Consider the following 288,358-nt stretch of genomic DNA (forward strand, 5'->3'; position numbering starts at 1 on the left):
TTTGGCATTCCACATAGGCCTGAACAAGCTTTGGCATAACATCGTAGACTGGACAGGACTGCAAGCAAAAGCCATCTGAAGTACAGCTTTCACTGTAGCTTTTGCCAAATTCTTTTCTTGTTATCTCCTATAGCAGGTTTTCTATTCACAATTGTGGGGGAGGGGAGGATCCTGCTGTTGCTGAGCAGTATTTTTTTAAACAAAATACTACTCCTGAATTAGATAGTATACAAAATTAAAATAACAGAGAAAAAAACTGGTTTGCAAAACAGTCTTTTATTGTATCCGTGCCACACATACTAGTGAAAAATAACACTCCTAAAAAAAAAAAAGAATGCTACCTTTTCCACAACGTTTTGTTTTAAATGAAACTTCAAGTACTCTTACATAGGTACAAAAAAAATCTGATCTATCTGCCTCCAACAGGCCACCACAACACACAGTAGATAAAACACAGTGGTTACAAATGTCTTCTTGTTATTTCTGTGGCAAGGCAAATGGAGGGAAATGTTTTTATGAAAAAATACTGTGTGCGTAGGAAATTGTCACAATTTTATTCCACATGGATACAAATGATTATACTTGAATTTGAGGCCCTGGTGGCTTGAAATTATATAACAAAATAGAAAAATGGAAAACTAATATCCCCTACACCCTGTTTTAAAGGCAGGCACTACAAAGATTAAGGAGACTCCACAGTGTTGGTAGAGGATAGTTACTGTACAAGCCATATAGCTATAATTACCTTAAAACTAAAATAAAATGCTACAGTCCTTCTAAGGCATAAACAATAATGTCTGCAAACAATATGTACACATCATACATATTTAAAACAAGACTTAATATAAACAATAATGAACAGTATATACATATGTCTCATTTTTATTCTTCACTGCCTTGAAATACAATTTAACTACACAAGTGATGCAGCAACATATATATAAATGTACTTGTAACTCTACAGTAAAGTTTAATTTTTCGTGCTTTTTACAGCACATCAGTGTAAACAGTTTTACTTGGCTTTGTTTTATATTTTAAAACATTCCTTGTTGTATTTTCAAGATTTAAAGCAATTTTATTTTCTAATTCTTCCTTTTCACAGAAAACGAAGAGTCTGGATGCTATTTAATCATAAATAATTCATAAAATTAAATACATTTACTAAAAAATAAACTACAAAGTAAAAAAATGAAAAATAGATATTTATTGAAAGGGAAAAGAGAACCTTTTTCCCCAAGTAGAGCTCTGGTGGTTGAATATTCAGTGCGTTTTGATATATTTTAAATTGCTATTGCACTATTACACCCCTTACGTTTAAATTCTTTGGGTGTGCTTCCCTGTTCTACCTAAAATAGTTTGATAAAACACACAAACCAAGAACCAAGGGCCATGGTCGCTGTAGGAGTGAAGCCTTAAGAATCAGTACCACTCCCCTGTGATACTTTAAGGAAAAATAAAACAGTCATTAGTTATGCATGTGCCTTGTACTTTAATGTAAATACAGTTCACATTGCTGGTCTCATTTGTCCTCATTTAAGAAAAGAAAATACGTTGGACTGTGATCACTTCAGCTCACTTTGAACATCTCTGTCCATTTTTTTTCAAAATGTTTCCTCATGTTGTGGCCAGCCCGGCCTATGTCAGAATCATCTTCATTAAAAGTTTCACAGTTGTCAAACACAAGCCTGACATCTACAGCAAAGGCTTCAAGATTAGGATACCTGAAATGAAGAGTGACATTTTCTGAATACGGAATGAAAACAAGGAATCTAAAACTACCAAGGAGAAAGAAAGAACTGGGTCCGTTTACTGCTGCACTACATCAGGAGTCAACAAACCATGCCAAAGCTTGGTAGCCAACCATTCTTTTCTACTAGCTATTTATAAAGTCCAATCTCACCACAATACTGTAACAATAAGATAAATTCTAGAGCAACAGGATCTTATACACAGAACTGTATAATTAAAGGGAAAGCAGTTTTTAAAACTTAAATTTTTATTTGCGCGCGCGCGCGCGTGTGTGTAAAATAGAGGAGTCTGAACTCATTGGGACTTAAAAAATAGACTCAAGGTGGCTCTCTGGGTAAGCTGGCTCTGCCTCAGACTGGTTAAGGGCACACACTGGATGCAGCACTAAACAAATAAAAAGAACAAGAGGTTCACCCAGTTGCAGATATCCTGCAAATTATCCACTGGTGTACAACACTCCATAGCACAGTGTGTGGCTGCAGTTCTACGCACACTTACTTGGGAGTAAGTCCACTGAACTCAATGGGACTGGCTTCTGAGTAAACATGCATAGGAAGAATGATATGATATCGGGAAGGAGAAGAGAAGCAAAACAAATAAAACTTTGCTAATACTCAGATTTTAATCATTACCTCACTCATTCATATGCAAGTTTAAATTTTTTGTTAAGGGCACAGCAACAACATTTATAGGCATGCTCTGTATAATCTTCTGATAATTTTCAGCCCACCAAACACAGAGGCAGCACACAGTGCCTATGTGAGGCCATGTTAGTGAAGGGATAGGCATGCACAGATGTGAGCTTCAACACAGTCCAGTTTTTAAATTTTCTGTCTGTCTCCTCTGCCAACGGTAAGTGGCTCAACCTCCCTTTCAGCCCAATTCCTGATGTTTGGTGTGTGTTTTAGGTCTTCCTCTATCCCTACCACCAATCTGTGCTTCCTTCAGATCCAATCCCAGATGCACCAAAATGTTTGCTCTTGAAGGTCTCACTCCTGCTGCCTCTGTAGGGTGGTCAGTTGTCCTACTTTGCTGAGGACAGTCAGCAGCTCTGTTTTGGAGAGCCGGCAAATAACAGTCCTCTATTTAAATATGTCTTTTATTTGAAGGGCTGTCCAGTCCAAGACTGCTTTAAAGATACGGAAGCATAAGAAAGGGGGAGCAGGAGGTGCCCATTACCAGTGAGCACCCAGAGAGCAGACTGAGCAGACAAACGGTCGATCTTCTCCAATATGGGGTGTTGTATTGTATTTCTATTTAAACTATAGTAATTATTTCAAAATGTGTACCTATACGTATAAATGTGCATATAAAAATGATATGGAATTTGGTGTCTTCTTTTGTCCTTGTTTTTGGTGATGTGTAAGTGGCCACCCTTTGCCGCTGCCAGAGCTGTGTTAAGTGGCACAATCTTCCCACTATCCCCACTTCATACATACTGACCTAGTCTGCATGATCACTGTAGCCATGGTGGGTTATGGTGCCAATGAGCACTAGTTGCTAATTTACGCCCCCCAGTGGCTTCTTGTGTTGTCCAAACCTGGCGAAGGCGGCTTGTTGGGGTGGTTCACAAACCACCCTACAATAGGCCATGGGTTCTGGGTGTTTTCTTAATCTTCCCAACATGCCCCCTCACCAGGCTTGGATGACATAAGAAACGGCACCCAGCAAGGGTAATTTGGGAAATGAGCTGGCATACGTAGGGGTGGTTAACACGCCATCATGAATTATTAATCACCCTCGTGTTGTGCATACTGGGCCACTATAAAATGTTTTGAGTTCCCCCTTCCCCCTCCTGCCTCCACCTCCACCCTTCCTGAAGCTCCCATTTCTCAGCACCTTCCTCCTACTGCTATCATGAGTAATGACCAAGGATATAATTAGGCATTCCTGAGCCCATTGTTATTTAGCCCTAAGGATTCTTGCCAGACAAAAATATTTACTCTTTGCTGGTGAGCAACTTTGTTGAAGGCTGACTCCATCATAGGTAAGTCTCCCTGGGCCGAGCCCACTGTGGCTTATTTAAACTACAGCAAGCAGCCATGTTGAATATTCATATACATAACCCACAGTCCCTGGGTTCAGAAACGCAACAAGCCAAAGCTTGAATATTCAGGATAGTGCCCATGGGTGCCATGGCTCATCATGGGTTAAATAAGCCATGATGAGCTGCAGCAATCATGTGAACTCAGTCACTGAATACTTCTTCACTAATGTCATCTCAAATACAGCAGGCATTGAATGATATGGCCACCATAGTTTTCAGTGGAAGCAACAGGGAGTGAAGACACCTGGTTAAGATCTATCCAAGTGAGTAGAAAGCCCAAAAACCTCTGTACCCATTTTATACTAAATAACACCAAAATCTCATATTGGGAGAGGCTGGGAGAGACTGAGCCCAGGCCATCTCCAGGGGTTTATGGCGTCCTAGCACACCCACAGTCCCTTTTTAGAGGAAACTGCCTCACCTAATGCTGACCAATTCAAGCCTGTTTTTCCTATTCTGCACATTAAAATAATATATTAAAATATTCATGGCAGGCCTGGCATACACGTCTGTTGCCTTGCCACAAATATTCCAGACCTGATTGGAGTAAATCCTCCTATGCCTGCACATATGCAAGAAACAAGCTCAACTTGGCTAGTATGGTTGTGTCAGCCATTGAGTGGGCCCTTTTAATATCTATGGGTCCATCCTGTACAGTGGCCTGTCCAGTCCGATTTCTTAGCACAACCCCTGGAAGCTAATGAACTTTGGGTCCACCTTGCCAGCCACTAATGCTGGACCATGGCTGACCCATGTCTACTCTTTAGTCTACAGATCCTCTCAGCAGACCTATTTGTTCATGTACGATCTTACCGTAACTAAAAATATTGAAAATCTGACTCTACTGAAAAAATGATTTAATCTTATGTTTTCATTTATCCCGCACGTTTTCCCTCTAATTTTTACTTACTGTCCACTACTTAGTTTCTCTCGAATGGTGGAAAAATCCATGGGTTTTTTAATAACTTTCCTATAACCAGGAACATGTTTCAAGTTTACAGGAAGTAGGAAAGGCCAGGCATCGTCATGAGTTTCCAGTTCAGACAGGAGCACACTAAGAAAACCAAGAAAAACCACAAATGCATTTCTGAACTGCTTTGTGCCTCACATAGCATTGCCTAGCTATAATTATTTAAACAAGGATATTGCTTGCTCTGAAACACACAGAACCAGTTTCTGGTTTATAAATAAGTTTAGAAAAGGATATCAGGCAATAGAGTGTGAGTTATATTCTAGGCATAATAGTTAACAAGTCTTAATATTTTTCCCCACCCTGTGCATATACTAGCAAAAGATAGGGTGTGACACACTGTATTCTGCCTGAAAGCTCTTAGATATGCAGAAAACTATATAAAGCACAACTTGGCTTCCACATTCAATAAGTAGCTCTCCAAAGTTTCCCCAATCCAGCTGTATGACTTCACATACATGGAATCCATGCATAGCCACGGGAAGGAAGTGGAGGGAAGAATGTTCTCTCTGGGTTCTTCCAGATAAGGCTTTTATTGTGCAATCACCCTGCCTCATTCACAGAATTCTACAGGGGGTCTAGACAATGACATCATCGATTTGTAACCCTGCCTGGTTCCACACTGTTTCTTACTTTTTTCTTCCAGAAGAAATTAAGGAGGAAAGGAAGGAACAGCTACATGATGCTTTTTGATTGGGAGCACTAGGAGTCCATCTAAAAGCACCCTCTGTATCTTAGATTGTTCCACATTCAACTTCCATGCTAAACCTTCAGTTCCAATCTTTAAGCCCTGAGGTTCCTTGCCTGCAGCTCCTCTTGCACTACAGGTTAAGATTTTATGAGAATCATCTTCATACTTTTTCCTGCATTTTCACTTTGATTTCAGTAACAGAGATGGCTGATTGCGCTTTCCCATGACACCCACAGAGCTGTCCCCAACACCTAAAACAATGGGAAAACCCTTGTGCGTACCGGAGTTTTGCATACACATTTGTGCATGTAAGGAGCCCCTGGACTGGGCTGATTGGCTGCTGTCGGAAAATGATGTACACTGCAACAGTGATATTGGCTTAGATCTAAGAAACTATAAGCAGAAGGAGAAAATGAATTTGTGCTGTTCTGTGGACTGCTGTGTACGAGCTAGGATAAGACTTCTCACAATGCAACACCACAACATATAACGTAGTGTTATAGTACAAGGAACAGTGAATAAGGAAAATACAAGCTATATTTTACATACTCCAGTGGGCCATAAAAAGTTTTTGAGCCTGTGCAGTCTTACACAAGAACTTGTGTAAACAGAAGTCCTCTGGTTAGAAACAGCCATTCTGTCAGCAGAAGAGGTTTTTTGCTAGTGCAGGAGTGCAGAACTTTTTCAGGGTAAGGGGCCAGATTGCCCCACGCCCCACAGGCTGGATGACATAAGGGGAATGTGGCCTCACCCCTCACTTCACAGCAGAGGGCGTGGCCCCACCCCTTGACGTCACCCTCCCTTTTTTCTTTTTTTCTTTGTGCTGGAAGGAGGCATGGAACTGTCTCTCCTCCCAGCAAGGGGAAAGCTCAGCATACCCCACAGCCCCGCTGCTATCACTGATCTGAAATGTGGGGCAGCCTTGGCGTTGGGACTTGTCTGTACCTTTGGATCCAACCCACTGGCTTTAATGAACATACAGAGGAAAACCTTTTATTTTACTATCAAGAGCAGGCTCAGGCTGAATCTACATGATACATTAAAGCCTAGGTCTACCTCAATCATGTATAATCATTTTAAGAACAAAAAGGACACATGAGAAAGAAGAGCCGAACTTCTCCTCAGCTTATCTTCCTACATTCTGTCATCCAACCCCCTTTTTATCCCATTCAGGCTCTGAGAGTAGAAATAATACTGGCTGAGGGAAAAATGGCAGAGGGCGGGGCTGACAAGAGTTCCACCCCACTCACCCTGGGCCCTTTTTAATACACGATTGGGGCAGACTCAGGTTTAAACAAATGGATCAGCAACTACGTAACATGTACTTTGAGAGCTTCAAATACACCCAGCCAGCCAGTACCTGCATATAGCCATGTCCTTAGATTCATCTCGTTTAGCTTTCTTCACAGGTGAAACACTTTCCTGCTTTGATGGGCTAACAGAAATATTTTCATCCATTTTTCTCTTTTTGGAGTCCATTTTCCCTCTTTTGACAGAGCTGCTTGTAGATGCAGAGTCATCTTCTTCCAGCTCTGCTGTTAAAGGCAGTTTCTTGCCTTTCTTGTGTTCGTTACTTTTTTTCCCTTTCATCTGATTTTTTTTAACTTTTAAAGCTTGACCACTTGCCTGCATCAGGATGAAATCCCCCCCAAAATGAAAACAAAGCAGAACAGGTAAACAGATATTTCTCTCCATCAGCAAACCAGTTCCACATACATCAACAATATGCCAATCCACAGAGGAGTGTGAATTTATATGACATGTGGGGCACACAAAAAGCACTTAACTGTAGAGAAGCCTTCCTCAACCTGGTGCTTTTCAGATGTTTTGGACAACAACTCCCAGCATTCCTTACCATTGGCCATGCTGGCTGGGGTCAATAGGAGTTGAAGTCCAAAACATTTGGAGGGCACCAGGTTGGGGAAAGCTGCTGTAGAGCATTTCAGAAGGCCTAATATCTTCTTAAAAATAGGTATGCGCCACTCCCTTCCCAGGAAGCATCAGCACAACTTTCCTCCAGGCCTTCCCCAATCTGGTGCCCTCCAGATGTGTTTGACCACAACTCCCATCAGCCCCAGCTCGCACAGCCTAGGTCTGTGTTCGCTGTAGATTATGGGAGGTGTAGTCCAATACATAGAAAGCACCATGTTGGTGAAAGCTACTGTTTCATTGCACATGAAGGGGCAAGGACATGGGTTAAAGACAGAGTGATGGAGAAGAATTAATAATTGGAGAAGTTCAAAACATGAACTCCCCTAATTCAGAATTCCATGGCACATTATGAACTGAGCCAAGACTAGATCCATATGAATTTGGGCCTGACTCATAATAGGGTTTGCCAGTGTCAACAAACAGTCCTCTACCAGCAAATGTATCAGCCCTTGGAAAGGTGGAAATTTACTTAAATGGAGCCAGTTACAATGGAAGCTGATTGCATTTACCCCATATGTCTTTGGCCAGGATCTAAAGCACCACAGACCAGTGTCCTACTTCTACAAGGAAGCTACAAAAGCTTCTACAAGGGAGCTTTTCGGCTCCTCTTTCCAGCAGGAGCTGTGCTGAACCATGTCCCTCCAAAAGCCTCTCTGGAGCAGCATTTTGTGAGGCACAAGGGGAGCTGCTGGAAAGTAATATCCCCTTTCCTGTACATATGATTGTGCTTTCTACTCATGCACAGTGTGGGGAGAGATTGGATTCCAAGCTCTACATTAAAAAAAAATGGAAATTTCAGACACTACAATATTTGGATGCCAGTGAAAGAGCATTTGATTTTTGGAAATTATTAATATCTGTCCTCTTAAAATCAGGGCAATCTCAGGGCCAATATAGAGTTCCATAGACATGCTCAGACTTCCTTTTTCCCAGCATATGCAGTCTTCAAAGGCTTGACATTAATCACTATAGCTGTTGTGATGATTCAGCACAGCTCAATCAGCTTTAAACAAAGGCAGCAAAATTACAGTCAACAACAGTGTACCAAATGGAAGCATGTATTTTAGGACACAGTCTATTTAACATTTTTTCTTTAGATGTGGAATAAAGAGCACACTAATTAAACAGGCTATTGATACCAAATTGTGAGAAGCTGTAAATGAAATGGTGATCAAAAGAGAAAAAACACTAGTGGGCCCTGAGACAGATTACAAAACAATGCTTGAGGAAGCTAAAAATTCTGTGCGACAAAATAAAGAGATGCATTCATTTGAATCCAAATAGCTAAAGCAAACAGTTCAATAGAAAATGGGAGAATAATAACGAGAATAGACAATACATTAGCCAAAAGTTACGGCTAGAAAAAACGTAATTTAAGGTTACACATACAAAACATGCAGTAAATCAGTTGGGTATTAGCAAGGTCTTCCATTAATGAAAACAGGTTAAAATATAAATGGTAAAGATCTGCATTTTTTTTTTTACGTTACAGGCTTCAGGAAGCATGTCTCTTCAACCATATCTATCACAAAGCTACATGTGTCAAGGGGGCAGCATTGGTTGTTGTGTTCTGCTGTGTATGCAAAGCCATGGGCAGAATCCAACAGGGTGCTTACGCCTTTGTCGATTCATAGAATCATAGAATCACAGAATAGTAGGGCTGGAAGGGGCCTACAAGGCCATCGAGTCCAACCCCCTGCTCAGTGCAGGAATCCAAGTCAGAGCATCCCTGACAGATGGCTGTCCAGCCTCGATTCTCTTCTGCCCCACAGATTCTTGGGTCCTGCTGATTCTGTTGTATGAGCAGGACCCACTGCTTGTGCAACAGTGATTTAGTGCTCCCCAGAGGAAGCCCTGAAATTAGCAGAAATGCTAAGTTTCTCGATTGGGGTGGGTGAGCGGAGCTCCCTTATGTGAGCTCTGCCAACCTGCCCCATTCCAGAAACGAGCATTTTTGCTCATTTGCAGTTGCCCCGAAAGCACTAAAACTTCCTCCTGCAAGCAGGGGTCCCTGCCTGCAGATAGGAATTGACATGGGGCATACGGGAATTGGTGGAGGTGTAAGGACCCTGTTGAATTCTGCCCGTGCATTTGTATACGCAGCAGAACACCACAGCCAATTCTGCCTCCTTGACACATGTCGCTTTGTGATAGATATGGTTGAAAAATATGCTTCTCCATGCATATATTGCAATAAAAATGAATTAATTTGTCTTCTGCATTTCTCTTTTGCATTTATGACCCCTTCATACACTACCTTTTTTTACAGATACATGTAAAACGTTTCATGTGAACCTGTAAAAATACAGTGTGTGAAGTGGTTCTGAATGGTAACAGGGAAATGCGGAAAACAAATTATATGTAAAGAAATCAAAAATATTCTTCTTTCTAGACTTTTACAGACTCTGTTTTAATAGTTAATGAAGGAGTTCATTTTAAAACCAAAGATGCATAGCAACTTAATCCTAAATGTATGTTTGGTGTGCAAGGCAAGTGGACAGATCCATCATGCAATACACATATGTAAAAATTCCCACACTTCTGATTATTTTTTCAGTGGAGTAACTGCTTTATATTATGTTGCTTCAAAACGTCTAGGCTGAGATCCAGAGTAACATGAACCATACCACACACATCTAAGATGTTTTTAGAGGTTGTTTTCTCTCTCTCTTCATAATGCACCCCATCATATTAATAAAACAGCACTAAAACAACGTGGAGGGTACTTGCTTCTTAACAGCATGCTCATCAACAGGCTTATAAATATCCATTCACCTGGTTGGCTTTGCCAGTACCAACTGCCTCCACGTGATCAGAGAGGGAAGCTTTTGGAAACAGGAGAAGAGCTAGATTCCTCCTTGCTGCTTTAGACCCTCTATGTACCATGCATGACTAACAGAGGTATAAGTGGTCAGCCTATTTAATATTTTTGTGAACTAACTTCTGCAGAGTCTAAGTGTAATTATTGCATTAATGGGAATTATTGGACAGCCATAAATTATTGAACAGAAGGACCGGAGGGCAAAAACGTTTGGATTCATGTTTAAATTAGCATTACCTTTGCTATGCAGGCAGGACAAAACCAGTCACCATCTGGAATACTACTGATCTTGGGTCTATGGCAGTAGGTATGGCAGCCTTTGTCACAGCCATCACAAAGAAGCAGCAGTTCCTCGTTATCTCCTTTTCGACATATTTGGCAGTACTATAATACAAGGAAATTACTTCAGATAAATACATTACCTTCAATTATGTAATGTGATAAATAGCACACTATATGCGTGCACATAGTTTACAACTATGTTCAGGGTCTATGGTTATATGGGCCATTTACACTTGCAGTAGAACCTGAGAAGTAAAGAAACTAAAACTGCCAATTTAAAACTGTTAATATCTTGCCTTTATCCAAATCTATGGTGTGACCCTGTAATACTGTGTACAGTTCTGGTCATCACACCTCAAAAAGAATATTGTAGTGTTGGAAAAGGTGCAGAAAAGAACAACCAAAATGATTAAGGACCTGGAGCAACTCCCCTGTGAGGAAAAGTTACAACATTTGGGGCTTTTTAGCTTAGAAAAAGAAGGAACAGAACAGACAAATATAAAATTATGCATGGTGTGGAAAAAGTGGACAAGAATAAGTTTTTCCCCTTTCTCATCATTCTGGAACCTAGAGTCATCCAATGAAGTTGAATGCTGAGAGATTCAGGACAGAAAAAGGGAAGTGCTTCTTTACATATAGTGCATAGTTAAACTAATTCACTACCACAAGATGTAGTGATGGCCACCAACTTAGATGGCTTTAAAGGGATATTAATTAATGGAAGATAAAGCTATCAATAGCTACTAGTACTGATGGCTATATACCACCTCCAGGATTAGAGGCAGCACTACCAAATTATAGTTCCTGAGGAATGACAACAGCAAGAGAGGGCTATTGCCCTCATGTCCTGCTTTTGGGCTTCCCATAGGTATCTTTTTTGTGAACCACCCAGAGAGCTTTAGCTATGGGGCAGTATAGAAATATAATAAATGAAATGAAATCTAGTTGGCCACTGTGGGAAATAGGATGCAGGACTAGGAAGAGCAGGGCTCCTCTTATGTTGCCATATTCTAAACAGAAAAGTAACCGGTCAACTTTCTAGATGATAGTTTGATAGAGTTACATTAAGAGAGCAATCCTATGGCTGCTAGACACTGTCTAGAGGGCCACAGGATACGCTCTTTTCTGGGAACTGACTGCCCCCCACATCTGCGCTGCTTCAGAGGCAGCGCGGAGAAGCCCCGTCCTTCATGCTCGCAAGAGGAGCGCGGAGCAACTGAAAAGGGACGAGGCTGGGGGACATTCCAGGGCAGGGAGAGCGGAGCTTTCAATACATTCAATGTGTCATACGACGGCTTCCTCTCCTGCTCGGTCCTCCTGCTGCTAGACAGCCAAAAACGGCTGTCTAGCAAAAAATAGCAAGGCAGGAGAGGTGCAGAAGGAACGATCCCCCCGTGGCTCTCCTGCCTTGCTTTGGATAGGCAGTCGCCTCCAAGGTCGGAGGCGGCCACCTATCTAGTTAGGATTGCACCATAAATGTGTAATGTATCCCCCCCCCCCCGCAAAAAAAAAAACCCAGACAAAAGGAAGTACTTCTTCACTCAGCACATAGTTAAGCTATGGAATTCTCCACCACAAGATATAGTGATGGCCACCAACTTGGACAGCTTTAAAGGGGGATTAAATCATTTCATGGACACTAAGGCTATCAATGACTACTAGTCACAATAGCTATATATTACCTCCAGTATCAGAGGCAGTATGCCTCTGAATACTAGTTGCTGGGGAACACAAGTGGGAAGGTGCTATTGCACTCAGGTCCTGCTTGTGGGGTTCCTATAGGCATCTGGTTGCCCACTGTGAAAGAAGAATGCTGGACTAGATAGGCCTTTGGTCTGATCCAGCAGGGCTCTTTAAATGGCCACTCAATTAAACATATTTCATTTTTCTCTCCTTTATTAGATTTATAAACCTCATCCTAGCCAAAACTCTCAGCTAGAGATCAGTTAGCACAATTAGGGGGATTTTTAGGAATTATAAACATTATGACACTATAAACAATGTCCGTTCCTGAGGCATTTGTAGAACTGACATTCTGCTATATATGTATTTTTCCAATTCTTCCTATTCTGATGCAGAATCTCCCAGAAACATTGCACTCTACCTCATTTATATAAACAGCTTGTGTTAGATTTGTGATAATTTGGAAGCACTAAATTGAGGAGCAGCATTAAGAAAGGTCCGATTATAAGCATGTGGATAACAGAAGGTCTACTGGGTAGAAAAGTAGATATGTACCACACAACATGGATACTTCCAGTAACATTTTCATTTGCCCATTATGTAAAGTTAAAACAGAAAAAAATGATATATCAAATGCCACATATTTCATTTTGACAGATCTAATTGTCATAAAACCATGTGGCCAGCTACACTGTGCACAGAGATCATCCCCTGATACTCTGCATGGCAGATGTAGACAATCATGGGAATAACATACAAAGCCCAGTGCAACATGGTACTTCCTTTTGGAAGGATACCACTTTCCTCACTTCGGCTTGAGTGCTAACTGCTAAGCTAGGAGAATGTTAGTTTTTTGTGGGCAACACCACCATTTCTAGAGCTAAACTCAAAAGATACGCTAGTGGTAAAGATCACAATTGCCATCAGTCTGAAGAATGAACTCTTTAAGGTCAGTAATAATAATCTGGGAACCTCAGTCCAGAAATTATTTATTTTTTCAGCATAAGCATTGTCTACACTTTGGAGGTTGGTGGGATTTGCTCGATCTCACTTTATTCTCACTGAAGGAATGCAGTTTGGAAACTATAGTATTTCTAGTGCCAGTGGAAAGTCAATGGAAGGACCAAAAATATGCGTGTTTTGTCATCACCCACAATATTGCTAAAATATGCTGGTAACAAATGGGTCACAATAACAGTTGAAAAATAAGTTTGGAAGTTTGGACGTGTATATACAGCAAGTATAAAAGATGGAGAAAGAGACAGTTATTTCAACAGTAACATATTCATTGTTTAATTGTTAGCATTTTCCCATTAATTACTATAGTATAAAAAGCTTAATTTTCAGAAATCTGATGCCCAGGATTCATGCAAAAACTCTTTACATGCATTTGCATGCCTTTTATGAATATGCAATTAACACAGCAGTGCTTGTTAATTTGTCATTTCTATGCGGAGATGGACATTTCAGCCTGTGTGCTTGTACAGTCCAATCTGCACGTACAGTTGTATTAAGTGGGCATGCAAAGAAGCCATGCGCATCTTTTAAGCATGTACTTTGCATCTCATTTTTCTGAAAAAGCCTTTAATTGCAGTCTTTGACACTGAATCCCCATAATGGCAACACAAAAGGCGTCATTTTTCATTAACACAGAGACCTCTCCCAGACAGAGGCACAGAAATGCCCATTCTAGTTTTAAAAACGACTATATTCCAAATAGGCCAGTAGAAGGGCTATTGGTCACAAGAAAGTTCAGAATGCTGAATTTGGCTACAAGAGAGCACAGTTGCTTCAAAATTTATGCCAGTCGATGTAAAAAGTGCAATTTAACTTTTGTAAATTTCATAAGCAGCAATGAAAGATACACTATCAACTGAGGTATCTGGAAAAGAGGAAAAGAGGATACATAAAAATCAGTTCACAACACTTACAACTTTCATAATAGATTTTTCCCATGCTATTGATTTCTGTAACTGCTGAATGCACAGAGCTACCTGTGCAGCACTGCGAGCTTCTGACAATGCCCTTCTCCATACCCTTAGCCCTGGAGCAATATCCTCTTCCATTCTGCATTGAAATATAGAGAAATTAAGCAGGTCACATCCATTTTCATCAGTTTCTGAACGTGGAACAATCATTGTCACACTGAAAGCCAAGCAATGACAAAGACGTACGCAGCCAGTAAGGGTGATAAGGCTTAAGCAACTAAATTTGATGTAGTGCACAGACTGTGGCTACGTGCCTCAAAGCTTAGTCACAACCAGTTAAATGTAAGGTAACTTTGCAGGATTAACATACGTAACGGGGGGGGGGGGTGTCTTTACAAAGCACCATGCATAATAACGCGATCCGTGCGGATCAGAGACATACAAGAAGATACATAGATAAACACACAATAGAAAATAGGCTCCAATTAGCAAAGAAGCACAATAATTTTTCAAGTTAATCTCAATAACCTACCCGTCACCATCACCACTAACGGATGGTGCAGGAGCAGGGACAGTAACTGTGCCCACATTATCCAGTTTGATCTGAATGGTGGTACTTAAGGGGCTCTTCAGATACCTTCGCTCTATGTTCCGCTCCAAGTCAGCAAGTCTGGTTACAGCTATATCTAGAGGGTTGTCACTCTTCCGTTCTAGAGTACTGCTACTGCCTTCTTCTCCACCAGCACAATCACCATCACGCTTCTTGTGCAATTTAGTAATTGACTTATGTTCATAATATACCAGGTCTTCCCTTTCCGACGCTGGCTCAGGGCACATCCAACCCTACATTTTAATAGAAAGGTTTGCACATGTTTGTTTGCTACTGTAACCACCCAAGTATGGACAATGCACTGTTTGTTTGATTATCCCCTAAACTGTGTGTCTGTTTCCAGAAGTTCTGAAAAATTCTGGGCAAAGAGCTTCTTAGCCTTTCTTTCCTGTACAACTTGGATAACAAGGATTATTAATTTTAAGAACAGTATTTTACAGCAACACATTCTTATACCTTTTTGGAAAAAAGAAAGCAATCAACAGAGACGGATCTTTCATGCAAGGTGGACCTTAACTCACACCAAAGAGCCAGTCAAGGCATGGAAAGAATATACTCAAACCAAGCCCCAGTTTCATAATTTTGTCACATATCTCTTAAGTCTGCAGTCATCTTGGGTAACCCACAGTGGCCAGGTTTACTCACATAAATTATTTGTGACAGTTGATGCCTTCGTATCGTACCTCTTGTTAGTTGAATGAGGGAAGGAATCATTGTACTTTAAAGTATACTTGTTCACTGTTTATGTATTAAATTTCTCTAAGCATTTTACAGTAATAATACTACTACAAATAAAATTACAATAAAAATAACAATACAAAACTAATAAATGTGCCAACACAGCATAAAATATACACTTGCTTTCCCCAAGCAATTAAAAATGTCAGAAAACAACACAGGACTTGTATAATTAAATCACAAGTAATTTGTTGATTATCAGGCCTGTTAGTGAGCATGACTGGAGCCTGAAGAGCACCGCAGGTATACCTAAGAGCTTGCTCTCAGTCAGTAGAAGTTTTGACTATTTTTGAAAATGGAAGACCAAGACATATGGTAAATTGCTGCTAAAAATCTGTCTTCCTTGTGAAAGCGCTTTGTCATATACAAGGAGTGGTGTGTCAGAAGCACAATCCCAAATCCCCCTTAACTAGACATTATGGGGACAGAGGTCTGCCACTGACCCCCAGATCTCCCCAGTGTTTAGTAGAGTGTTTCTCTGCCTCCTGCAAATGTAAGCCAATGAACTGGAGTGTGGGCCAGGGAAACACTTAATGTGTTGATGACATATCATGTTTCTTTTACTAAAGGACTGCAGGAACTTACAGGTCACTGCAGGCCCTGTGTACCCCATAATGTCTAGTTAAGGCCTCAGTTTGACTCATGGAACCAGTTACATCATTCTTCAGATTCTGGCTCATATTCCTTCTTTGAAAGTTTAATCATAGAATAAAGTAATGCCATGTCTGCTGCCCACTTTATATATGAAACATAAAAAAGATGAAACATTTCAGTCTAGTTGATATCAACCTAATGAAACTATATTGGATTTTTTTTCCAGTGAGACATTACTGAGAAAGCACTTATCCTTAGCTGTAAAAGAGCTGCGCTTAACAGCACTGAATTATCACTTCCGCAATGACATTACTGAAGACAGGTTTTACCTTGATTTGCAAACTAGCTGATGCCACTCTTCTTTCTAAGTCCTCCACCTGCTGAAGAATAGCAATATCCATATCCATGGCTTGCTCTTCTATGGACCAGTTCTCCACAATATCCCGTGTTACCTGGTTCTCATCGTTTTCATTTACTTCAATAATTGCAGCTGCATTTGAGAATCAGATTGGGTTGCTTTTAGTACAACTTCCAGCCTAATTAAGTTTGCAAACTCAGGAATTCTCTTCCTTTGGTGAAATCCACATTACATTGAGGCCAATGAGCTTGGACTAACAAAAACCAGGATTACAGTCTCTGTCACTTCATGAAGGATAGCAACAATCCGTTTATCATTTAAGAAGCTCCAATGAATCTGAACAGGCTTTTGATTAGTTCATATATAAAATGTGTGCATTTATTTTTTCTTGTTTAAATAATTCAATGTATTTTTATTAAAGAAAAGAAGTTGATAAACCATCAGTTATTAAAGACTTACCTGAACGAAAACACCAGTTACATGTCAGCTTTGCTCACAGAGGGAAATCTTGAAAAATGGCAAATATCTAATTATCATTATGCCATTACAGTACAAGTGTGTGTTTTTGTTTCAGTTACATACCATCTTTATTCTTGAGGCAGGCTAGAGTAATATAATCCATATGTTTTTGTATTTGCTTCTGTAAGGCCTTTTCTCTAATTCCCCTGAGATGTAACACTTTAAGCAAAGCTTTTAGGTCCTCTGGGTCAATAATTCTCCACCAGCCAAACTGCATTTCTGAATCAAAACAAGGATATTTTTTTTTACGAATACTTGGAATATAATATATATTCTTACAACAATAAACTCCTTGGCCTAGACCCAAAGATATGACTACATGAGCACAGGCGAGAGCTGTAGGTGCAAGCTGAGGCTTTGCGTCTTGCTTTTCTAGAAGGCATTTCTACTGCCAAAGAGACAAGCGCTTTTTTCTGTTGTATCTTAAATTAATTAAGGGTGCAATCCTATGCAGATGGCTGTAAGCCTCCAACCTGGGAGGCTTATGGCCATCCAACGCAGAGTGGGAGGAGCAGCAGAGGCTATCTTCACCTCCACGCTACCCCCACTCTGCATTTCAGCTAGATGTGTGTTTTTGCCTGTCTAGCTGAGGTGTTGGGGAGAGGGAGAGAAGGAGGCTGGGGATAGCTCACATCCCCGCTTCCCCAGTCCCCTCCACTCCTGGCCCACAGGGACATCCTCTTTCTGTCCTCTCTGCAGTTACCTTTGCAACCCTGGAGAAGCAGCCAGCATGGTTCTTTTCGTGCCAGCTGCAAGGGGGAGGGGGTGGGGAGCTCGGACTCCTGGGTCCAAGGTTGGAGCACTGTCTCCAACCTTTGGGGGCTGAAGTATCATATGCCCCCCCAGACTCTGTCTAGGGGCCAAAGGATTGCTTTCTAATTTGTTTTAATTACAATGACAAATAAACAAACACATTAAATTTAAATCTAGCTGTTGACAGAGAGCAATACATTTGACATTCCCCCCACCCTTTACAGACAGTAAAGCGATTTATTGCGATTTTTAGCACATGCACATATGTGCAAATGCATGTTTTAGCGATACATGGGGATAATGTGCGTTTTAACGACATACGGCAATTTTTGCACAATTTTCCAACGTTTTATTTTTTTGCTTATTTCTGTAACGGAATCATAAAGAAAGAGGAAAATGGCCGCCAACAGCCACGAGCAGTCCTTCTCCTGTAATGGCTGTTTTCAGCCACTCTTGCCATGGAGCTCTATGGAAGCGCTCTGTTAACCACTGGGGCCTGTTCAGACGTCACAGTAAGCCATGGTTAGCGCTAACCATCTTACAGCAGGTAGTTGTGAGTGTGGTTTGTGCATGGTTGGGTCTGACCACCCGATCAGATGACACGCTAAGCCACCATGGTTAGCTTGAAACTCCTAGCCATCATGGCTTAGAGTGACATCTGAACAGGCTCATGGAGTCTTTTCTCCATAGTCCGATAAGCGCTTTTTTTAACTTAACAGTGGCCTGCCACTTTGACAGAAGGAAACAAACACACACATACATAAGTTTCAGGATACATGAGCGGTTCTCCTCAGGATAGACTTTTAGAACATCCTGCTCATTAAATCCAAATCAGAGGAGCTGGCAGCTAGAATTTTAAATTAAGAAATGTTTTTTTGTTTTAGTTTTTAAACATGGACATATATGGTACTTACCCTCTGGGATAGGCTTTGGACTAGGATAATCAACTGGCTTGGCTACTTCAACCACAGTAGAAGGTATAGGAGCTTGTTTCTCAACTTGTGGCACTGGTGATTCATTTTTACTTTTTGGAACACTGGGTGTCAAAAATGAATTGCCATTTCCTTCTGACAATCCCATTCCTGACCCCATACTAGGCAATGGAGGTGAAAATGGAAGGTTTGAAGTAATAACTCCAGTAGGCCATCCACAGAACTGAAGACCCATTACAGGCAATCCTGACTTCATCTGCTATGCCAAAAACATTTTGAAAAATATAACCATTAATTCTACTACAGCAGCTGCATATGGAAAACCGAAACCAGGAACAGGACGCTTTTGTACTAAGTATGATATACATGTACAGAAAGACTTGATTAGCAACTATCTTAAAGCAGCCTTCCCCAACCTGGGGTCCTCCAGAAACTTTGCACCACAACTCTCATAATTCCTGACCATTGGCCACACTGGCTGGGCCTGACGGAAGTCATAGTCCAAAACATCTGGAGAGCAACACATTGGGGAAGACTGCCTTAAAAAAGAGAAGGTGACTGCGACTAAAAAAAATCATCCAACATTTGAATGGAAAATGGAAGCATTAAAAATGTTTGTTTTTTAAATCAGTCACTGGAAATGTTACCATAATATCCATAAAACCATATATAATAGATGCTAAAAATAAAATGGTGGGCTTGGATCTAGACTGATTCTGCTGGTGGAAGAGCTGGGAGGCGACTTTTGCCATTCAAGTTGTCCTTGATGGTTAAGACACCCCAGAGGGTGAAATGAGACAAGGCAAGATAGGCTTTTATTGCTCCAAAAAGCCTGAGAGCAAGGATGGTTGTCAATTTTGGACATAGTCTGCCCCTACTGGCCTTGGAGGGAAAACCACCTGCAGTAAATTGTGCATGGATCAATCAGGCAAGAAAATTACAATCCTGTCAAAGTAATACATAATGGCTTGGATCCTAAGTAATGCTCTGCGAATGGAAGAGTGCTTTCCATCTGTGGAAGAGACTCTGATCCAGTAGAGGCTTCCACTGGATGGAGAGAAGGGGGAGACAATTTTCACTAATTCCCCCTCCCCTCTGCAGCCCCCCTGCTACCCTCACCCTGTTCTAGAGGATCCCTCTGGACCAGATATTTGGGTGCAAGGGGCTTCGGGGGGGAGGGGGAATCAGTGAAAATTGCTTCCTACCTCTTCCAATGCTGGAGTGTCTCATGAGTGGGACTTCACTGAGGGAACACTGCTGCCGGCGTGGCAATTGAATGCTCCATTGTCTATATGCCAAGCTATATGAGTGGCGGCTGGTGAGGTTTGTAGTTGGTGGGGCCAATTTCTCCCTTTTGCTTGTGCATAGCGTCCTTGACTACGACAGTTGTAGTAATGCATGTGCACAACACACATGTACTGGTTTTTTTGTGTGTACGCACACTTTTGCATAAACCAGGGGTTCTCTTAACTTTTTACCCCAGAGTCCGCTTGGGAGAGCTGAAAATGACCAAGGGCCACAAAGAGAGCCAGTCATAAAATGGTGACAGATGGAGGTGGAGTTTGGCATAATCAGCTGGCAGTTACTGATATCATTTTATATTGATATCTAATCCCTCCTTGAAAATGGCTAAATTCTTTGCCACAGCTATTTCCTTGTAGCAGGGAGTTCAATAATTCAGCTTTCCTCAAGTTAAATACAGTCATTGGCTCTGGAAGTATTATTACTCAGCCTCCTCATTTCAGAAAGAATTTGCTGATCCAAATGCTCTACGTCTGGATGTACTCATGGACACTTCTCTTGGCACCCACCTGCCTCTCCTGGTTTTGATTTTGTTTCTCAAGATTATTTTAAATCTTTTAACTGGGAGATTGACATGCTGCAAAGCAAAGTGCTTCCCTTTATTTGGTTCAAAAACATTATTTGGGTTCAATTTTTTTTTTGTTTTTAATTTTGGAAGTCAGACCCACCATCTCTGCCTTGTACTTCGGATCTTAGGCCAGTTACTTTCCTATTAGTCTCATCAGTTTGCCTTCTGGGATATGAGTGTTTTGTGACCGGCCATGCCCCCAATGGCAGCCATTTTATTAATGAGCAAGCCCCTCCATGGCAGCCATTTTACGAGAGTGCCTATGACACTGTCAAAATTCCAAATGTGTCCACCAACCCCAAAAGGTTAGGGACTACTGCTTGAAGTAGAGAAAACTGTTTATTTTATATTGGGTTTTTTCCTCCCCCCACAGGCCTCTCAAAGCCTTCTTACCCATTTCCTATCATTTCTTCTCCCCTTTACCTTCCACACTTAACTAGTACCCTATCCCCAACAGCCAGTTTCTTTCATTCCTCCTCCTGCTGCTTTTACATTCACTTCCTCCTATAACAGCTTCCCTCTCTTATGCCATTGCTCTTTATTCCCATTAAAAATATTATTATTAAAAATACCCTTGCTCTCTAACCAATTCCCACTGGCATATGCAATGTGTGTGGTGCAGCCATGGCACAGGGCTGTCAAGCAAAGAGGCACTGGGCAGACTGCAGCACTGAGACCCACCTGAACGTCAGGTGAGACCCACTGGTGGGTCCCAACCCACAGTCCGAGAAACCCTGGGATAAACACTGTATGCCAAACAAAAGCCCTTCACTGGCATTTCCCCCGTAATGTATTTTTCAAAATCATTAATCGGCCACTCCTCTAGCAAATGACTCGCTTTTTGCCTCATTATCATACTAGATTCGATACTCATCCCTTGTTTATTTACATTTTTGTAAATAAAGTTAGGCACCCTGAGGACAGGCTATAAGATACCTTTGGGATTGTTAAATAACAAAGATGAAGGAGGGATGCCCCCTTACATAAAATATTCAAAGCTAGTGTCTGCATTAGTAGCCAACCTGATTATCACTTTAATCCATTTCCACAAGGAACCTATGTTAAAGTACTTTTATCATGGTGAATGAAATTATACCAAGGAAGTACTTCTAAAATACTTATTGCATAAATAAATTACAAATAGTAATTTATAATTATATATATTTATACTAATTTATAATTTTATAAATACTATATTTATTCTCCAAACTCCAAACTGAATACCAATTTTTATATTTCCTAAAGATGAAGCCTCTCCTACAAAACAAATATAACATACAGACACATTTCTACTGTGTACTCTGCTCATGCTCAAAGCCTTTCAGTATCAGCACAGTCAATTTCCATATTGGGGACTGTGTAAGGCAACAATACAGAGCACAACCCTCCCAGGACCCCAGTACATAGGGTTCCCAACTTTGATGGAAGCTATCCCTGGAGATTTCTCTCTGCTGGCCCAAATATTTTACACAATGCCAAACTGCTGGAATCTCCAGGATTGCTTTCAGCAAACTCCTGGAGCTTAATGCTGATTCTTGGACACTCCAGGCCAATCCTGGAGGGGTGGCAACCCTAGCAGAACTGCACGACTTTATACTTTTACAAACATTCATACTTTAAGAAAAAACCTATCAAGAAATAATATTAAACACTTCAGAGACCTACATAGCCATGTAGCTAGATCCCTGGGTGACCTTGCACCGCTAACTATCTCACACTTTAACCACAAGGTTTTTGAGGATAAAATAAGGTTGAGAGAATGACATGGCTACCACTTGGAGCTCCTTCGAGGAAAGGGTCACAAATTTAAATATAATTCCTTGAAGGGAGGGAGGGGACAAGGGGATACAAATTTGAACATAAAAGCCTACTAGTCCAGGCCTATCTTTGTACACCAACTGGGTCTGTTAAAGGAACCAGGCATCTTGCAATGGGAGAGAGGAATCTACTCTTTGAATTGTGCCTTTTTTCCTAATATGGCATTTGGTTCCTATATGTTGTTGTTCAGTCGTTAAGTCGTGTCCGACTCTTCGTGACCCCATGGACCACAGCACGCCAGACCTTCCTGTCCTCCGCTCTCTCTCGGAGTGTGCTCAAGTTCATATTCATTGCATCGGTGATGCTATCTAGCCATCTCATCCTCTGCAGTCCCCTTCTCCTTTTGCCTTCGATCTTTCCCAGCATCAGGGTCTTTTCCAGGGAGTTTTCTCTTCACATTAGGTGGCCAAAATATTTGAGCTTCAGCTTCAGTATCTGTCCTTCCAATGAGCAGTCAGGGTTGATTTCCTTTAGGACTGACTGATTTGACCTCCTTGCAGTCCAGGGGACTCGTAAGTGTCTTCTCCAGCACCACAGTTTGAAAGCATCAATTCTTCAACACTCAGCCTTCTTTATAGTCCAGCTCTCACAGCCATACGTTACTACTGGGAAAACCATAGCGTTGATTAGATGAACCTTTGTCGGCAAGGTGATGTCTCTGCTTTTTACTCTGCTGTCTAGGTTTGCCATAGCTTTCCTCCCAAGGAGCAAGCGTCTTTTAATTTCATGGCTACAGTCACCGTCTGCGGTGATCTTGGAGCCCAAGAAAATAAAATCTGTCACTGCTTCCATTTCTTCCCCTTCTATATGCCAGGAAGTGATGGGGCCGGATGCCATGATCTTCGTTTTTTTAATGTTGAGTTTCAAACCAGCTTTTGCACTCTCCACTTTCACCCTCAACAAGAGGCTCTTTAGATCCTCTTCACTTTCTGCCATTAGGGTGGTATCGTCTGCGTATCTGAGGCTGTTGATAATTCTCCCGGCAATCTTAATTCTGACCTGTGATTCATTCAACCCGGCGTTTCTCATGATGTACTCTGCATATAAGTTAAATAAGCAGGGCGACAATATACAGCCTTGTCATACTCCTTTCCCAATTTTGAACCAATCGGTTGTTCCATGTCTGGTTCTTACTGTTGCTTCTTGACCCTTGTACAGGTTTCTCAGGAGACAGGTAAGGTGGTCTGGTACTCCCATCTCTTTAAGAATTTGCCACAGTTTGTTGTGATTCACACAATCAAAGGCTTTAGGGTAGTCAATGAAGAAATAGACTTTTTATGAAATTCTCTTGCTTTCTCCATTATCCAGCGAATGTTGGCGATTTGATCTCTAGTTTCTCTGCCTCTTCGAAACCCAGCTTGTACTTCCAGTAGTTCTCGGTTCACATACTGCTGAAGCCTAGTTTGTAGGATTTTGAGCATCACCTTGCTGGCATGTGAAATGAGCGCAATTGAGAAAAGTCAGCCAATTGACTGTGGGATCCAAGAGGTATCCGAGGGGCTGGCCCTACTCAACGCTCACTGGATTTATGTAAATGGATGAAAATTGCCTTACAACTACTGGCAGCCTTAGCTGAAAGCTTTGATAATTCCCTGAGAAGAAGGGCCCAGCAATTAAATCAGTAATTTGCCCCTCCCTGTATTTGAGAAGACTGCATGCTCTGGCCTGCAGGCCCCTCCCGCTTGCCCTGACAGACTCAGAGAGGCCTGAATCCAGCTTGAAACTAGAGACTTAGACAGGAGAGAGGACTTGACAACCAAAAGAAAACCAGGATTAATGAGTCAGTGACTTAGCCTAGGTCACACAGAAATATTGAACTGATTAATTTAATGCAATTAAATCTTTAAATGCATTTTATTTTGTCTTCTTTGGGGGGGGGGATGTGGAGTCCGATTTAGCCCTAGGAGGAGCCTCCACTGCTGAACCTCAATAGTTGTCTACATCTTAACTTACAGTTCTTCATCTCAATATTTCAAAGGAAAGAAAATGCCATTTTGCCTATATGAAGAGTACAAGGATGAACACTTTGAACTATAATTTAATGCTTACCTGAAGGGGTGACAATGCAAATGGACTTAATCCCATTGGACTTGGTGAAGAGGCTGAACCAATAAGTGGAGATGGGACAGGTGAAGGTGACTTGGATGGAGAATGAGAAGTCAGTGACGCAGCCACAGCAGCTGGTGAATCTATATGGGTAACTGATGTGTCATCACAAGGAGTTCTGGGTAAAAGGCTGAACCACTGCCTGCTCTTTTCTGTAAGAGTCTTTAACAGCTGGTCATTTGAAATTAATGGAGAACTGTAAAATTTCCCTGGCCCAGTTGCAACAGGATTAAAGAGATTATTTGGATCTGACTTTTCACCACTGTTTTGTGATACAGAGACCTGGTGGCTGCAGAGTGAAGTTTTAGAGCTATTTTGATAGGATAAGGAGCACCCATTTGCTGCACTGCCATTGGTTTTGGGGGCTAGAATGTCAGAGTCAGGAGGCATTTTTGCTACCTCCAACAGTTTGCTTAACTTTGAAAAAGAGCCAGGTTTTTGCAGGAACAAATTTGTGCTGTCCTTCTCTTTCAGATCTTCTTTCTGATTACATTGACTTGCATTTAAACAACTTATTTTTTCTTCTGAGGTCTCAAACATTTCTTCTTTGATATGAATGCTTTTGGCCTTTTTCAGCTTCTCTTTTTCTTTTGCAATTTCTTCCAGACCTACAGATACAGAAACACGGTTACTTATTTAATTGCCACCCTTTCTGTAATTATATGTCATAAATAGAACAATGTTGTCAACTACCTCCACATACTCCTCTGAAAAAATGTATTCATCATTTACAAAATAGTTTTAAAACAGAAAGAAATGTCTATAGTTTGGCTTAATGCAGTAGATTGTTTTAATCTATTTTAAAACCAGATGTAAGAAACAAAAGTGGGCTATAAACATATATGTGGGGGTCTGCTTAAGAAAATGTATTGCGACTTGCTTCCTAGTAACATGTTCAGGTTTGGATTGAAACCATGTTTCAATCATGTAACCATGTAACATGTTCTGCATGTTACACAGAATGAGGTGACAGACCAAAGTGGCAGAACTCTGGAATGGAGTCATTCAGTCTTTATATGGGGAAAGCATTTTTAAATGCCCCTCTGCATTAGAAACAAAATAAAAACACCTCTCTACATGTATTAAACTAGAACATCAGAAAAAAGGCTATGCTAAACCTTTCTTTACTACATGGAGTGTTGTTCTTGTTGTTTTAATGTGGCAGAGCATTAAAATATATGACACACCCAACTCCTTGTAGTTTGAAGTTGTCTAATCCAGAATCCTCCCATCTGAGTTTGCCACCTTATTCTGTGTAATGTCTGAAACAGCTCTAAGACTCTTGTGGATGATCAATTCAACCCATACCAATACTACATTTTTGCTTTTGTGGAATAGTCTTACAACTCCTAATTTAGAGGCAAATGTGCAATGCCCAGTCCATATATGATGCAAGGATGGATGGAGATGAAGCAGTTGTAGTGGTGCCTCCCTCGCTTCTTTTTTTAAAAGGTAGGATAATGTGTGTTTCAGTGCATGTGATGGGGACTCACACAACTGTTGAGAATGCCTTATCATAGGCACCATCGAACAAATAGATGCCTGTGGTGCTCATGCAACCACATGTCCAAATATTATACCAAATCACAGTGGTTCCATCGTCAGGGGAAAGAAGCACATTTTCCCATTTCAATGTATTTCAATATGACCAGCAGAAAAATAAAGCTACATGATTGACTTCCCCAAAATCACTTAATACAGATTGAGATATACCCCAACAGAAGTGCTTTAGAAAAGAGAGTGGTGTTTTTGCTGGCTAGGTGCAGAATCCCACAACTATTTTTAAAAAATCCTATTCTCCTGTCAGCCTTCTTATTTCTGCTCCTTCCAGACTTACAGGAAAAACTTTAAAAGGAACACACACAAAAATCATGTTTCACTAATCATGTTTCCTGTTCCTTTCAAAAAAAGTCTAATTAGCATTGATGATACTAATTAGTATTATTATTACTTGTGAAGTACCTTAAAATTAGGCATTGCACTATTATAATTTAGACTCTAATATTATTAAAATGTGTGTACTATCAGTTTTTGATATCAAGTATTTTCTACTTTCACTTTTTATCTAAGATCATTGGGAACAATCAGAACAGTGTAGATTAACACCCTAATCCAGCTCTAGTCACACTAAATTGCATGACGAATTGCACCAGAATGGCATCCGAATGCATGCAACTTGCATGGATGGACAACATCCAGACTGGTGTCACATTTATACCATTATACATGTACAGATATCCTTCTCTGGACTGGGGTGTTCATATTTAAATATTTTGACATACACGATGTCAGAAACCATATTAGTCCTCTGTTTAAAGACAAAGGATCTATTTTTTTTAGAAGGGGAAATTCCTCCCTCCTTGATTCCCACATTTTTCTTCCTCTAGCCCTTTAGCATATGTCAGCAAGCATTAATAAGAATTTACAAAGAGCAAAAGAAAAGGGAGAGTCGCAGGAAAGAGAACAGAAAAACAACAGGGAGACTAAGTGCAACTGCATAATTGTAGATAAGTGGAAGTCAGTGTGTATGGTCTATGACCTGCAAGGATGTCTGCACTTTTGGCAAAATCTGAATTAATTTCAAGAGAGGGAGAAAAGAATACTAATTTTTGTGCCTTCTTCTCAGCAGTTTCTAAAGAGTTCAATCTTTTTGGTGATATTCTATTTGGACATTAGGAGTACAGAGTTCAGATGGTAATCTGTGAAAGGCATAGATCCATGGGGAAGAAAAGCTTAATTTGTGTGCCGTGTATTTACTGCTTTTCCAGGGGCAGACCCACACCATATTCCAATTGTTGTCCCTTATTGGGGGTTCCACCGCTGTGTGTAGCTGCTGAGATGCAAACATCTCATTAATGCAGTGTTCTCTTCCCCCACAATGTTCTTCGTGGTGTCTGCCCGGAGATCACACTCAAAACATAGCACCGTGAACTTGAACACAACAGATCAGGATGGGTATCTACAAGCAGATACACTCACAAGTGCCCCAGCCTGCTGTTTCAAGCAGTACACCTGCAGGAGTCACCACACCAATGTAATATCTACAGCTATTTAACTGTGAGAAAAAAATGCTTCACTCTGCAACCCACAGAGGTCTCTAAAAATAATTATTCCAACTGCAAGTTTAACATTAGCGATCTTTCTTCATAGCAGCATCAATGGTTGGAGGTGGGTCCATGACTAAGAGCATTTCTACACCAGGCTAAAATCCCACATCCTTACAGGGGCTTCTACTTCCGGATTTCTTGTGGGATTAAGCTCAGCTCCTTTTCATGTGGTTTCATCCAATTTTTTTTCTCTGGTTAAGTTCTATATGTTTCATTTTACAGCCACTAGATGGTGCTGCAATATAGCACAACTCCAGAATTCACCAGAAAGTTATTGTGCTTTGAAGTCCCTTATCACATTTTCCCCAGAGAGAATTAAGCTGCTATAATTGCCAGAGCAGAATGGACAGCCCTGGAAGTTGACAATGTCATGTAAAGGACCCGTAAAAAAACGTGAGTGACCAATCAAAAGCTCACAATAAAATCCTTGTGCAGAAATGCTCTAAGGTTCTTGTCAGCACATTACTGAGGGAAATCTTGATAGGAAAAAAACATGCAGACTCTACAAATCATTCAGTCATTCCTAGGACTACCTCATTACCTTCTCCACTTTCCATGCCTTCAACAAAAATGCCCCCACATTGGGGCAGAATCCAATATCGACGTCTGTAACGATCCTGGCCAAACATCATTGAACGCAAAGAGTGAGAAGCTTCAAATAACTTTCTTCTGTACTGGTTCTGTTGCTGTTGGGGTTTTAAAAAAATGCATTGCTGTTGTTATAATTTTTCCCCTGCAGTCTTAAGCTAAAGGATAGCCACAGAGAGCTTCAGCTGTTGGGCAATACAGAAATGTAATAAATAAATAAATAAATAAATAAATAAATAAAGGTAGGTAGGTAGGTAGGTAGGTAGGAAGGAAGGAAGGAAGGAAGGAAGGACAGTTGACAATTCAACAAATCATGACTTTCCAGAAGTTTTGGCTAGATCAAAAACGATGCCTTGATTCTCCCTTCCCGAGAGTCAAATTGGTTATCACATTCAGAAGATGTGAACCAGGTTGAAACACGCATTCCACAAGGCTGCCTTCTGTATTTTGCTACCAATTTCCAGAGAACAAAAGGATCAATGGTTTTCATCGCATGACAGCAGATGAAATCTTATCAATTATACAACACAGCAAATGGTGTGTGTATGTGTGTGTGTGTATAGTGATAAAACTAGCCAACCCAATATACGATATTGTAGCTCCTGTTGTGAAATTAATGAAATATTTCAACTGGCTTTGAGAGAAAATTATGCTCAGGATTTAGCTGTAGACAAAACTAGTGCTCAAATACAAGGGGGGGGGGGGGAATCAACCCTTGCCTGAACTCTTTTACTGTCATGATTCTGTCATGCTCCTACCTCAGCTGAAGCAAGACTGAGATGGAAACAAATTATTCATCTTTGGAGGAACAGCTGGCAGGGGACAATCACCCATCCGAGGCATAGATGGGCTGGAGTCAAGGTTCAGCACAGTGTGCCTTGCTTGGGTTGGATGTGCATTAGACTTGAGGATGTGTGTTGGTGCAGACCAAGCATTTGGGGCCAGGGGCAGGAGGTATTAAACAGAAATTCCACATAGTCAGCCACATCCTGATCTAAGTTACATTATTGTATTCTACCAATGTTAGTTTACTGCAGACGTTACTGTTCAGATTTCAAAACTCACAGTTTCAAAAACAGTTTGCTATGTGGCATGGGGTCTGCTATTGGAGAAAAACCAGCCCAAAGCCCTCTTGGACTCACAAAACTATTTTCACAGTTCTTTTGATCCTGGCGACTGACTTACACATTAAAGATGTGTGTAACCAAGGCTACCTCCAGAAGTGTCAGGCACAGTAGTTCATCACACCCAAGAACCTCAAGTCACACAAGGACTGAGCTGATCCCCACCGGTTCATACATAGGGCATCAGCAGTGTCACACAATCCAAAAAACAGATTACAGAGTGGTGCTGTGCAACCATTTTTTGTAGCGCTCTTTGCATATGTCTGGTTTATCACGAAACCACACAATCAGCTATGGAGGAAAGTGCCATCTGGATGCAGACTTGCATTGCTGCACTCCCATTGTTTCTCACAGGTTTAAATTAAGTTAGGCCAAGAGCTTGCCTTAAGCATGTTTGACCTGTAAAAGTAAAAGAGACGCTAGCTTCCCTCCTCTTCCCCCACTTCTCATCCAGACTGGTGCTCTTTTGTTTCTTCCTTTGGTTTCACTGAAAGGCTGGTGCTAGCTTGGCCCATCCAGAAAAGTCAATGAATTTGACTGAATACTAAGGGCCTATTTAAGTACACTGAAAAAATAACTGCCTGCTATCTACATTACAGGTACCTAAATAAAAGGAGCACAATTTTAATTTATGGCGCAGCTTACCTTAGTCAGTTTGTCAATCTGTTTCTCTAGCTCCTCGACACTTGCTGTCTGGTCCCCATCATCCTACCACCAATAAACAAAATGCAGCACTGCATTATTCTCCGTATACTAATTGCGTTCCTATAATCTACTCACATAACGTCAGAGCTTCATGGGGTACGCCTTAAAAATTACTAAGGCGTCACAAAAGACATGTATGTGTCATGGGATGTGATCCTCAAATCTGAGTCTTTGCTCTCTGCAGCAGCTGCACAAACTCAGTCTCCCACAGCCAGGCATAAGTACACCAGCTGAAGTAACAGAACTCTGCCAATGCTACATGGAAGACCAGTGACCTCTATCCTCACTGGCCTGCAGTAACTGTACAAGGCTTGGTTGTATTTAGAGATGTATGAGGATTTAGTTTCTGTTCCCAAATCAAGCAAATATGTCCTGTTTGCAATCCCAAATGCAAGCAGGAGTGCTTCTTTTGAGAAATGCTTGCAAATCCCTGAATTTGCGATCAAGTTAGAAAAATGTGTATTTCTTTTAAATAAGCACTCTAAAATACACTTTAGTCAATGGGGGGAAAGTGTGCACTTTTGAAAAATATGCACAGAAATGTGCACTTTTCCCATTCGAATAAGCCAAAAAACAGGTTGAAAATGAAACCTGGAGCAAGCCAGAACAAGCTTCAAAGTGGTTTTCGGAGAATATAGGCAAGCTTGAAAAACACTCCCATCCCTAGTTGTATTCCTCCAAGACTCAATGTTATGACTGCTGTCTAGCCGTATGCCAAGGTAGGTGTGGAAAAGAAGCTGCCATAGCAGTTGTATGGCTAACTCCTGGCTAATAAGCCTTTCAGATAGGAGGCTTCTTAGCCAGTCCCCGGTCCCCTCCTCCCTTTTTTGCCTCTGCTGAACTGGTGAATGGAATGCTAAAGCCTACAATCAAACAGACTCTACTCCCTTTCCCAGAATTTCAATACAGAGGAGAACTTTGATGCATATGGCAATTGAAGCACCTGAACTAGATCTGAGTCTCAACAGCAGAGGCCACTGACATGCGCCATTAGTGCCTCTAACAAATCCCTCCCTGTGCTGCTTTGCTTATCACAATGTCCACAGTCCAGTATTCTCTCAGCTGTTGCAAAATGCTGTGATCAAACTTAGTTATATATCCTTAAACAGTCCCTTTATGATGTTCGATAGTTTTAGACTCCACTCTTTGGCATATATCTGAGGGCTGCTCCTCAAGGATGGAAGACCTTCTAAAATATAACTTAAATGATGTAAAAAATTTCATGCTCCTTGAAAATTCATTTTAAGTGTTCTTCTCATGATCAATAATAGAATCTGTTAGGCTAATCAATCCGTTTTGGGGGAGAGTTTAGAATTTTATTTCAACATTCATGTGAAACCATAAAGCAACTTCACAAGATAAATTTGATACAATGAACACTACATACAACTGATATTGAATTATCTTTTTTGAAAGATTGATTAGAGTTTATAGTTTTTTCAATTTTCCTTGATGAAAACATAAACTAGAAAATATAAGCCAGGATTTAAAGAACCATGAGATTAGCTCAAGGGGGCCAAGGGGGCTTCACATTCTCCCCCCAGCCCCACTAAACAGCAGCCTAGCAAACTGCTTTTGAAACAGAGGGAAGTTTCAAAAGCAGCTCCTAAAAAAGTTTTTAGAAATCCAGCACAAACCCCTCATGATAAGCAGCTTTTTGTACCTTGGCCCCAGGTCAGAAATACTTCACAGGATTATGATTCTAGTTTGTAAATCTAAACACGTGGACTGATCGTTTAGTATTTATTAGAATTCCTCACCTCATCTTCACAAATATCTGCTTTCTTTCCCTTTTTGTCATCTTTCTCATCCTCATCCTCATCCTCTTCATCTGCTTGCTCATCACTATAATCGTCATCGTCGTCATCATAATCACTGTCTCCTCCCTTCCGTCTCCTTTTCCGGCCTGGCGTGGGCGTACCTAGTGAATGCTGTTCTTCTCCTATATCACCTCCTCCCGTAACATCTCTTTTGCCTGTTTTCTTAGCATGAATGATTCTAAGCCTTTAAATACATGGTAGACAAGTGGAATTACTGAATGTCGCTACAACATATACAGAGCTCCTCCACACTTCACTGAGAGTATATAATTTGCTTCTGCTCCTGTTATTTAGCAATTTTTTGTTACTTTGATGTTTGTTACTATTGACTTGGCATGTGAGAAAAGTAGTTCACTGACATAATTCTATCTGAGATAAATATTTCTTTTTGCTATGAATACTCAGGATACAGAAAGCTTCTAGCTCTTCAAAATGTATTTAGTCTTTTACCAAATATTCTAGTTGTGGTGTGAATTTTAATGAATATACTAAAGTGCTGTGTAAAACACTCCAGGATAAGAGAACATTTCCATTGCTAGTCCTATATGCCTTTAGCTGTGTTCCTCTTTTAGTCACTTTTTAAATGTCTGTAATCTATTTTTTTCATGCACATTTAAAAGTCCACTGTCCACGCTTTATGTTCGAAACATTAGAAAATCAATGAACACAGGTGACAATAAGCTTGACACTTGATCATGGATTATCTAAATACAAATCTGTTTTCTACTTTATGTGATATTTTATTAAGCATTATGTAGGAGCTGAATCTTGTAGCACTCTGGGCAGCAGAGGCCTTAGTTTCATTTTTATGAAACAAAAGAAACTTACATACCAGTAAGTACAGTTGTAGTAGCCCTTCCTCATCTCTTACCCTACAAAACAAGATTCCATACAGCAGATGTTACAGCTCTAGCTACCAGGAATCCAGCAGACAAATATACTGAAGCAGCCTAGGAGGTATTTCAATAGCCAGGCTGAATACCCTCTTTTAACATTCTAGCATTTAACAGAATTTGAAGAGATATGGAAATGTATGTTTGGAAAAGGCAAGGATTTTACAAGAAAGAAAGGGAAGGAGGAAGAGTACTAATCAGGACGGCAAAAGTAGATAAATTACGATAAACCAATGCTGCCATGTAATTTTGCAGTCTCTTCTTCTCCCATCCTACAAAACAGTATTCCATACAGCAAGTGGATATGATGCAGTGTAGCTGGCTTCTTAAAAAGCAGCCTGGAAAAAAAGCCTGTGATTAAACAAGGAACCAGATTTGAGGTTGACTAGAATGGAGAGAAAGAGAGAGAGAGAGAGAGAGAGAGAGAGAGAGAGAGGAAGGAAGGAAGGAAGGAAGGAAGGAAGGAAGGGATGACCTTGTATTCCTAGCTATTCGCAATACATTAACTGCACCTCTGTCCTTCCAGTCCAAAAGATGGACGTTTTTGAAAGACTCTAACTGGCAGGCAGTCAAGGGCCCCTTGCTTGACCAAGGACATAATGGAATAAAACTGCTTAAGGTTTAAAATTCTTTAAACTATTAGGAAACAAAGTGATATAGGTGCCTCAGCTCTAAATTTGCAACACAGTTACTGGTCATTGCAAAACTGGTTAACATAGCATTTTGTGGTCTTGCTCTGACATAGCTGTTGGAACATCCCATTATAAATATTACAGGCTGGCATAAAAAGTTTTAGGATTAGGCAGTTACCTTGATGAAAATATGCAAGAAAAATTAACTGTTATTAGGAGGTAATCTAATCTCTAATCTGGAAAATTTCCTGTGCCCTGAGTGACTTTTTTTTCACATTGGGAAAAATACAGATGAGTAAACAGACCAACATGCAACTCAAAATGCTAGGAATAAAAAGAGATATTTTCAAGAATATACGTGATACAGACACAAACTCCCATTAACAATCACTGACTGCTTGGCACTAAGTACCATATAGTTTTGGTGTATTTTCTCAAATTCTAGAAATTCTCTGTATAGAAATTTCTGTGGCTAAATAAGTTCTATAGAATTTAATTTGTCTATACACTGAACTACAAGAGGTAACCAGAAAAACAATTCTGGAAGAATGCAGTTATTTCAACTAAGTATGATATTTATTGTGATGTTTGTTGCCCTTCTTAAACCCCAATGATAGAACTGAAGATACCTAATACACAGTCCCCCCAAATCATTCTATACTGGATGAAATCACAGGAGCAACAGCAAAGTAGCCAGACTGAGCTTGAGGAATATGAATTTGTTATGTCTTTCACAAGAAGCAGTTTTACAGCGGTCATAATAAAGATAACAGCCATTTTAAAGAATCACACACAATGTCTCCTTTTAATCTGTTTATTCTAGCTCATTATCACTTTGAACAGAATAGATCTGGGGTTCCTTCACTCTGAACAGGTTTGGAGTTCCTTCATAACCCCATTAAAAGAGGGACACGCGTGAAGCTCACCTTCCAACTAAAATCGAGGCATCTAATAGTGTAAAGAATATAGTGTTAGACATTGACCAGAAGAACAGGATTGAAATTCCTGCTCAGGCAGTGTCACTCAGTGGATGACCTTGGGTTGGTCATGATCTCTCAGCTAACCTACCTCACAGGACTGTTGTTGAGATAAAGATGTTGGGGAAGAACCATGTACACTGTCCTAATCTCGTTGGAAGAAGGTGAGGATAAAAATGTAATAAATATTTCGCACACAAGAGATCATGACATGGCAGCTTAGGGAACCCCCCTGTAAAGGAAAGTCCAATACGAGTAATTCTAGTCTTCTAATTAGACTAGAATTTCTTTGAATAGAGCTATGAATAGACAGGTTTTGCCTCATGGCAAAGAGGCAAATATGTATATATTGTTCTTTACTTGAGACCCAAAACTTAATACTGAAACAAAACCTTTCTCTTCTGCCAAAGCTACGGATGAAGGATGTAAAGTAACATAAAGGTCCAAAGGAGCACTACAGTACCTAGGATCCAAATAAAACAGAACGGGAGTGCTGTTTTAAGACTGATCAATGAAAATACTTCACCGTCCAACTGCTCTGCAAGTCTTCAACAGATGCTAAGTGAGAATTTTAAAGCTGATGACCATGAGATTAAAACAAATATCTGTAGTTTACAGGACATTAGTCCTCAGCTTATCCATATGATATTTATGAATGAATGGAGAAGGAAATAACCAAATTATCAGACACAAGTGGGGTGGGGTGGGGAAAGCTGAGGGTGGAAGTAACCAAGAAGAAAAGATTTAGAAAGGAAAAGGACTCCTGTTTATGTAGGGTTGCTTGCCAACTTTTTGAAAGGAGAGCCAAAGAGGGGAAAAAGGACCATGACCTCCCACCCCACCCTCCACAAATCTAGTACTTACATTTGCTGAAAGGACAGGAAAGAGAACACTGAATTGCCCATCAGGTGAGAGGCAGCAAGCATCTTCCCATAAGGGACTGCTGGGCAGCCTCAAACTTTCATTTGCCCATGGACAGAATGATGGAGTTATAGAGCATGGTTCTATATGGGAGTTAATAAGTGGAAGTGCCCCACAGATACAACCATGAACCCTGCATGAATTAGGAGCCAATAACATTATCAGAAGTTCACAGTTAAAATCTTTTTCTTCCTGTAATTTCTTTTAAGTCTCTTTTTACTTCTTCTAACTCTCTCCTTTACTTCTTCCTTCTTTCTTCTGAGATGCATTAAGGGGAAGGGAGTGGGGAGGAAGAAATAGGATTAGAAACACAAGTACTAGAAGCCAAGAACTCCTTGCTTTGCTAGACAAGAAAGAAAAACGACTGGGAAGAAGGAAATTGAGCCTGGCTATGCATACCACATATCTATGCATCCCTCCTGTGATTCACAGTTATCTCAACTTAACATTCTATGGTAGATGGAGCTATTATACTTGCTGTATGGAATTTTGTTTTGTACAATGGACTTCTTTTTTAGGGGGCATAAAATTCTCATCCTTCAAAACTTGACAGTTTGCGCAGTAGCAAACAGATAAGATTACCTCAGTAACTGAATTATTCCCGAGATGTGCCACAGGAAATACTTAGCTTATACAGCAAAATCTGAGGTATCTTTAATTAGTTAGCTAAGGAATTTGCAAGTTTTTAAAGGTGATTAGAGCATAACAATCTGGCCCTGTAAATCCTCTTTCAGAATAAAGGTAAATCAGTACGATAGTTTCCATCAGTTTCTACTAATGCCAATAACAATTTGACAGCTCCAGAAATCTTCAAATGAGAAATGGTCTTATTTCTTTCAAAGAATACAAAATGACTTTCTTTCCATTTTTCGTCCGCCTAATCCATTTAACTTCATGTGTCTTTAGCGGACTGTGAAAGATAAGCTACGGGCTTTCTACAATTAATTTCCCATCTTAATAAAGGGAGTTATGACTTTTCTTTTCTTTTTACATAGCATGATTTCTGTTTGGAATCAGCCTATATAACCAATTAAATAAAAGCAAAATACTGGAATAATTAAAAGAAATATCACTTACTTCCGAAGTTTGCCTTCAACCATCCACTTATCTCTCCTTAAATTTGACATATAATCTATGTTCTTATCTATTTCACTGTTAAAGTAGAAAAAACCCATTCTTAATTATTGAAATAATTCATTGTATAATGTTATCTTTAAAACTATTTTTTTAATGTCTGGAAGAATATTTCTCTATGCTCATATAACTGCCACAAATAAAAACTTGTCTATAATAATAAAAGAGGATGTCTGTCAGTCTGTCTGTCTGTCCATCCATCAACCATGAAATCCAGATACCTGAAACTTGGCATTCATACTAAGAGACCATTTATGCCTGTAATGTTGCATAAATGGCTACATTATGGCTGCCATTTGTGTAAAAGACCCTTGACATAAAAGAATGAGCTGCCATTTTTACACAAAATGGCGGCTCGCTGAGGGAACAGGTGGCCGCACACGTCTCACCTGGCGCTCGCAGACCATCCAGTGGCTCATGAGGCACAGCAAACAGGGGTGGGGGTCTGGCAAGCAGCGCATGAAGCGGACTGGGGTGAGCCCATCCATCCCTAAGTAGATATAGTTTGAAGCCAGGGGAGGTTAGTAGGCTGAGGGACAGAGTTATACTCCTGCCCCCTCCCTCCTGCTGGGGGGCAGCCTTCTCCTCAGGAGAATGGAGTGTACAGATCCCTTCCTCAGGGGACTGCAGGGACGCACAATGGCAGGAGCCATGCCTAGGGGTGCTAATGGGCATGGGTTCTGTCAGATGGGGAGAGCACAATGTGTCCAGCTCTAACAGCTGTGTAAGTCTGCTTGAAAGTTTTGCTGGATCCATTTGCTAGTGAATTATGAATAAACAACATGGTTGGTTAGTCAAAAGTATCACGGTGGTAGACAACCTTGACCACCTCACACTGCTTTGTTAGGCAAAACTCCTTTGAGAATTACTGGTTACAGATGACACCCAGCAGGCTGCTACAGAACGTTCCAAGGTTGGAACTGATACATACAACTTAGGAAAGTTATTCCTGATCTTTAATTATTATTTTATTATCAGCCTCCTCAGAAACAAATGTAAGATGCACAACATGCACAAAGAATTGAAGAATTATTACCTTATAACACTTTTGCTACATGCTAACTCATTTACAAGGAAGGCCAGCACTGATGCTTTTTGAGCTGGTGTGTGTGCCTGGAAAGCTTTGGTTTTCAAGCTTTCTGTAAGTTCAGTTTGCCCACAATGGCCTTCCATAAAAATCTGCAGGATTTCAGACACGTTGTCTCTATTGATGCCAACATTCAGCAAATGATCCCCAAGAATTGTTTTGGCCTGGGGAGAAAAGTTCACTCATAAATAACTGTACACAAAACATTTTAAGAGGGATAGCATAAATGTAACATATTTTTGTTATTTGGTGACAAAAATAAAAAAAATGCTATGCCACAAGCCAGAGGCACCACCTTCCACTGACACACCTGGATTTATTTTTTGCCAGTTTGTCTCCTCTGGATAGTTACTCTCACAAACTAGTTTTTAAATTTATTTATTTATTTATAGTGAAATGTATAGGCCACCTTTTGATCAAAAGCTCCTTCCCAAGTGGTTTATAATTTCATTCCAGTTTTGAGGCTTGGCTCAAGAACTGTTGAAAAGAAAGTTTGTGTATGGGGGTTCCTTCTAAGCAACTCACCTGCAAAACCTCTAAACTGATTTAAACACACACAGACACACACAAGACAATTTAAAAAACAGTTTAGGTGGGGCAGGTGCTAGGAGGAAAAGTGTCCGAAACATTTTGGAGTATGCACTTAGATGCCTCTTGATTGCAGTTAAAACCTATAAACATGAAATCAGTTCAGTGAGTAGAGACAAACTTGTAAAGCAATGTCTGACCAAAAAAAAAAGATGAATAGGCTTGGAAAGCTAGATTGTACTCACCCCTGAAATCCAGCGATGAAAGCAGAAATGGCCTTTAATGGTTAATACAAGGTTGTCTAATAAAACAGTAATCTCTAATCTGATAACATGTGAGGCCCCAAGCTTCCATGAATTACAGAAATCTAACTGTGTAGGTTGTTCTAGCTGTATGCTCTGTAGAAAATCAACCAACAGGCTGGGAACAGGAGCAGGGAGCATAGAGTGCAGGGTGCTGGAGATCCGTGGCGATGTCTTAGTCCAGACTTTCCCAACCTGGTGCCCTCCAAATGTGTTGAATTACAACCTTCATCACCCCTAGCCAGCATGGCCTTTGGCTAGGGTGGCTGGGATGATGGGAGTTGTAGTCCAACACATCTGAAGAGCGCCAGGTTGGGGAAGGCAGTCTATAGTAGGCATTCTGTGCCCAGGACATCTGCTCAGAAACTGCTGAGCTGGTCTCAGAGTGAATTTATTGATATAATTTAGCTAATTTCTTGGTCACTTTCTGCAAAAAAATAAAAATTTAAAAACGGCCAACTCTATCTGGCATACCAATTCAAACCCTCTCCAATTTCTTGTTCCCAGTGCCACATCTAACCAAAATCATATATGATTACTTTTTTACTTGCATGTTTACTCAGGGTCCACTACCTAACAGAGGTTTACCCACAACAATTTAGCAAATTACCAGCCATGAAGAAGGTAAGAAAGATAATTGTATAAAGGCATAAAAAGTAATCATACATCCTAACTGCAATCTCAATTCTCCATGAACCAGTTTGAATATAGCCCAAACAGCACCATCCATGCACAAGAGGGAGTTATCAGCAGGCCTGGAGAACTCCAAGATTTACAAAAGTACAAAAAAAAGCCAACCCTTTAGAAAAATGTTGCTAAGGGGAGAACCCCAAAACTGCCCAGTGGCCACAGAGTGCTGGCTGTTAGACAAGGGGATGAAAAACAAGGATGTAGTGGGCACAGAATGCGATATCCTGGAAGAAGGCATGGCTTGTTAGCTGGGACTGAAAAGCAGCATCCCACACTGCAACGTTTTGTTGAAGGTCTCATCTGTTCCAGTCGGATAGGAATTTATTTCTTTGGGTAGAATCCAATGCTGCTCTTGCACGGGCAGCCCAGGCACACCCGTAGCGCTGCGCAGCCCCTACCGCTGATGGCCATGATGTAGCACTTCCAGGGGAAGCGCCGCAACAACCGGAAATGCTCGTTTATGGAAGGGGCATGACCTACCCCTTCTGGACATGAGCCTTTCTGCTTGTTGTGGTGCTTCCCCTGGAAGCGTGACATCATGGCCGCCAGCAGTAGGGGCTGTGTGTGCACCACCGCCACTGAGGCTGCCAGCCTGTGCCGCCTGTGCAAGGGCGGCATTGGATGCTACCCTTTAGACTACTTTGGTTGCCAAATGATGTGCTGTTGTTTAAAGATGCACTGGTATTACAGACTAACACCGGACTAGCTTTCACATACAGCTAGTACCGCCCAACTGCAAAACTTCAGGATACAGTCAGAAGGGGCGGGGTTCCTCTGACTGAATATTCCTCCATATAAGCATACAAAAATAATCCCTACATATAGAAAATTAGGTGCCAGGGGTTCTAGCCTATCCAACACACTAGTTATTCATGTACCGGGATGTTTGTTTTATTTTATTCTGAAGAGCATTCCATTCGGAGAGAGCCCGTCTGGAGTGGTACAGCCTTGTCTTTGTGAGAACTGGAACACGGTTTGTGCACTATGAATTGATTATTTGTGTACTACCAAAGATACTATGAAAGTGTTCATTACCTTGTATCCTGTTATTAGTCCTGGATCACAAATCGCAGCCGAGAGCAGCCTCACAAGCAAGTCTTGTACCTCTCCCATACTATCTCCCATATTTAACAGCCCCTCTTGGAGAACACTTAAACTCGGGACATCCAGGTTCACGTCAAAGCCAAGAACTTTACCAAAGTTGCGCAGAAACTGCACCACCATGAGACAGTCTGAAAACGTACTTCCAGAGAGAACCAAGCCTGGAATCCGAGGCAACTCTGGCAAAGGCTGAAATTAATGAAAATCATTTGTAAAACTTTATGCAGCATTTGCCGTCTACAGCACAGATGTTGCAGGGAGCAGCAAAGTTAACTGCCAGAAACTTAGCAAGCCAAAGGTTCTTACATTTAGGGATGTACAAACCCATCCAGGCTTGTCTTGAAAATAAACTGGGCTTTTCAAATATTTCAGTAGGGTCCTTCCAATCAATATGAATGCTGAAAAAAAGCTGGATTTGGCCACTGGGCTTCCTTCCCTGATAGTCCTCTCCTTTCCCAAGCCAAAACAGTGTTGCCTTGTGAAAGGAAAAAGGGGAAACAGTAGGCAAAGGGTCCCATCAACACAGGGGAGGCTCCATGGGCCCTTTCGTCAGCTATGAATTGTGTGCAGAGTGTCATTTTCTGATGGAGATCTTGGGCTTGGGGTCAGGCCCATGACGTCCCTCCTGAATCAGTGGGACCCCCCTATGCCACCTATTACCCCTCCCACTTACCTAACATAGAGTGGCCAGGTATCTCACTTTATAGAAGAAGGTCCTGTATTTGAAGGGCTGCCCAGTCCAACTTCAGTTTAAAGACAAAACACCATAAGAAGGGGGAAAAGCAAGGACCTTCAAGTAGCCTATCAACAGTTAGCACCTTGATAGTACACTGATCAGGTATACAGGTCACCTGGTCTCAGTCTTCCCCAGTATATTGACATGTACCGTAATTCTACTTGTATTATAGTAATTCTTTCTACATTTCCATCTATTCATCTAAATTAGGATATGTAATTTTTATGCGAACCTGTATCCTATTTTGTCCTCCTTTGGGGTGATGCATGAGTGGCCACCCTATCCCTAAAGCAGGGCTATAGCTACAGGGCCCCAGTGGGGGGCTGGGCTCCTCAGGGATATTACAGGCCCTTCCCTGAATGTTCAGCTTTCATTAAAAAAAAAAAAAAAAGTCATAGCCCTTTACTTGTGAAGATATAAGAAAAAGGGTGTAGACCATATTCTATCCCACTGCTTTCTAAGAAGTAATTCAACTAAATAATTTCACACGTATTTGGCTACCTGCTCTGGCTGTTCTTTAATCATTCTCCACTACCTTCGCCCCTTCACCACAAATAGTTGGCAATATTTAACCTTTCTTCAAGAACTGGGGGTCGGATAGGCAAGGTGGGCATGGTAGTAGTGGACACAAGATGTGAATCCCAATTCTAGGTGGGCCTAACTCTGAAGGGGGTGAACCCAACTCAAACTAAGGCATCTTTGAGTAGGTGGAGTTCACATTTTGCGATTGTCTCTTTCAAATGCTTCCCCATCCTTACTTATGTTAGTGTTCCTTCAGAACATAAAGGCAGGTCAACGTTGGGTATTACATTTAGGGTGCTTCTTCACAATCAAAACAAGGCACCCTAGTATTGATAATACTCCCACAAGTGATATAAAGAAACAGACGCTTTATACATACATGGGGAAAATAGCCTGGCTGCTGGGGATCACACTTGTTGCAGTTCCCCAACATTTTTTAAGAAGCTGTATATTCCTGCATAGGACAGTGGCAGCACTAATCTTGCAAGGAGTAGACTTACTCAGGAGTACAGCCTGACTATTCTAAAGGTAAAACATTGGAAACCTTCTTGTCAGGTTCACCACAGCTGGGAGTCCATCTAAAGTCCCAAATCCGGTCGAAACACTTATTGGGGATGGGAGTAGAAGACATAAAACCAACAAGGGGTTTTACCACACTTTGCTTTGAGATAGGTATAGTCTGACACAAGGCCTCCTCTTGACCTATTGACAAACATTAATAGGTGTCCAATTACACTCACACACCCATACCATGGGCAGCACTCAGATCACAATGGGCCAGCTAGCTGGGGAAAGACTCCTATTTGCCCAGCAAACATAGTTTGTGTTCTGGGAAAAAGTGAGCTTACCTAAAGAGAATTGTTTCCCTGAGTTATCAAATATTCTAAGACTGCTGCGCTACTGATTGTCCAGAAACGTCCGAAGAGCAACTAAGTGGAATCCTGCTGGATCCGACCAAAGGGCCTATCTAGTCCAGCTTCCTGTTTCCCAAACCTATAGCCAACCAGATGCCCACAGAAAGCAGGATGTGAAGGCAATAGCTGCAATATACAGTCAGGGCCAGAAATAACGGAACAAGGATAACTGTTTTGGCAGTTGGCCTCTGTACACCACCACATTGAAGTTGAAAGGAAACACACCCAGATGGGAGTGAAGTCAGGACTTTCAGCTGTAATTCAAGGGGTTTGACAAAAGTGGGGCACTAATCACACAGCCAGTGGCATACACGCAACCTCATCATTGGTGGCTCATAAGTAATGGAACGAATGGCTGACAAGCAGCTGCATGGCCAGGTGTGGCCCGTTTCCTGGGTAACCCATGACCAATCAAGCAGATAAAAGGCCTGGAGGTGGTTCTGAGTGTTACATTTGTATTTGGTAGCCGATCACTGGAACTCCCAACATGAGGTCCAAAGAGGTGTCCATGTGAGTGAAGAAGGCTATCATTAGGCTGAGGAAATGAAATAAACCCCTCAGAGAGATAGCAAAAACAGTGGGAGTGGCCAACACAACAGTTTGGAACATCCTGAAAAAGAAGGAATTAACTGGCAAGCTCAGCAACAGCAAAAGGCCTGGAAGACCACAGAAGACAACTAAAGTGGACGACCGGAGAATTCTGCTCATGGTGAAGAGGAACCCTTTCACAACATCTAGCCAGGTCAAGAATGCTCTTGAGGAAGTATGCATGTCATTGTCAACATCTACAATCAAGAGACGGCTTTATGAATGTAAATACAAAGGCTTCATAACAAGGTGCAAACCACTGGTAATGCTCAAGAACCAAAAGGCCAGATTAGCCTTTGCCAGCAAACACCTAAAAAAGCCTGCCCAGTTCTGGAATAAGATTCTTTGGATGGAGGAAACCAAGATTAATTTGTACCAGAATGATGGGAAGAGAAAAGTATGGAGAGGGAAAGGAACAGCTCATGATCCAAAGCATACCACATCATCTGTCAAACATGGTGGAGGCAGCGTTATGGCATGGGCATGTATGGCTGCCAATGGAACCGGGTCACCGGTGTTTATGGATGACTTGACTGCTGAGAAAAGCAGCAGGATGAATTCTGAAGTGTATAGGGCTATACTTTCTGCTTAGCTTCAGCTGAATGCTGCCAAACTGATAGGACGCCGCTTCATATTGCAGATGGATAATGACCCAAAACATACAGCAAAAGCTTCCCAAGAGTTTCTCAAGGCAAAGAAGTGGGATGTTCTTCAATGGCCAAGTCAGTCACCTGATCTCAACCCAACAGAGCATGCTTTTCACTTACTGAAGACCAGACTGAAGGCAGAAAGACCCACAAACAAGCAGCAGCTGAAGGCAGCTGCAGTAAGTGCCTGGCAAAGCATCTCGAGGGAGGAAACTCAGCATTTGGTCACGTCCATGGGTTCTAGACTTCAGGCAGTCATTGACTGCAAAGGATTTTCATCCAGGTATTAAAGGCGATCCTCAAGACTGAAATGATGTTGGTTTGTTCCATTACTTATGAGCCACCGACAATGGGTGTGTATGTATGCTACTGGCTGTACTTCCTGAATGGTGAGTGCCCCACTTTTGTCACAAACCCCTTGAATTACAGCTGAAAGTCCTGACTTCGCTCCCATCTATGTTTCCTTTCAACTTCAATGTGGTGTTGTACAGAGGCCAACTGCCAAAACAGTTATCCTTGTTCTGATATTTCTGGCCCTGTATATACATTATCTGGACTGTATATACATTAAAGAGGCATAATGGAGGCTACTGGAGAATTCTAAAATTCCTAGGCTGGTGAGAGTCAGGTAAATAGGCCACCTAAAGTCCAAACATTAAAATGTCCACTACTAATATCAAAACAAAACTAAACAAAGAAGCCCATTGCCCCAATATTTACTTTAGAGTTACAATTTGAATGTACTTACATGTTAAAGTAATATTATCAAAGGAAAATGGGAATGATTTTAAAGGTGGCTACAGTAAGAAAAATTCATTATTGTAACAATGGCAGATGAAGGAAAAGAGGAGCAGCATGAAAAGGGGCAAGGAAAAAAAAAGTAAATTTACACTATTCTGATTACCTTCTGGTCTGCTAAGCACATATCTTCATTAGGCTTCTTTAGCTCCTTAGCCATTTCTAATTCCAATCTTCGCTGTTCCAGTTTACGCTCTTTATTTAATCTCTTTTCATCACGTTTTTCTTGTTTTAACCTCTCTTTCTCCTTAAATAGCACAGAAAGGATAGAAAATTAAACCTGTACATTACACTTACAAAGGAATAATTTAAGAATTTGAAAAGCAGTGGTTACACAATCTTAAAAATCACCGCAGCAATTAAAACAGTTGGATTAAACAAAGGCAAGAGAGAAAAGACACACCCAAACGTTAAAAACATGGAGGAACCCGTTTTGCAGGTGAGATCTGCAATAATGCTTTTTTCACACAGACACCATTGTTTACAAGAAACATCAATTTTCCTCCTAGGACTTTAAGAAGATAATACACAGATAAGTTATCTGGTGCTTAATTCGTGCCACAACTCAGTAGCGGTCAGCTGTGGAATATGTTTTCAAGGCCACAAATAAACCCTGTAATATATGAAGTAATAATACAGGCAAGTGCCCCATGAGTATGCAAGAGTGACTTTCCCTCACTACTGAGGAACCACAACCTGTCCCTAAACACTTTGGGTTAAGAGCAGATTTTCCAGAGTTAGTAGCATGACAACTAGGCAAGCTTGAGCCTTTGAAGTTTTGTTTTTAAGAAAATTAAGCTCTTTAAATGGCTTTTGCTTCATATGTAAGATACATGGGCGCAGAATGCCTTCAAGCTTGAGGCTCCCAATGTGAATGGTGTAAATATGTCTGTCTGCCTATAGATTTGTTCCAAAAGAAGGGAAGTCTTCAAAGCAAACCGCTTAAATATCGAGGACACATTCGCTTACATCCCAAGGTGCTCTTAAGCAAGCTGAATTTATTTATTTATTTCATTTCTATACCACCCAATAGCTGAAGCTCTCGGCGCTTCCATTCTTGCAATACATGACACCCTTTTTTGAAGGGCCCTTAACACTCAGGAGTGCATTTCCAGGCTGGCTGAGGAGCATGCAGAGGGCTGTAGGGAGAAGGAAGAGGCAGGAAAGCACCTCCATTCTGTGAGTGGAATGTAAGTTAGGATCCAAGTCAGCGTTTTCATTCATTTTTCCCCAGAAAAAAATGTTATCCTAGTACCTCAACAAAATGATGGTAGTTAATTAATCACATGTAGCAGTTTGTTTTGTAATCATGAAGTAGAACATAAAGGTGTTACAAGAGAAATGGCAAATGATTCCATATTGCCATGATTTCGGTCAGTCAGACCTATGGACAACTATCAGTCATTCAAAGATCTCCTCAAAGTCACATGAGAAATGGCAAAAGAACATAAAAGATAGATATGTGCAGAACATGCACATGCGAACTGCTTTAGAATACAGGAAGGTGGCTTAGCATTAACCATACTGAACAAGGGATCTGAGTGTTTCGTGAAACATAATCAAATTATTTCTTACCTGACAATATGGGAAAATATGTTTAAAACAATTCCATTAGTTTGATAGTTGTTTGTATTAGATGTTCAGAAGTTCTAATAAGGGCAAAATAAGGGTGGATGGTTGGGGTCACTACAATACTGTGTCTTTTGAAATTAGGCAGGTTTGTTCAGCTAAGCATTCCTCTCCACACACCACTTGTTATTGTCCATATTCTGGCCAAAGTCAGTTTTTCTTCTTGGGCGAATAGCCACGTCAGGGGGACCACAGCGTAGGGGGAAAGTAAGTCCCCTGTGGCCGTACAGTGTCAGCTTGATCCTGCATTAAGTATACCAAGTTTCCCCTTACAAACAGCTGAAAGTACCCTAAAGCTGCAATCCTATTCATAATTACTCATGAACTCAGTAGGGCCTGTTTCTGACTAGGCATGCATAGAATTGCACTGGTAAAGTTCCATCACGAAGGCAAAACTATATTTAAGCCTTTAATATTAGCTACACCAGAAAGATATTCAAAAAACAGGATAATGTGCTCTTTCCAGAGGGATAGGATTTATAGCAAGGAATATAAAATTATATTATTTAAGGACAACGCAGCATTATGAAAAAATATAGGCAATAGAACAGAAGGTAAAAACAGCTCTCACCTATTGTTATAAAACTTTACAACATCTATGACTGTAAACCCTTCCTGCCAGATCAATACTACCTTTTGGATATGGCCAGTGTTTGTTTGTTTTTTTCCTTTTATGATGCTGTTAGGTAGCTTAGATTTCTGTTCGGGGCTTAATTAAAATTGAGAATCTGTTGTCCATGACAGCAGCTTGTATTCAAATTTAAAAGGCATACATTTTAGGATACAAGGGAGTACAGTTGGTTGAGAAGGAGAATAAAAGACTAATAAAGCCAACATTTATGCAAGGCAGATACCAAAGCAGAAACTACAAGAACTGCAGAGGCTGGAGATGAAGTCGGACATGTGCATTTGAGAAATATTTGTCTTTACATATTCAGCTGTAGGTGAGTGGGTGAGTGTGTGTGCCTGTCTGTGCATATATGGCTCTCCCCGTTTTATCTTCACAACAACCCATGGCCTAAATTAAACTGAGAGATAGTGATTGATAGACTTCTAAATGTAACCTTTGATTCATTAACAAAGTTCTTTAAAAGTAAATGAAAATATGACTGTGTTTCAGAGCTTGAGCTTATGCTCTTATGTGAAGAGCAGTGGATTTAGCTTCATGGCACACAGCACCACTGCAAGGCTCTCTCTCCTTTCCACCAGGTGGTTTACAAGAGTTTATTTATTTATTTCATTTCATTTCTATACTGCCCAATAGCCGAAGCTCTCTGGGCAGTTCACAAAAAGAGTTACGTGCTTTTTCAGCACAGTACTTATGACAGCTTTTCCCAACATGGCGCCCTCCAGAAGATTTGGATGACAACTCCCATCAACCTCTCTCAGCATGGCCAATAGTCAGGGATGATGAGACTAAACATCTGGAGGGTTCCACATTCCACATTGGGGAAGGCTGCTCTGTAGGATGTAGAAGCTCTGTGCAAGGGGGTAGGCTGCATTTGGCCCCTTGCACTGCACCTTATGGCCCCGCGGCTCTTAACACCAGCAGAGACTTATGCTGGCTAGGAGTTGCAGCAAGAGGATTCCCTCTGGGTTTAAATGGCAAGTAAACTGGAGCTGTCCCCCACACGCTTGCCCTGCAGATGATGCTATGGTCGCTGTTGCAGTCCAAGCTCTGTTTGTGTTAAGAGCTGCTGACAGAGATGACTGATCATGTTGCTAGCTAATTTAACATGATTAATATAGTAAGGTAAACGTTTTATTTACAAGTCTACATAACAATACAATGTTGATAATGCTTGTAATTTAGGGCACAGCCCTATGCATGCTTAGATTGAAAACAGTCTTACAACTCCCAGCATTTCTCAGCCAGCATGAAAAGGATTGCACCTTTAGAGTGCTTTAAGTTACAATTCAAGAGGTGAAATACGAAACTAATGACCTTGTTGTAAGAGCAAATTAATATAATGGTTTATTTTTTATTTCATCTGATGAAAAAGGCAAAGACACACAAAGGAACCAAAAGTCCAGTCCAATGTATTTCTACTCAGAAGCAGGCCCCGCTGTGTTCGTTCCATGGGACCTATGGGTAAGTGTGTATAGTGCTACAGCCTATATTACCTATGTTAAATCCCTGACAGGGATAGACCACCATTCCCTCACACTGGGTTGAATCTAGGTGCTTCAGGCTCAGGTTGGTATAGATGTAGCAATATGAATTAAGCAGATACTCTAATATATATTTCAGTTAAAATTCAGAATTATCACCCCACGACCACCTTCAAGTGCACATACTTCAACGGATGCATGCCAGTCAGAGTTCCACACACCCAGGGCATCTGGGACCTGAGACAGCAGTAGGTCGGCTGGCCACACAGTGTCTGTGTTGAAAGCTGGAACCAGGGGGACACTGTGCCACCAGACAAACTATCATCTTCTCAGTTCCTGGCAGGCAGCCAGACAAAATAACCTTGATAAGGGCCATATTTCCTCTCTCTGCCTGAGTCACACTCTAGCTGTGAGGCTGGGGACAGGCATAGGCTGGAGCCATTGGACGCATGCCTAGAAGGTATAGTGGACTTTACTTTGCCATGGCACTGTCAGGGTTCCCCTGTTGCCTACTGAATACTCCAATAGCCAAAATCAACATTCAGATGAAAGGGCTGCTTTCCAAGGCTTTAATTCCATTTATCCTAATGAGGCATACAGATGCTAATTGATTGAGACTCGGAGAAAGTACAAAGGAACTGCCATCTAGGGGTTTCTAAGAGTTAGGACATCAGTTGATCTCCATTTGGGAAAAACCCAGCAATTCTCTGAACTTAAGGGGTGGGAGGGGAAATCTCCCTCTCTCCCATGATGCTTCTGGGTGCAGCTGTTGACGCTGAGCCAATCAGGCTGAGCATTGAAGCTCGGCCCCTGCGATCTCTCACTTGTGCTTGTGTCTGTGCCTCGTGTCTAAAAGTTCAGGTTGTCCCTCCCTTTCCACGCCTGGTTCACTGTTGCTCCCAGGAATGTGAGAAGGGGGGGCTCCCCCTCCAGCTGCGCCTCTGAAGTCTGAGCGAGTTCCTCCCCCACGAGTTGTCTCTCCTCCTCAGAATCAGAGCTGCTTTGGAGTCAGATACAACCCTGGCAGGCCTATTGTGCAAAGAAATCTCGCAGTGCAAAGGTGCAGCATGAAGGGGAAGAGTTCAAGCACATGCTGCTCCTCCGCAATAAATGGAAGTTACTGCTGTATTTATGCGCAGAGCATCTGCACCCTATCCTAGTGCACCTTTGGTACAGCAGAATCGTGCCCATTAGAATTCAGTGTAATATTAGATTGTTTGAATGCTGAAACAGTCTTTGCAAGTGACACATACTGCCTCATCTTTGTATTACCCAGAGAAGGTGTTGTGCGTCTTGAAAGCTGGGTGGAATGGGGAAAATGCATTAGTGCACTGATCATGACCTGCAGTCCCAACACTGCTTACCCCTAAAGCTATACTATGCATCCAGCTGGAAAAAATGATATTTAATCCTCTGCAGCATTGCTTACACAAACTTCGAATTAATAAAACATTCTTGGCTCTTGCATTCAATTTTATCGATTTTAAATGGTCAAAGCATATACACAGAACACTTAAAACTGAAAAATGGGTTTTGTTAAGTAAAACTAGGTCTGGAATCCCACATGGCATGTTCAATAGGCAACAAGGTGGTATAAATCTTCAGTGATGGAATATTCACAGCACAAGAATCATTTTGGTACTTTGAATTTAATTCTGCTTTCAAAATGCTTATTAGACATCTTCTGAAACCTGAGATACGCTCCCATATTATGACTGTCTACAAAACTGCTGACGGAACTCCTTAGTGATAAATGCATGTTTAACAACCTTTTGTTGTTTATTGATCCTCTGAGAGTTATGGGGGGGGGGAGCTATGGTACAATTATGATACTTTATTATACAGTTTACTTAAATAAAATGAATAAAAATGTGTGTGCTATTGTCTGAACTTCGCTAAAATAGAGAACTCGGGAGAATCCTGAATGAATATAATCTATGGCAATACAGCCTGCACCAAAAGCCACCTGAATATCTCATCGTTTTTCATAGTACTAACGCTGGCCCAGTTTGCACATCACAACAACTCACAATTGTTGTCATGCACAAGGTGGTGTGCTGGTGCCTGCTGCCCAATTTTTTGCCTTGCAAGCAGCAGTGGCTAAACGACCTAGGGATGCTCTTTCCCTAGGTTGTTCAGTGTTGCATCTGAACACGGACAAACCAGAGAAACAACCCTAGAACAAACCATGGGCTCTTGAGGTAGCAACAAGCTGGAGGTAAGGGCTCAGGTGCAATGCTGAACAACTCAGAGGTTGTCTGTGGATTGTTTTGCTGCTCCCACTTGCAAAGGGAGTGATTGGGCAGGACAGACCAACATACTGCCTTGTCCATGACCCACTTTACTTTGCCAATTGGTTCTTAGCCATTTGCGGCTCCAAAGCATGCGGTACAGTCCCATATCATGGATGTCTACAAACTGTGATGATTACTAAGGAACTATTTTTTTTATACACGTATGCCTAGAATAATATCTTGACGTTACAAGACAAAGCATGCTACCACGTGAAAGCAGGAGAACACCAAATAGCGTAGGGCCATAGCAATCTTTAATCTTGCCTGTCTATACAGTATAGAAGCCAGTTTGTGAAAAGCAGAAAACATCCAATATTTCAACAGGGAAGCAATTCCTTCCCATTTACAACATTAAAGGAAGTAACATGGGGGAACTGCAGAACTTAGTCTGGTCAACATTTTGGTTTAGTTTAGTTTAGTCACTCCTAGGGCTTAGTGGTAGATTACCTGCTTCACATACCACTTGAGATTCTGGAGACCACTGTTGGGCAAAGACTGTACTGGGCTACAGGGATAAACATTCTGACCTGGGGCCCATCTACATGGGAGGTTTCTTCTGATGCTGCCGGGGCTTAAAGTTGTTAGGGACACATGACATCGTGCCCACTCTGCAGCCACCCTGGAGTTTGGAGAAGCTGCATTTTTGCAGAGTACTTTTACTCCATTGTTTTTCTATAATTTGGCTCTCCTGCAATTCAGCTGCTGTGTGCCCATCCCTTCGCTTTAAATTCAGGATGATCAGGGCATTCCTAGTATCTTTCAACTGGCCCTGCCCTAGGTAACCTAGGTAACTAAAGTAACTCGCCTGCCTTTCTAACACATCAAACGCCTTTCAAGCTTTTAGAATCATCCTGCACTTTCTTTTCGCCAGTGGAACTAATTGGCCTCCCTGATTATGCACTTCTCTGATGTCTGCATTACTTCTCTTACCCAATGTTGTGTAAAGTTGCTTCTCTGATGCATAAGACTGTACTGCAGTAGTGATCAAGCAAGGTCTTGGGATCAAGGGAGCCTATCATTGCAAGCAGGGAGAAAGTGCCCAGAGAAGAAGAAGGGGAGCGGGAGCACTAACTCCACGACAGTTTGCTGAAATGAGGCGAAACTGGGCAGAGGGATGCTCTCAGAGGGAGCCTTCAGATTCTGCACTTGAGAATCGGGGATTTTGGCTTCTTCATGCAAAAGGGGGGGGAGCCTGGATAGGGGTGGGAAACAAGCCTCTCTCATTGGTTGAGCAGCCCCTGCCAGGTTGATGATGTTCCATTCTACTCCCCCCACCAAACCCGGAAGTATGTTGCTTACAAGTGCTGTGTGACCTATGAAAACCAGTTTTTAAAGGTGCGGTACACTCAGCTTTTCTTGCTTCGTGTGTCCCTGACTGACCAAAGCTGATTCCATGAAAATCCAGATAATACTCCAACACGCTTCTCATTCTGTTGTCGTAAAGATCCCACCCACCCCCCGGTGTAAAGAAGCTTCCTATGTTCCTGTATCAGGGGTTACTTTAAACATGCCCTCTATGAAGCTATACCATTACTAGATTCCCTAAATAGAATAACAGTCAGATAGAAACTCTATTTTTTGTTTTGTTTGGGAAAGGCAATCAGTGTGTTAAGAGTTTGTTTAGCCTGAAATTTTTTGCCGAATCAAATTTTATCTGTCTCATGCAATTTAGAAATGTATTTGAATTTTTTTTTTCTGGCTACTAATCACAGAGTTGATATAAATCCCTTCTACCTCTAAATTGTCTAGATTTATGTGATATTGTTTTATTAATAATCTCTGCTTTATGTTCAATTAGAGTTTGAGAGAGTTTGGGCTTTGAAAATAACATTACAATTTAAAACTGAAAATGTAGATGACGATGATTGAAAAATTGTATTTACCTGCCGGGCCTGCTGATGTGTAATCAGTAATACCGTGCATTGTTTGTGGTTCTATTTGCTCTTAATTATTTTATTTTAAAAAGGGCCAATCCTTGAAGATCTTCATTGGAGCAAATCTCATAGCTGGGAATTCAACTATACTAGTATTATCTTAGTGTAACAAGCATCATTATAAGCACCACTAATGCTTAAAGTTCTCACACTTAAAATCTATGGCTTGGATCCTAAGATAAGTTAACAGAAGGAAGTTCATGGAAGAAAATACCTAATAAAGGTGTTACGCTAATATGGCATATAGCATTTTTCTTTTGGAATCTTTCTTTAGACAACTTGGCTACCTCTGCTTGAAACTGAATAAAAAATTCTCATCCTCTCCTGCTGCCCTGCAGCCTCTCCCCATACAGCACCCTCTGAAAAGCTTTCCCAGACAGTAGGGTCCCCTCCTGAACTATGTGAGATGGGGCATGAAGGGAATGCTGGGAAAGGGTAGAATTTTCTAAAATAGTGTCCTCCAGTTTGTCTCTTCTTTGTGTTAGGTCAAACAAGCAAGTGTGTCTGCCTAACGATCTGCTAATTCTCAGTGCTGCGTCTGTCTCCAGAATCCATGGAAGAGGACCTGCAAACATAATAGAAAGTCCTATATTCATGTGGGGGAAAATAAAATCACATTTGCCAGGTAAAGTTTAGCAGTATGGAATGACCTAACTGCAAAATGAAGGGAAAGCCAATAGATTTTCCTATTCCACATAAACTACTGGCTTGTCCTTAAAGTTTTTTATGAATTCAGATTAAAAAAAGAATTAGCAGACTGATACAAATCTTCTGTGCAAAGAAAGAAAAACATACAATCCCATTTCAGAGTTTAGTACTCACTTCTGCTTTTTTACGTGCCTCCATAGCTTTCATAAGCATCATATGCTGCCTTCTCCTTTCCCGTTCCTATTAAAGCAGATAAAATTAGAACAAAGCACTACTCTACCTAAGAGTTGCAATTTGTTTCCAAAGCTCAACAGGACATGTTTAGCATTAATAGACAAGTCAGGGGTATATGCTAAATAAAAGACAAGAATAGCCAAGTCGGTGCATGTTTTAGTTCAGGTTTAGAAAGCAAATACAAGTACAACTGAAAGCAAAAAGGTAAAGCGATGAACATGGAGACAGCGTAAAACAGAAGCATACAGATTTACTTATGGTCAGTTGTGAGGCTCCTTCAGAAGCTGGCAGAACAAAAAAGCATAATGGTTGGCTGGAACAGGTCAGTTACCTTACATCTGCTATAACAGAAAGCTTGCAATTACTCATTGGGTGGCCAATTAAATAAAAAACTGCAGATCCGTTTAAAAGTAATCAAAAGTGATTAAAAAAACATTAAAAACCATTTTGACTACATATTGGTTATAAACATATTTCTGAATATAAAATTAAGGATGCAGCCAATGGATTAAAATGAACTTGTTGGTTTTAAAACTAGTTTCAATGAACTAGCCATGGATTATACATGGATGCAATAGGATGATCCTATTTTACTGTTTCTCTAAGGATAGCCACAGAAGCTGCACCATAGATTAGGTTATTTATGAGTCCTGGACTAGAGCACAATGCAAAAGAAGTACAAAAGTTCAAGATTCACTTTCATTCCAAAATAATGTGGGGTTATTATTATATACCAAAAAGGCAGCAAACTCTTCAAATTCCAACTAAGCATTTCCACATAAGCATAATACAATTATTAAAAATTGTATTAAGGTATTTTATATAAAAATGATGCAAATATAATACGTTTCACAGAATCAATTGCAGAGGTTGCCTAGTGAAAGTAACTGGTAACCTATTATAGGACAAATGTGCAATTTTGGGATAAGGTGAATTTGTCCCCTGTTATGTACAGTAGTCCAACTTAATGCTGTGGCAACAATAAACCTGATGTCAAGGCAACAGCCTTGCACATGGCTCACAGGGGTCAATTTGTAGTAAGTTTGGGATAAGTCATGTTGGTTTTCTTTTACAGACAAGACAAGCAGATGTATGCAATGCACTGTGCTGGAAAGCCATGCAGCAGTATGTAATATGACAGCAGCCAGTGCTACATTTTATGCATTGCTATGACAACCATATCACAACCAAATCACAATGCGGTGTTAGATGTACAAAAATAAACATACCCATACCATATCTAGTCTATGCCTCTCCAACTCCTGGTAGAAAGAGTTGGCACAACATTATGAAACAGAAATCACAGAGTCAAAAACCACTTTATAAACCCCCAAAAGATCCCAATATCATAGCAAAGCAATTTACCCATAAAGTGAATAAAAACATTTAAGCAAAAAACAAATTAAATATAATTTTGTTTTTAAAAAGAGACTATTTGCTCTCCAAATACTTTAGGTATATGATTAAAAAGAGCTTTTATATGTCCCACTGAATTCTGGGTACAAACCTGGTGTTTCAGAAGAACAGCTTGCTGTCTTCTCATTTCTTTTTCCTTAAAAATATAAAAAAAGTAAATCAAGTATCTAATAAACATTAGACCATTTTTCCATCATACAAAGTAATACCCACATTTCTTCCTATCCTTCAGCATACGGGATACTCTGAATACAAAATGAATGGAATATGCACAGGAATGAATGTCAGGTCCCATCGAGGTCATGAGTAAGGCTGCTTCCAAATGGACAGCTCCTTATGCTACCAATCAAAAGGCATTTTGTGGTCATTCCATCTTTTCCTCCTTAACAGATTTTTTGTGGAAAGAAAATAGATGGAAGAAGTAGTGGGAAAACACAGGAGGGTTACACATGGAAGGCACCACTATCTAGATCCCATGTAAAATTTCATGAATGAGGCAGTTATTGCAAAATAAAAGCGCTGTCTGGAAACACCCGAAGACTACATGCTTTCCAAACGCTACAGGTAGGTAATTAACTATGAGTGCCATACAGCAACAAACAAAACCAGATTTTCATATTCTGTACATGAAAATTTATCATCCAAATCCTGGTGGCAATGGGTTGGATCAAAACTTACTACTCTGCTCCTGAAAGGAGCTTGCATTGACCGAAGACTTCTAGGAATGCAAGGGGTCCTTCATAGGTAGAACTCTCCTTCTGGGAACATCAGTTCCTTCCATGAGTGGAGAAGTCCCCAACCCGATGACCTGGGTCACAGCGTGCCAGGCACCCAGAAGCACCATTTTTGCATGGAGCCCGTGGGCACCTGGCTTGCCGTGTCATGCGAACCCAGGAGGAAGGGCTTGTTTGAGGGTTAGACAACCCTCATATAAACCTTGGCTTGTTTTAGATTTGAGGGTTGTCTAACCCTCAAACACCTGCGTTTGTACAACACAACAAGCCACGGCAAGTTGGATTCCCATGGACACCATGCAAAAATGGCGCCCACAGGCACCATACAAAAAAGGCATCTGTAGGCGCCTAGCAAACCTCATGGGTAAATTAAGCCACAATGGGCTGTCGTGTCATGCAAACAGGATCTAAAGAGCCCATGCATGTGCTGAAAGTGTGTTTCTGCTCTCACACAGAGCAACCAATAACTCCATCCTGCCCATGTTGCAGGCTCTCAGTTTCCCTAACCTTAAAGAGCAGCATTTGGGGGTGGTGGGGAAGAGAAATGCATTGAGTAGGATGGGAATAACAGGAAGAGGTGGGAAAGGGTGAACCTGAAAATTGCCTCCGACCCTGAGGGCGACCGCCTATCCAGTGCAAGGCAGGAGGAGTGGTGAGGAGCTGATATCCTCCTCACTCCCCCTGCCCTGCTTTCATGGCTAGACAGCCAATTTCGGCTGTCTAGCCACGGGACCTCAAAGCGCGGGAAGTGGCAGCCGGACAGCACATAGGATGTGTTGTACCGGCATTTCCGACCTCCCTGCCCCACCTCCAGGAACACCGTTTTTGCCGCTCTGTGCTGCTCTTATGCGTGGAGCATGGGGCCAATCTGCACTGCCTACGAAGCAGTGCGGGAGGGAGTGGGGGTCAGTCCCAGAAACCTACCTATCCTATGGCCATCTAGCTTCTGACTAGTGGCCATAGGATTGCGCCCTTAAATTCAGTGGTTCAATCCAGAAAATACCCTGGATTGGTACGTGCATTTTTAATGATTTCATGACTATTTTCTCTATATATGCACAAACTAAATATCTCATAAGGCTTAAACCTTAGTAATAATTTTCAAAATACTATATGTACACACACAAAACACAGAGAGACATACATGTATACAGCAAAACATACTGGATAAAATGCTGTTTATTTCTTTTTGTTAAATGATATATTATTAGTTGTTGATGTGTAAGATCATACAGTCATTTTTTTAATGTTTCGAAGATAAAAACTCTGATGCTCATCTAAACTAACCTTTATTCGTTTCTCGGCCTCCAATAATTTGGCATTTGCTGCTTCTTCTTTCTTTTTCTTTTTAGCCTGTGCATGCAAAACAGGTCCCAAGGTCATGCAACAGCACCACTACAGCTTGGAAGTAATCTCAGACTAGAAATAAAGCTTCATGCCTCACAAGGTGCGAAACCACACATCATGTGTGCATCATAACAGATTTCTTCCTCCGTACATTCCGTGTTGTGAAAAACATATGATTTTTTGTGGAGAACGGTATGGATATTTATAATTATGGAACATATCATATATCAAAATGTAATTTTAAAACACTATTTGCAAATAAACTTTTAAACTTTTTGTCTAAAATAGCAGGTTAAAAAAACATGGGTGACTAATGATTATTTATACCTTTTATTAATTGAATATACTTAATCTGTGAGGACAAATTTGAGATCTTAATTAAAGTCAATGTAAAGAACCATTTATTGGCATTTTGTCTGAATGACATTTCTCCCTGTTTTATTATATTAAGGCCACATTCCTATGCATGTTTAGACAGAAAAAAGTCCTACAATGCTGGCTGGGGAATGCTGGGAGTTGTAGGACTTTTTTTGTCTAAATATGCCTAGGATTGTGTCCTACAGAATTAATGTGACAACGAAGACTAAAAAGAAATCTGTTGCCAGACAGATCAAAAAAGGTGATCTGAAACAGAAATCTTAAATTTAAATTTCCTCCAACTTAGCTATACATGGCATGGATACATTATACAAACCAACTGTTTACAATACAGAGACTCACAAATCCTTTAGAAGTATAAACACATTCTTTAAGATTAAAATCATGCTGTTCAAATGTCAGCTTCAAAGGTATTTTCTTACTGTCTTTCCTTGTTCTGATAATTCAACCAAATGTTATTTCTCTTTTCTGCCTTTGCAATTTAGCTTTCCAACACCTACAGAGCCGGATCCAGAAATGCCCTTCTGAGAATGGAACGGAAGTGACTGAGATCCAGCAGAGGCTTCTGCTGGAGGAACAGAGTGGAGGTGATGTTTGCCAATTTCCCATTCCCCCACCTTCCAGAGGGTCACCAACCCTCCATAACAGCTTGTAGGGGGAAGGAGGAATTGGCAAAAATCATCTTCCCCTTCTTCCTCCAGAAGGAGTGTCCTGTGAGCAGAGTTCCACTCACAGAAATTCTGGATCCAACCTGCAGTGTTTTAAGTTCAGCTCATGCCTCAGATCATATACACAATAAAAATAACAAAGGGTCTCGTAGAGTCCTGTAGCACCTTAAACACTCAAACTAACACATTTATTACGGCATAAGCTTTTGTGGGCTAGAGTCCACTTCACCACGTGCATGATGAATCTCATGCACTTGATAAAGTGGATTCTAGCCCACAAATGCTTACATCATAATACATTTGTAAATCTTTAAGGTGCTACAGGACTCTTTGTCATTATTGCTACAACAGACTAATGTGGCTACCCCTCTGAAAATCGTGTATGTGTGCACATCCTTAAAATGTATACGGGGAGTTGTCCTTTGGCAAATGGTTTTACGTGTGCTTCAGATATAAGAATTTGCAGGTTTGGAACCCTAATTTAATCTGTTAATCTATGGATTGAGACCTTACAAATAAGAGACAAAACAACACTCTGATACAAGACTTTGATGAATTCTTGCAACAGCCCCTTCCTTGCATTTCCATCAAACACTGGTTTTAATAAACAAGTTATACCTCTAAAATTTGCTGAGCCCGAAGTTCTTTTTCCATTCTGATTTGCTGAATTCTCTTAATTTTTTCCTACAACAAGAAAAGCTGTCATTTATTTTAAGCAGCAGTAATAACAGATCATACCCTCCTGCAACCCATAGCTGAAAAGTGGGTCTTCTACACAGACCACCCAACTCTGGCAAGAACCCCCACACACATCTCCAGAATGTAATTACATCACATTCTAACAAGTTTCACCTGGTAGGCCAGCCACAAAGATTTCATGTGCCATGAAGAAGCATATGAATGGGAGCCCTTCTTTTTGTGGAAGGGACACTCTGACTCCAACTGTATGAAGGCAAAATGTAATCCTCAATGAAGTATACAGATAGCTGGGAAAAGTCAGGGAAAGTAAAGGAATTCTGCACTTGGGAAGAATACTGATAAGGACCTGATCAAGTATATTGTGTTCATTTATTTCATTTATATCCTGCCTTTCCACCAAAAAATGGCACTCAAGGTGGCTAACAATAAAAATCATTTTTCATAATGTCATTTTTCATAATATCATACTGTCGATTTCATTTAGCAAATGTACTTCAGCTTAACTAAAAGCAAGAAGAGACCTTGCCTCTTAAATACCATGCTCAGTATCTTGGGCAGGTGGATACAGGGTCCACAGTTTGCAGAAAGCAATGGTGGGTGTGTGGCTACATGGCTCCTATAAATATAATACAGAGCCATACACTGAGATTCTAAACAGCTGTACACAAACCTAAAGTAAAGTCATTGATTTAGTTAGTCACCTTAAGTTAATAATTAATTCCATAGTATCCCTGGAACATATAAATAAGCCCATTCTTAATAACATATTAAAGTATATTTTAATTAAGTAGCCCCATTTTGTTTGACTTTCCTAGCCTGAATCACTGAAATTTATCATAACATTTATCATATTTTTCTGTCTACTACCACTCTCTATCTATTATATGTGAACAGAAATTACCCACCTCAGAGGGTTATTTAAAATATTAGACATTTATATGAAGCATCTTACAAAGACCAATATGTCATGCAATTCTTCTCATGTCTGCTCAGAAGTAAGTATTCCTATCAGGAAATAAGCTCCACTGAATTCAATCAGACTTACTTTTGAGTAGGCATGTACAGGACTGCACTGTAAAGCTGCACTCCTAGGCACTGGGAGTAAGCCCCATTAAACACAGTGTGGCTTATTTCTGAGTCGACATGTGTAGGACTGAGCTGTAAATTCCCTAATTACATTTATAGAACATACTGTGCCTTAATATTGCAATCAAGCCCATTGTGATAATTACTGTTAACGGCTATAACATTTCATATCCTGAAGTGTTAACTGTAAATTGTCATTAATAATAGTGACATAATTGAAGAGCAGCATCTGATAATACTACTTACAAAGAAAGTAAATTCCATGTAATGCATTTAAGATCAAGGTGAAAGAGTGACATTTTTTCTGGCAAGGTCTCCTAGATAAATTCAGTGAAACTACTTACACAACAAATGTATAATTCAAACTTTATCTGGCATTGAGGTTTACTTAATGGTTTATTAGCCTGCCCGTGGCTTCTCCCTAATGAAACCAGAGCGATTCAGACTTCACTAACGTACAGTTTAACTAGAGTATATTTTGGAAGATATCCCAGACCGTCACATTCTGAAGAATATGTCATCTGATCCATCACCAAATACACGCAACAAGTGAAGCATAAACATCATGGGTGATATCCAATTAGTGTCTGTCTGCCGATGGAAGCCTTCCGTCAGCAGAAAAGGGAGGGGGCAATTCTTGCTCCCTCATGCAGCCTCCATAAACCTGCTCCAGAGGACTGGAAGACCCTGCAGAGCAGATTGTGTGTGTGTGACAGGGGCATATCTCCATGCTTCAAAAGCTGTACCAGCACGTTTCTTCATATTAAGCTGTGGATCTTTATAGTTTTTCAAGCTGCTGTTTACAGGGCACAGAAGCAGAACAGGCTGGGTTTTCAGTTGGCAATCCCTCTAAACATATACAATCCATCAGAATAATGTATTTTGTAATGCTTACTGCCAAAACCCAAAAGACATAAATTACCTGCTGTTTCATTATTTTTATCTGCTCTTTTTGCTTTCTTTTTTCTTCTGCAGCCATAATAGCTATGAATAAGACAAAGAAAAAATGTCAGCAGTAAATGTGCAGGATAATGGAAATGTAAGATTCAAAAACTCATCTGCAAGGGCCTGTAAGGTTCTTAGAAGCAGTTTAGTACTTACCTTGCTGCTTTTTTGCTTCTTTGGCAGCTCGGGCCTGTTCTTGCTTCTGAAGTTTTCTCAAAAGCTTGATTTGTGCTGCTTGCCTAGCAATTTCTGTAAGACAAACATGAAATGATAAGGATATAATAAATACAACTTATAAACACAAGGTAATTCCCAAATGTGGATGGATCAAAGATGGAAAATGTTTGACCTAAATGTGTTTGACTTACATAATTTCACACAAACAACTGTTCTTTTGTTTTTATGTCAGTAGAAAATGAAAACCAAGATTAGGTGTGAAATTATAAATATATCTCAAGCCATTATGCAGTCCCATTTTTCCAAGGGTGGAGATGAAAAAGTATTGAAATAAAAAGGACTATTGCTCAGATGCCGGGAGGTCAATGAGGGGATTTTTATACGTTTCAGGGCAAAGGATCTAAGATTTAGTGTGGCATACAGTGAATTCAGACTCACCACACTCAAAACACATAACAATATATATGTCTGCCCATTTCTAATCAAAAATGCCTCTTGAAATTTGACCACACACCTCTAATTCTCAACGTGCTTCCTAAAAGTTCCACAATTAAACAAAATTACTCTGCCGTCCCTCATTGCCAGTCGAAGGGCAACACCATTCTAGTGCGGTAAGGAGAGCATTATGAAGCTGCCTTACCTGAGTCAAATCATTGGTCAACCTAGCCTAGTATTGTCTTCTGTGACTAGCAGACGTTCTACCTGAGTTATTTTAAATGGAGAGGTTAAGGATTGAAACTGAGACTTATGTATGTGCTGCACACCATTGAGCTCTGAGCTTTTCCACACAGCAGTGGCTAGTCAAGCAGTTTGTTAGTAGGAACCACAGGCTGCCACCTCCGGATGATAATGGGGGGAGCAGAATTCCTGTATATATCCAAAACCATAGGGAAGGGGCAGTTGAAGGAAGGGACACCTCAGCCGGCACCTTGCAAGCACGCATTTGCTTCTTAGCTAGTTGCCTTTGCTGATGTTAGCAGCTACACCCACATGGGGAGGTAGCTATCCAGTCCACAACCATGGACTTGCACAATGAGATGCCCCTTGCCTTCATGGCCATCTCCCAATGGACTGGCAACAACAAAAATTACCCATTACCTTTCCCCCACACACACACCATACCACACACACTGGAGTTTTCTACCAGTGAACTTTCCCTAGTTGTTGCTGCTTTCACCAGAACAGCTAAGTTTTCTGGAAAAAATCAACAGTGTATAGCAACAGTTGTGAAACCACAACTATACATAAAATATTTATATGCAGCACAGCAGAAGCTAGTGTGCAAGACAAGTTATCTTAGAGGGCGGAAAAAAAACAAGACTAGAATTAACTGGCAGAATATTTATGCCACAGATGCATCCTCTTTGGAACCATACGTATGTGCCAGTTTATGGAATCAGGAGCCATTGAAACGAGAATATCCAGAAGGTTGGCATGTGCTCTGAAGCATGTGCCAAAGGCTGGATAATTATCCTCCTCCCATAAGTGTTAGGAGCTTGAACTCAGCTCTGTAGTGTTGATCACATTGTGAGGCACAGATGTAAATATACAAGCAGCAGAAATACTGATGAGAACATTTTTTTTCAAGACAAGATGATATGCCAAGAGCTCAAGTCCCAAGATTAGAAGGTAAAGTTCCTTTCATCCTTTGGAAACCATCCACAGAACTTCTCTCCTTTGGGGTAATTAAAAGCCAGTAGTAAATAGAAATGAGAATGGGATACTGAGAAGGAAGTAGTTATCGAGTTTTCCAGACTGCCAGAAATTCTGCTTGTTGGTCCCCGCACCCCTGAAGAGGCAATTATTTCTAATGGGTTAGTATAATATTAAACTTTTTCATTATCATTGTTGAAAGTGAGATTTTGTGCCAGGGCAAGCAAGTGTTCATGATGGTTCCTCAGAACCGATTTGCACATTATATGAGGTGAGCTCTCATCTATGCCAGCATTTACACCTTGGCCATATAAATATCTATCTCCAGATTATAGAACAGCCTCATCCATTTCCTAAGTAAATTATTGTATGACCAATTTCTGGGATGCCTGAATGTTTAGGAAGAAATCCATGTGACTCTAATGAAATAAGCCTTGAAGTCCTCTGAGAAATAACGTATTGTTAATTTGGAGGCTGGCAGGGTGAATTACTGTCACATGAATGGAAAATTCTTCTAGATTGTGGAATAAAATGCTTTAGAGAAATTGGATATATACATACGTCTATCCCAAACTGAGGCGTGCGCACATGCGTGCAACTATGCCAAGCTACAAGAAAGCCCTTCATCATTCACTGGGTGATAGAAAAGAAAGGAACCTTCAGATCTTGTACAGGTGACATGTTTAAAAAATATAAATATAATCACAGGTTAGGAAGACATTGTGAGGATCTCTACTGAGTCACCTCTTCACTGTGTGAAGACTGCAAATGGGAATTTTCATAGGAATGGAAACAGAGAATGTGTACTTGGGGGGAAAATTAAGATGGCTGAACTAATAATAGTGGGGAAAGGGGGCCATTATGTTATAACTTTAACAATGACAATTTTGTGAAGAAAAGCATATGAAGCTACACTAAATGACAATGTAGGGCCTTTATGAGGTGAAATACACACACACACACACACACACACACACACACACACACCATTATCTATCCAAGGGTTACATATTCAGAAACATAAAAGAGTCCATACCAATTTCCTAAGATCAAGATTTGACTAGCTAGTCATAATATGGCTATCCTGACTCAGGAAAAATTGTGAAAATTGTTATAAGATGTTAAGCTCTTACAACTACTAAGGCAGAAAGTTAGGGTTGTCCCATCTTATCTGCCAGAGTAAGCAGGCAGGCAGGCAGGCAGGGGGCTGAAGGAGTCATAACTACATTGACTTCTGTGGCTACAGAGCTGTTCAACACATAGGCTCCTTGTCTAAATCAAATAAATGAATATAAGCATATACTGGGACTTTGAGGACCTGCAGTTCCCTGAGGATTTAATTGAATGTAGAATACTTGAATGAAGCAGCTGCCAACATCCAGTCCAATATCATAGCTACCTCGGTGTTAGACCATCTCAGTCTTTGAAAAAGACAGTTCAAACTTCCCAATAAGATGAGTTTAAAACCGGAATCCAGAATTGGGTAAATTAAGCAAATGATCACAAATTCCTCAAATTGGCTTGCTCTATTCTGTCTGTAATATCTGATTATCCTTCTTGCAACATGTTTGTTGCATATCCTAATTTAAAGGAGTGATATGAATGCTGAATTTATACGATCCTGATTTTAGTGACAGTGAGATCATTCCACTTTGGTCACAACAACAGCAATCTTACTCCCAGTTACAAACTCTTAAAACCGCAGACAAAATGGAATGAAGCACAAATAATGGGATACAGGACTGCAGCCACAGAATGTTTGAATATGTATAAACAGGGGCATGTGTTAAGTATTTGCCTTTAGAAACTGCAATATCAATTTTCCATGAATACTTTTACCACACATCTGGAGAAACAATAATTAAGCCCTTACCTTGGGCTTGTAACTTCCTTAAGAGCTTAGCATCTGTGTTGTCAAGGAACTCAGTGCTACCAACGTTTGGAGGTCGACCTTTGCGACGCCTCATTTTCGATTCCTCTTTAGCACGCTGTCTATCCGGATTTGGAGGCCGTCCTCTACGTCCTTCCATAGCTCTGATACGGGGAAGGACTTCCTCTTCTTTCAGCAAACACCACTGCATTCCCTTATAATATATTTCACAGAAAGCCATTATAAACACAAAATAGACAATAAAATAAAAATGTATATCAAATGACATATATACATACACTGAAGCAGATGTCTATATATATGTAAGTGTTGGAGCTGTAAGCTTGAACTGATTAAGTTGTCAGATTAATCAACTAAAGCTAAACATACTTTAATTTTTCCTGTACCATCTAGTGAGTGATTGAAGGGCACAAAACTGCAGGTTGAACTGCAGCTCCCAGCACCTCCTGTGCATTTTATGAAAAAGAAACTTAAAGATGGTTTCCTTTAAGTCTGTATCCAAAGCCAACATATATTTTGTACACCAGGGTGAAATCACTATAGATTTCCTTTAGCAACTAGAACCACAAACAACTGAAGCTGACAGAGGTCAAATGAAATAAGAATAAGAAAACTTTTATATCTGGATATTCCACAACACTGATGAGAACAGAACTTGTTCACTTTTGGAGCCATTTTGGTGGTGGTATATTTAGATGAAATATTCACTGTGCCAGTTTCTGAACCTTATGCAAATTGTAAGTTGTTTCACACCTAAGAGAAAATATGCATGTAAGTATGGGAAGTAAGTTCCGCTGCTAAGTGTGTTTACTTACCTGGGAGAAAGTCTTATTAGATTCAATAGGGTTTACTTCTAAGTAGGCTAATATAGTATTTATCTGATTTTACTGAATGCTATTTGTGATTAGTATTATTGTTGGTTCTTGTTTTCTTATCAGTTGTATTTTTATGATGCTGTATGATTTTAAACATGTACTGCTGTTATATGTGAATTTATATATTGGAAATTGCCTTGACAAGATTTGACCCTAAACAGTGATCTACAAATATTGTAAACAAACATGTAATAGATTGCACTGCACACTGAGGTTTGGGAAAACACCAGTGTATTTAAGCAATTAATAAATGTCCTAAAAGCTAGAAAATTAGGCAAATCAACTAAAAAAAACCCTTCAATCAAATGACCTCATAACTATATTACAACAGTAATCGGCAACAACTGTATGTTCAACAGGGCAGCTAGGGCTGTGCTTTGGGGCCCCGTAGCCCAGGGGTCTCCAAATGATCACCCAGAGGGTGGCAGGTGATGGGGGCAGTGGCGAAAAGGCCCAGCATCAGCTCTTGGGCCAGCATGGGCATGCAGCAGCCCACCACTGCTGACGCCTGGTCACTAACATCCTTTCTTTCTTCTTATTTTTAAAAACAGTCCATAGTCAGTGGCAGTCAGCCAGACATGTACATGGTTACAGGTGATTTTTTTTCTTTAACTTTAAAAATATATTACAGTTTTCTACAACAAAATAGTTATTGTTGTTGTTGTTGTTGTTATTATTATTAATTATTATTAAATCAATTTAGAGAGTAATCCTATGGTTCCCCCTACGAGGCCCTAGACACTGCTACGACCTCAGAAGGGGGACTCTAGTATCCAATCCCTCCCCTTACCCCCTAACAACCGCCATGGGAAGAACCACAGCACTTGCATTACAACATCACAAAAGTGGCCTCGGAGAACACCAGAGAGGTCTGAAAGGGGGTGTTGTGGTGGGCAGGGAGGGGAGAAGCCAGGATATAGGGAATCCTATGGCCTCTCCACACTCTGGGAGAGAGCGGAGGACAGGAAGGCCTGGTGTGCTGTGGTCCATGGGGTCATGAAGAATCAGACATGACTTAATGACTGAACAACAACAACAATGGCCTCTCCAGCCCCAGCCCTGTCCCCGGCAGTACGCCCTTTCTAGATGGGCTCACAGGCCCATCCAGAGAAAAAAAGCAAAACATGGAGGACAGAGAGGCAAAAATCACCTCTTCACTCCTCCCATCCTGCTGGCAGCAGCTCAGTGGGGCACTGGATACACAGAAACCTTTGAGTTTGGAGGCTTCCATCTCACAAGGGCACAAACCATAGGATAGCAACCTTATATACTGCTTACCATATTTTAAAGGTACCTCTAAGTGGTTTCCAAGTAAATTATGATTAGCATCAAGACAGCAGAAGGAAAGCCCATTTTCTTCCTGCTATGACAGCGTTATGATTTCAATGAGTTTAAAATCCAGAACTGCACATGCTCATAGTATGTCTTTAAAAAAAAATCAGGGTTGACTAGGAGAGTGGTTTTTTTGCTCTAACTCTTCAGGAATGTAGAAGCAATTGTAAAGCATGGAATAGTAGTTGTGGGAAGGAGAAATGTTAGTTTTGTGTTTCTCAACTCAAGTAATACACATGGCTATTTAAAGGGTGGGGGAGAGGCCATTAAATCCAGGATCGAAAATTATCTAGCTGCACCACTTTGTATGTTGACAGAATTTGTTAAATTTATCATTTAATCTTACAGAAATATATAACCCGATGCAGTATTTATCAAGCCTTTTTGCATCTACTACTCTTATTCAATAAATAAATAAATGTAAATACAATAAATGCAATGACATTTCAGTTTACCTATGAAGTTCAGAATAGTTTGACTCTTGCAAATGAAACTGCCCATGCTTTTTAATTTTTAATGAACATGATTAGCTATTATATAATGGCCAGCATAAAATCCATGGCTTGAATGTCATTACTGCATTATTTTGGATTCTTTTTGTCTAAAATCATTCCATTTGGAAAATTAAGTTTAGACAGAAGGAAACATTCTTTATTAGTGAACTTCAGACTAAGCAAATGTCAAATTCTTTGGTCAGCATGGGTGTGAAAAATATTACTTTAAAATATTAAGTTTCATCAACTAATACTTTTTTCTCAAATGTATATAATATAGACCACAAAGTTTTAATATATAGGAGGAAATCTAAGAATTTACAAGTAGCACATACATTTCTGATAGATGGTAACTATACTTGGTACGTTCCAATGGTCAGTCCATCCTGAAACATTTCCGTCTTGCATTCTTCCAGCACAATCCTATACATGCCTATTCAGAAGTAATACCCATTGGCTGGGATGCAGTTTGCAAATGCTGGCAGGAGAAATTCTGCAGATTCCCCCTTCCCCCTGCAGCCCTTTGTGCCCTCCAAAAATTTGCTCAAGAAGTTAGTGGACCCTCTGGAATAGTGTGGAAGGTGGCATAGGAGGCTACAGGAGGAAGGTGGAATTGGCAAAAGTCACCCCGCCTTCCACCTGTGGGACCTCACCACTAGATTAGAAGTCTTCCATGGATAGAAAGAACCCTTCCATTTGTAGTGGGCTGTACCAACCCATTCATTTCGATGGGACTTACTCCCAAATAAGTGTGTATTGGAGCTTTATTTAGCAAAGCATAATTTTCATCTACCGAGATCACACTCTACCTAGCTATATCACTTATATTTTAAAAAACTTATCTGAAATTTTCAATGTATTATAATCCCTTCTTCAATATTCCATGCTATTTCATGCTGGGGAAACCTCAGAACAGTGCTGACCGTGATTCAGTCTGCTTACATTTCACCATGTGGCATCCATACTCTTTTATCCCAAATTCCTATGGCTTTCAAACACCGTCTTTCATTTAATTTGCACAAGGGAAGTATTGCATTCTGTTTCTTTATCTAAACAGTCCAATCTCTTCTGGAATGTATATCTCATTATTTCCTCACACCTAGTTCTCACTGAGGTGATAAACGTGTGCCTGGGCTGTAACACTTCAGACAGCAGGTACAGACTCACAGGAGTGAATGCTCCTCTAATGTGCCCTGCACAGAGAAAACTAGCATTCCAGGGAAATAGAGACATATACAGTTATATTCAGATTTTCTGTGAGTGGGACTCAGCTCACGAGATATTCCCACTGGAGGAAGGTGAGGCAATTTTTGGCAATTCCTCCTTTCCCCAGCAGCCCCCAGTGCCCCCTGAAAGGCTGCTCCAGAGGGCTAGGGGACCCTCCAGAACAGTGTGGGAGGTGGCGTGGTGAGCTGGAGGGGAAAGGGGCAATCGACAATAATTATCTCTCCACTTTCTCCAGCAAGGAGCCTCCGCTCCTTTCTGTGGATTGTGGAATGGAAGGGACACTTTGGATTCAATTCCTAGCTTTCAGTGTCTTTAAAAAAAGAACTATATTATCATAATTAATTCTCACTGTTGACCTTAGAAACCAAGGGAACCATGCTTCAAAACCCACATTTAAAGAAAGGGAACTTCACAAGATTTCCAAATGTGGTGAACAGGTTATATGAATTCATAAGTAATCTGTAAAAACAAGATGCTATTAGATTTGCTCATTTATTCTACTTCCACCTGCGTCAAATTTATTTATTTATTTATTTATTGCATTTATACCCCGCCTTTTTCCCTCTTGCAAGGAACCCAAGGCGGCTTACATTATCCTCCTCCTCTCCATTTTATCCTCACAACAACAACCCTGTGAGGTGGGTTGGGCTGAGAGTCTGTCACTGGCCCAAAGTCACCCAGTGAGCTTCCATGGCCGAGTGGGGACTAGAACCTGGATCTCCCGGCTCCTAGTCCAACTCTCTTGCCACTACACCACATCATTTGTACAATATCCCCCAAACATCTTCTGGTTTACATTCAATGTTTCAAAGCACTCAGCCTTACAATTTAATAAGCTACAGTAAAGCAAGTATAAGATTAGGAGAAAAAGGTAATAACGGATACACCCTTGGTTTGAAGTGAATTATCAGAGTTTGTAGTTTCAAAGTTAATTAGTGAAATTTCAAATTAAGCATGTTAACTCACATTTAACTGGGAACAAGGACAGATTATCAAGAGTTTACTGGTGGCAAAGGGCAGATACTCAGTAATCTCCTCACAGAATAACATATGGAATTTGCAATACCATTTGGTATAAACATTAGAAGGTAGTCTGGGTCTTATAGAAGTAACACATATATAGACATATATGAAAGCAAATACAAAAAACACACTTATGCTAGCGAGCATAAACATAGCAAAGTAGCATAAGCTACTACTCTGAATAAAACACATTGCACTTGTCATTAACGTTCTCCAAAGCACACGCATTGCAATAAAAAAGATCCCCTAGCACTGAAGAGTTACTTACCTCCATTTATTGCTCTCCAAAATTTATATCCTGTTTAGCTCCACACTAACTATAATGCAAGAGTGCTCGTGCTCTCCATGTTCCTTAAATGTCTTCTGCCTCCACCCAAAGTGAGGACAAATATCATGAATTCAGAGCTACCACTCTGAATAATCAGAAGGTTCATCTTGTTTGCCTGGCTGGAACTGATCTTAATGTGGACTTGACAAAAATCTAACCAAATATGTACCAAGACCTGGACAGTGGACATTACACAAGAGTCCATAACTGAGCAGTTAACCCCAGGAAGAAATCTAAACTAATTTGCCAGAATTGTTCTCTCAGTTTTCAATACATGTATTTGTACAGTAATGGTATTTCAATGGAGACATACAGTCAGGGCCAGAAATATTGGAACAAGGATAACAGTTTTGGCAGTTGGCCTCTGTACACCACCACATTGAAGTTGAAAGGAAACACACCCAGATGGGAGTGAAGTCAGGACTTTCAGCTGTAATTCAAGGGGTTTGACAAAAGTGGGGCACTAATCATTCAGGAAGGACAGCCAGTGGCATACACACACACCCATTGTCGGTGGCTCATAAGTAATGGAACAAACCAACATCATTTCAAACTTAAGGATCGCCTTTAATACCTGGATGAAAATCCTTTGCAGTCAATGACTGCCTGAAGTCTGGAACCCACGGACATGACCAAATGCTGAGTTTCCTCCCTCGAGATGCTTTGCCAGGCCTTTACCGCAGCTGCCTTCAGCTGCTGCTTGTTTGTGGGTCTTTCTGCCTTCAGTCTGGTCTTCAGTAAGTGAAAAGCATGCTCTGTTGGGTTGAGATCAGGTGACTGACTTAGCCACTGAAGAACATCCCACTTTTTTGCCTTGAGAAACTCTTTTCTCAAGCTTTTGCTTTCTCAAGTAGCTTTTGCTGTATGTTTTGGGTCATTATCCATCTGCAATATGAAGTGGTGTCCTATCAGTTTGGCAGCGTTCGGCTGAATCTGAGCAGAAAGTATAGCCTTATTCACTTCAGAATTCATCCTGCTGCTTTTATCAGCAGTCAGGTCATCCATAAACACCAGTAACCCGGCTCCATTGGCAGCCATACATGCCCATGCCATTAACACTGCCTCCACCATGTCTGACAGATGATGTGGTATGCTTTGCATCATGAGCTGTTCCTTTCCCTCTCCATACTTTTCTTCCCATCATTCTGGTACAAGTTAATCTTGGTTTCCTCAGTCCAAAGAATATTATGCCAGAACTGGGAAGCCTTTTTAGGTGTTTGCTGGCAAAGGCTAATCTGGCCTGTCTGTTCTTGAGCGTTACCAGTGGTTTGTACCTTGTTGTGAAGCCTCTGTATTTACATTCATAAAGCCGTCTCTTGACTGTAGATGTTGACAATGACATGCATTCTTCCTCAAGAGCGTTCTTGACCTGGCTAGATGTTGTGAACGGGTTCCTCTTCACCATGAGCAGAATTCTGTGGTCATCCACTTTAGTTGTCTTCCATGGTCTGCCAGGCCTTTTGCTGTTGCTGAGCTTGCCAGTTAATTCCTTCTTTTTCAGGATGTTCCAAACTGTTGTACTGGCCACTCCCACCGTTTTTGCTCTCTTTCTGATGGGTTTATGTTGTTTCCTCAGCCTAATGATGGCCTCCTTCACTCGCATGGACACCTCTTTGGACCTCATGCTAGGAGTTCCAGTGAACAGCTACCAAATGCAAATGTAACACTCAGAAGCACCTCCAAGCCTTTTATCTGCTTGATGGGTCATGGGTTACCCAGGAAACAGGCCACACCTGGCCACACAGCTGCCTGTCAGCCATTCGTTCCATTACTTATAAGCCACCAACGATGAGGAGGGGTGTATGCCACTGGCTGTCCTTCCTGAATGGTTAGTGCCTCACTTTTGTCACACCCCTTGAATTACAGCTGAAAGTCCTGACTTCGCTCCCATCTGGGTGTGTTTCCATTCAACTTCAATGTGGTGGTGTACAGAGGCCAACTGCCAAAACAGTTATCCTTGTTCCAATATTTCTGGTCCTGACTGTATAGCATATTTCCTTTTTGGCACACAAGCATTTCTGCCAATCAGAACTGGAAAAATAATTATCTGAGGTGGAGCCCTCACATCCTCTTGCATGGGCAACGTTTATAGTCCAAACAGAATTTTGTTCCTTATTGATGTGATTATGTAAATCAGGTAGAATCAAGCAGCAAGGACACAAGAAAAAACACCAGCTGAAATCTCAGCAAAGATACGTAAATAAAGTGGTGTGATCTGGATCTAATAATGTTACTGACGCTTTGTGTTCTAGCAGGTAGAATTGATTTTAGAAGAGACCCAGGTATAGTACACTGCTTAAGAGTTAGATGAGAAATATTGAAGAAAATAATTTAAAAGCTTAGTAGGTATTGTGCAATATGTTAAATAATTAACTAAATCAATCAAAAACTTGTCATATGGTCTTAACAGTGCATTAACTCATCCAGATCAAAGTTTTGAGTGCATTCTATTCACCAAACTGTCTTAACTGTCATGTGTTATCCATCCTCACTCCCATTTTTGTCATCAATTTTCCTAAGAAACCTTAGCAATTGCATTTCGGAAAGCTGCTATGATTTTACCAAAGATTTTTCAACTGCTCACGACAGTATAATCACCATGATTGCTTGAGGGAATCTATGAAAGTAAAAATAGCAGAAAAACAGTATACAGTGTAGTGTATACCCACTGGGAAAGTTAATAATTTTAATGTAATGGATTCCTCAAATAATCCTGGGAATTTTAGCCTGGTGACGATTCTGAGAATTTTCTGTCAGAGATCTTTAGACCTACTCCCAGAACTACAGTACTCAGGATTTATTGAGAAGAGGAAACGGCTACTACTGAGTTTCAGTCAGTAACAGAGATATATCCTGAGGCCTACTGCTCTTAAACAGTCAATGAAATGGTAAGCTTATTTTTTTACTGATGGCAGGAACTCACATGATTGAAAGCTCCTCATATGAGAACCCGGGCCTAGTATCCACAATGACTTACATCTATAGCCATGTGTTATTGACCTCTGCTTTCATGACTAAGCACTTGTATGAGCAGCCATAGTCCCCCATTTTTCTTCAGCTACTAGACAAAAATCCAAATAGTGCTGTTCCTCAAGTGTTCTGTTTCACATTTTTATGGCAAGCACCTGTTTTTGTAGGAGGTCTTGCATGGGCAAAAGCAAATTGCTCCAAATTTTCAGGAAAGTACTTTGGAGCGCTTGGCTGGTATCTGCATATACTTGGTTTATAGCTAGGGAAAATGTCATTAGGAAAAAAGACCATATATATACCCCATACCCTAAAACCATAGAGAATGAGACAATGCCACCACATAGGAATAAGCAAAGTAGTAACTGATTCAACACAAATTAGGATATTGTAGTATGGAATATAAAAGCATATCTAGAATAAGGAAAAGTTCCAGTTAGAGAAGTCCACAGAAGTTAGGCAGTAAATGAAAAAAGATATGTAAGTACATAGAACTGCAGTGCTAAGCATGTATACTTGAGAGTAAGTCCCACTGAACTCAGTGGGATTTACTTCTTCTAAGTAAATTGGCATAGTATCAGGCTGCATGTTCGTTAAAACAGAGAATGGTATCTCACATGTAAATGTAAAAAAAAAAAGGCCTTACAAATAAACATTTATCATATACTTCCTGGATCTGACTGCCTTTTCCAACTTAATTATATACACCCTACAGAGTTTGTCATACATTCTCTACACAAAACAAACATCTCTGTAATTGACTCTACATTTCAACCAACATCACAGAGACAACTGAATAAAAAACATGATGTGTATATGAAAACTACTACTTGTGACAACAGCAAAGCTGATCTAAGAAATATTCAAATGAATATACCAGTGCTCAAATTATAGAGGAAGAGGTGCCTTTAAATTAAATCCAAAAGCCCGTCCACTGTCTCTCCCCATTTTTAGCCAAATCATGCCCCCTAACCCCATAGACTTCTAAAAACAGTAGCTACAGGGTTGACACAATGTAAAGCAGGGATGGCCCCCATGCCCCCACCCCACCCTGGAATCAGAGCACTGGAATATACTTTACCTCAAAGGCCAATGGTATTAGATGACTGCAGTTTCCAAATTTGATTCTGTGAGGTGCTGAGCACCTGTAATGTGAGTCTGAAACCATTAAGTTGTGAAGGTTTTCCAGAACTTTCCAGGGTCAGGTGCACAGTCGCTCACAACTACTACTATCAAGTCACATGTATGGCTGTAAGAATAAACCAGCTAACAATAGCAATGCTCCAGAGTGTAGTAAAAATTATTTCACTTAGATTTATGATACTACTCCTCTGATCAAAGACTTTACTTTTTTAAAAAGCGGATACCTGCGGTCCATCTCTGGCTTCATAGAAGTCACCCACTCCTATTTTTGCACTGAAGCTGAAATTGTCCCTTGAGATATCCATTATTCCATTTCTGCTGAGATACTGAAAAAATCACATATTTTTCCACTTCAGGTTTTAAGTCATTACAACCCAGCTTTGATGTACAGCTAATATTAGAGAAGTCAAACGTTTTGCATATTCTGGCAAGGGGATATGAATTTACAAGAGGTCAATAAAGAGGCAAGTTAAGGTACATTAGCCTCTTTTAACCATTAACCATTTTGCATCAAGGAACTTTACAGGAAGAAAAAGTTCATTTTAAAAATAACAAGCATGCTTCGTGAGTACCAGAAAGCATAACGTTTTAAATATACCTTTACTACTTCAGGGTACTGCCTTAGCTTCTTTCCACACGGTGCATAATATGCTACTTCTCCTTGAAGGCGGCCACCAAAGTTCCTTATTCTTGTTTCTCTTTGCCAGCTGCAGTAAATAATTATATGCGAAGAGATAAACAAAGACAGAAATTCTGGTCACAATGTGAAGTCAATGGACCTCCACTAAAGCAAACATGCACAGGATCAGGCTTGCACAGCTGCAATCCAATGCACGCTTCTTGAGAGGCCACTGAACTCAGTCAAATAACTCATGAATAGGACTAAAGTTCTCAGTTCTCAGAAAAAGTAGCAAAATACAAAATGACAACCTGGCAGCACATTTTACTTGGAAGTAAGTTTGACCGAGTGCTGACCTATACGGGCCAAAGTATAAGGAAATGTCATATATTCATACAACAGCCTTCCCCAACCTGGTGCCCTCATGATGTGTTGGACTGCGACTCCCATCATTGGCCACGCTGGCTAGGAATGATGGGAGTTGCAGTTAAATGCATCTGGAAAGCACCAGCTTGGAGAAGGCCGTTAAACAAAGTAAATTACGCAAAGCGATAGTGACTGGCCTTACACAGCAAGCTTCAGTAATAAACTCAGGTTTCCCAAGTCCAATTTGTGATTCTCTAGACCCCAAGGGATCTTAAAGGGAACTGGATATATGGCAGGATGCAGAAAAGGAAACATTGTGCAAGACTTGCTCCTGTAGTCACCCAAAGACCAAAAGCTGCCCCTAAAAGGGAAAGTCATTCATTTATAATTTATTATATTTCTATACCGCCCCATAGCCAAAGCAATCTGGGTGGTTCACAAAAATTAAAAACCATTAAAATACATTACATATAATATAAAACTATTCAGGTAATAACATAGAACAAATAACACACAACAACAACAGCAATAAATATCTAAAACAAAAACCATCAGCCAGAGACAATCAAGAGACTCATTATATACTGCCAAATGCCTGAGAGAAAAGGGCAGTTTTCATCTGGCACTGAAAAGATGACAACGTTGGTGCTAGGCGGGCCTTGTCAGAGAGATTATTCCATAAATGGGGGACCCCACTGAGAAAGCCCCCTCCCTTGCTGCCACCCTCTGAGCCTCCCTCAGAGGAAACTCCCAGAGGAGGGCCTTAGATGCAGAACGTAGTCAGAAATAACTGCCCAGGTTCAGCTGCAATTTACTGAATGGAGTATATGTGACATCTGAACAGTTAAAGCAACCCAGGATAGTTTCAAGATAAGGGAAGTGTAGAATGTGAGGTGATGTTTCCGATTTCAGTTGGGATATATAAAGAAATCTGAAGTGTTAGAAACTGATTCTGACCAGGATCCAGCAAGAGCTAACACTTAAAAAAAAAAATTAAGATATTGTTACTGCACCTTTGAAGCCAATTTTATTTGACAAGAGACAATGTTAGAACAATAAAATAAAAAATACAATCAACTGAGAGTGCAGCATAAAACATCTAAAATAACAGGAACAGTAAAAACTCCGATTTATAACATAAAAAGGGACAGGCATCTATTTAAAAGCCGACCAGCATCTAGGGCAAGGGTGTCGAACCTCTTTCAGTTTGAGGGATGAATTCCATTTCAGTGAATCTCTTGGGGGCTGCACTCCAGTGGTGGGTGGGGCTGAACACAAAAGGGGCAGGACCAAAAATACCAGCATATTTTAGCTTCAAGCTCTTACTGCCAGTCACGAAACCTTAGGAGAGGCATTTCAACATTTTAGAATGGGAAAAAAATGCACAAACAATTGGTGGTTCCCCCCACCTCAGGGGAAAGGGGCGGGGCCAAGGAAAGGGGCATGGCAATCTGGGGAACCACAGAGGGCCATGGTCTGAGGCTCGAAACCCCTGATCATTAAGGCCCGTTTTAAAATAGTCAGGGGGCTGCCGCATGAAAATCCTGTGGTAGGGCATTTGGTAAAGATGGGGTCATAAGGGAAGCCTGAGTGAGGCAAGAGCAAAGTGCTATACACAGTTCATTACCAGGCGACCGGAAGGAGTAGGAAGGAAGAAGGAGGCAAGTCACAAGTAATGACAGATGCCAGCCAGGCTATGGATGTTCTACTTCCCAGCAGGGAAACCATCCCAAACTTGGCAAGTTGACACATCCTGCCAATCATCCAACTGTTGGGACCATCCCAAACTTGGCAAGTTCGCTCAGAGAAACACAGAGGGATGGCTTTATCTGTCAAGCTGCCTAGCACTATGTATTATAGGAAGCTTTATGGATTTCTATGGAAATATTCACCTCCTCGGCAGATTATTGATGAGCAATTCTAGCTCTCTTGATCACTCCCAAAACGTGCGCCACATTTTTGGGGGGAGATCACTTTGTTAATACAATCTTGGATCTCACTTTCTCAGTGCAGAACCAGACATTACAAGGAAAACGTATCCCAATCCTGTGTTTTTCACATAAGCCAAATGTAAGAATGGGGGAGGAGACTTGCTGAAAAGAATCAGCAGACGGAAGTGGCTTAACTCCCCCTGATTGGCCCAGCAAGTAGTTTTAAATAATCCCCCACCCCCAGTCTGGTTCCAAAAGTGGATGGAAGCTTGGCTGACTGAGATACGTCCCAAGGGGAAGGGGGGATTTTCTGGACAGAATTAGTAGGTTCAAGTGGGGCTAAGCACCCACACCTCCCATGAATTCTCGTCTACAAGTGCCTCCTCCTTCATGTGACTTCGGCAAACATGGATTCAGGAAAACACATTTGCCAAGCTGACAATGACAACTACTCTCTTTTCAAGAAAGCAAATCTGATGTGAAAATGTAGTACAAATAACTATTGTACTCAACTTTTTATATCAATCATAAAGTCATGCTGGCATCTTAAAATCACTACCTTTCAGAATGTAAGCAGCCACCAACAAATGATTCCCGAAATTTAACTCAGAAATTTATTTTACATACCCATACTCCAGAGGAACGCGCAATTCTCGCTCATCTGTTACTCTTCGTCTTTTTGAAGTACCTTAAACAGAATTTGATGGATTAATTTTACAATGAAACAAACAGAAATTACAGTTTTGCTATTTTTGACCAAAAATACTATAACTGAATAGGTTATTTATACCCCTGTCCTCTCATTCTCCTTGCACCCTGTGCCTAGTCAAAAACACAAGAAAAAACTAGCAGAATACAATTTGCTAAGAATTAACTAGTACGTTTCTAATGTTAGGGTGGTAATTGTATACACACGTACCTGCGAGTAAGTCTTACTTCTGAGTAAACATGTATAGGATTGTATTGTAAGAATTCTTTTAAAGCAACATATTTAGGAACAACACTGTTGATTAAACAGTAGATCAAAAGAAAGTCCTAACAGCACTTCCTTAAGTTTAATTGAAATCAAGGAATTGTATTTCTTCCAGTTAATATCCCAATTCATGGCAATTCCATAGCCAACATGAACCAGTGTGTTTATGGCCTTTCAGAATGCTGACATGACATAACATGACATGAAGCATCTCATCCTTTTCCACGGACCATATTTTCACACAATGAACACACCTCAGATGTTCATGCCCCAAGCTTTAATGACATTTTCCTGTTCAACAGCTCTTCACAATGAAGTCCCAACCCATTTTTTCAATGCCTCAAGTTTAAAAAGCAGTTTTGGAAGTTGGTGCAAAAGCTGCTATATAGGAAATTGGGGGGGGAATCTGGTGTACCCATGGAAACACCGCTTATACATATGTATACAAGCTGGAATGCCTCAAGTACAATTCAGGGGAACTCATGACAAGCCCAGCTGGGCCTCCATTTTACTTTTCCCCATACAAACAGCTTGACAGTTCTCCCTCCTATGCACACCACATTTTAGTGTTCTGCAAGTGCACTGTTGCAGGTGGAGGGGGGGGGAGAGAAAAGATTAAAGGTTTGCTGGGCATGCACAAGCATTACTGCATACCTAAAAGGATTCACTTGTAACCAATGAGATTCTGTGTTTTTAGAAACAAGACGTATAGAAACAAAATGCCTTGTCACTTCTCTTCTACAACCCAAATGTGGTTAATTTTAGTAAAATGTAGGAGGTCTGTAATATCCTTCCTGTAACCCCAGTTGCTTACTTGAATTTTACCACTTGGTGGGATTTTCTTCCAAGTAAGCATTTTGAGGATCTCGGTGTTACGGAGCCAACACCTGAGCAATGTCCCAGTTTGATGGGAGGTGCTATAGCTCAGGGGGCCCAAGTTCAACCCTGGCATCTCCAGGTATGAAAGACTCCTGCCTGGAACCGTGAAGAGCTGCTGACAGTCAGTGTAGACAGCACTGAGCTAGATGGACCAATGGTCTGACTCGGTGTGAGGAGGCTTCCTATGATATCCTTTAGACCATATACACATTACATGTCCTCAGGTCCCACTGAAATCTATAAGCATAAACTAACACGTGCAATTTTGCACCTTTTACAGGCATGTCTGTTTCATCGATATCAGTGGGACTTACCTCCAAAGTAACGCTTCTGAAATCACTGTGTAAACATAACTTACAATGTCAATAAGACTTGGGAAAGGCGGATGAGACTCTGACTGGATTGCCTTGCCTTCTTCTGGGGTAACAACTGAGAGGCAAACATCCATTCAGCAGGACATTCATCCTGTCTACTATATTTATCACTTAACCCGCCATCTCAGAATATGAGTATTTCAATCTCCTCCTTTTGAGCACAAAAGAGAAGGGGGGGCACAAATGAACTCAAGGTTTGCACAGCTTATTCTCAGAGCAGGAAACAATGGTTTCTCACTACATCTGAACCATCACTGCCTCTGAACATGGAGGTTCCATGTAGCTATAGACCTCTCCTCCATGAATTTGTCTAATCCCCTTCTAAAGCCATTCAAGCCAGTGGTCATCACCATATTTTGTGGCAGCAGGTCCTATAGGTTTGCCGTGTTGATCCAGGACCTGGGAATCCCAAACATTCTCTAAGTCTTTAGGTAACTACAGCATCCAGGTCCGAAATTGCAAACTGGATGACAAAGTGGGATCAGGATCCTGTAGTTACCGAAGGACAATGCTCTACCAAAGAGCAGAACCAATTTTGATTCAGTTGACGGCATTCCTCAATTGCATCTTGTAACAGAAAGACAGGCAGAAAGAGTGTAACAGGGAATAAAGTAGGGTTAGGTCTGGTTGCCTGTGAGATGAATGTGCAAATCTCAGACTACAACACCCTGTGGGAAGTGGTTCTAAGCCTCTTCACTCCCTCAGCTTCCTTCACCCCCAGGCCAAGAGTTAGGATAACACTTTGGGGAAAAGGGGAATATACAGTCATTTTTCACTGGAAGGCATAGTTTGTGGCACAGCTTCCCAGTGGGGTGCAAGAGATACTCTGCCATTCTTACATTATGAAGAGCACACTTTTTCCAGTACATGGGTTAATCTTTGTGCCAGAAAATGGAACGCAATGTAGTGCTGAGATGCAAGAATGCAAATGTAACAGGGCAGGAGTCTGCAAAGTGCTGAAGAGTTGTGATCCCTGTTAGATTCAGACAAAAGAAAATCTCTCTCATAACAACATGTTGTTATATAAAATAACTGCAATACCACAGTGGGTGCTTGAAGTAAGCCCAGGGGAAGGTGTGCCCACAAAGACTGGTGAGGGAGACTCAGGGCATAAAGCAGCTGGAGCAGAACTCGGTGTCTTTGCCACTTGGAGATTAAGTGGTGTTGAGCAAGCTGCGAGACTGATGGAAGAGCTTTTGGCAGAGGAAGCCATTTTGTTCAACTTAATTGCAGACTTCTCTCCCTCCGTGTCAGTCTCTGATTCATCTGGGTCTTTATCATCTTCTTCCTCATCATCTTCTGATCCTTCAGTATCGGAGGCTTCTGAATTACTGTCAGATTCTTTGAGGAAACAGAGAGGACCATGAATTAGAATAAATGAATGCAGCCTTATTCTAGCATTCATTTGGACTATGGGGAAATATATAAGCAAGAAGTACATAAGAATTCCAAACAATTTAGCGCAAAAAACCAACTAGCGGAATGCTATGTTTGTTTTGGACCCACTCATTAGCTTCACATCCTGATCCAGAAGTAAAACCATCTTATTGCCCTACAATATATTATCACCACCCCATTTGGGGAGCATGGCAGCATACATTTATGGCTTTGAAAATCCATCTTGGGTCCTTTTTCTGACTTAATGTCGGGCCTGCACAACTTATGACACAGCAAACACAGCCCACCAACCATATATTGTGGCCTACTGAAGTGTTGTTTTTTCAGGCCCAGGTACACAACAAAAACTAGACATTTCTTGAGGCCTTCATGATCACCATACATGTCTGTCTGGTGGGCTGCATTTGGCTTGGTGGTTCACGAGGTGTGCAGGTCTGTTTAAGGTTTAACAGCATACAGCTCTTCTGCCACTGATGATAGTTCACAAATTGAAGCCAGTGCAGAACATTCCAGCTATTCTCATCATCACTTTAGGCAAAATTTAAGGTGCTAAGTTTGGACTCCACATAGCTTTAATTAGTTTTGGTTCCTTATTGGAGCCTACAGGACTGTGCATGATACAACTTCATATGATGTCCAAAAGTTTGTTAGCTGCAATCCTATACCCTCTTATCTGGGAGCATGCACCATTTACCTCAATGGAACCTCTGCCCAGATATGTATAGGACATACAGCAAAACTTGTTTGTAACTCTTAACACCCTATTTTTATGTACACTTACTTGAAGTAAATCCCACTAAGCATAATGGGGCTTATTTCCAGTTCAGTGTGTTTAAAATTTTTAAATGAAAATATTTAAATTAATGCCTCAGGCCTGCCTCGCTCACCTCCCCACTACCCTCCCAAGGCTTCATACTCTAGTAATAAATCCTCACACCCTTTAGAACTTATTCATCAACCTTCACCCCACTAAATGTCTCTCTCATAACTACTGTTTCCTATCCCAAATAGTGATCTATCAGCAGCAGCAGCAGCAACAACAATGTTTTGAGTATGGCCAATATTATGCTTCATTTCGGCTGGTTCATCAATAAATATCTCTATTGTTCTGATCTCGGGGATTAACAGTTTCATATGGGAACCAGGATGGAACAATGAGCCTCAGTATGACTACTCATGGGGCAGGATCCAACAGGGCACAACTCCTAATGTAAATTACATTGTGCTAACATAACTATTCTTGCGCAAGACCAACAGCACGCTGGCACGCTGATTTCCCTGGAATGCTACTGGCACTGCAGTAGAGCAGTTTACGCCAGCGCAACACAATTTATGTTAGTGGTTTCACCCGGTTGGATACTGACCATGGCGTTTGCAGGAAGGAAGAGAATGGCTTTTAGAATGCTGTGAACATGCATTTAACACAGTTTCTTTAAATTAAATAAACCTGATTGACTGTCATCAGAATCCTCATCTTCATCTTCATCATCCTCATCTTCGTCCTCGTCGTCATCTTCATCCTCATCATTTGAATCTTCAGAATCTTTACTGCTAAGGATGTCTGAATCTGTTCCTCTGAATTGTTCAACTAATGATTTTGCAGAAGGATGGTTTTGTTGTGTTTTTACTGCTGTCATTGTATTATTGCTGACTGCCTTTTCCTTTGTTGGACCAGGTAATAATGGAGAGGTAGAAGACATAACAGGTGTCCGGTTGCTTGGTGTCTTTTTCCCACACGTGCTTAAATTTACTGGTGAGGAAAAGGTTATGCTGCTGGAAGTAGATATGTTTTCGCTGACCTTGGGCTGAGATTTGGATTTGGTGGTAAGCGCGAGAGGAGCCTCCTGAATGACGCTCTGAATTACTCCATTGGGTTGATGATTACCTAAAAGTGCATTGGTCAAGAAAGGGTTAGAATGGTTGTTTTCTAAAGAGGTGTGTTTTTGATGAGCTGGTGATGAACTGCTTGGCTTTGGACTTGATAATGCTGTGATAACCTTTTTCAGGTTCTTGGATGACTCGTGTTGTTTCTTCACCTGTGCTGGGAATGTTTGTTTGTACTGTTCCTGCAGAAACACAGAAGACAGCAAAAGGTATACCTAAATGCCATAGAAAATGCCTTAATAACTGAGCTCTAAAAAATTAACTTAAATAGATGGTGAGCTTATCCTCATGGAGGATAAAGCTATCAGTGGCTACTAGTCATGATGTCTATATGCCACCTTCAGCATCAGAAACATTATGTCTCTGAATACCAGTTGATGGGGAACATGAGTGGGAGGATGCTATGGCACTATTATCCTGCCTGTAGAATTCCCATTGAGGCATCTGGTTGGCCTCTGTGGGAACAGAATGCTGGACTAGATGGACTTTTGGTCTGATCCAGTGTGGCTCTTCTTATGTTCTTATAAATAGCTGTGTAAATATGTAAGCTGCCTTGGACTTCATAAATAATAGTAAGAGGTAGTTTAAGTAACATTCCATTGATTAATTGTCCCTCACTAAGGATGTTGCAGGAAGAGAAGGAAGCGGAATGTGTTCTCTGTCATTCTGAAGAGTCACTACTACACATGCAGAAAAAAGGGGTAAGGGATGTCCCACAGTTAATTATGAAAGATCTCTCATTTCTAACCTCTGAATACATTTACTTGATACAGGAAAAAACAGAGCCATGTTAATGTTCGCAAGGATTTGTTATGAAAGAAGGACGTTTCCAGTCCTGCTTACCTGGAAGCAAGATCGACTATAATCAATGGGACTTACATCTACGTAAACAGGATTTAGGAATGGGGTATAAATAAAATATCACAACTGTTCTTCCAATAGGGAGGCATATTGCATGCTTCAGTGGTTAACTGCTGCTAAAGTGTTTCAATCTTCCCATCTGTGGTGTCTCTGTCTTATAAACCTGCCCATTCAAAACCCTGTTGTCAAATGTAATCCATGTGAATGCCAACGAAATGAAACTACAAGTAATTTGTAAAGCTTAGTCAGAAAAAATGTAGCACTGATTTCAAAATACCGTTGCATAACAACAAAACAGGAGCTAAAAAAAATCAAGCATTGTAACTGAAAATTAGAAAGCATGAGCTGACAGTTAATATATGATTAAAAAAAAAAATCCATGGTGTCTGAAAAAAAACCCTGCTAGACAACCTATTACCCATTCCCATTTGAAAAACAAAAGAAAACAATCAATACACAACTTGATCATGCCATCCAGTTCTCACTGACTTTTAATATGGAATTATCACTACTTTTGTGCCAATACCATTGGTATAATTACACTGTGACCTGGTTCACATGATCAAATGAACCCATGTGACTTAAATAGGCCACTGTGGTTTGCTGGTACCCACAGACACCCATTCCATACCCCCCCCCCAGCTGCAATGTGTCATATTGTGGAACCCCAGTGTGGGTGGGTTGTTGGCATCGTTAATAAAACACCCACAGCCCCATGGGTCAATTTGATCATACAAACCAGGCTATACGAGTATTCTTCAGACTTATTTCAAAGGCAATAAGAATACCATACCTTCTGCAGAAAAAAATACAGAAAATATAAAAAGAGTAATCATATAGAATTATCATGGAAGATTAATATACTCAGTGTAACAATGTCCACTATGTAACCAAAACTAACAAAAATGAAGTAAATGTGTTTAGGTTAGTTAGATTCTTCTACTGGAGTGCATTTTCAATTCCAAATTATCAATTTTTAGTTGCTAAGCTTCCTAAATATCATCAGCGTGCCAAAAGTCCTAATCCAGCCTTTCCCAACTTGGTGCCCTCTAGATATTTTGGACTAAAACTACCAGGATTCATGACCATTGACCATGTGGCTGGGGCTGATAGGAGTTGAAGTCCAAAACATCTGGAAGGCAGTCCTACTCTTTCCTTGCAAGATTAATGCATTGTAATGCATTGGGTTGGATCCTTCTATTCCACCAGTGGGAAGGTCTTTGAGTGGAGTTCTGCTCCAAACACTCATGCTGGCAGAAAGGGATGGGGAAGCAATTTCCATTGATTCCCAATCACTCTGTGACCCCCCAGCCCCACCTTTCATACTATCCCTCAACCCTCTGGAGCAGATTTTGGAGGGATATAGGGAACTGCAAGGGCAGGGAAGAATCAGCAAATATCACCTCCTCCCACATTCTGACTTGTGGAAAAGCTGTGCTGGATCAAAACCCTCCTGCTGATGGAAGTAGCCTTCTATATGCAGTAGGCGTTTGCTGGATCCAAGCTCAGTCTTTATAACATATCCAAATGTTTCTGTAGGCTTTTGTGCTTGTGCGCAACAGCACAGGTTCATAAGTGTAAGAATCCTCCAATATTGTGAGAGAAGAGGAAATGATGGGAAATTAAATGCCAATTTTTCCTTTTTCTTTGCGGAGGCCAAGTCTGACAGACATTTCAAAATATGAAACTCAATATTGGGCTCGTCATAGAATTCTAAGGTTGGCACAGCAAGTCCCCCTGAAGTTTATTTTTTGCTCCATCTGTTTGTTAAGAGGCCTGCAGCTCACAAATCTAAAATCTGATTAGGACATTCCAAGGAAGCAGGAAGAAAGGAAGTGCAAGGTTGGGTCTCACTGAGAGAGAGAGAGAGAGAGAGAGAGAGAGAGAGAGGTGCATTCTGTATCTGTATTGGCGGATTAGCACAAATCACACCTTTCTCTCACTCTGGATAAGTTCTAGAAGGATGAGAAGAGAAAATGCAAATCATTCCATGCTTCCCCTCTTGTCCCTCTTTGCAAAGTCTGAAGTAGCTCTGCGCCTACAGTGACTAACTAGACCCTCCTTCCAAGATGTCTGACAGCTCAGAGTTGACAGTGTCTTGATGTGTGATTTGTCTGTTCCCATGAACCTAGTAAAAATATCTGAAGCAAAACAAACACTTATATTTCCAAGTAGTTAATTGCTACACTTCATCTCTAATGTCACTTTAGTACTACATTTGTGGGGCCCATTGTGCTCATCCATGAATAGAGCTTCTGGTCGATATTGCTAGAGGTGGTACTACAGATCTGATACTAATGCAGAACCTTTCCACTAATTTCTTCTGCACTGTCCTTGCCTCAAGGCTGCATGTCTTCTGTGCAATTCAAGTGCAATACTTGGTATCTAGGAAACTACAATACTTTCCTCAGATACCGAATCCATTGCTGTTGTAATTGCTGTGTAGAATGTGCTTGTCCAAATGCCACAGGCCCCTACTGGGTGTATCTGAGACATGGGATTTGTGATGAGGCATAAAACTATACCCCATGCCTACAAGTTTAATTTAGAGTGGCATTTTTCTTTTCTTTAATTGTTTGGAAGCTGTGTGCTCACCAGCTTAATAGTTCCAGCCCCGTCATGCTCTACTAACTTTTTTTAAAGTTGTGTGTAGTAGGATACAGCACTTTCTCCAAGCAGAGTTGGGCCGCCATTTTATTAACTTTTAATATAAGTGTTTTAAAGAAAAATCTATGCAGCATGTGCACTCCTTTCCCTCTTTGTTAAAGTATACAACTAGCAGGACTTTTAAAAGAGCAAATAGCTAAAGTCATTTGCATGGTTAACACCCAGAAACTGGAAGTAAACACTGGGACAGCAGTACCAATGGGTGTAGCTGCACCTACGCACAGCTATGGCCCCAGTGCTCATACAAAACAATGGGCTTTCAGGTAGCATTAGGGCTTACAGAAAAATGGCCCCATGTAAGGAAGGGGTATGTGACAAGGCTTTGACCCCTTTGGCCTAAGTCAAAGAGAAGCACATTATGCCAACCCTGTTACTTCCCCTCCCAGGAGATCCATCCTCTCCCTCCCTACCTCACCAGAGAGAAGCACAGAACTCCTTCCCTCCTTGGTCTTTGCTTCCTCTGTCTTTTACATATGGCTCTTCATTTACCCCACATTTCCTGGTTCTTTTGCCTTGTTTGTAAGTAGGCCATTATTCATGAGAAGACCTGTGCAGTCAAAACAAAACTGCTGATAGGAGGAGTCTCCTGGAAGCTCTTTCAATGGCAGGTTAGTGCTTCCTCTGTAGCTCCTATCTCCATTCAGCCTTCTGTCTTTTCATTCCTCCACTGATCAGCATTACAGATCCCTCTTTTGCATTTGGGGACTCCAGCAGGATGGGACTGAAACCCAGTTCATACATTGGTATGTATGACAAATGGGCAGTATCATCACTCTCAAGGTGGAGAAAAAAGCGTCCACCTTTCCTTTCATTATGCATATACTATTTAGTACAAACCAGGCACTCCACATTAAACCTGAATGGTATGGAGGTACATGATGCCGTGCAATTCTTCCCCCTCAAAAGGGAAGAAGGAAGCTTATGTAAGGCGAGCCTCTGTATGTTTGGGCATTCATGTGGACTGCTAAGTTCTCACAAAATGATAGCTGCTTGGAGGATAAAGGAAAGAACAAGCTACTCCACAATAGGTCTAATGGTGCCAGCTCTGGTAAATGCTCTACCGTAGGGGTCAGTATATTTGTTACATTTATATTCCGCCTTTCCTCCAAGGTCAAGGCAACATGCATGGTTCTCACCATCCACCCCATTTTGCCCTCACAACAACCCTGTGAGGTAGGTTAGGCTGAAAGATGGTGGTTTGCCCAGCGAGTTTCATGGCTGAGTGGGATTTGAACCTGGGCCTTCTCAGTCCTAGTTCAACACTCTGACCACTATACCGCACTGACTGACATTTCTTGACAGTATTCTTACTAACTACAGGTGAATTTTTGATGTCCCACAACTTTCATACTACATTGATTCTAGGAAGCAACTATGGTAGATTTATCATTGAATGTAAGAAAAGCCATTTCTAAAGTATTTGTAATGCTAAAATAACACAATTAAACAATCTAAGCCCATTTACTGTATGTACTGTACAGTTGTAAAGACAACTATAGACTTTTAAACCTTCCACTATGTTGAACTAAAACTGCCTTTTATCTGTCCCAAGATGAAACCTGTCATATAGCCTAAATGAAAAACGAACCCTCCCCCAGAGTACAGAGTGTACAACGAAAACTAAGATCTTCTCACCCGGTTTGATCTTACATCAATGGTCAAAGGGCTAGGTTCTTCAGAGGTATTTTTATTCCCTGCCTTGAGTAGATCAGGAGAAGGAACTATAAGTTTTAAGAAAGTTTCCTTTTTGGCTTGATTTACCAAAGACAAAGGGTTCACATTGGGCACCAATCCCGTAGACTGTATTACGCTTGTGTGTTTGTTCACAGATTCCTCCTTTGCCTGAGAGCTTTGGAAAATAAAGGGAAGCTGCTGTGACAAAACCTGAGGCTGCTTCTGCTGGGACTGGAATGATGAGTGAGTCTGGCTATCAGACACAAGAGGTATTGGCTGGTGTGTTCTCTTTTCCTGGGGCTTTTCCTGGGGCTTTTGTCCATCTGCTTTCATGTCTGGTCCACTATGCATTAGCACCTGAAAGTACAGAAATATATCTTGATTGTTGTTTGACTATATTGTTAGCTGCTTTGAATATATAGGAATGTGGGATACAATTATAGTGAAATTAATAAAATATTTATGCACACACAAACTTAAAATTGAGGATCTAGTAGTTCATAAGGATAGCAATTAATTGCTAAATTAGTCCCACAGCAATCCAAAACAAAAACAACAGGTTGTACTGCCACTGCCACTGGCACACTAACACACTCACAACACACAGACACAGGAACTAAAACTTCTTTATGTTGTAATAATCTTAAAATAACCTTACAATATATCTCCTTCAGCTTATTTCCTGTCAGATCCTTTTACCATGTGAAGTTAAGGTTTAGAAGGAAAAATATACTGCTTTGAAAAATTCAGTTACTTTTGAATGTATGCCACACTATTAACCTAACGGAACACTGAGGTTTACATTCTGGCTACTGGTTACTGGACAGTGTTAACTGCTATGTGAGGAAAAGAGCTGCTGTAAACAGAATTCAGTAGTCATGGCAACATTCAGGACATCTGAACCTCTGCGACACAGCGTACTTCATTTGCCTGATATCTATTTTAGATTTACCTAGTTTACAATAAAATAAAATGCCATGGGTCAGTTCTTTCCTAGAATGTATCTGCCAATGAATTTAAGGTGCTTTAGTTTGTCTTATGACATTAAGGCTGCAATCCTATACATAGCTTGCCTGGGAGCAAATCCCATTTAGCTCAATTTACTTCTGAGTTGACATGTATAGGATTGTACTGCACCTATTTTAGAAAACTATTAGCAGCCAGGAAAAGCTGTCTTCCACTAGTTATGATGGTTTATTTATTATAGCCTGTTTTTTTTTTTAATAGATTCCATTTTAAGAGGAAAATAACAATGGGTACTTCTAATACAGCCATTTATTATGGAATTAATATATTTAGCCATTTTTACATAGAAAGGATGCCATTGCTCTCCCACTGCATTCCAGTGTTTCTGTTTTGTCCTTCTGTCTTTTCTCAGACCTATTTTGTAGTGTGTGTTTTCTCTTACAATACAGTTATATTCTCAGCATATTCAGCATGGCCTGGCAAAGTGAAATTGAGCCTTTTCAGGGCTTCAACCCCTTTAACTAGTAGCTTCCTTCTTGCCCCTTTCTTTTAAAGCAGCTATTTAGTGGCCACAGCATTTCTGAATTGCTGTTAATTAATAAATTCCTGTTCCCTGTATCAGAGAGGAGGGGAGGGGTGGTTTTAATTCTGTTTTACTCTTTGCAACCAGAGCAATTGCTCACCATCATTTGTGATTTTTATTATCACAGTTGCTAGGTTGCACTCATTAAAATATATTTTTTTTAAAAGCACACTTGCTCAGGGTTCAAAGAAGAATAATTAAAGACACCCCTCCTGCCCTGCAGGGAATAGGAACTGACATAACAGCATTTATGAAATGCCATGGCCTCAGCCACACAGAAAGCTACTAGTTAAAGCAGGGGTGCAGAACCAATTTTGGGTGAGCCAAATGACATCAGTGGGAATGGACATGTCAGGGTGGACACTGAGCCCATAGAATCCCAGAGTAGTTCTGATTCGGAGGAAGAGCAGTCGCTCCTGGGAGAGGAGCGCGCCCCTTTTTCCCAGGGCCCGCAGCTGATAGAGATTCCTCCCACCAACATTCCTAGATTAGAAAGCAGTCCAGGGAGTGACCCAGCACCGATAGCAGACTGGTTGGATGCGCGGCGCAGACGCAGAGAGCGGCGCCAAATGGAGAGCGCGGAAAGGAGGCGTAGCGCCCGGTTGGCGCTCAAAGAACGGTTGCGCACAGAGGATCCAAGGGAAAAGGGGAGGGATTCTCCCTAGTCCGTATATTCAGGGGTCTGCCAGTAATTGCCTTTCAAACGGGGACCAACTGTTCCAACTTAGGGCATAGGGATGCTGCTGCTCAGATCTAGTTGCTACCTGTAGAGTTGTTAAGTTGTGAAAGAAGAATAAAGCTTTGAAAAGAATCCCTTTGTCTGCGTCTGGACTTGGCTACTGGATTAGACTGAGAGAGCCCTCCAAGCAGCCCTTGACAGGACACATCCACTGGGTCATCCCCTTCACCCATTCCCTTCGCCCATTTTGCTTTTCTCCATGTTGAGAGGTACGGAACTCAGGGTTGGAGAGAATCACGGAGAAAGGGACTTGGCCGGTGCTACACCATCCAGCGCTAGCTGAGTCCCTCTCTTTGCACAGGATGTGTAGTCCTCTTAGGCATGACACACATCCCCAAAGGACTTGGCCAGTGCTGGGAAGAGTGGCTGCTCCTCCCAGCACTGGTCTTCAGTTTTGTGCAGTGCACATCATCCCTATGCAGACACTGCATGGCATGCAAATGGATTATCTAGGTTAATAACACATGGGGCAGAGACCATTTTAACTGAGGCCACAGCATGGGGGAAAAGGGGTGGCCCTCTCCACATGGTTCTGACCCTAATCTCTCTCTCTTCCCCCCCCCTCTCTCACACACACAAAGCTATTTAATTTTTTTAAAACTAGACACATTAATTGGAATCACACAGTTAATGTCACATCTAGTTTGGCCCTTGAATGCTGTGAGGAACCACCATTTTAATTGCAGTGCCGACTGACTGCAGAGAAGCAATACCCTAGTGTGGAAGCATCCTATACCATTTGTCCTAAAGGAGGGTTGGAGAAGCTCCAGCCTGTGAACCAGCCCAACTAATGTCCATTATGGATCAAGTTTCTGAGAAGAGCTGACTATTTCTGTTTATGATTGTATGGTATAATGTGAGACCTCTTGTATGTGGTCTTCCTCCTGCTCCCGTTATTGGAATTACAGCAGCATGCAGGTTATGCTGGCAAAAAGGAGCAAGGTTGACTACTGCCAAAATATGGTCTGCACTATCCAGTAAGCCAACCACATAAAGCTACAGAGACTGGCCTTTAAAATACTGTTCAGCAATTTAAGGCAACTCTTAAGATTATCACACCTTGTTCTTATTTTTCTGCTGTGCTTCACTCTCTGAATCAGAGTCATCATCTTCACTTTCTTCAGCACTTTGATCTTCCTCTTCCTCCTCCTCCTCATCTTCTTCCAAATCATCTGAGTCGCTGCTACTAATGCCTTCACTGGAGGTGTCCGAAGAGGAGCCAGAATCACTTTCACTGTTGCTGGAACTATCCACTGTTTTCTTTCTGGGTTTCTAAGAAGAAAGATAAAATTTGTTAAAAATCTTTCACTATCTGATCACCCAACTCTTACTAATAGGAACACAATAGTCTTCAGATGTATCTCTATGTGCACCAGAAGACAGAGCTGAACTTGAACCTGCAAGACCTATGTTGAGGTCCTGCCTCCACAATGGAATCCATCATGGAATTCATCATGTGTCATTGGGCATTTCACTGCCTCTCAACCTCAGTTCCCATCTGTAAAATGGGGATAATTGTGGACTATCCCAGAGGGTTGTTGTGAGGCAAAACAAAATAAAGATTGTATAAGATTTTGCAAACATGAAGTGCTACATTACTGATGTTCATGCTGATCTACTGGGTAGCATCATTTTCAAAGGCAATGTTTCAACCAAACAGTTCTTACAAGTTGGGGTTGTACAACAGCAAGCGAGTGCACTGCCTTCTGCCCACTCGCCACCTCTGCTTTGTGTCAGCTTTCATAAACAACCCAGGGATGTTCCCGCATGATTTGACTTGTGAATCTGGAACTCTTGAATTGTTGAGGAACACATAATCCAGAGTTTTAATCCACAGCTTGTTGTTGGGTTAATGCTCTGGGCTGTTTGTCTCACAGCAACTCAGAGTTCTGGGTCTGCATGTCATATCAAACAACCAGCAGTACAGGGTGTTCCTGAGTTGTTTATGAAAGTGGTTGCAAAGTGGAAGTGGCCAGCTTGTGGTAGAGAGTATGCTTGCTCTGGTGTGGCCCTGCAAATTCATGGGTTAAACAACCTATGAATTGGAATTACAACTGGAATTGAAACTCCAGCTTGTGCAGAATGCATCAGTCCGAATATTGGTGGGGGCAAGGCGATTCGAACATACAACACCTATACTGCACCAGCTGCACTGGTTACTGGTGCATTTCCAAGCCCAATCCAAAGTGCTGGTTTTGACCTTTAAAGCCTTAAATGGTTTGGGACCCAGTTACTTGAAGTCTACACCCATATCAGCCTGCCTGCATTTTAAAGATCAAAAAGAGAGGCCCTCCTCATTTGCCCACCCATTAGAGCAGTCAGGTGGGTGACCACACGTGAGAGGGCCTTCTCTGCAGTGGCCCCAGACCTTTGAACAAGCTGCCATTGGAGGTCCGCCATGCTCCATCATTGCAGACTTTTAAGAAGGCCTTGAAAACATATTATTTTACCTTGGCCTTCTACTGGTATGACTGCTATTGTTGCTGTTGCTGCTGTTAACATTGTTGTTGGTTTTATTGTTTTTATATTTTATCACTTTTAATATTTTAATTGTTTTTATGTATTTTATTGTTGTAAGCTGCCTTGGGAGGCCTACTGCCCTGAAAGGCAGCCAAGAAATATTTTAAATAAATAAATAAAATAAACAAAAGCCAGGTTATTGTTGTTGTTCTGATGCATGCGACTGCACAATGTGTTAGGACAGATCTAGGAGTACCTTTGTTAGTACACTCTTCAGACTTGATCCAGTTCTAACTGTATGTATGCAACTAGTAGTCCCAGATAAACATGCATATCCCATCAATGGACACATTCATCAAGTTTTCCAGAATGGTGTGGATGTCCATCCACATTAGCAGCATTAGCAGTTGCTGTACACACCATTTCCAATCCAGCAAGGGACCTTCTTTTGCAAAAAGATTTTCCTTGCTAGGCTGATGTTAATATGTCTTTGAAATTAATATTTTTTGCTCAGTTTACCTTATCCTTTATTTTGTCAGCTCTGGCATCCAGAATCTGGTTTTTATTTTGTTCCTGGTTACATTTACGACTTCCTCCTACTGAGGTTATAACCTTTGCCTGTCCTGCAGAACTTGTAGTGGTGGTAGATAATATAGATGTGTTGATGCCTGATACTGAAGTGGTACTGTTCCCATTTACTGATCCATTAACACCTTGAAAAACAATAAAAAAAAGAAAACTAAGCTTTAGCAAATATCAAACACAAGTGAGAGTCAAATATACTTACACATGCACTAATTGTAATGGGATCCATTTTGAAAGAGGTTTTTACATACATACTGAAAACTCTTCAGTAAAAGAAAACAATATGCTTAGTGTGAACATTGTAAAAAAAATCAAGGGAAGTGTTAAATGGAAACTGTCAAATAAATTAACTATTTTAAGTGTATAGGGTGAGGAAGCACAGTGACACTGCAGAGACAACTACATTCAGTCGGCGTGATAGAACTATATTCTGGTGTTTGGTGGGGGGTTGAGTAACATTTGTTTATTTGTTTTAGTATTTAAAAACTGTAAACCACCTTGGGTGCCTTGGCAGAATGGTAGTATAGAAATGTATTAAATAAATATAAATACTGAAAATTTCAGGCAAGCACACTTGAAGAGAAAAACTGGCATATTCTGAGGAGTAACAGTCATAGGTATTTTTTAAAACTGGCACAAAATTATAAACTTATAGGCTTATTGCTTTCCTAGCATAATACCTGGATTGAACTAACAGGCTTTTTTATTTTTTTTTATTTATATATATATATATATATATATATATATATATATATATATATATATATATAAAATAAATATAAATATAAATATAAATATAAATATAAATAAAGATATAAATAAAGTTAGGAAAAGTTACAGAGCAGTAGGACCCAATACCTCCTGTTGAAAATCTAACGTGCGTGCACATCACCATTTCATTCATTGTGACAGACATGCCCATATGTGTGTGTGTGTGTGTGTACGCACATACATACGTACACACACACACACACACACAGAGGAAAAAAATCCCATTGTCTGCAGCATGTGTATATGATCCACGTGAATCAGGAATTCAAAGAAAAGGTATATACATTCTCCAGGCAGGAAGAATTGGCTGTAACGCATCTTATTTACATTTCAGTTCCAAAGCTTACCCTTCTCCAAATTGCCTCTGGTACTTTTTCCTGTGGTCCTTGAATGGAATGAAGTGGAGTCGTGGTTTTGAGCAGGAGGGGCAAACAGAGGAGAAATTCCAAGAAGTGGTGGGAAGAAGGCAGTGCCGGTACGCGAATGCACATCTGCATTCCGCCACCATTCTGTATGCCCAGAGCAAAGAAAATGAAAAGAGAAAGGGAACATTAGTTACTCTGCTTAGGCTATTTGTGATTCTCCTTTACTATAGGTCTATGTACAGATTTACTTCCAGAATAATTGGAACTCCTGCACTCAAAATCCTCAAGTGGATATGTCCAAACTGTTGCTTTGGAGGTGTGATCATATCGATTTATCTCCTAGCTCTGTAAATACTTCTTTAAACAGAATCAGCAAACAACATCATCCTTCTTTTAAATATCATCTACCATCTAGAAAGTGAAAATGCAACAGAGGCATCTAATACTGTCATGAGATTCTGCATTCGCAAATAAAACATGTATTTAAAAACCTTACTACCTCTAGCATCGAGGAACAAAACTAATGTTACAAAAACACATTTGAGTTAGAAATAGCAACAGGGCTGGTACCATCATACAGGTGGGTGAAGCAACCAGCTGCAGGCAGCACAAGGGGTGCCGACCGCTGATTGTTTGGTGGTTTCCCGGCACTTGCAACTGAGATTATTCAGTGTGAAGAATCTCCCAAATGTCCTCAAGCTATAGATCTAAATTGGGTCCTTGGTATTCTGAGGAGCTGAGGGTGATGGAAAAATTGGGTCAAGGACTTGAGTGTAAGTGGAGGAAGACTCGTAATGAATATGACTAAACACAAAGAAGAACCCATCTTGAAAGCTCATTCTGTAGCAGTGATGGTGGTGAAGAAACCCCACAATGTTGTCCAGTGGAGCAAATTTTCAGATTGTAAGGGACCTACTGAATACAGGTCTATGATATCAGTTGGTAGAGCCTTCAAAGATCCCTGTGTCCAATTGGATTACATTTTGCAGATAAAATTGCTCGTATCCACACCGATTTGAGATGCCTTAGTTTTAACAGACTCAGAAAAGGATGCAGCTAGCATACCACCTAGTCCTGTTATTATGGATATTTTTCAGCTCTAACAAACTGAAAATAGGGACAAGATTCTTGGATGACTGAGGCCTACCACATATGCTCTGGGTCCTTTCCTATCCTGGCTGTTGAAATCTGCCAGAGCTGAGCTGGGATTATGGACCTCAGAGATAACCAAGGTTGCTCTGATGGAAGCAGTAGTGAGACCCCTTTTGTGGGGGTGGGCAGGGAACACGAAGGACAAGTACTCAATTGCTCAAGGACAATTACTGCCCAGTGTCCAATCTTCTATTTTTCAGCAAGGCGTTGGAGCAGGTGGTAGCATCTCAAATCCAGGTAGTCTTGGAGGAAACTGATTATTTGGATCAACTGCAATCCAGTCTCAGGTCCAATTTAAGGACAGAAACAGCCTTGGTCACCTGGTGAATGACTTACACTGGAGAATGGATGTGGCCAAGGCAGCTCTATTAGTTTTCCTGGACCTCTTGGTGACTTTCGACACCATCAAGCATAGTATCCTTCTAGGGTACTTGGCTGGGTTGAGGTTGGGAGGCACAGATTACAGTAGCAAAAAGTTGGGGATTTTTGCTATATTTCTGCCTGGAAAAGACTTAACAGAATTCTGGTCTAAACAGACCAAATAAGCTTTAAAGTGCTCTGAAGATGTAAGATTCCAGTTACCCCAGTGTCAGAAGCTTTAAAATTATTCACCAGCACCTTTAAACATACAATGCACATGAGCGAGACTGAAATCTCATAATCACCAAAGACTGATTGCTTGGCTTGGCTTTTGGGCCTTTAAGAAGCCAGAGTATTAGAGAGCTGATTGCCTGTAACCCACTAGTTGCTCCAGCAACCCTCGTCCATAAGGCTGGAACTACACGTAAAACATGACATGAGGATGTTGATTTCAGCAACAGCCCTACCTCAAGTTCTCCTCTTCTTCCCTATAACATCTACTTAGGATCTCTAGGGGCCATAACTCAATGATACAGAGCACGTGCTCTCCATACAAAAGGCCCCAGGCGGAATCCCTGGCATCTCCAGGTAGAACTGGGAAAGACACCTGTCTGAGATCCTGGAGAGCTGCTGCTAGTCAGTGCGGACAATATTGTGCTAGACTGGGTGGAAGAGAGCTTCCTTTGTTCCTTCACATAAAGGAAACTGAAATAATGACGACATCACAACATTCAATACATGATCCTGAACATTGCAAAGGAAAGGAGGAGCATGTGACTTAGCTCAGTAGACATAGGCCAGTGGTACAGCATGTGCTTTGCTCAGTTCCCGGAATCTCCGCTTAAAAGACTCTCATGTAGCAGGACTTGGAAAGCCCTCTGCTTCAGAGCCTGGGGAGCTGTGCCATTCAGAGTAGGGAATACATTCTGTGTCTCACATAATCTGTGGAGCATTAGCCTATGTTACGTTCTGTGCTGTGTCCCCTCAGTTGCCTTGGTCTGTAGCCCCATGGAAACAGCTGATAGACGAAACAAACCAGAGTCCTCTATGTACAGTGTTCCTTCCAAGTATAGGGCCAGAGCATGCAGTGATGCAGAGATAGTTCGCACTAGCTGGCCGATCACAGCCTCTGGGGTTAGGGGACCTAATTCCGTTCTTCCCTCCACTCCCAACTAATCAGGCTAATCAGCTGAATCATCAGCCATTTGTTCAGCAGGGAGACCTTTGTCCACAGAAGATTTGCACAGCCTACAGCATGTGTGTAGCCCACCCTCTTAATTACACATTGCTAGGGCCTGTTCTAGAGGGAAGTGGATTGTTTGAAGAAGGCTTTTGCAGCTTACTGAAAGTGATAGATACTGCTTAAATTTTTGGCATCTGAAGGGCTGATTATATAATTTACAATATGGAGGTATTGTACAACTACAATATGGAAGCTATTTGGAGGCTTCACCACACCACACAATGAACCATTTTGTGGTTCATGTGGTTCATGTGAAGGGTGCTTCCAGACGGAGGGCTCCTAGCACTAATAGTCAAAAGACATTGTGTGGCTATTCTGTCTTTTGTTCCTTAACAGATTTTTTTCTGGTAAGAAAAAAGATAGATGAAGCAGTGAGAAAACACAGGAGGGCTATAGACTGAACACAACAACATCTGGAGCTCTCCGCAAAAGTGTTGTCTGGAAGCACTCAAATTCCATAATTGCACAGAATAATTCTATAATTCCACAGAATGTTTTTCTCTACACTACTTCAAGCTGTTTGGTGCAATCATAGAGACAAACCATGTAATGTGCCCATCTATGCAGCCACAGGTCTTAAACCTCTTATTCTGGAGTAATCCTACTGGCTTCTGAATAAATGGTGTGAAATGCCCTAGATAGGGAAAATAATCTCCCCATTAAACACCACTGTTGACCAACAGCTCTAGCTTAGGAAAGAACTGTTCCTCAGTAATGCACGGTTAATGATAAAATTTGTGTTTCAAGCTTTTTAAAAAGATTCAGCAAAATGGTTACTGGTTAGTATTTTAGAAGGGCAAGTATATTATAAAAATCTAAAGAAAGAAATAGGATGATTTTAGTCAACCTATAAATGAGAATCAGAAAATCATACTAGTGAAACTGTGAGTTAGAAAAATCTGACAGTTGTGTTTTTCCGGTAATAGACACAGAACTATGAAAAATAATGATTAACAAGAGTTCTGTTTGTGGCTGTCAGACTTGTATACAAGGTTTTTTTTCTAGAGCGCTGTTAGCAGCTTTTGATTAAGGTGATTAACAAAGATGAAAATAATTCTCAGCAAACATTCTAAGTTATTTATCTTTTTAAAGTTCCCTTCAGTGCTGCTCATTAGCCCACCTTGAGCATAGATTTTGGATAGGCTTCTAAGGGAAATAATAGAATCTCTATTACCTACCATGATTAAAAAAATATAAACTGGGCAGAAGCATTAGAAAACTCCCTCTAGGGATCAATCCACACAGGCAAGTTCAAGAAGAAGATGACAAGATATTCTCATCTTGGAAAACTGGTCCTGTAAAGATTCCTATGTGCAATTATGCTTTCCAAAAAAACCCAGCAAATTTTAAAAGGAAACCAGGTGAGCGTAGAGATGATGCCATTCAAAATCTTTTTGTAATCTAGTTTGCTCTAAAGTTACTCTCTTTCCTCAGCAGGAGGTTTTTTTCTAAGGTGCATACATCAAGTTCATCAGTGAATGAACACAGAAACATGTAGGGATGGCGGAGAATTTCTCCCCGAAACTTCGGGGGGCCGAGCGCCAACGTGTTCGGCCCCCCGAACAAGTTTCGGGGAGAAATCCTCCACACCCCCCGCCCCCTGCCCCCCCCCCGGGACGGGACTTACCTTCCCTGAATGTCCCTCCCGGCGGCGGGTCCGGCTGGCGGTTCGTCCGGTGTTCGAGCGGGGCGGGAGCGGCAGCCAGTCTTTCGACCGGCTGCCGCCCCCGCCATTGCAATCAAAGAAAAAAAAAAAAACCCGTCCCCTGATAGGCTACGTGACGATTCACGTAGCCTATCACGGCTAGATTTGCAAAGTCAGCCGTGACAGACTACGTGAATCGTCACGTAGCCTATCACGGGTGACTTTAAAAAAAAAAAAAAAGCGCGTACGCGAATGGCGGCCCCCATAGGGAGCCGCCATTCCCATTCCTTATTTGGTCGCTGTAGTCTACGTCAATCTTTACGTAGACTACGGCGAAAATAAGGGCAACGCTATTTGCGTTGCCCTTATTTTCGCCGTAGTCTACGTAAAGATTGAAGTAGACTACAGCAACTAAATAAGGAACGCGAATGGCGGCTCCCTATGGGGGCCGCCATTCGCGTATGTGCTTTTTTTTTTTTTAAAGTCACCCGTGATAGGCTACGTGACGATTCACGTAGCCTATCACGGCTGACTTTCCAGATCTAGCCGTGATAGGCTACGTGAATCGTCACGTAGCCTATCAGGGGACGTTTTTTTTTTTTTACTTTCGTGTTCGCGGCCGGGCGAGGTGGGAAGCCTCCTCCCCGGCCTGAATTTCGGCCGGGCGAGGCGGGAAGCCTCCCCCCCCGGCCTGAATTTCGGCCGGGCGAGGCGGGAAGCCTCCCCCCCCCGCCTGAACTTCGCGGGGGGAGCAGCGAAGCGCTCCCCCCCACCGCGAAAAAGCTGCGAGAAAAGGTAAGTGACTTTCGTTCACCCCTAGAAACATGCCGCCTGCCATCATTGTGTCGATGTGAAGCTAGAATCCAGCAATCCTAGGCAAATTAATGGAATCAATTTGCACCTAATTTATATCAGTGTTTTTGATAGCAAATTTCAAACTACATCTCACTCATCCTCAAAGAGGGCTTAAAAAAGAAGAGGTGAAAGTTTATGGCAGATAATGTAACGGCAGGACTGTTACATAGAAAACTGGATTTCCAACATGCATTGTTATTTTGACAAGAAAGAGAGCAAGCACATAAATAAAAAAAGATGAAGTAATGAAGTGACAAACATGGTGGGAAGTAATTGTTAACATTCTTGAGGAAAATGAAGAAAATGAAATCAAAATTGATATGCGAAGAACATGGTTGTCTTGGGCCAGCCCTACCATTAGGCAGAGTGAGGTGGCTGCTTCAGGTAGCTGATGTTGGTTGTAAGAAAGGGGCAGCAAATCAAGAGTTACTTAATGTAATATTACTGTATTTTTACTCCCAGAGAGTGGAGCTTGTTGGATTCTCGGTCCCAGGGGCCAAAAGAACTTGACCAGCCTTGGGTACTATGAATTTGGACTTGAGGAGTAGCACCATTTGCTGTTCCATCTTAAGCAGCAACATGCTATCTAGGAGAGGAAACTGTTGCCTCAGTGCATCAGCTCCTTGTGCAAACAGGAACACCTACATGTGCAAAAATTTCCCCACAGCCACCCTGCTCACATTGATGATAGCGGTATTTTTAAACTTACATCTCCAATATCTATAGAGTTTTGACACCAAAGGAATGGGAAATGTATGTTCCTCATGCTGATGTTGGAAATGTATGTGCTCACCAAAGCTCACATACATTTTCAATAAGGGGCTATGGCTTGCCAGCAATCATGAAATTGCCATTAATGGTGACAAATGATATGCCACTCTGGAAAGAATATGTATGTCTCTGTTTGAGCTGGTATTGCATCACATGGAAGGTAAGCAATTTAACCTAATATTTATCCAGGTCAATGATATTACATGATTTACAACACAATCCTATACATGTGTACTCAGAAGTAAATTCCGTTGAGTTCAATGGGGCTTACTCCCATGTAAGTGGGAATAGGACTGCAGACTTACTGGTGGGATATAAAACCAAAACAATATTATCTACAAATTGTACTAAAGTACAAATTGTTTCATTGATCAACAGAATTGGATCTTATGAATGAAAAGGCGATCCTCACAGAACAGAGCGATCTATTCCTAGCTAAAGCATCCAGAAGGTTTTTTATGAAGGCCTGATGCTCTACTCTGAATTAGTACTGCTGAAAGGCCCTGGTCCCTAAAATAAACTGTTACTGATGTAAAATCAAATATTTTCTTCAGCAGAAAACATTTCTTCTTCTTCCAGTAAAAGACAGGACAACTGATTAACTCAGAAACTAAGAGAGAACAAATATGCCACAGTCCTACAGCAATCAGAGACAAAACTGGAATAACTGCATGAACCATTTGGCATAAGAGAGAAAAAATTGAAAAAAACAAGGACAGTATCACAGGGACAACATCTGCTGTCCAGAAAATAATTTTAATTCCTTTGAGTTCTATCCAATGTTGCACATACAGGCTTCCCTTTTTCTCTTGCAACCACCATGATGCCCCCCAACATCTGCTGCAGAAGGTCCCCCAATCCTCTGGAGCAGGTTTGGGTTACACATAGGAGAGGAGGAATCCTTTCCACCAGCAGTGTTTGGATACAACCCTTTGATTTAATTATGGCTATTTATTAATTGCATATTCGCCACAGTAAATCTTAGAAGTCCAATGCACACCAGAGCCCTAACTGAGGTGATATTCAAATAAATTTAAATACATGTTACTTATCTGAAACGATTTGTATAGCCTAAATATAGAAATAGGAAGCACAAATGAGTAAGACATTATTTTACCAGAATATAGCCATTTCCCAAATGCTTTGTCATAGCTTTGACAAAGAAGGGCAGTTATAGTGAGACATACAGCTCTATCTTATGCATGTTTACTTGAGTCAATGAGTTCAATGGGGCTTACTCCCAAGTGTGCAAAGGACTGCAATCTAAGTCCCATTCATTGTACCTCTCTGCCTTTGGCATGAGCTCTGAGAGTCAACTACCATAACAGGAAAGCTGTAGTCACATGTTATTAATGTAGTTTGCGTATTGTTTTCAAGAGCATGCTAGAAAGCGTGTTTCAGTTGGTGGTCAAGTTGCACTTATGCTACAATATTATTACTCTAAAACTATTACCCAAAAGGGGTAAAAAAATATTGATGAGACCACTAAGCATAATGATATTCAGCTTTTATATTTTTCCTTCTGCTCTTTTGGGCATCACATTTTCAAACCTATCTCTGAAACCATGAGCACTAGTGTCTTACAGTGAAATCCTATACAGATCTACTAAAGTAAGCTCCATTGAGTTAAATGGGACTCCAAGGTAAGGCTTCAGGACTGCAGCCTTACATTACTTTAAAAAAAATATTCTCAGGCTTTCAATAGTAATCCAGAAGATGCACGAGCATGCCTGCCCTAAGTTAAAGATGTACAATTATAATCACCAATTAACAGCAGAATGTTGTATTTTCTCAGAAGTATGCCCCGCTGAGTTCAGTGGGGCTTACTCTCCAGTAAGTGTGTATAGGATTGCAGTATTAATCAATTATAATCAGGAACATCCTTAACATTGATGTGCTTCTGACTGTATGAATATAACTAAGAACAGCTAGACTTCAACCCCTAGTAATGGAATATATAAAATCCATGCGTATTTGTTTTAGGAACATTCATGGTTGCATCTTCAAGTGGCTATTTCTTGTAATACATGTTTACCTGGAAAAGGTGCTAGTTGGGGATGTGCTGCTAAGGCTGTGGGTGTACCAAGTGTCCCCAAGCCACCAAATTCTGTATGCCCTGAGCTGGCTGTATGTAGACCAAAGACTGGGTGGCTGACCATTGGGAAGGCACTCGACACTGTGGACAGGTTACACGGTTGATCCCCAGCCGTTCTGAATAAATGTCCTGAAAAGAAAAAAGCAACACTTGAAATGTACAATTAAAAAACACACACACATACTGATCTTGTAAAGTTCTGCCTTTAATCTAAATATACCATATAAAAAGTTTCGTTTTTTAAAAAGTAGATGAGCAGCTTTATGGTTTTTGAAATATTTATAATTTGAGCTCATCCACATACACAAGTAAACTCAACTGTCTTTAGCTAAAGGCATTGTAATAATTTTGGCACCATAAAAGGGTCATATTCTTTTTATATATCTGTGACATATTAAGCACAAGCTCTCTGAGTGATATTTGGCAATGTACTCAACAGAAGCTCTCTTTTCCTGTTAGCTTACATTCATATCACTTATTTGACTTCAGTGGGACAAACCTAAAAATGATGTCTTTTACTAGACAAGAAATAAATCTGAAGTGTTTCCCATATTATTACATCCTCTCTTTTGCTAATATGTTCAAAACAGACATTATGTTTAAAGAAGAATTAAAGCATTTTAATGTGAATGTGAACTTAACACATAATACTCAACTCGTTGTTTAAGAGAACCAGTGCAGTCATCAGTGGAAACTAGTGGCTCTGATGTAAGTGGGCCTGTGAACCCACTCTGGATTTCAGTAAGAATGCTAATGGAGCTATCTAAGGTGCTGAACTTATTTTGGAGGACCTGGTTCAGCACCTTGGATATCTCCTTTAGAGTTCTGGCTGAAACCTAGATCGGTTTCACAGCCCCACTGACACTGCAGCCACCAGCCTCCACTGACAGTAATACCTCTGAATACCAGTTGCTGGGGAACAAAAATGGGAGGGTGTTATTGCCCTCATATGTCCTGTTTGTGGGCTTCCTGGAGCCATCTGGTTGGCCACTGTGGGAAACTGGATCATGGTCTAGATAGGTCTTTGGTGTGATCCAGAAGGGCTGTTCTATGTTCTGAAGTGCCAGACTTGGACCAGGGAGACTTGAGTTCAAATCCCCACTCACCCATGAAGCTCACTGGCTGACTTTAGGCCAGTCAATATCTCTTAGCCAATTAAATTCACAGGATTGATGTGAGGATAAAATGGAGAAAGGGGGGTGAGAGGAAGAGAACCTGTGTATTCCAAGCTTCTTGGAGAAAGGGTGGGATGCATATTTTAAAAAATAGTAATTCTTTTCTTAATTATCCCCATCCACCTAACCATGGTCACTAAGGAAAAGTTCACATGGTCAGTATATGTGTATACATGCACACAGTATATGGTCATCTCTCTGTGGCTCTTTAAAGTGTCTGCTTAAACATATATCCCCCTCTCAATGGATGCATTTTCCCCTGTCCTTTTTGATCTGTTGTTTCTAATATGCTGTGGTGTAGTTCTTGTGATGATCATAAATGATCACTGGGTGGTAGTATTTGCATCATTACAGCATTCACACATGAGGGCAAATCCCTATAGTTGAAAAGAGGCTTGCCCCTTTTAATTCTCTATGGTACAGAAGGAGAAAGCATTACAGCTCTTGTCAGAAGAAACTTCACTTGCTTTATAAAAACAAGCAGTTCCCAAGGAATGACAGATTTCAATAAAGAGATGTTAGTTAAAATGCCACAAGAGGCATTTCCTTCAGTACTCCTGGAATGCTACCCTGATTTGTTTACTGTAATTTCAGCTATGGTTTGTATCTGTGGACTGAATTATTCTTGGAAGCAAACTAAGGTCAATCAGATGTAAGCTTTTGTGAACTTATACATTTTCCTAAAGCACTTAAGTTATTTGCAGCCTAATCAGTTGGTAGACTTCCAGTGCCAGCCTAAGCCAACCTTTGACAGGACAGCCATGAGCACTACAAGGATGGTTCCAGCTTTCACTCATCTTTCTCTCACTCTGTCTGGATGGTGCGGGAGCTGAGGCAGCTGCACCTTGCAGCCACCACTTACTTGCCTGTTTGGTCAGGTGAGTGAACACTGACTGTGCTTTTGCACTGACTCTAGGCAGGAGAGGGAACGTCCAGGAGCAGGTGTTGCTCGCCATTGTCAGGCAGCAAAAGCACAGTACAGAGGAAGAGGACTAATCCACCTGAGAAGGCCCAAATTTCTCAGTTGGTCCTCCCATCAGCAGTAACAGCTGCTGCACCTCAGTGGTAGCTCGTCAGGGGTCAGCCCTAATGAGCCCTCCTGAGGCACTCAGGTCTCAGCAACCACCCAACAGTGCCAACCCATGATCCTGGCCTGAGCACTCTTAGTGCTAGCAAAAAACAAAACACCAGTAAGCAGTATCCAGTGCTGCTGTAGCACTAGCGACAATGAACGCTATTGCAACAGGGAACTAGCACTTGCTAGCACAACCGGAAACTAGCCCAAATTAGCACTTCAGGAATGGGAGAAGTCAACAGACCCTGCAGAAGGGATTTGTCCCATTCTGGATGTGCTAATCTGGGCTAGTTTCTGGGGTTGTGCTAGCAAGCGCTAGCTTCCCGTTGCAGTAGTCTTTGTTTCCTCTCAAGCAATGTGTTTAGTGGTAGGGTACTGCCAGCATTAGATACTGCCCTTTACTAAAGCACAGTGGTGTGCAAGGACCTTCTGGAAAGGAGACAGAAGTATAAGTGAACACAGCTCCCAGGCACCACATTGTAAAGGCCACAGGAATGGCCACCAGTAATGTAGCAAGGGGGGATGGAAAAATAAGAAGCAACACTATGAATGTGAAGTAGAGCTATCCTACTATACGGAAACAACTATGTTTCAGGATATTTGGCATTCCCCGTCCCCCTTGCCCCCAGTTGTAGAATTGCCAAATTAATAAAGGCATGTAAATAGTCATATGTTGGTCACCTGTGGTGAGTAAAAATAAACTCCAAGAGACCCGGCAGGGAAGCTTTTATACACTGAAAGAGTTCGTTCTTTTTCAGGGCGTTGCTGCACCAGAAATGAATAACATAGATCAAAACATAGGCAGGGGGCCTAATAATTTACACACTTATTTGCAAGGCTGGATTAACTGGTAATACTTAAGGCTCCTATGAATGTGTTTGTGTGTTAAGCCTCCCACCCCTTAAGTCTTCCACATCATTTATTATTTAGATCTTTGTATATATTTACATTCCTAGACAACCTTATCCCAGAGTTAGAGAGCAGATAACAATACACTGAAATAATTTATTTATTTATTTATTTATTTATTTATTAAATTTATTAATCACCCATCTGGCTGGTCACCCAGCCACTCTGGGTATTGTACAACAATAAAAACAGTTCATACAATAAAATTCAACATTAAAAACATCACATTTCTAAAATTACCCTAGCCCACCCCAAATGCCTGCACATTCATACACATTAAGGCTGCAACCTGTAGACACTTGCCTGTGAGTAGACCTCACTGAACTTAACGGAACTTATTTCTGAGTAGACATTCATAGGGTTGTGCTTTCAATGGCACAGTCCATTTGGAAAGACTCACAACTGAGTGGCACAAGAAATACTTTGTATATAGAAGGCCCCAGATTCAAGCCCTAGCATCCTCTATTAAAAGCTCTCCAGTAGCAGGGCGATGAAAGACGTCTGCCTAAGAACATCTGCTAGTGACTATGCAAGCTAGATAGACCAGTGATCTGAAAGTATAACTCAGTGTGCAATAACTTAAAAGCTTGACCATTGGACCCACTGAGGCTTCTCAGTGGATAGATCATGCCACAGTGGGAGAGCACTTGCTTTGGATTAAGAAGATCCAAGGTTCAATCTTTGGCATCTCCAGTTAAAAGCATCAGGCAACAAGGTGATGTGAAAGACCTCTGCCCGAGACCCTGGAGAGTTGTTGCCTAGAGTAGACAATACTAGGCTAGATGGACAAACAGCCTGACCTGGTATAAGGCAGCTTCCTTTGTTCTTATTCTTACCAGTGACATACTCTCACAGAAAAGAATGGAAACCCCAGCATGACTACATCCCGAATATCCACATATAACAAGCTTATGGTTGCGATTAGACTTAGTGGGGAGTAAGTCCTGTTTAACTCAGTGCGACTTACTTCTGAGCAAATGTGCTTAGGCTCATGCTACACAACAGATAGCACATATTTAAACAAAATCTTACTGCCATACTGATTTCATCCCCAGCCACTAAAATTAGCTGAAATTAAAAGCACATATAAGACTTTTGAAAAATGTGCTGCTGAAGCTTGAGCTTTGGTGAGTCGTGCAGGTAAAGAAATGTATCTTGATAAGGCTTTTATCAAGGCTTCTTGATAAGGCTTTTATCACGCCATTGCCCTGCCTCATTCACAGAATTTTATTGGGAGCGAGGCGGGGTGGGGGTCCAGACGTCTTCAACTTGTAAGCCTTCCATGTTGTCCAGACATTTCTTCTGTCTTTTCTCTAACCGCAGATACTCCGTTAAGAAAGAAAAGACAAAACAGCTACACAGTGCCTTCTGAATGGTAGTGTTAGGAGCTCTCTGTCCAGAAACACCTTTAGCAATGTAGCAACCACAGCAAATCCTTCTACATATGCCCTGGCTCTTGCAGAGAATGTGCTAAGGAATGCAGGCAGGCCGTCTTATTTCAGTATCAATTCTAAGATTTTGGTGGCCCTTGGACAAGGACCCTTACGAGATAAGATGTTCCAAGAATTTTCTTATGCTGACTCTGACATTAACGGATGCTCTGTGCAAAGGAATTTTTGAAAAGGAAAATGATGAGACCTGCCATTGTTACTTCAACGTCTTCTGTGAATTTAGCGTCAGTGTAATCACAACACCCTCCCCACAAAAACAAATTAAACTTCTGCTAGAAACTTGGGTCCTTCCAGACAAAGCTTTTATTGTGCAATTGCCCTGCCTCATTCATAGAATTTTACAGGGTGTCCAGATTGCAACATCTTCCATTTGTAAAACTCTCATGTTTCCTCTACAGGGCAAGCCATTCATTACTTTGGAGCACCTCAAATGCATAGAAGTCTTCTGTCTTCATGGCATCAGAAACCAACACTACGGGGACAGCAATGGTGTGGTCAGGGCAGGTCTGGGACAAATGTGCAGGGCTCTGCTCAGCAGAATGAGCAAGGTCTGAGCCCAAATGCATCAGGGCACACAGACACCTTGAAATTAAAATTCATTAATGCATTTTTAAAAACAAAATAACCCCAAGGTGTATACCCCTAAAAATCAAGTGTCTAGGTTTCACAGGCTTGGCACTATGGTGCTGTGAGAGACACACATATGCATTTGCCTCTCCTTGCAGTAGTGCAGACTCACTTGTCCAAATTCAACACCAAGGGCACCTACAGTGATTCCCAGATACATTCAGTGTAAGCACAGCAAGCCAGTCTATGTAGGTAATTCAGCTCTAACTCAGAACTGATCCAAGCTAAGCTCACAATTCAGACACTTCAGCCTTACATTTAACTTTCCAAAATGTATAAATTCAAGCTTGAAATACATCAAGAGGCAGCTGTCCTCTGGGAAAATGTTCATACGAACAAGCACGAAAAGAATTTTCAACAATTCTAAGATAAGCCAAGTCGGAATATTGAGCACCATTTTGTTATACTTGTGAACTAACGCTGTATATAACATGAAAACACACTAATCAGGCTCTTTAAGATACGTTTCTGGGAAATGCAAGTAAGATTAATATTTCTTGTTTCCAAGCCACATTTGGATGTTAAAATACGTGTTTAAGAAAACATAAGCAGTATGTTCAAAAAGGAATCTGTTTCTGGCTTGTCCTCAAAGCAAGTCATATGACAGTATGGTGAATTATACTGATTCCCTCCTTTCCTCCAACTCATTATCTTTTTGTTTCCTGATACATTAATATTCTGGCTAGAGATGAATATTTGTATTTCCTTTCATTTTTCGGTTTTAGTTTTCGTTCTCATTTAAAGGTGCCAGCTTTCTGCACGCATGTTTTGCATAATGAAATTTAATACAAAACTACATTGCTTAAGACTCTTGACTCTTACATTATAATAGGTTGAATATTTTTCAGCAAAGCTTTTGAAATTCTACTAGCCAGTACATAGATAAATGATTGAAAGTATTACCCAAAAGGCCAGCATCCACTTCGACAATGCTGGTGTCTTAGTAACAAGGAACGATAAAGGCAAATGCCTTTATTAATATTAATGAATTTTTATGCTGCATTATAATAAGCCTTTTCAAAAAGAACTAAAAAGGATAAATACTTAACTAATGCCTTAAACATAAAACACTGGTGAACAAAATCCATTGCAAAGCAAGAGAGGCACAAAAATTATCAGCTAGATCCCCCCCACCCCCGGTAGCTTCACGTTTAAGACACTGGAGATATGAAGGTACTTTTCTTTGGGTGGGGTGGGGCCCCCAAAAGCAATTCTCACAATTGCATAAAGGAGGGAAAGTGATATCGTTTACTGAAGTAACTTTTGGCCAATTTGAGTGAAAGCTTTACTTCCATGATTTCTCTCATTATCTGAGATGGATATAATAGAAACAACACTCAAAGCCATGTATGTTGTTTTCCCTAAAAACACTAATTTTTGAACAGCTTGTTGCAACATGTCTTTCAAATATTAGATGTGTGAATTCACAGTACTGGCAAATGTGCCTTCTGTGTTAAAACTGAGAAGAGTGTCCAATCATCAGGAATGACTGCAGACCAAATAAGGGTCTCCTGATTTAATTAACATTTGTTATAATTTAGTACAGTATTTAAAGGCTCCAAATAAAAAGGAGGTTTTTGTTTTAAAAGCATTGGCCAAAGATAAAAAAGCTTGTACCAAAATGTACGTTCTAATACAAGTAAGGCTAAAAATGTGGCTCAGATTATAAGAACTCCAAGAATATGTTACAACTAATTCTATATTTCACTGATTATAAATGCTGAAGATAATATGGCCTTTTCAAACTTCGGCCACAAAACACAAATGTGTAAACATGGCACTTCTTGGAACATGTCACATGGATGTTGGAAGTCAGTGCAAGTCATCTAGATAATCTTAATATATGTTCTCCATTTTAGCTGATTTTTGGTTTTGAGTTTACTCCATGATTGTGAACATACATACTAAGTATTAAGTCCCATTCAATTCAAGGCATCTTGGTTCCACCTAAATTTGCTCAGGATCTGTGCTTTCTTATGTAAGAACCAATACTACTGTTAAGACACAGTGTAACGGATAACTTTGGGGATAACTAGTCTGGACCTGGGAAAATGCGACGTATGGATACCATTTTTGTTGTTCTGGTTGTCTTTTAATGTTTTAATATTTTTACAATTTTAATATTGATGATTTAATTATATTTTTAACTTTTATACAGTTGTATTTATATTTCTATTTATAGGTTTTAATTGCAGCAGTTTTAACATTGTAAGGCCCCCTTGAATCCCAGTATTGGGAAAAAGGCGGGATATAATAATAATAATAATAACGGCTAATTAGAAAATATGGTTTATTTTATTATATTTTAAGGCAAACTCTTATTTATCGGACTTGCTTCTCTGAATCTCACTTCCCTAAATCCTTTAATAAAGGTACTTAAAATCAGAAATATGGAGCTGACTAAGTATTCTGCCTAACCACAAAACTGATCTCACTTACTTGCCTCTGAGCCGATCTAGTGGAGTTGTACTACCAGGGCTGGGGCCAGGGGCTGGGAAGCCATGCCCCTATTCCTCCCCTTTCCACCTTTCCCGGAGGTCACAATGCCAATCTCTGGTAAGGTAACCACCATGGAGCTTTCCATGGTAGCTGGGAGGGACCTGGGGGTTGGAGAGGGGGAATCTATGTTTGGATCTCCTCCTCTGCAGCTGGAGCTCTGTTTCTGGCTGTGGAGGAGGGGATCCGCAGAATCCTATGGCACCCAAGACACTGTCTAGATGCCATAGGATTGCTCTGTTAATGTGGTGGTGGCAATTAATGGTTCTAGCTGTTGAGGGAGTGAAACATATTTCTACCTAAAAAGGCTGGTGTGCAGTCAAGAATCATTACACTGCATGTTACAATATAGTTGTGCTTGTTCTGCAAACCAGGATTGGAAACCAGGATCAATTACATCTAATCCTATAGATATAATTGCACAGATGTAAACCCATCTCATAGCGTGCTCAAGATTTGGTTATGAACTAGGTTAAATTAAAGTCTGCCATAAACTATATGCAAACTGGGCTACACCATTCAAGATTTTTCTAATATTATGTGAAACACATAACTTGAAACTCAAATATTACCTCTAGAGCCATTGGCTTGAATCTACAAATTATTTTGTACAGTTCTGATTCAGATGTTACTTATTCTAGACACTTGTGATTCAGATGTTAATTAATTAGCAGGGACTTGTTTTAGGGATCATTTCAGTACATAGGTCTGACCCTGGGTGAGATTCATATGTCAGCACTTTAGAGGTTCCATTTGTAGGAGGGCTTCACAGGAACATCTGTAGTAATTGCTAATAGTATAACCTTTGCATCAGCCCTCAGGGAAGTTCCACTCAAGTGCATGGGAATACTCAAAGGCTGTTCTGGAGTAAGTGGCTTGTGATTCAGACTTGTGATGATTAAAAATACTGTAGAAAATGTATGTGTACCATAATTAGTGTACTCAAATTACATGCATTTGGAAGAGTATTTTTCCAAAGTCACATTACATAGTTTTAGCTGATGTCAGAGTACCCACAAATAACATATTATCTGTAATACAATCTCTCTGGCACAACACCTAGGGTTCCAGTCTGGGCTCAGTCTCTGTCTTGGGATTTGTGTGGCAGAAGTACTGAAGTTTATTACAAGTCTGCTTAATAGACTATTGATTACTGCAAAGAAAATAATTATATTGAATTGGAGGAAACCCAAGTTTCTCTAATTGCAAGCTGAGTTGAAGGTGTTTTCGACTTTATATCACTGGAAACAATAACTGCTAATACTGTAGAAGATAAATGGTCAATTATAGGAGTAGATTTTATTTTTTGTTCTTCACACACTGGGACTGGTAAACTAACAAATTATCATGTATTTCTCAAAGGTCAAGTGAACACTGAGGCTGGGAGTTGAAAATAAAGGGAAGTATGTGATTACATTCCCTCTTGATATTGGAATATCTTGTAAATGTAATGTTTACTAAATTTTATTGAACTATGCAGAGTGAAAAGCAGGACTGCAGCGATGAAGCACAGGCATGCTAATATTTTGCTGGTGTCCAAAGACATAACTAAATATTTGAGAACATTCTCTGCAACCCTGTGCAGCCTGGCCAAGGAGCGTAGAAGCCCTTGCCAAATGCATCCCAAATATGTCAAGGCAACTAAAATCAGCAATTAAGTACAAAAGATTAAATTTACCCATCTCTCTCTCTCTCTCTCTCTCTCTCTCTCTCTCTCTCACACGCACACACACACCTTTGGGCATTCAATCTACGTGATTCAGAATCATGTGGAGGGGGCCAGCGGGGTCTCACCTGATGGCCCCAATCCTGCCAGCCCACCCCTTGCTGTCCATGCATTCCATGATCAAGGACAATAAGAGGAAGCTTGAGTGCATACAGCAGCCTCCCCTCTACAGACATTACCCGCAACACATGGCCAGTGGGGGTGGGCTGGTATCATGGGGACATGGCCAATGGGCACAGCCTTGCTGTTCCTCTCATGTTGTTGAATCACTTGGATAGGCAACCTAGTGCTCTCAAGATGTTTTGGGCTACAATCTCATTAGTCCCAGCCAGTATGGCCAATGGTAAGGGATTCTGGGAGTTGTAGTTCAAAATATTTGGAGGGCACCAGGTTGCCTAAACCAGAGATAGATAGATAGATAGATAGATAGATAGATAGATAGATAGATAGATAGATAGATAGGCAGGCAGGCAGGCAGGCAGGCAGGCAGGCAGGCAGGCAGGCAGGCATAAGCCTTATTCAGGTGTTCAAATTACATGCTGAGGGAGAGTGGGAAAAATATGCTAGCTCTGCCCCGTCTTTGAATGTCCTGTTGCCTTCCATGAGTTGGACGCAAATGCCTGAGATGGGGAGCCTTTTCTGTTGTGGAGATTTCCCGCACAATTCAACGCCTTGATTTTCTAGGGGTAAAGTAGGTTCCCCTGTTGCAGACATTTACGTCCAACTTGTAGAGGGTGACAAGGGGGGCAAAGCTGGCATGCATGCCCCCACTCTCCCTCATTAAGTAGGTAATTTGTACACATGAATAGGGCTAAATACGTTTTTTTTTTTAAGGGAATAACAAAACACATAGAATTGCCTTGAAACAAGAAAACTGTAGATCTGGCATATATGCATTGCTGGAATGTGGCCATTCTAATAATATGTACTAATAATAACATCAATTATCTTGGTGTTGTTTCTTATGTATCTGAAACAGCACTATCACAAGAAGGAGTTAACAGCAAGCTTGAGAGAACACCAAGGACTGCACAAATTATTCTTATTTTAAGAAAAAAACCTTGGAGCGAGGAAGCCCCCAGAACAGTCAAAGGAGGATGATCAGTGGAAAGCTGACTACAGTAGGGGGCGATGGAAAACCGGCAGCAGCGGGGGGTGGGGTCACTGGGGTGGGATGAAATGGAATGGGATATCCTGGAAGAGGGCAGGGTTCCAGCCAGCCAGCCACGAACAGGAGCACCCTGCACTACAACATTTGTTCCGGGTCCCACTTTTCTAAAGAAATGCAAAAATATTTTAAAAAACTTTTCCTAAATTATTAACATCTTGCTGTTACATAAGAAAAAATATCTGATCATATTTTAATGTATTATTAATACATTTAACTATATTTCTGAATCTGTTACATTAATGTCTAAGCAATGTAAGTCTTCAAACAGAGGACAAGATTATCTTCCTGGGAAAGCTTGTTGGAAAAATAGGTGCCAGAACCCCAGAAGAGTTGGCGCCTGCCTAACTTGTAGTGGAGTTCCAGAGAGCCCGCTATGACACTGAAGGTCCTATTCCAAACCATGAATAATATCATAACTGAATCTTTGATATAACTTGCAGATAATTATTCAAAACCTATGAAGTTTGGTGTTGTGTAAATAACTATTTTTTATCTGTCTAGCCAATTCCAATCTCCTCACTCTCACATCCATGTTGCTCTTAAACCAGACTAGTTTTATCAGACTTACTGACATTTTAGACAAAGAAAAATTTAAAGGCCACTTAATAATCAGGCCATACCAACACTAAAAGAAGAGTCGTTTACATAACTGTTGAATTACAGAATGGTATCGCTGTGGAACAATTATGTTCTTATGTTTTATGAAATCAGAATTTAGAACACTGTCTACTTTATCTGGGAAGATCTTTACATGGAAGATTTTTTACTGGGTGCTGAGGCAGCTTCTATTACAGTTCAGAAAAAAACCTCAGTATAGTTACAATTCATAACATGTCCCCAACCATAGTCAGGATCTCCTGCATTTTTTTGTTGATTAAAAAAATGCCCAGGGCTGGGGCAGATTTGGCTTGGACCATGGTATTTGCCCAATGGAAGAACACAATCAGGAACCCTTATGGTACCTACACATTTTCCCTATAGAGCAAATAGCAGCTTCAAGAGAGGCAATATGGTTTGGAAAAATGGGTTAAAATCTCTACGTGTTACAATCCTGATCGAAATTAGGGCTTTTCTACACAAGGCTGTTAATCTACTGCATCTACTTCCAGTTTTGTCACAGAATTGAGATCCAAGCACAACATGATCAGCATTTCCTTTCCTGCTTTTCCAGTGCATAATCTCTAGGCAGGACTGTGGTATAGCAGAATAGCACAAATACACAAGAGGAAATCACACTTTTTTTCGCCATTGGAAATAATACCCCATTTTCCCTGCTCTAAAAAGACTAATTGAAAGTGCTGTTTACAAATAGAAGCGAAACTAGAGGGGCACAACATAGTCTAAAGAACCTGCAAACAACCGTAAGTAGGGAATGATGAGTGCCCAACAAATGCCTCATGTGGAAAAACTGTCAGCCTTCCACATAGCTGCTATTAATCATGTTTAAACCGTGGGCAATCCTGACCACAGATCTTCCATGTCATGTCTAGTTGACCCTGATAAAGGTTAAATGAGAGGCCCAGCGCTCCTTTATGCGAAGTCTTGTTCATCAAGTAATTATAAGCTCTTCGCAGGAAGGGATCTGTCTTCTTTGCTTATGAAATCCCTAAGGCACCATACAATGATGGATAATAATGGTAATAATAATACAAAAATTATTTAGGCCCCAATCCTCCCTGGGAAGGAGTGCCAGGGGCCACAGGATGCTAAGGACCTCCCCTTCCAAAGGCAGAGAGGTCCTCCCTGGAGGATGACAGGCTTTTCTGCCATTGCAGTTGCTCCAACAGTGTGGTCCGCTGGCCGACAGCCAAAAATGGGGGAATTGGGGGATGTCTCGGGCTGGCTGAAAATCTACGGGATTCTAGGCTCTCTCGCTCCCCCAACATATCCCCAAAGTCAGAAACTGCAACAGTCCCAGAGCTGGCATAGTAAATTTCCTCCCACTGGAAGCCATGGCAGGTGGGAAAAGAAAAAAGGCTTTCATCACCACCACCTTCTGCCCTGGCTGGCATAAGCCAGGCTGTTCCTCTGCCACAGGTCTCCACACCCAGTATCTTAGGACAGCTCTACAAATTGTAGGTGGTATGTGGCTTGCAATCAGCCACCATTTGAGATTCTTGATTGGAAGGTTTTTCCCAGATAGATCAAGATAGCCTAATTAAAATCACTCAGAATAAACATACTTTTGGTATGTTATCTGTAGAGCAAACTCCAATCCAGAGCACAGAATTGAACTAGAAAGAAGCGTTTACCACAACTGGGACAGTTTTATTCAGTAGACAAGAACCCAGATGAATGTTTTTATCTGTTGAACTGAAAGCATCTGTAAGCACAGCCACCTGGATATGCAAGAATCTTGAGCTTCTGGTTGTTTATTGCACCGCTGCTGTAATTTTCAAAGGGGAGATTTCTCAAGTAAGATTTCTAAGCTTCATGTGCACATTCACTTTATGAATCTTACCTGTGTAAGTTCCCCTTTGTATATGATATGACCACAACACAACAAGTGGAAGCAAGGGGCACTACATTTTAAAAATTTTCGACAATAATTATGTGATCCATATTAGGGTAATGCCTTTATTAGGCCAGTTCAAAGGTCACAAAAATGAGTTGGCTTAATGAAAGTATTACTCTAATATGGATGTTTTCTTCTTGTCAACACAGCTACTTCTTTTTGTGTAACTTGGAGAATAAATGTATTGTTGCTTTAGAAATATCTTCCTTATTTAGCAAGGCATCGGTTTCAGTGTCCTTTAACCCTGCGTGGCAAATATATGGCACTACTTTTTCTTTGCTCTACAGTTCATCATATTATCAAGCAAAAAGTTCCTTTCTTCTTTTATCATGTGCTGAGATCCCAAATATGCAAACCAAGTGCATCTAGACAGCCATAGGATTTTTAGTTTTCTGGGAACCGAGCAAGATCCCCTCTGCACTCCGCCCGCCCTGCATTTGATAGTCAGCCACCTCCAAGTTCAGAGGTGGCCGACTATCCCCATAGGACTATGTGCTAAAATAATCTTTATAAAGACCTTTGGCGCAAGAAAACATTGCAAAATGGACTCAATAAAGTATATTCACCACAGGTGTTGATTGTGGAGCTAAGTGATGCAGCTCCAGTGGAAAGGCCACCTTTGGAAACTGCTGAAACAACAGACGATGATGAAGAGGCAGATGATGTAGCTGTAGTAGAGGAGGCTGCTGCTGCTGATGTTAACCGCTCCCCAGACTCCATATCTATAAGAAAAAGTACACATTAATATTTGCAGAGAAGGGAATATCAAATATTTCACCTAGTATGTCTGCATTTTGTCAAAAAGTGCACCTGTGATTTCGATACATCTGTCTAGAGGCAGGTTTACAAACTATAAGGTGCATATGCAACAGGATGCTGCAGATGGGAAGGCGATCTAAAATCTCCCTAATTCAGAAGTACCAGTTGCAAGCATGGCTATAGCTCCAATCTAGCAATGCTCCCAACTCAGGTTTCTGTTTCTCCCAACAAGTGATCTGAGCTGTCAAATCTAAGAGCGCACATTGTAAGTTTGATAGGGGAAGGACGAAGAGATCTACACAGTATTGTGGAAACACATAGATCTCTGCTTTAACATCATATATATAACTGTTGTTGTTTTTTTACAAACCTTCCCCCCAGTTTTCAACAATAATTAATTTCACAAGTTATTTCATCATAGAACAATGCAAGTTTAGGTTCAGTTGCTAATGTACAACATTTTAAGGCCCAAGGATTTGTTTATATTCCTACTTCCATATGAAAATACAAGTGTATTATGATGCATATATTGCATGTAGTGCATGCAATGCCTTTCTACCATAAACACTGAAACCTACTGGACACAATCCCATTGGAGTACCTTGGATGGGGGGGAGGAGCCATTGGATCTATATATGGTGTATGTCTGGAACATTACAGTTCATGTCTGCCTAATCAAGGATGTGGAGAGGATCTTTTGAGGGCCACTGCAAACTTTTAATCTCCCTGGTTTAATAGTCAATGTGTTTATCTGGTAGTCTCTCTCTCTCTTTAGTTGTTTAGTTGCTGGAGTTTTCAATACAGACTATCCAATCTTAATGAAAGAGGACTGTCCTAGCCCCACACTTCTTTTGCAACAAATTACAAAGCAAAACATTTTATACAACGATATTAGTAATATACGCAATTTATTATTATTCTATTTATATTGTACTTGCTTTTATCATGTATATCGATATAAACGCTTTGGCTATGGTGCAACTCATAAATTGAATTAATAATACTTAATACTATTAATATCATATTTTGCAAACAGTAAGACAAACATGCTTGAGAAAAAGCATACATTTATAGTAAAACCAGTGTTCAACATTTTAATGTGTGGTTTTTTAATCTCTAAAGACATTATCTGCAGAAATCATGGGACTGCCTCTTCGATGGATCTATTTACGGTAGTTGGAAAGTAGGCCTGTGATTCTGCTGAATATATTAGCACTTCCCTTCTGTTTAATAAAAAAAGAATGTTTCAGAAATTTTTCTCCCACTTTTTCTGATCTATTTAGGCAACTTGCTGATGAGTTAAGCCTGGGGAAAAAAAACACTCAGTATTAAATCATGCAAATTGTCTGGCGTCTGATATAAACTGTGTGATGGACCAAACTAAAGTAGAGGTAGGTGGCAATGAGGAAAATTAACCTCCAGGAAAAAATACCAAAATAATAATACAAATATATACACATAAATAACCTGGAACAAACATTATTACAAACAGTGCAGAAAGAAAGAAAGAAAGAAAGAAAGAAAGAAAGAAAGAAAGAGCATTAGTGTTTTATCTGTGAAGGCGACATTGGTTATATTTTCTTCAATGGCTCTGATTCAACTAAATTTAGTTGCAACTAACAATGCAATCCATATGTCTACTCAGAAGTAAGTCCCATTGAGTTCAGTGGAGTAATCCCAGGTAAGTGGATACAGGATTGCAGATTCGCTAAAAACAATGGGATTTAAGGCTGTCATCATATCTCCACTTACCTGTAAATAATCCCCATTGAATTCAATGGGACATACTTCTGAGTAGGCATTTATAGGATTACATTTACAGCCAATTTTTCCTGTTGGTTTCAATGGGGTTTGAAGTGGAATCCTAAACATGTCTACACAGAAATAAGTCCCATGGAGTTCAGTGGGGATTACTCCCAGGTAAATGGGTACAGGATTGCAGTCTTAGTCAAGACAAACTTTTTGCTAGATTGGGGGCCAACATGTTTAACATTATTTATGGAGTATATTCATATTAACATGAAGTTAATTCAATATGGAAGCCCTAATTCAATGCCCCATGTACCTGTGCTCTCTCATTCAGGTAAATGATTATGGTGAGAAGCTAGGTACTAAAATAAACATTAATCACATTATATTAGTGGATAAATATTCAGTTCTTGCGAACGCTCATATTAGGATGTCTCATCATAACTATAACAAATGCTGCAATCTAAACACTAGTATCACTTGTAAGATTTTCACTCAAGATCATTTGCAATGTATGGTATTTTATAAAATGTCTCAGAAAACCAGAATAATTTAAAATATTATGAACAAATATATTATTAATATGTTAATATGCAACAGATTTGACAGAAAAAATATTTTTACTGTTCTCTTGTTCATGGGGGAAACAGGAGTGAATGGGACAGATACTGGGAAATAGGTTTTGACTGACAATTACATGTTTGAAAAACAAAGTAAAAATCAGTAACAAGAAAAAAAAATCATGTGTTTCATATAGCCAAATTGTAAATGTGAGCTTCCACAGAGTTTACTAAATGCTGATCAATGTAATACTGATGTGGCACACAGACTTTATCCATAATGTCTACCATTGTGTTTTGAGAGACATAAGAATTTTGTTTTTAATTTAAGACTAAACCCTAATTGTACCCAGTTAGTTCATTACTCTAAACCACAGCAGATGGCTGACATTGTAAGAGATAATCCCTGAAAGAGTCATTAGTGAGGACCAGCAATAATTAGACTGCCACCCCAAAGGTTCATGAGAGAGAATAAAAAAGTATCAATACATGGACGGCTCTCCCTATGAAAAGCAACAAGTACTTATTACATTTTTGTTCTTTTGCCAATGCTCTGCCTTTGAGTACCCAGGACTGTGCAAAATTAAATAACCTTGTTAAAGTTAAAAAACACTTTAGATAATATAACGATTTTTCCATCCCTCACCCTCCCTGCTTTCCAGGTACTATCTTCTTCGCTCTGACATGGATGGAAGCTTCTCTTCTAGGTTGCTTAGTGATGAATAGTGTTCTCAATGAACACAAATATTCAGCTGAATTTAAAAGGCTGAACTGTGCAGCCTTTAAAATAGCTAGCAAAAGTCTTCTCTTTCTCTTTACTAACTACTGTATAAATATTTCAAGGCTAACTGAAACGCACTCAAGTAGACCAATAAATAAATGATGTATTTCATAAAACCAACATTCCAATCAAATTAAAAACTGCACACACCAAAGGAAAATATAAGCACTGCATCATTCTTTTGGCTTTCTCCGTATACCTTTAAAGTCAAACACAGTCATTAATAAAAAGTATTGGCTTATTCTGTTTTTGTGTCTATTAAGTATAATTTTCCAGTTACCCCCAGCATTACAGGTTAATGTTCTCTGGAATATGTTGATGTCTGGAGAGAACTGGTCCCATTGGGGGTGGGGGTGGGGATTAACATTACATTCACTAACAAATGCTTCCCAACATTAGCTTTCTTGATCTTAACTATCCTCCTAGAAAAATATAATTTTCTTCATAATCAGACAAAGACTATGGTATTTTTAAGAACTACTATTATTTAAGATTAAAACTATTATCATTATTTTACAGCTATTATTTCAACAACAATACAGAGCATATTTCTCAAAAGACATGGAGATATTTGCTTATGGAAACAGAAGTGATCAATATGAATATATGCCCAAGTCTATTTTATTTCATTCTCCTGTTGCCCCTACAAGTCTCTCCCATAATTCTTTGTCAAATAATTATGGAATGTATTTGGTATAAAAAGTCTCCTTAGTTGTTCAAGCATCCTGAAAGGGTAACTTGAAGCACAGGATTACCAGATCTACGTTACTGCACATTCCAAATGCAACATATTTGGATGCTTATTAGCTCCAGGGATTTCTGGATGAGACAGATTATCTGGATCCATTTCAATCTGGCTTCAGGCCTGGTTATGTGGCAGGGACTCCTTTGATTGCCTTGGTGAATGAACTTCACCAGGAACTAGATAGGGGGAACTGGACCTTTCAGCAGCTTTTGATACCATTGACCATGATATCCTTCTGGGATGTCTGTCTGAGATGGGATTGGGAGGCACTGCTATACCGTGGCTCTAGTCCTCCTTGGAGGGGTGATCTCAGGAGATGGTGCTGGGGGATTCTTGTTCAATGCTGTGGCTATTGGCCTGTGGTGTCCCTCAAGGTTCTATCTTGTCCCCCATGCTATTTAACATATACATGAAACCACTGGTAGAGATTGTTCAGAGTTTGGGGGTTTGATGCCACCAGCATGTTGATGACACCCAACTCTCCCTCTCCTTTCAATCCAAATCCAAATCCAAGGAAGCTGTTCTGGTTCTATATCAATGCCCGATATCGATAATAGGGATTCAACCTGGTCCAGAATGCTGCAGCCAGACTGTTGATGGGGACCAGTTACAGGGAGCACATGACTCCCTTATTACAGCAGCTTCACTGGCTACCTGTTTCCAAGCAGAATTCAAAGTTGTGGTTATGACCTATAAAGCCCTATCTGGCTTTGGACCAGGCTACCTGAAAGACTGCCCCCTCCCATACAAGCCTGCCTGGATCCTAAGATTTTCTGGAGAGTCCCTTCTTTCAAGACAGCCACCATCAGAAGTGCATTTGGTGGTGATGTAAGAGAGGGCCTTTTTGATGGTCACCCCCAGGCTGGGGAACTCCCTCCCAAAGGAGTCTAGGTTCACTCCCTCTATGCTATCTTTCTGACGGCAGGCAAAGACTGCTCTATTCAAGAATTATTATGTAATTGTTATGTTTTTATCATATTTTAATATATTGTACTGTTTTAATCTATTTTAAATTGTTCTGCAAGTCAGCTGTAGTGCCATTGTTCAGTAGAATGGCAGAAAATAAATCAAGTAAAAAAAATAAGGTAGTTAAAATTGACCTGGTTTGCATGACACTACAGCACATCAAGGGTTAATTTACCCTGGAAAAGCTGTGGCTCATGCTGGCCACCATTATGAATATGGAATCCCCAACTGGGGCATGTTGGGGAGAATCACATTGTCTGAACCCAGCTGGCAGGGGTTATTTGAGGGTTAAACAACCCTTACATAACCTATTGTCTGTTGTAGAGGTATGCAAGGGTTGTTTAACCCACAAATAACTCCCGCTGGCTGAGTTCGCATGACACAACAATCCCCGACAACCCCTGGTTCAGGTGTTGCGTATTCATATTGGTGGCCAGCACACACCACAGCTCCTTAAGAGTAAATTAAGCCTCAATGGGTTATTGCATCGTCAGTGTGGGTTGAGATTAGGTAGATCATAGTTATGCCTTTTGGTGGTTCTTTTCTATATCACAAAATGCATCTGTGTCCCCATTCAGATTCCAGCAGAATACTGGCAAAGGAGATAAACTGACCTCAACTGACCTCACCGAGCAGAGAGTTCTACATACTCAGTACCACAACAAAAAAGGCCCTCTTATGCGTGGTCACTATGTAAGAAGCTTGAAAGGTAATGTAACAGAGCTTATGGAAGGCAACAGGCTACATAAGTCTGCCATAACGTTTTTGCTTACAAATAAGAGCTGCATACATAGTATAGATAGATATAGGAGGATAGCCAGGGTTTGGTTCTGTAGGCCTAGATGGAGTTTGGTTCTATAGGCTTAAGTTAAGCCATAGTATATTTTGGAAAGTGGTTATTAGTTAGCAGGGTCATGCTGACTTTGAGAAAGAGAGAAGTATATGGGAATAACTTGTGGTTGCTGCACAGTTTTGGACTGCAGTGTACAGACACAGGATGCTTAAGGAAACTGGGAGACTTTGCAAATTCTTTGGAACAAGCAAGATGACAGTAGTGACTTTAACACTGATGGGTGGCAGTTTTAGAGTAAAGGGCTTATAATAACCAATCAGCAAGCTTAAAATACAGTTGTTTCCAATTATGGCCATAGGCATAGTAACTGGCATACGTTTAAGGGTATTAAAGAAAGTTTCATTTTATGGCAGACGCCCTGCCTGCCATCCAGACTCTGAGAGTACTCCATTTTCTGTTGAAGAGGTTTGGGGATTAGGAGACAGTCTCTGTAGACAGATTTTATGTGACTCTTTTCTTTTTATTACTGTATTAAGTATGAAAAGTGCGTGTGCATGAGACCATTTTTTCGATAAAAGCATTCTATTCATTTTTAAGCGTGTGTGCGCGTACATGTACGTCAACATATCTCAGTGTCAAGGCAGCCACTTCTGATGTATGCCAAATTTTAGCAGGCAAGGAATGGGAACCTGTCATACTTTTAAACAGCTGGTTTAAGGAGAAATCAACAGTAAACGTAAATTCCCAGAACCATACACACAGAGAGCAGTATGTGTAAAAGGGTCTCACCAGTTCATTTCAAAAGGCAGACAAATTCATATAGGAGAAGGTAGCCCTGTGAGGCCTTAGTCAACCTCTGGAATGGAGAATAACCTGAGCCACTGAGATGACTGCTCTTGAGCATCTTCTCTCTACCAATAGAGCCAAAGCTCTGATGGCAGTGAAATATGGTGGGGGGAAGACTACAGCAACAGTGGAGGAAAATCTCTGAGAAGTCGAACCAAATAGCGGGGGAGGGGACAGACTTCTTAAAAGGCTCTTTTGTGGTGGGATTGGCAGAGAAGAAAGCTTACTTCTCCATTGTCATTGTGTCTGACTCTGTGTGGACTTTACGTCTCCTCTTTATTCATTGGCCAGAATGAATAAGAAACTACTGTTCCCAGAATTAAGCCGAAGTCTTTTTCTTCATGTTAGTACCTCTGCACTGAGGACTTTTGAACTTGCTAGAGCCTGCACTGCTGATTCTGAGAAGAGTCCTCCCAGAGTCCTCCTGAGTCATTTCCCTGGAAGAATTAAAAAACTGCGATTCCCATAGCTCTCATTGGCCATGGAGGGTTCTAGCATGCTCAGACGCCTTCACTGAAGAGAGCCCTTTGCTCCTGCAAGTCTCCTCAGCTGTCTTTCCCTCTCTCCTTGCCTCACAACTGGCAAGTCTGGGAAAGGGGTTGGGGGAGGAAAACCAACAGATGAGAGGGATGGCAAAAGTGGGCGAGCTCCCCCAGGCTGAGCCTTTCCTAGCTGTTATTTTTCTGAGAATCCTCCAAAAATGCACAGATTTATGCGATCTGAAGAGAAATCAGAAAAGAGGCACAGAAAGACCCAGCCCATTCCAAACCAAGATGACTGTGTTTCATTCCTTTCAGATTTTTTTTTTTTAAAGCTACGAAAAACGTGCTTGAAGTAACATCACTTTCTAATATCTTAATTGCTTTGAGGACTCTGAACTACTTATTTTCCTTTTTCTGAAAACAAAAAACGGTTTCATTGGTGAGGTAAATTTCTATGAGGAATCCTACATATTATTGTTTGGGGATTCATTTGTTTTTTTAAAGTCCTAATTTATCACTATTTCCACTGTGTTGCACAATTATGGCTTGTTACCAAGTTGTTGTAACATCAGGTTTTTGTTTTATCTGCCTCTTACTCCTCTTTCTTCAGCTCATCCTCCAGGCAAGGACATTCAACAGTGCCAAAATTAAGAACGAGTCCTTCTACTCTATGAATTTTACTAGGGCTAGTCACACAAAGAAGGGTTGGTTCAGGCATTAGCTGTGCTTTTATATCATAGCTATGTTCATGATTATGAATTGTGATGCAAGAATGCATTTTTTCATCACTGGAAGAATTGGGCGGGAGGAGCAGGATGATTAGAAAGGCAAAACCTCTGGAGAAATATGAGCTAAATGTCACAACACATCTCTACCCTTGCACAATAGACCCTGACTCTCAGGCTCATGCTGCTGTCTTCTGAGAACAAGAATTACAGGTAATTAATTTTATTCCTTGACACAGTGTCTTCATAATTGGCATAATGGGAAATGAAGTACATAAAATCTACGAAAAAAATATTTAATGAAGTTTTACTAAAACATATTACATTCAAGTTTGCCGAAGAGTTGTAGAGGACAGGTACTCACACAAATGTATGGCTGCTATGCTGCTGTATATATCCTACTAGTTTGCATTTATTTGTGGCTAAATCCCATGTGGACAGGACTATAATCCCACAGCATATGGGGACCTTTAGTGGTGTGTCCAGTAGCGCCCATCTGCCACAGGATCAAACACCACTGGGGAACAGATTCTCCCTTCTCCATGCAATCCCCCAGCCAAGAAGTTGGAGTATCCCCTGGAGCAGATTTGGGATGCAGGGGTACAGGAGAGGAAGGAGAAATCCTGTTGCATGAGCATATGTCTGCTTGTGTGATCTGGTTGGAGCCCACAAAGTCCAAGAAGTCATTACATAGTTGGTGATAGGGTCCAAAACCTATTTTTCCACATATGTGAGCAATCAGTTAACATTTTTGGCTGATCTGGCAGTATTAGGAGAGCTGGGTGCCCACTAAAAGAACATGGAGCATCATGTAGTATCTTAGTTCTGCAAAGATAAGACAGGAAGGTATTTTTTCAGCAGACAGTGGAAAGCCTGCGGTTCCCATGTGGAGGAGCACAACTATAACAGAAAAGTCCTTCAACTCGGTTATCCTTCCTTACCCACACACTCACAGAATTAGCAACATGCACTGATATTTGCGGCTCTCAATTGTGAAATTCAGAAGGATCCTTCACACACACACACACACACACCACCCAATAGGATATCTTTTATTTGGTGAAGAGGCTTCAAATGATGCAGAATGTCCAGATATATTTCTAAAGTTGACCTGTACAAAATACTAGATTGCTCTAATTCTGACAAATTACTACAGATATGACAGTAGTCCCCTTACGTAAACTATAATCAAATGTGCACTTACCTGGGAACAAGTCCAGCAGAATGTTGTGAGACTTACTTTCAAGTAAATATGTATAGGATCAAGGTGTAGAAGTGCTTATTTATAAAGCACTGCACTGACATTCATTATAATCTGCATCAGTTACCAGGGCAACCTCTTAACTGTTAGGAAGAAGAGGTGCAGAATTATATCTCTAATTGGGATCCTGGACTCTTAGCAGCCCTGCCCCTCTTTCATTTCCACCAGTGCCACACAGATGAGCAGGGGAAAGTGCTGGCACAACGGTGGCAAATAGCTATGATGGCTGCTACACTAGCACTGGGTGTTGTGCTATGACAGATGGCAAAATTTAGGTATGAAAGTGAAGTATAAATAATTAGGCTAAGATCAACAAACCATATTCCAGAGTAGACCCATTGTATGTAACAGAGCTGAAATATCTAAAGAATAAATACCTTTATTGTAGGCAGACTTCAATGTTTGTATTATTGTCTGCAGTGTTTGTAGCTTTTAACTAGTGTCACATTGTTGTAATCAAAGCCTGAATCCAATTAGCAAATATAACAAGGAAGCTACTTGAGAATAACAAATTAGGAGTTGTATTCTTGTATGAACTTGAGCACGCTCCGGGAGAGAGCGGAGGACAGGAAGGCCTGGCGTGGTATGGTCCATGGGGTCACGAAGAGTCGGACACGACTTAACGACTCAACAACAACAACAACAACAACAACAAGCTTAATTTCAACCTAATCTATGCTTGGGCTATCCCAAAACACAAGTATAAAACTACCAAGTTAATGACAGTTATTGTCCAATTGCTTTGAAGTAGTCCCACTAAAAAGTGAAGGGTTGGCGGGGTTGCTCCTCCTATAGTTGTATGGAATTGTTTTCTTGTTCGAGTACTCTGGGAATTTGGTTCAAATATTCCTTGTACTCTTTCTGTGATAGACCTTGTTGCTTTGTATGCTAGTCTCTGTGGTATGTCAAGTTATGAATAGGTCTAATCTATTAGGAGTCCTTAATACGGAAACTGTAACAATGCAAGGTGATGATTCTCTCATTAACTCTCTATTGGCCCAGTTCTCATGTCACAGCAACCCAGGTTTGTGTGTGTGTGTTTTTAACCCTGGGTTGTTGTGAATGAGTGAGAATGCTGGCTCCTGTCACTCTGGGTTCCAACTCTGGGTTATCCCTCCCACAACAACCCAGAGGTCCCAGTTCGCACACAAAGCAAAACAACCCAAGGACAGAGCATCCCTTGGTTGTTTAGCCTCTCTCGCTTTGCACCAGAAATGATCGGGTGGTGGGAGCCAGCATGCTCACTTGTTCTCACTCAATTCATAACAACCCAGGATATTTTTAAAAAAAAAACATGGGTTGTTGCGACCTGTGAACCGGGATATTGCATGCTTCCCACCCCCGCTTGCTATATTCTTTACCACATTCTTTCCCAAAATGTCCTCTTGCATATACAACAGGAAAAACTGGGGCAAAAATAGCTACAACCATATAACAACAAAGTTGATATAATTAAGTGCGAAAAGTCTCTTTTGGTGTCAACTGAGTCAAGATAACACTTCAGTTTCAATACATCTAAGAAAATGTATATGCATCATTAAAATTAGATTGTTAGCAGTTCTTTCTGATCACTGATGCTGGTACTTGTTTTACTACTGTACCTTCAAAAGAAAGTATTCCTTCATTATGCCATGAGTCCTTACTGTTCAAGTCAGAGATAAGCCACAGCTGTCTCTGTGGGGAAAGGGGGGAAATCTTATGTCCATATATTCAGCTTATATTTGATAGCAGTTTCTCTCACTTGGTTAAACAAGATTTTGGGAGGGGTGGAAGGGAGTTTCAATATTCTGTTGGCCAGATGTGATGGCATGATGACACACTCAAAATTAGATTGCTAAATTTCAATTTCCTAGGCACTGGCACCATTCCTAGGCCACCTGGGACAGCAGGACACTTTTTTATTTATTTAAACCACTTTGGCACATGCATGGTGTGGTCTACAGCCATTTTTTTTTAACTCACACACACATTCACAATCACTTTAACAATTTAAAACAATAAAAACATTAAAACAACCCATAATACAAAATACACAAAATACTAAGAGCAGCATCCATTATCATTAACAGTGTAATTCTATACATGTCTACTCAGAAGTAAGCTAAACTGAGTTCAAGAGGACTTATTGCATTCCTAGTATACTTCAAATACTGTGTACAGTTCTGGACACTGCATCTCAAATATGTTATTGTATAGCTGGAAAAGGTGCAGAAAAGGGCAACTGAACTGATCAGGGAGGGGGCGAAACCTACCTATGAGGAAAGGTTACAATGTTTGGGGAGGGGTTACAATATTTGTGGGGGGACAAGATCAAGATTTATAAAACTATTCAAGGTATAGAGAAAGTGGAAAGGAAAAAAAGGAAAGGTTCCTCCTGTGCAAGCACCGGGTCATTACTGACCCCTAGAGGGACGCTGCTTACGCTGGCATTTTCATGGCAGACTATAGCGGGGTGGTTTGCCATTGCCTTCCCCAGTCGCGACTACCTTTCCCCCAGCAAGCTGGGTACTCATTTTACTGACCTCGGAAGGATGGAGGGCTGAGTCGACCTGAGCCAGCTACCTGAGACCCGGCTTCCGCTGGGATCGAACTCAGGTCGTGGGGAGAGTTTCAGTTGCAATACAGCCACCTACCACTCTGCGCCACACGAGGCTCCTAGAGAAAGTGGAGAGAAGTAAATTTTTCTGCCTCTCTCACCATACCATTACCCATTCAGAACAGACAAAAGGAAGTACTTCTTCACACAGTGCATAGTTAAACTATGAAATTTGCTAACACAAAATGTGGTGATGGCCACCAACTTGGAGGGCTTTAAAGGGGAGTAATTAAACAAATCCATGTAGGGTAAAGCTATCTATCTATCTCATTTATATTGCACCTTTCCTCCAAGGAACTCAAGGCAGCATACATGGTCAGGGAATGGGGGGAAGATTTTATCCTCATAACAACTCTGTGAGGTAGGCTATGCTGAGAGTAGGTGACTGGCCCAAGATCACCCAATGAGTATCATGGCTGAGTGGAGGTTTGAACCCAGGACTCTCCTATCCCAGTCCAACACTCTAATCACTACACTACACTATTAGTCATTATGGCTTTATGCTACCTCTGTGGCCAATGAATATCAGCTGCTGGGGAGCAACAGCAGGAAAGGGCAATTGCCCTCATGTCCTGCTTGTGGGCTTCCCATAGGCATCTGGTTGGCCACTGTGGGAAACAAGGTGATGGAATACAGGAATAGATACAACCTATCTGATAGGCGTTTGGTCTGATCTAGCAAGGATGTTCTTTAATTTTTTTTAAAAAACCCTATAACTAGAGAAATGGGTGTGATGTTTTCACCTTCAGTGTTTATCCAATGTTTGCCTTGGAAAATAAAGAAAGAGTGGTTTTAAGTACTTGCACCACTATCTTAGATAACTGTGCTAACATACCCAATTATAATGCTCGTGTAACAACAGTGCAAGGCAAGGCTACTACAGCCTATGGCCAAATATTTGGTGGTAATTGCAAATACATTTGTGACTCCAGACTTCTGCAACCTTTGGCAATATAAAGCTCTCCTCTCAGGCTATTTTATCTTCCCAGACTCTGCCTCTGGCCTTCTCCTCTTCCCCTTATCTTCCTGCACCACATCCTCTCCCCAAGTCCCAACCATAATTTCCTGAACCCTGCTTCTTCCCCCTGCATTCTCAGCCATATGGCTCTATCTTTCCTAGGCCAATGCTTGTTCTACCCCCCCCCCCCACACACACACACTTCTTATGGCATTCTGCCACACTTACATATCTCCAGATTCTGAGCTGTTCAGCCAATGGCAGCCATAGAAAACCTTAAGATCAGAGCAGCTCAACCAATGGCAGACAGAGACTCTTTTGCCTACCCCCTCCCTCGACGCCACAAATTCACTTAGCACATTTTGATACACTGTCAGTAGCTTATCTCACCTTAATCACAGATGTATGCACAACACATCCTAAAACTGAATTATTATGGAAGATGTAGATGCAGAAGGCGGCATTATTTAAAACTACAAGGCACCCATTATTATTATTTCTACAGCAATTTTCAGTGAACAAAGAGCTCCACCACTGTTATCTTATTTGTCCTTTTCTTCTCACACGTAGCCCTAACTTATCTATGTTTATCCAGAAGTATGTCCCATTCTGTTCAATGGGACTTGCTGCCCTGTAAATGTGCATAGGCGTGTAGCTACAGACTGTCCTTTTGTATTTCTGCTTCTCCAATAAATTAATTATACTTTAAAATATGAAAATAAAAACCAATCTTGTCCTTCCTTTACATTTGTATTGGCTCCTGTTTCAGAGCTCAGAAAACCTTAAGGCAAGAAAACGTGAGAAATTTCACTGAGAACTGAATAGATAAATACCTGGTATATATACAGAGGACATTATGAAGGAGGAAAAAATACAGTTTTGAAACATTTAAGAAAAAATAGCTTGCATCATTCTAGTACCACTAGGAACCTTCCAGCCGATCCAGGAGCTCCAGAAAGGTTTCAAGGACTGTTAATACTGAGAAAGGATCAAGGTCTAAGCTGACAGCTAATTTCCTGTACTGCAACTAGAGCTTTCTCTTGACATCTCTTGAATATGGGAGAATCCAAAAGGTGTTGTCATGCAAGAGTAATGTCGAAGACGATATTTCAAAGACTTGACTCAATTGCATAAAGGCAGAACTTTGTAAAAATATATTACAATAAAAGTCCTTCTTTTTCTGGGAGACAGACATATCCAACAAGCACTGAATTTTTCCCTATGGCTTTGCCTTAGTCTCCAAAGAAACTGTTGATAGTTCTAGCATAAACAACTGTTGGTGAAAATGAAAAATCTGGGAAATATGAAACATTATTTAGGTTGAATACTTTGCACACTTAACTGGGAGTAAGCCCTGCTGAATACAGCAGGCCTTACTTCTGAGTAAACATATTACTACTACTACTACTACTATATACTGCCTTTTTTCTCCAAGGAACCCAAGGCAGCTTATATAATCCTCCTCCTCTCCATTTTATTCTGACAACAACCCTGTGTGGTAGGTGAAGCTGATAATCAATGACTGGCCCAAAGTCACCCAGTGAGCTTTATGGCCAAGTGGGGACTAGAACCCAGATCTCCCAAGTCCCAGTCCAACACTCTAACATGTCTATTCAGAAGTTAGGTCCCATTAATTAATTCATTCATTTTATTAATCGCCCATCTGGCTGGTCACCCAGCCACTCTGGGCGATGTACAACAAGAACAATTTAAAACAATAAAATACTACATTAAAAACATCATTAAAAATACCCTAACCCACCCCGAATGCTTGCCTGAACAACCATGTTTTTAATGCGCGGCGGAATCTCATTAAAGAGGGGGCATGGCGGAGTTCCCTAGGGAGGGAGTTCCACAAAGTGGGGGCCATCCCCAAAAAAGGCCCTCTCCCTTGTCCTCAGCAGCCTAGCTGTCCTGGCTGATGAGACAGAGAGAAAGCCATCCGAGGCTGATCTTGTTAAGCGGCCTGTCTGGTGTTGCTGGGAGCGCTCCTTAAGATAGGCTGGCCTGGAACCATATAGGGTTTTAAAGGTCAAAACCAACACCTTGAATTTGGACCGGAAAACAAATGGTAACCAGTCCAACTCCTTCAGCACTGGAGTGATGTGATCTCGCCGGTGGCTGCCTGTAATCAGGTGAGTCGCCGCGTTCTGTACCAGCTGCAGCTTCCGAACCATCTTCAAGGGTAACCCCACGTAGAGCGCATTACAGTAGTCTAAACGAGAGGAGACCAGGGCATCTACAACCGATGGGAGCAGATGGTCAGGAAAGTAGGGGCACAGCCGCCATATCAGATGAAGTTGGTACAGTGCTGTCTGGCTCACAGCTGACACCTGAGCCTCCATGGACAGCTGGGAGTCTAAAATGACCCCCAGGCTGCGGACCTGGTCTTCCAAGGGTAGCCGTACCCCATTCAACACCAGGTCAACATCCCCCATTGAGTTAAATGAGGCTTACTTCCAAGTAAGTGAGCACAGGGTGCAGCCTTAGCCTCCTTCTGAAGGCACTATTGGCCCCAGCTGTAACTCTCAGTAGCACATGAAGCAATTATATGTATGACTCAGTGTGGGCGGAGTCATGTTGAGCAATGCTTGTAGCCAAAAGTGCATAAGGTAAGGCAAGGACAACTTCAGCAAGGAACCTTATCACCCTCTCCCTTTCAAGCTGCTCTTGTGTTGCTATCTCCCAGACTGCATGCGGCCTGAAGTGGAGAAAGGTGAGCTGAAAACACAGACCCACATTCAGCTCAATACATAGCATTATCCTGAAAAATATGAGTGGGGCCATATTTTCAGCGATAATTGCTATTTTCTCTTCTGCAGAGAAGCTGCTCAAATAGCTTACTGACCCCTTGGAACATAGCCATTTAGTATGACCATAACAAACTTTATCCATAGGATTGAAAGCAAAGGAAAGGGGGATTCAGTAACAAGAGTCTGATTACAATTTTAATGTCTTATGAAAGAAAATAAATTCTGAATATTTTATAGGGCCAATTTCCTTTAATTATTTTTATTAAAAACATCTATGTCCTGCATTTCTCATGGATATAGCAAAACCCAAGGGGGTTTCAATTAAAAAAAAAAATAGACTTGTTTCCAATGGTGGCTTTGCCTTAGTGGAAAGCGCTACCACTTACACAACTTGGGGCACCTGATTTTCACTTATTCCCCCCACCTTATCCAGCCAACCTACACCATATCCCATTCTTTTCTGGAGGATCCCACAACCCCCAGGAGCAGTTATGGGACAGGGCTTAAGTGAAAAGGAGGGATCTTCAAAAATAGGGTACCTTATTCAAATGGAAGTGTTTTTTGCTTGTTGTAGATCCGTTAAAGTCTCTGAAACTCTACAAGGAAAGAAAAGATGGAAGTCCTAAAAAGAAAACTATTGGAGAGCCAGGGTGGTGTAGTGGTGAGAATGTTGAACTGGGAGATCCGGCCTCTAGTCCCCACTAGGCCATGGAAGCTCACTGGATGACTTTGGGCCCATCACAAACTCTCAGCCCAGCCTACATCACAGGGTTGTTGTTGTGAGGATAAAATGGACGGGAGGAGAATAATGTAAGCCACCTTGGGTCCCTTGTAAGAGGAAAAAAGGCAGGATATAAATGCAATAAATAAATAAATAAATAAATACTGGAGTTGCTCAGAAATATAAGAATTCTTGAAAGAATTTCAGTTGTTTGGTCCTTTGTTTCAGCACAGAATAAAGGTCTGATATGGCATCCATGTACTATAATGGTGTTTCACATAGGGATGGATGGATCAGTCTATGATCAGTCTACGTCAATTTTGCATGTGTTCATTCATAAGTCCGTCCTGTCCTGTTTCCACATTAATGTGTCTTTTTTTTAAGTCAGAACAAAAACTTGTATATAAATAGGTATTTAAATATGCATTTTGTATGTATTTTATCCTCAAATACACATTGCAAGCAATGATCCTTAGACTGGAGTACTTATGCGACACTGGCATTAGAAAACCAAGAGAACACAGTGGGCCTTTTTGGATGTAACGATCCCGGCTTCTTATATCAAGAACGAACATCGGACACCACACTCCTCTCTCACTCCTCCCATCGTGTGCTGTCTTCAGTGCCACACTTCAGCGTTACATCTCAAATGGGGAACTCTAGTTTAATTCAGTTTACTAACCAAGGAACTTAAAAAAGGACCAAACTGTGATTTAATAACCTGGTTAGTAAACTGACATTAAAACCACAATTCCTTGGGTCGGACATAATGTGGAACTGTGGTCTTTAAAGAGACCAGAATGAAAGTGCTGATGCCAATATGCAACTATGGTTTATTAAGCCAGGACCACTACATCCAACCTAACATAATCTCTAACCCCATGTTTAAACCACAAAAAGGAGCTTAGTTTTTCCTAAGCTACCTTCTTCCCATATCAGGATAACGGGTACCGGGGATGCAGTCATCCTCACATGTTCAATGTGAATCAATGAGACTTCTCTGCTGGAGGGCAGATCTTGCCTAGTGGGAGGTTCCAACCATCTCAGGATCCTATCCTTCCATATATCTCCATGTTCGTGCCCCCACCCTCCAAGCAGGTTGCCTCATAGTCTAAAAGCACAGAGCTATAAACAAAAGAGGAAACTAAATTTGCATAAGCAACATAACGCGACTCACTCATGAAGAGGTAAGAGGACTCTAATGAGTAACTGCTTCTATTCATATGATTCCTGACAAGGATCACTGAGCAAGCAAAACAGATATAGATGCTCAAAGGTGCAGGCACACTGATTTAAGTTTGACATCAAATTTAATACATATAAAGGCTACAATACTGATATTGTTAAGTAAGTGGGAAAATGAGTTTTATGTCACTGCAATCCAAACATGGTAGGGAACATCAAGTCCTGTTTTTCAGACTTGATGCTATTGCATCATGGAGCCCATGGAGATGTCTCTAGGTGTTTCTACTCTGTTATGGGCTAAACTTTAGCCGATAAAGGTTGGGATAGAAGTTTTAAATAGATAAAATAAAAAGTGGTCTGCACCAAAAAGCCCCATCACCATTTTCAGCAGCATTTATTACTTATATGTCATCTATCATTTCACTAGAATAAACAAAACACAAATGAAAGAAAATAGCAAAAACTATTCCTGAACTGAACCTGTAAAGGAGATTTGTGGTTTCAGATAATTCAGCTGTTATGACATATTTAATACCTTATATATAAAACCTTTTAATATAATGATCATTATATATATATATATATATATATATATACACACACACACACACACACACACGTATGATCACCTATATGTATTTCTTCTTTACAATGAAATAAAACTAAAGCAACCCATTTTAATTGCAGTGAACTATATCTCGGGGCTTGTATTTTTTCTTTACAATGAAATAAAACTAAAGCAACTCATTTTAATTGCAGTGAACTATATCTCGGGGCTTGTTGAGAAGCTGTGGTCCAGGTATCCAGCACGTCTCTCTATACTGAAACCTGTATTACTTTTACAAAACAAAGCTTTGATTTGAATCTGCATCAGCATAATTTCTATGAGGTAATTTATTTGGAGAGAATTGGAAACATGATCTAGCCAAAGTTAAGGATCCACAGGGATGCACAATGTATGTACTGTGGGGCTTTTATTGGCCCCCTCCTTCATTCCTCCCCACCCCCAACGTCAGTTTTGCCACCAAAAAAGTTGTTGGATCCTCCATAGCAGCATTCAATATGGTGCAGGAGAATCATACAGGCCCTTCTGGATCTCAGCTTCAAAGTCCTATTTACTTAATTTGAAGATTTTAGCACCTACTTAACTCAAACAAGCTAAGTATGTATTTACACTGTCCATCTGAAATCAATGGGAGTTAAAAATGCTTAAGTTTGATTTGATCCATCCCTTTGCAACTAGTCAATTTATTCAGTGCCAAAGGTGAATTGTAACTATAGATGTGCATTTTAGCCGAGATGATGATCAGTATTCCCTTTTTCATCTACTCATTTGATAAAGAACTCACTAATATGTCAATATTTTTCTCACAGCTAAAAATAATAATGTAACTGTCCTCATGTTGCAATGAAGCAGCTTTCAGAAGCTGTGAGGTGTTACTGAAAATGCTCATTCTTCACACAGGGGCTTTCATGAAAACTTGACATTTCAGCAGAACAAGCTACTTTTTAAATAAATATATCACTGTATAGCAGAGGCTGTCAATATAATCCTGAAGGTCCGTTGAAGTTGTAAGACTGAAGTATTCAGAATGGGATGTTGGTTAATGCACATGTTAATGTTTAAGGTAGCACAGCTCAGATTAGAACATTCCTGCATGATTTGTGACCCACCAAGCCAAATGCAGCCCTCCCCCGACACCCACGTCTAGTAACCCACCAGAGACCCACCAATTTTTGCTGTTTACCTAGGACTGCGAAATGAGGAGGGCTTGCTGTGGGTTTGGCAGACTACAGTATATGGTCAGTGGGCTGCATTTTATTTGGTCATTCATAAGTTGTGCAGCCCAGACTTGACAGTTGATCTAGACTTTATCCTTACATGCTGCAGGCTGGTTGTTCCAGGCTTCCTGCATGTACAACAAGCTACTCTTAATGTTATGACTAGCCATGCCACAAGCTGTTCGTACACAAGCACTATGTAATACAAGCAACAGAAGCAAGGTACACGGACATTTTGTCAAAATGGTAACCTCATAATGGTGACCTCATGGCTAACCACCTTCTTCAGGTGCAATGTGGATTTTGGCCTCCCAGTCACAGAAATTCACTGTAGATGTGATCTCTGGTGTTACAGTAAAAGACGGATCCTATGCTTGGAAAGTAAATGTTACACAGTGTTCCAGCAATAAGCATGACTCTGGAGCCTGCAATAAAGTCACAGGATGCTGCCTTCTGCAGACAGTCTCTTCCTGTATCTTCCTGATTCAGAGTGATAAAATTGACACACGGTACAGAAACTCCAGTGACTCTTGCTGTGCCAAAGTTGGGCATAGGATGGATTGTCTCCTTACACAGATACTGAATAATGCTGCTAGAGAGCAGTGGTGACATTCATGGATCCTTAATTCCTGATATTTGGCTGTCAATCCTGTTTGTCATATATTAACGTTACAATCCCAAAATCACTTTCTGTGGACCAGTCTGGGAGGAGCCATTGACCCTGATCAGATATAACGGCGGCGTCTAGCAGCAATTCTTGGATTCGTTAGTAGAAAGCACTTCCACTTACACAAGTTGGGGCACTCAATTTCTGCCAATCCCCCCTGCCACTTAAGCCCTCCCCCAACCTCCTGAAAAGCTACTCCTGAGGGTTGGGGGGCCATCCAGAAGAAATGGTGCAGAAAGCTGCAGTAGGTAAGGAGGAATCTGTGAAAAATGGGTGCCTGAGTTACATGAGTGGTCGCTCTTTCCACTAAGGTAAAGCTACCATTGGATACAATCCGTTGTGCATGATCATCGTCCCCTTGGGTTTAAATAAAATCAGGTCTGCTCTTAAACACACTTTGAGAACCTGGCTTTAATTAGGAACATACCCAGTTTAATTTTAAGCTGAGTGGCTTACAGTCATGCAGAACTCTGAAACCATGTGTGTGTGTGCGCGTATGTGCGCAGGTTGGACAGGATGATTTGCACATGAGAGGGATGGAGCTAGTTAGGATATGCGTAATCCTGACCTCTGGACTCTTTTTTAGCTGTTAGGTCTCCACAGGACCACTTCACATCAGACAGTGAGGAATTAAAAACACACACAACTAGTCTCAATAATTTATAAGGGAGGGAAAATGTTCTTAACAGAGACCTTAGATGAATCTGAATCAAGAAAGAGCCAAACTGCTTGGCTCTAACAATGCAATCATTGTCTGTAATATATCAGATAGCATGCAGCATATTAGAAAATTCTGTTATTTTGATTGACTTTTATCTGCTATTAAATGGCAATACCCTGAAACCTAATGACAGCTTTCAATCCTATTGGCCCAGTCATTGTCATCATCATTTTATCTGTATGCCACTTTTCCATGATAAGATATGCTCAAAGTGGCTCACAACATCAGGAGAGTTAACATAATAAAATATAACATTTGAAGATGATTCTCCAAGAATTATAAGACAACAAAATGTAATTAATCATACAATAACTATACAAGTATTAATAGATATTGGGCAGTGGCACCCACCTCCTGATAATCCTTTCCGTGGAAGAGCCATCAAATGGATAATTGGTCTATTTGCCTATCAGTTTAAACCCACCCGGATAAGAATTTGCTATGGCATATGAAACTGTTAAGGCACGAAACATAACGAGGGACAAAAAGGTAGTAAAGGAGTGAGCAACCTGGTGCCCTCCAGATGTTTTGAACTACAACTCCCATAATCCCTGACCATTGGCTATGGTGGCTCAGAATAACAGGAGTTATAGACCAAGGTTGTCTACCCCTGTGCTAGAAACACTATGACATGGAATTTATAGCAGCCACCACAGCTCAAGAGTTCATCCATACACGCCTTCAAAGAGGCTCAAGTCAGTAGCTGTAGCTCATATATTGAACTTTTTATCAACAGTTGTATCTTAATATTTATAACAAAATATTGAATTAATCTAATACTTATATTAAGCATAACAATATTTTACTTTAATAAATATTTTACCTACAAAAATGTTAAACTTTCTTACAGAGATATATCAGTGTTCTTCAGTGTCATTACCAGTGGAAAATTCTATATCCCCTAAAGCATTTTATCCCTTTAGGATAAAATATGTTGCAGCTTGAGTGGAGAAGCACATAGTTCCCACTGTGCTTGAAACTCCTCCAAGCTTCTACAGCTAGAGAAGCATTTCTCACTAATTTACTCAAGAAAACAACTTTTCGGCACTAATTCCATCACCAAACTGTATAAAAAAGTGATTACTTTGCATCCCCTTTTTCTTATTGGCATGTGACGTATATCCTTATAAAAGAACATTTTCAGCCACAAAAGGCATGTGGGGTAATGTTTATATTAGAGCAGTTGTTCAGTTAAGGATATCTTAGTCAATTAATTGCATATGGCTTAGGAAGCAATCCTACCCTCACTAGTAAACCAGCTGAGGAGCCTCTGGAAGTGTTGTAAGTACTGCTCCACTGGCAGTGACAGAAGTATGCTGGTAGGACAACACTCATAGAGCCAGAGGTCCCCTAGCCCACCTGCAGAAAGCTACGCTTGCGTAGGTATTCTGCCAGCGGGGGGTGGGGGGTGGGATGGGGCATGTCGGGGGCCAGAGGAACCAGATCCTAAACCCTATTGTTTCCCTTTCCCCCTGGGGAAACCCAAGGACCAATGGGACTCTACACCAGCCCTAGGGCTGGCATATTTAATTACCTCCCATTGCAGTCAGTGGGACGAGGGGAGAAAAAGCTGCCTTCCACCTCTCACCCTGCCCAGAGAGAAAGAGCAAGGCATGGGATGTGGCAGTAGCTCCTCCAATCGATCTCTCGCTGCTGTCACTGTAAGGCAGTATTGCTCAGTTAATGAATTAATGTATTAATCAGTTAAATATGCATATATTTATACATTAACAAGAGTAATAGTTCTGAAGAAAAAGCCATGTATTTGTTTTTAGTTAATGCATGTGCATGTCACAGCAGGCAACAACTCAGAAGACATTCCTTGCTTCCTCTAAGATGGCACCTGCAGTTTTTGTAAGCCGTTGTACTAAAAACAATTATTCTTTTTTAATCTGATGCCCAGTTAATCAGGGACGGTTTTTTAACTTGGTAAAATGTTTTTAGATCATTAATTTAAACAAATATTGTACACTGTAGCCCTAATTTATATAAATTATATATGTAAATTACATATTTATTTTAGCTCAGCCCATCGAGAAAAAACAAAATAGGCAGCAATTCTTAAAACATAAAATATGAAGTAAAATATAGAATACTAGTTCAGTAGGTACCCTATCAGCATACCATTGGCCACCAAGTACAAACGAAAAGGTTCAGCACCTCTGAGAGAAAACTATTTTTACAAGTTTCCAGAGAGCAACAGTGGAACAACCACTACGCGCTCTTAGTGCTTGCTAAATCCACCCTGATACCTGAATGATATAGTCAGGTGGGTAAACTTAAACTTGTTATGAGACATGGGGAAGGAGACAGACTATGGCTTGGTGTAGACACTGTGCCAGCTCCAAGTTTTGGAAGGCCCTTGTTTAAGACACCCTCACTAGGCCCTTCTTCCTTAGTGGGTCTTCACCTGCATTTTCACCTGCTGCTGCTCCTCTCCCTCATCACTGCTACCACCTGCTTGCTTGCCCAGCAGAGAGTCAATGAGCATAAAGGAAGCGGTGTCTACTGCTCCTCCTTACCACTACTGTTGACTGGACCATAACAAGAGGTGAGGTAAGGAGCAGCTTTCAATGCTGAAGAGGAGAAGATCTGGGCACTCTTATCAGTGGGCCCTCTGCTGGGGTGTGAGCTCTCAGTAGGTGCCCAACCAAGCCAACCCTTGATTCCACCCCTGTGCAGACATATTGCTGCCCAATTGCCAAATGATGGCTTAGCTACTGGAAGAACTCCATAGGCTTGTTTGCTTTGCTCCCTCTCTACTTCCAGAAACATTCCCCCTCCCCCAACCTATTTTGGAGAGAACTCTGATAAGCATTACATCTGCCTCAACATTTTCACTAAGTTTAATGAGCCCAAACTACAGTTTGCAAACTTGCTTCTGACCATGGTATCAAACTGTGACTGGCAGTAACCGCGGCTACCAAAAAATGTTGTTGAAGATGTAACACTAACGATAGCTAATTCTAAAACTGAAAGGGAGCAAATGGCCATTCGAGAGTGGAGGTGTGTACAAGCCCATGAGGAGCTCCCCATTACCAAAACCTTGTTTTTCTGATCTGGCAGCACTACATCTGTACCAAGCCTATAAATATAGTTTTAATATGCCCAGCCCTTTGGCAAAACAAACAAATAAGACATCTATATATGTACTCTCAAAAAAACATCATCATCATCATCATCGTAATTCACTACTTATCCACTTGAATTAATTTGCTATCAAGCTAGTCATAAGCACCATTTTTCATACATTAAGCTAGGAGTACACAAAGATTTTGTGTGTTCCCACTTATGACACTTTTGTCAGGTAAAATGTTTATGAGAATAATGCAAAAACATGTGCACAAAATGCATTAGAGAGCTCAGGTGTATATTTTACTGGAGGAGTGGGCAACCTGTGCCCCTTCGGCCTAATTTCAAAAGACCTCTGCAAGCAATCAGAGCTCTGGAAAAGTGACCTATCTTTCCCCCAGCAGCCCTCAGGGTGGAGGGGGGGAGAGAGAGAGAGAAAAGGGGAGGCCATGCCCCCCACAAGAAACTATCCCTGAATGTGGCCCTCAACAAAGGAAGGTTCCCCGCTCCCTGTTTTAGAGGATAAAGCAAGGGCACCCTACATCTTTAACATATACCCATTTCTATTATAGCATCTGACATGGCCCTGAGAGGCAACAGTTCCAAGGGTTAGATTTTCACAAAGGTACCCACAAAACATTTGCTTACATATGAAACATATTTTATGCAGCCATTCAATAATTAACAGTTCAGGTCTTGAAAGTTAGCAATGATTTTTTTTTTTAACTTTGACAGTTCTGTCATTCTGTTCTAATAACTGCTACCTAAGGGCAAAAAACAGACATTACTTTCAATCTGTGTCTAGCAGCTTCATGGTTTTTTTTTTTTCATTTTTACTCTAGAACAGGTGCAGGGGGGCTGATCCATGTCTTAAAAGCACCCTAACCCCCATGCTAGAATCCCAATCCATACTGAGAGTATTGCACCTACTCTAGAGCAAAAATGGAAAAAGACATAGTTGGTAGATATGGATTTAAAGTAATGTCTGATGAGAGTTGCAGTCCAACAACAACTGGAGGGCTACATGTTCCCTACCTCTAGACTAGAAAATGGGTCAAGAAATGGAAAAATCTAAACAGGGCCTAGGTACTGATCAGGGACTAGGGGAAGGCAACCCCACAAATAAAAGATCCCCAGTGCTCCACATTGCCATGGACAAGGCTGCATTATGCCCTATATTTTTTGTTCTTACTTCTTTAGTAAAAAGTGATGAGAAATACTTTTTTAAAAAATTGAAAATATTAAGCATACAATAAAGTCAAAATATAAAATCATGTAACCAAGATGTCATATAGCACTCAAGCTTGGACCATCAGCCCACAAATTATGGTGCTGTTATTGTCTTTTTATAAGCAATGGAAAGTCTATGGCAGCAGGACTCCCCAAAGTAACACTGAATAATGATTCACGGTTAAAAGTGTAAATTCTGAAACTGCATGCATCTTAACAGTACATAAACAGCTCACTGTTATATAAGCCAAAGGATTTAAATAGGTAACATTATTTTGCACAAATATTTGTGAACAAACATTTCCACCACGAACACATTACATACAACCAGTGATGCAGTGCAAGTGCTCATCATGACAGCCCTGTAGCCATGCCCCCAAGGAGAAGCAAACAATGCAGGCAGTTGTGTTGATCCATGTCAACAACCCAATTCTAGGAATTTTACTCTCTAGCAGGAGCAGGTCTTTTATAAAGCTACTAGTGAACAGACCCAGCTTCACATGGGTTGGAATTGCCTTTAGGCTGATACAGACAACCCTTCAGACAAACTTATATAGCTTTATTTATAGGGGCAGGCACAGCTGGACACATTGTGCCTGCCCTGCCTAAGTGGAAGCACACGTGCTGGCATCCCTAGGCATGGCCACTGCCATGGTCTCCCCCTATAGCCCCCTGAGGGAGGGGTTAGGTGAAGCTTAGATGGAGCCACCCCTCAGCAGAAGGAAGGGGGCAGGCATACAACTCGGCCTGCTAGTCTTCCCTGGTTTCAAACTGTGCTTATTCTTTTTTTTTTTCATACTTTAACAGGTTTTTTTCCCCCACCAATATTTGGGACTTGTTGTTTTTTAAATGTCTAAAAACCATGAAAAACATAAATGTTGTAGGGTTAAAACCTGCTTGCTGCAGTGCTGAATCATGATGGGAAGTTTGGTTGAAATAGATGAAATGGTACTGAAGCAGTATCTCTTGATTTGCTGCCTTTTTGGCTCAAGATCGCGGTCAAAATTTTCACTGTGTCTACAATCGTCCCAGATAGAGGTAAAACAAATCCTTAAGTTTCATAACAATCGGATGTATGGTTTGAGTCCATCGAGGACATACAAACAAACACTTCCAAAGAAGAAGAAGAAGAAGAAGAAGAAGAAGAAGAAGAAGAGATGATTAGGTGTTAATTTTGCATTCAAAACCAACTACCACAAAATAATATGCATTACAACAGGGATAGCTCACAAGTATATATTGTTACTGGGAAAATTCATCTCCCCCATCCCTACCCCAGCCAGCTAGTGTGAGGACTGCAGCTAAACTCAGAGGGAACAGAGAATTTTGAGAAGGGTGGCAGATTACATCAGTGTCCCTGCAAATCAAAAAGTGCTGGTGCTGCATCCCTGAAAGCCCTGACTCCACTACACCACTGCATACTACATGCTAATTCCAGAACACAAAATAAGCTTACTGTAATGGCAGGGTCACGAGTCTGCTGACAATCGGAGCGCGAGGAACAACAAGCATATTTTGAGGATAGTTCAGAAGCTGGCTGTATTAGACAAGATAGGGAAAAGTCACTTCCCTTGTTCGTTCAAATACAAATTGCGTTTATGCACCATTTAGGGCAAGCATAAATTTCTAGATCTTGCCCAGATTTTGAACTAGTGATATGAAATTCTGTTTAAAGTGGGTTCTTTCACTATTTTCACTGATTTAAAATCAGCATATTTTCCCGCCACTATTATGACCACTTCCAATGTAACCATTTGACATTAAAAGAAAATAAGTATGAAGCTTTTTGCACACATTGTTAGTACTCCCAGTCAAAAGGTATCCCTTTTAAATATATTCTCCCCAGCAATTCACTTTCTTACTAGCTGATCTGGTGCAGTGGTTTAGTGACAGTAAATGTGCCTGGAGTTCATACAGTCAGGGCCAGAAATATTGGAACAAGGATAACTGTTTTGGCAGTTGGCCTCTGTACACCACCACATTGAAGTTGAATGGAAACACACCCAGATGGGAGCAAAGTCAGGACTTTCAGCTGTAATTCAAGGGGTTTGTCAAAAGTGGGGCACTAACCATTCAGGAAGGACAGCCAGTGGCATATACACCCCCCCCCCATCGTTGGGGTCTCATAAGTAATGGAACCTTGGGTTCCTTGCAAGAGGAAAAAAGGCGGGGTATAAATGCAATAAATAAATAAATAAACAAACAAACCAACATCATTTCAAACTTAAGGATCGCCTTTAATTCCTGGATTAATACTTTAATACCTGGAGCGTTCTTGACCTGGCTAGATGTTATGAAAGGGTTCCTCTTCACCATGAGCAGAATTCTGCGGTCATCCACTTTAGTTGTCTTCCATGGTCTTCCAGGCCTTTTGCTGTAACTGAGCTTGCCAGTTAATTCCTTCTTTTTCAGGATGTTCCAAACTGTTGTATTGGCCACTCCCACTGTTTTTGCTATCTCTCTGATGGGTTTTTTTTGTTTCCTCAGCCTAATGATGGCCTCCTTCACTCGCATGGACACCTCTTTGGACCTCATGTTGGGAGCTCCAGTGAACAGCTACCAAATGCCAATGTAACACTCAGAACCACCTCCAGGCCTTTTATCTGCTTGATTGGTCATGGGTTACCCACACCTGGCCATGCACCTGCTTGTCAGCCATTCGTTCCATTACTTATGAGCCACCAACGATGGGGGTGTGTGTATGCCACTGGCTGTCCTTCCTGAATTAGTGGGGTTAGTGCCCCACTTTTGTCAAACACCTTGAATTACAGCTGAAAGTCCTGACTTCGCTCCCATCTGGGTGTGTTTCCTTTCAACTTCAATGTGGTGGTGTACAGAGGCCAACTGCCTAAACAGTTATCCTTGTTCCAATATTTCTGGCCCTGACTGTACATTAAAATCCCTCCCTGGGAGGGGCCACAGCTCCAAGATTCAATCTTGGACCTCTCCAGTTTAAAAAAAAAAACCTCAGGTAGTAGGGTTATGAAAGACGTCTGCCAGAGAGTTTGCAGTCCTGCTGGCAGCTGCAGTAAACAATTCTGGGTTAGACAGACCAATAGCTTCACATGCTCATAGGGCATTTCTACACCAGCTTAAAATCTTGCATTTAAAACAGGGCTTTCTGCTTAAATGCAGGATCACAACTGTCTCCCTTTGCATGTGCTTCCTTCCGCCCCCTCTTCCCGTATCTGAGTTTTCCATTATCTTCCATTGATCTCACTCCTTTTCTTGCCACTGTAACTCTGTTCACAGAGGAAACTGAAGCAGACCACAACAGGGTAATTCGATAGCTTATTATCAGCGATCTATTTAAAAACGGAACAAAGGGAATTTAGTGCAGGAGGGTCATGGCAGGGTCATGGCATCATGTAAAGAGCCCACAAACATCTGCGAAGGAGCAATTTCAATCTCAGGATAAAAGCTCCGTGTGATGAAGCCCATAGACTTATCTCCCTGCTACTAAGCCTGCCACTAACAGGTCTGACTTTCACATGTTCAGCCTCTGCTACCACAGCTTATTAGCAAACACCTGATGCTCCAGTATTAGAGAAGCAGAATTAACAGGGTTGCAAAAGCACATTGCTATTTGAGGACAGTGAGTTCAGACATGCTGTCTGCAACTAAAACTTGCTGGAACATCAGAGAAGATAGCATCGGTTTTGCAGAGCAGCCAGGGCACATCTACAAAGCAAAGCCATTTCCAGCTGTTTATACAAGGCCTTCTATCCATGCAATGACAATGGACCACAGATTTGACTTTCACCTGTTCTCTACTACTGCTGCTCTTGAGAAAACATCTGGACTAAATGGCCTACTGTCTGGTCTTCAACACACCCTAAGCCAGCCCCAAATCCTCATGGCTTCCTGACACCATAACTTTAAAGCATTGTAGAGCAAACAGAGCCAGAAAGAACCCAGAAACAAGCTGCTTAGGTGACTAAAAAATTCCTACTGGCGTTTGGGACTTAATCTATCGTCAATCCACAAGAAATAAATGGGATACTTGAGATCTATATGTCAAACAGTAAGAATTCTTTCCTTTGGCTCAGAAGGTTTTGGTTGCTGGTAGAGCAACCTAAGGGTGGATCACTGTATTGCTACTTAGTATCATCACACATCAGCTCGAATTAAAGTCAGAACCAGTTTTAAAACTCTTAAGAGGAGCACAAATAGCATACAAATATTTTACAGGGCTTGTCTGACTGCATAACACAAAGCTCTGTGAAAAATTAGAGTCATGTTTCTCTTCTCATAATGCAATGCTGTTTTAAATTAAGGTACAAAGAATAAGAAAACATATGGCTGGGCCACAGTCTCAAAACTACTTACTCTGAAGTAGCCACAGTAACTTCACTGGAACGTCTCCAGAGTCAGCAGACTGATGACTGTGGTCTAGATCTGTTTAACTGTAATTTAAATTGTGAAATGTCCTAACAAACAATGATGTGCTAACATCTTTTTCCTTTTTCTACAAGTTTAGTTTCCTGCATTCAAAACAAAGAGTTGCAGTACTCTTTAAACAGCTTTAAAATTGCTGCAGCTAACCTAGGTCTGAATGAGTTGCTTTGCCTTTTATTTTTTTCCCCAAAAGCAAAATGTTGATGTTGTTATAATAAGCACAGTCAATGAATGGTCTTTCTCCCTAGGTCCTAAATCTGGCTCTCTATCTTTTGATACTTAGGTTAAAGCCACATTTTTAAGCCTCAGTGGTTACTCAGACCAGGACAGGCTAAAATCATATAGTAACATGTTCAAGGAAATATGTACAGAAATAGGAAGGAATGCATACATTATTAGCTTGCTGGTATAGAATATAAAGGACCAACCGTCTTCTGTAGGCAAATATGTAGCCAGAAACATCATTGTCTAAAGAAGCTCCCTGTTAATGTATATGAGCTCTATGACATCACACATTAAATTGGCCCTAGACTAGAACATGTGGACCTACACGTGTTCTAATCTACACATATCTAGCCTACATATATCCATGCAGGATGCACGTTGACCGGGAAGGGGGATAACAGCATGAGCTCTGGCCTCCCTCTATCCATGTTCTGTATAACTTGTGAAAGACCACATGTACATACAAACTGTATACATACAGACTCTGTACATGCAATCAGGGACCTTGTTTTTTGACAAGTTATACTGAATGTGCATAGGAGTAGGGCCATCGGGCATGATCCCACTTCTTCTATGTATGCTAGTGATTGTAAAGACACGTGTGCATGTGGGATCTGTTTCAAATGAGAAGTGGTGTATAAATATTGTTATTAATAATAATCCTTGAGGTTACACTGTTAAGTAGAGAAGCATTTTGGATTTACACACTAAATACTAGCCAAATAGAATAAAAGAGAACGTTGAATATGTAAACTGGGAAGATTCTCTAATTTAAAATATTCTGGATGGCAGGAATTCAGACTGATTTAATAGTAAAGATTATCTCAGTCCTCTGAAAACTCCATCCTTTTCTTCTGAACAGGGTGGACACAAGACAGTTTGGTGCCTGAGACAGAGCAGCAAATGGTGCTCCTGTCCCTCTTCCAAATCAAGGCGTATCGTACCCACAGCTGGTCAAATTATTTTGGAATAAATAATTTTGGGCCTTTTCCTTCCCTGGCTATAAAAATACAACAATAATAAATTAAATAATTAACCATATGTTGCTCTTTCACGACACCTAAAATCAACTGTCTGGGTCAACTATGTTACTCTGCCTGATCCAGCCCTCCTTCTAGAATGTTAGGTGGAGGCCCAAGTTAAATTAATCAATTCATTTCATTATCTCCATTAGGCATTCTAACTGCTTGAATTTTGTTGCTCTGCAGTAAATGGTTCAATGATTCTATTCTCTAGTAGCCCACTTCACTACAATGGTATTTAGGATGAATGCTTCCTTAATGTACAAAGTCTGTAAAAGCAGTTTTCAATGTCTCCTAATCAGTGGTCCATCCTCAAATTGGACTACATCTCCCATTATCCCCAGCCAGCATGACCATGATAATGGAAGTTGTAGTCCAACAACACATCTGGAGGGCACCAGGTTGGGGAAGGATGATATATTATACTGCCTGTATCCATACTAACTAATCAATTAATTAGATTCTGTATATATGTAGTTGGTGTTTGTGCAGACTAGGATGCTTTGTAGGTGCATGTGCAAGAGTTATTTAATGTTAACCTCTTATTGTTGATGAAACTTTAGTTGATTGCAGTAAACTATATGACCAGACCTTCTGATCAAAAGACTTTTGTACAGTGGATATTTTCCCCCTGGTCAATTATTTCAGTTGTTTTACGTGGTTGCTGTGTCTCATCCAAATCTTAGATACTCTTGTTCTCAGCTGCATTTGAACAAAGATATGAAAAGAGTATAGCACTGTATATGGATTCAGTCTCCAGGATTCTAAGCGTTATATTATGTCACCTAGACATATGGTTAGTATTATATGTTTAAGGATATTAACGTCATTTGAGGTTTCCTTTTTTTTCTCAGCTGAAGATTCACCTACCTGTTATATTCACTTTCATAAGGAACTTTAGCATTAACTTCTTCCTTCCCATCACAGAATCATAGAACCATAGGGTTGGAAGAGGCCTACTTGACCATCGAGTCCAACCCCCTGCTTAATGCAGGAAGCCGGATTCCCAGGCAGTTTCCCATCCAAGTACTAACCAGGGCTGGCCCTGCTGCTTAATGATGAAGAGTAAAACAAAATGAGGACAACAACTGAAAATACAAACAGGTGCGAAAGAGCACACAACTACTGTAATTAAACCACTGAACTCTAATAAGTACATATTTATGTAAATGTATATATACTGTGTAATAACATGTACATAAGACTTTTGTATACATATTAGTGTTCAGTGGTTTAATTATAGTAGTTGTGTGCTCTTTAGCCCTTGTTGTTGGTTGTTTTTAATGATAATGAGTGACATATTTGTAAAAACTGTTTCTCACAGTTGTCTCTGTAGTAGAACGACAGCGATACTTAAATGCCCTGGGCATATTTAGTCTTTAAAAAACAGTGGGTTGGATCCAATGATCCCATGAGTTCTACTAATGGAATGAGGCTCTCCTAAGTCCTTGCTAACAGAAGGGGGGAGGTGATTTTTGCTGATTCCCCTCCTACTGCACCCCACAAAAATCTATCTCTGAATATTGTGAGGAGGAAGTGAAACTGGCAAATCTTCTGTGAACAGGAGCCTCCACTGGATCAAAATCCCTAGCATTCCTAGAAGGACCTCTTCCATGAATGGAAGGACATGATTGGATCCAACTCAGTTTTTTAGCAGGAGTAACAGGCAAACTCTCTTCAGATCAACTCAGGCTATTTACTAGCTTCTTGGTGAGCATATGGAAAAAAACAATTTTGTTTCTGAAAGTTCCCTCCCAGTTCATAATGTTTGTTTATTTATTTCATTTCTACACGGCCCAATAGCCAAAGCTCTCTGGGCAGTTCACAAAAATTAAAACCACAAAATACTCTGGATAGGGGTGAATGTTCCCTCCTTGTTCTCCTCGACCTCTCAGTGGCTTTTGATAGTGTTGACCACAGTATCCTCCTGGACCACCTGGAGGGGTTGGGCATTGGAGACATCGTATTGCCATGGTTCCGGTCCTTCCTCTCAGGCAGGTACCAGAGGGTAGCACTGGGAGAGGACGTTTCAGACCCGTGGCCACTCACTTCTGGGGTGCCACAGGGTTTCATCCTCTCCCCGATGCTATTTAACATCTATGTGAAGCCGCTGCGGGCTATCATCAGGAGGTTTGGGGTGCGGTGTCAGCAATATGCAGATGACATGCAGCTCTACCTCTCGTTCAAATCTTCACCAATGTTGGCCGTAGAATCCCTGTCCTAATGTCTGGAGATGGTGAGTGGCTGGATGGGGAGGAATAAGCTGAAGCTGAACCCTGACAAGACCGAGGTACTTCTGGTGAGAGACAAGAGGAGTTTGGGGGATGCTGACCTGGTGCTGAATGGGGTACGGCTACCCTTGAAAGACCAGGTCCGCAGCCTGGGGGTCATTTTGGACTCCCAGCTGTCCATGGAGGCTCAGGTGTCAGCTGTGAGCCAGACAGCACTGTACCAACTCCATCTGATACGGCGGCTGCGCCCCTACTTTCCTGACCATCTGCTCCCATCGGTTGTACATGCCCTGGTCTCCTCTCGTTTAGACTACTGTAATGCGCTCTACGTGGGGTTACCCTTGAAGACAGTTCGGAAGCTGCAGCTGGTAAAGAACGCGGTGACTCACCTGATTATAGGCAGCCGCCAGCGAGATCACATCACTCCAATGCTGAAGGAGTTGCACTAGTTACCAGTTGTTTTCCGGTCCAAATTCAAGGTGTTGGTTTTGACCTTTAAAACCCTATATGGTTCCGGCCCAGCCTAACTTAAGGAGCGCCTGCAGCAACACCAGACAGGCTGCTTAACAAGATCAGCCTCAGATGGCCTTCTCTCTGTCCCATCAGCCAGGACAGCTAGGCTGGTGAGGACAAGAGAGAGGGCCTTCTCTGTGATGGCCCCCACTCTGTGGAACTCCCTTCCTAGGGAACTCCACCATGCCCCCTCTTTAATGAGCTTCCACCGCGCATTAAAAACATGGTTGTTCAGGCAGGCATTCGGGGTTGGTTAGGGTATTTTTTATGATGTTTTTAATGTAGAATTCTATTGTTTTAACTGTTTGTTGTTGTACATCACCCAGAGTGGCTGGGTGACCAGCCAGATGGGTGATTAATAAATTTAATAAATAAAAATAAATAAATACAAAATAAAACAATATAAAATATGAAAGCTTAAACCTACAATATAAAAGTACAACCAGAATAAAGCCTAGTAGCAATGCAGATATTTAAAATACAAATTTAAAACAGCAGAGCTAAAAGACTAGAGTGCTAAAATGCTGGGAAAATAAAAACATCTTCACCTGGCACCAAAAGGAGTACAACATAGGTGCCAGGTGAACCTCTCTAGCGAGCTCATTTCAGAGGCAGGGTACCACAGCAGAAAATTCCTTGTTCCTGGTAGGGACTCGCCTCACTTCCTTTGGCAGGGGCTCCTGGAGAAGGATCCCTGAAGATGATCTATGCCTATTACGCTTTGGGGTGACACAGGGTTCTATTCTATCCCCCTCATGCTGTTCAACATCTATATGAAGCCATTGGGTGAGGTCACTAGGAGTTTGGGGGTGGGGTGTCACCAGTATGCTGATGATACTCAGCTCTGTTTCTCCTTGTCGTCGGAGTCGGCTGAGGCGGTGAAGGTGCTGGACCAGTGCCTGGAGCCTATGATGGGCTGGATGAGAGCCAATAAACTGAAGCTAAATCCTGGCAAGACAGAAGCTCTGTGGACTGGTGGTTCCCAAGTCTGGGAATTGGGTAAGTGACCTGTCCTGGATGGGGTTGCACTCCCCCTGAAGACGCAGGTACGTAGCTTGGGAGTACTCCTAGATCCATCCCTGTCACTGGAGCCCCAAGCGGACTCTGTAGCCCAGAGTACATGGGGCCAGCTTTGGCCTTTACTGGAGAGGGATAACCTAGCCACAGTAGTACATGTTCTGGTAACTTCCCGATTAGACTACTGCAAGGCACTTTACATGGGGCTGCCCTTGAAGATGACTCGGAAGTTGCAGCTAGTGCAAGATGCAGCAGCTAGACTACTGACCGGAACATCACATAAAAATTATACAACACCAGTTTTAAAGGAATTGCACTGGCTGCCAATACACTTCCAGTTGGAATTCAAGGTTTTGGTGATGACATTTAAAGCCCTAAGAGGCCTGGGACCTCAGTATTTGAGGGAGCGCCTCTTCCTATATATGCCCATTGGAGGGGCCCTCCTCTGCATTCCACCAGTGTGAGACATACACTATGGTGTGACATGGGAGAGGGCCTTCTCTGCTGTGGCCCCCCAGTTGTGGAATGCCCTTGGAGGCCTGATTGGCACAAGCACTGGTTTCATTTCGGCACCAAGTAAAAACATGGCTTTTTACCAAAGTCTTTGAGGGCTAAATGCGTTCCCTAAAGTAGCACACTGCTTTAACTGTTTTATAGTTTTAGATGTTAATTGGTATTAGCTTGTTTAATGGTTTAATATGTTTTAGGTGTTTAAATTATTTGTTTTATACTGTATAAATTGATTTTATCTGTACGCCACCCTGAGATCTTAATGACATAGGGCAGGATACAAATGTTTTAAAAATAAATAAATAAATAAATAAATAAAATATTGGGGTCCAGCCAAGAACATATGGGAAGAGGTGATCCTTCAGATAACCTGGCCCCAAGCCATTTAGGGCTTTAAATGTTAATACCAGCACTTTGAACACTGGACATGGACTGGCAGCCAGTGCAGTTGGAAAAGTACTGGCATAATGTGATCTCATTGGCCAGTTCCCATTAACAATCTTGCTACCCTGTTTTGGACCAGCTGAATTTTCCAGACTGTTTTCAAAGGCAGCCCCACGTATAATGCATTGCAGTAATCCAAACTAGAGGTTATCAGAGCATGGATAACTGTAGCTAGGCTATCTCTGTTCAGATAAGGGCACAGTTGGTATATCAGCAGAAACTGAAAAAAGGTGCTCCATGCCACTGAGTCCACCTGTGCGTCTAGTGACAGTTCTGGATTCCAAATTACGAACCTGTTCCTTTAGAGGTAGTACAACCCCTTCCAGAACAGGTTGAACATCACCTCGCCGGGCAGACAAACCACCCACTAACAGTACTTCTATCTTGTCTGGATTGAGTCTCAGTTTATTGGCCCTCATCCAGTCCATTACTGTGCCCAGACACTGATTCAGAACAGCCACTGCCTCACCTAGATTTGATGAAAAAGAGAGGCAGAGCTGGATGTCATCTGCATATTGATGGCACCTCAGCCCACCCCCACTCCCCGGATAACCTCCCCGAGCAGTTTCATGTAGATGTTGAACAGCATAGGGGAGAAAATGGAGTTGGATTCAATGGTCTTATAGGCCCCTTCCAACCCTACTATTCTATGACTATTCTATGAAAATAGAGCCCTGTGGAACCCCATGAATAGTTGCCAAGGCACAGAGCAATAATCCCCCAGCACCACCTTCTGGAATTGGCCATCCAAGTAGGAGTGGAACCAGTGCAGCACAGTGCCTCCAACTTCCAACCCAATCTATCCAGAAGGATACCATGGTCAATGGTATTGAAAGCCACTGAGAGGTCCAGGAGAATCAGCAGGGTCACACTCCCCCTGTCCCTCTCCTGGCAAAGGTCATCCCACAGGGTGACCAAGGCAGTTTCTATTCCAAAACCAGGCCTAAAGCCCGACTGAAATGGATCTAGATAATCCATTTCATTCAAGAGTGCCTGGAGTTGTCCTGCAACCACCAGAACAAGCACTTTGCCCAGGAAGGGGATGTTAGCCACCAACCTATAGTTGTCAACATCCTCTGGTTAGGCACATGTTGGCACATATATACTGATGGTGCCTCATGAACATGACCTATTGTGTTGCTTCCAAAGAACTGTGGTTCCCAACAGCAGATACAGTGAGGGCTGCTTGGAAATTCAACTCCTAACATCCTGTACATGCAACTACAAAGCATCCCAGGCTGCACAAACACCAATCAGAATCTCATTTAACCTTCTGAGCTGGGCAAATTAATATTCTAAGCCAGGTAACTATGATCTCTACTTAGCGCCTTTTGAGACTACCCTTTTAATAATGTTGTCAAGCCAATAATCAAACCAAGCATGTCCAGTGTGGTCTTATTGTGATACCCTCACTTAGTTTCAAAATGTGTTGCCACCTGATTTGGCAATCTAAGAGAACTTATTGCCCAACCCACCATTTTACCTAGACGTTTGTTTACTGAGTCCAAAGGGGCTTATTCCCCATTAAAGTATGTGTGCTTTGCAGTTTTAATCAAGTAATTTTTAAAAGTTATTAATTTTAATTTGATGGTGCTCTGTAGATGGTGCTCCCAATGGCAAATATTGTTCCACGCACCTTTGTGTTACTGTTTCTTCTACAAACCTCAATTTGGTTTCAAAGTTGGTATAAAACAGCTAATATTTGCCCCTCAAACAGCTAACATTCTACCCTCGGAATATGCAAATTATAGACACAACTGGATCAAAATTAAGCACTTTTAAGACCCCCTGGTGTCAATGAGAAAATAACGATATGCTTAACTTTCTCTTATTGAAATCAGTGGGACAAAAATGCTGAATTCCTGGTTGGATAATATCCTATGTTTGGAAAACCAAAAAGTTGTATGACATACTGGCGACCCAAGTTAAATTTTGTATACCTTTCTACCTTTCCAAATCCACACTTACACAATACAATGTATGCTGTATGGGAATCGGCATAACAACAACTTATATGCAAAGTAAAGCTCTTTTTTTTTTTTAAAGGATTGTGCTTTAGTCCAGAATTGTACTAGATGTATAAAAATCATTCAGGAGATAGAATAACTAACTACCTTAAAATGTCTTGTTTCTTCAGCTCACATAATGTGGAAAATATTTGCCATCTATTCTCTCTAAGTGGTATTTCTTTTTCACAAGACTATACTTAAAATGCCTATATCATTAACACACAAGTTGTAACAGGGATAGATGGATTAAACATTACAGCATATAGGTAAATTCATACATGCTTATATTAAAAAAAATCAGCTCTTAAGTATTGAAGAGGCTAAACAATTTCCTTACTTTAAAACAAAACAAAACAGGGAAAAGCTTCTGTAAAATGAAAGCTTTTAATCCACATTCCATAAACATTTAAACAGACAATTCCCTGGTTATTTTTTAAAAGAAAAACACTGAGCACTCTCCCCTTCACAGACGAATAGAGATGTAATATGAACAGCTTACTGTGGATAGTGGTTTAATCAGGAAGTAGCCATTATCCTTTCGAGACAGAACAGTGACAGAACAACAAGCCGTGATATTTCTTTTTTTCAGTTAAGAGGAATGAAAGAACACATACTATTGTATCCCAGCTTTGCTGACCCCAGAGGTCAGGAGATGTCTATTATCAAAAGCCATCAAGGAAGCATAATCCGAAGCAAGCATTTAGAATGCTCTATTTGTGGGAACACCTAAAAATCTCTCTAACACAACCTCTCTCCCCCTATGTTACTCACAAAACATGGCTGTCTTATTCAGAGATTAGCAATTATTGTAATGAGATACTGCCGGAGAGGGTCAAATAGTACTTCCTGCAGTTTACACATCTTGATTTCCTGGTAAACAAACTGAAAGGCAGGTGGAGCACTTACATCACCAGTACACATCCATGCTCATGTGACCAAAACCAACCCAGGTGAAGTATGCAACTTACAAAATATAAGGTAGAAATTGTTCTACTGAACTGTGGCAACACCCTATCTGAAACAACTAAAAACAAAAAACACTACCAGCAAAAGGCGTATTTTTTTCCCTTGATGAACATGTCACTGAAAGTCACATGTTTTCTTTCTGCATTATATAATTCTTTTTGCTACAATAAGGAAATCAAGTCCCTGAAATTAAATAAAGCTTAAATGTTCACCAGCAATGAAAAGAAACCACTGCTAAACTTCTGAGAATAAGGAAGGTGCAGCAGGCATAAGACTAAAAACAGAGTCCATACAAATGTGTCTTTCATGGAAAAAATATATACAAATATGAATGCCAAATAGTTCTGTGTAAGAGATTATAAGTTTTAGTCTTTTCTTTTTCTGCAGAAACTAATCAGTGACGCTTTAAAATAAGTATTATCAAATATACCACATACTAACAAAGAATAAAAAATGAACTTCTTGAAGTCTGGTTTGAAATGGCACCGAAAGAAAAAATAACTGTATATAGACCATATAAAATCACTGATCTGAAATGCTTTCAAAGATCAACCTGTTCAATCTTTTGTGTCAAGGCAGCACAGCAACACCTCACAAATAAACTGACCCCAATGTAGCATGCCACAGACAGGAAGCAAAAACACAAGGTGCATGCCCAAGTGACAGATGGTTTTAGTAAACCAGTAATTTGTAGGACCATGGAGAGTGAAAAGGTAACACAGGTAACACAGGTAAAACTGCCTGACAGATTGGCATTTGGCACCAGTCAAAAGCATCACCAACATTCGAATGGGAAGTTCTTGGTTTGCTTAATTGACCGGACTACTATGGCACTTTAAAAATATGGTGGATAAAAATGTCTTCAGATTCTGAAGGTAACTGGAAGTGCTAACATCCAACCATTAATAAATGTTAAATACTACACTAGATTCAATATAATATATTTAAGCAGCACTGAGTATAACAGTCTAATATCAACTTCAGTATAATCTTTACTTTTGAATACAGACACTAACCCCTGGAATGCTCTATGGGCACAGCTATACATTACGACTGGCATAGGTCTTCCACTGAAAATAGAACTCCACTGCAGGAGTAGGTACATGATTCATATCAGCATCAGCATCATGTGATGCATGTTATGGCAGGCACAGTGATGCTATTTCAATGACATCCCTAGGTTGAGTGTAACAGCGTTCTGCCCTGTGACTCTTGCTCTCTCCAAAGTAACTAGCCATCACTGAATCTGAGGGCCAAATTACGTGTGAAGTTAAATGCATCTTTAACAACTATGTCTGGGTTGTGGAGTAGGTTTTGTTTGTTTGTTTATTAATACTAGATAGAGGTAGGAGGGGTAATTTCCATTATGGCTGCAAGTTTAATCCTTCCTTCCTCAGCTGTGATCCTGATGAAACTAACCCTCCCCCCATGCACACTGCAACTTGCCTTAGAAAAAAAGCCACTAATGGGAGGTTTTTTCCACTAAACTAACTGCAACACATGGGGATGTGTGATTTTCATCTAGATTGCAGCTGGGAAGGGAAGAGTTAAACTACCCTCCCTTTTCATGTATGTTGTCCCATGAAAATCATGCCCCCCTCAAGCCTAATATTAATTAAAAACAAAACAACAACAACAGCAACAGACATAGTTGCTAACAATGCATTTAGTGCCACATCTAGGCTGACCCTGAGCCTGTGGAAAATAATCAGAATGAACCTTATTACCAGTCAGGGATACAAATCCAATGTGCTTTGATAGCACAACAGATGGTAAATCTACCACAGGCAAGCAGAGGATAGAGGGCGGCTTCCAGGAAAAGGGTGGAGTTCTGGCGTGAAGAAAGGAACTATTTGTCATCATTGTCCTTTGCATTAAAACATTTAAAGGAGGTGAATAATTCTGGGAAGAATTTCACCATGCATTTATGCATCACACAAAGCACTCATTAGGTAGAAACTCTTTGCCACGGACATAGAAGCAGACTTAGTACTAGGCATCGATGTATACAGATGTGTCACGGTCTTACTGTGCTAACAGCACAGTGTTGGTATCGGGGTTAGCACAGTAAGACCCCGACAGATGTACATCTATGTCAGTCTGCTTCCCCACCCCCACCACAAGTACTTGCTCACTATTGAGAAATTGTGTTTCATCTACTTCCTCCATCCACACCAGCAGTGCTATACATGTTCAGAGGTGAGTTTGTAAGTTTGTTTGTTTGTTTGACTAAGGAACTGATTAATAATTAATCCTTGAATGTCTACCAGATGTGTGTCTTGCTGTTCTTGCATCACCTTTAAGTAGGCTGACCATATTTCCTTGAGACAAAAACGGGATATTGGGATGACAAAAACGGGACGGGGTTATATAATATTCTGTATTCATGAAAAACCACAATATAACAAAACAACTGCAGCTTCCTTTGTGGTCTCTCAGGCTATAAGAGACCTAAAAAACAACCTAAACTCACTGCAAAAGAACATGGAAAGGGGCGCAAATGAATAACACTAATTTATTGCATATACACACAAAAAAACACTCACAAATATACATATATAAAATGCTTATAAAATATCACATGAGCAGTAAACAAATCTGTATAGCATACCACACTGAACACTCTAATTCAGGACTGCAGTGGCCAGACAGCAAAAAATCATAAACATACACCAAAAAGAAAAAAGAAAAAGGAATGAACAGCCCGACTGCTATCACAATCCGGTATATGCTAATGTCCCACCGGAGAGTTCCGCTGTAATAAAAAAATAGCTAACAGCCTGTTGAACCGAAATATGAGTCTGAAAAGTCCGAATCAAACTGAACGTAGGGCAGAAAGAATCTCTATGGGCGGAATGATGGTAGAAATAACAGTAAGACTCACCCTCCTACTCCCACACGCTAAATGGGGCTTAGTGACCGCCTCTTGGATTCCCCGCCACTGCAGACAAGCAAGGGGGCAGCATCTGATCGTCGCTAGCTCAAGAAGCCTGGCCCTGACTGGATAAAGGAAATGGAAGTTCCTTTTTCGTCACACTAGTAGTTTTACTGCACACATTGATTAGCATAGAGCCTTATGATAAACATGTTGTTTTTTTTACAAAAAATTAAAAACGGGACAAAATTGACATTTATATTAAAATGACGGGATGGTCGGGAAATATGAAAAACACAGTACTGTCCCATTTAAAACGGTACGTATGGTCAGCCTACCTTTAAGTCTTTAGGCCAGTGCTTCTTTCTTTTGAATTCTTGTGGAATACATGTCTTGTTCAGGGGTGGGCAACATGCAGCCTGCAGGTCAGATGCAGCCCCTACTGCCGCCGCCACAACAAAATTAGCGGCAGCAAGAAAACTGGCAGTTTGCCACAGAAGGCTAAAGGGGACAAATTTAACTTGAAAACAAGCTACGTTTGTCCATTTTATCCCTCTGTAGTGCTTTGCTGCTGCCAGATTCAGCAGCACGGCAACAGTGGCAGGATTGTGGCCCACAGCAGGATCTGGGGGGGTTAACGTGTCCCCCAGACCCCCCAAAGTTGCCCACCTCCAGTCTAGCTACACAGTCGTTCATAATTTATACTTTACCCTTATATACCTATGTATACTATTTCCCAGCATTCTTATTTTCTTAAAAAAAAAACACACCAGTGTGCATATAAGCAACAAACCAAACACCAACCAACCCTCACAATAAAGAACAAATATACCCCGCCAGCTAAAGGTATGTACAAAACATACAAAGCAATGTATAATTATCTATTAAAATATGAGGGCTCTGTTTTCTGGCCTTTCTCTTGGAGATGTCCAACTTCCGTTGGAGGGGGAGAGGCAACAGAGTGTATGCCATGTGCAGGAATATGGGCTGTTACTCCATGCACACCTGTGGCCATTTTGAAAAATTAAGGGGGCACTGGAGGAAGTTGTAGGTGCATACAATTGTGCAATTTTTTTAAAAAATGCAATGAAAGTGGAAGTCACTAAATATGGGCAAAAATATAAAGAGCGAACATTTGAAAATGGTGCCAATGAACTAGAGGAAGTGAAGGAACAAGGAATGGAATGAGGAGGTGGATACAGGGAATACACCTGGGAGGTGTCCCATGGATAGGCAGGGAATGCCCACAAAGTGAAACAACATCTAAATCACTTTCAGGACAAATAACCTGAAAAACCAGTTTCTATGAAGGTTGCCCTACATCTGCTGAGAAGCATTCACAGCACAGCCACTGTACATGACACAGTATGCATTCGTATTTTGGCAACCCCTGGACAGACTGTGCTATCAAATGAATTCACTCAGGTTTGGAGTATTGCCTCTGTTGCAAGACTGCTGCACCAAAGCAATAGCACAACTTATAGCCTTGTGCTGGTATTATGAGGTAACCTATGACGGCGAACCAGTGCAACTCCGGAAGCTGTTGATATAATACGTACACGCCCACAATCAATCACACAGATATCATGTCACCAAGTTCATGCAAGCCCAACGGAAGATACTTGCATTGGCACTAGATGCTTGTGTACAACAGCTTAAGGAATCCAAGTCTAGACAGACGATGACAGATCGTTATGTGTGTGCCACATATGGTTATTAGTGGTGTGCAAGCCCACTCACCCCGTTCACATCAGACTGGCTTGGAAATGAGATGAGGGTCTTTTTTTAATTATTGAAAAAACTTGGCTTATTTTCCAACACAACCCAAAGTCACTGTCCACCCTCTTTTTCTTGTCAGCCCTCCTTGCTAGCCCTTCTGATACATAAACACCTCCCTTTCCCCATAAAGGCTTGCCAGCTGGACGGGCAATAGCAGCAGCAGGTGGGAGGGCGTTTGGAGGCCATGGAGAAGTTATCCTGTCATTCTTCTAGGAGGATGTGGGAACTGTTGCTCCACTCTCTTCAGGCATCAATCACACTGGGATAGAGATGATTACTCCAGTGGTTTTTGTGACACTGCACAAAAGTGATAGCTCAGTTCCTGGTAGATGGGGGCCTGATGGCAGTGCAGCATGTCTTTCCCGCACTCCAGACAGCTGAAAGGGCTAAAGGCAGTGCAAGAGTTCTTACTCCACTCAGTCCAGCACTCATCCCGCCAGGAAATGGACAATCACCAGGGGTGATTGCTGGGCTGTAGACCTCCACAAGCCAACCATCAACTATTGAAACTTGTACTGAGCCCTTACAAGGGAAAATGTGCATCTGTGGTTCAAAGCTTATAGAAAAGCAGGTTGCTTACGTGTAACTGATGTTCTTTGAATGGCCATATATTTCTTATCATGAAATTTATATGGGCCCATAGCTTATGGAATAGTTTCTTAGGGACTGGCGAAAGAACCACCACTTTTGAATTGCTGGAGGGAGGAACTTATCAACAGTCCCTTTATATGCCTCAGAGTTTACAGGGAGGAATGTCCACAATACATTCCTACGGCAGAGGTGGGGAACCTCATTTAGCTCGAGGGCCAAATTCACTTTTGGAGAAGCTTGCAGGGGCTGCATTCTAGGGGTGGGCGGAGCTGAAGGCAAAAGCGGGGGGGCGGGGGGAATACAAAGAATACCAGCATATTGGAGCTTAAAGATCTTACTTTCATTAACTAAGCCTTAGGAGAGGCATTTCAACTCTATTGATTTGGGAAAAAAACTGCACGAAAGTCAGGAAACCATCAAAGAATTGGTGGTTGGAGAAAAAAGGGCATGGCCATCTGGGGAACCCCAGAAGGCCCAGTTAGTAAACCAGGAGGGATGGGTGTGGCCCCTGAGCCTGAGGTTCCCCATCCCTATCCTATGGCATTGGGGAGCCCTCCAAGGGACCATTACTATTTATTGTAAACAGAATGGCTCATTTTGCACTGTGTGCAGCTACCATTTGGAAAAAGTTCACTTGAAAGTGAGATAGTCTATTTTAAAGTCAAAAAATATTTTGATTCTCATATGGAATATTATTTTAAACACACATATTAAATTAAGACAAGTTTTTTATAAGTATGAAAAACGTCTATTTAAAAGGTTTTGTGATTAATATTATTGCTCTGTTTCTGTATTCTAGTGTTTTTAACTTCATTTTAATCAAATGCTAATTATTTTATACGTCTTGCATTGACCTTTAATATGCTCTCAAGAAGAACAAACAACAGAAATAACAACAACTTTTGGCATTAGTCCCGCTATGTGGAAGACACTTTAAATCAGTCCAGGTGGTGGAAATCATAGTATTACTTATTACACTGATTTCTTTAGTATGTTCCTATCCCTCCTTTCTTCTATCTTGGAACTCAAGGCAGTGTACATGATCATAGAATCATAGAGTTGGAAGGGGCCTACAAGATCATCGAGTCCAACCTCCTGCTCAATGCAGGAAGCCTGATTCCCAGGCGGTCTCCCATCCAAGTACTAAGCTGACCCTGCTTAGCTTCCAAGATCAGATGAGATCGGGCGCATTTCCAAGATTTTTCCAAGCAATCTCCCACCTAGGGACTGACCAGAACCACTTAGCTTCAGTAAGACAGTTGTATCATATGTCTCTCAGTCCATCTTTGGAACAGTACGGTGGCACTGAATTCACTGATGAGCCACTGCATGTGATTCACATGGTATCACACACCACAGGAATTTAACTCAGCTCCCAAATGGTGGCTGTAATGATATGTGTTTGTATTTGGTTGTGTTGAATGGGGGGACTCATTTGAGTGTTACACTGATTGGTATAAAAGGATTCACCTGATACTGTATGGGGGAATGTAAGTTTGTATTGTGACTCACTCAGTAAAAGCTGTCTTTGCAACCTTGTACTGGAGTGTTCTATTTATGTTTAAGAACATCAAACATTTTGGGGGGGGAAGCAAAATGAGACACTTTGAATCGGGGTGGGCAACATGTGGCCCCCACCGCACTCTGGTAGGGCCCCTGCAGCCCTCAGAACTCCTGCACTGCTGAAATTTGCAGTGGCAGCAAAAAAATCAGGGAACAGGGATGGGGAACATGTGGGCCTCCAGATGCTGCTGGACCACAATTCCCATCATCTTTCATCTTTGGCTATACTAGCTACAGCTGATGGGAGTTGTGGTCCGGGGACCACACATTCCCCACTTGTTTTAAAGACTAGCTGGCTGGTAAAAAGAGTTGTCTTACTCTATATCAGAGTAAATACAAGAATACAATGTATGTGCCCAAACAACAGAACTATACCAGGGTGGGGAGAATCTGGTAGTAACAAGGCAGTCTATTGCTGGTTTTGAACTACATATCTCAAAGCTTGCTATCACAAATCCTCTGAGTAGCATTTGAACAGGGAACTCAGTGTCTATAAGGAATAAATCACATCATCTCTGAAGCCCAGCTGCCTATATCCCATAACAAAATCAAGTCATGGCAAGGTAAACAATTAAACACCGGCTTCTTACATTTTTCCAGTATTTTCATTGCTTCTGTTATTACTAGCCAAGAAACAGCATTCAGATTCATAGTCTATTATAAATGTGGGCTTTTTTGTTGTTGTTATTTTACTAGATATAAGGAAATTACATTCCTGTATCAGCTTTTTACAGAGATGATAGAAAAAGATTGTATCTGAATATTTGCTATTATATATATTAATAAATCTCTGCTTGCTCAGACTGACAGCTTTCAAAAGGTTTTTTGCCTAAATTCCACCACCACCACCACCACCACCACCCCCCAATAGCACATGAAAAAGGAACTGAATTCACACTGACTATCTCCACTGTAATGCTAGTTAATTTGTACTGGGTACTGTGTATTAAAATATTCATTAATATACAGCTCTTAAAAGCTTTAAGGACAGAAAAGGGAGGGGGAAAACTGATTCAGAAGCTTTGCTTTTCTCCCTAGAAAATACATAAAAGACTGTGAAAGCAGTAAATATATATCCTTTCATTTATCCATCAACAGAAAATAGACACACCAGCCTGTGAGAATACAATATTCATTTTGCTGCAGAAGAACAGACATTGCATAACAATGAGATTTGCTAATGAAATCAACCATCAACCTGGAATACATATGTATTAAACCAAGACCTCAGTGTCATTTTCTTTTTGCATCGTTTGTTCTTTCTCTGATTCCTCCCCCCTCCCCGACTCTTTCAGTATTTTGTCCTCCCTTCAGTTTTCACAGCTTCAAATATAGCACTATTGTACGACATTGCATAAATATTATAGATGCAATGCTTTTTATTTTAACACGTCCCCCTGCTAAATGTAGATGCTAACTGCATAGGTTCCATCAGCATTGCTAATGTACCCTTGAAGGAAAAATCAATGGGTTCTAAGGAGACAAAGGAGGTTTATTTCTCTGCAAAACTGTTGGGAATATTTCTTATCAAAACTGTTTACCATTTAGACTATGTAGCTGTACAAACACATACTAATATATAAGACCATATACAAAGTTTTAGAACTAACAGAGCATCTACCTATACCAGTTCAATTCAGCCTTTCTTGTCCCCTAATAATTACAAAGGACTATAGTGAGGAACTATAACATGCAATTACATTTTCATTCACTGCTATGCAAAGAAGACCCCACCATCTTATTAAATATGATTAAAATAATCTCAAAAGATCCTACAACACATATGGTATATAACCTGTGTACTGGGTATATATGCAGTTACGTATCTGAAAAACAGAATTCTAAATGCTATTTTTAAATTATTTGCTGAATTATTGATAAGCAACAACATTATTTTGTGAATATGAAAGAACAGCTCTTTAAGAAGAAGCTGTCCATTTCAAATACATAACAATGCAGGTTTTTAGTTTCCTGCAATAAATTGAGTGCATAAACTGGGTTTAATTAACCTGCACAACTAAGAAAATTATCAGTACATCCTTCTGTTGATGTAATTAATCCTAATTCATGGCACCAATAATTTCTGAGATAGCTGTATTGCTACTAACTAAGGGAATAACTCATCATGCAGTACTGCTGTAGAACCCTAATTCATACTGACACAGCTTGCGTAGGAGACCACACAAACTACACTGAAATTCACAGAGGACTATTGGTTGGTAAACTGTACAAGGACATTATGCCTCTTGTGTTAGCTGCCTTTTTCACAGGTCCTAATTCATAAACTACCTTCCCAAATAAAAAAAAAAATCCCACAGATAATAATAAATGTAAATAAGGGCTTGGTTGGAACTATCTTCCATCTAAAACTTGCTCACAGCATATAATTCATCCTATCTAGTACAATCAATGGAAATGTTTCTATTGACTCCACATGGTTTGCACCCTTGCATCTTTCATGAACATTTGTGCTGAGATTAGCATAACATTATCTTGTGTTCTGTCTGGGGTGCAGAAGTTGCTTCCTGCCACACATCCTAAGCAATTCTATGTGGGTGCAACAAATTTTAGGAATAGGATACAAGTCGGATCTTTCATAAATTAACATTTCACTTGAATGTCTGTATATGGAACTGCCCTGTTAAACTGGAGAATGGATATTTAATTCTTGAGGAATTAAAACACTAACCCTGAATAACAAGGTTTACTTAAAAGAAGAACCATGTGACAGTATTAACAAAGAAAGTTCATAAAAGAAAAATCATGATTCAATAAGCTAGTTTCAGAAGACACCCCGAAGACAATGGCCAGGATTTAAACAATTCCATGAACGCAAGGGGGATTTAGACTTCTTTTCTTCAGTTGTTTTCTTGTTTGCCCCTCATGCTGCATAGAAAACTGCTTAAAGAAGAGTTTCAAAAACATCCTGTGATATGGCATATGGGCTAGTTTAACACGGAATGTATGGTATTTACACTAGGCTAGCACAAGCTTAAGTAGCTGTCCAATACGATTAAAGGATCTATAGTTACTAATATTTCCTACTACAGACAAACTTACTGAAGGAGGATTTAGTCAGCCATTTTTTGCTCATCACTTGGTGATTTTCTCATCTTGCAGATAATCCACTTTGAAATAGATCACCAGAGAGGTTTAAATTGTGTATTGGGAATGGGCCTGCACAAATTGCTCCAGCAAAGTTTTTTTAAGCTTTCTCAGCTTCCAATGGCCAGAAAATTGCAATACGAGCTCATGTCAAAGAAGACCTCCATCAAATTCCTTTAAGGCAACTATGCATCTCACACTTCATGCACTCTGAAGTCAATCTTGCATTCCTTCTAGGTCCAAAAGTTCTTACTGAAGTCACAAAAGGTTTGAGTTCAAGGAACTTTAACGCTGGTCCTTTTTTTCTCCTTTTTTACTTCCCCTTCATTCTCAAGACTGAAATTCTATGACAGCTGTGAAGAAGCTTCCAAATATGTATTGTAAAAGCAGACCCACGCTAATTGAAATGCAACACGCTGTGAGCAACAACCCCCCAAAAAAGTTACAGAAGACTAATCTGAGTCACAATTTTCAAATGATTTCCAGGCTTATTTTAATCCCTCCAAAAACATCAGTTTGTACTATGTTTACGACAGAACTGAACAGAGAACAGACACAGTTAAATTGAAACTAGGCTCACTTTCCAAAGCAGACTACAACCTCAAGGGTTTGAGAGAGAACAGATTTTAATGCAACAACCTTGACCCTGGAAAGCATGGGGTCACTTTCCTTATTGATGAACTGTGATTGCTTTCTAACCATTCTAACAATTGTCATGTGTGATAAAGAGTATCCCAGGCAGGGGTTGTAAAATGCTTGCAATTTTAATTTTAACAATTATTTATTGCTCTGCAGTATAGGTCAATTGTTCAATTGAACACGATGGGTTATGCTTTTAGGGCCACAGGCAGCTCCCACTGGCGTCCATATTTCCACCACAGTTTAAGGACACCAGATGGCCTCTAGAATAAACAAGAGTCATATCAGTTCAAGAGACTGTTACCTGAAGAAAAAAAGATTCTAAATTAACTGGTTAGAGAATACTTTAAAATTGTATGACCCAGATTTACACAAATATTTGAGGAATTAAGCACTTATCTGTCTAATACACTAACCTTTCACAAAGCTAAAGGTTAAAAGCACAGAAGTTTCTATACCACCAAAAATGAATGACATATTATATATAGTTCAGTGCTATGAAGTGAGCTCAACATTATTTGAAGCTACTAAAATACAATCCTGAAACCACTTACCCTTAAATGAATGGAACAATTCCAGAGTAAGTATTTTGAAGAGGGTAGCCCTTTCGTCATTTTTAAATTGGTGTACAAAGTACTTTACAAAATCTTTTGAGTTAGCAAAATCAAATTAGAGCCTTTTGAAAATAATCTCAAGACCTCAATGCACAAATTTATCGGTATTCATAGTCTGCATTCATATTTTCCAAATAATGAAGGCAGCACTTTCAGTACATATGAAATTATTCTAAGCCCCTTCTTGAATTAAGCCTGGCTCACCCAAAGCGACTACCATAAAACAATCATTCCACTAGAGGATTATCCATAAGATTAAGCACTTGCAGTGTTATTCTCCTGTTCTAGGATTGGTACCACAAACAGTTATGGAAAAATGGAAAATAGCCTCTTTCCTCCTTGAATCCAGCTGGCCTCAATCAGCATCCAAAAAGCATCTTTCCCTGTCTCCCATTACAGTAGGCTGTTTGAAAAGCAAAACACAGGGCTTTAGCAGGCAGAAGTTCATCAGCAGAACAGCATGGTTCTTTTTCCCATTAAGCCATACAGTTACCAATCTTTTAAATCAAAATAAGTGAAATATGTCACATTGGCATTTAGCTATGATCTAGAATAATCTGTTATGGCAGTCTTTTTCATCATGATGTCCTACAGATGTTTTGGACCACAACTTCCAATATCCCTGACTGGGACTGGCTGGGGTTGATGGGGATTGTAGTTTAAAATACTGGCAAGCACCAGGCTGGGGAAGGGTGCATTAATGTGCACCACACACAGTTTAATCATCCTTTGATAAAAAGTTCTGAAGATGTTCACAGTGCCATGATTTCAACCATCCTCATCAGTCACTGGCATGTATTTATTTAGTGCTTGTGTTTCTCTTACCTCCTGTGGGTATTCAGCAGCAATGCTAGCTTTAGGGCCTAGTAGAGTCCCCTTTCTTTTATATTTGTGTGCCCTTTAATTTTAATCATGAGGATACCAAGCTAGGGAAAAAAAACATTTCTAGGGTGTCGTGTTCCCCCCCCCATTCCAGAAAGCAAGCACACTTAAAAGCTGTCATTTAAAACATTTAGGTAATAAAGCAGGCTTATGTTTCTTTTATAATGAAACAGCTCAATTTGTCCTGAATTATGATGACTACTATTTATCTACTTTTAAGGAATAAAAGCAGAGGACAATTTATTAAAGTAAGAGCATAACTCCTGAACACTGGAAGGTCACAGCCTGTGAGTTGAGCTGCTACCAAAAACATCTCTGATGCTCCAGAGCTGCCATTTTTCTTCCTTGACAAAGGCTCCATCTGCCACAGAGCCATTTACAGCCTCAGAGTCAGAATATCAATGATTTCTAACCATTCTGCAAGTCTGCTTTCACCTTGACATCACCTCTGTAATACATCTAAAACAGATGATACATACATCCCTTCTGCAAGCTCCACGCCCATGCTTTATGCAGCTGATAGGCATTTAAGCCATTTTCTGATGAGCCATTTTATATTCTTGCCAAATTGGAAATGATGGGAGTTTAAAACGAGAACATTTTCTACTTTTATGTCTTGCCTACATGCCTTAAACAAGTTACAAGTCACCACACTTCAATATGCGGGGAGATACATTATTAGAGCCCATCTGCATATTTAAAGCATGCTTGCAAAAGATTTGGAAAACATGCATGGGGTCTGTGTGCTGATTCAATGTATTCAGTTCCTTACAAGTCTCACAACACTCTGCACTGACTTCACTTATCCTTTTGTAGCCTGCACAACGAATGGGAGAAAAAGCAAGGTCATGTAGTCCGCAAGGAGAGAAAGACAAAACCATGAACATGTTACCTTGTCTCAGTTATAGCTTTTCACATTCCCCACCCCCACTGCCTGCTCCCCACCAGCACATATAGAAATGGTGAACTGGGAGCAGACATGCCCTTGCATTCTGAAATTCTTACCTAAATATAGCTCTTTCACTGACATCATGTCACACTAATGCCTGTAACAGAGTGGAACCTCCCCAAGGTAGTGAAATGCTTCTTATAAAGTTAACAGAGCCATGTGTTGTCTGATATACATTGCAATAAATGCAGAGCTTCCTTGCTGCCCAAAGTCGGCATAGCCTCAGCTGAGGATGTGGCGCTCTGCACAGTTTGGTGCAGTACACTCCACCACAAAATTCTGCCATGTGTTGCCACAGTATGGGGAGGCCTAGAACCAATGCTGCCTTCTCTGAAGCTTTTAGCAGCCCCCCACCATCTGTACGAGTTCCTCTCATACAGACCTTGCCATATTCTTCTTCTTTTTACTGTTGCTTCAAGGTACCAGAATTTTAAATGCTAATAATAAATATGTAATGCAGTTGTCCCTGGTTTTAGGGCACTTTGTGTTCACGGTTTCAATTTTCTATCTGTAATTTTTAAAATATGAAATGACTAATACAAATATAAAGTAGTAATGTCTCTCCATAAATTGAGGCTTCAAGAAAGAGGCTCCACTCCTGCCCTGATTAAAAAAGAAATCACACGATTTAGTTATTTGCAACTGGAGCTTTGAGCAAAAGCTGAGAAAAAATCCTAATTTTCTGAGCCCAGGTATTTAAGCCAAACATAATTGCCATCTTTGCCGTAGAATTTCTATTTCTGTCCCCAAAACCATCTACCCATGCGGATAAATTGTGTACAGAAATCCCAAGACTGTACTATTTTGGACTCTGGACTGGAGATCACATTTTACTGTTTCCAACAGAAAACTAGCATATCAGGGAGAGAGTTCTAGCCTAGCTTTCTCCCTAATATTTTAATTTCCCACTTCAAGTAGGGTTTTTTCCAATGGCAGGGCATATAATTACTCTACCTGTACTCTGAAATGGTACAGCCCCAGGAACTCTGTACCATTTGTTAGATCAACTCTGAAACAGAATTCACGTAAATCAACTAATGCAGCCTAAGCCAAATCAAGGTAGCAACAAATTAATTACTAGTAATGATAACCTCAATTCTTTGCCACTATTCTGGAAGATCCAACTGCTCCAGAAGTTGGTATTTTGACTCCATGGTATTTTGACTTCCCCACTCCTTCCATTAATAAGAATGAAAACCTATTGCTCTTCCTCATCTGTCCTTCGGCATAACTGAAAGTATTATCATCAGCACAGTCCCAAAGGCATATACAGTAGTATATACTATCATTGTTACAGCAACATCCTCTACCACACACATTCATACAACAATTGTATGCTCCCATATCTGGGCTGGAGCTTATGTGTTGGTGTAATGCTATAGCTGGCGACGGTGATTACTCCCAAACACTGTGGTATCAAACCATCCACTCTTCCTAGAGTAATATCCCTAGACTGTTCTATCGTAAGTGGAACAGTCATGAAACTACGCTAGCATGATTAATATTTTGGCATTAACGGCAAAGTTCAAAATTGTTTCTAGCTATCAGAAGGTGAATCATTCATAATAATATAGTAACAGGGGGGAGGCTGGACATGGGCCAGAAAACAAGTCTCTCTCATTAGTTGAGCAGCCCCCGCCCAGTAGATGACATTCAGTTCTACTACCCCCACTCAACCTGGAAGCATGGTCCTTTCAAGAGCTGTGTGACCCATAAAAATCGGATTTTAAAGGTACAGTACACTTGGCTTTTCTTGCTCCATTGTCAGTGACGGACCAAAGCCGAGATTCCAGGAAAATCCTGATAATATTCCAGCACACTTCTCATTCCATTGTTGTGAAGATCCCTCGCCCACCCAGGTGGTAAACGGAATGTAATGGAGTATCATGGAGGAGGGTATGGCTGAGTGAACAGCAGCACTCCACACTGCAACATTTTGTTGGAGTTCCCACTTGCATAATATAGTATCAAGGTTTTAATAAGACAAATACATGAAAACTGTTTGGCAAAGTTTGATTTCTGATATCCCAATGACCTGGTTTGCACGATCACCACTGCCCACCGTGGCTTGTTTAAGCCATGGTGAGCCACCGTGTGTGTCAGCACGTGCCAGGCAGTTTTTAATATTCAAGCCATGTCGTCTGAACTTGGAGACCGTGGGTTATGCAAGGGTTAAACAACTTCCGCATAATGCATGGTCTGTTGTTGGGTTATGCCAGGGTTGTTTAACCTATGGTCCCTGAGTTTGGACAATGTGACAAGCTATGGATTTTATATATACGTTTCTCAAAAATATTTGCTCTTTGTCTTCTTTCTTTCACTCTCACAAAGATGGTTAATAGCATAGCATAGAAGTTGAGGGATACTGTCCTCCACTACTTTGCATAAAGCATCCTTTCTATGGTTACTTCAGCATCATAGAATAGTAGGGTTGGAAGGGGCCTGTAAGACCATCAAGTCCAACCCCCTGCTCAATGCATGTAAGCGAAGAGTTCTTAATTTTTACACTTCAAAGTTTTGGTGTAAGGAAGAGAAGAGGATTTAATATTTTCATGAATTTACTAGACAAAAATAGTTTCATTCTCCATTGCCAATTTTCTCCTTCAAACTCATCTGTATTCCACAGACACACAATGCAGATTTTACTTAATCTTTACTGCTGATTTGTCAGCAAATGAGTCTCTGAATTACAAACACCAAGCAACTCCATATTCATCTGCAGTACTTCAACCTTAATATTTGTCTCTTTATAATCTGCATGTATGTTTTGCAAAACTACTTTCTTTAAAAAAATAATCTTGAGATGTGTAATTACTTCTTGCCTTCCATTTTAAACAGTTTTACTTATTGCAAACACTTAAAACCGTGTGTAGAGATCTTATTCTTTTAGGTTTCTCAGTTATAATTATTGTTATTATATAGAAGCAAAGGTTTAATTAAATCTGCAGGTGCCGCACACATACAAAGTGGTGAATTTTTCTGAACTGTCTGTAGAAAAAAATAACAGTGTTTCCATAATATTTCAGGATATTAAAACAAAATTTGTGGTTTCATGCTGGGTCTGAGAACACACAATAACCAGAATAACATGAATCATCACCCTTAAGTGAGGGAAGAAAAGACATAATTTGGGGTGTTTACATGAGCAGACACCCTACTGACTAATGACAAAAATTCAAAAATGTCTCACATCAGTCAAGATTGCCCTGAAAAATCTTTTTTAGCAAACACACCCTGTGTCAAAAATATCAAAGGAGTAGTTTTAATTAATTGAGAGAGCGGGATTTGTACTTGATTTTACATACATACATACACACACACACACACACACACACATACATGAGTGTTACTACTAGCAAGTTAGGAATATACACAATCTCTATGGTTCTATCAAACAAGTTCTTATGGTCAGAGGTTAAACTGAGCAGGATGGATTTAATATCAGCCATTCCAAGCCCTCCACCCTTGTTAGGAGCTATATTTGTGACCTTTGGAGAGTGTGGGGCAGATCAGGGAGAGTGAAATAAAAAAGTAGCAGAGCAGAGGGTACATCAGCCCTTCTGTGTCCTATAAACTGCTAATATATGGATGACCAAAAAGGGTCAGACTGAAACAGCTGAATAACAAGCGGATTTTTTTTCAGGGTCTAGCAGTCAAGGTATTAATTAAACACAAGAGCCCTATTCAGTCATTCTCACACCTCCCATGTGATTAAGAACAGAAATGAGCCTGATGGCCCCGCCCCCTCAGTCTTGTCCTTGTCACCCGTCTCCACAGCCCTCTATGTGTTGAGGCTGAACTTTTGGTAGCATGGAGCCTGCTCTTCTCAGGGCCAAAACAGACATTACATAAGAAAAGCTAGGTCTTTTGTTCATTTTTCCTCTACAGCAGGTGCAGGGGCCCGTTCCAGATTTTAAAAGCCCCCCTACCGCCATGCTAGGGTTCCAATCTGAGTCGGGGGCCCTGTGCCTACTCTGGAGTAGAAAAAAGAGAGAAATTGCTGTTAAGGACACGGATTTGGCTCTCATTTAGGGCATCTCTACACCTGCGACTTATCACACATTCATGGTTAGCCACTCACGGAAGTTTGCAAGTTCATCACATGATGTCGTAATCCTCCAGTGATTTTCCTGAGATTTCCCCCTGCCTATCTTGTGTTATCTCAAATGGAAAAAATGCAGTATTTTTTCAGCCCATGCAACAGGAACACCATGACCTCCCATGATGCTGCTCATTCCACAACACAGGATGGCCAGCATACCAGCATTTCGCTGGAAAGCCAGTGCCTGAGGGGGTGGGGTTCAGGCAGTTTGGTGGAGGTTGATGTCCACCTGCATTGTGTGTCAATCACAACCAAACTACCAGTAATCTGCAAGGGGAGGGAAAGGGGCTGGCCAGGAGGAAGCATGTTACCTACCCCTGCACTAAGCCAAGCACAGGGTATCAGTCATGTATCCTTGCCTGCCCAGCCTTACATTTTGCAGTCCCAGACAAGATGCAAACACCATGTACATCAAGGCCCTGGTAGGTGACCATACATGGTTGATGGGCTATATTCAGCCTGCTGAGTTATAAATTGTGCATGCCTGGCTACAGGCAACTCTCATTTGCAGTTCCCTGACTCTTTCCAAACTGTGATGAACCCCTCTGTTCTGGAGGTGTTGGGAGGCCCTTTGGAACAGTGTCGGAGGTTGCTCAGGGGGCTGCAAGGGGAATCAGCAAAAAACATCTTCCCCTTCCCCCTTCCTCCAATGGAAGCCTCTGTTGGACCAGAATCACTTGCTCAAATGGAGGGAGCCCTTCTATTCAAACCACTTTCAGGTACTGTTTAAGTACATTTCACAGTGTCTGTCATCTAAAGGAAAACTGTAGTTCTTCTTTTCTAAAATCAGGTGTTCTGTTCTTCATACGATGTGGATTCCTCATTCTAATCCTATTTGCCAACTTGCCTGGTTCTGTGCTTCCTGTAGTAGCTTGCAAACCTACATGTAGCAGGTTAACTTAGCATCTTCCTCCTGTTTTGCTATCACATCAAAGGCACCCTGCTAAGCAATGTATTCACCACAAAATTGTTCTTTTGACCTTTAAATCACTTGTTCCCTCCTTTTTAATAGATTTGCTCTCTCCATACGAACCTGGCTGTTCTCCGAAATCAGCAGATGCTAGTCCCTTTCCCATTTCTAAATATTTTTAAGGTTGCATGGAGAGGCTTTAAATAACTTCATGTTCAGCTGTGGAACATGCTGTCAGTTGCAAGCAGAAAGCATTCCCAACTTGCGGGCCTTTAAATCTAACCTTAAAAATGATTTCTTTTAGTCAGCATTTCTAAAATGATTGTTTTAGCAATTTTCTCTGTGCTACCAGATCTAATTTTAACTTTACTGATTGTAAAGCACCCCTGGGATGCAGGCATGAAGGTCGCTACTGAAATACAAGATTGCAGAGTATCGTAAAATATTCAGCTTGCACTGAATAAGGGGAGCTTAAGTGTCGCCCAGCACAATGTTGCCTGTTATTTATTTATTTATGCAGTTAAAACGCAGCATCACAAAATAAATGCCTATCTTTGACTACAAAAGACAGAAAACAAACTTGTTTTCAACCGGAAGGGTTATAAAATTGCTTCAAAAGCTTTCTGGAGGTAATCGACTCTTTCTGACAATCAAAAGTAATGAAATAATATAGATGTCCCAAAAGGTAACACCTGTGCACCCAACCAGCGCAGACCCACAGACAAACTTCCTATCTTCAAAACTTTCTATTTTCCAAGTGCATGGTTGGCTCTGACCCAAGGAACTGTACAACAAAGAAGCTTTCTTATTTATCTATTTATGTATTTATGTATTTATTTATTTATTTTGGAATTGATAAAGCACTCCACATCAAAGGATACTGGAGTAGTGTACAACAAATTAAATCAGCAAACACTGAAAACAAATGCATGCTTGATCTCCGGTGGAAGGGATTCCACTGGGTAGGAGCCAACACACTAAAGGTCCTATTCCTGATAGTTTCCAAGTGGATCTACCTACCATGTGGTAGCACCAGGAGTGCCTCAGTCTTCTGAGGGTGAGAAGGGACAGGATGATAAGGGGGAAGCTGTGTCCTAAAGCTTTCAATTTGTGTTTCGCGAACAGAGCAGTTCCCATGATTTATGGCAAGCCAGTCTTGAAACTGAGACGGACTTTACAAAAGTGGTTTGTGATATGCCACTCAGCCCAAGGGCTACATTCACCATGGTATAGCATTATGTCTGAATACAGGCATTGAATTCTGGTACCAACTTCACTGCCACCTCTGAATTCCAGGGGAGGAGGAACAATACTTCAGCTGATGCTGTTAACACACCTTGTACCTGGCGTTGCCAAGCCACTTCTCCCTACCCTTCATCCATGAGTTGGCATAGATTAAAACAACTCTCCTCAAAACTTCAAGTAAATAAAAAAACTAGACCAGGAAACACACAGTTCTCAAAGCAGAAGGAAGTAAGCAGTGGAGTCCTCCTGCCCAAGGATCTATGTTGGAATCAGCGCTATTCATAAATTACCTGGAGACTCGGGTGAGTAATGAAATATCCAAGACTGTAGATAACACCAAATTATTCAGGATGCAATCCAATTAGGCTGCAAAGAGTTCTTAAAGGATCTCAATATACTGGGTGAAAGTCAACAAAATGAGGTTCAACATAATGAAGTAATGCACACTGAGGCAGAAAATTCAACTTTGCATGATGTCCTATGATATCAGGACATGAAGTAAGAATATAGCACCAAGGGAGAGAGTCTAGTTTGGTCCTTAGGTTTACAACCTTACACACCAATCCTAAACACACAGTGATTCAACAAGATCCTACCATGAGCACTAGAGGGAACCAATAAACCATATATTATGTTTTAAACATGACTTGTGGCTCAGCAGAAGGCTCTCTAATGCAAACATAACAGACAATGACCTATCTTCATGTGGAGACCTCTATCATGCATGTCTCTGGGTCAGAACCATTGTTTGGAATTAAGTCCCATTAATTTCAGTGAAACTTACTTCCACATGGTGCAATTAGGATCGTAAAGCTGAACCCATGATTGCGTTTTTAAGTGTGACAGAAACAATCAGTTCCGAAAATTATTTATTCTCACCAACAGTAATCATTCGGTTAAATGGGACTTCCGAATGAAAATGAAAGGTACCTTGCTAATCTGTACCAATGGCTGGAAACTGAATTTTGTGAGCTGGAAATGCAGCAAGTGGGCTATAATAATGATATCAAACAGCACCCGGATTATAATTTCACTTAGGAATGAGGCCACCATTTTCATGTGCAACAATAGTAAAGGTAAACAATGGGATAGGTGCTATAATATGGACATTACTGTTGCAGTTCAACCAGGGCCAACCCAAGACATGTTACTGCCCAACGTGAAGGACAAGAATGGTCCCCCACCCCTCATTCCACATACAGAGCCACATGTGGATGGCGGGGTGTGATGCAACTTAATTGAGTCTTATGAGTGAGACAATCACTACAATGCACAAGATATACAGTAGGAGATGTATATATAGATGGCTATGCCTAAATCTCACTGTAACGAACTGGGCATAAACACGTAACTATGCATTTAAATTGCACTGATTTCCATGCACTTAACCTTCTTTGGGTTGTGCCCAATATTTTCAGTTCTCTGATATGACTTACACTTCTCCAAAATCTATTATAATGTCATGTTACTGAGGAACTACTTACTGTGATCAATGTGGTCAGTTCTGTGGCATCACTGTTTTGCAAGCTGAAACACAAAAGAAAGGTAATGTTCAGCTGAATTATTCACAGATGCTAAACAATGTTCTGTAAGTAAACACATCACATATAATACTCAGGAATTTCCATAAACAATTAGAAAAGATCGGCAGACAATGAATATGCAACAACTAGGACACCTGATCACAGAAATAATTTAAATTAAAGAAACATCATGGCGCATGGTGCAGTGTGGCTCCACATTGCATTGCAGCATAACTATTCTTTCCACTGCCCTGGCACCCATAGGCTGCGCACATCACTGCTGCGCCAGTCATGCTGGTAAGTGCCAATCCAGTCACTGCAAACTCCCATGACCCACCAGCAGACCATGCCTCCAAGGCCAGCATCAGAGGTCAGGATTGCTGGGCACCTGCCAAAGTCCACACTCCAGGAGGGCCCACTGGAGCTCCATCTGACCCTGCTACTCCTTCTTCTTGCTGTCTCTGCCTATCCACTTATTTGTTCAAAGCACTGACAGGAACAAGGAGGAGCTTCTACTCTCCCTGCCCTCCTGCACTGACAGCTGTACAGACTAGGCCCAATGGCAGAAGGAAAGCAGGCAGTGCTGGCAGCAGGGAGGAGGAGGAGACTCCACTGAGGGAGAGGGCCTATGAGGGTCATCTTGCCCCAGGGCTCCTCAAAACCTGGAGCCAGCACTGCACTTCTCCCCAGGACTGCACATATGACACTAGGCCTGCTGTGAACGGTCTGTGCACCAGGGACCTGCAGAGGAATGGATCACTGGATGCTTTGGGGCAAGGGTCAGGAGAGCCCCACCGCACATAGCTCTACTGCCAGATGGGGCAAGAAAGAAGGGCCCTTGGAGCAAAGGGGTTGCCTACCTTGGGTCTGCCCACGAGAAACATCACACACACACGCCATTCCATGCTTTACGACTGCTTCTATATTACAGACACGCTACAGAAAAAACACCAACAACTAACCCTGATTAAAAAAGAAGATAGAAATACTCGAAGCACGTGCAGTTTTGCATTTTAAACTCACTTAAATCACAGTTTCATCGTGACAACAGGAGAGTTTGATTCTGCTGTCCTGGTGCTAAATGTATTTACTTGGGACTTTGCTAAGCAACATTTTGTTGTAGAAAAGGATAATACATTTCTAAAAGTAAAAATAATAAAAAGAGTCTGTAACCATGTACATGTCCATAAAATGAGTCTGTAACTATGTACATGTCCTGACTATAAAATGCTTCCCCAAAATAAAAGGATGTTGTAGCAAGCAGCGTCAACCCCAGTGGACCCTGATATGTCCATGTCGGCCCAGGTATGGACACCAGACTGTTAGCCCCTGTCCCCATTAAGAAAAGCCATGCTGGATCAGACCAAAGGAACAGCTAGTCCAGCATTCTGTTCACACAGTGGCCAACCAGCTGCTCATGGGAAACCCACAAGCAGGACATGGGTGCAACAGCCCCCACCCCATCACCTGCTGCTCTCGGGGGGTTCACTGGGGGGTTCACTGCGGGGGTGCCAGGCTTCACAGCCCCAAGGTCCTGCCCTAGCTGCACCACTGCCCACTTTTCCCCTCACACAATTGTTAATCACATGAGAGATGAAACCCAAACAGGACTATTGCCCCTACATGACCAGGCATTAATGTCGAGGCCTCAGCTCATACGCTGTGTCATCTCCACGGTGGAGAAAAGGAGGAACACAACTTCTCCACTCAACAAAAGTAGACCATAATCAGACAGACTTTATTCACCTCACTGTGACACATTAGAGCATGGCACAGAGAAAAAGCACTAGTATGAAACGGAAACTAATTTAACCCCTCCCCCTGCCCTTCCAGTAGGCCCTCTTGCTCCTAGGATTAGAAACTGAGAAGATTCTAGAAAGACTGAGAATGAAGATGGAGCAAAGATATAGGGTAGAGTTCTCCATTGACTGGGACTGTTCTCATGCCTTTAACAACAGCTAATCTGCAGACATCACTAGTTGATGCTTTTATGGCATGGAAATAAGCATTATCACCTGCTAATGGCTGCTGATCAGGCTGCTGTTAAAGGCCAGTAAAATGTTGGCAATCTTAATACAGAGGCTTCCTTATTCTGTTTCCAGTATCCATTCAGGCTCTTGCCTGGTTGAATCACTCTCATGTTCAGGCAGGAAATGCCTGACTATATTGGCCACCTGCTAGCTCCATTTCTCCTTTATTTTCTTTCTGCTTTCTGACAAAGGAAGCAGGAGAAGAAGGAAGCCCTATATTGACACAGCATTTCCTAGTGTTCAGGAGGAGCTACTACAGCATATAATCTGTTTGACCCTTGCAATCCTCAAGTTTAACACAAGTTTAATGCAATATTTATTAATATAATAAAAGAAATGAATGAAATCATGTAGTTTTACAATGGGTTTATGGCTCAAATTGTGAGACTGTTCTTTTCCATACACCACCCTGAAAGTGACATCTCAAAGATCATCTAAAGGTCACCTCTGAAGGCAAAAGCCTGTATTATGCAAACCCAGCACCACCCATAAATGAAGTGAACAAAACCAACCTTGTAATGAAATATAACATAGTAAAGGATGAATGGTGTAACAGCAGAATATTTTAATAAAGCCTACCAGGAAACAGTAGAGATCAAATCGCCAACATTCACTGGATCATGGAGAAAGCAAGAGAATTCCAGAAAAACGTCTATTTCTGCTTCATTGACTATGCTAAAGCCTTTGATTGTGTGGATCACAACAAACTCTGGCAAATTCTTAAAGACATGTGAGTACCAGGCCACCTTACCTGTCTCCTGAGAAACCTGTACGAGGGTCAAGAAGCAACAGTAAGAACCAGTCATAGAACAACCGATTGGTTCAAAATTGGGAAAGGAGTACGACAAGGCTGCATATTGTCACCCTGTTTATTTAACTTATATGCAGAGTACATCATGAGAAACGCCGGGTTGGATGAATCACAGGTCAGAATTAAGATTGCCGGGAGAATTATCAAAAACCTCAGATACGCAGACGATACTACCCTAATGGCAGAAAGCGAAGAGTATCTAAACAGCCTCTTGTTGAGGGTGAAAGTGGAGAGTGCAAAAGCTGGTTTGAAACGCAACATTAACAAAACTAAGGTCATGGCATCTGGCCCCATCACTTCCTGGCATATAGAAGGGGAAGAAATGGAAGCAGTGACAGATTTTATTTTCTTGGGCTCCAAGATCACCGCAGACGGTGACTGTAGCCATGAAATTAAAAGACGCTTGCTCCTTGGGAGGAAAGCTATGGCAAACCTAGACAGCATAGTGAGAAGCAGAGACATCACCTTGCCGACAAAGGTCTGTATAATCAAAGCTATGGTTTTCCCAGTAGTAACATATGGCTGTGACAGCTGGACTATAAGGAAGGCTGAGTGCCGAAGAATTGATGCCTTCCAACTGTGGAGCTGGAGAAGACTCTTACGAGTGCCCTGGACTGCAAGGAGGTCAGATCAGTCAATCCTAAAGGAAATCAACCCTGAGTGCTCATTGGAAGGACAGATACTGAAGCTGAAGCTCAAATATTTTGGCCACCAAATGCAAAGAGAAAACTCTCTGGAAAAGACCCTGATGTGGGAAGGATTGAAGGCAAAAGGAGAAGGGGACGGCAGAGGATGAGATGGCTAGATAGCATCACCGATGCAGTGAATATGAACTTGAGCACACTCCAGGAGAGAGCGGAGGACAGGAAGGCCTGGCGTGCTATGGTCCATGGGGTCACGAAGAGTCGGACACGACTTAACGACTGAACAACAGCAACAACCAGGAAATAGAGAAAGGACTTTACAAGACCATCTGCTCTGACTGAAATCTTCCCACTGAAATTGAAAGATGCCTCATCTGACACCCTTGCAAGAATAAAGGTGACACCGGAATGGTTCTGCAAGTGTTGCTGAAAAGATTCTTACTTCAAAATTTCTCAACAGGTTATGCCTACTATCAGCATTTTTTTTTTAAAGTACACCACGTGTATAGCATCAACATAGTAGATCATGATAAAATATTTTTCATTCTTCAGTGCACAACTCAGAGGCAAGGACGGCAGTCTACAAGTTTACAAAGGCCACATATGTAAGACAGGCAACATAAAGGGAAAATATTGAAAATTATTTCTAAATACACTGTTGTTTATCCCGCTATGACCAATATACTTATATGATTTCATGTAGGATAGCAAGATGACTTCCTCAGGATAACTCAGCTGATCAATAAATTGTGTTTAAGGAAGTTGTGGATTAGCTCCTTGGCTGCCTTGCAGTCACAGTAGCAACAACCTGTTGAAAGTAAATTGGCTTTAACCCAAGATCATTGTTTTAACTGTCATGGCTATAAATAATAATAGTAACAATAGTAATATACCACGAAGAACTAGGTTCATATCTGAGCTTAGCCAACAAGCTTACTATGTAGTAAATAATGTAGCAAATAAACAAATAAATACTAGGTGATCTAGGGCAAGTGTGTGTTTGTTTGTTAGGCAAATTGATATCCAGCTTTCTCAGGCAATTGCCTTTCAAGAGCAGCTAGCAAATTTTAAATAGTAACGAAGTTACAAACAACAAATTCATATAAAAGCAGCACAATGAACCTACAGGCAGTTTAAATTATGGATAAACCCAAAATATCTGAAAGGTGTGGCTGATTTAAAAACGGCCTTGCCTGGCACTGAAGAGACATTTGAGTTAGCACCAGGTGAGCATCCCTTGGGAGCACACTCAGAAGTTGAGACAATACAACTGAGAAGGGCTCTAACGTCCGAGTTGCCACCCACTTTACCTCTAAAAGTGGGTGAGGGGGATGGGACTCTACAGCAAATCTTAGTAACTGGGCAGGTTCATGTGGGGGCAGGCAATCTTTAAGGTCCCTCATTTAACTGATCTCACAATGTTACTGTGAGGACAAAAGGGAGGGACACTATGGGCTTCTTCGCACAGAGCTTTTATCCTTTTGCGGGTCCTTTACATGATGTCATCAACCTCCAGGTCATCTCCCACACTAAATGACCTTCATTCTATTTTTTTTAAGTTCGGAGATAATGAGCTATCAAATGACAGAGCTTGAGTTCCACTTGAGTTTCCTCCTGAAAAGGGAAAACTGGCAATAAGAGTAGCTAGACCAGAGCGCCATCTAGCAGCTGTATAATGAAACATATGGAAGACTCAGATAGGGGGGAAAAGGAGGGGGAAGAAAGCGGGTGTAAAGGGAGTCCGTCACGATCCTGCATTTACAATGGAAGCAGAAAAAACCATTTTAAATGCGGGATTTTAGGCTGGTGTAAGGATGCTATATGAATACTATCCTGAACACCTTGAAGGAAGTACAGGATAAATAATAATGATGGATGATGATGATGATGGCTTAGAAAATAAAAGAAGCAACTGATGAGGCGGACACAGAAAATACATCTAGCTCAGAAACAATTACAATTCTTTAGCTTGCATAAACTACAGCCGACAACAGAGATTATGAGGTGGGTCTGGATGCGTGGTAAATTTACTCAACCTTTTATTTTTCTTTACCAACAAGAAAACAGAAATGTCAGATTTACTGTGTAATAATTACATCTGTAGAAAAAGAAGGCTTGCAGCATGGGCAAACAGTATTTTAAAACACAGATCACACTTATTTAACCCACATTTACTAAAAAGTAACTAATAATACCTGAAGCACTCCTACATTATCTTATTTGGCTAATTCTACTTAATTTACCACAACTTTGGTTTCTAGCACTTTGTGTAACTACTCATCATATTATACAGATGGGATGAAAGAGTATTTCTATGTTTAAAAATTTAGGATTACCTCAAAGAACAGGTTTTTAGGTAGGTGAACAAGTTAACAGGGAGGTAGATGGGTTCCAGTACCATCATTTTATCTTTAAAACATGATTTGAATATTTTGCAATTAAGTACTTTGTGGAGCACAAGAGGCAGATAAGACCATTCCTGACTCTCATTCACCGAATGAGTCTGTGGTTCACATAGATCACTGAAATCCGGGGGGTGGGGGGAGGGAGATTGTTTTAGCCACAGGATTGAGATTAAATTCAAAGGGTCCTTTATGTGCCTTAGGTTGCAGCCATTGTCCCATACCTTATGAAGGAAACACAGGGATTTCTCTCCCCATTCCTCCCAAAGTCCCAGTAGTCTCCAAGCCAGGAGCATGGCTTGGTTAGTGGGCAGAGCATGGGGAGGGGTGGAGTGAGGCCCATGGAAGGAGCCCAAGCCTTCACAAGCTGAGCAACCTCAGCAGGCCAGATTTGGCCCTGTAGCCCAGAGGCTGCCGACCCATGCTCTACATTTCACCGATGAAAACTGAGAAATCAATTTGGAGGTGCTTGGGTACCACACTTTCAGGAGGAAAGATTGAAGGACAAATATCAGTATTTAGATGTAACATACGTCTTTTGCAAGGTTCTTTCCTTTGCATATGCCAAAGTAAAATACAGCTGCGTCTTTAAAACCAGGCCTAGTAGTGCATGGTCGTGGAGCTGATCCTGGGAGAAGACTCTGTGAATCAAGACTGCCCCAGGCAAAGCACAACTGTTGGGAGCTACATGGCCCACCACAATGGATGCATAACAAGGGCTTTACTGCGATTATGGGACTTACCTCTCAGAGAACGACGACGATGTTTGGCTTGAGACCTGAAGGCAGGACTGCATTCAGCTCGGACGTGGAGCTGAACAAGCTGCTGTGTTGTCTGGCCTTACTGGTACTTTGGCAATGGATTGTCAATATGGGATGGAACAGTCAAAAAGAGGAGGCCAGAAAGAGTTGTAGGGTCACCCTACATACTCTGCCCCTGCTGTGTGTGCTAGCCACACCTTCCACCAGCTGTATGAAAAGATCCTATACGTGCACAGCTCCTCCATGCAAGAGGGATCCTGATGGCCCAGGGATTTGTGAACTGTGTATTTGCCTGCACTTTAGAGTCTGTGCTTCTTATACACACCACTTTGGTCTGTGCACATGTAGTTTGAAGTCTGGTCTGTGTGTGTCCAGTTTGTAGATTCTATACATGTCTGCTTTGGACTCCTCTGCATATTGTACACATGAGTGTGTGCACGCGCATGTTTGTGCATGTACAAGGCCGGTGGATGGATCCATCTTAAGAAACTCTGTGCTCCATCAATTTTTGAGAACGCCAGCACCCACAGAAAGCCAGTTATTTATTCTTTGTCTATAAGAGGCCAGCAGTCTCAATTAACCTGTTTTATATTACTGGGATTTGTTCTTTCCTTTTGATAGACTATAGCAGTTTTTTGTTCACACCTTTGGTTTGCTGCTCTTGAGAGCTGCTTGCTATACATTGTTAATCACAGCCAAGGGCATTTTACAAATAATCCTGCACTTCAAAGACAACATGTCCATATTTCACATTTTTAAGAAACTGCTCAGCTATGTTTAGAAATTGATCATTTCCTTGCGCTTTACCATTGTTTCCAAAGCATGCTGCACACTGCAAGGTCACAAGTTAAAAATGATTGACGAATGACTGTTAACAAATGTCTCCTAAGGCAAAAGTTAAATATATTCCAGCCTCTCACCATAATTAGTAAAAATCGTCATGCTCTCATTATATTCTTAAAATAACTCTTTTTAAGAGAAATGATCATGCTGGATAGACTCTGGTTAAGATTTAAAATGATAAAGATTAAAGCGACATGATATATTTGCATTATGCTCTGCATTATGTATGAGAAATTAGAACTTCTCATATAGTTTAGCTCATGGTGGCTCTGTGTCTGTATTATTCTTACGAAGATCATTTTGGTTCAGCAACAGCTTACTTACTTTGTTCTTTAAGCACTGTGGAGTGAACTTACTCACCATTATCTTGACTCCACTCTGATCCGGTCTGTTGCTGTCCCTCCATTTTATCACTTTTTGGCAATAATTGTCTTCATCACATCTTAGGAATGTGGTGCAAATAAAAACAACGGGTTGTATCCAGACTTAGTTATACTTGGAGCAGACACCCTGAAATCAATCGTGATGTTAGTCATGATTAACTTAAATCCCATTGTTTTTGATGGGACTATTCTAAGGATGTTGTTTTAAATTTGTTACACTGTTTTAAACCTTTGCACTGTTGCTAGGTTTTATTTTTATTTTTATTTTATACTGTAGTTTTAAACGTTTAAATTATATTTTATCATGTTGTATTTCATGGTTTTAATTGTTGTAAACCACCCAGATAGCTTTAGCTATTGGCCAGTATAGAATGTAATAAATAAATAAAATATAAATACATTTGGATCCAACCCAATACTTTGAATTTAGAGTGTTCAAAGTGCCCCATAAAAAATTTAAATACTGGCTGTTTGGTCTGCATGTGGAACAGACTGTGCATTTCATAGGCATGGAATTAATATCAAAGGGGAAAATGTATTACTTTCTCAGAGTATTTCAGCATGCGTCTTTAGTCCTTTAATCTAGCACATTCCACATTTTCTGAACCATTCTGGGCTGCATGATATAGACCCCATATCTATATCTATATCTATATCTATATATATATCTCTGGCCATACCCCTCCAACGTTAACATACAAAGTTAATGAGAAAGTGTGCTATGCATGTACAGCACATCCTCACAATCAGGAAATCTGAACCAATTACGGTTCCTGGTCTCAAGAAAGAGGCCTACGTGCACACAGCTCTAGCCTTTTCTCATCAATGCTGGATAAACAGCTGCATTTGGGGACAGGGCCAACAGATGCAATCCTGTTCCCACCCTCATGCGTTCAGCAAACCTGAGAAAAGTGTCATACGTAGATCCCTGTACATTCTACAGACTGGTGGTGATGGCTTGAACACATATTTGCTGCATCCTGAGGGCCAACGACACATTGCAACAGCATTTTGAGAGGCAAGTAACAGCCAGAGGAAGGACATTTTTGGTGGGAAGGCAGCATGGGAAGCCAATCTAGATTGAGAGCGTATTCCAGATGATGGACCCCACGCAGCTGGTTTTGCTTCAAAATAAAAGTAGCCAGCTTAAGAGTGCTTTTTAGAAAGCATGACCAACGTGACATGTAGTTTGAGCCTGAGGCACTTTTAGGGCAGAGGAAATGTGTTCAAGACACTTCCACAACAGTAAGGGCTAAGACAGAGACCGGAGCACTCCTTGAGATTGTTTTTTTAAGGTAGGCAGCTAATCAAAAGCTGCTGTGCTGCTATGCTCCAGTCAGTCAGCTAGCTACTGCTGCTGCGCTCCCTCTCTCCTGCAGCCATCTGCTTGGGTGAGGAGAAGTAGCTCCTGTGGGTCACTTTCCTTTCCAGCAGCAGCGGCAAGGAGGAGGAGGAGGAGGCGGCGGCGGCAGTGGGTTCCCTGCACATGAAGTAAGGTGCCCACTTAGAAAAAGGAAAGGTTCGTCCTGTGCAAGCAGCGAGTCATTGCTGACCCCTAGAGGGACGCTGCTTACGCTGGCGTTTTCATGGCAGACTGTAGCGGGGTGGTTTGCCATTGCCTTCCCCAGTCGTGACTACCTTTCCCCCAACAAGCTGGGTACTCATTTTACCGACCTCGGAAGGATGGAGGGCTGAGTCGACCTGAGCCAGCTACCCGAGACCCAGCTTCCGCTGGGATCGAACTCAGGTCGTGGGGAGAGTTTCGGTTGCAATACTGCCGCCTACCACTCTGCGCCACACGAGGCTCTAAGGTGCCCACTTACATGTTGCCAAAAAAGAGGAAATGCAGCGCCAAAAAAGAGTACAGAGTTTTGCATACAATTTGCATATGCAAATTATATGAATATATGCAAATGTATGAATTACTATAATTGAAATAGAAATACAGTGCATCTCACCATAGTGGAGAAGACTGTTACCAGGTCACTTTTCTGTCTACTCAGTCTCTGGGAAACTTCAAGGTCCCTACTAATGGTTCTTTATCAAGGGCGTCTCTACATGAGCGATTTATTACATGCTCATGACTGGCCACTCATGGAAGTCTGCAGGTCCTTTACATGATGTCTTCAACCTCCAGGACGTCTCCTGTGCTTTTCCCCATTTATCCTGCTTTCAAAAAGGTCAGAGTTAAACTGGAATTTTAAAAGCGGGACATCGCCAGTGTGTAATGCCAGCACAGTGCTATAATTCAGCCACTAGATGCCGCTGTTTCACTGCAAATAAAGCTCCAGTGAGACGAGTGAGTAAGGCTGCTGAGAAAGAACATTTCCAATTCCACATCATGTGTTCATTGTCTAAAGGAGCCCATCCTAATAGTGCCAGGGAAACGGAAGCAGAAAGCCTGGGTAAGGCTGCGGGATTTTTCCATAAGGTAGAGAAGGCCCAAATCAGACTGGGATTGAACAGCCCTTCAAACAGAGAATACCTTCAAATGTCCTCAAATGCCTGTCCTCTGTAAAGTACAGCACATGGCCACCCTCACATGAAGAGTGGAGGGATTATGGAAGGAGGTGGTTTGCTCACCTGTGCCCTCCCTACTGCAGCTGCTGACACTTCCGGCTGGGAAAGAATTTACTTCTGAGAAAATATACATAGATAGACCAGTCTTCCCCAACCTGGTGCCTTCCAGGTGAGTTGGACTACAACTCCCAGCATGGCCATTAGCCATGCTGTCTGGTTATGATGGGAGTTGTAGTCCAACACATCTGGAGGGTACCAGGTTGAGGAAGGCTGGAGTAGTCCCATTAAAATCAATGGGACTTAAGTCCCACTGATTTCAATAGGTCTTTTCTAAGTATGAGTAAGTATGAATCCAAACCATAAACCTGGTCTGCTACTGGAGGCATACACTGGTCACACCTTATCTAAGCTAGGTGAAAAAATGAAGATACAGATACATCTTTATATTTATCTATTCCTGTGCTGTTGTTTTGTTATATGTTTTATTCTTTTAACTATTTGTACTGTGTTATTTCATTCTTTTAACTGTTTGTAATCCCAACCGAAGAATGCTTGTGACTGAGTCAATTAAAAATATAATAATGTTTTTTTCCTGCCTTAAAGTTCCCTTTGCACAAAATTTTCCTTTTTGGGAAGCATTGTGCTCAATGGCTGTTAATTTCAGTTTTATCTGCGTTGCCATTTCAGCTGCTAGAAAGTGAAGCAAATGTAGCTGGAGATCAGTTGACTCCATTATGTTGCCTCAGGACTGTTTTTGTATTCAGGGAAAACCGCTAAACCGCTCCAAACCCAAGGGATTTATAGTGGGGTATGAATCTAATAAATACCTTTTTAAAAATCCAAATGCTAAAAGTAAGAAACAGGTGAGCTTTAAGAATACAGTGATATGAATCTGATTTAAAACAAAAACAAACCAAAAAAAACACCTGGACAAAGCTTACTGAAAAATGAAAGCTACAGTCAGGGCCAGAAATATTGGAACAAGGATAACTGTTTTGGCAGTTGGCCTCTGTACGCCACCACATTGAAGTTGAATGGAAACGCACCCAGATGGGAGCAAAGCCAGGACTTTCAGCTGTAATTCAAGGGGTGTGACAAAAGTAGGGCACTAACCATTCAGGAAGGACAGCCAGTGGCATATACACACACTCCCATCATTGGTGGGTCATAAGTAATGGAACAAACCAACATCATTTCAAACTTAAGGATCGCCTTTAATACCTGGATGAAAATCCTTTGCAGTCAATGACTGCCTGAAGTCTGGAACCCATGGACATGACCAAATGCTGAGTTTCCTCCCTCGAGACGCTTTGCCAGGCCTTTACCGCAGCTGACTTCAGCTGCTGCTTGTTTGTGGGTCTTTCTGCCTTCAGTCTTGTCTTCAGTAAGTGAAAAGCATGCTCTATTGGGTCGAGACCAGGTGACTGGCTTGGCCATTGAAGAACATCCCACTTCTTTGCCTTGAGAAACTCTGGGGTAGCTTTTGCTGTATGTTTTGGACCATTATCCATCTGCAATATGAAGTGGCGTCCTATCAGTTTGGCAGCATTCAGCTGAATCTGAGCAGGAAGTATAGCCCTATACACTTCAGAATTCGTCCTGCTGCTTTTATCAGCAGTCAGGTAATCAATAAACACCAGTGACCTGGTTCCACTGGCAGCCATACACTGCCTCCACCATATTTGACAGATGACGTGGTATGCTTTGGATCATGAGCTGTTCCTTTCCTTCTCCATACTTTTCTCTTCCCATCATTCTGGTACAAGTTAATCTTGGTCTCATCAGTCGAAAGAATCTTATCCCAGAACTGGGCAGACTTTTTAGGTGTTTGCTGGCAAAGGCTAATCCGGCCTGTCTGTTCTTGAGTGTTACCAGTGGATTGCACCTTGTTGTGAAGCCTCTGTGTTTACATGCATAAAGCCGTCTCTTGACTGTAGATGTTGACAATGACATGCCTACCTCCGCAAGAGCGTTCTTAACCTTTCTAGATGTTGTGAAAGGGTTCCTCTTCACCATGAGCAGAATTCTGCGGTCATCCACTTTAGTTGTCTTCCATAGTCTGCCAGGCCTTTTGCTGTTGCTGAGCTTCCCAGTTAAGTCCTTCTTTTTCAGGATGTTCCAAACTGTTGTATTGGCCACTCCCACTGTTTTTGCTATCTCTCTGAGGGGTTTACTTTGTTTCCTCAGCCTAATGATGGCCTTCACTTGCATGGACACCTCTTTGGACCTCATGTTGGGAGTTCCAGTGATGCAAATGCAAATGTAACACTCAGAACCACCTCCAGGCCTTTTATCTGCTTGGTCGGTCATGGGGTACCCAGGAAACAGGCCACACCTGGCCATGCAGCTGCTTGTCAGCCATTCGTTCCATTACTTATGAGCCACCAATGATGGGTGTGTGTGTATGCCACTGGCTGTCCTTCCTGAATGGTTAGTGCCCCACTTTTGTCAAACCCCTTGAATTACAGCTGAAAGTCCTGACTTCGCTCCCATCTGGGTGTGTTTCCTTTCAACTTCAATGTGGTAGTGTACAGAGGCCAACTGCCAAAACAGTTATCCTTGTTCCAATATTTCTGGCCCTGACTGTAGGTGAGCTCTCAAGTATTCAATTTATTCTTCTGCCAAAGTACTTGGCAAACATTCCTGAGCCAATACAGTTGGCAGCCATTCCCATGCTAATGCCCAATTGTCCCAAACTGGGATTTTGCCAGCTTTCTTGGGAAACCACTTTGATGCCCTTATAAATCTCAGTGTGCAAAAGTTCTCTTGATATTAGGCCTAAATTTGCTTCGGCTTTTGTCCCATTATCTCTGGTTAGGCACCCTTAGACTTTGCTAAAGACTCCACTCCACCCTACCACTTAACTCTTAACAAAGAAAGGGCAACGGAACCCACTTATGTGCTCAGTGCCTTTGAAAACATAGACTGTGTGCTCCAAAAGAAGAGCATTTGTATAGCAGCATGTCTGCGCACACAGCTGCAACGAAGGCTGCAGGAGGTGCATGACAGTAAAGCCATCTGTAACAGAGCAAGGGCAGTCTGTTCAATTAGAAGACACGAGAGGGAAATTATATGCTAGCGTAGCATTTCTGTCATGGATATTTCCTACAGGCAGCTGGGTAGAGAGACAAGAAACTCAAATCTGTTTTAATATCCTAATAAGAAAAGGAGAGTAAGGTCGAAAGCAAGAGCATCTCTTTTTTAGTGAAACAGACGATTTTATGTTTCTGGAAAGGAAAGGTTCCTCCTGTGCAAGCACCGGGTCATTGCTAACTCCTAGAGGGACGCTGCTTGCGCTGGCGTTTTCATGGCAGACTGTAGTGGGGTGGTTTGCCATTGCCTTCCCCAGTCGTGTCTACCTTTCCCCCAGCAAGCTGGGTACTCATTTTACTGACCTCGGAAGGATGGAGGGCTGAGTTGACCTGAGCCAGCTACCTGAGACCCGGCTTCTTCTGGGATCGAACTCAAGTCGTGGGGAGAGTTTCGGTTGCAATACTGCTGCCTACCATTCTGCTCCACACGAGGCTCTCTTTATGTTTCTGACACAGGTACTAATAACTGTGTTGGAAACTGCACAGTGAGAAGAGCTTTTAACTGTAACCAACTATACATTATACATGCCAAAGCAGCACTGAATCTGAGAGGAGTATACCACCAAGATCATGGCAGAGGTAAGATCTTAAGTAGGGACTTCTGGTTCACAGTATAGTTACTTCTCTTACCCACTACACATCATTTCAGATTATTATCCTACTAAATAAACACTCTCCAACAAGTCTTTAATGGCTCTTCTGAACTGGAGGCTATATGGTCCCCAGATCATTTATTTAAAATCTGGCAATGGGATGCAGTCTCCCTTTGGAACCATAATTTTCTCCTTTGTAGGACAGGGATTTTCAGCTCTCCTGCCTTTTGAGCTCTTTGCAACTGAGCATGCAAGGCTGTTTGGGGGCAGTTTGCCACACAAAATATAATCTGTACTTCTAATCTGTGGATGGAGAAAACTGTGTGTCCAGAAGAATGGACAATACAGGGCCTTTCCTATAGCAGCAGCCTGGTTACAGAACTCCCTGCCCTGAAAGTACATCGCGTTTCAGGGCTTTCATTGTCAGGATGGTGTTATTGTGCTGGCCTTTTAAGTGGATGTGTTTGTTGTTGCAATAACCCCCTAAATGGGTAATATAGAGTTTTAAATCTTAAAACTAAATAGAACATAACATAAAAGACCCAAGAGCACCAGAAAAGCTAACAGCCAGGTGAAAGTGAAAGTGGTCCCAGCGCATGGGCTGAAGGCACAAGAAGCAGACACCATGCTGAAGCTAAGCAGGCCTGGGTCTGGTCAGTGCTTGGAGGGGAAACCACCTGGGAAACACATGTAGCCACCTGGAGTTCCAAGATGGAAGAAAGGTGGGATATAAATGTAATAAAAAATAAAAATAAATAAAATATTGAGATGTATCAGTATCACCGATTTTGAGATTTATCAGTATCAATGGAGCTCACTGAAGAGCTACTTAAGCAGACCTTAATCGGTGAGCAAGTTTCCATTTTTAGCTCCCATGGTTAATAGCTTCTCCATTCACTTCCATGGAAGGGGTTGCTCCATGACACCCTTTGTGCACACAGAGCTTCCCCTCTGTTATCATGCATGAGGAAGTCCTTTCATAAGTGGTAGACCTACATGTGCACTAAAGCCCTCATGCATATATTTATTGATTAAGAGGAGGAGGCGCATTTACATTTCTATACTGCCCCATAGCCGAAGCTCTCTGGGTGGTTTACAGAAGTTAAAACATTAAATACAATATAAAAAGTTTAAAAGCCACTTACATAAAAGCACACAGGCAGTACACAAACGTATAACTAAAACCAACTTTGAACTGTCAGTCATAACTAAATACACATCCAGGACCTATTAAAACTCATCATGTGCTGCCAAATGCCTGGGAAAAGAGATAGGTCTTAACCTGGCACTTAACAGACAACAATGTTGGTGCCAGGCATACCTCATTGGGGACCTCATTCCATAGATGGGAGGCCACCACTGAGAAGGCGCTCTCCCTCGTTGCTGCCTTCTGTGTTTCCCTTGGAGGAGGCACTCAGAGGAGGACCTTAGATGCTGAATGTAGTAGATGAGTAGGTTCATTTTGGGAGAGGCATGCCGTCTGGTATTGCAGTCCTAAGCCATGTAGGGCTTAATGGGTTAAAACCAGCACCATGAATTGAGCTCGGAAGTATATAGGCAGCCAGTGCAATCAGGCCAGAGTTGGTCTTATATGTTCGGACCTTCTGGTCTATGTTATCAATCTTGCTGCTGCATTTTGCACGAGCTGCAGCTTCCGAACCATCTTCAAAGACAGCACCACGTAAAGCGCATTGCAGTAATCTAACTTGGAGATTACCAGAGCATAGACAACTGAAGACAGGTTATCCCTGTCTAGATAGGGGCGTAGCTGGGCCACCAACCGAAGCTGGTAGAAGGCACTCCATGCCACTGAGGCAACCTGAGCCTCAAGTGACAAAGATGGTTCCAGGAAGACTCCCCAAGCTACGGACCTGCTCCTTTAGGGGGAGTGCAACCATATCCAGAACAGGTTGAACACCCTCCATCCGATAAGAAGAACCACCCACCAACAGCATTTCAGTCTTGTCTGGATTGAGCTTCAGTTTATTAGCCCTCATCCAATCCATTGTCGCATCCAGGCACTGATTCAGCACATCCACAACCTCACCTCAAGAAGATGAAAAGGAGAAATAGAAATCATCACCACCTTCTCAGTGGTGGCCTCCCATCTATGGAATGAGGTCCCCAATGAGGTCTGCCTGGCACCAACATTGTTGTCTGTTAGGTGCCAGGTTAAGACCTATCTCTTTTCCCAGGCATTTGGCAGCACATGATGAGTTTTAATAGGTCCTGGATGTGTATTTAGTTATGACTGACAGTTCAAAGTTGGTTTTAGTTATACGTTTGCGTATACTGCCTGTGTGCTTTTATGTAAGTGGCTTTTAAACTTTTTATATTGTATTTAATGTTTTAACTTCTGTAAACCACCCAGAGAGCTTCGGCTATGGGGCAGTATAGAAATGTAAATCCTCATCCTCCTCTTAAAAAATGATGACAATGCACTCGAAAACTCCAGATGACCGCACTCAACGGTTTCATGTAAATGTTGAACAGCCTGGTGGACAAAACTAACCCCTGTGGAACCCCTTATTGGAGAACCCACAGGGCCGAGTAGTATTCAGCTTTCATCTGTAAAGCCGACTACCTGCTTACTTGATCCTTGCCCATCTTGGCTCATTATGAGCTGCAGAGACAGATTGGATGAGGGGATCAGGGCAGTGGTGAATGCCTCCCTTGAGGAGGGAGTGATGCCATCAGCCCTCAAGGAGGCAGTGATAAGACCGCTCTTAAAGAAGCCCTCTTTGGATCCCCAAGTTTTGAACAACTTTCGCCCAGTCTCGAATCTGCCATTTTGGGGCAAAATCATTGAGCGGGTGGTGGCGATGTAGTTGAAGGCACACTTGGAAGAAGCCAATTATCTAGATCCATTTCAATCGGGATTCAGGCCTGGGCATGGGATAGAAACGGCATTGGTCGCTTTGGTGGATGATATGAGGAGGGCTTTGGATAGGGGTGAATGCTCCTTCCTTGTTCTCCTCGACCTCTCAGTGGCTTTTGATACCGTTGACCACGGTATTCTCCTGGACCGCCTGGAGAGGATGGGCATTGGAGACATCGTATTACAGTGGTTCCAGTCCTTCCTCTCCGGCAGGTACCAAAGGGTAGCACTGGGAGAGGAGGTGTCGGACCCGTGGCCACTCATGTGTGGGGTGCCACAGGGTTTCATCCTCTCCCCGATGCTATTTAACATCTATGTGAAGCCGCTGCGGGCTATCATCAGGAGGTTTGGGGTGCGGTGTCATCAATATGAGGATGACACGCAGCTCTACCTCTCATTCAAATCTTCACCAGGGTTGGCCGTGGAATCCCTGTCCAAATGTCTGGAGACGGTGAGTGGCTGGATGGGGAAGAATAAGCTGAAGCTCAACCCTGACAAGACCGAGGTACTTTTGGTGGGAGACAAGAGGAGGCTGAGGGATGTTGACCTGGTGTTGAATGGGGTATGGCTACCCTTGGAAAACCAGGTCCGCAGCCTGGGGGTCATTTTAGACTCCCAGCTGTTCATGGAGGTTCAGGTGTCAGCCATAAGCAGGACAGCACTGTACCAACTCCATCTGATACAGCAGCTGCGCCCTTACCTTCCCGACCATCTGCTCCCATCGGTAGTACATGCCCTGGTCTCCTCTCGTCTAGACTACTGTAATGCGCTCTATGTGGGGTTACCCTTGAAGATGGTTTGGAAGCTGCAGCTGGTGTAGAATGTGGCGGCTCACCTGATTAAAGGCAGCTGCCAGCGAGATCACATCACTCTGGTGCTGAAGGAGTTGCACTGGTTGCCCGTTGTTTTCCGGGACAAATTCAAGGTGTTGGTTTTGACCTTTAAAACCCTATGCGGTTCCAGCCCAGCCTATCTCAAGGAGCGCCTCCAGCAACTCCAGACAGTCCGCTTAACAAGATCAACCTCGAATGGCCTTCTCTCTGTCCCACCAGCCAGGATAGCTAGCCTGGTAAGGACGAGGGAAAGAGCCTTCTCTGTGGTGGCCCCCACTTTGTGGAACTCCCTCCCTAGTGAACTCCGCCATGCCCCCTCTTTAATGAACTTCTGCCACGCTCTAAAAACGTGGTTATTCAGGCAGGCATTTGGGGTGGTTTAGGATATTTTTAAATAACGTTTTAATGTATAATTTTACTGTTTTAAATTGTACCACTGTACATTCCCCAGAGTGGCCGGGTGACCGGCCAGATGGGCAATTAAGAAATTTAAGAAATAAATAAATAAATAAAATTCCCCAAGCACCACCTTCTGGAGCTGACCTTCCAAGTAGGAGCGAAAGCACTGCAATACAGTGCCTCCCACTCCCAACTCAGATAGCCGTCCCAGAAGGACACCATGGTCGATGGTATCGAAAGCCACCGAGAGATCAAGGAGAATCAACGGGGTCATACAACGCCTGCCTTTCCCCCAACATATGTCATTATGCAGGGCGACCAAGAATGTTTCTGTGCCTATTAAGGTTTTCCGGGTCTACGGAGGATTTCTTCAGGAGTGGTCTCATCACTGCCTTTTTCAGGCAGCCTGGGACCACCCTCTCACAAGGAGGCATTTATTACCTCTCTATCCCAGCCAGCTGTTCCCTCCCTGCTAGTTTTTATTAGCCAAGAGGGGCAAGGATCCAATATGAAAGTAGTTGCACGAACCTGTCCAGCCACCTTGTCCATGTCGTCGAGCTGTACCAACTGAAACTCATCCAAGAAAACTGGACAAGACTGTGTTCTGGATATCTCACCAGATTCACTGCAGTAATACTGGAGTCTAAGTCCCGGCGGATGCAAGAGATTTTACTCTGGAAGTGCCTAGCCAGTGCATTACAGTTAGGGATGGCAGAGAATTCCGCCACGGATCTCAGTGAAGCCAAATGCCAGTGCATTCAGCCCCCGGAAATCTGTGGCGGAACGGCCTGCCACCCCCACGCCCCCACGCGGATCCCCCCAGGACGAGACTTACTTGGGGCGGATCTTCCAGGTGGTGGCAGCTCCGGCAGCGGCTCCGGCGGCTGGTCTTCCGACCGGCTGCCGCCACTGCCATTTGCAGACTTTTTTTTTTTTTTCAAGACGTGATAGGCTACGTCTTAGTCTAAGTGGTGTCTTAGTCTACGTAAATAGACTACTAAGACTACTTAGTCTTAGTCTACTGGTGTCTTAGTCTACGTAAATATTTACGTAAACTAAGACTGCGAAAATAAGGGGAACGCAAATAGCGTAGCGGGCGCTATTTGCGTCCCTTTTTGATTCGCTGTTTTAGCCTACATAAATATTTACGTAGACTAAGGCGGCCAAAAATAAGGAACGCAAATGGCGGCAGCCGTAACCGCCGCCATTTGCGTACGCGTTTTGTTTTTGTTTTTTTTACCCAGAGCCCTCCGCAGCCGGAAATCCGGCTGCGGACAGCTCTGGCCTGGGCCTGGCCAGCTGCTCTGCGGAGCCGCCGCGGAGCACAGCCGGCCATCGAGGATTCCGGGGGGGAGGAACGGAGCGCCCCCCCGCCGAGGATTCTTGGGGGAGGGACGGAACGCCTGCCCCCCTCACCATAAACATAATCCGCGGAAAGGTAAGTACATTTCGTACATCCCTAATTACAGTAGGCCTAAGATGGTTCCATAGTGTCCTTAGGACCAGAATGTAAAAGGCCCCAGACAACTCTAAAAAGCTCCACTGGGCAGCATATGGACAACTGAATAGAGGCAGTAAAATATTTTTCCTTGCTGCTCACTGCCTTTGAATATACGTGGCCATAGGAACACACCCGGGTTCGATTGCACCAGTAGGAGTTTTTCTCCACCTGCACTCAAGCCATCTCCTATTCTGTTTCATCACTCTCAGCTCCAGGGTATATCACAGACCCATACGAGCTCTACTCTGGAGAGGGTGCTCAGGAGCGATCACGTCAACCACCCAGTCAATCAGGGCTTCAACAAGAGCGCCAGCCATATCAGCCAGAACCCCCCACCCCCCCAAAGCCCTCTGGAAACCATCCAGAACCATTAGCCTCTTGGGGCAGACCACCTTAATAGGTCCCCCACCCTTGCAGAGGGGAAAAGCTGCTGTAAATCTAAACCTCAGCAGGCAGTGATCTGACCATGACAGAAGGACGGATGCAAAGTCCAATAAAATCCGATAAAATGACAACAACATAAAAACGTTTAAAAAACCCAGAATGTTCATTAAAAACATAGACCAAACCAATTTTAAAAGTCAAAGCCCTGGAAAAACAATACAGGGTTTACTGCTTGTTTAAACCTCAGTAGGGATGGAGCCCATCTAACATCTCTTGGGAGGGAGTTCCATAGCTGAGGTGCCGCTACAAAAAAAGCCCCGTCTCATGTACTCACCAGCCTCACCTCTGTTGGTGGTGGGACATACAGCAGGAACAAACTGAAGATTGTGATTGAGTACAGGAAGGCTCATATCCTACTTTGGGAGTCTTTTATAATGAAAAGCAGGTAATCAATTTCATAAATAAATACAGGAAGAGCTGCCACAGGACTGGCAAAATAGATTATAAAAACAAGGTGTCCAGATGTCCACAAACCCTAACTTCTACCTGCACTTGTGAGAAATTTTAGTTAATTTTTGCAGTTGCCGTTTTGCCAGCCAACTCTTCCTGTACCCCCTTCACCAACTAACTACCTAGTATGCAACATTACAAGAAACAAAATAGTTGGTTCAAAAAGTGACCAAAGTCCCCTTCAAAATCCATTCTCATTCCTCTAGATATCACTCTTCTGAAGGTTTCTCACCTTGACACTCCCCTTGCTAGGAAAAGTTATAACTTTTATTGGATGGCTTACTGAGGTTTGCAGTGCTGCTATAACCTATAAAAGTCACCAGCCACGGCAGAGCATCGAGGTGACTGTATATTTATGGGGGACTCTGATGACAAAATAAACTATAAGAGCAAACCATGAGTAGCTGGTGCATATCATCAATGACTAAAGATAAGCAAGCCCAGCTTTAAGCTCATAGTATGAGCTTATGCTGAACTGTTTAAAATAATAAATTTTGTTTCTTATTAATTGCAAACAGTATTCATTCCTTGCAGAAGATTCAAACACATTATGATTTAAGTCACGCTGTCTTCTACCTTTTCAAGACCTAATTGTAGGTTAACTTTGAGTGTTTAACCCACAAACAACCCATAGTATCTGGGTTCACATGTCACACAACAACCTGCAATCAGACCAACTGTAAGCTTATTATGCAAAGCGGAAGCGGCACACAACCCAGCAAACTGTAGTTTAATTAACCCATGATTTGCCATTGTTACGTGAGAAGCAGGTCATTGGGACTTAGTAGTGAGTAGACATGTATAGGATTGCGCTGTTACACAACCCTGTGTGCGGGCTTTTTTTTAATACTACAAAACGATATGCATAATTCCTGCCCAGGGTAGCTTTATAACATATGAAGGCCAACATTTTAGAAAGTATTTTATGGCCTTTCCAGATAATATATTTTTCACACAATAAACGCTCGGTTGTTATTCGTTTGTTGATCCAGATGAGTTCTCTCGAGGCAGCACTTCTCTTTTGTGTTTTTATTTGTCATATAGAAATACACTGTGTTTTTGTCACCAGGAAAATGCAATTCTTTTTCCCAGAGAGCACATTAATTCAAATAGTGAGTGCTATTATAGGGTTCCTGAAGTCTTACAGGTACTCATTGTGTAGTGCCTATGTGACATCACTAATGATGAGTGACAATATCATTTACATTTAAAAAAATGTTTAGAGGCTGATCACTCCTGATGTACCTCTTAGACACATGAGTGTTCATGTATCCCATGTATTCCTACTTAGAAAAAAGAACACCAGCAAGTCTACACCTCACACAGTAGTGGTTTCCTAATTCATGCATGCATGTATCTCTCTCTCTCTCTCTCTCTCTTTTTGTTCTTCAAAGGCTGTGTGCTGTCTTCTCCAGAAATGAAGTGCAGAACTCCATTAATTTTGTGAAAAGCAAGGGGAACACAGGCATAACACTTCCCCAGCGGCCATACAATTCTATTTACTATAAGTCCAGGAGGTAAATACCAAGGAACTGCACATAGAATCTCCCTTAAACATAACAGGAAAATACACTGACTTAGTTCTCCATAAACTTTTCCTTTACAATGCTTAAAATACTAGATTGTTCTTTGGCTGCACGTAGCAAGACAAGATTAAAACAATGCCTCTGGTAGGCAGACATTATATATAACAAATGGAAAATAAACTAAGACTCAACTGCGGTGAAGATGTGATCTGGCATACAGTTGAGGAAGTTACACAATACGAACATGTTTATACAATAAAAATATCAGTCAGAGGCAAAGGGACTTTTCAGATTAACTGAAGTTTCTTCTCAAAAAGGCTATTGTGCTAATGCATGCAAGATTTTAACATGAACATTTTCCAGCACTAATAAGAGTCATACGCTAACACTGAGGTCTTTATTACATTGCTTCTTCGTTTCTCTGTTTTTCCTTCGGCAAGCTGATGTGTGTGCTGTGTTACTTCATTAAAAAAATTGATATAGTGCTATTATTTTTAGGCCTCGTTAGTATGAACGGGCACATATACTGCTTAACGAAAACAAAAAACAGTTCGTACAATTCCATGGCATGGCCGGACAAATTAAAATTCACAAAACAAAGCTAAAAAAAAGCCCAATTTCCAACACAACATCCTTGCAAAGATGCCAAGAATGTTTTGTGGTTGCTCTTTTATGACTTCCATTGTAATTCAGCATCAACATCCACTGTAATTTTTATACAGTAATATATGATAGCTGCTTTGTATTTTTTAAAGCCCGTTTCTTTATATCCTAGGATCAAACTACAGTTTTAGTTCTTCGTTTTAATTCAGAACAACGGTAGCTGTGGTTGTCTTCTCAGCTGTACAGTTCGTTTATTACCTTTATATCTGTCAGGACCCCAGCTAACCTGAGCTCAGGGGAGACCTCTTCGGAGGTAGACTGGGATTCCACACCAAACCTCACTCCTACAGAAGATACAGAGCAGCCTTGTGGAGTCTCATCATAGGGATGGCTCACCTCAGATCCTAAAGAGCCCATCTTGAGCCCTGCTTTGTTTCCTGACTATCCTCCCCCATCCTGCTGTTCTCCAGAGCACAGGCTGTGGTGAACTAGGTGGAAAACTTAATTATCATTGGACCACCCACAAGACACTTTAGCCCAGGGTCTACTCATGAAGAAGGGTGTACTCCAGAGGAGAGGAAGTCCCACCTGTAGACAGTAAGGAAGCTGACTAGGCTGCAACTGCTGACCCAGGAAGGGAGGTATCTGATCGCATGTATAGATATATGTATAGTCCCCAGTTTCCTCCCAGACTTTGCTGGGTTAACACCTTCTTTTGAGCCAATAGGTCCAGCTCCCTGTTAGGGATGTATGAGAGTTTGGTTTTTGCACACAAAACATGTGAGCATGTCCTCTTCAAAGCCCCAAACGCGGGTACATGTGCAAACACATGCCCGCCAAAAATATCTGCAAATTGTCAAACACATGCTCATGTTTGTCTCATTCCCGATTCCCAGTTTGATTTGCACAATTTCCTAATTTGCACAAATTTCCTCAGTAGACTAAATCAGCCCAGCTTTAGTCTATGTAGAACATTTGTACAAATTACTGCAGATTTTGGGAGATTTGCATAAATCTCCCATTCGATCACTGCTCGATTCGTGCAAGTTTCCTGATCACGCAAAGCGATAGTGATTGCAAATGGCAACTGCGGATGATATAAGTGGTGAGACGATGTTTGGAGCACTGTAGTGAACAAACATCGCTTGTTCGTCCGTGCCTACTCCTTGTTCATGGACAATATCCCACCTTTCCTCCAAGTAGCACAAGATGCCAGGAAGTGGAGGATTTCCTCTACTTACCCATATATACCCATATAAAGATTTAGGCTTGTTTCAGCCATAATATTCCTGTTCAAGCAAACCAGGAATGAGTCATGTTCTGCATGCTCCCCCTTCCTTAATCTCCACTTCCATGTGCCTTAACTCTACACTTCCTTGTTGGTTAAACCACAGTTTCATCTGTCATCCAAACCAGGAAACTGGTTATGTAACGTGGTTTGTAGGCGTAGTTCAAACCACATTTTCCTAGTTTTCACATAAGAGGAAAGTTCCACAGAAACTATTGAATTAAAGGGCACGAGAGAAGGGAGGAATAAAGGGGTTGGGGAGAAAGTGTAGACAGACTGCTCATTATAGTGATTTCCCCCTTTCTTTCTTCCAGCATCAAAGCATGCTGTCCTGCAGCTTATTAAACAGGAAAAATAACAGCATCTTGACTATTTCCCCATAGCTTGGCTATCTCCTGATAATTACAGAATGGATGTCATGCTATGGAGGACTTGGAGGAATATTGAGTATTGACAAAGTGTCATAAAGTACTCAACATGTCTTATAATTACATATGTACTCAAGATGCAGTTCATAAGCATTCATAGTTCATATGCGGTCTGTAAGCAGAGATTTCAAAAACATGTGGAGAAAAGCTTTCATTTGAAATCGTTACCAAGCTATTGTCTGTTAAGGTGATAGGAACATACCAATACAAATCTTCCAGATGCTGTGTATATGCAGTCTTATTGCCCTTACCAGAGTTTCACAGACTTACTTCAGGCCTTAATGAAGCTGCACATTTAGATCTTCAGGAAAAAATAGGAACTGATGTTAAACTTTCCCCCCTCCAGACCATGAAAACCCTAAAATTCTGTAGTTCAGCATATAACATGGACGTATATGAATTTTCCACATGCACACTTGAAATAAAACTAAGCAGTTCCAAAGTGAGCATTGGATGGGCTGGATGTTGGGAATGTCAGTTGTGAGACTGCGCAGAAAGAGACGAAGTAACTCATTCCTAGCCACGATTTATTAAAACCAAATCATATTAAAACCTGACCCTTTTAAAACTACCGTACACCTGTCCAGCTCCTTTGCAGAACCTGAAAGGTCATAGGGAAACAGGTGAATCCCTTCAAAATCTAAACAACTGCAAGGACTTCTACACAATCTGTAGAGACTGAGAATGAAATCAGGGAGGATCCAAACGAGAAAGTGTTGTAATAATGGGGGAATTCAAAATATATAGATAAATGCATGTTCCAGTCATGACAAAGTAGTAACAGTTCTAGATAACTTAAATGACTGTACTCTACAACACTCAGCCATGGAACGGATCAAAGGGAAGGTGACCTTGGACTTAGTCCTAAGTGGTACCCAGGTCCTAGTGCAAGTTCTGAGTGTTTTTGAACTGTTTGGAAACAGTGGCCACAGTGCTTTCAAATTTAATTTATATGTAATTGGGAAATGGCCAACAAAGTCCAGCACAATCACATTTGACTTCAACAGAGGAAACTTCCAAAAACTGAGAGGACTGGTAAAAAGGAAGGTGAAAGGGGAAGTCAAGATGGTCAAATCTCTCTAGAACGATTGGGGGTTACTCAAAACCACAATAATAAAAGCTCAGCTAGGTCAGGAAATCTACCACTAAATCAAAGAGATCACCAGGATGGTTAACAAGCAGTGTTAAAGAAGCTATTAGAGAAAAGAAGGCTTCCTTCAGAAAACGGAAGTCTTGCTTAAACTAGGGGGTGCGGGGGAAGGGACACAAATGTTCACAAAAGAAATGCAAGAAGACAACAAGGGATTTTGAGGAACATATCATTAGTAATTTTAAGACCAGTAATAAAGCTTCCTGACTGTTAGAGCAATATGACAATGGAACCAATTACCTAGGGAGGTAATGGGCTCTCCCACACTGGAGGCATTTAAGATGAAGCTGGACAGCCATCTGTCAGGGATACTCTGACTTGGATTCTTGCATTGAGCAGGGGGTTCGACTCGATGGTCTTGTAGGCCCCTTCCAACCCTACTGTTCTATGATTCTATGAAACCTACAGCATAGCCTGGATTGAAAGAAAATTTCCTTTCTTTTACCAAGCCACAAAGCTTCACAAACAGGAAGAAAAAGTGCAAGCAAGCTGATTCCTCTATGCTAATGGGAAAGAAAACATCCATCAGGCCTTTGAGGTGAAATCTATCCCCAAAACCCATGGATGTCCTAACACTCACACACACAACACGGCAAATATGGCAAAGAAGTCTGGCTTCAAAAAAACCTGATCAGCAGTACTCGCTGGTTCCCCACCCCACACTTTCATTGTTAGAAAGTCCTCTAGCATTCTGCAACATCTCTTTTGACTTCTCTCAAAGCACATGTTCACTAAAGCTCAGTAGATTTAAGAGTGCTAAATAGGGCTTTGTTTTCCATTTTCAGTGGTGGGGAAGTTCTGTGGTGACTTGGTTTTTGCTTTAGTCTCTGGCTACTGAAATACCCTCAGATGAGAAAAAAGGAGAAAGCAAAGAAGAACTTCAAGGAAGGTGAAATAGCAAAGTACAAAAAGGAAGGTCAGAAACTAAAGAGAAAATGGTAATGAGAACACAAGGGGAAAAAGACAAATCAAAGCACAACTCTATTCTAGTGGGCACTGGGCCAGTTTTATTGTATTGAGTATAAGCCAAGATGTAGCTAGATGCTATGAATGGTGAAAAATCCTAAGCAAATAAAATGAAGACAAGGCATAAGTGGCCCACGAAAGTGGTTCTTAAGAAATTTACAACTTAATGTTACTCTTGAACTTGGAGGTATCCTTCTGAAGACTTTCTCAACCAAGCATTCACATACTATGATTATAATTTGAAAATGTATATTTGTGCATTAAAACCTCTAACATCCTGATTTGCTGTGGTTTGTCACCATTTGGAAGTCCTTTGCAGTAGATGACATTGTGGCCAGTCTGCAGCCACCCCAGAGTTTACCTATGGGGAAGCCACGTTTTTACAGAGCACTTTCACTCCATTGTTTTTCTTTAATTCAGCTCCCTTGCAGTTCAGCTGTTGTGTGCCCATCCCTTCACTTTAAATTTGGTATGATCAGGGCATTCCGAGGCATGTGTCTTTCACCTAGCTGTGCCCTTGGTAACCTAGGTCAGTGGTCTCCATTTTTTTGATCATGCACCCCTATCAGTATACTAAGTATTTTGAGAATACACCCCCAGTATATGAATATTTATTTATAAATTATATACGTGTACTACTGTACTAATACATTATGTACATTATAAAACATACACAAAAATAGAAATTAAGAAAGATTAGATAAAGATAAAATAGACAATATTTTAAAAATAATTTATTTTATGTATTAACAGTACAAACCCCCTTTTTGCTCTCACTAAAAAAAGTAATAACAACTTTTTTTAGTGAGAGCAATGGGGCTGAATATGCTTCATTAGTTTTGAAAATCTTGGTTTAGTGTTTTGTGATACAGCGATTTGAAGGTCTGGTTCTAAGTTCAGTTTATTTCGCTACTTGGTTTTAATGGCTGTCATAGCTGAAAAAGACACCTCACAAAGATAAGTAGATCCAAATGGATGAAGCGCATCTTTGGCTGCGCTTACAAAATCATAATACTAATTTTTCAATCCCATCCACCAATTATGCAAAGATTTTTGTTAAATTCAGCTAGTAGATTTCCATCTTCCCTGATGTCAATCAGTTTTTCTTGCAAACTAATCGGGAGGTGTTGCATTTTTACATTTTTAACAAATGGGTTCAAAAACCACTGAAACTCTTGGTTTAGAAGATTTTTGAACAGGTTAAAAAAATTCAATTTCCAGGTTTTTTAAGTGTGCCGCTCTGACAGTTTTTATAGGTGACACACTTATATTGTTTTTGACAACAAAATCACATACCAATGGAAACATTTCCAAACATCCATTTTCAAAATGCTCTGTCCATAGCACAAATTTCTTTTGAAAAGCAGTTACTTTCTCACTCATTGTGAAAACATCATCTTTACCTTGAAGGGGCAGATTAAGTGTGTTTATTTTTTCAAAAATATCTGCTAGGTAGCATATTCCTGACAACCACCTATCATCCCAGAAAAGGTCAGGAAATTTGGAACAAATTTGCTCTCCTTCGGCAGAATGGCAGCTGCTCTGGTGCTGCGGCTGAGATCCCACCTCTGCCGTGCCTGGGAGAGACTGGTGCAGTTGCTCTCAGTGGCTGCAGCACAGGCAGGATAGGACTGGAGCTGGGAGAGAAATGCCATAGAGCTTCCCTCGCAGCTCCAGTCCCATCCTGCTACGTCCACCATCATTGCACACAATGGCAACTTGTCAGGGAAGCAGGCTGCTCAATTATCAGGCAGTTCACGCACCCCAGTGGATCGTCTTGTGCACATCCCACTTTGGAGACCACTGACCTAGGTAACTAAAGTAACTCTCCTGCCTTTCCAACAATTCAAAGCTGTAGAGCACTTTTTCGAGCCTTCAGAATCGCCCTGCACTTCCTTTTTGCCAGTGGGAGATTGGCCTCAGTGATTATGCACTTGTCTGATGTTTGCATTACTTCGTTTCTCAGACGTTGTGTTAAATTGCTTCTCCAATGTTATGTAAAGTCACTTCTCTGATGCATAAGAGCTTTATCACAGTAGCAATCTAGCGAGGTCTCGGGATCACGGGAGCCTGTCACTGAGAACAGGGAGAAAGTGCCCAGAGAAGGAGAAAAGGGAGGTGGAAGCTATAACACCGTGACAGTTTGCTGAAATGGGGTGAAATGGGGGTGCTGTTCTCAGGGAGAGCCTTCAGATACTGCACTGGAGAATCAGAGATTTTGGCTTCTTCAGGGAGATCTGCGCACACTGGTAAAAGGGGGGGGGGATAACTCCGCAACAGTGTGCTGGAATGGGGAGAAATTGGGATGGTGGAATGCTTTGAGGGGGAGCCTTCAGATGTAGCACTGGATAATTGGGAATTCTGGCTTCTTCAGGGAAATCTGCGCACATTGGGGAAAAGGGGGTGAGAGCAATAACTCTGCGACAGTTTGCTGGAATGGGGCAAAATTGGGGTGGTGGGATGCTCTCATGGGGAGCCTTCAGATGCTGCACAGGATAACTGAGGATTCTGGCTTCTTTGGGGAAAAGTGAGCATTTTCCCCCTATCTCCCATTGTGCTGATGTTGAATTTTTCCCTCACAGAAAAAAAAATTGCCAAGGACCATCTAACTATCATGTTAGTCATTGTTAGTACAAAGAAACAGGTATTTAATTTTTTTATTTTAGAGGGGGTTTATGTTAGTGTTTAACCCTCAACCTTCATACTTTTTCACTCTCTCACACACTGAATTCCATTGCTCAGACCTAACCTCATCATCCTACAGCAGTTCCTTTAAACCTACATCAAAAAGCCAGCCAGCAGACATTCAAAAGTACGATGAACACGTGCAATGATTCAGTTCCTCTTCATCTCTGAGAAATGTGGTCACCCTAGACTGAAATTACAAAAACTAAAAAGTCAAGACAAGGCTCAGACAGTAACGGGAAGACTGTGAAGGTATAATGCAGTGCACAAGCACATTACAAGGTTCCAGACTGCGGCCAGGATCCAAAGGGTTGCACATCTCCATGCACTCTGACGTGCCTCTGTTTTCCTGAGCCTGCCTTGCCAAGGGAAGTAGACTAGACATGCAGAAATACATCCAAAGCAACACTGGGATCAGTTCTCCAAGAACCAGTCTCCCAAATCTTCATAAGGCTCTGAAGGACTTACAGAAAAGTCACAGGTGCTTGAAGTGCTCTTTGGATCCAAGGCCATACCAACCCTAATTAAAAACTTGAACTGAAGGGATCACAGCTTTGTATGCAGAAGGTCCCTGGCTCAATCCCTGGCATCTCCAAATAATAATAACTAATAATACTGGGGAAGACAGATAAACAGTCTGAGCAGGTATAAGGTAGCTGTCAAGGGCTCCTTGGAGGTCTCTCTCTGTCTAAACCAGTAGCCAAGTCCAGACACAGACAAAGGAATTCCTTTCAAAGCTTTATTCTTCTTTTACAACTTAACAACTATACCAATTGCAACTAGATCTGAGCAGCACAGTACCTATGCCCTAAGTTGGAACAGTTGGTCCCCATTTGAAAGGGAATTACTGGCAGACCCCTGAACTTAAGGACTAGGGAGAGTCCCTCCCCTTTTCCCTTGGAGCCTCTGGGCGCAGCCGTTGTTTGCACGCCAACCTGGCACTTCGCCTCCTTTCCGCGCCCTCCATCTGGCGCCGCTCTCTGCGTCTGCATTGCGCATCCACCAAGTCTGCTATCTGTGCCTGGTCACTCCCTGGACTGCTAACTAAACTAGGAATGCTGGTGGGAGGAATCTCCGTCAGCTGTGGGCCCTGGGAAAGAGGAGCGCGCTCCTCTCCCAGGAGCGACTGCTCTTCCTCAGAATCAGAACTACTCTGGGATTCTATGGGCTCAGTGTCCACCCTGACAGTAGCATCCTATGTTCCTAACTGTACACCGCCATGGGATTCACGTAAGTATGTCAGGGCAGTAACCCAGTCTCTGCAGGAGACACAGCAACATTATTCTTGTTCAAGACTGATGAAAAACAATTCAATTTAGAGGTCAATACAATCCACTGAAATCCATTTGCATATTCAGTCCACTCAGTTTCTGAACATTTTTAATGAATTCATCCTTAAAATATGAGATTAACTGGATGTAATAATGCAAACAAACTGAAGGCAGATGTTATTAAAAATAAAACTTTGCAGCCATTTTCTTTTAAAGGCAAGTGGTTTAGTTGGCTTGCAAAAGATTCTTTTAGCCCCCAAACTCTTGGCTGATTTGAATATTTTTTAATTTATTTAAAATATTTCTAGGCTGCCTTTCAGGACAGGAGCACTCTCAAGGTGCCTAGTAACAGTAAAATTCATATAACAAAAACTGATGTGGTAATAAAAACAGCAAACATTAAAAAAAAACACTAGCATAACAACAAACACAGAACCTACAACACAACTGCAGCTACAGACCAGGGGGGTTTCTCCATGACAACGGAAGGGGAAGCCAATTATGGCTTACCCAGATTTTTCAAGGAGCTGGTTTTGCTTTGTGCACAGCTCCATGAGCGAGTGTATCGCATCAGTAAAAGCCGCTTCACAGAACATACTTCCGGGTAGGGTGGAGGGATTGGAGTGAATGCCATCAGACTGGCAGGGGCTGCTCAACCAATAATAGAGGCTCATTGACCACAATGGGAGTTACTTCTGAGTAGACACTAATTGGTTCGTCTTAGGAAACAGAGGGGGGACAGGAACAATCTCCTTTTCCCGCCCCCCCCTTCCTTAAATAAAGAAACCTTTCCAGAACACAGTATTCCAGCTGCCCTGCTGAGATCAGTAGGGCAACATTAACTTCAACATTAAGGCTCCCTAAATGCGTTATTTCTACGCATGGGTATCTCGGTGCGCATTCAGGGGACAAGCCTCATTGACCACAATGGCAGTTACTTCTGAGCAGGCACACATATGTTTTTGCTGGGAAAAACAGGGAGAGAAACAAAGGGAGGGGAAACCAGCCCTCTTTCTAACCCGATACTATGCAGGAATGAAGGTGTGAATTAGTTACTTCTGAAGGCAATAAACCAAACAACGGAGAATCACAGCTTGGGGAAAGCACTTTACACCCTTTACGGAATTTGTACTTTAAAATGTGTTATTTCAATTGAGGAGGATCTCTGGTGTGCCTATTCAGGGTACAAGTCTCATTGACCACAATGGGAGTTACTTCTGAGTAGACAGATTGGTTTGTGCTGGGAAACACAGGGACATGAAACACCCCTTGACCAGGCTCACAGTGAAAGGCACACCTCTGGGCAGGGCTAACATACCCCGAGGTAAATGCAGGGATTGGGGCACACAACATCTGTAACACGGAAAACCCGACTTCAGGAAAAGAATCGGACTTTAAGCAGTCTCAGGAAATCTGGTTTTCCTCTATAAGCTGCGCTGTGGCTGCTGGATGGCCACAACATCATGTATCCCTAACGACCTCCAAACGCAGCCAGCTCGGAGTAAATCTGGGAGATACCCCCCCAGAAGAGTCTGATAAAACATACAGGGAAAGGTGCCAGGGTGGAAACTGAGCTGATAGAACCCCAGAGCAGTTCTGATTCTGAGGAGGTTGAGCAATCCGTGGGAGAGGAGCCAGCTCATCCCTCACAGGCACAGCAGCTGGCAGAGATTCCTCCTGCCGGCATTCCTGAGATAGTGATCCTAGCAGTGAGAAAGTGCGGGAATGGGGCTTGCTAGACACTCGACGCAGACACAGGGAGTGACGAGCGATGAAGGGCGCAAAAAGGGGGTGTAGCACCCGTTTGGCGTGCAAGCAACAGCCGCCTCCCGTGGACCCAAGGGAAAGAGGGAGGATCTCTCCCTAGCCCATAAGTTCAGGGTCTTCAAGTGACTCTCCTTCAAACGGGGATCAACTGCCTACTCAGAGCATAGGCTACTCTGCTGTTCCTTGCTTAGTCGCTGGTGATTAGCATCTGAAAGAGTCATTAAGTTGTAAAATGATTAAAGCCTTGAAAAGAATCCTTTCGTCTATGTCTTGAGTTGGCTACTGGAGTCTACTGAAAGAGGCCGCTAGGGCGCTCCTGACAGCAGGCAAGAGTAAGCAAGTAAGTCTTCAGGGCCTTCCTTAAAGCCTGCAATGATGAAGCCTGGCAGACCTCCAATGGCAACTTGTTTCAAAGGTGTGGGGCCACTGCAGAAAAGGCTTTCTCTCATGTACTCACCCATGTAACTGCCCTCAGAGGTAGGGACATTAGAAGGGCCGCTGTTGCACTTTTATACATTGCAGAGAACAATGCACTTTAAAAGGCCATGTCCTTGTGCTATAGCAAGTACATGTGAATGCTACCCTAAAAACCTAGTATGTGTACTAATCTACTGCACTAATGATTTGTACCACGAGTGAAATTACATGGATGGAATCAAGTAGTATAGTTAGGAGTATAGTTAATGTGACAATTTTGTCTGTAGTCGTTTATATTTTCCACATTTCATCTCATCTCTCAAAAAATGGTTGAAGATTACTTACAGTATTTCAAACCATAAAACTACATCATGAAGCAAACAATAAATAATACAATTTAGAAACAAAATACAAAAAAGCAGCACTAAAATGCCAATAAAGCACCATCCTGCTTCATCATATACTTGCAAACTCTTGAGTTATTTTGAGAAGATGGGATCACATATCCTTTCACAGGATGTGTCCTAGTCGTAGGCCAGCAAACCATATCATAGCCTTGCATCATATGGCACTACTGTAAAAATGGCACAATAGGGGTGCAAGACAGGTGTTTGGTTTTGTATTAAAAAAAACAAGGACTTAACATAAATGGGGACACAATCATTTTTTCACAGATCAAATAACAAAGATGAAAATAAGCTGCCACTGCCAAAATCAAAACCAGCCTTCTGCAGCTCCAACTGTATTCCATCTCCATAAAGATATTATTGGTGTGTGAAGTGTGCCACGCTATGACAATACACACTAGCAGCTCTGGAATCATCCACCTGAAGAAATGCCTAGCATCTGCAAACATGTCAGCTGAATAGCATCGTTTTCTTCACTGCTTTATAACATCCCATCTCAGCCGTCTTTCAGAAGAAGAGGCTATGAAAGTTGGAGTGTTTTTGCAAGTTCATTTTGCTGACCTTTGCGCAATGCTCCTCCCCAATTCATCTCCTGGAAAATGAGCCCCCATGGTGGTAAAATGGAAACGAAAAAGCTTTGTGTATCATCAAAGCTCCGTCAGCACTTTATCGGACACAGCCAAGCCATGAACCTGACCATATAACGGCCTTCAATGGCTACGATGGATGATGTCAGCAATGACAAGATGGTCTACATCATGACTAGATATTCTGATCAAGATACATAGTGGTGGGGGCGGGGGGAGAACTTTCAACAAGGTTTACCTGCAAAGCCTGAAAGGCTTTTTTTTGCATCACTGAAACCACATTTCACTGACTCAAACATTCTACAGACATGGTATAAATGTTTCCTTTCAGCACAGGGATATCTGATGAGCACATTCTGCAGAAGCTGAGTAAAAGAAAATTCAGCCTCTCTATGGCGTCTTCCACAGACACACATATATATACTCAGCACTGCTTAAGACAGCTGACAACATGCTCGCCACACACGAATGGAAACAGCAGAAACCAATAAGTGCCATTGCAATAGATGTACCAGTAACTTAAGATAGCCAATATACAGTACAGATTACCTAGCAGCCTGATTTAACATTACCATCCAACAAATTAAGAGAGATGAGATATCAGTAAGCAGAAGCCATTTCTGGCTTATTTTTATGTTTCCTTCTGATATTTAACCATAATGAGGAAAAACTGTCCTCAAGAATCTGTTGAACAATTAAGTTCCTACAATTGTTTGCCCCAAGAATTTTCTAGAGTGACAGAGGGTGTGCATACCAAACACACACACACACACACACACACACACACACAAACATAGGGTGGTCATGTTTCTCCTTTTACAGAGGACAGTCCTCTATTTGAAGGGCTGCTAGAGGAAAGTCCTCTATGTAAAGCCATCCTCTGTCTGAAAAACTGTCCTGTCCAATTCCTGTTTACAGATAAGGAACCATAAGACCTGTTGCCCATCAACAGTAGGGATGGCGGAGAATTTCTCCCCGAAACTTCGGGGGGCCAAGCGCCAACGTGTTCGGCCCCCTGAACAAGTTTCGGGGAGAAATTCTCCGCCCCCCCGCCCCCCCCCCGGGACGGGACTTACCTTTGCCGAATGTCCCTCCCGGCGGCGGGTCCGGCCGGCGGTTCGGCGGGTGTTCATGCGGGGCGGGAGCGGCAGCCGGTCTTTCGACCAGCTGCCGCCGCCGCCATTCCAATAAAAGAAGAAAAAAAACGCCCCCGTGATAGGCTACGTGACGATTAACGTAGCCTATCACGGCTAGATTTGCAAAGTCAGCCGTGATAGGCTACGTAAATCGTCACGTAGCCTATCACGGGTGACTTTAAAAAAAAAAAAAAAAGCGTGTACGGATAATGGCGGCCCCCATAGGGAGCCGCCATTCGCGTTCCTTATTTGGTCGCTGTAGCCTACGTAAAGATTTACGTAGACTACAGCGACCAAATAAGGAACGTGAATGGCGGCTCCCTATGGGGGCCGCCATTAGCGTACGCGCTTTTTTTTTTCTTTTTTTTTAAGTAACCGTGATAGGCTACGTGACGATTAACGTAGCCTATCACAGCTGACTTTGCAGATCTAGCCGTGATAGGCTACGTTAATCGCCATGTAGCCTATCACGGGGGCGTTTTTTGTTTTTTTTTTTAACTTTGGAGATCGCGGCCGGGCGGGGAAGACTCCTCCCTGGCCTGAATTTCGGCCGGGCGAGGCGGGAAGCCTCCCCCCTGGCCTGAATTTTGGCCGGGCGAGGCGGGAAGCCTCCCCCCCCCGGCCTGAACTTCACGGGGGGAGCAGCGAAGCACCTCCCCCCCACCGCGAACAAGCTTCGACGACAGGTAAGTGACTTTCGTCCACCCCTAATCAACAGTCAGCACCTGAGCAGCAGACTGAACAGGCAGGCATACAGGTCCCCCTGTCACAGTCCTCCGCACTATGGTGAGATATACTGTATTTCCATTTAAATAACAGTAATTAATTCAAAATTTGCACCTGTATATATAAATTTGCATATGCAAATTTTATGCAAACCCGTCTCTTTTTGAGTGATGCATTTCCTTTTTTTTGGCGATAAGTGATCACTCTGCAAGCACACCAGACTTTCCTTCACATCCATTTCTAAAGAAAAATGGAGTGATTTCAGAACTCTGCGTGTCTGTCTGCCTTTCCGTTTCTCTCTCTCTCTCTCTTTTGGGAGAAAGAGAACAGGAATGCCATGCTGTTAATTGCTTGAGTAAAAACTGTAATTCAGACACAAACACTGTGAAAGTTTATGGGCATTTTGAGTTTAATTGCAAGGCAAAGGGTTCACATTACTACTAGCTGAGACTTGCAAACATTCATATTCTCCTTTGGAGATAATTCGTCTCTCTTCTGCTTTAAAGATAGAAAAAAATATCATACAATCCATGGGGTTAAATTCAATGTCACATTAGCGGACATCTGGGGCAGATTTTGAAGGCATGGGGAGGGAGTTGCAGGGTGAAGAGGGTATTGCCCCCCGCCCCCCAGTTCCAATGACGGAAGCAGTTCCATCACCAGAATGACCTATAGACGTCTGATATTTCTTGAAAACAGATACTCCAAACTCAGAGATTTGGCAGGCAATATCAGACTTAAAGTCTGAACATGTCATAATTTAGAGTTTTGCGGGTCATTTCACACAGACATTTCCCTACACACCCACCGATGAGCACTAATGTCTGTAGTTACTTTGTAGTGGAAACCAAGAGAAAGAGGCAATGATTATTGGCATGAATTTCAGGCAATCAAGCTGTGTTTTGCAGCCACGTTTTGACTGGAAAACATCGATGCATAGTGGCAAGATTCTGTACGTTGGGAGGTGTGGGGACCTGAGAGCAAGAGAAAACCTGAGAGGACGACAAAACTCTGTTGAAGACTAAAATGTCTCCGAGAAAAAGGAAGAGTAGAAAGTGCAGTAGAACAGAAGTCAGGTGTGAGAGCCAAGTATAAATACACATTATAAAATTCTTGGCTCTCCCAGTGTGGTTTTAGATAAATAATTCAAGCCATTTTTTATTTTATTCTTAGTTTGTAACCGCTCATAACTAAGAGGAGACTAGGTGCCGAGTTATGACAAAACTCATTTGTGGGTTTGAACAAGATGAGAAAATGGAGGGAGCAAAACTCCTACCTTGGCAATATTTTTCCCCCCATTTGTTTTGTTGCCTGAACTTTATAGTTCATGAGAAAGACATCTGCCCTTGGAGCGAAGACAGGAGTGATGACAGCTCTGTAACTCTTAGATCCAGCTAGTAGTTCACTGAAGGGAAATTAAAATCAACTCCACTGATGCAGCCTGAAACCTACAAGGTCCTGCTGCTTTTGCCCCCGCCCCTTAGCCCTCTTTATTCTCTCCTCTGCCCAGAAGCTCATATCTTCCCAAGAAAACCACAGCCATTCCACTGGGTTACTCAATTTCTTGTCTAGCTGCAAAAGCCTGAGGGAATCCTAGGGCTATGGAGCAGGGTAGGCATTGTTGGGCACCTGCCAAAGGCCCATACCCGAGGAGGGGCCAACTGACAAGACACCCCCCTTGAGTTGTTCCTCCTCTTTACCACTGCAACCTGCTTGTTCACCTGTCTCTTGCTCTGGCCCACGTAATAGTGGTGGCGGTGAGGAGGATCAAGAGATGTCACTGGCTACTTGTTCACTGACTGTCTTCCTGTCAAGCAAGGAAATTACAGCAAAGATGAGAAAGAGAATGAGGAGCAACAGCAACTAGTGACAATGGTGGTGAGAAGGAGGGGGCCCATTGAGGGTGTCTTGCCCAAGGGCCCTCACAAACCTGGAGCCAGCACTGCTGTCAGGTGCTGAAATACTGAAATACACGTGGTAGTAGCTGGGAGCCAAAGGTCCATGCAATTAGTTCTGCATGCCAAGGGGGTTTTGAGTTTGTGTTACTCTAAGGAGCAGTTCAGGTGTTGAACCTCTTTTGAACCTGAGGAGACTTTCAAAGGAAATGTGTGATATCACACTGGGGTTTGCTGTTCAAATGGGGGGAGGGTCAAAAAACCCTCTTAGCATTCCCAATCCTAACATAGTTCTTTGGATCTCGGCTAATGTGGTGTTTTCTGTCCAGCAGCACTGTATCCACACTGTGACGGTACCGTACACATGGCATACAAAAATATGTCACTAACGCTGTTATCCTACAACACCTACCTCAGAATAAGCCCCACTGAACTCAAAGAGACTTACTTCTGCGCAGATATTGCATACAATGTGCAAAAGAAAAGAGAAAGAATTGAAGCACTTGTGTGTGTGTGTGTGTGTGTGTGTGCGCGCGCGCGCACGCACGCACACGAGAGAGAGAGAGAGAGAGCGCACATCCATGTACTCACAGGCAGGAAAGTGACAGCAACAGAGAAATGCTCACCAAATATTCAGCATAAAAATCAAAGTACCCAAATCCCTAATCTTAGCTAAGCCTATTATAAAGAAAGAAACAAAAACATTATTATCGTGCCAAAGAAAGAAAGAAGTATGTATTGTTCATACACCCATGAAAAGTTGGAGTCTTACTTTTACTATAGTTTGTACTCATTTATCTGCATTTGTTGAACACTAAAAGTATTTTGACAAAAGTATTTCCTATCCTATGATGTAGCTCGAACTTCCTTACCGGCTCTGATACTAAATAAGCCCTATTTTTACCTCCTTTCCCTATGCAGCAAACAAGCTGTCACATATTTTTTTTCATTTTGTTTTTCTTTTATGATTTTTTTTAATGGAGCAGCAGCAAGTTGTTCCTTTCAATAGACAATGAATCCAGAAGCTCATCTCACTTTAAATACAAGTACACTCTCACTCTAAACACATTTACATGGAGATAAGCCTTGGTGATTTCAACAGAGCTTACTTCCAAATAACTGTGCTTAAGACTGCAGCCCACATATTAAACTTTAGTATTTTTGGAAAAGCAGCTGAAAATCTTTGGCTTTTAAATGTTAGCTGAACTGGATTTCTGGTAATTTTCTGTCAGAGCAATCAGTTACTGACAACAGTGCTCTCCCTTTTATTTAGATAGACTTAATAAATGGAAGCTAAACAAATGACTTCATTAAAAAAGTGTCAAGAATGTGTAACATTTGCTCTATTCACCTTCTTAAATGCATGACACTTACATATTAAAAGTACAGAAATGCTATAAGGATTCTGAATAACTTGCTTCTTTTTAAACCTCTTGCACTGATTTTTTCAATGCCTTAAGAGGCATTTATTTGTAGATGAAATTCTTTCTCTGTTCCCATTGGTCTACATTACAGTAATGATTTTTTTAAAAAAATTACTGCTCTTTTCAGCAGTATGTGAAATATCTTTTGGTCCTAGGCAATAAATGGGAAATTACTGCATAAATTTAAAATACATGTGGCTGTTTCTATTGCTAATGACACAAGGCAATGCTCCTTTAAGTAATGATTATATATGATGAAGAAGTTGTGGATCCATGTGTACACCATGATAAAAACAACTGGAAATGTTAAGAACAGAATATCAAGAAGTATTCTTGTACAGGAGAAAAAGGATTGCATCTAACAGTATCCATTCACCAGGAGAATGGTATCTGCTGGCAAAACAGATTCCTCCCTGCCCCTCCCTGCAATCCCCCACCCCTCATCTGCTCTTAATGATTGGGGGACCCTCTAGAGCAGATTTCAGGGTGCACAGGGAAGATGTAGCGGAAGGAGGGGAAAATAAAGTCTTGTTGCACAAGGAGAGTCTGCTCACATAACATTCAGTGTAGCCCAAGATATCAATTCAGCAAAAGGATGCTAAAACAGGTCTGTTTAGAAGACAAAAAAGGAAAATGAAATTTCTCCAAATGAGTAGGAAGTAATTCCATATGCCAGATGGATTCAAAACAAATTTGATGAGGAATAACTATACATTTAGTAACAAAAGAAAAACCCCATAATCCAAATTCAGTTACCATAAGGGTCCATAACCACCTTTATTTTGAAATGTATTATCATCATCATCATGGAATAGAAAGAGCAATCCTATACGGTAATTATGCTAAGGGATAGAGACACCCCCCCATGCCAGCAAACTGACCACAGTCCTATTCATCAGCCTTCCCCAGCCTAGTGACATCCAGATGACCATACTGGCCTGGAATGATGGGAATTGTAGTCCAACACATCTGGAAGGCACCACGTTGGGGAAGGTGCTCAGCCTCGGAGGGAAAAGGAAAAACACACCATCAGGAAACACAAAAATGGTGTTAAAACACCTTCCCTTTAAAGACAACCAGTGGCAACCAATCAGGGACTGTGCCGGTGACAACACCACCATGCCGCCCACACCTGAAAGGAGCTAATGAACCGATGACAGGGACATACCCCTGCACTGCCATACACACAACACACACACAATGACACCACAACGTGCCCAGTACATCAGCCAGCAACAGCTTAAATAAGTACAGCTAGGGCTTTGAATACCCTTATGCCCAAAATAACCACTGTTTTTGAGCACAATATACAAAGAGAAGGGAGAAGGAGAATCCACAAAGCACAGCACCACATTGCTCCCTGGACAGGGCACTGGCAGAAAGCACAGACAGCCGCCCTAGGGCAAGAGTTTAGGGAGAAAAGGACTCTTTGCCAAGCAACCTAAGGGAGAAGACTCAACAACGGCAGCCACAGCTACCCAGACAACAGCTTCCAGTGACTCACTGGATGCCTAGCAAACAAAACGTCAAGTCAAAGGTAAAAGAGAGAGCTTCTAGGACTTGAACCCATACAGCAGACGCCACGAAGAAGTTCCCTAACCACTCTGTCACAGCAGCAGAAAGGCATCAGACATATGATGGGGGATGCTTCTTCTCTACCCCAATACCCAGTCACAGATACCAGGAGCACAGGGGCTGCGGGAGGAGCCCTGGAACAGTGCTTTACATGCTGGGGTCCTGCAGTTGGAATCCATGGTACAACACCATAAATGGAAAACAGGTCCACACACATAAGGCTCCCACACTAAGGTAATCTGAGCCAATCAGGAGGAGTGGTGCATGGAACAATAATATGGCTAACTAGCCCTTTTGGCCCCCTTACCCTGGCAACCAAACCCTCCCCTGCCCACGCTCTTTTGTCTGGCAGGAAAGTTCTGCTGGGTAGCAATCCCGCTAGGCTGCATTGCCCCTCCCTCATCATCCTTCTCCCCCTCCCCCACCAGACTGCCTCATACACGCTTGCAGCAGCACCCATCCTACCTGTGTATCTTGAAAGGCATTCCCCCTCACGGCAAAGGATACCAAATGAGCAGAGAGAAGGGACGACTGCCCCTGAGGCCATCAAGTTTCCTCCCTGCCCATTATAGTCCCATCCTGAGGACAGCTGAAGCCAGATCATACTAGCTTTTGGAAAAGGTATCTCTACCTACCACTCCCTAGCAGAAAAGAAATAACACATGTGACAATATCATAGCTTTTATTGTACTCCAACCAGAACACAGTAGTTCCTGAACAGGAAAGACATGTTACAGTGACTGTACAGACAGAAAGGTAGCAGGTGCAATGTCCCTGATGGCACCAGCTCCATTCTGGGAACACCTTCCTTGTTGCAGAACTGTCTGTTGTCATGGAGCTTGCAGAGTCTGCCTGGAACAAGTAGGCTAACAACCCCACAGAGGAATAGCCGTGAGCATCCTGGCCACTGCCACTACTCATGGGCTGGGCCTCTTTCCCTTCCTGACCTGCATGGAACAGAACGTAGCACCAATCCCATACCTGTGGGAGAGCGGCCTGTGGAGAGCAAAGGAAGACCCAGAGAGTAATGACCCAGAGAGTAAACATCATCCCTGAACCTGGATGCACAGTAGGGATTTATGAAGGAGTGAAAAGAGAAGAGAGAGGGGAGCCACCTACATGCTCGGCCCGTGCTCATGACTCAGCCTCTCCCACTCCCCCCACGGAGAGGAGGGAGAGACTGCAGTAACTGAGTTTTCCTCCCCATTGGGGATTGTCGTGAAACACCTCAGATGCATGGAGCGCATTCTGCTCCAAGCATCTGAGCTGTGATCCTGTAAGGACAAAGTGCTCATGAGCGTTTGGCCAGCATGACAATGGTTGGAGTGGCTGCCTTTGCCAATAGAGAGCTTACTTGGTTGTGGGGGCAAGTGCTTCCCCTTTGGGTCGGAATCACTGCACCCCACCGTTGGGGGGAGGCAAGAAAGTTACAGCAATACAGTTCAGACAAGATATGTTATTCAGCTATAGTAAGGGGGCGGGGGTGGGTGGGAGATGGTTGCAGCAGCTACACATGACAGAACGTGTTTCCCTTTCCTTGCCTACCTGTGTGGGGGACCTTGTCCTGGCAGCCCAAATGGCTGAACCGCAGTGGGGATTACTCTTGGGTGTTCGTGTCTGGAATCCCAAGGAGAGGTATATGTTAGGATTCCAAGCATAGAAGTGCTAGTGACGTGCTCATGTTCCCTTGTGTGTTTTATGCAGAATTCTTCCTTCTCGTTCAAAGTGCTCTTTCTCCATAGTTTCCAGTCACCGGAGTTCCCTCTTGTGAGCTCTAAGGGCTCCTTCACACCAGGCTTTTATCCTGCGATTGAGATTGGTCCTTCACAGAAGTTTGTGGGCTCTTTACATGACGCAGTGACCCTGCCATGACCCTCCTGCACTAAATGCCCTTTGCTCCATTTTTAAATAGATTGCAGATAATGAGCTATCAAATTACCCTCTTGTGTTCCGCTTCAGTTTCCTCCATGAAATGAGTTAAAGCAGCAAGAAGAGGAGCGAGATCAATGAAAGATAATGGAAGACTCAGATACGGGGAGAAGGAGGGGGGAAGGGAAGCGTGTGAAAAAGGGAGTCAGTTGTGATCCTGCATTTAAAGCGGAAGCAGAAAGCTCCATTTTAAATGCAGGATTTTAGGCTGGTGTAGAGATGCCCTAAGTGTGCATGACATGGGCCCAGAGAGAAATAACCCCTGCTGTGCATCTTACCATCTGAGTTATGATCTCCCTGTTTGGCGTTTATATACTGGTGCTGTGTTGAGGTGCTGTGATTGGGTGCTTTGACATGGGCAAGCTGGTCATGTTTTTTAAATAAACATTTCCATCCCATCGAAGTTAATTGGAAGGAAGTTGCTTGTGCCAGGTCTGGGACTGGTGTAAAGGTCCATCATCGATGTGGCTGTGAACTGAAAGGGGACATGTGTGCTTTCCTTGTGCCGCTCACATCCCACCCACATTTCTGCCCTGTTTTAGCTGTTCCATGGTTGTATCTAGAGTGCTCTGCCTGCATATTTTTTGTGGAGGCGACGTATCTTGAGTTTCACTGGCATAACACGGCTTCTGCCAAACCCTAAAACCCCTCAGCCAAAGGATCTCAAGCACAGTATTGTGCCCTAAACAACCTAGCTGTAATTATTATCATCATCATCAATTAACAATATAACTGTTGTTATTATATAGTATTATTATCTACTATAATTAACAAGATAACTGTTTCCTACAATTTAAGGGTTTCTTAATTGAATGATTAAAATACATACATTACATGAATATTCCAATACTGAAGACACTGTGATGGTATTATCACACTTTATCTTGTCCGTCCTGGGTGAAATGCTGAAATAAAAGCCACTGATTCTTACAACACTACCATTGGCACAACTCTGAACACTAGACTTTTGTGTGGGAGATACATTCTCCTCTCGTTCCTGTGAAACTCACTTCTGTCCAATCTTGCTGCTTCTGTTCCCTACCCACATGCATACCTGCTCCAAGCACATACATATTCTTCCAACAAACTCTGCAATGCTGCCAATGCCACAGGCTGACTCACAGGCCAATTAAGGTAGATTGCCTGGATTTAAACCAGTTTGGTCTCAAATGAAATCCAAGTGCTCCAATAGTTTGTGGGCTGAATCTTTAACCTTGTTAAAATCCTTTAAACTAGTAGGCAAAGGTCAAAGGAAGTAAAGAGAAAAATGGGAAAGGAAATGAGAGAACAGGAAGGAACAGCTAAAGAAGCGAAATGTGGGGAGGAAAAGCTAAATATAATAAATATTTACAATGGAGAAACGGAGGAAACAATGAAATAAAAATTAACAGAAACATTAAAAATTAACAGAAAAATTAACATACAACAGATTGTTGTTGTGTGGAGTGTTCCTATTCAGTGCTCCAGATGATCAGCCATGCTTTCTCCCAAGATATTCAATTCTATCTCCCGTCCTAGTTTTTCAGTTTTTATCTCCAATAATCAGTTGGGTTCTATACGCACTGAGTATGCTCAGTCCTCACTGGGCTGTTTTTCCATTTTTTCCGTCCTTAGGTGGTTCACCCCCTAAAGTTTGTATTTCTGCCAATCTTTGGGTTCCCCCAAACCTGCCAATACCTCCCTCTTGTGCATGGACAGCACTATTTTGGCTACATAAGAAGTGTCACTTGGAGAGCTGAGTTCACTATTAGAAGATGTGATAATACAGAAAGGGGAAAAATAATACTGGAATTTAGCCCTTAAAAATACTTCCTTTTAAGCCAGGAACAGTGTTGTATTTTCAATATATGGATTACCGTGGGAGTGGCAAAAGAAACAGAGCTCAGATAAGAGATGTATCAAGTCAGGGGGAAAAAAAGTATTCCTGTCATTTTGCAAGAATATTCCTGGATCATTTCTTTAGACTTTTAGAGAAGCACATGAGAAGGGCTGGAGTCAGGGGTCTCCATATTCAGATACTTGCTGAGGCCATATTGACCCCCCTCCCCCAGGGCCCACTGCTGACCACCAGAGCTTTGCTCCTTCTCCTCCTTGCTGTTGCTCTCTGTTCACATGAGCAGTGACAAAACAAGGAGGAGAGAAGCAGCTGCCACTTGCTTTGCCTCTGTTCACGGGCAATGGTGCAAACTGGGCCCAGAGGAGTGAAAGCACAGCCATGACAATAGTAAGGTGGGCGCAACATAAGGGAGGGCACAGTGAAGGCATCTTGCTCAAATGCCTCCCAAAATATGGAGCTTTTATATATAATATGGACATTATATATGACCAGATTATATAATATATAATTTTATATAAAATATGGACATTATATATGACCAGAGCTGACTAATTAATAAGCATAAAAAATGGTTATGGTACAATCCTATGCGTGTTTAAATAGAAAAAAGTCCTACGTGCTGGCTGGTGAATTTTTTTCTGTAGGACTTTTTGGTATAATGATTATTATACATTATACAATGTTCTCGGACTTTTTTCTGTCTAAATATGCACAAGATTGCGCCCTAACAGAAATTTTGTTAGCTTTAGACAGCTTTATGGTTAACTATATTTCTTGCCACATATACTAAATTCTGTAACAAATTCTCTAAGGAAATAGATGTGTCCATTGTCCATAGGCAAAGCTAACTAATTGGTGGTTGTTTGTTTTTACAAGTGACAAGAGATAAAAGACACCTACAGACCTTCTGAAACACAGAGTGAATCGATCTCTACCACAAGTGGGTTCTTCTGGAACTACGTATAAGACCACATGCCACATTACACCTTGAGGTATTTCAGGGAGGTAGCAAAAGAAGGCTAGGTGAGAAATCTCATTTTATCTTCAAGAATAATGAACAATCTAAGTCCTCCTATAAATGGATGATGGAAGTGCTGAAGGCCGGAGCTGTAAAGGAAAGTTCTCTGGAATGAAAGAAGTAGCTGTATGTAGCAAACTTTGGGGCAGAATAAATGAAAGCCATCAAGAATAGCATCACAGTATAAATGCAAATATATGTAGATATTCTTGAATTTACATTACTGTGAAAGCTTGTCACGTTGCACTAGAATCAATCATGAACCTCTTTGGTTTTATAAAAAGTGATAGAGCTGCTTTATGCTTACCATTGGTCTATCAAATATGATGATTTATTTAAGCCATTTACAAACTGCCCTTTCTCCAAAATGAGCCCAAAACAGTACACAATATAATAAAAATGCATCATTATATGTAATAATTAAACTTTCTAACCATATAACTAAAAAACCCAACATAATCCATACAATCTCAAATCATGAGGTCCCAGAGCCAGATTACATCCCAAAAGCTTGGGTGAACAAATATGTTTTTGTCATCTAAAACTCAACAATGTGAGGGCCAACCACATTTTCCTGGGGAGAGAATTCCATAATTGGGGTGCTCCACCAAGAACCCCCTGTCTAGAGTCAACCCACCCACTGGTGGAATCACGAGCAGGGCCTCCCCTGCAGATCTTAAAACACAGAATCATAGAGTTGGAAGGGGCCTTTTAGTCCATTGAGTCCAAACCCCTTAGTGCAGAAATCCAATTTAAATCATCCCTGACAGATGGCTGTCCAGTCTCTCCTTGAATACCTCCAGCGACAGAGAGCCCACCACCTCCCTATGCAGTTAGTCCCATTGTCAGAGTGCTCTAACCATTAAGAAGCTTTTCCTGATGTTCAACTTTAATTTGTCTTCCTATAATTTACACCCATTATTTCACGTCCTACAGTCTTGGATGACAGAGAAGCCCTCTTCTATGTGACAACCCTTTAGGTACTTGAGAAGTGCTATCCCATCCCTCTCCAGTCTTCTCTTCTTGAGGCTAAACATACCCAATTCTTTCATTCTTTCCTCATAGGACTTAGTTTCTAATCCCCTGCTCATCTTTGTTGCTCTTCTCTGAACTCATTTCAATTTATCTGAATCCTTCTTGGATTGGTCAGTACTGGAGGAGGTGCTTTTTCATGTACTTGAGTCCTAAGTCATTTAGGGTTTTGTTCACAACACCTACAATTGGGACCATTAGCTCCCAGGTAGCCAGTGCAATGCTTTAAGGATTGGTGTCATGTGATCCCACTCAGCTGTGCCACTTAACAATCTGGCAGCCACATTCTGCACAAACTGCAGCTTCTGGCCAAGCTTCAAGGGTAGCCCTACATCCAGGACATTTCAAGAATCCAGTCATTGGTTATTACAACATGGATTACTGAAGCCAGGCTATCCTGGTCCAAGAATGGCTTTAGCTGGCAAAGCAACTACAGCAGCCACCTGTATGTCTAGTGACAACTTTGAATTGAGGAAGGCCCCCAGACCACATTCCTGTTCTTTTAAGGGGAGTGAAACTCCACACAGAACAGGCCATCTCCCTAATTCCTGGACCCAAGGACCACTTGCCCACAACACCTCCATTTTAGCAGGATTCAGCTTCAGTTTATTGGCCCTCTTCCAGCCCATTGCCACCTGCAGGCATCTGTCCAGCCCCTGCACAGCCTCTCCTAATTCTGATGGGAGAGATAGCTCCATATCCTTGGATGACAGCTCCCAGCAGTTTCACATAACAGTATGGGGATACAATGGAACCCTGTGGGACTCCACAAAACAAGTGCCATGAAGCCAGTCAGAAATTTCTCAGTACTGCTCTCCAGGGTCGCTACTTGCAGGGTAGCAACCCTGGCGGTACGAGAAGAATCACTGCAACACAGTGCCTCCAACTTCCAGCCCACAGAGTCACTCCAGCAGGACACTGCGGTCATTGGTGTTGAACACTGCCAAGAGATCCTAGAGAATCAGCAGGGTAGCATTTCCTCCTTTCTCCCTGATAAAGATCAAGGTGCCTAAGGCTGTTTCAGGACCAAATGGCTGAAACCTTTTAAGAGACATGATTAAAAAACCAAAGACCTGCAGTTTCAAATATACATGCCAGGGAGACCCATATACCTGACTGGAACTTATTTCTAATCTAAACAGACATATAACTCGGGCTGTAAATTATAATTTTAAAGCAGGATTAATTGAATATTTTACTGATTCATTCCATGAATGTCTGCATTTACAATCTATCTTCTTCAAATGTTCCCATCTTGAGTTGCCCTAAACATTACCCTGACATTCTTAATTTATTTATCTATTGAATATTAAGCAGCTTTCTGGACTTATTTTAGTTGCAATATTTGATTTAAAAAAATACAAACAGGCACAGATTATATGGTTTACAACTGCTAATTAACATATTGCAAAAAAATCTGAATATCAACATCCTTATTTTGGTCTCAAATTACAGTGTACATTGCATTTCAGCATGGTTGTTAGATAAAGCTGACAACTTGTTTCACAAAGAAACAATACTTAGGATGGATGGAATAAAAAGGGTTTATTAGCCAATATGCCTGTTATAAAAATATACATTAGATTCTATATATCTCTATTTCAAAATCAAAACAGCCATTAATGTTTTAAAACGAACAGCGAAAGTACAGGAAACTGGAATATAATGAAGGAAAACATCAGCCAATTTTTTTTTCAGGATTGCCTTTCATTGCTAGTGGCTTCTATAAAGAGAAGCTGACTATGAGGTCTCCGAAATTAATGAATAGGAACTGAAGTGTTAGCTGCTAGCAGTAAGATTCTCTAGGTAATAAATTTTACCATGACAAAATCTAGTTGTTTAAAAGTGGCTGTCAGGTTTTTGAAGCTTCTGTCGGTATCACATGACTTCAAGTATAATGGAAGGTTTCAAATGGATCAAAGCACTAATAAACATGACAATTAAAGAGAGGATAGGATTTTATGTGATGAAGGGTTGGTGTGCTCTACAGTTCTATGGGTTAAAAGGAAGGTGCCATTTTCTCACTGAAACTAATGTCTCCTCCGGGTGTGGCCGTTGCTACACGTATCACAGGATTTATGTTTCACTATAAGGTCATGAAAACACTTAACACTTAAAAGAAAGTATGTGGGATATAAAGATTTATAGATAATGTGCACTGTTATCACTTGGTATTTATTTATTTGTTTGTTTGTTTGCCATATGTGAATAGTGTCATTTGTGGTCAAACATTATGGCAGATTCGTAACTAAAAAAAGTGTGTGTGTGGGGGGGGGGGTGAATAGAACAAAAATTCAAAGTGTACATGTTCCAACCTATGCTCTTCTGCAAGAATATTCATGTCCATAAACCATATGTGTGAACCCAAGACAAATAATCAATATGTTTATATCTTGCTTGTTGCTGTTGTTTATTCGGTCAGTCGCTTCCGACTCTTCATGACTTCATGGACCAGCCCACGCCAGAGCTTCCCATCGGCTGTCGCCACCCCCAGCTCCCCCAAGGTCGAGTCACTTCCAGAATATCATCCATATATCTTGCTTAATGAGTTCTAATTCATTAGTGTCCTCTTTAAAATGTTTACAAAGCACTATATCAGTAAAGATATAACTTTATAATGAATTAGAACTCACATTGTAAAATATGCATATTTTAATTGCTTTTTTTCTAGGTTCAGATATTCGTTTTATTTGCACAATCATCCCTGAAGAACACGGCTGTAAACATTTATATGATGGATTTTTTAGTTAAATAATGTGATTTATCACAGAAGACCTACTATCACCGGTCTTCCTGCCCTGCTTCTTGGTGGATTTCCTCTTTACTTCAACAAAAAAGCAAGAAAATCCTTGTTGGCCACCTCCTGAAGATAATTTTTTTTTGTCATGATATCTCATGATATCCCCCAAGTTTTCTCTGCCAGATTTATATTATTTGTGCCATTGTTGCACTCCAAACTATGTCAGAACAAAGCCAAAGATTTATTTTGTAACTTTCCTCTTGACACAAACTCCTGGAGAATGTGGTAATTTCTATTTATAAAAACAAAATCAAATTTAAACAGGAGATGCTTAATTGCAGCCTATTTATATAAGAATCTTGTGATACTTCTCAGTGTGCGCAAGGAACTCGTGATATTCCTATTCACAGAAAAATTAGATAGAAAACTGATTTATTAATTCCTTCACAGTACATAAAATCATCTGATGAAATACAGACTACTGGGGAGAGAACCACCACCAAACCAGTTAGATATTCAATTAGAAATGTCAGTCTCCTGACATTGTTCACTCATTGATTGTGAACTGGGAAGCTTGGCATGCAATGAAGCATGAGTAATCCAACATTTTAAAACAGCTGTTTGTATCTGAGATTAAGGACAGAGGTCAGAATAATATGCTGCATTATCATGCCATATGTCCAAATTACTATTTTCAGGTTACACTGAAAGCAAATACAAACTAAACCTATGGCAAGTGTGGGGCTGAGGGGAAACCGGAAAAGAGGCAGTGATGTGGTGGCACAAAAGCAGACGGATCACCTTGCTGGATCAGACCAAAGATCCATCTAGGTCAGGGGTGGGCAACTTATGGTCGCTCCTCTTTATGTTTTTGGACTCCCATCATCCATCACCATTGACTATGCTAGTTAGGGCTGATGGGATTTGTAAGCCAAAACATATGTGGGCCACAAGTTGCTCAAGCCTTAATCTAGATCAGCAAACTCAATACAGGCAAAGCAGTCACCATGATAGCTAGATGGATATACACAGGCAAAAGCCATTCAACGCAAGATTAAGATTAATTCAGATAAAATTGCAGGAACAAGAAAGTAACTGGTTCACTGGTATCTAATATATCCAAGATAGTCCTTTGAGCCATAACCTAGCTAGTCACTGGGAGGGGATTGAGTGAAGTTCACTTTTTCAATGGCAGCAGGGCACATAGCTATAGAGGTTACATAATAACATAGGAAGCTGCCCTATGCCAAGACAGACCATTGATCCATCTAGCCCAGTATTGTCGACACTGACTGGCAGCAGCTCTCCGAGGTTTCAGGCAGGAGGTTTTTCAGTCCTACCTGGGATCTCTGGGGATTGATCTTGGGACCCTCTGCCTACAGAGCAGCTCCTCTACCACTGAGCAATGGACGGAGGCTGGTGTTTTTGCACCTGATCTGCAACTTATCATCAAAACAGTGGGGTGGCACAGTTTGCATCATATCCTGTCACCCACTGTTTTTGTTTAGCTCTCATTTTTTTCACGAGAAATCCTCATTCTCTTTTTAAAATAAACAAATAAATGAGACATCCTGTGCTTGGTTTGGAGAGAAGATTTGTGCTGCTCTTCTCCCTGAACATAGTTCGTCTCATTCCTTCTCCTGACTGGAAGTGTTTCCTTTTTAATGAAAATATATACAGTACACAAACCACTCCTCATAAGCACCTTGATCATTCTTTCTACTAATTTCTTTTAACAAAAGTTAACCTAACACTCATGTCTCAAGATTTCTCTTTTTGGAGAGTACCCATATGTTTTGGTATACTGCATATAATCTACTTGGGTACAGATGAGTGCACTCATGTATCACATACGATCCGGAAAAATTACCCCCCCAAATATTGTAATTGGTGCTGAAGCAGCCAGGATTGAGGCTAATGTGGAACTGATTATAGATAACATTTCTCTCAAAATTAGAGCTAGGAAATAAGTATGGGACTCAGGTCCTCCAGCCAGCAGAGGTTGGGAATTTGGCAGACGTTTTGGTCTCAGCTGCCAAGATGGACCATGTTTATTTTTGCTTCCCCAAGAGCCAATTCTTGGAGTGGTGATGATGTAAGGCTTGGCCATGTACTACAGAACTATACTGGCTGTCTAGTAGTGGGCAAGAGATGAAGGGGAGAGCTGGATAAATAAAGTATAAGAGAAAAGGCTGAAATGTAAGAGCTAAATGACAACCATGCAATTTTATTTCATGCTGCTTTTTAATGTACTGTTTTAAGGTTTTAAATGTACAGCCCAAGCAGTATGTGAAGGCTTCTTGTATATGTCATTGATTATAACCGAGAGTAAGAGCTCATGTTACATACTGCTGAGCCTGTTGCTGTCATTAGTGAATACTTACTCTGGATTTGTTTTGTTACAGCACTCACCTTGTACTTCTATTTACTTTTCTCCATCTGTGACTGCTTAGCCCAAATGCAAGCACAGACTAGACCCATGTGCTTGCAATGTCAAAAACAAGGTGGTAAAGTAATTGCTAAGCTTGCTTTGTGTGCGTGTGCGTTTTAATGAGAAGCAATTGGCTGTGTCTTTCTAAAAAAGCTGCAATCTGCAATCCAGAGCTCAATAACATCAGTGGCAAAAAGAGGTTTTTAAAAAAACTATTAAGGAACTGATCCACCAAACACAGTGTCTGTCTGTTTCTGTGCCCCGCCCATTCATTTCATGGGACTTGCGCACAAGAAGTTTCCAACTGACTGATCCCAAAGCAGGCGTTGCACGCTGAAAAATGAATGGAGGAAAATCACCTTGCTGTCTTCAGTAGGTTTTATGGAAGTTCGTAATTCCCATTGAAAGAAAAATACAGCCTTTCTAATATTGCAAATAGAAGTTAATCATAAGATAGGAGGACTGCAGGAACAAATTACACTAGAAAAAACTAGGGGCACATCCATTCAGAGGTTTTGAAAAGGACTGAATATGCAGTGAACGCACACATTCATACTCTGCACGGTAAACCTATCAAAATACTCATATTCTGTTGGCCATACCCCTTTTCTTGTGGTCCCCACACCACAGGGAATGGATCAGCATAGGCTGAGCTAAATACTGTCTGAACCACAGCTAGCTGGGAACCTCCCACAGCTGTAAACCTCCAGGAAATAATGGAGGATATAGTCATGAAGGCTATATATTACTTCCAGTATCAGAGGCAGTATGCCTCTCAGCTTGTTTCCAGTTAGAGGGATCATAGTGCTAATAAGCAAAAGACACTGCGTAGCTGGTCTAGTCCATCTTTCCCTCCTTTATGTTTTTTTTTTCTAGTAAGAAAAAAGGTGGAAGTGGAGGGTTCCAAATCGAAGATGGCTACATCTGGACAACCCGTAGAATTTAAAGTTTGAGTTAGAGCAATCCATTCAAAAGCACCCTAAATACCAGTTGCTGGGGACTACAAGCTGGAAGGTGCTATTGCGTTCACATCCCACTTGTGGGGTTTCCCATTGAGGCATCTGGTTGGCCACTGTGGGAACAAAATGCTAAACTATTCTCATGCTCTTAAGAACTACAGCAGCCTTCCCCAACCTGGGTCCCTCCAGATGTTTTAGAATTCAGCTCCCATCAGTCCCAGCCAGCACAGCCACTGGTCAATAATGCTGGGAGTTGTAGTCCAAAACATCTAGAGAGCGCTAGGTTGGGGAAGTCTGTATTACAGGCAGGGAAACAGCTCACTTCATATCAAGCCTGAATGATGTGCAACTCACCAGTCCAAACACAGCTCACCAACCTTGGGTTGTGGTCTATTCCGAGCTTGACAACTTCCTTGTTTTTTCAGCCCTGGCCATGCAGCAAAACAAGACATTTTCAAGCCTTGGTGGGCTGCCATGCATAACTGGCAAGCTGTGTCTACTTGGTGGGTCACAGGTTCTGCAGGCCTCCTTATTATTCTGTTGTGAAGATGGGGAACTCTAGAGGTGGGGAAAGAACTTTGCTGAGAGCTTCCTATTGTCTTATGATCTTCTAAGCCTTGGAATGGTGAAAAGAGATGTGCTCATTTTCAACAAACATTGATCTGCTTCCAGAATGTCTATACTTTGTTGAGTACAGAATACAGAGGGCTGGCCACATAACCAGCAACAAGTGTGGAAAAATTGCTTCTGAACAGAATCATTTTAGACTGACGATATTGGGGCCGGGGGAGGGGGGCACACAACAATGACACCATCTAAATATTTCCCTACAAAAATAAAAACCCATATAATTTATGAAAACTAGCATGTTAGGGAGAAGGTTAAACTGGAACCTTTGCTCCATGACATCTAGTTTTCGATCTGTAAGGGGTGTTTTATATGGAGGGGTACTCAATCAAAGTTTCTTCCAGCTCCTTGAAGCCTACCACTTCAGGAACAGTTGTACCATGTGACCTGCTGTTCCCCTAGACCACTCTTAATATGAACTGACCTTTCCCAACTACCCCATTTTACTTGACAAGCCAATGAATTAATGTTGCAATTTTTTTTTAACTGCTGATGTCTGATAAACATTACTTCATTTAACAGCTTAAAATGTTATGGAATAACTCCAGCAGCAAATTACCATTCCTCTCCAGATTTACCAATCCCAAATCCTATAAAGACTTTTTATGATTTAGAAATGTCCAAGTTTTATTGGACCAAACATTTCAGTTTTCTAAAGGCTGTAGGATGTGCCCAATAAAGTTTCAGTGGATTTAGTGTTCAATATCTCATGACTATTTTCCAACAGTGAAAAAGTTACTGACATCTTTCCAACTGTCAGCAAAAGTTAGTTGGCTCAAACATGTATTAATGATATGATTTAAATTGTATTAAAGTAAGGATTGGTAAAGGTTTACTTGAATCTGTCAAACAGGTTTCAATCTTGCTAATCTAGTTTGCAGTTTAAAGTATGAAAATGAATAGAAAATACATTGTAAGCTTGAAACCGAGCCAAAAGCTTTAAAAACATATCCTCACATGCATTATAATGAATGGCTATTTAAAAAAAAAAAGGTTTCATAATCTGCGGTTTTCATCTGAACCAACAGTGACTGATTAAAATAAAAAACCCTACTTTTATTAGCAAAATTGCCATCAGCTGTGCATATGGCAACCATGCAAATGAAACAATTTTACAGAACGTAAGACAGAATTTTTGCTTTAAAACATATAAAATTCAAATGAAACCTATGCAAAACAGCATACTCAGAAGTCTATTTTGAAAGCATCATGCTTACTTTGGCCCCAGCAATCCAGTAAAGAGAGCTGAAGGGGAAAGGACATGGACTATGAGACTCCACCAGTGAGGTAGCCTAAGATTTATATTTGCCACAGGAATCAGCATTGCCACGGTGAATTTTTCACACACAACCCCAGTCATATAGTCTATTATTAAAAACCAGATGAGGTGAGACCACTATGAAGTGAATCTCCCCATCCCTCACCAGCAAATACTATTGATGTAGATCAGGAGTAGGCAACTGGGTGCCCTCCAGGTATGTTGGACTACAACTCCCATCAGCCCCAGCCTGCATGACCAATGGTCAGGGATTACAGGAGTTGTAATCCAAAACAAGGGCACCAGGTTGCCTACCCCTGATGAAGGGTGTAGATATAGAAAGTAACTATACAATGGCACTGATTCATGTGGTGAATTCTAACAAACAATATGGCCAAATGAGGAGGAAAATTCACCACAGGAATGTCCATCCCTGTGGTAAATAAAATGCCTAGACCAGCTCACTGAAGTGTCCAATAGTCACACACATCCCTTCCTCTATAGTTTTCATTTTAAAAAACTAGTGTCGCTTTCACCAAAGGCCAGCAACTTCCAAGCACACCTGCCTACTCATCTAGCACTAGTATTTTTCAATTTTTTTAAAAAAAACACCCTACATGGGGTGGGCATCTCTACACCAGCCTAAAATCCTGCATTTAAAAGGGGGCTTTCTGCTTCCGTTTTAAATGAAAGATCACAATGATTCCCTTTTTCACCCGCTTCCTTCTCCCTCTCCTTCTCCCCGTATCTGAGTCTTCCATTAGCTTCATTGATCTCGCTCCTCTTCTGGCCGCTTTTCCTCTTTTCATGGAGGGAACTCAAGCAGAACACAACGGGGTAATTGATAGCTCATTATCTGCAATCTATTTAGAAATGGAACAAAGGGCATTTAGTGCAGGAGATGCCCTGGAGGGTCACGGCATCATGTAAAGACCCCGCAAACTTCCAAAAAAGGAGTACTCTCAATCACAGGATAAAAGCTCCGTGTGAAGAAAGCCAGAGAGACAGAGCAAATGGAGTTCTCATGCATTATGGCTAGACAGTAGCCCTCAGATACACTGCAAAAACACTTCGTAGAATCTGGAACAAAAAGTACAGCTAACATGTAACTGGCAGAACTAGCCTGGTATCTGCTTATTGTTTCCTCCAAATTTCCCTTTTTAAAAGAAAATTCCCCTTCCTTACTTCTACCAAAGTTTCCCTGTGCAGTCTACCTATCTCCTGGGCAGAGCTCCGGAGACGCTACCACCACCACACCTGGCACTGAGCTTTGCTGGCCACCCAGACAATCCCATGTCATAGAACCTTTACAACGAATAGCTACTTAGCACATGGCTGCCTGATAACTGGGAACAGTTATGCATGGCATGGTGTGGGTGCTTAGATTCTTTTATTTTATTTATTTATATACACACACACAATGTCATTTTTATTTTATTTAGTCTCTTATCGTCTCTTATCTCCCACCCCGTTAATTAGATTGTGGGCCCCTTGAGGACAGAAGTGTTAGCATTTGGAAAAACTGCTGTAAGTTTTGCCCTGAGCCCAAAGAATCTTATCAAATCTAATAAATACATAAAATAAATAACTCTATTCAGGAGAGGGAATTGCCTTCGCTTCTCCCTTTTAACTCCTTTAACGTCTCCCTTTCAACTCCTGTTGAAGCCTTGCATTTGTACCACATTCTACACAAATTGTGAAGCACTAGCTGGGGCTCAACAGCAGATACAGTGAGAATGACCGCATTCAGTCTGGTTTACTCAGCAGCAGAGTATTGTGCCCCAGTGTGGCTTAATAGTCCGTACACAAGAAAGATCAATACACGACTAGGGATGTCAGAGAATTCCGCCACGGATCTCGGTGCCAGTGCATTCGGCCCCCCATCGCGGAACGGCCTGCCACCCCCCCACCCCCTGCGGATCCCCCGAGGATGAGACTTACCTGGGGCGGATGTTTTGGACGGCGGCGGCTCCAGCGGCGGTGGCGGCTGGTCTTCCGACCGGCTGCCGCCACCGCCGCCACCATTTGCAGTCTGTGTTTTTTCTCCCCCCCCCCCCCATACATGTGATAGGCTACGTAAAGACTTACATAGCCTATCACGTCGGGGTAAAAAACAACAACAACGCATACGCAAATGGTGGCGGCTACGGCCACCGCCATTTGCGTTCCTTATTTTTCGCCGTCTTAGTCTACGTAAATATTTACGTAGACTAAGACGAAGACAAGAAAGGGGAACGCAAATAGCGCCCAGTACGCTATTTGCATTCCCCTTTCTTTTCTTCACCTTAGTCTACATAAATATTTACGTAGACTAAGACGGCCAAAAATAAGGAACGCAAATGGCGGAGGCCGTACCTGCCGCCATTTGCGTACGCGTGTTGTTGTTGTTTTTTACCTAGAGCCCTCCGCGGCTGGAAATCTGGCTGCGGACAGCCCTGGCCTGGGCCTGGCCGGCTGCTACGCAGAGCTGCCACGGAGCACAGCCGGCCGTCGAGGATTCCGGGGGGAGGACTGGATCGCCTCCCCCCCCGTCGAGGATTCCGGGGGTAGGGACAGAACGCCTCCCCCCCCACCATGAACAGAATCTGCGAAAAGGTAAGTGACTTTCGTACATCCCTATCACAACTGCATGAGTCAATGCGCATCGTTAGTGGGACGATATGACCTGCTCCTACATACTGGCTGCCTGTTTTGAGCCACATACCACCTCCGGATGTAAGACGAAAGAGTGCCCTTCTTCAAGAATATCGGAAGATTATCGACAATCTCCAGCTACCAGTATTAAACGACGTAACCTACTTCGAGCGAAACAAGCGAAGATTGAGACATACAGCTATTTCTACCGCTAAAGCTCTTCTAGAAGATGATTTTAATATCCACAACATGTGGAAACAACATTGGCTAGGAAACTGTCCTCCACAATGCCGAAGCTTGCCCTGCATCTTGGAAAAACCACCTGGATTTGACCAGCCCCGTGCGATATGGACAACCTTGAACCGAATTCACACGGGTCATGGGAGATGTGCAGATGCCCTTTATAAATGGGGCAAAATAACATCATCAAATTGTGATTGTGGGGCTGAAAAGCAAACTATCCAACAAATAGTGACAGAGTGTCAAAACCGAGCCCACAATGGAGACTTTGCTGATTTCCTGGCTGTGACAACTGAAGCAAAAAACTATATCTGAAGCCTAGACATACAATTGTGATCTTCTTGTCTATATTTTATATTTCATATTTATTATGCTCTATGTTTTTATTGTAACGCGATGTGAATGTGCCATACGATAGATAAATAAATAATTTGTACCACAGATGTAGGGAATGGAACTCTGGGGACCAGTATACTCTGTGGGAACCCAATATACTCTGGGAACTGTTTTCCTAGGAAGGGCCATTGACCCATGAAAAAGACAACTGGGGGCTGCAGCTGATAGTGGGTGGGGCTAAAGACAAAAGTGGGTGGGGTCTGGAAGACTGCTCAACTCTTTGTACCATTCAATCTTTCTTCCTATGTGTTGTTGTTGTTCAGTCGTTCAGTCGTGTCCGACTCTTCGTGACCCCATGGACCATAGCACGCCAGGCCTTCCTGTCCTGCGCTCTCTCCCGGAGCGTGCTCAAGTTCATATTCATTGCATCGGTGATGCTATCTAGCCATCTCATCCTCTGCCGTCCCCTTCTCCTTTTGCCTTCAGTCTTTCCCAGCATCAGGGTCTTTTCCAGCATCAGGGTCTTTTCCAGAGAGATTTCTCTTCGCATTAGGTGGCCAAAATATTTGAGCTTCAGCTTCAGGATCTGTTCTTCCAATGAGCACTCAGGATTGATTTCCTTTAGGATTGACTGATTTGACCTCCTTGCAGTCCAGGGGACTCGTAAGAGTCTTCTCCAGCACCACAGTTCGAAAGCATCCATTCTTCGGCGCTCAGCCTTCCTGATAGTCCAGCTCTCACAGCCATACATTACTACTGGGAAAACCATAGCTTTGATTAGACGGACCTTTGTCGGCAAGGTGATGTCTCTGCTTCTTACTATGCTGTCTAGGTTTGCCATAGCTTTCCTCCCAAGGAGCAAGCGTCTTTTAATTTCATGGCTACAGTCACCGTCTGTGGAGATCTTGGAGCCCAAGAAAGTAAAATCTGTCACTGCTTCCATTTCTTCCCCTTCTATATGCCAGGAAGTGATAGGGCCAGATGACATGATCTTAGTTTTTTTAATGTTGAGTTTCAAACCAGCTTTTGCACTCTCCTCTTTCACCCTCAACAAGAGGCTCTTGAGATCCTCTTCGCTTTCTGCCATTAGGGTGGTATCGTCTGCATATCGGAGGTTGTTGATAATTCTCCCGGCAATCTTAATTCCGACCTCTGATTCATCCAACCCAGCATTTCTCATGATGTAAGCTGCATATAAGTTAAATAAGCAGGGTGACAATATGCAGCCTTGTCGTACTCCTTTCCCAATTTTGAACCAATCGGTTGTTCCATGTCTGGTTCTTACTGTTGCTTCTTGACCCTTGTACAGGTTTCTCAGGAGACAGGTAAGGTGGTCTGGTACTCCCATCACTTTAAGAATTTGCCACAGTTTGTTGTGATCCACACAATCAAAGGCTTTAGCGTAGTCAATGAAGCAGAAATAGACGTGTTTCTGGAATTCTCTTGCTTTCTCCATGATGCAGCGAATGTTGGCGATTTGATCTCTAGTTCCTCTGCCTCTTCTAAACCCAGCTTGTACTTCCGGTAGTTCTCGGTTCGCATACTGCTGAAGACTAGCTTGTAGGATTTTGAGCGTCACCTTGCTGGCATGTGAAATGAGCGCAATTGTGCGGTAGTTTGAACACTCTTTGGCGTTGCCCTTCTTTGGAATTGGAATGTAAACTGACCTTTTCCAGTCTTGTGGCCACTGTTGAGTGTTCCAGATTTGTTGGCATATTGTGTGCAGCACTTTAACAGCATCATCTTGTAGGATTTTAAATAGCTCAGCTGGAATACTGTCATCTCCGCTAGCTTTGTTGTTACTAATGCTTCCTAAGGCCCACTTGACTTCACTCTCGAGGATGTCCGGCTCAAGTTCAGTGACCGCACTATCATGGCTATCAGGGACATTCAGATCTTTCCTGTATAGTTCTTCTGTGTATTCTTGCCACCTCTTCTTAATCTCATCTGCTTCTGTTAGGTCCCTGCCTTCTTTGTCCTTTATCATGCCCGTCTTTGCATAAAACGTTCCCTTGAGATCTCCAACTTTCTTGAAGAGATCTCTAGTCTTTCCCATTCTGTTGTTTTCCTCGATTTCTTTGCATTGTTCATTTAAGAAGGCCTTCTTGTCTCTCCTTGCTATTCTCTGGAACTCTGCATTCAGTTGGGTATATCTTCCCCTTTCTCCCTTGCTTTTCGCTTCCCTTCTTTCATCAGCTACTTGTAAAGCCTCATCAGACAGCCACTTGGCTTTCTTGCATTTCTTTTTCTTTGGGACGGATTTCGTTGCTGCCTCCTGAACAATGTTACGGACCTCCGTCCATAGTTCCTCAGGCACTCTGTCTATCAGGTCTAATCCCTGAAATCTATTCCTCACCTCCACTGTATATTCATCAGGGATATGATTTAGGTCATACCTGAACGGTTTAGTGGTTTTCCCGACGTTCTTCAATTTAAGCCGAAATTTTGCAAGAAGCAGCTCATGATCTGAGCCACAGTCAGCTCCAGGTCTTGTTTTTACTGACTGTATGGAGCTTCTCCATCTTTGGCTGCAAAGGACATAATCAATCTGATTTCGATATTGACCATCTGGTGATGTCCATGTGTAGAGTCGCCTCTTGTGCTGTTGGAAAAGAGTGTTTGCTATGATCAGCATGTTCTCTTGGCAAAACTCTATTAGCTTTTGTCCTGCTTCATTTTGTACACCAAGGCCATGCCTGCCTGTTATCCCGGTGATTTCTTGACTTCCTACTTTAGCATTCCAATCCCCTATGATGAAGAGGACACAAAGCGGAAGAGGAAGCGATTCTTCAAGGAGTGGTCAGGAGAACAAGGGTGGGCCCACAGTGTATGGAGATCCAGAGGACCACATGAAGTTAGCCAACAGCTGCATGCAGCCCTCAGGTCACAGGTTTCCCACCCTAGCTTTAGGTCAGCCTTCCCCAGCCTAATGCCCTCCAGATGTTTTGGACTTCAACTCCCCTCAGTCCCAGCCAGCATGGCCAGTGGTCAGGAATTCTGGGAGTTGTAGTCCAAAACTTCTGGAAGGTACCAGGTTGGGAAAACCTGCTTTAGATGCTAATGCATCAATGCCACTGAACACATGCCCTCTTGATCCCTGCCTGTCCTAATAAAAGCTACCCAAGGAGGTGTGACTGGGTGGGTCCAGGGAGTGATAAATGCTTCCGCACGGAAAGGGGTGGTCCCTGCTGTCTTCGGGGCAGTAGTACAACCACTCCTGAAGAAGCCTACTCTGGCCCCAATGGTATTACACAACTACCGCCCAGTCGCAAATACCCCTTTCCTGGGGAAGATACTTGGGAGGGTTGTGGCAGAGCAACTGCAGGCACTCTTGGAGGATACTGATTATCTAGACCCATTCCAGTCTGGGTTCCGATCTGGTTATGGGTCTGAATCAGCCTTGGTCACACTGATGGATGATGTTTATTGAGAGAGAGACAGGTGGAGTGCAACCCTGCTAATTCTGCTTGATCTCTCATCGGGCCAATAAACTGAAATGGAACCCTGGCAAGACAGAAGCCCTTTGGGTGAGTGGTTCCTGGGTCCGGGAGACAGGCTCATTGCCTGTTCTGGATGGGGTTGCACGCCCTCTGAAAGATCAGGTTCATAGTTTGGGGGTACTCCTAGGCCCATCACTGTTGCTGGAGGCCCAAGTGGCCATGGCAGCTCCAAGTGCCTTCTACCAGCTTTGGCTGGTCCGCCAAAGCCTCTCCTGGCCAGGGATAGCTTGACGACTGTGGTACAGGCATTAGTAACCTCAAGACTGGATTACTGCAATGCGCTCTATGTAGGGCTGCCCTTAAGACTGGTCCGGAAGCTGGAGCTAGTACAGAATGCAGTAGCTTGGCTGTTGTAAGGAGCTGCCACTTTTCAGCATGTAACTCCTTTGCTGAGGGAACTGCACTGGCTGCCTATTCACTACCGGGCCAGGTTTAAGGTATCAGTACTGGTGTACAAAGTCCTAAACAACTTGGGACCAGGATACCTGAGAGAGCGCCTCCTTATTTACCAACCAGCCCGGTCACTGCGGTCATCCCAGGGCATGTTCCTGGTGGTTCCACATGGATCCATGGTCCAGTTGGAGTCCACCAGGAAAAGAGCCTTCAGTGTGGTGGCCCCCTTCCTATGGAATTCCCTGCCTTTGAAGGTCAGGCAGGTGCCAACATGGTGTTCCTTCCCGTGCCTGCTGAAGACATTATTTCAAGAGGCCTTTCTTGTGTGACCAGCCACAGTTCATTACATTCAACCTTATTAGAATTTGTCTTTTAAATTTTTTAAAAACTGTTTTAACCTGATGTTTTATTCTTTTACCTTTGTTGTTCACCATTCCAAAATATTGGATTGCTGGTGCAAGGCATTCTATCACAACCAACACTGGCATTTGGAGTCCTGGTACTGATGTTATCATTAGCGGCAGTTCAAACACATTGAGTGGTAAACTGATACTATAAAAACCTCTGTTTAACAGTTAAGTTTACTTTAAATGTCTTAATAAAAAAGATGATAGTCTGACTCCTACAATAAAGTTGGGACCTTCACATACAAAAGGAATAATAGAGATACACTGATGTTTGTATAGCCGGCTATTCAAAAAAACGTTTTCGATTTAAACAAGCAAAGGAATATGAATAATAAATACGTTTCCTAGTTCAAGGAAGTTTCTTCAGGCAACTCTTTTCCCCACAGCTGTGAAGCATTACCAGGCTTCAACCATTTCCTAAGCTGCATAACATATTTCCATCTGCCAACTCCATTGTGAAAATGCTGAACTTCCCAAGCACATGCCATAACCTGACTGTATAGACCAGGGGTAGGCAACCTGGTGCCCTCCAGATATTTTAGACTACACTTCCCATAATTCCTGATCATCAGTATGCTGACTGGGGCTTATGGGAGTTGTAGTCCAGAACATGGAGGACAACAGGTCAGCTAATGCTGCTGTAGACACCCATATAACATTAACAGGACAATCCTAAGTGTGTGTGTGGGGCAGGGAGCAACAAGGCATTTTACCACTTCTGACTGCAAGCCGAAGGGCGCCATTCTTTAATGCTTCCAAGGTAAAAAAAAAAAAAAAATCACTATATACATTCTTTTAAAAAGGGTTTCAGGGAAAAAGGTTTGGGGGTCATCTCCTAAGAGATGTTCTGTGGAATTCTAAACATTTTGAAAAGTTTGCCTGGTTGCAGATGTAATGGTGGCTGCACAATGGAAAAAAGCAAGGCAAGCCATGCAGGAAGGTGGGTCTTCACCAACCCCATTCATCGAATATGTCATGTGCTACTCCTCAGTACTAGACAAGGGAATCATGTTTGGACAGTCCACATGTGCTGCAATTGAGTTTAAGTCAGAAAAATGATTTCAAAGCAGGTTTTTTAAAAAACAGGAGGAAAAAAAGAGGAAACAATCACTGGGTTTGGATGACACACCATGACTTGTCATGGGTTATTTAACTCACATTGAGTCATGGAAGCCATGGGTGCCAGGTTGCATATGCAACCCCTGCTTGGGAGTTCTCATGTCGTGGGAACCCGGTGAGTGTGGGTTACATGAGGGCTAAACAACCTTGTCATAACCCTAAAACAGACTGTGGGTTATGCGAGGGTTATTTAACCCTCGCATAACCCAACTTGCCAGGTGCACATGACACGACAACCCCCAAGTGGGGGTTGTATATTCAAAATGGTGGGATGTCAAGCAAATAGCCCCATTGGAACAGTGTCTTGGCAGCAACAGTCTGGATTCTGCAGAATACCTGAGTTGAGCAATGGCTCATTAACTTTGCCTGGCTGCAGAGATGATTGTGTTAATAAGGGGCTGCCAGTGCCGCTAGGCAAGGAGCTTGGAAGGTGGCACATTCAAATCCTAGCCCCAAGTGTTTAGGGCTCCTAGCTCAGTGGGAGAGCAAATGCTTTGCATGTAGAAAATCCTAGGTTCAATCCCAGTGTTTTCCAGCTGAGAGATGTCAGGTAGCAGGTGGTAGGAAAAACGTCTGCCTGAGACCCCGGAAAGCCACTGACATGCAGTGTAGACAATTCTGAGCTAGATCAGGAGTAGGCAGATTTCAGGCTCATGGGATCTACTGGGTGTTGTGTGTTTTTTTACTAAAACCCTGAGATCCACTAACCAGAGCCTAGTGCAAGAGACAAACACTTAAAACTTAAGTAATTCTGAACTCAGGAATTCGAATGAATGGAGCTCATTCCGTCCATGCAAAAATCTACTCCTGGTTACACCAAACTTTTTTCATTTCAAGGGGAGCCATTTTGCTGCTGTTATTGTTAAACAACTGGGAGTCAGAATTCCTTGCAAATCTACTGCAAATAACCCAGAGATCTACCTGAAGATCCAGATCTATCCCTGGGAAAAGTGGGCCAATGGTCTAGCGGTGTAAGGGGGCTTCATATGTTCATATGAATGGTGTCAATTCTTGAGAAAAGAGCTAGTATGGAAGTCGCCTAGGTTACAAAAGTCTATTCTGTGATATTTTTACTGTCATTTAAAAAAAAATCTTAAACCAGTTGTTGTTTATTCGGTCAGTCGCGTCCGACTCTTCTGACTTCATGGATCAGCCCACGCCAGAGCTTCCTGTCGGCTGTCGTCACCCCCAGCTCCCCCAAGGTCGAGTCCGTCACCTCCAGAATATCATCCATCCAACTTGCCCTTGGTCGGCCTCTCTTCCTTTTGCCTTCCACTTTCCCTAGCATTAGCATCTTATCCAGGGTATCCTGTCTTCTCATTATGTGGCCAAAGTACTTCAGTTTTGCCTTTAACATCATTCCCTCAAGTGAGCAGTCTGGCTTTATTTCCTGGAGTATGGACTGGTTTGATCTTCTTGCAGTCCAAGGCACTCTCAGAATTTTCCTCCAGCACCACAGTTCAAAAGCATCGATCTTCCTTCGCTCAGCCTTCCTTACGGTCCAGCTCTCGCAGCCATAGGTTACTACGGGGAATACCATTGCTTTAACTACGCGGACCTTTGTTGTCAGTGGGATATCTCTGCTCTTAACTATTTTATCAAGATTTGTCATTGCTCTCCTCCCAAGAACGTCTTCTGATTTCCTGGCTGCAGTCAGCGTCTGCAGTAAACTTTGTGCCTAGAAAGACAAAGTCTGTCACTTCCTCCACGTTTTCTCCCTCTATTTGCCAGTTATCCATCAAGCTGGTTGCCATAATCCTGGTTTTTTTGAGGTTTAACTGCAACCCAGCTTTTGCACTTTCTTCTTTCATCTTCGTCATGAGGTTCCTCAGCTCCTCCTTGCTTTCAGCCATCCAAGTGGTATCATCTGCATATCGGAGATTGTTAATGTTTCTTCCAGCGATTTGAACTCCAGCCTTGGCTTCATCAAGCCCAGCACGTTGCATGGTGTGTTCTGCATACAGGTTGAATAGGTAGGGTGAGAGTATACAACCCTGCCGTACTCCTTTCCCAATCTTAAACCAGTCCGTTGTTCCGTGGTCTGTTCTTACCGTTGCTTGTTGTTGTTGTTCAGTCGTTCAGTCGTGTTCGACTCTTCGTGACCCCATGGACCATAGCACGCCAGGCCTTCCTGTCCTGCGCTCTCTCCCGGAGCGTGCTCAAGTTCATATTCATCGCATCGGTGATGCTATCTAGCCATCTCATCCTCTGCCGTCCCCTTCTCCTTTTGCCTTCAGTCTTTCCCAGCATCAGGGTCGTTTCCAGAGAGTTTTCTCTTCGCATTAGGTGGCCAAAATATTTCAGCTTCAGTATCTGTCCTTCCAATGAGCACTCAGGGTTGATTTCCTTTAGGATGGACTGATTTGACCTCCTTGCAGTCCAGGGGACTCGTAAGAGTCTTCTCCAGCACCACAGTTCGAAAGCATCAATTCTTCGGCGCTCAGCCTTCCTGATAGTCCAGCTCTCACAGCCATACGTTACTACTGGGAAAACCAGAGCTTTGATTAGACGGACCTTTGTCGGCAAGGTGATGTCGCTGCTTCTTACTATGCTGTCTAGGTTGGCCATAGCTTTCCTCCCAAGGAGCAAGCGTCTTTTAATTTCATGGCTACAGTCACCGTTTGCGGTGATCTTGGAGCCCAAGAAAGTAAAATCTGTCACTGCTTCCATTTCTTCCCCTTCTATATGCCAGGAAGTGATAGGGCCAGATGCCATGATCTTAGTTTTTTTAATGCTGAGTTTCAAACCAGCTTTTGCACTCTCCTCTTTCACCCTCAACAAGAGGCTCTTGAGATCCTCTTCGCTTTCTGCCATTAGGGTGGTATTGTCTGCATATCGGAGGTTGTCGATAATTCTCCCAGCAATCTTAATTCCGATCTCTGATTCATCCAACCCGGCATTTCTCATGATGTACTCTGCATATAAGTTAAATAAGCAGGGTGACAATATGCAGCCTTGTCGTACTCCTTTCCCAATTTTGAACCAATCGGCTGTTCCATGTCTGGTTCTTACTGTTGCTTCTTGACCCTCGTACAGGTTTCTCAGGAGACAGGTAAGGTGGTCTGGTACTCCCATCACTTTAAGAATTTGCCACAGTTTGTTGTGATCCACACAATCAAAGGCTTTAGCATAGTCAATGAAGCAGAAATAGAAGTTTTTCTGGAATTCTCTTGCTTTCTCCATGATGCAGCGAATGTTGGCGATTTGATCTCTAGTTCCTCTGCCTCTTCGAAACCCCGCTTGTACTTCCGGTAGTTCTCGGTTCGCATACTGCTGAAGACTAGCTTGTAGGATTTTGAGCATCACCTTGCTGGCATGTGAAATGAGCGCAATGGTGCGGTAGTTTGAACACTCTTTGGCGTTGCCCTTCTTTGGAATTGGAATGTAAACTGACCTTTTCCAGTCTTGCGGCCATTGTTGAGTGTTCCAAATTTGTTGGCATATTGAATGCAGCACTTTAACAGCATCATCTTTTAGGATTTTAAATAGCTCAGCTGGAAGACTGTCATCTCCGCTAGCTTTGTTGTTACTAATGCTTCCTAAGGCCCACTTGACTTCACTCTATAGGATGTCCGGCTCAAGTTCAGTGACCGCACTATCATGGCTATCAAGGACATTAAGATCTTTCCTGTATAGTTCTGTGAATTCTTGCCACCTCTTCTTAATCTCATCTGCTTCTGTTAGGTCCCTGCCTTCTTTGTCCTTTATCATGCCCGTCTTTGCACAAAACGTTCCCTTGAGATCTCCAATTTTCTTGAAGAGATCTCTAGTCTTTCCCATTCTGTTGTTTTCCTCGATTTCTTTGCATTGTTCATTTAAGAAGGCCTTCTTGTCTCTCCTTGCTATTCTCTGGAACTCTGCATTCAGTTGGATATATCTTCCCCTTTCTCACTTGCTTTTCGCTTCCCTTCTTTCCTCAGCTACTTGTAAAGCCTCCTCAGACAGCCACTTGGCTTTCTTGCATTTCTTTTTGTTTGGGATGGATTTCGTTGCTGCCTCCTGAACAATGTTACGGACCTCCGTCCATAGTTCCTCAGGCACTCTGTCTATCGTTACCGTTACCGTTGCTACTTGGTCGTTATACAGACTCCTCAGGAGGCAGACAAGATGACTTGGTATCCCCATACCACCAAGAACTTGCCACAATTTGTGATGATCCACACAGTCAAAGGCTTTAGAATAGTCCATAAAACAGAAATAGACGTTTTTCTGAAACTCCCTGGCTTTCTCCATTATCCAGCGGATATTGGCAATTTGGTCTCTAGTTCCTCTGCCTTTTCTAAACCCAGCTTGTACATCTGGCAATTCTCGTTCCATGAATTGCTGCAGTCTACCTTGCAAGATCTTGAGCATTACCTTACTGGCATGTGAAATAAGTGCCTCTGTTCGATAGTTTGAACATTCTTTGGTGCTTCCCTTTTTTGGTATGGGGATATAAATTGATCTTTTCCAATCTGTTGGCCATTCTTGTGTTTTCCAAATTTGCTGGCATGTGGCATGCATCACCTTGACAGCATCATCTTGCAAGATTTTAAACAGTTCAGCTGGGATACCGTCATCTCCTGCTGCCTTGTTATTAGCAATGCTTCTTAAGGCCCATTCAATCTCACTCTTCAGGAAGTCTGGCTCTAGCTCACTGACCACACCGTCAAATCTATCCCCGATATTATCATCCTTCCTATACAGATCTTCCATATATTCTTGCCAACTTTTCTTGATCTCTTCTGCTTCTGTTAGGTGCTTGCCATCTTTGTTTTTGATCATACTCATTTTTGCCTGGAATTTACCTGCGATGTTTCTAATTTTCTGGAAAAGGTCTCTTGTCCTTCCTATTCTATTATCTTCTTCCACTTCCGCGCATTGCTTGTTTAAAAATAATTCCTTATCTCTTCTGGCTAACCTCTGGAATTTTGCATTTAATTGGGCATCTCTCCCCCTATCACTGTTGCCTTTTGCTTTCCTTCTTTCTTGGGCTGCTTCCAGTGTCTCAGCAGACAGTTGCCTTCTTGGTTTTTTCTTTGGGATGTTTTTTGAGGCTGCCTCCTGAACAATGTTGCGAACTTCTGTCCATAGTTCTTCCAGGACCCCATCTACTAAATCTAGTCCCTTAAATCTATTCTTCACCTCCCTGCATATTCATGAGGAATATTAGTGAGCTCATATCTAACTGCTCTGTGGGTCTTCCCTGTTCTCTTTAGTCTGATTCTAAATTGTGCAATAAGAAGTTCGTGATCTGAACTACAATCAGCTCCAGGTCTTGTTTTTACTGACTGCATAGATGTCCGCCACCTTTGGCTACAAAGGATGTAGTCAATCTGATTTCGGTGTCGACCGCCTGGTGAAGTCCATGTATAAAGTCGTCTCTTAGGTTGCTGGAAGAGAGTGTTTGTTATGCACAGGGAGTTGTCTTGGCAAAATTCTATCAGCCCATGTCCTGGTTCATTTTGTTCTGCCAGACCATGCTTGCCTGTAATTCCAGGTGCCGTTTGACTACCCACCTTAGCATTCCAGTCTCCTGTAATGAAAATAACATCTTTGTTTGGCGTACTATCCAGTAGGTGCTGCAGATCCTCATACAACTGATCTACTTCTGCTTCTTCAGCATCTGTGGCTGGGGCGCATATTTGGATCACTGTGATGTTAAATGGCTTACCATGAATTCGAATTGAGATCATTCTGTCATTTTTTGGATTGTATCCAAGCGCTGCTTTATTTATTTATTTATTTATTTATTATTAAATTTATTAATTGCCCATCTGGCTGGTCACCCAGCCACTCTGGGCGATGTACAACACACCATAAAACAAATTAAAACAATAAAATTCTACCAGAAAATTTTTTTTTAAATACCCTAACCCACCCCAAATGCCTGCCTGAACAACCACGTTTTTAATGCACGAAGGAAGCTCATTAAAGAGGGGTCATGACGGAGATCCCTAGGGAGGGAGTTCCACAGAGTGGGGGCCACCACAGAAAAGGCCCTCTCCCTCGTCCCCACCAGTCTAGCTGTCCTGACTGATGGGGCAGAGAGAAGGCCATCCGAGGCTGATCTTGTTAAGCGGCCTGTCTGGTGTTGCTGGAGGCGCTCCTTAAGATAGGCTGGGCCGGAACTATATAGGGTTTTAAAGGTCAAAACCAACACCTTGAATTTGGACCGGAAAACAACTGGTAACCAGTGCAACTCCTTCATCACTGGAGTGATGTGATCTCGCCGGCGGCTGCCTTTAATCAGGCGAGCCACCGCGTGCTGTACCAGCTGCAGCTTCCGAACCGTCTTCAAGGGTAACCCCACGTAGAGCGCATTACAGTAGTCTAAACGAGAGGAGACCAGGACATGTACTACCGATGGGAGCAGATGGTCGGGAAGGAAGGGGAGCAGCCGCCGTATCAGATGGAGTTGATACAGCGCTGTCCGGCTCACAGCTGACACCTGAGCCTCCATGGACAGCTGGGAATCCAAAATGACCCCCAGGCTGCGGACCTGGTCTTTCAAGGGTAGCCGTACCCCATTCAACACCAGGTCAACATCCCCCAGCCTCCTCTTGTCTCCCACCAAAAGTACCTCGGTCTTGTCAGGGTTCAGCTTCAGCTTATTCCTCCCCATCCAGCCACTTTAGCCACTTTATTATTAATTATGAAGGCTACTCTATTTCTTCTGTGGTCCTCTTGTCCACAGTAGTAGATCTGGTGGTCATTTGATGTGAAGTGGCCCATTCCAGTCCATTTCAGTTCACTGACACCCAAAATGTCCATATTTAATCTTGACATCTCCCCAATAACCACATCCAATTTGCCCTGGCTCATAGATCTTACATTCCAGGTTCCTATGGTGTGCTGATCTTTAGAACATCGGATTCGTTGTTCACCACCAGCACCATCGGCTGCTAGCCGTCCTTTCGGCTTTGAGCTAGCTGCATCAGCACATCTGGGGCTAGTTGAACTTATCCTCTGTTCCTCCCCAGTAGCATTTTGACCATCTTCCGACCTGGGAGTCCCATCTTCCAATGGTATACCAACATATCTCTGGTTGTACTGATCCGTTTAGTTTCCATGGCAAGAATACTGGGGTGGGTTGCCGTTTCCTTCCCCAGGGATCGTATTTAGTCTGACCTCTCTGCCATGACCTTCCCGTCTTGGGTATCCCTTCACGGTTTAGCTCATGACGTCACTGAGGTGCTCAAGCTCCAGCACCACAACAACGTAATGATCTCCTTTGCTGGAGCTTAAACCAGGAGGAACCTACAAAGATATATTTTGTTTCTAAAGTGACTACCTTCCCCATAATTTTAAAAATTGCTATGTAGGTGTCAGAAGCTTTTTGTTTCCTGGATCAAACCTTCACCAACCTGGTGCCCCCCAGGTTGGGACGCCCAGCAGTCCCAGCCAGCATGCCGGATGATCAAGAATGCTGGGAGTTGTAGTCCAAAATATCTGGAGAGCACCAGGATGTGGAAGGCTGTTCTAGGAGAATCCTACCCAAACTAGCACTTTGAAGTTCTCCACTTCACCAGTTGCTGAAAACACACTCCCCCCAGCATTCTCAGCTTTCTTTTGGAAGTTGAAACAGCTACAAACAAGTATGCAATCACATCCAAAGCTTTAGCTTATTTTCCATGATAAGAATTGTATTTCCATGGAAAGAGAAGCAGGAACATGGAAACAAGCAGAAGATTATCCATTTCAATTGCAGGCCCGCTCCAACTTCCAGTTTCCATGGCAACCAAGGTAGCATCATGGAACCCTGTACAAAGTACAGTTTAGTGGGGAAAGGAAAATGTTAGTCTTCAAAAAAACCCAACTTTTTGCTACAGAGAAACTGTCTGGTATTAACCCAGCTAAGCTAAGTGAAAGATTCAAGGGGACAATGGATGCTCCAGTATTAAGCATGATTGCTTGGACCTAAAATGCATTTAAATAATTGGCACTTGCTCTCCAGTATGTGTGTTTAAGACTGAGATGTGTACTTTGAAACAATGGGTTCCTACTTTAAAAGTAGTAAGTATATAATACTCAAGTGGAATATTCCTCTTCCACCATATATTTCTTCTTTCAACTTGACCCAAAATAGAGAACATGGATTGGATCCAAATGTTCCCTCCTTCTGATAGACGGAGTGTTTCCCAACAGAGGGTGGAAACCTTGGATCTATGTTTAGGTCCTTTAAAATCTCCCAATTTCAAAATTTCTCCCATAAAGTTTGGTTAACATTAGGATTGCCAGGTTGCAACCTGGAGATCATATGTGGCACTTTTGCTCCTCCAGAACTATTAAAAAGCTGGTGCGGATGTGGCTTCTTCCGCACCACTGCTCTGCTGGTCCCTTTGCCCACTCTCCATTCCCATGTCCTGAAGCCAGTAGGACTTTTGTGTTTCTCCACAGCAGGTAAAATGGGAGTGAAGAGAACAGAAGAAGCCATGGCTTCATCATCTTTCACTGCAGTAGAACTGACACACATGATCTCCATGCTGCAACCTGGCAGTCATAACCCTCATGAGGTAGAGAGAAGATGCCACATCAATTCTGATGTGATTTCCTCCCACATATTTCCCAGCTACAGGAGTAATTCCAAAAGAATTCCAATGTGAGAAAATAAATATTACATTGTAAGCTAATTCAAGAACTATTAATAGGCAAACCTGTGCATTTTTTATTTCGATGTCAGTCCCATAGAAATTCAGTGCAGTTTACTTACTAGTAAGTGTGTTTCCTATACTTGTCTACCCTAAAGTAGGTCTCATTGAGGTAAGTCCCACTGAGTTCAATAGGACTTACTCCCAGGTAAGTGGGTATAATTAGCTTCTTAATTTGAATTTCTATCCTATAAATTCTGACGCTGCATGAAGTTAGCAAGCTTAATAAGCACAGTTAATAGTGTTAGGGCACAATCCTATGCATGTTTAGACAGAGAAAGGGCCTACAACTCCCAGCATGCCTCAGCCAGCCTCATGCTGGCTGGGGCATGCTGGGAGTTGTAGGCCTTTTCTCTGTCTAAACATGCATAGGATTGCACCTCTAGTCACATCCACCTTGTAGCCCAGGAGCGGGCAATTTGTGACCCACCAGATTTTTTGGCCTACAACTCCCATCAGCCCTAGCCAGCATTGCCAATGGTGAAGGATCATGGGACTTGTAGGCCAAAACATTTAGAGGGTCACACATTTCCCATCCCTGTTCTAGACAGTTTTAAGCAGCTTCAGACTATATACACACCCAAAGTAAAACTACATACATGCACCTGCTCTTGTAAAGCAGCTGATTGGCAAAACAGAAATTACTATTAATGGCTTGTACTTGTTCTTTATTTCTTTATCCTTTAAAGATTCTATGAATAATTTTAGCATAATGCTACCTAGTAAATTATGCCATCCAGTAATACAACAATTCCAGTGGTATATATAGTCATTAAACAAAACCTGTTCCTGTGTAGGATCTTCCCCTACTTAAAATTACTCATTCTAAGTAAACATAATCAAATCAACACATATTAGAGTAGGACAATGTCCAACCCATTTAGTGTTAAGGCTGAATAACAGAATGCAGCCTGAAGAACACAATGTATTCAACATCAAACTTATTAAAGCTTCTCTCTTTCCTGGAGAATTGGCCTATAGCTGGTATCTACCAAAAGAAGAAATGGCTCAATCTCTTTTTAAGGGAAAGGAGGGAGGAGAAATAGGCTTTCTGGAGGTTTTATTTAGAATACCATGCATGGACCATGGAAATGGTAGTCATCTTTCCAACAGTGCTGCAAATTTTGTACCAGAGCAAAACAGGTCTGATCAGAGAGACTGGCAAACACTTGTGCATACACAAGACTCCTGTAATCTGACACCCTCCAGATGTGCTGGACTACACCTCCCATCACCCCAGCCAATACAGTTGAGATGATGGGAGCTGTAGTCCATCACATCTGAAGGACACCAGTTTGGGGAACTCACTTGTCTCACTTGTAAATCTATTTTGCATAGAGCCAAGCAAAACAAAACTTAAGTGCACAGCCTTAGAACCAAGTTGTCTTTTCACCTGCATTGAAGACAATTACTGGAAAACCAAAGAGAATGATAGTTATTTTCTCAAGTTTGCAGGAGTATCCAACTGCTTCATTCATTCATTCATTCACAAATGATGCTGTACGGACAGAAACTAGGTTCTGAACTACGCATAAAAGAATCCAACTAAAGTTAAGTTTGCACAAGCATGGTTCTGCAAGCAGTTTTGCTTAACTCTTGTGAAATGCATTGTACAACCGCTTGCACAAGCATGACAGGCAGCCACTTGTACAACAGAAAGATTCAGCGGAGCTCCGCTAGAGCTATTTCAGTTTGCAGAATGTCACTGTTGGATACTGGCCCTGGGATACATTCCAGGAGGTGCAAATTCCATTACTTTCCACAACTCTACCAACACATCTGTAAGTTAAGTCATGATTCCATATATGGGATAATGTCAATTAAAATCCATATCCTCTGATTTAACTAATCAGTGAAATACAATTTTATGGTCCAGTTCTAAAATTTGTTACATTGGATGGGGTGAGCCACAGTAAAGTCACAAATACAGTTCTGGCAAGTTTAGATCAGTGATACAGGAAAATAAACTAACACACGCTTTTAGGTTGAGAAAGGGTGCTAGACCACCAAAATGTGTTTGTTTTTTTTCAAGGATTCAAAGTATCTGTCATTTCTTTCAAAGATTCAAGGTATCTAGCAATTCACTTCTGCAAACATAAGGCAATGTTACTAGTAAAGATAAGCTGCACTAAATCAATAATAATCATAATAATAATAGTAGTAGTAACAGTAATGATCGTTCCAAAGATAGGACTGTTTGGAAACTAGCACATGGTTTCTACCTCAAGAATTATGAACTCTCCCATGAACTCACTGTGAATAAATGCTTAGGACAAGGAAAATTTTAAATGTTTATTCAGATTTTTAGCCCATCTAACAAGGGCTCAGGAGAGGAAGGCTATTACACCCTGCCTGGAACTTGCAGTATACAAAGGAATGGAGCATAGGTTTGCGGGCCAAAAACCGATGTCACATGAGTGATCAAATCTCCCATTAAAAAATGCAGCTACAGGGGTTCAAATTTGATCAAAGCAGCGGCACTGGGAGAGAGGATGTAGCCGTTCTCTCTCTCTCTCTCTCTCTCTCTCTCTCTCTCTCACACACACACACACACACACACTAATTTGCTATTAGTCCCACAATATAAAATAGTACTGTATACGGTACCAGGAGAGCCTCTGAGTCCCCCCGCCCCTTAATACAGCTATTTAGGCTGGGAAAACAGAACTGGTGGGTAAGGAGGAGTTAAACACCCCTTCCCATAGTGCCACTGCTCTGGTCAGATCAGAGCCCTTCTCCCATGCCATGGCTAAGAACCCAAGACAAACCATAATGGATCAGACCACAGGTTCATCTAGTCCAGCATTCTGTTCCCACCATGGACAAGCAGCTGCCTGTGGGAAGCCCAGAAGTGGGACAGAAGTGCAACAACACCCTCCCACTTGTGTCCTCCAGCAACTGGTACCCTTTAAAGCAACAGGCTGCTTTAAAATTTCAACCAGGATCACAAATGTTTTGGCCCTTATTCTCACTGTAGCAACTAGGCGTGAATGGCAACCACTTATATGGGAGAAAGCAAAGAACAGAACCTGAGGTCACCATTGTTTATGTGGAGGGGGAGAGTATAAGTGCTCCCTGCCACTGCTTGCTTTGACCCAGAACAGGAAAATGCATAAGATTAGTTGTTAAAGTCTCCTCTTGAACACCAGTGTTGTTTCAAAATGCTTTTACATACAATGAATACCCAAGTAATCAACAGGCAACACAGAAACTGTTTCTGTTTAAAACACCAAAGCATATCAGCAAAAACGCACGGACAATTCAAAGTTTGTAGCTCAACTAGTTTTAACGTTTAACTGCCCCCCTTTCTGCATTGTCATTTACAAAGGTTACACCGCTGGTTAACCAGAACGACAGGGCCATGAAAACTGACGAAAGAGGGAAAAAGGCACACTTTTAATGACAAAAGCAGTTACCAGATTAGACTTGGCAATACTGGCCAATGTGGAACTCTGTGCTCACCCAGTAATGGGTGATGTTTGTCAGTGCTTAATATTTCTCAGAGCTTCCTAAACATATGAAGTATTCTTGGCAAAGTAACACTTGCTGGCGTTCAACGTGCTGTGTGTATATTGAATAAGATTTTTGTTCTGCTGTGTGTACAATGTCAGACTACTGATGCTCCCTCTCACCTCATACTGGACCCAAGTCTATGAATAAAAGGATGTCACTTGTTCTCATTCTTTCACAAAGGATCCAGAGATGTTCAATACCTCATAGGAAAGGAATTTTTCCCCACTTCAAGAGTACGCTCTTCACGAAAATTTACATCCAAAGGTACATTATCAAGTTAAAATATGCAATCCAGATTTGACATTCTGCTCTGGGCATGGCAGGATGCTTCCCTAAACATACTTCTTCGGCAGTATATCCCACTGATACACATTAAGACTTATGTCTGAATAAACCCATGGTTAAGGCTGGACCGTAAGTTTGCATCTGTTATCCAGATTTTCACATTTACCATGGCAGCCTATCCCATACATGCCACCTATCTGCTGACTAAAGAAGGAGCATCAATATTTGCATAATCAGAGTATCATATAAACCAGAATGTGGGCAACACCATTAATTTGAACAAGGAATTTCACATAAACGTGGTTAGAATAAAACAATCATACCATTTTGAACTCCTTAAAAACAAAACAAAAGGTTTGTACATTTAAAGCACTTCTAAGAATACAGCAAACGTTCAACTAGTTTATTAGTTTAAACAGAGAATAACCTAGCAGCATCTTTGTACCTACCACTTCTCTGCAAAATATTTGGTTATGCAGTTTCACTTTCTTTTCTCTCTCTCTCTCTCTCTCTCTCTCTCTCACACACACACACACACACACACACCCCAAAGCAAAATCTGTGTGTGGGCAAAGCACAAAAACACCGCACTGTATTTTTAAGGGCTGCTGAGTCAAGAGTGTAACATTGATTAAATCTAATAGATTCCTTGTTCAGAAGACCATAAGCAATCAAAGGATTCAGAAGGCTGAAGAAATGTGTTTCCAAGAAACAGGACTTTTTGCATTTAAGATACATGTCACCATCTTAACCAATATCCATATAGTTGGTTTATCATTTTCTTCAGCATTTAGTTAAAATTAAATATTTAAAACTGAACCTCTTCTTTGTTGCAAGCACAGCTAAAATGAAAGGCCTCCTTGACAGCAGTGACCAGATTTTAAATGCAGGTAGATCAATAAACCGGGGGGGGGGGGGGGGGGGCTGTGCTCAAGACCAGGTTCCACATGCAAGTCGAATGGTCCATAATGGCTTGCAAATGACTGTGTGTTGGCTGTAACCAGCTGTTCTTAAATTATGAATATGCAACCAATTCATGTTAAAACCAAATCCAGCACTATTCCTACTGAGAAATTCCAGTTTTCCCTTGTTCTACATGTTCACTCTGTTAAGGATACGAATAGCAGTAAGCTTCAGAACAAATAGGGCCAAACTATTGGCATTTCATGCACTAGGTCCATTATCACAGCAGGGGTTGTCAATCACTGGAACATTCCTATAACAGCTCAGGCAATATGACAATGATCTTCGAGGGGGGGGGGGAATCAAAATTTCTGCAGCATACTCAAAGTCCCCTTGCCAGGCTAATGCTTTTTTTTTTCTCCTTCAGCCAATCAGATTGTCAGCCCTGACCTAGTAGAAGACTTGCATCAAGCTTCAAACATTTAAAAACATCAATCATAAAAACAAAGACAGGACATTGAATTATGCAGTATTAACCTCCAGGGTTTGCATACAAAGACCTTAGATTTATTTATGTCCCAGCGCGTTAAGAGCTTCAGTACACCGTTCTTTGCACCAAACCGGCTGCCAATTTGATGAACCTCTCCGCCCTCAGCAGGAGTGCAGCGTCTTTGATTAATGAGTGCATGCTTGTGGAAAAGTGTAAGAACAGAAAAACAGGGTTAAAAACACACAATTATGTCTCTGCAGATCCATTGGACCAGTGCAATAATTATCTTCGAGCTGAATTTCCTGTCAGAGAAAAAGAATTAAACAGTTTTTGCTTACAGCATAGATTCATCCAAACACTGCAGCTGTAATAGCTTTTCTGTATATTTTCTTATAAATACAAATGTTATCTTTAGTGAATGTGCATGCATCCCGGTGCAACTCTGCTTCCCTACCAGCATAATGGCTTTTGATTTTATTTTTTTAAAACACATTTTCCCAATCTTTGTTCATTTTAGACCCAATCCTGAACGTATTAAGTGAAAAGAAGCTGTACTGCTTTCAAAAGTACAACTTCCATGGGGATCATTTAGAAATAGAGGTGTGGGAATACAAATTTCACTTTTAACATTACGCATTCCCATCCAAACGTTCCTTGATCAAACTAACAAATCCAGTGGGTGTATTTACTTACCCCTCCCTCACAATAACCACTGCATGATCTTCACTAACACAGAGCACTGGAAATCTTTTAAAATGCACTGCCATCTGTGAATATTCCTTTTATCCAGTTTTCTAATTTTAAAGGAATATGGTCACAACTCCCCAAAGGAATGATAGGGGACACAAAAAAACAAAGTGGGTTTTTACTATGTAGATCCAATATAGTTGCATATCTATCATTAATCTTATCTTACCAAGCTAACAAGCCCAATAACTGGCTTCACTAGGCTATTTAAAGCATATGATGTATCTTGGGTGTCCGGGTGTCCAGGTGTCCTCTTTCACAGAAACAGACCTCTATCTGAAGCGCTGCTAGAGGACCTTCCTTTATCTGGAGGGGTTCTCTATTTTAAGGGCTGCCCTGAACAATTCCAGTTTAAACATAATGAACCATAACAACTGCTACCCCTCAACAGTACATGGGCAGCAGGCTGAACATGCAGACACACAGGCAACCTGGTCAGTCTTCCACAGTATGGTGAGATGTTATAGTTTAAATAGAAATGCAATACAACTATTTCTTAACTTGCATCTATACATATAAATTAGCATATGCAAATGTTAAGCTAATCACTGACTTGTTTTTTTAACGATTAATAAGTGGCCACTCTAATCTTGAGTAGAAATGTCAGGCATTAACTGATGGATTTCCATGTTGCTATTACTTTAAGTCCACATGAATATTGTTCAGAAGTGCTATACTTTAATTTTTAAAAAATCAGGTCACACCTCCACATTAAATTAAATGTGTATTATGTTACCAAAAGGGAAGTAAAAAATAGGAAATAAATCTTCACATGTGCATGGAAGTAGGCTTTGGAAATGATTATATATTACAAGGAACATTGACTTCTTTGCCTATAAAGATTATGCCATCTTTTAAGTGGAACAAGGTTGCAATCCTATGCACACTTAGATAGTAATAAGCCCTATTTAACACAATGGGAGTTACTTCTGGGTAAGCATGTATAGGATGAGCTGCAAGTGTTTTAAAGCTGAAAGTGATATCAGGAAGCCCTTCTCCCTAGTAAGTGGTATTAGGAAGCCCTTCTCCCTAGTAAGTGGTATTAGGAAGCCCTTCTCCCAGCAAATTAAAATTAAAATAAAAAGCTAGGCCACATTCAATGACAGAAGTTGAGTTAGGTTACTTATGCCCACTGGACTTAAGGCTGCAATCCTAAACACACTTACTAGAGAAGTCGTATTCAGTTGTTCTTCTTGTAGAATAAAAAGAACATGCAAGAGTGGAGAGCAAGGACAAATATGCTAGCTTCGTCCCACCTCCATTGCTGTTCTTGTTTACCCTCAGCATGTGGAAGGTGACATCTGTAGCAGGGAGCTTTTTCGATCAATGGAAAAACAGGCTTTGGTGTCACACAGGAAGCCTACATGGCTAGAAAAATCTCTCCACTGTAGAAGTTTTCCCTCAAGAAGACGGAGGGTGACAAAAATGACAACAGAGAGTGGGCAGAACTAGCATGCTTATCTTCACTCCCTCTATAATAACTCTTTTGTTGTTTATACCTACATTAGTGCCAAATAGGGCTAAAGTGAAGTCTAATTCAGCTTAGCACATCCTACTGAGCTTAGAGGGACTTACTTCTGAGTAAACCTTCATAGAACTGTGGTTCATGTGAATTTAACTCTGTGTTGGATAGTGACTCTAGACATTACACAAAATCCAAATGTGTATTTGGTTACACTGTTTTGCTGTGCGAATAACTAATAGGAAAAGAGCAAACAAGACTAATATGGAAAGGCTGATGAATGTACAAGAGCAAACGTAGGCAAATTTGGAGGAAATTATTCCTTTTGTTCTATTTTGTGCAGACAGTTTCACTTGAGACAGTACGCACAAAATAGAGAAGAATGAATAGAGAACAATGTTGTTTTAAACAATTTATCTCAATCTTACAATGGTATAAATCAACTTTACAGATCTAACATTTATAACAAACCCTGAGCACAGCAGAGATGTTATTTTTTCCTTTACGATGAAGTTTCAAAAGAAAATGATTTGTCCAACACTTAAATGCTATTCTAAATTTACTCATGTAATACTGTGGAATTCTGTTGTACATGTGAAGGCCAGTATATACCCACAGCACATACCTCATTGAAGAAATGCATTAGCTGAAATATTTTGGCAGTGTAAGAGGTAAGAAAGATGTAGGAAAAGTGGTTCCTCCAAAAAGCAACTTGTTTACTCCCAAGTGAATGTAAGATTCCCCTATAAATGGGCTTTTTCTTCATTCACTTAAATGGAAAAGTAGTTCCATGAAGGTGCCCCACTGTTGGGTCTGTCCCCTCAATTGAAGTGAATGATTAAGTCTTCACAGCAGGGTAAGCAACCTTTTTGGGCCATGGGCACATTTGGCAATTTGAGAAATAATCCTGGGAATCACCACAAAATGGCTACCATGGGAGGCATGGCAAAGGACAAGTAACCTGCCCAATAGACTGATTACAAGGAAGAGGTGTGATACCCAACACACTCAACAATTACTTTGAACCTTCAGTTTGCAGCAGCAACAGAAACCAATTTCATAGCAATCACAGTTGCTAGTAAGAAAATGTGTTAAAAAAAATTAAAATGGAAGGGGTAGGGCACTTTGGTGGGTTTCAAAAAGTGTCCTGGCACACTGGTACCCACAGGTACCACATCGCCTACCCTGCTTTACAGGCAGAGAATATCTGTGGCACTGAAGCCTTCAATCTGCGAAAGATCGCTGAATCAAGATGCTCCTCAAAGACAAAAACCTATCAAAGAGATTGCAGTGGTGAATGTGCACTCTACATCTCACCTAGGTGAATGGCAGAACTGCATTAATTTGCACTGAGCAGACTGTAAACAAACATTCATTTCTTCATTCCAGTTAGCAAGAAGTGCAACTGCACAGAAAAATCTTACATACATAAGTAATGTTTTGGTAAAATCTTCTTATATGCATGTTCTGGTTGCAAGGCAGGAATCCAGCACTCATGCTGCAATCCTACATACATTTACTTTTGAATAAATTAGACAGACATTCATCAGACCAGGCTGCCATTCTTATTCAGCCAGAAAAACCTGAGTGAAATCCTATTTCCATTTAAGCTGGTATCAATTTATTTTAATGAACGCTTAGATATCACACTTGAATTTATTCCCATTATTTCCACTGACGCTTTGTAAGTTCTTTCTATTACTACCCCATTTTCTCTTACATGTACATGTGAGGTACTATCTTCAAAATATTTAAATACAAACAAAATATTTATATAAATCCTAACACTACTTTGAAATCAATCCCCCTTGATTTTAAAGCACATGACATGCAAGTAACCAGCATGCTGGATGAAACAGTACACACCGCAACATAACATAACATTAACATTCCTGCATATTTTTATTACAGTTTCTTTATTAATGGTCACTCTGAGGGGGATCTTTGTGAATGCATGAACAGAAGTGGCAGGTAACGTATTACGTTTTACAAAAGGTTTATTTTTCAGATGAACTAACCAGTTATTTTTGTATGTCTGTTACTGAGAATATAGGAAGGCAAAACTCCACACCAGAATTTCATGGCTGTAGCACATCCATTTTAGAACTACTTGAAGATCGCAAGAAAGAAACATGGGGTTAGGTATAGGGTCAAACTACATGTTAAAGACATAGCTAGCAGCTACTCATTTTTTCTTCTCTTTTTATAGTTAGGTGTGATTTTTATTGGGATTCCCAAACATACCCAGTGAGGGGAGATTTAATACTTGCCTCCCCAACCAAAATTGTACTTAAAATCCCCCCCATGCGCTACTACAGGGCTTTTAAAAAGTCCCATTGGCAGCAATGGACATACTATTTATCCAATAGCTACATGAGAGGGCGATTATCAGTATACTTGTGGCTGGGAAGGATTAAGCCTCCTCTCTCTAGGTAGGGGCTCCCCCTAAAAACTGAAGCCCCCAACTTTAACAGAAAAAAGACATAGCTGCTAGCTATGTCTTTAATGTAAAACCCTGAATCATACTTAAGAGAAAAAACCCTGAAATCAATGGGAATTAAGTTAGTCCTTACTATGGATCCTATTCAGTGGGTCTGCTCCAAGAACGATTAAGTCTGGATCAAAACCATATTGTACATATGAATCAAAAGTACCACCCTGAAAAGCATGAAAATAAAATGTAAGTAGTTTAGACCAGCTTGCCAAGACATAGCCAATTAGTACAGCATTGTAATGTGCTGTACACCCCTATCCATGTTAACTTAGGAACACATGAATCTGCCTTATATGAGCTCGAACTATTTGTAAATCTAAGCCAGTATTGCCTATTGCGGCTGACAGTACCTCTCCAGGGTCTCAGACTTGCTACCTGATCCTTTTAACTACAGATGCCAATGATTGAACCCAAGACCTCCTGCATGCAACAGAGGTTCTCTATCAATGAGCTATGGACCATTTTTAGTAAGTCTCACTGAGTTCAAAGCTACATAGGCAACAGCAAGGATGCTTAGGATTGCACCCTAAGAGCATGTCCTGGAAGACCCTGGCTCAAATTCACCTCAGCCACAAATTCACTAATTGACCTTAGGCAAGTTATTATTCTCTTAGCCTCAGGCTCCATTTGCAATATAAAGACTATAATACATGCCTTCCTTACAGAGCTCTTGTAAGGATTACTTACGTAATATACATAAAATGCTTTGAACACTAGTAATGTACTATACAAATGTGATTACTATTATTATTCTTGTTGTTGTTATTATTTAATTCTCTCAGTCCCTCCCCCAGACTTATAAGGAAAGCATATGAAACAGTTTTCTTAACAAACCATCTTGCAGAAATGTGCTCTCCCTCCATTGCCGCATTTCATTAAAGCACATATTCATTTGCAGGAGATCAATTTTCAATCAGCCTTCCAATATGAATACATAATTGTCTGTCTTATTAATTTTGTCAGCATTTTTCTTGCTTATTCTAGCATTTTATAGATACAGTTATTTCTTTGAAAGGTCATAGGTTGTTGTCAAAAACTGCTTAATATAAATGACCAACTGGAATGTCCCTGTGGGTAATAATACTGGAAGGTCTCAACTACATTTTTCAAATACAGTAAATTCTGCTGCTTCTGCTCTGTATTGAAATAATATTAGTGGTTTCAAATACACAATTCACTAGAGTAAAGGTAAGCATAATCCAACCCTATTCTACTTCCAAAACAGAAAATACCCATGTGCTGTATTGTACTATGGGCCTCAATCACATGTGAGACCTATTGTTTTCAATTGGACTTAAGTGTGCATAAGTGTGTGCTGAATAGTGATAATTACTTTTAAAACTGAAATAAACTCTTGAAAATAAATAGCAGCCAGGTTAAATAACTATTACTACTACTACTACTACTGGTGTCAGCTCTGATTCTTAGCCTATTTCTTTACAGAAGTTTTACTTCTTTTTTCCCTTTTTTCAGAAACAAATAATATTAACTTTAGTTGTAGATATGGTCCAGAATATTTAGCATCTAGAAACAATCAAACACTAGCATATCCTTTCACTAATTTAGAGATATCAAAAAGAAAGCATGAACTTTCCTGCAACTGTGATATTCCACATCTTGTGTAGGAACACAAAAGTAGCAACAAAGACATTAACAATTGCAGTTCAAGCTGGGAGTGACTGTTCTGTTTCAATTCAATGACACCACTAATGGCTTCTTAGCAGCTCCATGAAATCAACCAGCTGTCAAGACGATGCATCAGAAGGAACAGTTACGCACTCCCTTAAGAAAAAGCAACACATCAGGATGTTTGGCAAAACATCTGCTCCTTTACACTGCAGTTCTATAATAAACATGCAAACAAAGAAATTAGGAAAAGGGTAAAGGCAACCAGAAATCTAAGGCTTCCATCACCCTTTTATTTGAATTTTTAATGTGTGTCTTGTAAGGAAAAAAAAGCCAAACTATTAATTTGAGTGACATGACTTAGGTTACCATAAACTGGGTATGAATGATAAATACCCTACAATATTCAACTAAAAGTAACACTATTTTGGTTTTGTAAAAGAATGCTTTATAAATGCAGCTACCTCACTGTAATGAAGAAATAAACATCCAACTATTACTGAGAGATCTTTTTTGCTCTGTCTCTCATTCTCTCTCTCTCTCTCTCTCTCTCTCTCTCACACACACACACACACACACACACACACAACTAGCAAACAGGGATTTTACCTGTTTCACAAAGCAAGCTATTACACTAAGCCTGAACTTTAGAAGTTAACATCACTTTGTTGGAAATATACACATGTAACTAATTCAAATTTGAATTTATTTAGATAAAGGATAGACAGTAATATTACAATCTTCCAGTTAAGCAGCCCAATAGAAATCATGTTCACAGATGTTATTCTATTAGTTTCAGAAGAATTGCAAAAATAAAAAACCATGATTTAATCTTCCATTAAATAAACTCCTAAAATACTCTCATGCTCACTCCCCTACACCACTTACATTCACAAAAGTACACACAGAGTCATATGGATGTGTCTCTATCAGGGACTTATTTTACATGCTATTTCAATTGAGATTTTAGAAAAATCTCAGGCATTTAAAAACACACACTTCTTCCTTGACAGATTGGACTTAAACTGTGTAAAATTATTTGAACATCTAAAATGTAACTCTTAAGTATTTAAGATTCCCAACTCTCTCCCCACATATTCAATACAGAAAATTGTTCCTGCTATAATTTTCTTGATATTTCATGCTTTATTGATTATGCTCCATTGTGACTAAAATGTGCACACAGTTTACACTAGGTGTGAGATATCAAATATACTTAACTACCATTTTCTTCAACTGCTTATCTTCTGTTGCTCACCATTTATAATCTGCCAAATCTTCCAGGCCTTTGTTGCATGTATAATTTAAAGCCATCTGTTCTACGTGCTTTTAACTATTTCAACATTTTCATCTACCTAAGATTCACATAACTGGCAGCCGTTCAATTCAGCCAGGCTTTCTGAAGTACCTTCTTTTTAAAAAGAAAAAGAGCATACTAACGTGCTTACTTTTGTAAACATGAAAGAGTATTTCCTATCCAAGCATAAAAATATGCTAAATCTGTCATTTAGCTTTGAGTGGATTGAAGAAAAGAGCATCTTGATGTACTAAAAATGTTCCTGTTAGTTTCCTTGTTAATTGTAGTCAATGGGGGGGGGGGTATTTCCTCCAACCATGAAGACAAAGGGAATGCAAATTAAACACAAGGAGTTTCATGTTGTTAGTGCAAGTGTAAATAGGTGGAAAGAAAAAACAAAACAAATACATGAAGCAGAATAGATGAGTAAAACTCTATTTAAAGACCCTATTATGTATAAAGTGCTCAATGTTTCATTAAGTTTTGCCCTGTGATCACGATAACTTTTTATAAAATGAAAAAGAGTTATCTGCTGAGAAGTAAATTAAAAACACAGTACCTTTTATTTGTTTGTCTTTTCACATTCACAACTGGAGACATAAGAGCTAATAGCTAGAGGTAATATGATTGGGAAGGTAGCATACTAACCACATTTTGAAAGCCACAGGCAACAAGCATCTGGGACAGAATCTATGGTTCACCAGTACATGTCCTCTCCAGAATGAGACCAGGATTCCCTGAAGTCTGTTTTGCTAGGTAATATAGTAAAAACAAGCATTTTCTTTGCAGTTGCAGTAGGGAGTTTGTCCTCAACTATGCAGGCAAGGTTCTTTAGCAGTGCCATCTCCTATGCATGATACTGGCATAGGACCATATGCAAATGAAAATCCATCTATGAAACTCTACACATATGGCATATTAATGCGAATACAAACCTGGCAATTGAAAAATATCTATATCTGAAATAGTGGAAGACCAAATACGAAAGAAAATTAGAGCCTACTCCCACATATAAACCAGATATTTCTCCACCTGTTATAAAAATACACACACACAGTAGTCCTTTCATGTGAACTCCATCTACATATTTTCATAAGCCAAATTATAACCTTACTCTTCAACACAGCTAAAAACTTGTTAGACCAGAGATCCCTTTAGAGAAAAACAAATACACACACCGTTCTGGGGGGAGGGAGACGGAGGGGGGGAGGGAGAAAATCCCTTTTAAAACTTTACATGACGTCACTGCCTGTCCTGTAAGATTTCCTAAACTTTGTGCCTAATCCAGTACGGCTTGAAGGATTTCATCCTCTACCTTTTAAGAGTGGGAGAGACGCAGACACACACATTGAGAGTTGAATTAAAAAAAAAAAAAAGAAGCCCAAGATGGCGAAAGGCTTGTTGTTTAGAGGGCAGAAAAATGGAGGATATTGTAATATACACAAAGGGATAAATTTCAAGAACCAAGTCGGCCAAGGGCTGCAGCTGCTTCTCCGGCTTTATAAGGAAGCAACACACACAAAAGATAAAGGGGGAGAGAAAGAGGGAGAGAGAAAAGAAAGCAGCCAAGCCCCCAGAAGCGCAGACGAGGTCCCCCTTGCTTTCTCTCTCCATTCCGCTTTTAAAAAACAAACAAACCTATAGCGGACTTTTTGGATCAACTCTGGCAGTGTAGCATTTTAAAAGAAAAGCATACAAGAGGGAGGCGGGGGAAGAGAGACGGAGGAGGAGAAACGAAGGGAGTGTATGGGGGGAGTTTACTATGGGATCGGAGGGGAGGGGGAAAAGTCGGGGGGGAAACACGGGCATGACCGTAGAGAAAGGCGAGGGATCCTCTTACTTTTCTTACACCCTCCCCCATCCATGGGGGGCAGCCCTCCTGTCCCCTCCCCTTGCTCCCACTAACCAGCAGGGGGGGCAAAAGGGATGGGGCAGCAAAAGAGGGAGCGTGAGGACGGCAATCGCCCCAGCGTCTAGGGCCGGCTGTCATGCCCAAGGCGGCTGAACCAAGCCAGGGAGAAAGAACTAAGCTCTGCGATTTGTTTTAAAGAGAGAGCGAGAGAAGGGAAAGAGGCAGACACACACACACAAAAACAAAAGCGCACAGGATCCAAGGCGAGGATGGTCGCTTGCACGCACGGAGGAAGACGTGTCCCGCCAGCCCGGGGATAAACCCAGGCGTCCAACCAAGACTTTCTTTCCGGCCATGCAATAAATAAAGTTGGAGAACTACCGGGCACAGAGATCTCACCCACCCACCCCGTAGAGCCGAGGTTCCACCCGCCCCACGCCTGTGCCAGCCCACCCACCCCTCCTGTCCCGAGTAGTGCACAAGGTCAGTTTCACTTTCCAGACTTGGACCTCTATTACTACGAATACTACTCCTGCCACCACAGACGCGCCAAGCCCCTAATCTCACATATATGCATACAGGCATATAACCCAAACGTCCCTCTGATGCGCAAACACACCAGACCCAGCAACAAAGAAATGACAGAGAAGTACCGCACAAGACACTCCAGCCAAGATCCCTCCACCCGCCTCACCTCCACGCTCCCTTTCTCCCTCGCCTGGCTTGCCAGCAGCAGCAGGGCGATTCGGCAAACCCAATCCAGGCTTCCACCTCAAGCCATCTTCTCCCCCACCCCCGAAATCGATTCGAACTCACCTTTACAGTTTGGAAGAGAGATCTCGCCCCCCTCAACACACGCGCGCAGCCTTTGCCCGGGCTGCGGCGGAGGTGGGGAGGGTCGGGGGGTGGCTGGGTGTTATCTGGATGATGGGGACGTTGCCTTCCCTCCGCCAAACAGCCTGAAGAAAGGAGTGGAGACCGGGAGATCTAACCAGAAGGCTTCATGATAGTCTAACCCTCTGCGTGTGTGTGCGTGTGTGCGCGCGTCTCTCTCCTCTCTCCCGTTCTGTCTCTGCTTAGTTCCTTACAGCGGCAGCAGATTGAAGCAGATTTCCAAGGTTTATTCAGCTTCACTTCCAGGCGAAGGCTTCACCGACCAAAAGTGACGTCAACCAACTCGGCTCCTCTCTTTCTAACAATGAAAGTTGCTGTTAAAGAGAGGAGGAAAGAGAGAGAATTGTTTATCTCATTTCAGCCTCGGTAATAAATGACCTATCAGATCCAAAACGCAGCCAGGGAACCAGAGCTCTTCAAAGTCCTCCCCCCCCCCCTTCCTATTTCCCTCACACTGCGGAGTGTTCTCAAGTTATAAGAAAGTTGGACTGCTTTGTTTGGGGTTTGCCTTTAATGAAAGGGCTGCGAATGTGAATCTTGTAGGGCTGGGAGGGAAATGCATCTTACATCTACAGCTGTTAAATAAGTGATCACTTCGATTTAAGCCTAGGCTAAACATTTGGGAGAAATGGGTTAAGCGAGAGTGTTGGAACAAACTCCCTTTGGTATAGGAGTGTGCAAGCTATCCAGTTACACTGCACTCTTCAAGAAGGAGAAAGGGGAGGGCATGTGGGATTGCCATCAAAATAATAGGTAAACCATCCCTCCAAAATCAGGTCGTTTTTATAGTGCAAGAAGGTTAAAATTACACCCAAATATAGAATAATTTGCTTTTTAAAATTAATAGCATAATCCTATGCATGTCTACTCAGAACTAAGTCCCACTGAGTAATATGGGACTTACTCCCAGGTAAGGGAGTATAGGACTGTAGCCTAAATTGCCTTAAGACAAAGGCTTACAGCTCTAATCCTTGGTACACTTACTTGGAAGTAGGACCCCACTTAGTGACCAAAGTGTATTGAGGTTGGGATCATAACAGCCCTTCCACTGTCCTTTTACTGCATATAAAGCATTCCTGAGCCATTGTAATATACTGGAATGTGATATTATTATAAAAGTTAAAATGATTATCTCTGTGTGAAAAAGGGGAAAAATACAAATGAATCATTCCTCTGATTCAGTAGTTTACTATGCATGTGATCCCTCATGGCATAAAAGTCAAGCTAAGTCAGGGTTAAAGTACACTGCAAACAAAGAATTGCTTCCTGTAAACTGTAACAGTAAAAGCTTAAAATACAGCCAAGAACATACTTTGACTAGAAATAGAATGGAAGAAAATGCAAGGGGATTTTTTTTGCACTCTGAAATTGGAGCATGCAAGTTGCTGACGCTGCTTTGCACTGTCAAGGGCCATTTGAAATGTGAAGGTTTTTAACATTAGAACTGAACAAAAGCTGGTTGCAACATCAAAATAATGTGCACATGTAGAGAGATACTATTGTGTTGTGCTTCCTCTTCAGGCACTAGCTGTGATTTTAATTGTGCTGGAGGATCTTCATTAGTATTAGCACATGGAGAGATTTCACAAAGCTGCTTCATTAGGGGAAAAAAAAGCTTGGCAGACTAGGTCTTTTTGCATGCAATGAGAATGTCAGCCTTACCTCGGTCATTTGTAACATAATAAGTGCAAGCACAATGATTGCAGTGCGGGGGGGGGGGGAGAAATACTGCCTGTCTAACAAGGATATCTGAAAAGCTCATTACACAGGAAAATGTATTCTAAAAAAATTAGTAGAAATTATGTCTTGGCAGACAGATGATAAATCAGTTAATGGGCTATGGTTTTAATTGTAATATTGGTACTAGTGTATTTTGTTCCTAGGATTCACATTCAGCAGCAAAATTGTGCTAGCATTTATTGATTTTTTTCCACTGCCACATTCCCGGAATACAGATTTTAATCATTTCACTACACCACACTCAGTAATTTCATTAAAAAACTGGAACCTTCCATCCCCAGAAAAGCATTTAATTTCAATGACACACAATTTCTCTTAGCAGCAAACTGTCTCAACAGTAAAAGCTGGCCTAAGGTTCAAATGCATAATTTAATCCTGAGTTCTCCATGCTCTGCATTCCTTTGAAGCTATAATTTGACTAACTACCTAATAACTGTAATAAGGACAATGATTTCCTTATAATATATTATTAACCCATATTTAATTAACTCAGAGGCCAAGCTCTGTACATGTTTGATTGGGTCAGTAGTTCTATAACCTCAGAATTTACTAATAATATTCTTGGAGAAAAATGTGGCATAAGGATATAGCTATGAATATTCACTAGTAGGTATATCTCTCAGAATGCTACATATCAAAAGCTCATGTATTTTCTCAGAAAGCCAAAACTGCCTCTCAAAAGATAACCAGATTTTAGAATACACAAAAAATAAACAACAGATTTAGATAATGCACACAGTAGATTGTACGGGTGTTAGGCGATATTTTAAAAATCAAGACCATTACAATGTGAAGAAAAACATTTCCGTTAATAATGTTGGTGAAAAGTGAAGAACTGTCAGTTAGCTTAGAAAGATTCGTAAGGAGAACACCTATAAGTGTAGTTAAGAACATTCATTATATTTTAATGGCATTGTATGAGATTTTTATATGTGGTCCTAATAGTTGCTTAGCTGGCAAATAAGTGCATAGAATAAGGAATACCAACTGCGACCCCTGTGCAACATTAAAAAAATGGTGTGATAGCAGCATTGTTGGAACATCACGTGGAACAATACATCTGCCCATCTATATATATAGAATTGAGGTGGATGTTGATAACCATACATACTCCTGACAACACCCATCTATGCTGCCCGATACTGAAAAACAATTCATGCTATTCAGACCCACCTTCCCACACAACATTTCGCTTTTGTAAATAATTTTTTTTAACAAGAAATTCTCTTCTGAATCATTAGAGAGTTTAAACAGTACCTGCCTTAATTCAATAGAAAGCAATCTATTGATTTTGGGCTTCAGTTAGCACTTTAGTAAGATCCATTGATGGCATTTGTACCAAATCAAATGGTATTCCCTTAAGACAAACGGTAGCTGTCTTTTGGTTTCAACAATTAGTGCAAAGAAACCAGTTACGCACAGAGAAAAGTTTCACATATATAAAAATGCTTATTATATTATTCTGTAATGTGGTTAATCAACATAAAAACCTATTGAATATTTGGGACAAGCAAGTGTGATATCAGAAATGTTCATAGTTACCTTCTAAATTTGGTTTCCTTTCCCTGACAAGCTGTGCTTCTCAGTTTTAAAAAGAAAATAGGATTCTTTAATCTATATTAACTAATTATAAAAATCATTTACATTCTTTTGAGGTTTATTATGCAAGTGCCATTTTGAAAAAAGTGAGTATAACAACTTTAGGACATCAATAACGTATGGCATCACAGTTTGGTCCCCTTTTCCTCATTGATTGTCTTTCTTATCTAGGAGGTGTTTTGACAGTACTTCCATCAATTTATTGCAATCTTCACAACAGTTACTAATTGTATGGAAATAACTTGGAAATAACCTGTAATTATTAACTAATTGTATGGAAATAACCTGCAATTATGAAAGAGTTAGGTCTTGCAAAGTTACCTAGACTTTGCATAGGTGAATAATCTTAGTGTACTATGCCACAGAAATTTGAAACAAAAATTTTCAGTTTCTCTCTAAGGAAACTCTTTCCACAACCCCCTGAAATGGTGGTTGCCATAGACTCCCAACTTATTGAAAGGAATTCTAGGTCATCCCCAATGGTGAACCATCTACTGACATGTAGCACTGACCAGGCCTGATTGCTGCCACACTTGAACTGAGCGTATCCTCTAGAACAGGGTTGAATAGTACATCTACATCTACTGGTAGGTCTCTGGGTGATTTGCAATAGATCACAAGGACTTCTGACTCTCGGTTATTTAACAATAGCAGAAACAAAATGATTTCCCCTCCAGCCCAGAACTGTACTACAGAAATGGGGCATACAGGAGTGGATTTTTGTGTGGAAGGACTGTGACTTCCATTCAGATCTGGTACTCAAAACAAATTCCTGGCCACCAGTTTTATTTAATTCCAAAGGCTAAACTGCAGGCCATGTTACTGAAAAGCATGTAGGCGATCATAATGGGTTTTTTGCTTCTTTTTTTTTACCGGCAAGGCTGGCTGGGGCATGCTGGGAGTTGTAGGCCTCTTCTCTGTCTAAACATACATTGGATTGCGCCCTTAGTGTGTACTTTAGCCCTAAGTGTATGTCTTTTGTGACAGACTTTGGTTGGCAGATCTTGAGGGTTCTAATAAAAAAACAACATAGATCCCTGCTTCCAGAAGCCTAAGGTTTGCTCATTCCTGCCCTAGAATACACCCACTACTGCCTTGGAACTTCGCATTACAGGAAATCAGTGTATGGGGATGTCTTTCAGGGAATCTTGTCCACCATTACTAATCTTCTAACTGAAAATCCTTTACGGTGCAATCCTATGCATGTTTAGACAGAAAAAAGTCTTACAACTTTCAGCATGCTGGGAGTCGCAGGACTTTTTTCTGTCTAAACATGCATAGGATTTCAGCTTTAATAAGCTTCCAAGGAGCCCCAGAGCTCCTTGGACTATAGTCTAAAAACTGGTGAATTAAAGTTTGCTGGATTCAAAACCCCAGATTTCAAGCTAGATAATAATATGAGTACAAAGAGTGAGTCCTCAAGCTGTAGGATTGTTCCCAGTTACTGCGTACATACTAGCAAAATCAGCCACAATTTCTATGCATGTTCTGATATTTACTCATATGAAAAATGACATGGCCACAATGGGGGACAGGTGACATCATACCATCTATGAATGAGCTATCAGAATTCATCTTACATACAATAAGGCTGCAATCATATACACATTGATGTGGGAGTAAGTTCCATTGAACTCAATGGAGCTTACCTCTTGACTAGACACCTATAGGATTAGACTGTCAAGAACGTTAAAATACATTTTTCAAAAATTTACATTGTCCATGCTTCTAGTAAAGGATGGAAGCAATAGCATGAAGTACATGCTATTAATACAAAAGAAGAAGCACTGAACCTGATTTATTAAAAAGCTAAATATTTCATTCAATTATGATGTGCAATCTATGCTTTAAAACATTATACTTAAAAGTAATACCTCAGTGGAAAGCCGTTAAAAGCATAACCTTGGTGCTTAGAAAATTTACTCTGGGTTTAAGAGGTTTATTCTTATCACAGATACTTGTTGGCACAGAAGAGCTTATACTATCACTCTCTGAGGGCTATTTATACAGTTTAACGTGTCTAAGTACTCCTGCCTTTATGCTATTACACACCCTGTTTTATGATGTCACCCTAGAGTAGTCAAATGAATGAGGAGCTACTTCATTTCCCCGTAATCAGAGAGTACAGAAGGACAGAAAGCTAGTGAAACCTTAAAACAAAATGCAGTTTAAATACAACATAAAACACAACTTTAATAGCTTTGCAGCTAGATTGCTCTTTTGTTGATCATTGTGACTTGCCTGCTCTGAAATAATTACCCTATTAGAAATCAACCTGAAAGAAATCCTACAGGAGAGACAGTTCCTATAAATGATTTTCAAGATTTGTGGAACACTAAGGGTTTACTTTCATGGATGTCTTTGCAGGAATTGGATCCACACCTGATGTGCTGCAATGCCAATCTTTTCCCCATAGTTTAAACTGCTATCGTCTTCCACTGCTGCATTGCAAACAGAGGCGCTCCTTCTGCCATTATGGGGAAGGGGCACAGAAGCACATTGGTAAGGATGAACTCAAGGTAAGATTAGTCCACATCATTCTGTGCCTGCATAAACCAGGTTGCCTTATCAATGATAACATAGTCACTAGCTACTTGGGCTTTAGACCTGCTTTTGGAACAGAAACTGTCTTGGTCACCTCATATAACTTTTGCCAAGAGAGAGAGACCAGGGGGAGGTTCTGTTGGACCTCTCAATGGCTCTCAAAGCCATCAACCATGGTATCCATGTGGATAAGCTGTCTAGATTAAAGTTTGGAGATACAGTACAGCAGTGATTCTGATCCTGTTTGGATAGTCGATTCCATAAGGCAGTATAGTGGAGCTATTGCTCTGCCCTGTGGCATTATGCTGTGGCACTCCACAGGGCTATATTTATCCCCCATACTCTTTAACATCAACATGAAACTGCTGGAGGTGTGAAATGAGGTGTCACCAATATGCAGATGACACCCAGCATTGCCTCTAATCCAGGTACAGCAATGGATGTTCTGAACCGGTGCTTGGGCACAGTAATGGATGAGAGCCAATAAACTGAAACTCAATTAAGACAGGACAGAGGTTCTGTTAGTGGGTGGTTTCTTCAACTTGTTCTGGAGAGGGTTGCACGCCCCCTAAAGCAGACTTCCCCAATCTGGGGCCCTCCAGATATGTTGGACTATAACTGGAAAGCAGCAGGTTGCAGAAGGCTGAGCTAAGGGCTCAGCTTTGCCATTTGGTCGTGTTCTTGGATCCAGCATTGCCACTGTGGGTTCTAAGTGGTCTCTGTGGCTAAGAACACTTTTTATCAATTTAGGCTAATATACTGACTGAGACCCTATCTGGACAGAGATACCCTTGATATAGTTATTCGTGTTATGGTAACTTCCTAGTTTGAAGGGCTGTCTTCAATGACCCCTGCAGAGAAGCTTGCCTGGTGTCTACATTGTGGTGTTTTCGTTGCCAGGTGAAGAGCTTTTTATTTTCTCAGGCTTTTTAGTCTTTCTGTTTTACATAAGAACATAAGAGCCATACTGGGTCCATCTAGTCTAGCATGCTGTTCACACAGAGGCCAACCAGCTGCCCACAGGAAACTCACAAGCAGGACATGAGTGTAACAGCACCCTCTCACCCATGTTCCCCAGCAACCGGTGTACATAGGCATACTGCCTCTGACACTGGAGGTGGTGTATAGCCATCAAGACTAGTAGCCATTGACAGATTTCTCCTCCATGGATTGTAAAAATGTGGTGGTGCTTTTTAGATCTTTGCACACTGCTGCTGTCTTCTGCTATTGTTTTAACTTTTGGTTTTATTCTGTAGCTGTATTAATGTGCTTTACATGTTACATTATTTTAGTAAATCATTGTATTTTATGGTTTCAACCTTTGTTTTGCCCAGAGAGCTTTGGCTATTGGGCAGTCTAGAAATGTAGTATGTAAAAACTTTCCCAAAAAGTGAAACCTACACAATCCCCTGCTATCACTAACAGCTCCTCCTTGTCAAGAGGAGACTGCTGCTACATTCTGCTGCAGCTGAGAATTTCAAATGGCCATTGAGAGCAGTGGCCTACTAGCTTAATCATTATATTACAATTTTCTAGCCTTAAACAAAAGCACAAACAATTATTGCAAGGTCACATGAGACAGGAAGGCCTGCAGCCTTCTTACCAGATAGAGGTGGTAAAAACCTTTCCGGGTCATGACTTTAACTTGGAGATCCAAGCACAGCAAGAACACAAGGGACAAACACAAGTGACCAGGAGAGCCCTGGTTCGTACATCCCCCCCCCCCCGACCCACTGCAGGAACAGCCTAATCATGTATGGCCCAAGATATCCATGATGTCACTTGATCCCTGGGAAGCCCTGCTCATGTGATTTCTCCCCTGACATTTTGAAAATGAGGCATCAGTGTAGACACTCAGTTTATATGTTATTCCTCTCACATCTCTGTTGGGCCTATCACAGTGGATATTTTTAAACATATGAGGAAAAGTTAATGCTATGGACAATGGGAAACCCTAAGCCTATTTCCCATTCTGCCCAGGTTAGTGAGATTCAGTAATCAACTCATGCGCAACCAATCCCAATGATTGCCATACAAAGAGTAAGCTCTAAGGTTAGGGGCTTTTCTACACAAGGCTGTTAATCCTCTGCATCTGCTTTCAGTTTTGTCCCAGAATTGAGATCCACGAGGAGCATTTCCTTTCCTGCTTTTCTACTACATAACCTCTAGGTGGCACCATGGTATAGTGGAATAGCACAAATACACAAGAGGAAATTGCGTTTTCTTTTGCCATCAGAAAAAAGACCCCATTTTCCCTGCTCTAAAAAAAAAATTACAGAAAGTGCTGTTTAACAAACAGAGGCAAAACTAGAGGTGTTGACTAAAGAACCCGTAAACAACCATGAGTGACGAGCACACAACAAATGCCTCATGTAGAAAAGCTCTAGAGGAACTGAAGTGAAAGGAAAGGAGAGCAATAGGTGATGGTTTAATCGGTGTACTAATATCCACATTTCTGCATGATCTTGTCCAGCAACCTCATATACTTGTTGACAGTAGCGAAGATGAGACAGAACTGCACAGCACTTACAGGGAAGCCTTGGGAAAATTACAAGAAATCACATTTCAGCACTCTCTTGAAATTCTTCTTTCATGAAGCTCACTGGACCACACAGTAGCAGCACCAATACCTTGCGATGAATGGCCTTAGAAACCACTGAACAAACGGTATCAAATGGGTAGATGTTTCTCTATCTGTATTATTGTTGCTGCACACAATAATTTAGGATGGGAAATGAAAACAAAATTGTATACAGTTAAATCTACTGGGGGTTAGATTAGACAAATATAATTAAGCAAGCAGAAGTTTAGCTGGGTCACTGGGATTAATAACTATGTCTGTGGAGGAAATCCCACAGACTTCATTAATTACTACATAGTAGGGCTAAAAGCATAAATGAATTAACTGATGTGATTGACCAATTAATGGTTTGATTTCAGATTTAAAATAGAGCTGGTATTAATTGGGGCCAGCAATCTGTTCTCTCCCATTCATCCTGCCTGGACCTGAGATTCTTCTGTTGTCTGCTTCCTCCTCTTGCAGTCCTTTTCCAAACCATGCCCCCTTGCTGATAAGAAGCCCATATGCAGCTCTGTTGCCAGCACTGTATGGCAGACAAGCAAGTCAGCAAAGAGGGGAACGGGGAAGAGAATGAGTGTAGTGCATTTTCTTTCCACTTGAGCTGATCGATTGGTGGAACAGAGAAAAGTAAATCAGTAGGACAGGAGGTCTTTAGTTGCAGTTGTCCCATCCTAGTTAATATATTCAGCTGGGGTGGCAGTGAAATAGTGGAGAAGCTGCCGCCACATGGCTCACATGAGCTGAGCTATCTGCATGAGTGCCTGACCACTCGGGTGGTCAGCTTGATATGATTCTTCCCCCTCAAAACAGCACAGGAAGTTTGTTCATACAGGTGGCTTAATTCACACTGAATTTTATCTGCATGGTGGATAAAAAGAATTATTTACTGGGGGGGGGGTGTCCCATGACAATGGAAGGAGACATGAATGGTGGCTTGCCTGCATTTTTCAAGGAACTGGCTTTGGTCCGTGCAGGGCTCCAGGAACGAGTGCACCACAGCATTCTAAGTCACCTCACAGGAACATACTTCCGGGTGGGATGTGGGGGTTGGAGAGAATGTCATCAGACTGGCAGGGGCTGCTCAACCAATATGAGAGGCTTCCCCCCACCCAGGCGCTACCCCCCTGTCTCCTTCCCCTGAAGCTCCCATAATGCGAAAGTTCGAAGCTTCACATTAATTACTTCCTTACAGCAACAAGGAAAACAGTAAAGAAACGCAGAAGCAATATTTAGGGAAGAAATGAGAGTTACTGACCACAGTGGGAGTTACTTCTGAGGAAACATCTGCTTCCCCAACCTATGCCCAATTCTGCCTATTTTGTTTTTATTTCTTTCCCTCCCCTATCTCACTATCATGTATTTGCCAGCAAGTCCTATAGCCTCTATCTCGCTATTGCGCAATTATGCAATAGTGATAGAGGGGGTGTAGGTATTGCCAGATCAAAGCACCATTTCACTTCAGTGTGTTACTTTTTTAAAAAAAGTTAGAGGCTGCCAGAGCACACCTGTACTTTGTGGAGGATAGCTGCCAGAGGTTAGTTGTAGGCAAGGTGAAGTAAATGCCATGAGGTAGCTCAGAACTCTGACGGCTAGCCCTGAAATGGCAGAAACATTGGGGAAACACAGGCAGGGGAAACATTGAGGAAACACCCCTTAACCGGGGTCAGTGAGGTCATGCCCGGGTGAAAGACACACCCCTGTGCAGGGAATCATGCCAGAATAAATGTGGAGGGTGTTTCACACCACAACAGAAGCGCAGACAAGCCGAAATAAGGAAAACAATCGGACTAAAAGTAGTGTCAGAAGAACCGTTCTTTCTGCACTAAACTCCAGGGTGGCTGCGAGATGGCCACAATGTCATGTGCTCCAAACAACCTCTAAACGTAACAACCTCACAGTAAATAACTCGTGAAGATACTCCCCAGGTTATTGTATCACTGCTCCCGGCTGAATGTATAAACTGGGACTATGTTGTAAAGAGATCTATTGTGGCAGGACAGGAAGGCTACCTGGGAATGGGAATTGAAGAGCAGGAACCCTGGATGTAGGGTCTGGGCTGTAGTAGAATAAACTTCCTTGGAGCATAATGCACTCCTGTTGAATTGGCTGTTTAATAAATCTTAACGTCTGTCATACGTTAAGCATGGTGGCCAGCTTGCAACAGTGATGCCACAAATGGCATGGGGAGTGAAAGTTTGCGGCACCCCACAGACAAGGAAAGATTAGTGGGTCTGGCTATGGCATAAGAGCAGCCTCCCCCAACCTGGTGCCCTCCAGATGTGTTAGATGACAACTCCCATCATTCCAACAAATCTGGGGGGCACCAGGTTGGGGAAGGTTGGCATAGGGTTGAGCCTACACTCCTGTTTCTCTCTGCATTGCTGCCTGTGCCTTGGCTTAAGAGACTAGAGGCAAATCCACCCCAAGACACAGGGGACTGAGTACGTACTATAGTACAGAGTGGTATTAACTCATACTTTGAACTTGATTTATGGTATACTTGCCACAAAGATTGGCCACTGCTGCTTTAGACTATAGGAAGTGATTTGCATACTTTCTCAGCAATTCTTACAACAACCGTGCATGGAAGATCAGTATTATTATTCCAGTACTGCAGACAGAGGATTATGCTGAAAGGTGATTTTCACTAAATCTTTCCATTAGATCTTCTTTAAAGCTTGTGGCTGATGCAAGCTTTTAAGTCCTGAGATCCACTTAGCCACTACACAACACCAGTTTAATCAATGAATGCAGCATCATTTTTGTTGTTCTTATTATAAAACTTGTATTTGAATGATATACTAAACAACATGACATTTTGGCTCAATAACGATGTAACAACAAACAATGGTTATAAAAACATGCAGTGGTGAGCCTTGGGATTACACACTCCCTCTTCCCCTTACTTCAAATAGAAGGGGAAGAAATTAGAAACATCTGCTTCTACTTTGCAGCAAACCGTAGTTTGCCATTTCATCCAAATGTGGCCAACTATGGTTTGTGCAGTCCATAGTTAGCCACAAAACATGAAGTATGGCTTGCCACAAACTAGGGCCCTGTTCAGATGTAATGGAGGTGTTTGGTGACAATTTGTGGGTTAATTCATGAATTGCAGAGTTGCGTACTGTTGCTGAGCCACTTCTGTTTTCCAGCAACAACCTAAAAATGTGTCATTTATAGGTTGTTTCTGTGACATCTGAACCTGGGCACTTGGTGTTGTTTTAAATAACCCCAGGTTAACCTATGGTTTGTTCTTGGGTTAACTTAGGGTTGTTTAATGCATGAACAACCCCAAGTGCCCTGGTTTGGATGTCATGAAACAACCTACAAATGCTACATTCTTAGGTTGTTGCTGAAAACTGGAAACAGCTCATGTGCAGTGCACAACTCCATAATTCATGGATTAATTGACATGTGAATTGCTGCTGTTATATCTGAATGGGGTTATTGTCTCTAATCTCCTTTTCTCCCATGCAAAGGAAGGGGAAAGGGGAGAAGGTAGCATGTGAATCCATTGTTTTGGCTGCTCATTCTCATTTGTTATTGTCCATGAGCCTTTGAACTGAGCCTTTCCATTTTTGGTTAGATTGTGGAAGATGCTAGATCAGGGGTGGACAGAAAGTAGATCTCCAGATGTTTCTGGACTTCAGCTCCCAGTATTCCTGACCATTGGCCATGCTGGCAGGGGCTTCTGGGAGCCGAAGTCCATAACATCTGGAGATCTACCGTCTGCCCACCCCTGTTCTAGATAATAAAACATACAAAATCATACCTTTTAATTGTAACATTATCTTACATTTAGGGTTAATTACAGTTTTTTTAGGGTCCCTTCGCAAGAAACTTCCCCTCTCCACTAGCAAGAGTGCATCATTTACCTTCATGTTCCTTAAGTTACCCTTCATACTAGCCACTTAAGAATCAGCAAAAAAGAGGAAATGCATCACCAAAGAGGACAACCGAAGAGGACAGTGATTTGCATAATATTTTCATAGGCTAATATATATGTATAGATGCACATTTAGAAATACTTATTGTACTATATTTCTGTATAAATTATATCTCACCATCCTGTGGATGGAAGACTGTGACCTATGTGTCTGCCTGTTCAGCCTGCTGACCAGGTGCTAACTGTTGACGGGGAATGTGGTTCATTATCTTTAAACTAGAAATGAGACAGGGCAGCACTTCAAACAGAGGCCAGTCCTCCGGCAGTCCTTCAAATAGAGGACTGTCCTCTGTAAAACAGGACATCTAGCCATCCTACTTCATACTGGCCTCCAAGGAGAGGGTGGCTTATGGAAAGTATAAGAACTGGAAGTGATACAAGCAGCATTCTCTCCCTGGGATATGGGCATATTTCCTGGCTCCAAGGTTCTCTTGATTTGAAACATGATCTTAAATAGGCAGAAATGTATCTGTGCCCACAGGGGTGAGGAATAGGAATTCAAAACAGCCGTATTCCTTCATGAAAAGAAAGAGGTAGTATACATTTGCAGACCCCTTTGTTTCGCCAGCCAAAGTCTCTACCACCTATCTTAACTCAAACCTTAGCCTGAAAGAAATAAACCTTTCCACATGAAAAAAGAAAAATCCTCTAGTTAATGTGACTATGAAAACAGAACTAGTTAGATAAATAAAAATGAAAGACATGAATGAAAATAAAAATGAAAGGCTGGGATTTTAGGTTAAAACTATTAATCTTCATCCCTAAATATCTGAATTAAGAAATCCCTTTATCTTAAAGAAAATATGTTTAGGCTTCAGTCATTTCCCCATTTACCTGGGAATGAGTCACATTGAACTCAGGGGCTTACTTCTAAATAGACAAGCATAGGAGTGCCTTGTTAGCTAGGAGACAGGATCTACTCTTCATGTCTAGTGTCTTTTACTCAGAGGGCAGCAGTAAATTACATTTTTGTATAATAATTAAATTCTGAGAGAAAAATGGGAATAAACACATCAAATTGTAGAGCAGTACTTGTTATTTAGAGCAGCATAATTGTTTTACAAACACTAAGACCTTCCTAATCAATCTACCCACCTGTCTGTGAAAGAGGTAATGATTATTAGTTCACCTTTATAGAAACAGGCAGGCTACTCAAACTAGTGTGTTTAAACCTGGGTCTGTTCCAATCACATAAGAAGCTGGGGTGGGAAGGAGTCTGACTGTTAGAGCAAGAAGGGGAGGAGCTGAATTGCCCTACAAGCTGATCACCTCAGTGTAGTCCCTCCCCCAAGGCACTTTTATCCCAGCCGGGCTCATTTCCAGTACCAAAGCCCAGCAACTGAAGGAAAGCTGACATCAGGAGATAACATACAGGCAAGGGAAGATTTCCTACTTGCATGGCTGTCTTGCTCTAAAAGTCAAAACACCACACACCCCTCTACCCATGACCCAAGACAGTTTGCTGCCCGAGGCAAAAGAAAAGATGGCGTTCTCCTCCATTGGAGCTGACTGGACTGGCAATGCGGTTCTGTCCTCCACCACTTTTGAGGACAGCAGATAAGCCGGGCTGTGTGGTACAGCTCTATCCTCCAGGAATGGGGAATGTCCCCGAGGGTTCAGGAGGAATGGCTTTTGACAGTGCTTCCTGAGGTGGCTGTCTCATTCTGCCTAATGGTAGGGTTGGCCCTGCCTGCTTTATATGTAATTGTGGAAAACCAAGTCTAAACAAACAGATCTGTACCCATCACATGTATCTTGAGACTGAGAGTGAAACTACATATTATGTTAATTACATGGTATGCAGTAACCTTCTTGGGCTCTTTTTACTCCAAAGTAAGAGCATGGGGCCCTAATACTGACCACCATGCATGGGAAGAGTAGACAATCGCACCAAGGGAGGCTTTGCCCTCTTTTTTAAAATTACTGTGCAGCAAGAGGGGTCAGTTTTGGGAGGGGACTCAGGAAGAAAGTTAAACCCCTTCTCCATGCATGTGGTGGTCCTGATCCAGACTGGGGGACCTGCATGCTTATTTTGGACAATCAAGAGGGTCAACTGCATGCTATGTAATTAATGTACCATGTAGTTTGACCCTGAGAGTGAAGCTAAATCTTCCCAAAATAACAGAAGCATGATTAGAAATGCAAAGAGAACAAAATTGGAAGCAAGTCCCAGACACTAATCATAGCATTAAAATTCTCCCTCCAAAGAGAGAAAGGAATTAAGCTCAGCTTTCCACAACTATTTAAAACTAATATCCACTCCAAACTTTGGTTTTCCCAGGGATTAAATGTACTGTAGCACATTTAATACTAAATATAATTCCTATTATATATACACAATATATACAAGAAGTTGTTCAAAGGTATTTATCTCCAAGGACATTTCACAGCACATTGCAAAATGTTTTTAACAAAAATTGTTCTGTATCCGCATCTTCAGGAACTACTGCTCTTCTGCTATTTCTTAATCTGAACACATTTTCCACACCACCAGTGTGATTTCTCAACTTTTTATATTCTTTCGGCATCCTGGGTTAGAATGTCGTCATGCAAAATGATGTGGCCTTTACCCCAGCCCCCTCCATTGCTTAAAAATTTTGTTTTCAATAATTTCCAAACAAGTATTACTAACATGTTCATATGAAGCAAGACTTACAAGTAGTACTTTTATTTCTGTTGTTGATATAAAAGCACACATCCATGTCCCATGCTTGTGTGAGGTTAGAAGAGGTCTTGGAAGCTTGCAACATACTCAGTTTAGTTTAGGTGTTCTAGAATCTCTCAAAAAGTCAGTTTTCCTAGAAGCCCCTTCAGATAACAAGGAAAACAGGCACACAGTATAAACCATTCTGTGTTGTCTGCAGATATCTCTTTTTTCTTCACTCATTCCCCATCCCCACAACTTCTTTTAATTAACTCCCATCATTTCAAGTTATATTTAAACCACATAAATTCATTACTATCCCCTATAGAGATTTTTTGGCAAGACTTTGTGAAGAAGAAAAAAAATGCCTAAAGCTCTTTCTGGCAACTAATTTGTGGTCCTGTGAAGTCACAGAAATTCTCACAAGTGGGAAAATTTGTGTCATGCTATAATATGCACTGTCTTCTCAAAAGGAAACTGTTCCAATCCAAATTTTGGCTCCAAAAATAACGCAATCAAAATTAACCTTTCATATCCAACTTGGACTGAAAGAAAATAAAGGCCAGCCTCTGGGATTTGTGTAATGCCTATGATGTAATTATTCACTGAAACAAATCAGGGAATTGATCAAAACAGAAGTAAAAGGGCAAACAACATGTCCAAACATCAGGCATTTTATATGTTGAACCATACATCATGAATTAACATGGAGTGTTTCTGGGAATAATTAAAACTTTACAGTTCAATCTTAAAAAAATAATAACAACGAAAGGATGCTGCAACAACCAGCGTCAGCCTTAGTGGCTTCAGCATGCATGGGCCCGCCCTGGTGTTGATGCTTCTGTGCCCCATGATCTGCCGCTCTCTAGGTGATCGTTTGGGTGACCCCTGGGGCTGTGGGGCACTGGATTTTGGCCCCAACGTCCAGTCCTGGGTTCACCACTGCTTCTCCTCCTGAAATGCTGGGAACTGTAGTTCGGTGCAGGTGCTGATAAAGGTTTTTGCGCGCACATGCGCGCGCACACACACAACTACATTGAATGGGGCTCCTTCGGAAGATGGTATGGCTGCTAAACCAACATACTTGCAGTCTATATATAACCAGAAAAGGGTAGAGGGGGAAAAGAGGGGGACAGGGGCAGGCAATATACCTGACAAAGTTGGAAGAGGTTCCCATGGTTTAAGCTGGGGTTAAAGGTGGGTCTCAGGTCTGACAAGATGGCTGTCTTACAGCACTATATATAGAATCTGTATACATACAGCTATATTTCTGTGTATAGAAAATATGTATCATGTTCCTGACTTAGTACCTATAATAGTACGAGAAGGAAGAGAAGAATAAGAAAAACCTGTTCGGCGAGGTGCAGCTACAACAGCATAAACAACAAAGCTCAGTGATGGTGAGCCAACAAGCAAGCAGGAAAAACAGCTGCCTCATCTCATAATCCTGAAACGATTTGCTTGGGAGCAGAACCACTCTGTTCAACAGGGCAACTCCTGAGTATGTGTTTTGAGAACTTTCAGCCTGGTTTCAGCATAAATTGTACAAATGTATTTATTAGTAGGAAGAAACAATCTGATTGGAGAACCCAGGCAGGCGATATATTTGGTAGAATAAGAGTAAAAGTGCAATGAATATATGCACTGCAAAGAAATTAAGGGCGCAATCCTATGGGGATAGGGGGCTGCCTCCAAACTCGTGGATGTGTCATACCAGCACTTCCGCCTTCCCGGCCCCAGAACACCCCCTGGAATACCCCGTTTTTGCCACTCCATGCTCCTCTTCTGAGCGCCAAGTGTGGGGCCATTCCATACTTCCTGCGAGGCAGCACAGGAGCAGGGGGAAAGGTCGGTTCCCAGAAACCAACATATCCTGTGGCCGTCTAGCCACTGACTAGCAGCCATAGGATTGCTCCCTCAGAAGTGTAAAATAAATATTTGGAATGGGGACTAAAACTTTTTAAAGTGTGTTATGGAAAAGCTAACCCAATATGATAGTTTAATAATGAATAAACTTTAATTGATCAGCCCCATAGGTCAGGCTTTGTGATGCGGGTCTTGACTGTTCCTCCAGATAGTTCCTCCTGGCTTCTGCCCTCCAGATGTGTTGTACTACAACTCTCAGCATTCCCCAGCCAGCATGGCTGGCTGGGGGATGCTGGAAGTTGAAGTACAGCACATCTGGAGAGCTCCAGGTTGGGGGAAGCTGATATACAGTAATAGAGTGAAACTACATTAACATGCAAATAATGTACAGTATATAAGAGAAGATTCATGCCAGCTGAGTAGATTTACAGAATTCCCATTTCATTATCTCTCCAGTTGGTTAACGGGCAAGGAATCATTTTGGTAGGAACACATGCCCTTTTGCCTGAACATGTGTCCAATAGAATGATTGAGAGATATGTATCACCTTCATAGATGGTTTAGGGAGTGTCCTTGGTAGGTCTGGCATGCTCACAAAGGTATTTGGGACTGTGCCGAAGAGTAATTTAACTCACCTCTATCTCGGATGGTGTCACATTTCCATCCGGATGTTCACTCCTTCTAAGGCTTTCCCAGATGCTATAGCCACAATGGGAAGATGACAAGGCTAGGATTGAATCTGCCAGATGATGCCAGTACCAGAGGCAGTATGCCTGCATACACCAGTTTCTGGGGAACATGGGCAGGAGGGTGATGTTGCACTCATCTCTTTCTTTGGTTTCCTGGTCAACAGGTGGTTGGCCACTGTGTGAACAGAATGCTGGACTAGATGGACCCTTGGTCTGACCAAGTATGGCTCTTCTTATATTCTTATGATGTCAATAAGTGCTGCCACTGTGGGCAATTGCCATTAACCACCAGTGAAACCTCTGGCTGAAATAACAAAAGCCTACGCTCAACCAGCAGAAATTTTTGCATTTTTTCTTATGTGGAGAAGGTGACTGGATTCGTGCTAGGGTATCTATCAGGTGGTACAGAGATATGTGACACAAAATGGCACAAGTCCCTCCTCTGAACTATTTTGGATTTTCTTTTTCACCTTGTCATCACTTCCCTGGGTAGGGGTAAATCAAAGCCACCCTCTTCCAACCATCAGCCCAAGGAACAGATGAGGATCAGTAGTTTCACCAGGTAAGACTTATGTGGCTCCCCCTAGTTACATCGCTGGGGTGGGGGTGGCCTTGCACAAAGCAAGTCTCGAGCTCACATGCTCAAATAGGAGGTCCCTTCTTCCTACAGCATGCTTTTATCATGGTTTGCCTATTGGTTCCTTCTGATGGCCATTGCTCTGGGCATGAGTTGGAGCTCCTTAGTTCCCTCCTATTTGTGGTTCTCCTGGAAGAAGGTGCTACCATATTCTTCCCTGGACCTCTTTCATCCTGGATGCCACCTCTTCTGAGGACAAGTGGCACAGTGATAGGCTTCCTGCCTCTCTTGGGATAAGTGGATGTCCTGGCCACAAAAGATGGGCTATGGTTGGGGATATGAAGTCAGGGATAACTTCATATCCCCAGCCAGCTGACTTCCTGTTCAGTATATTCCCCTTGGGTCAGGCTGTTTCCCAGCGTCTGCTTTCTGCTCCTTGGTTAGGCCAGATGCTCCTTGGCTGCCTAGATGTGGGGAAGAGCCTGGCCACTTCCATGTTGTCTTGCCCCTGGGAGCCCCCAACACAATATGGGCAGCTCTCCTCCTGCCTGCTGAGGCTGCACTTCCTCTCTTTCCTCAGCTGACCCCACCCTCCTTTCTCCTTCTGGGGACATGTGGTTCACCTTTGCCATCTCATTGGGCTATTTAAATGGCCTGCTCTTGGTAACTGAACATGCCTCCCTCCCCTTGCTCAGTCCCTTCTCAGATTCTGGCCAGCTGTTGGCCGGGCCTGTGAACTCCCAGGGCCAACATATGGCATCAGAAGGACTTTCTAGGGCTTACAATTGCCCAGATCTGATTTCTGCAGAGTTGGCAGGGACAGGGAGGACCTGCTGAGGCCAGCAGTTCCCCACACCTACAAATGGTTTTTGTTTGGTTTACCCTTCAGAGGCAGCATGCTCCCCCTTTGCAGCTCTGAGGTGCATGCCACAACAATATTTTTTCAAAACGTTCCCCAACCGTGACTGTGCTGTCCTCAGCCTGCCAAGCCAGCACCGCCACTTCCTGTGACGTAAGGAAGGGATACTGTTGCAGATGGTTAGGGGTACCTGCAGTTTCACCACCACAAGGGACAATCTCTCATCTGGAAAATGCCCCCCCCCCATACTGCATCAGTGGTGCATCCTTCATCCACACATCCGTTTGGAGATAACAGAGCTCTTCCTAGGCATGAGCACATGGTTTGATTTGTATCATCCTCTCAAGTCCATTCCCTCTTCTTGCTGTGAAAAGAAAAGGAAAAAGAAAGAAATCTCTTGCAAGAATTTCATGTTTACACTTTAAAATCACAACTTATTGGGAAAAACATCATTTTTGCAATATTGCAGGAATATTGAGCCTATTCTAGTGAATTTGCAGGATTGCATGATCATGGGTATGTTTCCACCAGTGATTTATTCCAGCCTGGCTGCATGTTGAGGTCATGTGGTTTACATGGCATCATGGCCATTCAGCAGGTGTCCTGGAGTTTATCATGGAAAAACCACTTCTTCTGAGACTGGGTATAGTCCAACTTTTCCTCTTTACTTCGGCTAGGTTACGGTCCTGTTGGGGTGTGTTCCATCACCTGGATTTGAGTTGGTATCATTGTCCTGCCCATGGGGGCGTGTAGCCCTGCCTATGGGGGTGTGTCGCTTACCTGTCTGTGACCTCACTGACCCAACCCTTTTCCTCCCTCTTTTCTCAAAGTTTCGACACCATTTTGGAGCAGGATGCTGAGGGACCAACTTTTTAAAAATACATTGAAAGTAAGTGCAAGATCAGTAGTGCGTATAAGCGTGCTACCATGGGCAAGCAAGTGCTTCCACTACAGCCTGAAAATAAGTTTTATCTCAGTTTGCTTCCCCAGAACAACACATGGGGAGGATCCATGACTAACATTCTTTTTTGTCCTTTGGTCCCCTTTCGCAAGCTTCATAGTTCAGCTTTCGTATATTACATGCTAAGACGCATACCCTCCATGTCAGTATCTTGCTATCGCTGTATCACTCTATCATGTAATGGCATTAACACGCATTTGTGCTATCGCACAATAGTGCATTAGTTCAGGGGCACCTGCTGACTCCTGTTGCAGTCAATGAGGGTTGTCCATGAAAATGCACTATTATGTGTTTTCGCTAATGCACGATAGCGCATTTATTCAGGGATGCCTGCTAATGTGGTAGCCTGGTATTTAGAGGGAAAGTGAAAAAAATGTGTGGAACGGGAAATTGGTCTGGGAAGTCTACTCAGAAGTAAATCCCACTGTGGTCAATGAAGCTTGTTCCTGCGATTTCCATTAAGAGGATTAGAGCCTGGAGGGCAGAGCCTCTCCTATTGGTTGAGAAGCCCCTGCCAGTCTAATGACATTCACTTCCAATCCCCCCACCCCACCTGGAAGTATATTTCCATCAGTGACTTATAATGATGCAGTGCAGTCCATCGTGGAGCCATGCACGGAGCCATGCCAATTTCATGAAAACTCCGGTATTCCTTCGTTTGGTTTGCCCTTCCGTTTTTGTGGGGAAATGGCCCATGTGAAATAGAAGCAAGAATAAAACCAAGAAGAAGACCAGCTTCCCCTTTGGAACCAGGAAGAACAGACAAGGAAAGGAGGCACTTCAAAATGTAACAAATGGTCTTTGTTCTATTTATTTTACAATGTTTTTATAATGTTTTTCAACCATCATGGCTCTCAGAGTGGTTCATAACAATAAAATCAGGTGAATTGTATTGCCCACCCAAGAATAGATCCAAAATACCAAATGCTGTCAGTGGTATCCAACAATGGTATCAAAGTGGTGGTGGCAAAGGGCATGCAGGGGAAGGGAGATATTCTTTGGAATCTTCTTCCCAATTTAATTTGTTTTCTGGCTGCCACTGCTGCTTCTGCTTTGAACAGATAGTATCAATTTCTTCCAACTCTTAGGGCATTTCTACACCAGCCTAAAATCCTGCATTTAAAACGGGGCTTTCTGCTTCAGTTTTAAATGCAGGATCACAACTGACTCACTTTACACGCACTTCCTTCTCCCCGCCCTTCTCCCGGTATCTGAGTCCTCCACTATCTTTCATTGATCTTGCTCCTCTTCTTCCCGCTTTAACTCTTTTGACCGAGGAAACTGAAGCGGAACACAACAGGGTAATTTGATAGCTCATTATCTGCAATCTATTTAAAAACGGAGCAAAGGGTATTTAGTGCAGGAGGGTCATGGCAGGGTCACTGTGTCAAGTAAGAACCCACAAACTTCCATGAAGGAGCAATCTCAATCGCAGGATAAAAGCCTGGTGTGAAGGAGCCCTCTGAACTCACACAGGCAATTACTGCTAGAGGAAACAGTGCATATATAGTCAAACTATCATGAAGGGGAAAACCATACAAAAGCAGGGGGAGTTATCCCCAATGATCTGACTAGAGTATCTAATAGGAAACCACCCTAAAACTCCTCTAAATGTTACAGATGACCTAAGAAGAAGGAACATAGAAACATAGGGATATATCGAAAGGATACCACTGGCAGAACAGATTTCCCCTGCAGCCCCCTTGTGCCCCCAAATCTGCTCCTGCAGATCTGGGGACACTCTGGAGCAGATTGATGGGTGGGGGTGCAGGTGGGAGGAGAGGAAGGAGAAGTCCCATTGTGCAAGTGAAAGTCAACTCACACAGTGTTAGATGGATCCCATGGGTAGCTGCCTTATCGCAAGTCAGACCATTAGCCTATCCAGTTCAGTATGATTATAGTTCAGGACTCTGACTGGCAGTGGCTCTCCAAGGCATCAGAGAGGGAGTTTTTCCCAGTCCTACCTGGATATGCCAGGGACTGAACCTGAGACATTTTATACACAAAGCATGTGCTCTACCACTGAGCTACAGCCTTCTTCACCGCATCTTATGGCAGAAAATGCCATAAGTATGCATAGTGTGAAGAAGGACCTTTTTTTGTTTGTCCTGAATCTCATTTTCAGGAATGATGACAGAAGGAAAATGTTTTCTCTCTATCCACTTTCTCTACCTTATGTATAATTTTCTAAATCTCTATTCTTAGTCACCTTTTTCTAAATTAAAAAGCTCCATGATGTAACCCTTTCATTACAGAAACGATCCTCTTACTCTTTGATCATTTTGGTTGCTCTTTTCTGTCCCCTTTCCAGCTCTTTTTGAAGTGGGGCAACCAGGATACTACACAATCTTCCACATGCAGCTGTACCATAGATTCATATGAGGGCATTACAGTACTGGCTGTTACCATTTCAATTCCATTGTTAATCATGACTAACATGGAATTTTACCACTGCCATAAATTATGAATTTTACCTTTTTCACCACTGTCATACATTATGTAGACATTTTAATTGAGCTATGGACCACAACCTCAAGATCTCTTTCTTAGAGAGTTGTACCTAGTTCAATCAGCGTATATATGGTTGGTATTTTTGCCCCAGTGTTCATCACTTCTCATTTGCTATTTCATTACCCATCCACCAAGTCTCCTGAAGTCCTCTTGGAGTTCTTGGCAATCTGCTTGGGTTTTCACCATTCTGAATAGCTTTGGTATAATCCGCAAAAGTTGCTAACCCTTAACAAGAACATGTATTAATAAATTCAATAGTCCAATCCTTAGTAGACTCCAGTGTCCATTTATTCCCAGGTTCTTTAATCACCTTCTGATCAATAAGAGGCCTGTTGTCATATTTCATGACTGCTAGGTTTATTCAGGAGCCTTTGGTGACAATATGTTTCAAATGCACTGTCTACCAGTTTATACATTTTAAAACATTTGAATCCTGCTTTTTAACCTAGTGGTCCCACAAAGCATCTTACCAAAAATAAGTTGTAGCCATATAAAGAAGAACAACCAGTGAACACATTAAAATGATAAAGCCAAACAATCCAACAAAAGCAGCAGCAGTTAAACAAACTTCAGTATCCAATTGATCCCAAATGCCCTCTGAAATAAAACCATATTCATCCAGTGTCTGAAAACTAATAGAGCAAGAGCAAGGTGATATTTCCTGGGGAGTCAGTTCCATACCATTGTGCTGGTACTCAGAAGACTCTTGTCCTTTGTCACAGCACTCTACACTTCCAACAAAAGGTAGACATGCAGCAAGATCTGTGTTGATGTTCTAAGGGCATGGATAAATTTATGTGAGAAATCCTGCATGATATCTGATTATATCTACATGTTTGTTAACACTCTCAAATAATTCTAAACATTTTGTGAGGCAGACCTTCTCTTTGCAGAAGCCATGCTGATTTTTCCTCAGCAAGGCTTGTTCTTCTGCATATTTCATTATTCTAGCTTTGATTCTGCTCTTTAATTTGCCTGGGACAGAAGTTAGGGTAATGGATCTGTAGTTTTCTAGATTCCCCTAGATCCCTTAAATTTTTGTTTTACATTACCTACCTTTAAACCCTCCAGGAGAAGTCTGATTTTGGTGAAAAGTTGTCTATTCTTTTTAGGAGTCCTTTCACTTCCTATCGACTCTCAGGTGTATGCCATCTGGACCTGGTGAGTTTTTAATTTTTAATTTGTCAATTTTCCCTATAACATAATGTCTTGTTAACTAATTGACATAGTTTTTCAGATGCCCTGCCTCCAAAACACACATACAGGCATAGATATCTGTCCAATATTTTCCACTGAAAATACCAACCCAAATAATTCATTCAGCTTCTCTGCAATCTCCCTGTCCTCTTTCAGTAATCCTTTTACACCTTTGTAACAGTTCAACCATGTACTAAGGCAATGTCTAAACTCAGACATTTATCTGCTGTCAGTACAGGATGTCAGCGACAGCACAAACAATGCTAAATTCTGTTGAAATGAAAGCATAGACAAGGGCACACTGTCAGCAATTAGTAGATTTCACACCATTTAGAACCACGTTCAAAGGACTAGATTCAGCAGATGTGTCTTTTGCTCAGCAGGGAAGACATTAGTAATCTGGAGCCAGGTATTGGGAGATCAAGAGAAGCCAGAGACAGAAGAAAAGAGGCTAACAATTGCTAAGCACCTGTAGGGCTGCTGTTAGGAGACTGGAATTAGCAGCAGGGAAAGCTACTAGCATGGAGTTCCTGTTGTTACTGTTACACAACCTTGTCAGTCAACAAGACCTTTGAGTCAAGCTCTTCAGTCTCTTCTTTTCCAGAGCACTTTTGTGAAATGTGTTGATTAAAGAAACTGCATTTTCATTCTTCTTGTTGAGAGTGAACTTTCCACACACTTGTCTAGGATGAGTGTTTATTTTCAGATCTATGACCTTGAAACTTGAGTTGATTCCCACAAGTATTTTCCACATGCTTGGGTGAACTGCTCAGATAAAGCATTTTTATTACATTTGTGGTCAAATTTGAAGCGTTCTTAGTCCTGTCACTGAAGTTCTGATGATTTTGTTCCACTGTTGAGAATTGTAACAGATTGCTAAAATTACCTAGACAGGGATGGCTGATGGGGGTTGTAATCCAAAGTGTCTAAAAAATAGTACCAGGTTACCTACTCCTGATGTTCTAGATCATGTTGTCCTGTCTTTTTAATCCAGCAAAAAAAAGGAATCCATGAGGATAGGCATTTTAGAATGTGAGATGGCACGGGATCATTTTAAAATTAGTGGAAAAGAGCCTCAAGTAAAGAATTAGAAATCCATTACTTGTCTGTTTAATGGGGTGAAGGCCATTTGTTCTCAATGGATGTTTTGTGCAACATGTCTCTCAAGCTATGAATTTAATCACTCATGCATTTCTGATGGCTATTTCATAATGGCTAAAAGCACTTCTGTGTGGTAAACCCTAGTTTACCTGAGGCCTATCAGCTGTAATGGGAATAGTAGAAACAGAAAAAGTGACCAAAACTGACCTAAGTCTTGCATGACTAGTTGGTGAGTTGGAAGACATAGATATAGAGCAGGCTGAGACTCTGTAGCCAGGTAGGCTGGCTACTGGACTCCAGAAATGTTAGGCATCTAGCCAACAACGGGCAAGAGATTATTTGATGGCTGCAGTGGTAGGCAAAACTGCCTAAGGCAACACAGATCATCTATGGCGGACTTCATAGCATATAAGGCAGCCAGGCTATTTTCTCACCACTAGCTCTTGATACAACACTTGACAGATGGCCAAGGAAAGGGTCTGGAAGAATCATGGGTTCCAGTATTCTGAAGACAGCCTGGAACTTCAGTTAGTACAAAATATGATGGCAAAAGTACCAACTGGAACTGGGCATTACTATCACATTACACCAGTGTTGTATAATCTTCACTGGCTCTTGGCTCATTTCCAGGTTCAATTTAAAGTGCGGATTTTGACCCATAAAGCCCTTCATAGCTTGGGGCCACAGTATCTGAAGGACCACCTCTTCCCATATGTGCCTATCTGTGTCCTTCTGAGGTCATCATCCAACTGTCCTGAGAAGATGACCAGGTCTTTTCAGTGGTGGCCCCACAATTGGGGAATGCCCTCCATAGAGAGATATGCCTGGTACCTTCCTTGTTGATCTTTTGGCACCAGGCAAAAGCCTTTTTATTTTCTCAGACATTTTAATTCTATATGCTTTTATTGCCCAGTTATATTTTGAATTATATATCTTTTGCTCTAAAGTTGTGTTTTAAGCTCTTTTACCTCCATAACTGTATTCATTTGCATTTGCTGCCTTGTTGCTATTTTAATACCATATTTTTGGAGTCATTTATTTATCATATTGTTTTGTCTTTTATTATGTACATTGCCCTGAGAGTCAAGGTTATAAGGCAACTCATTCATTACTACAACAACGGTACACGTGTTGCACATTTCAAATGTTAGCCATGACTGTGACATTTGTATAAGGCCTGGTAAAACCAGCTGCAGTTTATCTGTATGTATGCATAAGTAATGGTAGCTAAGACTATGTCACACAGTCTTTTATTTATTTTCAAATTTTTAGTTATTACATTTCTATAATGCCCATTAGCCAAAGCTCTCTGGGCAGTTCTTGGTCTGCTCATATACGAGGATCACACAAGGTTGCTTCAAACCTGATTGGATCTCTTGATCTTGTGCCTTTCTAAGTGGATGGGGATAAGAAATGTCTGTCTTCCCTTTCACCTTTGGAACACTCACACCAGCGGACCTCACCTGGTGCCTATATTCATATAGTTTAAGTGCTAGGTGAAGATGTCTTCATTTTTCCAGACTTTTAAATTAATCTTTCCTCTTTCTGATTGTTCTTTTCCTGTCTGAGTAGTGGAAGCAGAGCTACTGTTTGTTACTGGTTCTGATGGATTGTGCTTTTTGGTATATTTTAATTATTGTACATTTTATAATGTTATTACTGTATTCATATTGTTTGTATCCCTGTGAACTCTATGGAGTTGATGGTACATGATATAACTAAAATAAAATAAAATAAGTAGCTATCCAATATTATTGTTATACTTATAGATTTATTCTGATTTTTTTTAGATTTAAGAGACAAATATAATAGGAATAGAAAACAGAGCATATTAAGAGAAGCAAGGTAAACCTACATTAGCATTGTTATAGCTTCTTAGAGCGTCGGAATAATTAGGATTGCCAACATTTGATATAAAAAATGATGACATCTTCGATGAAATCACATCCAGCACATCTGGGATCCAACATAAACGTTTGCAAATGTTCTGTAAACCACACATGCAGCTTCCTTACTCTGCCTCCTGGAAATCCTACACATGTGCAATATAATAGCAAAATATATTGACAAAAGCTGGTGATTTATTCTTCTGGCCCTGAAGGGGGAAAACTGGCCCAACTGGGGATAAAACAGCTTGTTGGGTAGCATATGATAAGCATCAGATGTAATATTATTTCCAAG

The 288,358-nt window shown here is 41.6% G+C and overlaps 1 protein-coding gene across 1 annotated transcript; it reads right to left on the reverse strand.

The window, feature by feature from the left end:
* Positions 1 to 256: 256 nt before the first annotated feature.
* On the reverse strand, positions 257 to 144,524 carry BAZ2B (bromodomain adjacent to zinc finger domain 2B). The gene is made up of 37 exons (XM_084811337.1): positions 144,492 to 144,524; positions 115,377 to 115,532; positions 101,606 to 101,794; positions 93,527 to 93,688; positions 92,343 to 92,536; positions 90,423 to 90,635; positions 87,037 to 87,432; positions 81,437 to 82,055; positions 79,633 to 79,932; positions 76,993 to 77,053; positions 74,048 to 74,156; positions 73,674 to 73,775; positions 64,043 to 64,253; positions 60,496 to 60,588; positions 60,317 to 60,378; positions 58,228 to 58,293; positions 56,504 to 56,569; positions 54,574 to 54,618; positions 54,302 to 54,328; positions 53,007 to 53,072; positions 44,322 to 44,462; positions 39,945 to 40,199; positions 37,339 to 37,553; positions 36,246 to 36,320; positions 31,686 to 31,929; positions 29,866 to 29,928; positions 28,050 to 28,194; positions 24,345 to 25,009; positions 18,590 to 18,866; positions 16,986 to 17,141; positions 16,375 to 16,535; positions 14,636 to 14,946; positions 14,107 to 14,242; positions 10,448 to 10,594; positions 6,818 to 7,083; positions 4,707 to 4,850; positions 257 to 1,721 (listed from the first exon to the last, which is right to left on the reverse strand). The coding sequence occupies exons 2-37, from the start codon at positions 115,528 to 115,530 to the stop codon at positions 1,568 to 1,570; spliced, it is 6,690 nt and encodes a 2,229-aa protein (XP_084667463.1). The 5' UTR covers positions 115,531 to 115,532; positions 144,492 to 144,524; the 3' UTR covers positions 257 to 1,567.
* Positions 144,525 to 288,358: the final 143,834 nt, after the last annotated feature.

This window comes from Heloderma suspectum, chromosome 1 (assembly GCF_057233095.1).
Source record: "Heloderma suspectum isolate Gila_16-S chromosome 1, 16-S_ref, whole genome shotgun sequence".
Classification (NCBI taxonomy): domain Eukaryota; kingdom Metazoa; phylum Chordata; class Lepidosauria; order Squamata; family Helodermatidae; genus Heloderma; species Heloderma suspectum.

Excerpts from the sequence above, each read along its gene's own strand:
- BAZ2B (XM_084811337.1), bottom strand. The coding sequence starts at position 115,530 with ATGGAGTCTGGGGAGCGGTTAACATCAGCAGCAGCAGCCTCCTCTACT. Across the intron at positions 90,636-92,342 it reads CTGACAAAATAAAGGATAAG|AAACCCAGAAAGAAAACAGT; the intron begins GTAAACTGAGCA and ends CTTTCTTCTTAG. Across the intron at positions 58,294-60,316 it reads TAAAAATAATGAAACAGCAG|GAAAAAATTAAGAGAATTCA; the intron begins GTAATTTATGTC and ends TTCTTGTTGTAG.